The 237,452-nt window shown below is 40.1% G+C and overlaps 2 protein-coding genes across 3 annotated transcripts; both read left to right on the top strand.

The window, feature by feature from the left end:
- The first annotated feature begins 29,385 nt into the window (after positions 1–29,385).
- Positions 29,386–151,741, top strand: LOC117458132 (seizure protein 6 homolog). 2 transcript variants are annotated; one of them, XM_034098401.1, is made up of 18 exons: positions 29,386–29,688; positions 91,386–92,090; positions 95,623–95,744; positions 113,326–113,518; positions 123,313–123,498; positions 124,771–124,939; positions 125,439–125,605; positions 125,827–126,021; positions 131,437–131,575; positions 138,878–139,074; positions 140,748–140,942; positions 142,613–142,804; positions 147,631–147,825; positions 148,281–148,316; positions 148,416–148,524; positions 148,620–148,716; positions 149,247–149,316; positions 150,725–151,741. In XM_034098401.1, the coding sequence occupies exons 1-17, from the start codon at positions 29,601–29,603 to the stop codon at positions 149,271–149,273; spliced, it is 3,012 nt and encodes a 1,003-aa protein (XP_033954292.1). In that variant the 5' UTR covers positions 29,386–29,600; the 3' UTR covers positions 149,274–149,316; positions 150,725–151,741. The 2 variants fall into 2 exon arrangements, with proteins under 2 accessions (XP_033954292.1, XP_033954291.1); XM_034098400.1 differs by lacking the exons at positions 149,247–149,316; positions 150,725–151,741 and having other exon boundaries at positions 148,620–148,779.
- A 60,601-nt stretch (positions 151,742–212,342) lies between these two features.
- LOC117458907 (LIM/homeobox protein Lhx1-like) lies at positions 212,343–217,924 on the top strand. The gene is made up of 5 exons (XM_034099643.2): positions 212,343–212,913; positions 213,631–213,851; positions 214,383–214,651; positions 215,419–215,575; positions 216,448–217,924. Exons 1-5 carry the CDS (start codon positions 212,744–212,746, stop codon positions 216,822–216,824), a joined length of 1,194 nt encoding a protein of 397 aa, XP_033955534.1. The 5' UTR covers positions 212,343–212,743; the 3' UTR covers positions 216,825–217,924.
- Positions 217,925–237,452: the final 19,528 nt, after the last annotated feature.

The raw sequence follows: 237,452 nt of genomic DNA, 5'->3' as shown, positions 1-237,452 counted from the left end.
ATCGTGTTGGTGAACACGAAATGCCGTGAGACTGGGTTGAAACTATCACATCACTTTACCATTCCTATTCCACACTAGCTTATCAATGACTTGTGTTTGCTTGCTTTCCCTTGCAGATCTTCTCAAACCGGGGCTGTTGTTTTGAGACTGCCACTCTCAGTTCATTCTCAATGTTCAGATTTGATCTGTATTTCGTTTTGATGGCAGCAACAGCAGAAAAAGCCTATTCACACAAGTAGGATGTTGCAAAATGCAGCATTATGCCCACAGCTCTCTGACCAATGAGATATTTCCGAGCAGTGTTTGTTTACAATTGAATAATAATAATAATACATTTGAATTATATATCACACTTTAAAAACAACGTCATCTCTCAAGGTGCTTCACAAAGCTAAAAGGAGAAAATAATAAAATCTTCCCGCGACCCCCCTGCAGTACCTCCGCGACCCACCAGGAGTCTCGCCCCACAGTTTGAAAACCACTGGTTTAAAGAATATTGTTTGTTACCTCTAAATACACAGGCTCAGCAGCCAATTCAAGAATAAACTAAAGACAACTTTCAAAAGAGAAAAAGGGGCACCGGTAATCAATATATGAAGTTATAATGTGGCACATCCCAGCCCTTTCAAACGTCTAACGAAGACACATACCAGCACCCTTGTCACAAAAACGGCTCAAATGTTCCAAGCCTTTTATCCAGGCTCTGATGAGGGATTAGGAACACCTGAGAGAGGCAGCACCTGAAGGGAGACAATCAGTAAAGGGGAGGGAGAAACCAACACACTCTCACTACCTAAGCATCCAGGACCGACGCTTGGTCAGGGTCCCGTGGCGTCCAGTTGTGAAGCGCCGAGGCTCCTTCAGCTTCATAAACGGACGCAAAGAGCTTTCAACTGATTGCAATGTATTCCCATCGGCGGCGGTATTTGACGCTTAGGGAAGCACCGCATCCATTTATGTCGGCAGCTCTTAAAGGCAATGTGAGCGTCCATTCCCATTGGATAACGGAGAATTGTACACCCGGAAGTAAGTATTCTCCTTACTGTCGATTGATTTGACAGTGATATCTCCACTACTCATCAACTAAAAAAAAACAGATTACCTTTGTTAATTAAACGACATTGATAGGTTTAAATTGTGCACAATGCTTTTGTGTTTTTCCCCTTTGATTCTGAGAAACAACTTGTTTTCTCTGAAATGTGGAGCGCCAAAGAGACTACACTACCCACAATCCCCAGCTATTGTTGTGACGACGCCTGTCCGCTTTGCGACAAACCCCGTGATTAATCTTCAAGCTCTGGGATTGGATGTTGGAGTGGCAGTGCGCCAAGGTTACGCCGAGCGTCAAGCTCTTTGAAATGGAACGAAACCACGGCAGACTATTCAAAACTGGACTCAAACGTGAAATGCCCCCCCAGAACTACACATGCTGGCTATTGTGTTTCGCAACATGTTCTCTATGCCACGTCTCTACTGGGAATTGTAGTTTTAAAAGACGTTTTCGTTTTTCCCAAAATTAGAAGTTGACAGTATTAAACTGTGTGCAGCCCTGGAGGTTTAGGCGATAGGAAACAAATTGGTGTGTACAAATGTAATTACTAAATGGGTGAAAATCGCTTGTATCCATAATGGGCAGCATTAATATATACCCACATGACAGCTCATTGTTACTTTGTAATTCTACTCCACTACAATTCAGAGGTTAACCTGGTATTTTTACTCCACTCCATTTATTTTAGTTACTTTGCAGATTCTGATTAATGATGTGAAATATAAACAACCTTTTAATCAGACTTTAGTTACACCTGAGTAAAATTCAGGGAAGGTGATTGTCAAGTGCCAACAATCAGGAGAGATATTTAATAGTTAGTGCTTGAGAAGACTACACATTTATCTGCAGATCTCTATAAAGTATATTCATTAATTGTTATTCTCTACTAATAGTTAATTAAAAACTGTATATAATTGCTATTTTGCACATCACTTTCAAGATTTCAAGATTTTCAAAGGTTTATTGACATATCATATACACAACTAGTGTAGTTATGCAATGAATGAAAAATTTGGGTCACAGGTTCCTCAACAGTGCATTACAAGACATCTATCAATATGTGTGTATACCTCCACCATTAAACTGTCATATTTTGCACATTTCTTATACTATCTACATACATAAGAGTATAATTAATGTGTATAATATCAGTTAAAATAAGTGCTTCAACATAGTTAACATTGCAGGAAAGCAATATATTAGACGTTAAGTACTTTGTCAGGCTTAATATTTATCTGTAGATAGATATTTGAAAGAAGACCTTAACCTAAAGTAGTCTTTAATGTGTTAATAAAGGTTAATTAGTTTGTCTGTTTTGCATATCCTCATATTAATATCTTTGTACATCCGGCACTAAACTGTTTTATTGTAGAGATCACTTACAGTATCTTCTTGATTTTTTATATTCTATATTTCTATCATTGACCTTCTACTTTCCCTCTATGAAAGTATGTACTCTTAATATTTGTTTCATCAAATAACATTATTCAACAAAAATAACATTATTCAACAAAAATAATTCAATAACGTGCTTTAACCACTAGGCGGTGCACACAAGGTACACACAGCATACTAATAATAACTTTGTATTATTAGTGTAGGACACTTATGTATGTATAACATCTGAAGATGTGTAGTTTTATTCATGTTTTTAGTAATTTTACAGGATATTGCTATACTGTTTCTCATGTTTTACTTCTAGACATTAATATCTGATTTGTAAAACATCAGAGACAGAAAGGTATATCCGTCATTTAATGGTAAGCTATTGAAATTGGGATTCCATAGCTGTGTCTCCCATCACCCAAATTCCAAATTACAATAAATAGAATGGTTTTGAATAATAGATAACTTTTTTGTATGAATTTATGTTTCATCCAATCACAGAGGTTGTTGACTTATTACAAGGTTTGTCAAAGCGGACAGGCGTCGTCACAACAATAGCTGGGGATTGTGGGTAGTGGAGTCTCTTTGGCGCTCCACATTTCAGAGAAAACAAGTTGTTTCTCAGAATTGAAGGGGAAAAACACAAAAGCATTGTACACAATTTAAACCTATCAATGTCGTTTAATTAACAAAGGTAATCTGGTGGTTTTGAGTTGATGAGTAGTGGAGATATCACTGTCAAATCAATCGACAGTAAGGAGAATACATACTTCCGGGTGTACAATTCTCCGTTATCCAATGGGAATGGACACTCACATTCCCTTTAAGAGCTGCCGACATAAACGGATGCGGTGCTTCCATGAGCGTCAAATACTGCTGCCGATAGGAATACATTGCATCCCTCCACCAGAACCTGAAAACGGAGTTGTAGTGTGTAGGGTGTAGGGGGCGGTTTGGAATTGGGCCTTAATCACACCTGTGTGTTATGGGGGAGGAAGGAGATCTCACTCAACTGCAGCCAGAGAACAGGAATGGAAGTCTGATCCAGCTACTGAACCCAGTTGGGACTTTTTCTGAACAACCAGGCCGTCTTTTGACGATCACTGAACCCAGGAGCTGGTGGGGTAAACCAATTCACCCTCAACACCGCAACCTGCATTCTCTGTGATCTCCCCCGGCCTGCTTGGACCTTCAGCTAAGTTTTTATCTGCCTCCTTGCACAATTCATATCCCCCCCTCAAAAACTACACTCAAACCTGCCCCACAGACTACACTCTGAAATGGTCGGACTGAACTCTACATTCATACACCCCCATATCCAACTGAACTACACTCATTGGACAGTTTCCAGAGTGTAAAACGACACTGCAAATCCTCACACACTCATTCATAGTCACTCCTGATGGTTTGGATAGATGATTCCTGTGATTCAAGTAATTTATTGATGTTTTGTTATTTATATTGACATATTTGGTTCTGCATCTTTTGTGGATTTTTTTAAAAGATAAATATATAAAATATTCTTCTGTCTGGCGCCCGAATGTAATTTTATACTTAAGGGATAAAACCTACGCTACACATCAACCCTGTATTTGGAAGGTGATAGGTGCTTATTTCATTTCCTGCTATGGGTCCAAAGAGATATATATTTTATTTTATTTAGATATAATTTCCTTCATTTCCAATAATAGATGATTAACATCAGTTACAAAAAGGTCCATTTTAAATTTAAAATCTGCAAATGCCAGCTAACTTGTACAACTTATAATGTGTCCAATGATGTTGGCCAACTTAGTCTATATGTATCCTTAATAGTGTGTTGAGAGAGCTGGATATCACATTGTGTTTGAGGTTGTTCATAATGGCCTCTTATAGAAGAAGACAAATTAGATTTGACGAATAACATTATGCCGGGGACAATTTGTTGACATTGTGTGGCATCTATTGGATTTACAGGAAATCTGCACCCTTGTTTTACAACACAAGACAATAAAATGGCTGCCGTTAAACATGCGCAAGCAAAACATATTCACAGTGTCTGGTTTTGGCCAAATCCTTAATGTGCTGGAAGGAGAAAGACTGACAATATGACATGCAACAAAATATAAGCTACACATTAGTACTAAAGTAGCAACTGAACAATGATTTAATTATGTTTAAAATATACTAGCCCTTCAATTTTGGCAGAGTTTACTTAAACCATTCCAGGAACCTCTAAAAGCTCCACACATGGATTATGGACCCAATATTCCAAAATACCCCAGTTACTGTAGAACAATACACCTCAGTAACCAATGCCAGATCCTTCCCAAATGCACCTTAAACAGATGATTTGCTATGCTGGCCGTCTGCACCAATGGCTTATTGCTGCAGACTCTATTTAGAAATGGATTTCTCTCACCTAAAATAACAACACATTTATATCTGCTAGTAAGCATTAAGTTACTTTTTTGTGAGTGTAAGTTAAATGACAAAATGGGAACCAAAATCAAGTTTACCTCCTGACACTTGCGACCTGTGTACATAGTGTCCAGCTTGAGAGAGGTATAGAGTGGCTCTGTCACCAACTTGTCCCTTTAGGGCCGGTGGCTGCGGCAAATCTGAAAGTGGCTGCCTCAAATCGAGCGGCCCGGGTGACGGATTGCCTCGGGCATGATGTATGGCTGCTGCTTTATTCCCAAAGGCCCACATGGGTTGTGTTTTGTCAAGTGACCTCCGCTTCCTGTGCATCCCATGGAGCCCCCGCAGCCCCGATCTGCTGTCAGGGTGTAAATATGATCTATGATGGTACGTGGTGACACTGAGTGATGGGCCTCATTGTCTGTGGGATGGAAATCAGATTCTCCTAGCTTTGTTCCAGCAGCCTTTGCACTTAGGTCCACTCCTCGGTAGAGTTGGGATTTACTCTGTTTATATTTGTTTAGTAACAAAGAAGTCAGTGTTTTCATCTGTAGATAAATCCTATATTATCCTTGTTTGCATATGTAAACATAGAATTTCAGAACACTTGGAAAAAGAAAAACTATATTTGTTCTCAATGTAAGTAATCAACTGGGGAAGTTTCATGGTGATAACCATATTAGTTCAAATACTTTACCCTCTCCAACTTAAGCATGTTCCAAACATTTTACAATACATATCTTTAAAGGCTGTTTTGTCAAACCCAATTATTTCAGTTTCATCCCTAACTGTAATCTGAAGCTTTGTAAAGAGGGGTGTATGGCTATCAACAGTATTCTCTGATTCCTTTAGTAATGCAAATAAGTATCCCAAATTCCCTTTGTAAAAAAGTTGACCCTTACAGCATATGTCAACAAAATACAACTAACATTTTAAAGCTGGCCTCATAATAAAATTAATTCTAAATGTCACTTATCAACTGTGGGAGTTTCATGTTGATATTTCTTAGTTTATGCTATGATTTTCTCTATCATCTCTCTTTTCAATTTTATATTGATACATTTTCAAGATCCATGTCTTACATTCAGCTTGCAGTATAAAAGTGTTTATATTAATGCTGGTAATCAAAGTCAGTGAAGAATAGCATGGAACTGTCGAATATAATTCAATGTGTTAGTTTGTGATGCACTGTCCATTGTTGTGCACAATGGGTGTTCCACAGGGATCGGTTTTAGGTCCCCTATGAATGCAAATGTATACAGCTGACTTTGTAGTCTACACATATGCGAAACAGCACATTAAGCATCGGTGCTGGAAGGGATCATGCACTGATTCGATCATTCATATCTGAGTCTGAATGTTAACAAAACAAAAGGTTTGTTTTTGTTTTCTAAATCCATGGTATTATTGAACAGTCAGGTTTTAGGAGAATATATTTTCTCTGCACTCTGAGTAATAAGAATGTTCATGTCTGTGTGATAACAGATGGAGACATTTGCTCTGACCTTTTATTGTCTCCAGACCTCTAATCAGCAAGCCTGAGTTATACTGGACTCAAATGTGTATTTCCTCACTACACCATCAAGTCATTTCTTACGTTGCAATGCGCTGCAGTGCCCACCACACCACTGAATAATGGGTCACTGAACTTCCATAACAGAGAGAAGTGCCAGGCGCTTACACAATACATTTTCTTGTCTGGAAAATATACACACAGAGAAATTAGATTTGGCAGGTCATTCAACTCATTCTACCGTTTCTCACCCATTTCATCAACACTTCTCTAACTTCTGGTCACTTTCCAAACAGTCTCAAGGAGGCAAGAGTAAACCCTCTCCTGAAGAAACCCACTCTCAACCCGTCTGATGTTATAAACTACAGGCCTGTCTCTCTCCTCCCGTTCCTGTCTAAAACACTTGAACGCGCTGTCTTTAAACAACTCTCCTGCTATCTCCATCAGAACAACCTTCTGGATCCGCACCAGTCTGGTTTCAAGGCAGGTCACTCCACAGAAACTGCCCTCATTGCTGTCACTGAGGAACTACACACTGCTAAAGCAGCCTCCCTCTCCTCTGTCATCATCCTGTTGGACCTGTCTGCTGCATTCGACACGGTGAACCATCAGATCCTCCTTCGCACTCTCCAAGAACTTGGAGTATCAGGCTCTGCACTTTCCCTCCTCACCTCATACCTCAAAGACCGCACCTACAGGGTAACTTGGAGAGGGTCCGATTCCGACCCTTGTCAATTAACTACAGGGGTCCCTCAGGGCTCTGTTCTTGGTCCCCTCCTCTTCTCCCTGTACACAAACTCGCTCGGATCTGTCATTAGCCCGCATGGTTTTTCATACCACTGCTACGCTGACGACACCCAACTAATCCTGTCCTTTCCCCGCTCAGAGACCCAGGTGGTCGCACGCATCTCTGCTTGTTTATCTGATATCTCTCAGTGGATGTCCGCTCATCATCTCAAGCTCAACCTTGACAAAACTGAAGTGCTTTTCCTTCCGGGAAAAGATTGTCCCACTCTTGACCTGACCATCAACATCGGCACCTCTGTTGTCTCCCCGACCCTGACTGCAAGGAATCTGGGTGTGACCCTAGATAACAACCTGTCCTTCACTGCAAACATCGCTGCTACAACCCGCTTCTGCAGATACACGCTTTTCAACATCAGGAAGATACGTCCCCAGCTGACCCAGAAAGCGAAGCAGGTTCTGGTCCAGGCTCTCGTCATCTCACGCCTAGACTACTGCAACTCCCTCCTGGCTGGTCTACCTGCATGTGCCAACCGACCTCTGCAGCTCATCCAGAATGCAGCGGCTCGTCTGGTCTTCAACCTTCCTACATTTTCCCACACCACTCCGCTCCTCCGCTCCCTCCACTGGCTTCCGGTAACTGCTAGAATTCACTTCAAGACACTGGTACTTGCGTACCATGCTGCGAATGGATCTGGCCCTTCCTACATCCAGGACATGGTTAAACCGTACACCCCAGCGCGTGCCCTTCGCTCTGCATCAGCCAAACGACTCGCTGCACCCTCGCTGCGAGGGGGACCCAAGTTCCCATCAGCAAAAACACGTGGGTTTGCTATCCTGGCTCCTAAATGGTGGAATGAGCTCCCCATTGAAATCAGGACAGCAGAAAGCTTACACACCTTCCGGCGCAGACTGAAAACTCATCTCTTTCGACTCCACTTCGAGCGATAGAATGACTAACAAAGAACTGCTAACAGAGCACATAAAGGACTGGCTTATCTAAAGCCAGTTGAGTAGCACTTGAAACGATTGGCTCTATGAAACCTGATGTACTTATATGATTCTGTTTTCCTCAAGGTTGTGTCTTCCTGGTCGAATGTACTTATTGTAAGTCGCTTTGTATAAAAGCGTCAGCTAAATGCAATGTAATGTAATGTAATGTAACTCTCCCCCTAGGGATCTGCAACTTTGCGACTTTTCTTTTATGATTTTCCAGCTCAAAATAAACAGTTCAACTCAAATGCTCCAAGGATTTTTTGTTTTCAAATTTGACCATTTCCTTCAACCTTTCTAGATCTTATAAGGCAGTGACAAAAACTGAGAACATAAACATCTCACCAATTTATCAAAAAGCTTGTAAGGGTGCAATTGCAATTTTATCTTTGACTTTGGTCTTTTGACCCTTTTGAAACTCTACTCTTTCACTCCGAGTAAACAGAGATGAATGAAATAGCTTGCAAAAGCAAAAGAAAGACTCCTGAAAGACAGATTTGGAATTATAATGATAATTTAATCTGAATTGTATTACAAAAAAACCACAGCGCACAGATGAAAAAACCCACAATAGAAGATATTAAAGCTGAGGTGGTCTTGCTCTGATTTAATGATGGAGAAGTTGCTTCTTCTTTTGCTCCCCTGCTCCAGTGCATTTCAGTGCCATTAGCCTCACCTCTTACTTTGCCCAGAGCTGTTGGCACGGCTGGAGGATAAAGTCCTGCTCACAGATCATCCAGGGTATTTGTGTATGTCCACTGCATCTCCCTTGGCAACAGTGAAGGAAAGGACCCAATTTGTCAACACTTGATGCTCTGAATGCTGAGGTGGTGCTCACTGAATAACACCAACGATGACATAGAGGAAGACATTATCCCTTTGTAAAAATCTAAAGATGTTACTGTTGGTCTATTCACCATTAACCAATACTCTGAATCATTACTGCTAATGTGAGCCTCAGACTACTGTTGTCAAGGCAAAGCTCAATAGGAAGCTTTGCTATCTGACATTAGCTATTTCCACAATTCCACCTCCATGGTTCCTTTATGCTGTGTAGCAACCGGCATCAACGCTGCTGACATGACAGCGGCGGCTGTGTTGTCTGCCTGATTAAATATGTTTTCTTTTTCATTCTATTATTACTGTAAATAATGGATTAAATCCCTTTTATTATAGGATGACTTATTCCTATTTCTAGTGGACGTAAGTTTCATGCAAGGTTTGACATTTTCATTTCCTTTAGGGCAACTAAAGCCTCATAGACAAACAAATCACATAACCTAAAAATGTAAGCCTGCATATAAACATTGACATCATTATTTACAGGTCATTACCGTAGTTGCCACGATTCCTGGCAGCGACAGAAATGCTGGAATTGTCTTGTGTATATGTGTGTGTCATCCTTACAATATGTGTTCCCATGTGGTTCAAAGACAGGAGGCGTCCGAGCAATTACAGGGAGTAAGAAGTGGGTGACGCCACTAGCCTAATTTGGCTGGTGTTATCTACTATAAGAAGTGAACGTAGTCAATGTGACATCACACAATCACTTTTGGAATACTGTTTTGGAGCCTCTAGTTCATCAAGATCAATCTATCGCAATGATTTGGCTCAATCATTTTAAGCTAGTAGCATCAGAAAGAAGATTCTTTTTTTTTACTCAGATATGGGTTGGGTGGTTAGGATGAGGGTTAGGACCCTGCTGTGTTACTATCAGCCAGTCATTAATTATTTCAGGGAGGAAGGAAGGAGAAGAAAGGAAGGGGGAGCAGCACCGATCAGAGTGATAGTCTTTACAAGCTTCAAGTATGTGTTTGTTGTCTGAATATGGCAGTTTAAGATTTGTTTAAAATCAACCAAAACTCCGACATCCGACTGATTTCGATAAAGCCGGTCACATTTGGTCTGTAATCCCTGGAAGAAGTGCAGACATTCATTGTTCCCAGAGGATACATCCTATAGGTTTTTTTTTTTTTTTAAACCTAGGTGAACCCTGACTTCTTTATCCAGCAGGTTGGCATTTTTTTACGTTATTGAAACATTTCAACAACTACAATATCTGGATATTCCCATGACTCTTTGTACAGACGTTCATGGTGCCAAGAGGATAGACTCCCCATTGTACTTGATCTCCTGATATTTTTTCTGTATGCAACCAGGAGGTCACCATTTTCACTTCTCCTGTGGAATATTTCAACATCTGTTTGATATTCTGCATCAGAATGGTTTGGACATTATGATGCATCTTCAAAACGTTGCTCATCCTGTGTCTTCTCCTTTAGCGTGGAGTTTTGGTGATGTGGATAATTTGCTGATAGACGACCCTGAAAGTACTGTCCACCAACAGTAAACAATATTTGCTATCTGTGGGGATTCTGTCTGTCTTCACTTCCCAGTGTTCAAAGGTCTCCATTTATACAAATAAACTTGACTGAGAGACGACCTCCTGCTTCTTATCTGGGTGTAATAAAAGAAGGCAGATGTAAATGACGGAAACTAATTGGTAATCTTTCTGTTTTAACTCTGCCAAGTGAAAACCTAAGTCCAAGTGCAGTGTCAGTGTCATGCACATCTTAATACAAATAAGTTTAGAATGGAGAGAGATTTTTCTAGTTTTCTAAATAGTGATATTGCTCCGGGCCTCTTTTTGCTCATTTAATCTTTCCAAAGATCGAATATAGACCTTCAAATAAATAAATTGCATTATCTAAGTCAAATTAGAATAACATGATATTCTATCAAACTTTTTTTGGATGATACATTATTGTTTTGAATGTAAAAACTGTGTGGCTTCAAGCTAAACTGGCATATGTAGGATGTTAGCTTTGTTGATAGGAGAAAAGGGAATAAAAGGACGGGGACACACACACGCACGCACACACACACGCACACACGCACGCACGCACGCACGCACGCACGCACGCACACACACACACACACACACACACACACACACACAAACACAAAGCCACTGTGATTTGTGTTTAAAGTGGAAGGCATCATGCTGCTCCGCCAAAATTACATTCTGGCAGGTGTAAAAATGTGCTCTGCGAGAGCACTCCACACTGGTTGATTGTACACCTGCTTGGCTATTTTACAGGTGCTATTCATGCTAGCAGGCAGCTTCCTCTGAGGATCTCTCCCCAGTCTCAAACCAGTTCCGCGTCTGCCAGCATTATTTACTCACTGAATAAACCGGGGGATTGTATTCAAAAAGGTGAGCTTCATTAACTTTTCTCCCATTCTGTTGCACTGGCAGGAACCTCGCTGTCATGTTGCTCCTCCTGAAATGCAGTGAATAATTAAACTGACTGGGTATAATATTGAGTTTTGACTTTCCAGGGCCATAAATATTTCTGTAACATCTTCTAGAACACAAATAGCTGCTAGAGCAGTATCGGTTTGGAATGATCTGCTGATTTAACATCTGCACTAGTATCGCTTCTTGTCCGAGTGAGACACAGCTGACTGCGTACATGCACTACATGATGAAATGTGGACTGACTGCACACTGTCTACTTTAATCCCAAAACAAATAACATCCAAAGCCATCAAACAGCAAATAATCCGACACTGCTCCAACAGAGGGTCATGGTTTTACAAATCAGGCTGTAAAGTGTGAAGTATTTAAAGTTGTGTTTTTAATTATCATAAACACATATTTGCTATGTTTGATACAAATGTAGATACACATTCATTTTTTTTTATCAAAATGTTTTTACCCCACATGGTTGGCATTCTTTATCAGCATTTACCAAGCTATTTATATGATACTGTAATAAACATTATTATTTTTACACTTTAACAATGTGTAAAGCTGCCTGAAATACAACATACATGCTTAATAAATGTCACAATCACTCAAAAACATTATGATAGATCATTCTGGGTGCTAACAAATATTTTGTTGACTATTTATACAAGGAAAACAAAAAATATATTTTAATATTTAAAAATGTTTACAAAAATGTTTTGGTACTGATATGATTGAGATACTTTTAACTGATTTTCTCAGCTTGTCTCATAATATACAGTATATAATCATATTGACCTATTTCTAGGTAAATATATACATTGTCCACACCAACTACATACAATCAATAAAACAATAACATCCCTGTAGAACTCATCACAATGGAAGGCGATAGGTGACAGGTAACGGTGACACATTCAAATGCAGAGCGTTTATAGCAGGCTGAATGGCCTCCTTTAGTGAGCATATCTGCGGCTGCAGGAAAACTCGTCTTAATTACCGCATGTTCAAGTCGCACCATTTATTTTTGGATCTGTTCAAACGGATATCTGCTGAATATTAATGGTGCTCTCTGGGTTGCGCACAGGTTAATGCGTGTCCTTCATGATGAATAACCCAGGCATGATTTATAATGCATAGGACTGGCTGTCCTCTGCTTGGGGCTTTGTCCACGTTGGAAGGTGTTGGACGTCCCCATCGGGAGGAAGTGTTTATGCATTTTTTATCCTAGAATGTTGGAAACCACCAACACGTGATCAACCGATCATATGGATAACAATTATTGGGAAAGAATCATTCCTATACATACGTGTTCAAATAAGTTAGTAGTCTCCTTGCAGCGTTCATTTTCTTATCTACAACACATGTTACTCTATAATTGGCATTAATAGCTTACAGTTTATTTTCAGGCCTTTTAAATATTTACACATGCAATGACACAACACCCAAGCTGTGGCTTAATGGTCTATTTGCGAAACAGACAATATTGTAAAGATCACCATATTGTTGAAAAATATATCCAAATTTGAAGTACAGTGAATTGTATTTTATATTGCCATGTACTGTAATGTGTTATTGTGAATCACTAATATACAAAGTACAGTCATGCCCTTTGTTACAGTGATTTGGAAAGCATGAATCACACACTTTATAGTTGTTTAGCCTCTTTCAGTGGATTTGTGTCTCTTTGAAGTCATTTTGTGACTCTTTGTGTTCATATTTGTGTCTCATTCTAATTATTATATTCTTTTGTTATCATTGTTCGCTCCTTTTATTGTAGTTTCCGTGGGTCTCTGTTTTCTTTGTTGGAGTCTTATTGTGTTTCTTTATAGTCTTTTCATGTGACTTTGTGGTCATTGTGTGTCCCCTCCTGGTTCACAAGTGTCTCTTTGAGTGTCCTTTTGTGGGTAAGGGCAAAGGAGGCACGTGTAACCTTGTGCCTTCGGGCCTGTGCCCAGTCGACCAATAATCCTGTATTTTTAAAAAGTGATAAAGGTTCAGCTAATTGTGAAGCTATCTGTTTAACTGCTCTAATAATGTATGTCAATTAAATAGTAATATGCGTGAGAAATAAAAAAAACAGCCGCTGATCAATTTGACCTGGACAGAAATGTAACTTTGAGGTTAATGCATGTTGAATAATTCATCATTATCATGTTTTCATTTTAATTATATATTTTTTGGTTTCATGCTTTAAATTAAAGCTAAATAACGTATTCTAAGGTTATACTCATGACACCGCCTTCAGATAAAAAAACCTTGGCCAGAATTGAATGCTTTCCATATGCTCCATCCACATCTACAGTATATGCTGTTTGGTATTTACGCTGTGGGCATTTGATATGAGGCCTACACATAGAGTATACAATAATACTCCCACTATCCTAGACACATTCAAAGTACATTTCTCAGCTGTTTTCAGGGTACTCAGAACAAGCATATGCCTCCTCACCATACAGTAGCTCCCTACGACAGTCTCATCACTGTTTTTCGCAGACGGGATGGTGGCCTGCGAGGAGCTGCTGAAATAATGGAGGGAGTATATGAGAATGGCCAGAGGCTCTGGATTGTTAGCTGGCTGAGTAAAGCTGCTTTGCTGTACTAGTTTGCAGACCGCTTGGGCACTCTGTCCATGTAAACAGAATATGTATTTAATCGTCTTCTTGGCATGTGGGACTGTACCAACGCAAGTAAAATGCTGCACATGGATTTATTTGACTCCCAGCTAGTCCTCGGATAACGTGTAAACCTCTCCTTGCTTATTGATTCGCTGATGATCGATTCCAGGGAGCATGTCAGTGGAAGATGCTGTTGTTAGTTTGTTGATGAAAACATTTGGCTATTCTCGTATTCAGCGTGAACGAGCAATTTGAAAGGTGTTTTTTGTGAATGCCGCTGGAAAAAACGCTTTGTTTGTGTGTGTGCGCTTAGTGCTATCTGGGCATGGCACATGTCCTGCCCCATGTTGTGAGTGCTCCCTCTGAGCTGTAATAACACACCTCACTGCCGTCTGAAATATTCATGGCCAGGTAAGCCCATCACTCTGAGTCAGTCACATGGATTCCTTATTATCACCCCTCCCCCACCTTCTCTAACCCCCCAGGTCACTGTATTCCCCCTCATCCCGCTCACCTCTCAGCTTCGGTCTGCACCGTGCACAGCCACCCGGTGTTGAGCATCAGACTCAAAAAGCCACTCTTTCACCCTTCAATGATTTCTCTGCGTTGGTTTTCATAAAGCAGGATTCAGAATACATGTTTCGATTCTATCAGCATTTTTATTTCTCATCACAGTTTTAACTTTAGGTGGAAATCTGTCAGAACCTCATTGTATTCTTTAACGCAGCACACTCTCAGTCTCTCAAAAAAAATCACATTTGATTGATTTGGATTATTATTGTGTTATACATACATTATGTAGCCGCCCCTAACATACGTTGGCCGATGGCCAAAAACATTTGCACTGCAGCTTCAGAAACCATGCACATATAAAAACACAAATGTGACAAAACACATGCACACGTCTTCACCAACACATTTAGAAAACATTCAGCAACCTGACAACAATACATTTACCAACAAAGCACTGTAAAAGGCTCAAAACACACTTTACCACCGTACCAAAAGACTCACCACACACCATTATTTAGACCCAAAATCTGAGAGCAACAGACATTTCAATAACACTACTTTCTGTATCCAAGCTTTACAAACAAAAGAAGCCAATTCATAAGAAAGAAAATGACATAAACATTAAATTATGCAGTGCATTAAAAACATGTCTGTACTTTAAACAGACTTTTCATTTAATGTAGAAATTATTAACTCTTCATAATAAAGTAAAAATGTATTCCCTCTGAACCTCTCCTCATTCGCATATAACACAACATTGTTGTTTTTAAATCTGTCATCTTCACTGGCCATATTAAACCATGGAAATGAAAGGTTTGCATCCAGGACTCTACTGTTGGATTGCCATATTAGCACTTTTTCCACACTATATATGTTTGTCTGCAGTACCCAGTACCACGCAATGTATATACTTATATATATTACTGTACATTAAAAAAAAAATAATGACATATTGACATTGTAAGTGGCAGAGTTCGCTGTTCGCGCACAGGATTTCAATGTCCTTAACACGCATACCTATTTTGTTAAGTTGCATGGTAAACAGAAAAACAAGTTCCTCTTATACAGTATTTCTGCAGTTGTTAATAAGGAACATATTCAGCAGCCTCAAGCTAGTATGCACTTATTATAGATATATGCTGACTAACCATTTATTTTGTCCTAGCAAATATGTTTATGTGCATACAAATGCGTTGGAATTGGATTATTCGGAAGCTGCTACGTTTCTGTGATTTGTTTGTTAGGCCGATGGTGGAATAGTGCGAAGAGCTTTGTAGAGATTTAATCAATAACAGCCTTAGCAGCAACATATAATATGACAAAGCATTTGACGAAGAATAAGAAATAATCCAGCAAGCATAACCCACGCTGCACTAAAACAGTATAGTTGGATACATTATTTTTCTTTAATTAAAGGCATACATACTGTTGCTCCATATTCTTTTCTTTTATTCCTTGTTTGAGAGCAGGTTACATCAAATGTTCATAGATTCGTCATGATAACTCTTGCTAAAGCCCACTAAGGTCAGGTCTACATAAGCTTCTGCCCTTCCAGCAGAAGTGAGGCTAAGCCAGAGCAGAGCAGTTGTTCGTAAGCAGCATTTCTGGCCAAACTGCACTGATCATCCCTCCACAGCTGAGGCCATCCAGAGAGGGCAAAGCCAACCTCCAGGGGTCACGACCTCAGCAGGCACCATCAGCTGCAGTAGATACAGGCACAACTCACACAACTCACACAACTCACACTAGAGGAGCAGCGTTTTTTCCCTTTGAAAGCGTTATATTTTTAGAGGAAGATTTATAGAACCATGCTGTCTTTTAGCGACACTGAGATTCATTAATAATCCCATCTGGGAGTTTCATATGAAAAGCATGTTTTTTTTACTGCATTTCTGGAGGGACTGATTATGAAGGTTTGCTCAAGGGCACACACAATAGAAAACAGAAGTCCCTCTATGAAAAGAAAAATGTAACGGTGAGTAAATATATCATTTCTGATCCGGTTTGTATTGTGCCTTGAATTATAAATATATGAGGTTTGATAGTTTAGCTTCAATACTTTAGTGATGTGTGCACAAGGCAAAGAAGGGACCACAACCAGTAGGGAAATGTTAAGAAATGTTAAGAATGTCAGCCCAAATGATAAGGGCAATAACCAAATAAAAAAATAACCTGCATGCCTGTCCCAACATAAATACAATTAAAATAATAATATATATATATATATATATATATATATGGAAAATAAAATATTAAATATAAAAATGTATATTAAAAAGGAAAAAACTATAAAACATAAATAAATAAAAAACGAAGCAAATCAACTGATCATAAAGACACACATTGAGGGTGTATTTCCTTATGTCTTACTGGTAGTGAAGCACCTTGTTGCACACGTTGTAAATAAGACATGTAAAGTTGTGGCGGAGTGGGAGATTCCCAGGATAAAAATATCTTGCTCTGGAGCAAAAGGAAAGGGATCATGTTGGACATAGCAGCGCTACAGAGGATCGGGACTCCAGACTCACTGGAAATTGCTAGCGCATGGCATGGCAGTGATGAACACAAATGAGCTAGAGGATAAGTCTCAAAAGGTCATACAACTGTTTAAGTGTGGGACTATGAAAACATAAAAGAAAGTCGCATAAGCAACGTGAATGTTGGTTTCCCGCTGAAGGTAACGTGCTTGGAACAAAGCTAAGCTAACTAGCTAGCTAGATTCAATCGCTTTATTGTCTTATGTACGGTAGCTACAGTGTAGATATGGCAATGAAAAACTCAAGTGTTATTGACGGCACAGTTGAAACAGGATAAAAAAATTATTTATCGCTCGTTGTTAATTACCTTACGTAAGGAAACAACATCGAAAGAGTGGTTTCGCAGTTAGACCAATGTGCCTATAGGAAAACAGACACTAATCATTCACTAAGTGTCATACATCTATGCAAACCTCTGAGGAAATCAACAACACAGAACTTAAAATAAACCAATCACTGCAAAGGTCATGCCTGGTGTCAAAATGGTGCTAATTTACTGTTTGTCATCAATGACACAGTATTTTATTCAGGAGGAAAACAGAAAATCACAATCATTATTTCCTGTCTTTTAGGGTGAAGAGAAAGCAAGGTTTGTGCACGAGATACATCAAATCAAATGTGACATTTTCATCCTTGTGTTTGCATAAGACATCTACTTTCAGGTGTTGACATGTGACACACAAAGGCTCAATACAGAGTATCTGGATATCATGCCAAACTTTGTTGCATTACTTTTCTTATCTCAGGTTTTAATCTGGTTGCTGCAATTGTAAGAAAGGGTTAATTGTATTAATGTTTACTCAGTGGTGTTGTGAATGTTACTGTCATGAGCATAGGAGAGGAAGGAGCCCAATGGAAGCCAACCCGAAGCCACAACCACAAATGAAAGCTCTGCTCCAGTTGGCTGCTATAGAGCCTAACATAAGGAGACCATTAAGAATCCAAGTCCCCACACAGTGAAAGAACATTAAAGGAAGCATAAAGAAAATAAATGCAGCCGGCAATGGCTACTTATCAGAGAGTTCATAATTTGTGAAGTTTGCAGTGTCAACAGTGATAAAACAGGGAAACATATACTGGTGTAAAAAAAGCTGAAAATATAAAGAAAACACTGCAATGGTCAGCAACCTTGAGATATACAGCGGAGCTCTTGAGAGGTTTTGTAGTCTTTGATTCCGCAGATAGTTCAGATGCAGCAGTACTGACAAAGGTGAGAGTTAAGCATCTACAGAGAGATACGATCTGGAATACTGAACAACCTTATGAGAAAAAAGGCTATGACAGACAGGGCTGGGGAGCAGAGAGTGTGTGGATAAAGGAGGGGGGGGTGATGTGGAAAAATAGGAAATACTGAATATACAGTTCCAATATATAGGTTTATGGTTATTTATATTTAACATTTGGCATTTATGGGGGAATTTAATATCATTCCTTATTTGAAAGGCGCTCACGTACATGTATGGGACTAATCCAGATGTATGGAAGTCAAAGTATGAAATGTGACAACGCTACGGAAATAAAACCCTTTTTGAGGGCTAAAATGAGAAGACTTTGAAAGAAATGCTCAATATTGTTGTCATACAAAAGAATGCAGTGGATTGCCTCCAAATGTTTCTTAGTTCACCTGAATATTTGATGCATTGTTTTTCCAGAACCTTCAGGGGTAATTTGGAGTACTGCCGGAGGTAGTAACTGCTAATAAAAAAAATACCAGCTATTCAGAGTCCTAGATATATGATATCATAATAATTTCAATACAAAAATAATTTTACATTTTGTATATATAATATTCAATGCAATAGTTCAATGCTATAAATTGCCCTTGCTACAACAATAGCGTTCAATTCATGCATTCAGAAGTTCAAGCGTTCAGACTAAAATAAACTAAAAGGATTTGTTTTGTATACGTAGCTGCTATAGAGCGGTGCAGTAATGTGTCCTGAATCCATACATATAAGCAGTTGCTTAAAGGTCTCATGTCATGCTTTTCCAGTTATACCCGTCCCCTTGTGTGTTATGAAGCTTGTTCTGCATGTAAACGGTCTGCAGTCAAAACCCCTCAAAGTACACCCTGTAGCGAGTAAAACTCTAACACAGAAAAGACCTGTCTATGCTGCCCCAGAACGCCTCGTTGGACATTTCTCATGTTCCATTGTTTACTTCCTGGGTACTGTGACGTGTGAATACCCAGAGGCCACACCCTCTGCCAGCATTTCACGAAACAAAGCTTCACAAACCTTTCAGCGATTCATGCCGGATACGTACAGCGTAGGGCTGAAGAACGATGCTGTTCCTACTTTGTTTGGACCAGCGGAAGATTCGGGTACACAACCTGTAAGTATTCATTGTAGTTTGTGTATTTATGATGTTTAAAACAAACAAGGTATATCTACCACGACTGTTTAAATGGGTAAACGTTTTTCGGGCTGCTAAGTTGGGATCACGGAGAAATGCTCTCCGCAGACCCATTCTCACAGCGTTACAAACCTTTTTCTTACTCAATATCAAGCCACACTTATTGTTTTTACTTCGGCTGTGAGCGTTTGTGTGTGCTCAGGATGATTTTCGCTTGTTCTCGCTGTATCGCCGACCCGGAAGCCTGTCCGCTCCTCGCAGCAGATCGCAGCAACGAGCCTCACAACTTCCCGACCAATCAGAGCACACTGGGCTCACAGGGAGGGGGGGGGGGGGCAGGAGCTCCAACAAGCCGTTTAGGACAGAGTGAATACCGGTGAATACACATACTATACAGAGATGCTGTATGAGAAACCAATGTGAGTTTGGAAAATTGCACAGTATAAATATATTTTAGTATACCTTATGATCAGTGGAAATGGCCATGACATGGGCCCTTTAAAACATGTCATCCCTGGACCACTCTATACAGGTCATAACACAACAAAAGATGTGTACAGATAGTCAGTGAGCACAAACATTGTTCAAAGGGTTTTAAAAGATTTGAGAAACAGTCCATTGATGACAGCTGCAAGATGTTTTAACATCTGCAGTCATACTTTAAAGACAAATAATTGTGCCCATGTTCAGGTTCATATTTGTATTTAGTGTCTCTACTGGGACATGTCTCCATGCTTTAATGTTCAAAAAGCTCTTTATCTTTCTCATACTGCCTGTGCTGCGGAACCTCTTTTCACCCTCTGTCTGAAACCAGAGCCCAGTCTGCTCTGATTGGTTAGATAGGCGGCTCTGTTGGGATTGGTCAACCACTTAGAGATGTCCCGCCTCTAAGGCTATAACATCCAAAGTGTTGGAGCACTGGCCAATAAAAGCACTCGTGTTACGTAGTGATGTCACTATGTCCTGAAGGTAAACAAATGAGTCCAATGGAGGTGTTTCAGGCAGGGGGGATTGTGTGGGAGAGAAACTCCCTCTGGATGGACATTTGGTACTGTCAGAGAATATTTTAATCCGATCTGTTTGTGTCTAGTGATTCTCAGCTTTTCTGAGAATCTGTTATTTCAACGATATGTTTTTCGTTAAGTCGCCTATGCTCGTGCCTGTAACTTGAGGAGGGCACAGGTCAAGAGGCGCTTTGCCTTCGGGTGGGGGAAGTTTGGCCCATGAGAGTTTCCAATACAATCGGCTCTTTATTCCAATGTCTGGTAATGATTACAATAAGGCGGGTTTTTAGGCCCCTCCTTATGGATATACAGACCATGTATTTGATCTTATGTCTTCAGAGATTGCTAGGTTGCCCCACATGCAAGCGTGACTATGCTGTGTGATCTCTCCGGCCGTTATTCTACTCTTAATACATATCAGTGTTTGACATCAGAACTCCTGCTCGTCCTGTGTCTCCTTCATGAGTCGGTGACTCCCAAAGCATTGCTAAACAGAAGTTTCCTCCACAGGTATGATATTAGCCTTTGCAGACCATTTACATGCACAGAAAAACGATATAGAGGAAAGGGAAAACCCCCAAAAGCATAATAGGTCCCTTTTAATAAAGAAACCTAAATGATGTTTGATACACAGCCGTCACTCACACTGCAAAACATTTTCAAATGGTTTGTTGACCTAGCAGCTCGAGGAGAGGATGGAAAAGATATGAAACAGAATGACCATCTGTCGTCCTTCTTGACATTTGGTATTTCAGAAACACTTCAAAGAGGTCCTCTATTTCGTCGGTGCAGCCATCATCCCCCCCCTTCCCCCCCTTCAGCAGTGTGCTCTCCTCTGCTTCTACAGCAAGACATGCAGAGGACTCCTGAAACTCCTTGCACTTCCCTTTCACAGCACTTACTGCAGATGGCTGTTATTATAGCATTCAGGATTGTTCTTCTGGGGTTCGTATGTGTTCCTTTTTGGTAGAAATGCCTTTGTTTACTTGATTACAATTTAAAATAGAAACTATGGCTGAAACCTAAGAATATATTTATGTTTCCTTACTTTGAAGATTATGTTTACCCGATTAATTGATTAATCATTTAGTCTAAAAAGGTTTCCCAATATCTAAAATGAGGCATTTAAATGTATTGTTTGTCAGTCCAAAACATAAATATATTCAGGTTAATATGAGATAAAAAAAGAAAATAAATACTATCATTTTAGAGGTTGAAAAACATTTTATGAATGCATTCTTTTTCTAAACAATTAATTGATAATCAAAATAATTTATGATAAATTGTTGCAGCTCAAATTGAAAAAACACATCAATATTCATTTTGCACAAGAAGGGATTTCTTGCATACTTGTCATAAGTATGGTAATATGATAAGAGTGAGAGGCAACACATGTCAGTGTATAGTACAACAATGTTGATTAACTAAATATATACTATTATTTCCTCTTCACATTGATAAAGTCAAACTGTCAGTTAAATGTGCGTGTGTACGTGTGTTGGTGTGTGTGTGTGTGTGTGTGTGTGTGTGTTAGAGAAAGGCAGCGCAAGAAGCACATTTTAGCAAACATTTAGGAACAAAAATGGCCTTTTGAGCCTTTTCATTAGAAGACTCTGTGAACAATGTACTTCTCTGTTCTAGTTGTGTTTTTTATAGAAAAATGACGTCTGAAAGTAATTTAATGGTGACTAGAAAAGAATAGAAAAAAGGAAAAAAGAAACCATCAAAAAGCATTGTCAAAGTGTCCCACTGCCTCCCATTAGAGCAATCGCTAATACGTTTTGAAGAGAATGACTTAAGTTCCCTGTCAGTGTGAGAGCTGAGCAAAGCTTTCCCAAGGCTGACAGCACCTCTATGGCTGAGAGGGGAACACCGCCATTGAATTGAGCAGAGATTAAAGTGGCACGCCTTTCAATTCCAGTGACTTTACAGGCCTGCGTGGTATAACAGCAGATATGGAGAAAGTACTCAGACTTTGTACTTGAGTAAAAGTAAGAAGAGTGTAGAAATACTCTGTTACAAGTAAAAAATCCTGTAATCCAAATGTTACTCAAGTAAAAGTAGAAAAAGTATTGGCATCAAAATATACTAAGAGCACCAAAAGTAAAAGTACTCGTTATGTAGATTGACCCATTTCAGAATAATATGATGTTTTATAATGATTGATCATTAAAGTGTTATCAAAGCTGGTAAAGGTGCAGCTAGTTTTAATTAATCAAAATTGTACTTAAGTACAGTACTTTTTAAATCTACTTACTTTCCACCACTGTGTAATAGGATGTCGCTGAACTGCAGCTCAGAGAACGTCAGTGTGCTGTGTGACGAAGAGCAAGTGTGTGTGCAGGCGTGGGAGGGGGGCAGACCTGTTGTCTTGTGCAGTCACCCGCCTTCATCCACACTTAACATCTCATTAGGGGCTCGTGTGACATAAGGCAACAACCTGTGACCAACTAGGCAGGGTATACGGCGGGGGGGGGGGGGGGGGGGGGGGGAGACAGCGCGTGGAGGAGGATCTATTTGTGTGACTTGTTGTCACTTGTCAGGTACCGCGGCCACTAGCCTTGAGATACTTGGCTGTCGTCTGAGAGTGCTTTATCATCTTGATAAATGCAGCCTTGGAGCATTGCACTATCAGCATGCTCAGGGGCATGAGACACACTCTGACTAATGAAAAGAGAAGGTCAAGGAGAGGGAGGAATCGTGAACAGAGATGTGGAACGTCGTGGCACACACTGCATGAAAGGAAAGTGTGAGAAAATGTTAATTTGTGTGTTCCTGTCATGATATCTTGCATGGTGGCAGTGCGTGTTGCTGTGTAAAAATATGCTTGGTAGAATACAAACCCTTTTCCAAGAACACTCTATTACACTCACGGACAGAAAACTCCATCTTATCCTACGCCTCTGCAAGGGCACCCTGGGTAAAACAGAGTTTCTCACTGCAGCAATAATTGCATCCTCTTAAAACATTCATGGCGCCTTATTGGGGCCACTATAGTTTTAATTACATTTGACAAGAAGGGTTACGTTCATTTCCCTGTACCTGTTCTACAGCAGACTTCTTTCTTGAATGTCATTACAGCAGGTGTCTAGAATTTCGAGAGCAGTGTTCATTTTGCAGTCATCAAAGCGACAGCGCTGAGTTTAGGGAATCCTTTTCCGGGCTCATTACCATAGTCTTCTGAATGTATTGGCAGGGCCCCGCATGACTGGGCAGACGCCGCCGTCGGATAGAAGAAGAAGCGATGATCAGGGGGTTAGCAGCTGCTGCTCAGTCTATAGGGTCACATCGACTTTATTCCCACTGTTGGGACTGAGCATTACAACCAACCAGAAGTGCTCAGTTTGTCACAGAGGGAAGACATTGGGCGGCAACGAGTAATGTTTGCCTGTCTCGTGCACACAGCAGTTACAAATCCGCCAAGTAGTGGAGAAATTCCTAATTGTAGGCCGAAGGTCAGGTGGTGCTTGTAATCCCCCCCCTTCCCTTTTCTTTTTCTCCTGCAGGAAATGGACGTGAACAGAAAGCTTTGAAAAATGGTCTACTGCGCTGAAGACTGCCTCAGAGGGGGCTCTATTCCAATACATGATAATGAGGAGTGTGCAATTAACTGGGCTCCACCAGGAGGACGTGCACAACAAAGGGATGGGGGGGGGAGAGACAGACAGTACGATGCAACAAACTGCACGGATCTATTTATGCCACACAGGCATGGGCAAGTTTAGAAACAAATATTTATAGGGAAATTGGGTCATTGTTCCAGGATATTGAGTCGATAGCACGCACAAGAATAAACCATACATTACAGGAAACACAAATGCAATATATCTGTAGCTCTTCACAGTGGCTGTGAGACACACAACTGGAAACATGACATCTCATGAGATCTGCTGCTGATATTCTCCTCTTATAGATTTGTGCCAATTGAGGAGCATTTCAAGTGTTGCAGACTAAGTCAACGTTTCAGGAAGCAAACAGGAGATAGGGCAAGAGCACATACAGTACATGTCACTTGTATAAACTGGTAACAGACATAAGAGAACAATTGTATTGTTTTACTCTGTGTGCTGGCACTTTGCAAATGTATTCTTGGCTGTTTGTGTTCTGAAATCTTTATATTTTAAAGAACACATTTCATTTATGAATAACTAGTCATTGATTGTCTTGATCCTAATGCCAATATAGAAACACTTGAAACAGATGTATTCAAATGTGAAAAAATTGCAACGCTTTTTATGACGTCCGTGTCTGTAATGCATTATAAACATTTTTATAATCCATTAAAGGGTGACCAACACATCATCTTTGGCTTCTGAGCATAAGTAATTTGGTTACTGGCCTCATCGGGCAATATCGTGACTTTGCCAATGTTGCCTATTAAATATGTAAAAGGCGTGAAGAAAAGTGTTTTAACCTTGAAATGTGTAAGAGTGAACGGAATAAGCCAACATTGTTATGGTGCTGTATTAGCCTTTCTTTGAAGCTTTACAGATTGGGAAAAAAGAGTGTCAGATTACAGATAACACGTGTCAAAAACCAAATTAGTAAGGCAATTGATAACATTATATACACAATATGCATATGTCTTTCAGCTATGTCTTATCTATTCCATGGGCAGCAGTCAAAAAGAAACTCAATAGAGGAGGAAATCAATAGAGATATTTCTCAACAGTGTTGTGCAGACAAAATGAACAATAACTCTTGCTGTTCTGTTTTCTGTTCTCATCATCTGTTCTGAATTATGACAGTAGTTAAATCATCAGGACTGCTGGTTGCACTTTAGTGAAACATCATTCTTAAAAAAGAAGAAATACACACAAACTTTAGGAGGGAAAAGTCAGCCAAGGACAAGGCACAGAAAGAAGATGTGTTGCTGGTTGAAAGTGTGCCTTTTTTCCCAGTTCAAACAGAGTTAGCTGTTTCTCGAAAACTAATTGTTGCTAGGCAACAACCAAATGAGTGCTAACGCTAGTTCATGGTTTGTCACAGTACTAATACTAAAGTTTAAAGTAATGAAAAGAATTTCCAAAAATCTCCAATTTCTGTTCAGATCCTGCTAGCTCCATGTTGGTAAACCCATACAGATATCCGCCTCTCAACTCATCTTATTGAGCAATGGAAGAAAATTGGTCATGACGTTGGGTATTTTTTCGCTCTGAGCTGATTTATTTTGTGCAACTGCAGAAACCCAGACACATCGAGAGGGAGCTGATGTTCTCCCAAAGGAAGCAGGCAAACAGCCGCCCTTCATTAAACACAATAACACAAAGCAACCCAAGGATACTAAAAACATGCTCTGTCTGACACTTTCTGTCTGATGGAATGCTAAAGCTGCAGCACCAGGCAACAACATGAGCTATTCTACTGATTCATGTTTTTGCTATTGTCCCCAGCATACTCTTGTATCATCCCTAAATATCTAACACCTCCTCCCTGTAGCAGCTGCAGCCGGATCGACATGGCCTAACGCAAGACAAATAGCAGTAAATTACAGTGAACAGATTTGAGGCTACTACTCTAATGTCGATTGTTTGCTGGAAGGGGCCACAGTTCCGCACCGTGAATGATGATGATTAGCTGCGCATGCATTTGTGAGTCCTGTGACTGTGATGGTGTCGCCGTCACTGAGTGTAATGTGTGCTGTAATTTGTAGGGTGAAATGCCACGTGGGCAGAGACTTGATAGCATTTGGCACACACTCCTTGCTTTGATGAAGCACTTGGCCAAGCCAGACGATCTGAATATCACAGACACTTCTGAGTCAGTGGGAGTGTGTGTGTTAGCCGAATAATCAGTCAGTCCTTAGCCATCTAATGGACAGTCACCGTAAGATGTTTTTTTTTTACATAATCCTGCCATCTCAGATGACTTTAATGCGTGTAAAGGCTTGCAGTGGATGTGTGCCTCATTACCTTTGTACATTGGTCATTTCATTAACTGCTCTGCCCCCTTCCCATTAGCAGAATGAGAGCTCTGCTGAAACCATCTGGCTGCCAGCGAGACCTCAGAGCTGCTTGATGGCTCCGCCGAGCCTCACCAAAGGGAAGTTACACTACGAGAGCCCTTCTCTGAGTCACACCAGAAGGGAGCGATGCACAGGGTGTCCCACGTGTGGGGGTGCAGGGGGGAACAAAGAGATACAGTTAGAAGCAAAGGGGATGACAAAGTGATAGAGGAGGACAAAGTGAGACAAAGTCAAATAGAACCCGGAAGAAAAGTCAACGTGACAAATGAAAAAGCAGAAGTAGTAAGGAGAGTGGGAACGGACTCCTTGTGCAACAACGACAACAATGAATGAAACATCAACGAAGCAGTTGAGTCTGAAGTGCCAGAGGTGTGACAGAGAGGTGGGAGGGGTCGTCCTTCCTGACAACAACACATCACACGTATGGCTTACAGTGCGATAATGCATGTGCTGACCCCAGAGAACAGGCGTACATACAACCACCTTTTATTTGTAGCCCGAGTGGTCTTGTTTTGAAATAGCATCTGCTTACACACACTGTTTTAGTGTCAACTGACTGTGGGTCTCTTACCCCGCCCGCATCTCTATTCTCGCCTTCTAATTGCTTTTATTTTGATTCTGTTTTGCTCTTGCCTCGCACAACAGCCTGCCTGGGAATGCACGTCAACCTGACGTTTCTTCTGTTGTGCGGGTGACACAAAACCATCCTGGAAAATCACATGTTTTGTTGCTTGTTACTTCCTGTGAAGCATTTCTGAAACCCACCCATTAGTGTTCCTGCATCACTTACAGTACAGTATGTAGAAGTGTACAGAACTCAGGAACATGCTGTAGCAATTACTTTACTGGCTGAACATGTTTTCATATAACAGGCTAGTTTGACCTAGATAACTAAATACGACGTAATGATATGCATGCTAGATCCTATCTATAAATACTTTGGGCAGAGCATATTTCAACATACTTATCATACCATTTAATAATCATAATTGCTTTTGACATATTAAGACTGAATACTGCTTTATATGTGTATACATATTGGAGACATTTTATTTCATTTTGGGTCAGGAATATAGTCATCCTTTCACTTTATCCATTAAGTACTTTTCCCCCCTAAATTTGGACTTTATTGTCAATATTTTGACTTTATTCTAATTTAGTTTTTTAACTTTATTGTCAATATTTATTCTATCATGCCCTACAGTGGCCGACACGGGCAAAGGCAAACACACACGATCATGGTTCGTAACAACTATTTTGCTGTCTAAGAGAATTTATAATGACTTACCTTACTCTGATTAACGAGAAGAACAGTGATGTAATACTGTATTGATCTTTCACCTGCTCGGACTCTAAAGGGAGGTCAAAGGTCATCCACTCAGCATGCAGCTGGGATGAGTCAGGTGTCTTCCTCATGCTTCAGTCAGTGACTCTCTGCCAACACATGCTACTAACTAGCTCTTTTCTCTTGGATTGCTTTCATTATATGTCATGTCCTTGTCACAGCGTTAGCTCTGGCTGCTACGGAGACCAAATACTGTATTTTCTCGATATTCTTTACCCGCAGAATCCAATTTAGGCTGCCCACTTTATTCATTAAAGTACTATTCTCCTGCAAGCTCTGGGCAGACACATCACTGGCAGATAGATACAGCCCTGAGACATAAACTGAATCCAGGAAAGGATAAAAAAAGAAAGTGACCCAAGAGACTCAGAGCGTGGCATGATTATTTCCAGCACCTGAGGACCGTCTCACCTCAGGGTTCGTCATGCACAGCAGGGTCTGAGCCTAACTGGGGATGGGTCTAACAGCTACAAACACTCTACTCAGCTGCTGTCCTGTACGGTGGCCCTGAAGTGCAAGTCACGTCCATTTCAGGAAACACCACAGCATTTCAACGTATACGGAAAGGGTATGCCTTTAGGGAGAACACTTCTTGTTTGTGATTGGACAGAGCCAGCCAGAGAAGCACTGCTGTGATTGGTTGTTTTTGCTGAAGTGTGTGGTGTTTTCTGAAATGCTTTAGTGTTTCCTAAAACGCTGTGGTGTTTCCTGAAATGCTGTTTTGACTTGCACGTCAGGGGACGAATCCCGATGGGCCGGTACTGAAGTGGGCCGGTCGGACGATGTGTGCCGGTCGGAGAAGTCACTAGCACCCCCCCCACGTTGACGATGTACTTGCGGTAATTACTTGCGGTACCGAGGTGGGCCGGTCGAGAGTCCTGGGCTGGTTTGTAGTCCCAGTCCGCCCCTGCTTCAGGGCCACCGTAGTCCTGACTCGTGAGGGCTAGACACATCAGAATGGTGAATGCTATATGAAGGATATTAATGAAAAGCAAGGCAAGTTAATGAGGGAGGAGGTAGAGGCCATTTGAACTGTGTTTATACAATTTTTCAAACAGAGTCTTCAATTAAAGTCTTATTTCTTTTAAGGATTTAAAATAAGTATTTTCGAACACTGAGTGTGCCATCTTCATGTTCAACCAGAATTATTTTGCAATAAACTATATCAAAAAGTATTTATAACGATAAGTTAAAGACAACTATGCTATAAAATGATAACATCTAAATAAAATAGAATAAGCGTATCTATATTTAACACAAGAAGGTAAAGTAAAATATGCAATACAATATATAATGATAAATAACAGATAACACAATAATATAAATAAACTGAATAATACATTTGATTACAAAAATAAATATTATTCAAAATATTATGAAAGAATAATTGCACAGTTAAAGAGGGTTTTCTGTGGAAGTCGATTGAGGTTCTTAAAGGGAGGAGTTAAGAGTCAGTTGTTGTGACAGCTACGTTGATGGAAATGGAAAATTGAATACATATGCTTGGTATAAAAATATTAAATGTGTTAAAAATATTTAAAAGATGACAGTTTTTAGAAAACAACCCAAACATTGTGGAGGGAATCAAAGGAATCCACAGAGCTCAGGATTAGGACTGGAGGCTGTTCCCTGCGCGGACGCTAGGAGCTGTCCGCGGTACTGAAGCCTCTCCTCTCATGTGCCTGCTCACACTCGCTGGAATCCGCTCACTGAGCGTCCAAATTAAAAAGCACCTCCGCATTTCACTTGATTATTCTCCGCTCTCTCCACTCCGGTTAGTGTAGAAGAAGTGCAACCCGCGCGGCTCTCTTTGTGTTTTACACATTTCTCGCTTGTTTGCTTTTTAGAGCCCTGGAAGTATTCTTTCCCAACACAAGGACGTGTTCTGTAGCGAAGAGAAAGAGCGACCCGACTTTAGTAGACATGTGCGCGAGACAAGGCTGTCAATTGAAGACCCTCTTCGGGGTTTTGGTTCTCGCTTCTGCTGCCGTGGTGAAAATACATGGACAAGGTAAGAACTTGTGTGTAGCCGTACTTTGTGGGGATTGTTCCTCCTGTCCAACTATACGAGGCGAAGCTGAGTGCAGGGCACCGGGTTCACTTCGCTATGTCAGATCTACAAGTGTGCATGGTGAGCGCAGAATGAACTATTGATCTTTGAGCTAAAATCCTAATCAAGCTAACAAAAATACTAGCAACATTGCTGGGGAAAGAGTTGCAGATAGTCCCATTAATTATCTGCCCACATTCCAAACGGCTACTTTTTCATTCTAAGAGGCAATCCTCCAATCAGTCATTGTTATTTTACAATTTCCATTGGAGTAAAACAATTGGATTGTGCCAAGAGTTGTGCCGTCTGGATCTTGTTGTTGATGCGTGAGCTTCAAGTTTTCACAATTGTTTTCCTGGCCCTGGTTACCTCTGTGTGTGTATACAATAGATACAATATACCATTTCTTAAACGCTGGAATATTTCCACAGACACAAGTTGGATATACTATAAATATTACAACATTTTATTTTTTAACATTTTATAGTGTTACTGATCCTTCAATTATGTAAACATGTTGGATCCTTTGGTAATGTGTGGGTCCAATTGTCCCGGGACATTATTGGTGTTTCAATAGTAGTACAGAAATCAAATGTATATGCTCAAATCCCTAACATTAATCATCGTTATCTTAATTCCGAACATAATACTGTAGATACAACATATTTAAATAATGTTCTGCTACATCACATTAAACAGACTGCCACTTTCACCACAACATATTATCTTAAATATGTATTTAAAAGACCTTCAAGTAGCTTTAATACGAGTTGGTTATAAGGGTTTACTGTCAATCCCCACTAACACAACCCTAGGAGATTGCTTTAACTGCACACACACACACACACACACACACACACACACACACACACACACACACACACACACACACACACACACACACACACACACACACACACACACACACACACACACACACACACACACACACACACACACACACACACACACACACACACACACACACACACACACACACACACACACACACACACACACACACACACACACACACACACACACACACACACACACACACACACACACACACACACACACACACACACACACACACACACACACACACTTGGATCCAGATATAGCATTAAATTAAATAACCAAAATAAAACTTTACGAGACAAATGAAACACACATTTAGTGAGGAAGACTCGACTTGTGTTGGGCACGGAGGTCTGTGTGACAGCCGGTGCTCGGTAATAAGACTCTAATCCTCAGGAATGGCTGAAGATTATTGACCAAGCTGTTTGACACAGTTGAGTGCTTGTGGGAAGCGGGCTACGGATTCACGCTCAGCAGCCTTGTCCTAATTATTCCTCTATTGTGCACCCGCTCTCTTTATCATTCGAACTATGCATTGTGTTGGTCTACCTGTGTTTCCGCTTGTCTGCACAGTTTTACTATAACCCCCCTCCCGTTCAGTGAGGATCTATATATTGCTTTTTCAGCCAGTTGGACATAGACTGCCTCTAAACATGCAGATACATTATTCTGTGCAGTGTGCAGAAAGGAAATACAAAGGATGACAACGATTGAAAGAAGGATACACAAGATGGATTTAAAACAGCCGATAATTACCTGCTTCTCATGGAAGATAAAATAGCAGTATATTTTACATTTTTGTTATATTAAAAGAACCTGTCGTTTTGCTGACTGGATGGGAGGAACGGTTAAGGTGTAGTCAGTAGGATGATTTCAATGATTCCATAACGCTGAACTTGACATCACTTTTGTTAACATAACAAAGCTCTGTCTTTTCCAATGTTCATACATTTTTCATCAAAAACACTTCACCATACTTCGGCTTTCAGAGAGCATTTTGCTTTATTATTTTAATGAAATGCTTTAAAGCTACCTGTGAAAACAGACATCTCTAGTTCAATGTATGACGTATCATGTAGTTATACATGCTTTTATAGAACAGAAAGCCTATTCTTCAGATACAACACAACGATATGAAAAGGGTCAGGACAGCGTTGGTACTTAAAGTGTATGTCTGGGGTAGGTTATTATATTCTCTGCCTCTCATAGAATTAAAAGCCAACAGATGTTTTGCATTATCATTTTGAATACATACAATGCAGTCAATTCAGACATGTCAGTATATCAGACATACTGTAGGCCATTTGGCATCATAGTATGACCTCCTCAATATTTATTTCATATACACAAAGGTTTTAAGTGTTTTGACATGAGCTAATAACTACATATTTTCTTGTTGGGGTTATTGTATATGTCTGTATGTTCCTTGTATAATAACGCTTTATTAACATTTAAAAAATAGGAATTATATACATTTTCAAATACCACCCATTACATGTATCTATTGGCCATCACACAATATCATGCGATGTGCAGCAGTGTAGCGTCTAAAGACTAAAATAATATTGATCTGCACTTTATTATCTGTATTACATTTTGTAGTAAGAATAATAATAATAATAATAATTGATATGATCTGAAGCTTTTTCTATGAAGGACAGAATACCCTGAACATCATCAGTTAGTCCATGAACCACGTATTATTGTCAAACAGACCTATACTATTTGTATTCAATAAAGTCAACTGAATTACTTCCTACATTGTCTTTTGATAAAAACCTTTCATTCAAAGCTAGCTGTTGTACTGTTAAGATGAACACATTTATAGAAGGACAAGTGCATTCTAAAAAATGCAATGATTGTGAGAATGAATTGAAATTCTTGGGCTGTTGTTTCAGTCATCACATCTCAGTCAGTCCAAAACCAATCCTGGACCAGTGCCTGAAATAATCTTTTACTCTGTCAACAACACATCTGCTGATGCATATCTAGGGGACTGAAGTCGGTGCATCGCTTATTTGCATTCTCAACTTATCAAGAGCAAATTGCTAACCCAGTTATTTGTCTTGGAGCCCCCCCGAAGACGGTATATATTGCCAAACTGTTTGATTAAGTGCTCTAAGTGAACACAGACTGTGCAGCAGAGCTTATATGGTGTGTGCATTTTTTTAATTTTTTCAGAGTCACAATTGCACACATCCCAAGAACACACCTGCACCTCTCAAAACCCCCGGGAGGAGAAAAAAGCACAGCGCACTATTTTTAGAGCAAAAACACAATTTAACTGCTTCCATTAGTGAATGCTGTGCCGTTGCTGAGCCAGCACATGTTCCCGTCTTAGCACATTCTCCAAGGCTGGCCATTCAATTTTTGATTCTCGTGGTTTTGATGTTTTGCCATTGTCAGAAGTTTTCATTCTGTTGACGAGACACGCACCGAAACCCTTTGGGGTTTTCTTTAGAGGAGGTCGTAATCCCTCATTGGCGGCACAGCCTGTTGTTGTGGACTCACTTCCCTGTCTGTTAGCGAGCAGGGAATACAGACACCCATCCGTTTCATTGTCATGAGCACAGGAACTAGGGACACATTGCAAAACTCGTGGAACTGTGACATTATTTTTCCATCTGTCGTCTGCAAAATAAAAGTCATTTCTAAAGACAGTGCCATTATCAGTGAAAAATCAGCATCATATTTGTTGTTAGGGTCATTAAAATAACACAACTCATATTGTTCAGATTCTATCCACGGTGCTTCTTATACTCTGTATCTGCACGTCCAGGACATCAAGGCATCATTTGTGACGTACTTTAATTCATATTCTTTTGATTATATATAGTATGTGAAATGTACCTTTAATTAGCTATTCAGGCATTGTTATGGTATTTTAAAAACAATATCCTGTTCAGTATCTTCACTGTATACCATGTAAACATCCACACCGAAAACGTGACATGTGTTAATTGGCTTGTTGTTGTATTTTAAGTATGTATAGGCGATATAATTGGTTACTAACTTTTCATTCCTTGTCAATGTCAGGAAAATATACAAAACAAATGGTCGAAATACTTTTTACAGATCTTTATTAGCAAAGCCTGCCGATGTTACAATCAGCTCTTTCTCTCACATGACGAGCATCAAAGAGACAGCAACACATTCAAATGACAAGAGCGTGCAAGAAGTAATTACCCCTGATTAGAAAATGGAGTCACAGGACAGTAGGCATAACGCTCATGATGGATGATGTTGCTTTTCAAATCCATTGGTCAAACCCTCTCATTTGTGTTCCCATTAATGAGAAGGAGGATCATTATAATTCTGATCTTAACCTCCCAGTGATCCGTGCGCACCGTTACAGAGGCCCTATTATGCAGATGTTCAGGTTCGATTTGTATTCTGAGCTTCTACGGTGATGCGTCTCCAAGCTTTAATGTTCAGAAAGCTCTTTATTTCTCTCATAGTGCCTGCTGCAGCACCTCTTTTCACCCTCCGTCTGAAACCAGAGCCCAGTCTGCTCTGATTGGTTAGCTGGCCAGCTCTGGTGTGATTAGTGGACCGCTTAGAGATGTCCCACTCCTTAGCCTATCATGTCCAATGTGTTGGAGTGCTAGCCAATTAAAGGACGTGTTATATGAGTGTTACATAGTGATGTCACTATGTCGTGGAGGTAAACATAACCTGTCCCTTGTTTTTAATGAGGCATCTTTTCTCTGCCTGCGCTCCAGCCTCTACACATGTTATGTGAAAAGGGAAACGCGACTCAGTAGCTGTGCAGAGTTGGAATGATTTCCTAACATTTAAAAAAAAAAGTTTTGACATTCCAATTACATCAATATGTAAAAAGTCAAAGAAATACATGCACCCTTTAATAGTACATCTAATTAAGTTAAAAAGAGCGCTCTCCATGAGAATTGAAATGAAGTCATCCTGACTGTGTGGATTGTGAGCTGCCAAAGCACAGCAACCAGCACGTGTGTACGGGTTATGATTACCAAGTTGCAACAAGTCACACTTAGCGCCATAATGCTACAGGCCTGTAATGAACTCAATGTGGTTCTCTGAGCGACTTACAGTAGTGACAGAACTCGTTAGGAACACTTGCTTGGACAGACAACCTGAAGGCAACAGCTTGAACCTGTCAGAAAATGTATCGATCAAATGTACACTCCAATAATGTTATCATACTGTAACTGCTTTTACTTTAGAGCACTGGGTCAAATGGAATATTATGTCAAAATTGGGAAAGCAACAAACATCTTTCCAGTTCCTACACAAAAGCATTGTCTTAAGATAATGTTTTGTTGAGCTTGTTTCCAATTAATTCTGTAAGTAACTCAATAATAATTGAATGTTGCATTCAAATGAATACGTATGATAAAATCCTGACAGATAATTAAAAGCTAATCACGTGTGGAGACTTTGTGTTGGCCTCGGTGCGGCACTGGGAAGTTCTGCACAATTGAATGACATTCAGCGGAACTTATCAATCAATCAATCAATCAATCAATGTTTATTTATATAGCCCAATATCACACATGTTACATTTGTCTCAGTGGTCTTCACAGTGTGTACAGAATATCAGTATGACAATACGACACCCTCTGTCCTTAGACCCTCTGTCCTTAGACCCTTTGTCCTTAGACCCTCACATCGTACAATCAATCAATCAATCAATCAATGTTTATTTATATAGCCCAATATCACAAATGTTACATTTGTCTCAGTGGTCTTCACAGTGTGTACAGAATATCAGTATGACAATACGACACCCTCTGTCCTTAGACCCTCACATCGTACAAGGAAAGACTTCCAAAGAAAACCCAGTTTAAAGGGAAAAATGGGAGAAACCTCAGGGAGAGCAACAGAGGAGGGATCCCTCTCCCAGGACGGACAGACGTGCAATAGATGCCGTGTGTAAATTGAAAAGATAATACATTTGCAACATAGGTAGTCCAAATGTTTGGAAATGCATGTGTGTATAATAGGAAGATGAATCCACGAGGATATCCATCCAGGACCTATGATCCAGGACCACAGCCACGACTCAAGATCCAGCGCTCGCGATCCAGGACACAGGACCGCAGGATCATCCATGACTCCGGATCCCAGCGTATATAGACACCAAAAAGAAAGACATTTGGGGAAGCTGGGTTAATCGGAACATGAGTGTACACGGGTATAGACAGAGAGAAGGAAGAAGTAAGATGTCCCCCGACAAACTAAGCCTATATCAGCAAAACTAGGGGCTGAATCTAATCAGCCCTAACTATAAGCTTTATCAAAAAGGAAGGTCTTAAGCGCACTCTTAAAAACGGATAGGGTGTCTGCCGCCCGAACACAAACTGGAAGCTGATTCCACAAATGTGGAGCTTGATAAGAAAAGGCTCTGGCTCCCATTGTACTTTTAAAGATTCTAGGAACAACCAACAACCCTGCATTCTTGGAACGCAATGCCCTAGTAGGACAGTAGGGTATAATGAGTTCTTTAAGGTAAGATGGCGCCTGCCCATTAAGGGCTTTGTAGGCGAGAAGAAGAATTTTAAATTCTATCCTGTGTTCTATAGGGAGCCAGTGTAAGGCAGCCAGAACAGGAGTAATGTGGTCCCTTTTCCTAACTCTGGTTAGTACACGAGCCGCAGCATTTTGAATCAGCTGAAGCGACTTGATTGACTTCTTGGTACTCCCTGATAATAAAGAGTTACAATAATCCAGCCTAGAAGTAACAAATGCATGGACTAGTTTCTCTGCATCGTTTTGAGGCAAGATATGCCTGATTTTTGCAATGTTACGTAGATGGAAGTAGGCGGTCCTTGAAATTGATTTTATGTGGGCGTTAAAGGATAAATCCTGATCAAATATAACACCAAGATTCCTTACAGTCTCACTGGAGGCCAAATTAATGCCATCCATAGTTAGTATGTCTTTAGATAATTTGTTTCGTAGATTCTTCGGGCCAAGTACAATAACTTCAGTTTTGGTCGTGTTTAACATCAAAAAGTTTAAGGTCATCCACGTTTTTAAGTCCTTAAGGCAGTCTTGAATTTTATTTAGATGATTAATTTCATCAGGCTTGATTGATAAATATAGTTGAGTATCATCCGCATAACAATGAAAGTTTACAGAATGATTCCTTATAATATTGCCTAACGGAAGCATATATAATGTGAACAAAATAGGTCCGAGCACTGAGCCCTGTGGCACTCCATGGCTAACTTTGGTTTGCGTGGAAGATTCATCGTTAACACGTACAAACTGAGAGCGTTCAGATAGATAGGACCTAAACCAGCCTAAAGCAGTTCCCTGTATGCCAACTAAGTGCTCTAGTCTTTGCAATAGGATATCATGGTCGATAGTATCAAATGCAGCACTAAGATCGAGCAAAACAAGAATAGAGACAAGTCCCTTGTCTGAGGCTATTAGAATATCATTTGTGACTTTAACCAGAGCTGTCTCTGTGCTATGATGTGTTCTAAAGCCAGACTGAAAATCTTCAAATAAATCATTGTTTTTTAAGTAATCACACAACTGTTTTGCGACCGCTTTCTCAAGAATTTTTGAGAGGAACGGAAGATTAGAAATAGGTCTATAGTTGGCTAAAACCTCTGGATCGAGGTTGTGCTTTTTAAGAAGCGGTTTTATCACTGCTACTTTGAATGATTGTGGAACATAGCCTGATAATAAAGACATATTCATAATATTTAATAAAGAAGTGCTAATTAATGGAAAAACTTCCTTCAACAGCTTAGTTGGAATTGGGTCTAACATACACGTTGATGGTTTAGAAGAGAGAATCATTGAATGTAATTGTTCAAGGTTAATGGCTGAAAAGCATTCTAGTTTACTATCTAGTGTAATATTAGAACTTACGATTTCGGGAGCTGTTGATAACACTATACTGGTCGAAGGCAAGAGGTCATTAATTTTGTTTCTAAGAGTAACAATTTTATCGTTAAAAAAGCACATAAAATCATTACTACTGAGTGCTAAGGGAATAGAAGGCTCAATCGAGCTGTGGCTCTCTGTCAGCCTGGCTACAGTGCTGAAAAGAAATCTTGCATTATTCTTATTCTCATCTATTAATGAAGAGTAGTAGGCTGCTCTCGCTTTACGCAGTGCTTTCTTATATTCATTGAGAGTAATATGCCAAATTAAACGAGATTCTTCAAGTTTAGTGGAACGCCATATCCTTTCAAGTTGTCTAGACTTTTGCTTTATTTTGCGGGTTTCGGCATTATGCCATGGAGCTAATCTATGTTGTTTTATTTTCTTCTTTTTCAAAGGAGCAACATAATCTAATTTTATTCGCAGCGCATCTATAGCACTATCAACAACATGATCAATTTGGGGTGGTGTACATTTTGTATAAGTTTCCTCCCCTACATGCAGACATGCTATCGAGTTAAGTATTGGTTGAATCTCTTCCTTAAATGTGGCTATAGCACTAACAGATAGGTTTCTGCTGCAAGAGCTTTTGACTAATGCTTTGTAGTCTAGTAACAGTACTTCAAAAGTTACTAAGAAATGGTCGGATAAAGCAGGATTATGCGGTTCGACTAATAGTTGCTCAATTTCAATACCATAAATCAGAACAAGGTCGAGAGTGTGATTATAACAGTGGGTTGGTTTATTTACACTCTGACAGAAACCAACAGAATCTAATATAGAGTTAAATGCAACAGTAAGGCTATTTTTATCATCGTCAACATGAATATTAAAGTCACCTACGATAATTACTTTGTCTGTTTTAAGAACCAAAGTTGATAAAAACTCAGAGAATTCTGATAAGAATTCTGAATAAGGACCTGGTGCACGATACACTGTAACAAATAAGATTGGCTGCAAAGTTTTCCAGGTCGGATGCGTAAGACTAAAAACGAGGCTTTCAAAAGAGGTATAATTACATTTTGGTTTAGTATTGATAAGTAAACTTGAGTCAAAGATTGCTGCAACTCCACCTCCTCGGCCCGTGCCTCGAGCAATATGAGTGTTGACATGGCTGGGTGGAGTGGCCTCATTTATGCTGACATATTCTTCATGTCTCAACCAAGTTTCAGTGAGACAGCATATATCAATATTATAATCTGATATTAAATCATTTACCAATATTGCTTTAGATGCTAGAGATCTTATGTTTAAGAGACCACATTTAATCTTCCTGTTTTGTTGCACTGTAGTAGTTGTTACATTTACTTTTATTAGGTTATTATGTATGACACCTCTATTAGGTTTTACATTAAATTGTCCTTGGGCAGACACACACACCGCTAATATTGGGTATTTTATTGGGTTCGGGATTCCTATGGGTGACTGCCTAGGAGAGAGCGCAGAGAAGCGTGTAAGACTGCGACTCTGCCTCCTGGTCTCAACTCCAGTTTGTCATGGATTACGTCCACAAAGCCCTGAAATGTTTGCCGAAATGAGATCTGCACCTTTCAAAGTAGGGTGAATGCCGTCTCTCTTAATCAGACCAGGTTTTCCCCAGAAGGCTGTCCAATTATTTACGAAGCCCACATTGTTTGCTGGGCACCACCAAGACAACCAGCGCTGAAATGATGACATGCGGCTATACATGTCATCATTGATCAGATTGGGGAGGGGACCAGAGAAGATTACGGTGTCCGACATTGTTTTAGCATAACTACACACCGACTCCACATTAAGTTTTGTGCATTCTGATTGGCGTAAACGAACATCATTACCACCGACGTGAATAACAATCCTACTGTATTTACGTTTATCTTTAGCCAGCAGTTTAAGATGCGCCTCAACGTCGCCCGCTCTGGCCCCCGGAATGCATGTGACTGTGGAGGCTTCGGTCTCTAAATTCACGTGTCTCATAATAGAGCTACCAATAACCAGAGTTGGCTTCTCAGCGGGTGTCTCGCTGAGTGGGGAATATCTGTTAGATACGTGAACGGGTTGGTGGGGACCTGCGGGTTTCGCGTTATGCCCCTTCTGAACAGTCACCCAGCCTCCCTGCTGCTCGGGAGTTGCCGGGGGACGGCTAAGAGGAGCTACATTTTGCCGGTCCGCACATGCTAACATGGGCTTTACTTTAACTGAGTTACTTTCTAAGATGCGGAGCCGGGCTTCTATGGCTATGATTCCCGCCTCCAACCTAACAACTATACTACATTTAACACATGTATCCTTACCAGTAAGGGAGGCCGGGAAGTAACCAAACATGAGACAGGAAGAGCAGGAAATAGCACCAGAAGGTGGGGAAAGAGCCATGGCTAGCTATCAAGCTAAAGTAGCTACCGTTAGCAAACCCGAAAAGAGTGTAGGCAACTGTGGAGTTACAGTCGCTAAGAGAAGGAGAGTTGTGAGTGCTTAAGCTGTAGTAACGTGTGATTACAACGTCAGGCAGTTGCCGTGATCAAGAGTTTTAAAACGATCGATTAAGTTTAAGTTAATAAGCTACCAGCAACAGAACAGGCACACGGGATACCCGGAGATGAAAACAACAACAACCGGAAGTTACAACGTGCAACGTGCTCACCGCAATAGGTTCCTCCTTCCGCAAGGAAAAAGGAAAAACTTCCAGAGAAAACCCACAGTTTAAAGGGAACATGGGAGAAACCTCAGGGAGAGCAACAGAGGAGGGATCCCTCTCCCAGGACGGACAGATGTGCAATAGATGCCGTGTGTAAATTGAAAAGATAACACATTTGCAACATAGGTAGTCCAGATGTTTGGAAATGTGTGTATCTTTCCGCCTGTTAGCGATGATCTGCAGTGATAGGGGAGTAGGAGAAAGGAATGCTTTATGTGTCCTAAAGCTCATTACAAAGAGTTGTGACTCCTCGTGGTGACAGGGCGCTCCTCGACACGCCACTGCTGGGTTCGGGAAGTTGTATTGTGGATCCTGTAACACTTAGATTTACAACATCCGACAAATGTTGTTCATTATTGTGACATATTGCCAGTTGGATTGTAGAAAACAACTATGTTACCATTAGTTTCTGAAGCTCTGTGGTCTTGACATGAAGTTATTATTAGAAGAGGTGCATATTCAATCTAATAGTAAAGCTGTGAGTTATTACACCTGCTGCCACGGTGATGATGCTCATGGTTTGGAAAAAGCTCATGTAACTAAATAGTACTTACTCTTAACACTTTCTTTTGGTGACTATAATGCAGTCTAATAATACTTGAGTGTGTGTACTAGTGAGTTATCATCATATGTATCACATGTCTTCATTATCTCTGGTCACATGCTGACATTAACTAACTATGATCATAAGGCATACACGGCTTATATTTGACCGAAAGCCAACCATTTATAAAGACTTATAACCAGTTTGTAATGTATTACATATGCTTATAGAACATACATTTCAGCTTGTTCCGAATGACCAATGCATTCAAACAGTGATTATAAAGCATTATACATAGATTACAACTTTGGGAATCATAACATACAATGATCCTTGCTAAAATAAAGCGAGTTATATAATACTTGGCCTTATAAGTCATTATAAAATGCTTTATAAGTGTTGTTGTGAAGCATTATGCCATAGGAGTGCTAAGCGACACATAGGTATCTTTATAATGGATTATAGACAGAAGTGTCAAAAGAGTTACCAATCTTCCTGTTCGTCTTGCTTAAAACACTAGTACGTGTTCTGTTTCCCAGCATTGGAAATATTGCACGTGGAATTGTGCCAGGAACATGGAACCAAGACATCATCATCTGGGCTCGATTGTTGCGTTGTGTGAAGCGCTAGAAACATCTGAACACCCTATAGTTCCAGGGGTGGTTGCAGAAATCATTCAACACCTGTTAGCTGGATTGCCAGTGATTAAGTTCATCAAGGGCTATTGAGCATCTGTGTGCTGTCATAATTAGTTTAACTTTCCCAAGGCCTGTCAATGGTAAATGAGAGTCATTATGCCAAAATGCCCCTCTTCAAGGCTTGGCGCCCGCCCGCCCGCCCGCCCGCCTGCCTCAGCCCTCTCTGTGCCTGCCTCGCTCTCTTTCACTGCCTCCTAGGTGGAGCTCACAGCTTGGCTGAATGCAACTCATTTCCAACTCTTCATGTGCAAATGCCTCTCTCGCTCTGCGGGGAAATGTTCTATGCATCCTAATTTGAGTCATGTCTCATATATTGTCTTTTTTCAATAGTTCAGAGCTTTATTTGTCAAAGGGAAATGAGTTATTTTCGCAAGGATCTTTTTGGATTTTGTCGCTGTTTTTCTTGGAGCGGTTCTCCATCAGCTGGTTAGAGCCTGGTGTTCTTACTATTCAAGCTGTGCTTCAGCTTTATCTACAGCTCAGTATTCAAATTCAAATGTGCGGAACATAAAGTGGACACATGGTTTGATTCTCTCCTCACGGTGGTACAAATGCAGCATCAGCTTTAAAAAATAGGGCAACCAGCTACGTTGTATATTCTTTTACCAGCTTCCTGGTCAGGTTCTTCTTCCTCCTCGCCGTCTAATGAAACATTTTGCATTCATGGCATTCATTTGCCCTCAAAGCAGTTGGATATATTACTGCCCTTGTTCTGGTGTAACTAACTTATTAGTGAAACTTATTTTGTCCTCCAGCATAGAGAACATGTAAATAGGCTTTTTCATTTTTCACCTCCACAATGCCCTTTTTAGCATTATGTATATTTATGCATACTATTATTTATTTGCAAAAGCAGCAGGATTTAGAAAATATCTTCATATTCAGAGTTCAAAGACTCTGCGCTGGTAGTTCTGGGAGGGAAAAAAAAATGTTCGACTGTTTGGCTCATCCTAATTTCCAGCCTTGATATAACAATATTCATAATTAAGTCACAACCTTTTCACCCCGGTTACACTTTTCATTCGCCCTGTACGATGGGCGCTGTAAGTGATGAAAGTGGGGGATGTTGACTTATCAGGCGTCCGCAGCTCCGTGCGAGCAAGAGAGAGGGAGAGAGGGCGCGCATCGGTACCGCGGATTGTTGTTGGATTGAGGCTGATAACTACAGCTCAGTGAGGTAAAGGACTCTGAGTGTTTAGATAGTTCACTTTAAGTTGTCTCAGTGGGACTCAAACGGTTTGGTCACAATTTATGTAAACAAATATTTCCAAGGCACTCCTTTATAATTATTAGGATAAATAAAAACAGGTTTGAAATCATTCCAATGTATACTATAGGACAGTAAACCAAAAATATGGTTTAAAACTGGAGATATTAAAAAAAATGCATAAATAAATAAATGTTAACTAGGTAAAATAAGATATAAATGAACAACAAAAATAAAATATGCCACATTCATTTGTTATTGGCCACGGTAGGTCATTGGTTATGTTCATGTACTTGGTTATTAAAATGTAAACCGATCTTTTTCATATGGGTGTTTAGAGTTGTACCCCCTAGATCTAGTCTCTAGTAATTGTGTGCTCAAAGTGCACCAGATTGAAGCATTTGACTTTCAAATGTTAAAAAATATCTGGGACCGTCTAGGACAGGACCTGACTGAAGCGACGTCTCCCACTGTGTCAAGGCGGTGCGTTGCTGCCTTTCTTCTACCTGCTTTGGCTTTGGCCTGGCGCCTTATCGATCCCACAGTCTTCTTCTGGAAAAAGAGTCGGCACGGTTTCCCTCCCCCTAGGCCGAGTCTCCTTTCGGCACCTTTCACGCTCCGCCTGGCCGTGTACACACCTCTCTAATCAGGACTGGCGTGTTTTGCGGCTGCAGAGGGGATGGCTCTCTAGAACGATTAGGCCTAGGGACAGCTCCTGCTCTCTTCCCCTCTTCTCCACGCCACATCCCATCTAGAAAGCATTTCATCTGTGGCCGTGGGAAGGCTTATGTAGGGTCTGAGAGTGCCGGGTGAAAAGCAGCAGGTAATAGGCTGTGTAATGTGTTTGGGGGAGTAGTTTTAGTATTCACAGTTAGTGCTGACCTCTGGCAGGCTGAGCCACCCCCGCAGTAATTTCCTCTGAAAAGATGTAATTGAATTCATCAGGATGAGTAAACATATTGTAAGTAGTGGGGAAAGATAACACTGTTGTGGATAGATGGAGGGAGGGGATAGTAGCTCCATGAGTAATTGGAAATAGTCAAAGACAAACATAAGCGAAGTAAGTTTAAAGTACGCTAGGGAATAACACGTTACTTTTATAGCTGCTGCTTCTCCATTTTTCACTCAACATATGTTCTGGTTTTAAGCACACATGCTTCTATGGCAAGCTGATCACCAAATACTTTGAATTATTGCAGGAGGTATCATCTCAAATCAAAGTTTCACATCCATTTCCCATAATTTCTTACAGCTGAGGAATTCAGTCCAGACAGTAGAGACGCGATATAACCCTGAGCCTCGTGCTCTGTAGAGAGATGTATTGAAATGATGTCCCAGAGGACCTTGTGTATCACGTAGAGGTTCCAACATCGACCGCCATCTTCAAAATATTGAACATTGTCAGTCCAGGCGCCTGCCGGGTGGCAGGGCAATTGTCTGTCAGTTATGAGGCAGTCCCCTACTTGGGCTTCTCTCCGGGTGATGGAGAGCCGGCTCATTGTGGCCGTTCTCATCTGTCAAAGCCGTGAGCAGCCTTTAAAAAGAATATTCGCCCTGAAGAATGGATTACTTAGCAGGGAACAGCTGGAGCTCTGCTAGACCACGTCATTGATTGCTGTACTAAAGCTTTTAGTGTAAAGGGCTGGTCTATGCAATTCTGACATTTCTTCATAGTGGGTAAAAAAGATGGGGGTGGGGTGTTTAGTAGTAATGTAAGTCTTTTTTTCATTCCACCGCTCTTTAGGTTCCACTTTAGGAAATAAAAACAGCCATACATCTGAAATATTTCAACAGGTATCAGATAGGTCACACCCTCGGGAAAGAAAGTGAAGCCAATGCGGAACCGCCTTTTAACATTCTCTCCAAATAATGGACAGTGACTCCAATGGTTTGACTGGTTTCAAAAAGAAGACCTGTTAGACATTGCATGTGTGTAGCCCTCCTGTCCACTAGGGGCACTGAGCAGAGAAGCATGGGGAAGTTACTCACAGGCTATAGAGGCCTGGATGAGAAAAGTACAAGGGTTGAGAAGTAGTACTTATTTAATTTAATCTGGCTTCGTATGATTAAAAGCAACACGATCATCGACCCGACGCCGTTGGGGAGAAAATCAGCGACGTAAACGGTGACGTCATGACGCAGCCGCGGCAGCACCAGTCGGGCTCTGGGCCGTGTGAACAAAACGGGGGCTGAAAAGAAAAACCGGTTCCGAACCAGAAAAGCTCTAGCACGGAGCTAGAACGGGAACCGCGTTGGTGTGAGAGGGGCAAGTGTGCTCACTTGAACAGGGGTCAGCAGAGAATCAGCCATTCTCTAACAGGGCTGAAATAGAGGGACATGAGGGATGTCAAAAATGCATGATCTGTTTGGTATTTTGAGCAAAACACATTATACAGTAGATATATGTTTTTTATATATCTGATACCCATAATATATGCCGAAAATAGCATGATAGGAGATCTTTAAATCAGGAAAAGGGAAATGACTACAATTATCAAACAATGAAGGCCTGCCACTTGTTTAACAACTAGCCTGGAGCTAATTAAATACAACACAAATAATTTATTTTACCTGTGTTAATGGTTCTCATAAACAACATGCAGTGCAATAGTTGTGTGTCAGAAGTCAGACAACTGTTTCTGCATAGGCCTCAAGTTTACAAGTAACCCTAACCCCGACTGAGTGGCGTTCCATTCTCTTTTTTCCAATAGGAGGTCGTACATTTCAACCCACCAAGTAGTTTAACTGCTACATAGATTTTAAATGTCCACCAAAATGGTAAATGAATCCCTGAATTGTAACCGTGAACTGACTTTTGTATTCCTAATATAAGTACGCATAATAATAATAATATATTTAATTTGTTAGCGCTTTTACAGGTGCTCAAAGACGCTTTACAGATATAGTGAAGGGAAAAGAAAAGGAAGGAACAACAAATAAATATATAGTTAAAGTTAAAGTCAAATAATACAAAAACAATCACACATTAAAAGCCAGATTGAAGAGGTGAGTTTTTGTAAGTGTTTTGAAGGTGGTGAGGTCAGTGCAGTCTCTGATGGGTTGGGGGAGTGAGTTCCAGAGGGAGGGGGCAGCGACGGAGAAGGCTCTGTCCCCCCAGGTCCGGTGATTGGTGCGGGTGGGGATGGATAGGAGGTTGGCTTTTGATGAGCGGAGGCAGCGGGAAGGGGTGTGGTGGTGCAGCAGGTCTGTGAGGTAGGGGGGGGCCTGATTGTTGAGGGCTTTGTGAGTAATGAGGAGGACTTTGAAGTCGATTCTGTTACGATGTGTGAAGCAGGTAGGACCCAAATGCAGATTAAAGTAAAAATAATTCCTTTATTCCAAGGCTATATATACACAGACAGAACAGAACACTCACCGAGGACAAGCCAAATCACAAGACGAACCGACACTGAACACTGGGAGACAGGGGGATTTAAACACAGGGTAATAGACACAGGTGGGAACAATCAGGGGCGGGGCTAACACTGATGAGCACAGGAGACACACAAGGAGTGACAGGTGAAAACAATCAGACAACTAGACACACCAGGGAAACTAACGACGGGAGGAAAAACACAGGGAAAAAGACCAGACAATATACAAGGAGGAAAATACCCATAACCAGACATACAAAACTACAAACGTGACAAAACATGAGAATCCTGACAGATTCTTTGACGGACGGGGAGCCAGTGGAGGTTCTGGAGGACGGGAGTGATGTGGTCTCCGGAGGGGGTGTGGGTGAGGAGGCAGGCAGCAGAGTTCTGGATATGTTGGAGTTTATTGACGAGGTTGGATGGTATGCCGTAGAGGATGCTATTGCAGTAGTCGAGTCAGGGCCGGCCTGACCAATTTGCCGCCCTAGGCAAGATTTTAGCTGGCGCCCCCCCCCCAAAATGCAGACACTCACTATGATTCACACGTGCATGGTTGTGGCATGACCACAAAAACAAAGATATTGACACAAGATGTGTGCAACTGTATTTAGTTTCCTATCCATTTGAACATGATTTAAGTGGGGAGGGACCTCACCTCCTCTAGGGGGGTCCGGGGGCATGCACCCCCGGGAAGACTTTTTTTTATATTGAAGTTAAAAGCATCAATCTGGTGCACTTTGAGAGCAACATTAGGAGATCTATGGATACATCGGCATATGAAACAGAACTGTAAGCACATTTTCTTTTCCTTTATGGATATTTTACAAATCACTCCCCTTTCAAACTGTATTCTTGTTTATTAATAACAACTTTTTTGTACTGTCAGTATTTTATACCTGTTTTTCACCTTTTCTCTTATTTTTTTATAACTATAATGATCATATAAAGGTGTGCCTTTACCTCACTGAGCTGAGGTTATCAGAGCCTCTCAGTCTTTCAGGAGAGAGCTCTCTAAAGCTCTCCCCCCCGCGGCCGCTTACACAGTAAATTCCAATGTTAATAAAAGCACACAGAAGCTGTGTACGTTTTTGGGAGTTTGATTTATTTTAAATGAATACAAATACAAAATCAAAACCTATAATTGCACACTAAAACGAACCATTATTTAAAAAAAAGAACAATTTCACATAAACCTTTGGTTTTTACTGGGACTGGGGCAGTTCAACTTGATTTGGGGGGGGGGGGTGCCATAGTTTATGGGCGCTGTACGCAATATAGGCGTAGTTCTGTTAGTATAAGATAATAAGATGTACTTTGTTGATCCAAAATCGGGAAATTGTGTTGTTATGAAATAAAAAAAAATATATATATTTTTTTTATTTCTAACTTTTTTTCTTTTTTTTTTCGGCGCCCCCTATGGGTTGATGCACCCTTAGCATTCGCCTATACTGCCTATGCTGAGGGCCGGCCCTGAGTCGAGTCGTGACGTGATGAATGCATGAATCAGGGTTTCAGCAGCAGAGGAGGAGAGTGATGGGCGGAGACGGGCAATGTTTTTAAGGCATAAAGAGATATAATCAGAAGAAGAGGAACATTAATACAAGCACAGATGTCAACACGCTATCTGTTTAACCTTTGATGGAAATGTGTGCCACTCAACCATCAACTATTCTGTTCGCTGATAATAAATCTTAACATGCATCAATGTACTAAAGGTGATGGAGATCTTACGGGTGGATACATCACTGATTCACATATACGTGAGGTAAACTGATGATGATACACACTTCATCTGAAACCATCATTTCCTACTATGACAACAATCAACTAACCTAGGTTCAGCTGGAGTGGACAGGCCATCATTTTTGGGTCCAACACAGGTCAGTCTTTTTACTGCAGCAGGGCAAGAACATCATGGGCTGTAACAGGCTAATTCTACAACAATAAGGTCACAATCTCCTTATATCCCAGCATGCTCTAGGGCAGAATCTACAAAGGGGAACTCAGATCCAAGTCGCTGGGAGGCACTGCGCCATGCCATGCTGCCTTGAAATCCGCCTGTTTCAAAGAACTGATGATTCTCTCTCTGGCCTTATATGTAGAACGAGAGATTCCATGTGTCTGCCCTTAATAGAGTGTATATTTGTTTCATTACTGGTTTCAAGAGGAGGCCTGAATAGAACCAGAGAAAACGCTCAATACTTATCCTTTATAGGAGATGAGCTCTAAGCTGGCCTCCAGTGTTCTCTTCTTTCCCTTACGACACATCTCCGGTTGCTTTTAGAGGAACGTGTACGGCACGAACGAAAAACCCAGATGTTTATCAGGAAGCAGCTTTTGGAAAAGCAGAGCATGTTTTGCGTGCAACATCACCTCGGGTCATTTCTCTTTACTCAAGTGGCCGTTCTGCTATAAACCACTCTCCCACTTATTCAGTTCGTCTCCATTTCTCTTAGTGCGCTGTGAATGAAATGTTCTGCCACATCCTGTTTTTTTTCACGAGGAAAAAATGAATGAATTTGCAACGTGTGAGGACAGCTGTTGAAACAATGGCTCGGTTAGAATCCTCAGAACACCCTGACTGTCTCTCGTTATCTCAGCACGCTGTGTGATGCAGATTTTCTTGGCGTCAGGTGGTTTTTCAAAATGCGTGTCAGATTTCTTCCTCACTGAATTCATAGCACAACTGAGGGAGCTTGTATGGCATTACAGTTGCAGATTTCCCATCGAGGGGAGTTGAACATCTCCAATATGATCACAGCTGTGAGGGTATATCCTGTGTTTTCACGGAAAGGATTGTGCCTCGGCTCGACAAAGGGAGCAGGTGATAAACAATTTGACATGGCGGGTGCGAAAGTGAGAGCAGAGTTACAGAGATAGGGGGAGAAAATGAAAGCAAAGTAGCGGGGAATCTTCTCCCTTTCTATTTGTATTAGGGTAAACATTAGATACACCACTTGGTCGATGCTTTTATCTAAGTGCCTTAACAAAACCACAAGAGCAAACGGGATCCAGCACGGCTCAAAAGCCTGCCTCTGAGAATATTAATATTCATCAGTGTTCTTTTGGAGCATCTCAAAAGATCCTGAGCGGACAAATGTCATGTCATTTCATGGACAGGTTAAACAACAAGGATGTCTATGTCGGTGACCTTTCCTGGTTGAAGGTGACTGACTTGTGTTTACTTATCATACGTCCTTTTCCAAGTAGTCTCATCTGGCGAGTAAACAAATTCTTCTAGCAAGGCTGTGGAGAAAAATCTCATCACAGTAGTGCACCACTTGGCTCCAGTGCAATTACCTTCTGTCAATGAAGCTCAGTCTGTCCTGTGAGTCGCTCACACTGTGCAGGCGCTTTGCACATACACTGTGTCAACAAAGCAGCACGGGCCTCTGTTTGGAAGGCGAGAGGCTGTTTACCTTTGTTGCTGTGTGGATTGATGAGGTGGCGCACGCACAGGCAGGGGCATGATGTGAATAGTTGGAGTATTACTGTGAAAAGAGGTGTTTCCTCCTCGGAGGCGGCTAACTGAGTTTGACAAAGCTGTTTCTGCTGAGAGGCTGTAGGGACGCTCCCTGGCCCGCTCCAGGGGCCCGGCTCTGCACGTGGATGCACATGCAGAGGTAGTGATGAAAGGTATAATGCAGAGACAGGGGGGAGGAGGCAGTGACATGGTTTAAGTAGTGAGAGTCAGCCTATGGTGTGTTTAATGTTTCAGCAGCGAGGAGAGAATACACAAAACAAGATGAAGCATGGTTTGACTTCCAGGGAGCGTTATTGGATTTGAAGGTCTTGGTCTGAGATATTTTATTATAACAGAGATATCTGTTCTGTCTCAGATAGGATACTAGTTTTAGACAAGATATTGGGATTGGTTTGATTCTAAAATACTTTGCAAACCAAAATGGTGGGATTCAAACTGCAAGAGATGACTTTACTATTGCTAAGGTATGTTTTTGAAGATCACAAATTCTAAAAAAATAGTGAAATATTGCAAAGAAGTGTTTCCAGTAGAGTGGAAACAGATTAAGCAAACAATGATGATGTACACAAATCAAATTACTTCAATGTCCAGGCAGACATAATTGTAACGTCATTACTCCACAAATATGTGATATAACTTTCCTCACAACAATACAGAAAACAACAACAACAATGTTGTATGACAACATACATAATATGTTGTCATATTGCAAAAATGCAGTTAACATTTGAGCTTGGCCTTCATTTAGATTGTAATCTGGCTAAAGTCAATCGTCTTTTTTAAAAAGTAGATTTCTTCTTCTTTCCTCTGGCTGCAATATATTTTCCGTGAATCTGTTTTTCTCTTGTTAGATACTTGCTCAATTCTGCCTTTGGTGTTTTGGGATAGCCCATTTGGATGGCATATAGCTATTCCTATGGCTTTTATAGGGGACACACCACTATGTGATTTCTACACAGCTCCAAGAAAATTGGATTAAATGTCTGCAGTGGTTTCAGAGTCACTTTATTCTGCAGCCTTCCATTTCATTGTCTGTATGTGCACTCTCTTTCTCTCCATCCCTTCACCATTAACATGCATGCTCTGTCCTTCATTTTCAACTCTGGACAAACTTAACTACAGACTCTTCATATTTACTGCACTTAACAGTAAATGAAAGTTGAGATAAGAGACTGGATTTGCCCTTTAATCCAATGGGATTTGCAAACTCACATATCATTTCTCAGCACAATCCAGCCTTTCCAAACTGATTATGAAAATAAACAAGAGGAGGTATTCGAAGATCAAACTGATTCCTGCGTCGCTCGAGTGGCAGCCTTGTTACAGCAGCTCCTACTCACCGCTGAGTAGTTTCCTCTATATTATGGGCATGCCCTTTCCACTATCTTCCCTTTTGCTGTAACAATGTAAATGTCCCCTCTGTGGGACAAATAGAGGTGTTAAGCAGCGTTTTAAGTTAACGCTTCACATGTTTCTTTAAGTTGGTGAATGTTTTCTTAATTTGCATGTGTTTAGTCACATTTGTGTTTTTATATTTGCATCATTATTGAAAGTGCAGTGCGTTTCTCCTCATGTAAGAGTTTTGGGCCGATGTTACGCGTCTTCAATGGTCGTCCACTGTAATAAACAACCTATTTCATTCTATTTTATGGCGAAGTACGTATATCAACAGACGCAGACGCAGCCAGTTTTTTAATTTTTTAATTTTATGTTTTTGGGGCCCCAATGTCATTGACCAGTTCACGCAGTCTTCAAAGTAACCAAGCAGCCTAAATTAATTTGTAATTTGTCTGTCCAATGACCTTGCTCCCTTTCATGTGATACCTTGTGTGACGAGCGAACCGTTTAATCAACCTGTACTGTACTGTAGCTAGCAGCAGCAAGTTCGGCAGCATTATAAAAAATGTAATAGCTTGCATTTATAATGTACAGCAAACCAAAGCACAAGAGCAGCGCTCAAAAGAGAAAGGACAAGAGAGAACAAGGAGATGTAAAGGCCAAACTGACAAAATTAGACAGTTTTTTTTGTCATACATCGTCCTTGAAATCGAGCGCTAACGTTAGCAATGTTGACGTGCAGCGGCAGCCGGAGCAGGAGGCTAACGTTAGCTCACCTGCCTCACCACCATCATTGCCATCTAGCTTCACAAGTGAAGCTGTATCCGTGGCCGTGGCAGTGCGACCTTCTTCTCCAGCCAGCCAGGAGGAGAGGCTGGAGAGGCTGTGCCCGGCGGTGGTCCAACAGTTCCCCCACGGGCCCCAATCGATAGGGGACTCTATCGATTGCGCTATTGAGACCCCCGACGCCAAGATCAAAATCTATATTATAGCAACCGGTCTATGTAGGCCTACCGGCCCATTCCCCAGAGACACACATCAAGGAAACTGGTTTAATCCTCTTCTTAGTTCGCTGTGCCGTTGTCAGTCTGTGGTGGTCTGAGGCCAGGGCAGGCTGTTGTTGATATGAAATGAAATGAAATGAAAACTTTATTACAGACTCAGGGTGCAGATAAAAGACAAGACATTACATAGATAAAAGACAAGGCATTACATATAATAAATTACATACACAGCGTAAAAATAATTCATAGTTTAAGAATAATTTAAATCAGTGTCCTACAAAGAGACAACTATACCAATGTCTCCACAGCTGTGATTGGTAGCGTATAGCACTAAACCTTATGTTCGATAAGGCCAAGAGGATTTCATTATCAGAGTCATTAAGCCGGCAAATACATTTATACATAAGATTTCTTAAAACAGCTTGTAGAGTATTGACTCCTGCAGCCACAAACATTTCACTTGCACTAGACCATCGAGGTCTCTTCAGCAATATTCTCATGGCATCATTATAAGCTACTTGACGTTTTCGTAAACTAGCTTTTCTGTAGTTTGACCACAGATGTGCCGTATAGAGCGGTGTGCAACATGCTCTGAGCAGAGACATCTTCACTCCATCTGAACACGCACCAAACCTACATAGGAGAATGTTTGCTTGTGCATACATCATGCAGCATTGCCTATAAATATCTTCATCATCTGTCATGTGTTCTGTAATAAAGTGTCCAAGATATTTTAACTTATTACAGAAACTAAGATTAATATCAGACAATTAAAAATCAGGACATTTAAGACATTTATCCTCTTTGGTTCTAAAGATCATGACAGCACTCTTACTGGCGTTGTATTTGATGTCATGCTCCACACCACACACAGAGCACACAGCAAGAAGCTGCTGGAGACCAGCGCTAGATGGACTCAGCACAACAAGATCATCTGCATGCATAATATGGTCCACTAGAGTACTACCAATCATGCATCCAGTATGACAGGCTCTCAGTCGCTCGGACAGATCATCAATATAAAGGTTAAAAAGAACTGGGGACATCATTCCACCTTGTCTGACACCATTGCTAACCCCAAATGGGGCTGAGACCCTATTGCCCCATTTGACTTGCATAGTCTGGTGGCCATACCAGTAGACCAGAATTAGCCTATACATGTGGCGCTTCTGAGAGGTTGTGTATGTCCGTGCGTGTGTGAGCGCATCAGCGTGCGCTTATGTTTGGGGCGATTGGGGGGGGGGGGGGCCCAAAACAATATTTGCACCGGGGCCAATCACAACCTTGTTACGCCACTGAACAGACTTGTGTTTTTCTCTGTCTTATTCAAACACAAGATGTAAGCGAGTTGTAAATCCTATATTGATTAACTTTCTCAAGAAGCTAAACATGCATGCAGTCGTCTAGCCTGTTATTGATAAAGGACCTTAGTATTTGATTAACATGTTCAACTGTTAATTAAAACTAAAACTAAAGCATACATGGAAGATTGACGATAACAGCTATCAAAAGACTTCTTTCTTTAGAAAGCGTTTTAGACCAAAAACAGTCCGAGACAATTATTGATCAAGACACACACTTACAGAAGAATCTCAGAGGTGTCATAGTCACCCTTTTCATTGACTCGTGAATGAATCCTCAGAATAGAAGTGTTTAATATATCTTCTGGGAACAACATCTGGTTGTTTCTATGGTAATATGGGTGAGGATTGTTCGCACGCAGTGAGTAATCCCACAAATACATTTTACTTGAAATACAGCGAAAGCAGAGAATTAAAAAATGGGAACCTCAGTCCTTAAATTGAGACACTTCATCAAGGCTGAAAAACAAAGTGGAATAATAATAATAATACACCTCAAAAAGAAAACTAATGATTGTTGGGAATGGAGTGGCACAACGGGGTACAACAGAAAAGGGTCAATGCAGGAACACGCAAATGGCTCTTGAAAGGCACTTCAGTGTGTTTGCTCTTTGTCTCGGGCCTTCTGAGGATTTTGTGAGCTCGAAGACAAACCCCCCCCTTGATCTGAAAGCCCGGAATCACGTAGAAGATAGATCAAAGCCTGTGCCTTCTCCTCGAGATGCTTCCGTTAGAGTCGGGGGAGATTGAGCGAAAGAAGGGAAGATAAAGGAGGGCAAAGTGTGTGCGTGTGTGCCTGTGTACTCAGTGTGTGTAATTAGGGTTTGGTGAATGTGTAGGAGGGGAGATGGATCGGCTGAGAAGAGACGCAGAAAAAAATCTTTCTGCCTGAGCTTCGGACACAAAAGCACCACGGTCCAATCTGTTCGTGAGACAAAATAGGGCCAGCCAAATGATGTGTGGATTGGAAGCAAGGACTAGGAAAACATTAGCTAATGTTATTGTGGATTAAAACACAGACAGTGCAAGAGGTTGAACTTGAATGTATTTAGCTGTATCAGTGGAAGCACAAAAACATTGCAATTTTGTTCAACTTTTCCGCGATGACAAAAACCCAGTTGGCACAGGTTGAGACTATATTGCATAAAGCATTAAGATTCTTGGCTGTGTTCTATTCAGTTAATGATTAAGCAGAAAAAGCTGTCCTTCTGGCCTTTATTTGAAACACTTCCTGTGAGAGAAGCTTTTTAAATTAATTATGTTTGCCTAATGAATAATTAAGTCATGGGAAAGATAATTTGGTGTTACGCGGCGAGCCAGACCATTGTGCATGCAGAGGAACCGGTGCTCTGTGTGCCTGGATGATTTCACATCGGGAGTGTGAAATGAGAATTAGCGAACAATTTACATTCTTCACCATGACTAAAACATCACTGCTGACTATGTCTTGACAAGCCTCAATACTGCACGCCTGTTTGTTAACCGTACCAGAGACAGGTCACTTATGAGGTTCCATTGTTATGTTTTTTTTTAAAAATGATGCAGTGTTATTGATTCACGGTTTGAATGGACAAGATAACCAAAGCTTTTGTGTTTGGGTATATTTTCTCAGAAGTTCAAAATAAATTGAAGTACGGCTTTAATGACAGGAGACAAAAACAGATGTTAATAACTTGTTTTCTTTTACGCTGTGAGGATAGAGAATGAGCCATAGGAGAAGATATTTTATTTTCTAAGTCACGCTATAGTTTTCTCTCAAAATTGAAGGTGTTGTTCCCCATTTAACAATCCATTCTATTTTTATTGTATAATTATATGAAACCATTTATGTAGAAAATTACATTTTTTTCCCTCTCCTTAATCCACCTGTCACAGACTTTTTTTTTCATTGGTGATATGTAACCCCAATTGTCATATGTATAAATAATACATAATGTATTATTTATTAAAGGTAATGAATTATTTATTTATATAATTGATATCTCAGTAAAGTTAGTCTTTCTCCCATTTATATAATGCATTTTCAACATACTTTAAATAAGTTAAAATCAGCTTATTACACTGTATTTCTTCATAATTAATGGTCATTTATTTCTCTGAGGATCATTGTGTATCCTAATTCGTAATACATATTCATATTCTTTACGTAAGAAATTCCTGAGGCATAAACAGATACAATACAGTGCAAAGCTGGTTATAAGTCACTTTAAGTGGTAAGATATATATTAGTTAATTTAAAATGTCAGTGAGTTAATGTACATTAAGAAGATTTAAGATATTTATACGTATTAATTATTCAACCTCTTAAGCCCTGAGCCTGTTTTTCAGGTTTCAGGCTCGAAAATGCTATGCCCAAAACAAATGACTATAACTTAACTTCTAAAAGGGTTATATGAATAATTTCTTTTATCAAAGCAAGGTTACATCTGTGAGTTGGATGTGGAAGTGTCAGAATCAATATAGATGTTTCTGTTTCAGAGTAAATTCAGATGGAACATAGTAAAAAAAGGTAAATTCTTACCTCCGCCTAAAAAAACCATTACTTATAGTGAAAACCACCCTTGAATGATGGTATGGTAGACTAAAAGCTTTAGAAATCCAAAGTACAACATATAATAAGTACCCTGTATCAAGATTGAGGCAAAACAAGTTAAATTTGACCTTTTTAGACAGATTTAGCAAAAAGTACTGACCTTTGGGCACATTTTCGCACATTTGGATACCATCAGTGCCATTTCACCTTTTTCGGGTACCATACTGTAAAAATAATTGTATTATCACTATAGGTAATCATTCCAAATACAAGTGTTTTTTTTTTTAAATTACATTTTTTTTTAATGTAAATGGTGTGTGTGTGTGTGTCTGTGTGTGGACTTTGCCACAGTCCTTACATATTTATCACCCAACTAACACTTCTAGGAAGGTTTATTTACACAATAACAATTAGGAAACATGTAATCCGCATCAGAAAGCTTTTGAATGGTGGTACTTTTCCAGTTGGTCTTCCTGCTCTTCACGTAGCTCTGCATGTCGTCATTTCGGTGCTTTTTTTATTTTTCTGGAGATAGACACTCCTCAATCCACTCCTCCATAGTAAGACCCCTCCGGCGGTCGAAGTTAATCTTAAATATTTCTATCTTATGCTTTGTAAGTTTGTTTCGTAATGGAAGAAATGTAAATATATTTCTAAAACTGACAAATCAAATCAAATCAAATCAAGTTTTATTTATATAGCACATTTATAAACGATTTTTGGTCGAGCTAAAGTGCTGTACATATAATAAAAATAGCCTACAGTAGAGACACTTTACAGCAAATACAACAGCACAGATTGTTCAGAATATCAGTATGAGAATACGACACCCTCTGTCCTTAGACCCTCACATCGTACAAGGAAAAACTTCCAAAGAAAACCCACAGTTTAAAGGGAACATGGGAGAAACCTCAGGGAGAGCAGCAGAGGAGGGATCCCTCTCCCAGGACGGACAGACGTGCAATAGATGCCGTGTGTAAATCCAAGAGATAATACATTTTACAGCATATAGACCGAATGTTAGGAAATGCATGTGTCTGTAATAAGAAGTCCCGGCGTAGATATAGACACAAAACAAGAAAAAAGATTTGGCTGGGTTAATCGGAACAAGAGAATACACAGACACAGACAGAGAGGGAAAAGGTCATTGGATAAAAGTTATTCTTGATAACCCTCTAGAAAGATCTCATGAACTTCCCCACTCAATCTATCAAGACCCGAGCAGTTCTATTAGATATAGGATAAGAAACAGAGATAGGGAGCACAAGAACCTATCTCTTCGTCAGATGCACTCCCCCGCTTATCTCAGCGACTCTGTACCCCATTACCCTCTACGAGGCCATAGACCAGCAGAGGGGAAATGGGAGGTGGGTAAGGGTAAGGGTTTTTAAGAATAAACCACAAGGGTCTAAAGGGAAAAAAGATGAAATATAAGGTACTATATTTTAAGTAATCCTATCTACCATTCCTATATTTGAATAATGTATAAACTATTTTAAAAATACTTTATGAAATCCTATGTTATGTTATAAATATTAAAATAAAGAACTAAATGAATAAATAAATAAATAACTAAATAAATAAATAAATGAATAAATAGATAATTAAACAAAAGCCAGAGAGAAAAAGTGAGTTTTATGTGTTGATTTAAAAAACCCCAGGCTCTGAGCCGACCTCACAGGGAGGGGCAAAGTATTCCAGAACCTAGGGCCAGCCGCTGCAAAAGCTCGATGCCCTTGGGTTTTAAGCCTGGTCTTAGGCACTATCAGCAGCAGCTGATCAGCCGACCTTAAGGCTCTGCCTGGGGTGTAGCGATGGAGGAGTTCGGCTATATAGGCAGGAGCCAGCCCATTTAGGGCTTTAAAAACAAATAAAAGGAGTTTAAAATCTATTCTGAACTGAACTGGAAGCCAGTGCAATGAAGCCAGAATTGGGGTGATATGGTCGCGCTTTTTATGACCAGTGAGAAGACGTGCAGCTGCATTCTGAACTAGCTGGAGGTGTCTAATTGAGGCCTGGTCCATACCCACATACAGAGCGTTGCAGTAATCCAGTCTCGAGGTAACAAAGGCGTTAATAACCCTTTCTAAGTCTTTAAAAGATAAAAACGACTTGGTCTTAGCCAATAGTCGTATTTTGAAAAAGCAGGTCTTGACTACAGTGCTAACCTGCTTATTAATGTAAAGGCGCTGTTGAAGGTCACTCCAAGGTTCATAACAGAGGGGAGGATATTTTTATTGAGGGAGCCCAGAATATCAACCGGGGGGACTGTTGGTTGGGGTCCAAAAAAGATGACCTCGGTCTTGCTCTCATTGAGGGTGAGGAAGTTTTGGGTCAGCCAGGATGTAATCTCTGTTAAGCAGTCCTTCAACTGCTGTAGTGAGTTGGCATTTTGATTGAGAGGCAGATACATCTGTACATCATCAGCGTAACAATGGAAGGGGATATTATATTTTGCAAGAACAAGAACTTGTCAAATTGCTTGATTTGACTTGTCAAATCAAGCAATCTGATTGGTCGATAGCGTTTTTGCGGACCTCTTTGATTACAGATTTGAAAACATCGTTGCTTGCTTTAAAAGTAGCACAATTCCAAAAATTGCGTAAAAAGAAGGGTTTCTGCCCCCGTTACTGCCCTTTCAGCCCAACTGTATACTGTTTTTCTCAGACGCGGAGGGATACTGACTTGTTGTGAAAAGTAATTTACAATTCTACCAGTGGTATACGCTCAGTATATCACGGCTAAGAACCAATCAGATTGCTTGATTTGACTTGTCCGTTTTATAAAAAAATATATACGATGTGTTATAGCTACTGTTTTAAGCATAACGAAAGCTGCTTGTGCTCGTAACCCCAGCACTACATGAACATTATAACGCATTTTAAGTATGTTTATAATGCGTTGTATGCATTGCATATCGTTGTTACATTGCCTTATGGATCCAACTGTGTTTGTGTGTCTTCTCACAAATAAACACACCTCGCTTAAATACATTGAAACAGAACAAACACTTAAGACAGTTTGAGTTGAGATGCCCCTAGTGATTTATAGGCTCTATGAGCCACTCACGGAGAAAGACACACACACACACACACACACACACACACACACCACACACACACACACACACACACACACACACACACACACACACACCACACACACACACACACACACCACACACACACACACACACACACACACACACACACACACACACACACACACACACACACCACACACACCACACACACACACACACACACCACACACACACACACACACACACACACACACACACACACACACACACACACACACACACACCACACACACACAACTCCCCTTTCTATCTCCTTGTTCTCTTCCTCTCTCCCTCTTTGTCCCTCCCTGGTTACAAACACTTGCCAGGAAATCATTGGCTCAACAGGGAAAGGGCAAATCCTCTACAGCCAATTGAAATTCTCCTGAGCACATGGTGCCGGCTATTCCAAACTAATTAATAGACATGTCATGAATAAAAAACACTTTGATTATGAAAAGAGGTTGCCCTCTGCCTCCTTTTAGGCGTGTCATTAGTATGAGGACACATGTGGAGAATAGCTGGAGTACAGGTACCGGCAGCCCGAGACAGCCGCAGATGCCCCCTCTTGATTACATTTATGTCGCTGCATGTTTTATTCAGGGCTGGCTGCATAGACCCAATGCCACCGTCTCTGATTAGCTATACCTGTGTACCGACAGGAGGGCCAGGGCCAGTGGGGGCAGGAGGCCAAGACCTATATGCAAAGGGCAGGACACAAAGACATGTGCCCCTGGAGCCCTCACTCACACTCCATCATGCAGCACTCTGCTGCTCTCTTCATCAAAGTGACACACAGGACAGATATTCCGACAGCACTTGCTTAATTTTATTTATGTAGCTGCCGTGCACTGTGAGCAATGAGCATGCGGCACATTCAGTAGTTCTCCTGAAATCGGACATACATTCATTCTAAGGAAGCAGTGCGAGATTGTTAGTCTATCATGATCAAATACAATACCAATTCGTACTATTGTTGTATTGTTTTAAGTGTCGGACCCCAGGAAGAGTAGCTTTTGACGAGAGCAAAGGCTAATGGAGATCCTAAATAAACATAAAATAATGTATGGTTTTGATTATTCTATGACATACAATATGAAAACTTATTATCAACAATAAGTTGTTTTACAATTATTGTTATTCTCAGTGTTACTTATATGCTTTGTTGGATACACTTATGACACCCATATAATGCATTGGGAATATACTATAATTTATAGCACTATTTAAATATATGAATAAAGCACATACATATATATATACATACATATACAGGGGTAGCAGGGGAGATGGAGTCGGCTGAGAAGAGACGCAGAAAAAATCTTTCTGCCTGAGCTTCGGACACAAAAGCACCACGGTCCAATCTGTTCGTGAGACAAAATAGGGCCAGCCAAATGATGTGTGGATTGGAAGCAAGGACTAGGAAAACATTAGCTAACAAAGTGTATTTAAATATATGAATAAAGCACATACATATATATATATATATATAAACCTATAAAACAAGAATCAAACACAATATAAAAGCATTTCAAAGTTGTATCTTTTCACTGACTGACATTTTATAATTAATTATATATTAATACTGCTTTATTTCACTTCAACTTAAAGCAAACATTGACCACCGATAGGGACTTACATTATTACCTGCTTGTAATGTTTTATATCTGCCTGTGCCTTAATGGATAATGTATTACTTAAAAAAGATATAATGTATTTACCACTTTGGGAGTTTATTGTTACATCATAACACACACATGATGAATATACAGTGCTATAGGCAGAATGTACTGCATTATCAGTAGGATAATGCATTATGGACCTGGACGTCAACAGAAAGTGACTGATGCCCATTGAGTTAAAATGCTAACATGTTAAATAATAGATTATCTTCCATCTTGATTTCATATTGCTGACATGCATAATAATAATAATACTTTGACTTAAACTCACTTTATAGTTATGTATCAGTATGGCACAGTAGAGAACGTTTGGTTGGGAATGAGTGTTCACAGGGGATCTCACATCACATGACTATGCTAGTTAGGATTGGCTGACACATGTTGAGCTGTTAGTGTTTACACCACTTCCACTGCTTTATTGATTTTGTGGTGCTACAGCAGCAGTGTTAGAGATGTACATGGTCTCCAGGCAGTTATAGATGGCTCTGTGGTGCCTTATGTTACACTGCAAAGAGGTTCTGGCTGTCAACATGTGGTCCTATCAGCCCAGCTGATTTGTCCCAAAGGGGGAGTCGGACCGCCTGCAGGAACCATCTGTATCTCCCCGACAAGGCTATCCATCATCCTCACTGCAAGGCGCTCAATGTAGGGTTCTTGCGCATACAGCTTCAGCAGTAGTGAACAGCTTTACATGTACGCGTCGGTAATGAGAGCCCTAGAAACCTGGCTAGTGGCTCTCAAAAGCCAGCCTAAGGGCTGTAGAGAATCAATGAGTCAATCCCTGAGGCTAAAACCCACACCCATCTTCCACGGTTGTTCCAAATGTTGGTTTCTCGACTGTATGTCTCAGTGTGGAGGCTGCAACACTTAATTAAGTGAAGAAAAAGTTATTGGTGTGTCTGGTAACATACAGCTACCACTTCTAGGTCAGTGATTCTCAAACATGGAGTGCTATGGGTCTCTCCATACACTAGATTTTCACATGCATAATCTAACAAAAGAAACCTCTCTTGCAGAGGCCTGACATTCTCTTTCTTTTATCAATAGAAATGGTATCTGCATAGCATTTGAATCATATAACGATCGTGTAAGTGGAACATCTGGCTTTAAGCAACCCTGAAAATGAATGTGTTTTTCGCTCCCTGGCCTTGAGTGCACCGAATTGAACAACAACACTGGTCTAACAATGCACATCCATTAGTGCTCTTGAGTATTTTGATCATAGTGTACTTCTCCTCCAGGCACCCCAGCATCATATTTAATCACGCTAATGGTGGATGTTGCTGTAGATTCCAGAGGAAGTTTTCATTTTATTTTACCAGGTGTGTTGACTTAAAGCTCACGTTCATTTACACCCTTGGGGGTAAAAGTTGTAAGGAAATGGGGGGGTTATATGCAATTCATGAAATGAGGTTCACTATGCTTGAGGGCTTGCCTGGCTGCAACCGCAGGAAAGAGCGTTTAATTAATTTCCACAGCTCAGGCTTTCCAATCAACCTCCACTCATAAGCCTGCGTTCCTAACCCGACAGGCTTCCTTCCACCGCCCCATTGCTAGGAAACGCGTACATTTACTTCAAACAACCAACCCTGCCTTTAATGCCAAATAGAAACAAGAAACCTTCTCTGAGAACTCATGCCACGGGTGAGGGTTGTTATATTTTACAGTCGCCCCAGTTGTGTTCAGTGTCGGCACTGAGAATGTGTTTATCCTAATGGCTGTCTGAGCCACTGCATCCTTATATCCTAGTGAAAGCTTGTATGAGACACAACGCCCCGCGTTGCCTGGTTTCAAAGCCTTTTGGTGATGCGTTCAGGATCTGTCCGGCAGGTTGAGTAAGTAGAATCCATTTGTTCAGTTAATTCAATCAGGCTCAGCTGACTGCCGCATGCTGACAGTGCTCTCAGGCCACGGGGGCTTTGGAGAGAGAAGATAGAAGAAGGATCCTCTTGGCGAGAGGGAGGTGAAAACGTCATGGGCCCGTTACCCTGGCCAGATGAGGCCGTGTCACGCACCAACTCGGCGGCTCAAGACACGACAGTTGCGGCTTATCATATGTGAGCTCAGGAAAGGAGGCCAGTGGGTATTCACAAATGTCTTGTTTTGAGTCCACATCTCGACATTACAAATCTCATATTTCATGCTGGTGTGCTGAGCTCTCACGCAGTTCACAATAATCCTATTGGCGGGTTGGCGACATCTAAATCCCTCTCCTACAGGTTCCCCAATTCCACATGAAACTTTGTTCTAAACCACATTCAAAAGGTGTGATCAGCGGTACCCCTGTGAAGCCTAGCAAACAAGGCACACACCTAATCATCTCGCCTTCCCTGATGCACATCACTGCGACCAACTCAAAAAACCTTACATTGTAAGTTGTGGGATAGGGAGAATAAGCCAAACCTGGTATCCTGGAAGCCTTAAAGCACATAGGTAAATAGCATCAGCTTATTCTGCAACAATTCTTACCTCCCACTTCATAACTTTGAGGTCGTGTCAGGTGAAGTGAAAACATCTCTTGTGCCTACAGTCATTGCAATGAACATGGATAAACTTGTACAACTTTGGTTCGTACATCGGAAGAGTTATCTTCCCTGTGAAAACAAAGCATATTAAGTCAGTGTTATAACAACTCAGAATTATAACATCTACAGTAGCAAACCTTGTCATAGAATAATTCAAATGGAACACCACCCAAAGTCATAGGTCCCACTTGTATGACAACTTTTATGAAGAAGCTGTTGTCTTACATCACACAACTCTAGAAGTGCATATTGTAAATGAGAAAACCTTAAACAACATCAAGACAGTTAAAAAATACTGGATATTTGCCAGTATTTATCAAAACTCAATTTCAAATAAAAACTTGTTTTGTACACCTGCAATATGTCACCAATGTGATTAGTAGGCTGCAATGAAAGTCATCTTCTCTGTACACAAGTTATAAGGGGAAACATTACAAATGAAACACTACGCCTATAATGGTGGAGGCTGCAGTGCCTGAGTGTTCAAAAAAAAAAACTGGGAGTGGAAATTTAAGCTGGGAATATTGCAAACTCCTACATTTCCTGGGAGGCAGAATGCAAAGTGGCACAATACAATAACCTGGAGTAACAACAAAGCAATTAAATAGATTTTAGAGGAAAATAACCCAAGGGTTGTTGACTGTTGCCCTAATATATTCTGCTGGCAATGTTCAGCTTTCCTGCAGGTACCACAGGGGTAGATATATTAGGATGGTTGACTGTGGCGTGATTTGAAACCATTTTGGTTTCCTATCACCGTGTTTAATTTCACAAGATTTATTCTGTTGAAGTTTGTGTTTCTATTCTTAGACAGACATGCCTCCAGAGGGGCCTCTGCTTTTAGTTTGATCACACAGATGGTATCCTGAGTTTTGCAGTAATGATCCCAATATTCCTATCTGCGAGATTGGCGGCAAGACTCCCTGCAGACAAACGACTTAAATGAAAGGAAACATCTCAACAATGCAGATATATGGAAAGTTGTACTCAAGCATTCATCATACCTAAGAGTTTTTTCTTCAATGGATCAGTTCTTCTGAAAAGACAAATACTTGGAACGATGTGCTCTGCTTGACGAGTTCTGCAGTATGTTACACAATCCCACATATTTGCTCAAAGCAGTCACAATATACTTTTGCTATGCAGAGAACCATTTTGAAACTGACTGTCGATCCAAAGTTATAAGCGCCTAATTTAAAAAAATACACCAGCTGAATAAATCCATTCTGAATTGCTCACACTTACAGGTCGTGCGTGTATGTGTTCATTCTGGGTATGTCCTGAGTCTTGGGATGGTGCGTGGGTGGAGCATGTGGCCGAAGGACTGTCACTAATAACAGAAATTACATTTCTGTAGATTAACATATGGAGATGGCGAGCTGTGAAATTGTCTCGAGGCTGTGAAATTAAAGTCTCTTCCCACTGAGGTGATAGCTCCGCTTGTGTGGGTGGTGAGGCATTCGGCATTATATGTGTGTTTACTGCAATTCAATTATGCCCTTGATCATCTTCTTAGCAAGTCTGACGTGGTGTGACTTCACCATCCAGGTGATGAGACCGTGGCTCAATCTGAGAGAGATATTTGATTGATTTGTTCATTAGGAACTCTCTCCGCAGATGTAGACCACTCATCAATCCCTGTTCACCCTCAACAAGCACAATCAACTGGCGTTCCATTTCATAGCCAAAGGGAAATAAGATAAACATCGCCATGCATCATAACCATTATAAGCCCGTCCCCTTGCCAAAATGTTCAACTAACCCGTCGCGTGGTAATCCCATCTAAAGTGGATTAAATATTAAATAGTTTGGCGTGTGTGAGGAGGGAGAGCCGGCTATGCCAGGGGGATTAAGTTGGAGGGGATATGGTGCGGCAAGAGTAGCATGCTACCCCAGAGTTGCTGTTTCTTAATAATAGAAATGTCAGGAAGGGGAAAGAGGGATGGAGAGGAGGGGGTGAGCTGGGTGTCCTAACCGCAGGCGTAAGAAATCACAGCTTGTGTAGAATTCATCATTACTACTTCCCGCTCACGGCAGCTTTAAAATGGCATTAACCTCGCTGCGGAGGAAAGTCACACGAAAGTCAAGTTTGTTTGGAACAAAAGAGCTTGATTACTAAATGTCAGTGTAGTTCAATTTGTCCCAATGTAATCAAATATATCCATTAAGCCTCTACAACCACAAACAAACAAACCCTTGTTCTTACGAATTCATGTGAGAATCCATAGCGATTTGTTAATAGGTTCAGTGAGACAAACATTAAAGCAACCTTGCCTTGAGGATGAAGTGTTATTCATATCCATTTTCATGCTTTATTTTGTAATGTTTTATCTCTCCCTGAGCGATCACTTTGTCAGAATCAGTAATGCCTATAAATCCTACTGTGGAGGAGATTAGTCTGTGAGAAGTGCTGCTGCCTGCAGTAATTACAATCTGCTGGATGGCCAGGGCTTCTCTTGCCATCATCTCCTCCAAACATCGCTCACTGTCTGTCTTACTAACCCTTTGTCCTTTTGTCCCTCTCAATACTTTGAATCAATTACAATACACAGGCCTGGTAGCTGCCCTCCTCCGCGCTTAAGTGCATGATAAGCGTGAAGAACAAAGAGCCTTTTTGAGAAAACAAAACTACAGATTGCCAATGACGGCCATATTCCGGTGGCACATCTCAGAGATCATCAATAGACCAGAATAAAGCGACAAAATGTGACAGTATACTATTATTGTGTTAATGATGTATATACATTCTCAGCCCGACGCTACTGGCGCTTTATTTGAAACCATGATTAGGTTTTTATACACATTTAAAAGTTGTGATTGTGGCAAGATACGGGTTTATCTATTTATAAAGTCAATATTTTTCAGATTTGTTGTGAATCGCTCTCTTTTGAACGAGTCACATAACCATCTGCTGTTGCTGTCCTCAGCATAACTGATCCCCCAGTCTACGCCTGTCTGGGACTGGCTGCCTTGCTCAATAAACATGTCTTTTATGACACTCCAGCTCATAGCCTGACAATTGCACTCAATCACAAACGGAAGGAAATGCATTGTGCATCTCTGTGCCGCATCAGCATTATGCAAAGTCAATGCAAATGCCTGTTCTCCATGTCTCACTAACAGCTTTAACATTTATCATGTTCACAACCAAACGTGTGACTCCTTCTATTTGGACTTCACCTCGCTGGAGCAAAAGGCCACTGTGATCTATGGATGGTCTCTATCAATCCATCATCATTAAGGTCATCTCAGGGGAACATGTGTCCTCATGTGATAAAGACACTTAGCTCGACGTTCAACACTCACTTGTAACAAAGACCTTGACTTTTATTGTCACTGTAATGTCTATCTTTACAGACTCACGGTAAAGTACAACAGGGTGTTATCTGCAAACAATTGTGTTCATGGGGGACAAGGATAAAAGTATTCCATCTGTTGTTTCTTACCTCTACGTTTGCCCTCCATAACTGAACGGGGAATCAAATCTTTCCCGACAGACATTTGTATTCCCATTCGATGATATCTAAAATGAAGATGTGACCCACATGGGTTTCCCCCATGTACTCGACATGACAACATTCACGGGGAATAACAGACATAAAAGTACTGTAAAGCAATCAGTTCCTTATCTACATCTGTCAGATGGCGATGCTGCCAACGCAGTGAAGCTCAGCAGTCTGCACTTTGAAAGATCTTTGATGGCGCTAATCTACCCTGTTCACAAGCTGTGAGACCGACTGTATTTCAGACGGGATGAAATAGCGCTTTCCTTCCTGTCTTTTCTTTCTTGCTGTATTTTCGCTACTTGTCTCAAATATCACCTTTTTATCTGCTGTATCACTTTATTCAACCACCGTGTGTGGCTGAGTTATAAAATGGCTCGATTGGTCGATGAGTTTATTTTCAAGGTATCCACGGAAACGAGAGAACTCTGGAGTTTTAATTAACAACACTTGCCCGCTCACTGGGCACCTGATGTTGTTTATGGCTCCAGTGACCTTTTCTGGCCCATAACACTCTGCCAATCCCTGTGACGTCGTAGGGTCATCGCTCCATCAGTTATCTCTTTACGACAACAGCAACATGACATACACTCTCTGTCCTCAGCCATCGGGCACCGATAGATAGATGGTTTTATCTGTACATGTAGCTGTTGCGCTACACATGCTGACATACATTCACAGCTGATAAGAGGAACACTTTTACAGGCCAGGTCTGCAGGTCATGGCGACTGCTGTATACCAAACCTGCATACAAAAGAGTATGAAAGAGACAGCCTAGCTACACAGTACACATGATCGCATAATACATATTTGTTTAGGGAGGAGAGCATGTCAATCTTACATTTGTAAGGTGTTAGGCAAGTGTTGTTATTATAATACGTTAAATATCCCGATCCTAGCTTGTGCTCCCTGGGTGAACTTTCTCACAAGTAGTTGATTGCCAGTCTGGCACTTTCCGACGCGTCCCTCATCCACAGACCTCGATTTAGGGAGTCGGCCATCAGCACCATTGACGCTAAGCTTGATAGAGAGCATCGACTGTGCGGTGCAGTGGCTGTTTCTTGGGTTTAGAAAATTGCCACAGAAAATCTTAAGAAGATGCCCGAGAACAGTTCCACGGTAGGTTTAAGTAATCCCAATCGGGGGGAAAACAACAAGAGAAAATATCTCCAGTGTATTAGTGCACATAAATAAATCATTATTTTATTATTCAACTCGACACAGGATTGATTAATACAAGGGAACCCAGTGGACTTTAGGTTTAGTTCTAGTGCTGTGGATTCGTTATGCTTGAAGTCAATGTGGCACATTTGCACGCACATGTTTTCAAAAACATCTACCTCAAACAATGGAGGGGCCGAGAAGTGTGTGTTTGTGTTTTGAGTCCAGAATACTAAAATAAGGTTGGCAAGGTGCACTAATCTCTGAATTAGTATTTCCCTCAGGAGAAGCAATGCACCTAGGGTGATATGTTGCTTCAAAATGAAAATAACAACCCTTTCGTGTTGAGTTAAGATCAGGATTATCATAACCTCTTTGTGAACAGCCGCACATAAAGGTTGCCGTCTTTTAACCTTGTGGTTGGCACGGCTCGCAGCACTGACACACTGATGTGTCGAACTGCTTGCTTATTCACCTGCCTCTGGGACCGAGGGAGCTGGAACAATGTGAGGCTGCTGGCCGACTTTGTAGATGCGACAAGTGATGCTGTAACGAGCTCTAAATAGTGACTCCCTCTAATTTCAGTATTTAAGTCACAGCGTGCTGGTGCCACTCTGCCCTCTGGCCTTATTGCAGACTGGCTGCATTGTCTTTCTTCAAAAACATGCAATGCCATTTTGCAACCACATCAAAATCATTTGAATTTAGTGAAAGTATACACTGGAAATATATTATTATCTCCAAAATATTAAATATAGGGGCAATCTGAAAACGTGCACATATAAAGCTCTTTTACAGGTTCAAGGTTGTATTTGTTGTTTCTATTTCAAAGTAGAAAAACACTCTTTTCTCTTTTGTTCTGTCTGAAAATACATGCATACTCTCTTTTGTCTCTTTAAGAACCTGTCTCTTTAAGAACCCCTCTTGAGAATGTCCAGTCTGCTCTGATTGGCTTGTGAGAAAAAAAAATGAAATGATAGTTCTCAAGCCATGGATGGAGATACTCAGATAGTCTGCAGCATATTCTAATGAGCCTGTATGTGACATAGGAAGGGAACATCTGAATGTCTTAAATCCCATCTTTTCTAATTCAGGCAGCCCACAAAAAACGTACTGGGTTGCCTTATTTCACAAATCGTTAGTTGGTGCACAGAGTGAGGTATATTTTACGATATGTTCTGTTTAAATGCTAGTTGCAATTATGTGTCTATTTCATTTATCCCTGCCAAAGAAGGGACAAATATCAGGTGACCGAATGGAAAAGCTCTTTCCACAGGAGGCCGAGCTAATCAAACATTTCACAATGGGACAATGTGTATCACGTAGTATCTGTTTCCAGTAATGCTGGCTGGAATGTTTTTCCCCTGTGCTGGTAGATCTGCCAGGGTTTAAGGGATCAAACCGGGGTTGTCTTTTCCACGGTGCTGCTTGAGACCGCTTAACCTTGCACCACTGTGACGACTGTTCAGATTTATCAGCAACTGTACACATTCACCAGATATACTTTGGTACAGTAAGCGTCCGCTCCCCCACTCCATGTAGGATACTAGAAAATACATTGCATTTTGTGCCAGATTTTGGTATTATACATTTTAAGGCCTCTAAATGACCATATCGCAAGCATACAGCCGGTGATCCAGTTTATAAGAGTATGCAAATGATTTTCCCAATATCGATATATTGGCTCGGAAAAATAATTGCAAAGCACAATGTTATTGTCATTTTAAGAGCAATGTCGTAACTGCCACATGTAATTGGCACCATGTGTACTAATGTGCTTCATGTCATGCCAGAGATCATTTCGATTTTCATAAAACATGTACTGTATTGTTTCCCACTGGGCTTTAAGTGCAATCTCTAAGAAAGACAGCATATTGTGAACATAGAAATATCCAACTTAATCTGTTTATGGATTAACAAAAAAACATCTAAATCCAATATGGAAAAAGTGATTTTCTTTGCCCTTTTAAATCCTAAGGTCAGGGAGTAACGTTGCATTTATTTTCATTTCATCGTTTATTTGAAGAGCACATTGATGAATATTTTTAACAATTAATGCTTCAAAATGTAAATATGCCGGATGTTAGCTTTTAGCTCATTTCCACCCGTAGTCCGTCACATACAATATTTAAGAACATGACATTTATATACATAACAAAAATAAATACATGATATGCAGAAAGAGCATGAGCAGCATATACAAGCATTTACCACATGGCAGTACAATGTAGCAGCTACGACAAGTGCAAGAGAACATAACGTATGGCTTAGAGCGCACAGTGAGGGAATATGCAGGCAGTTAGAGAAAAGTTAAGCTACTTCTGAAGTTTAAGTCATTGATAGAAAACCATCATTGTAGTGACGGCAGAACAAAACTCTGATGCGTCACACAGTTGTGCTTTTCTTGAGCCAGGGACACAGCAACACAGATTCAGATATGAGGCCTTATTTGAACATTAAAAAAAACAAAAAACAGAACTTTATATAAATAATACTTAAATAATTTATTTGGGGTTTTTGAGTTGTCCCTTTCCTGTTGTGTCTTATGGGCTGCAAGTTTGTAAGTTCACATCAGAGGGAGTTTCTCTCCCACACCTTAAAGCCACAATTGGACTACTTTGTTTACTTAAGTTACATAAAGACGTCACTATTTACTTGTTCTGGGATTGGCTAGCTTTCCAACATATTGCGCCTGATATGCTATGCTATATATTATGTCACAGGAGAAGCACAAAATACAAATATGAACTTGAAAATGAGCATAATATGTCCTCTTTAAAACATCCTTATACATGTGGCTTAATCCCAAACAAATCACCACATAATATATACTTGTATAATAGGGTTTTGTTACATGGATTACACAGAACTTGTCTTACTACACTAAGAACACTAAATACATAGGGTTATATTATAGTACTCATGTAACTAGTATATTGAAAGTCACTGGTTTTCATCACTGGCTGATACATTGCTTTCGATAAAAAAATAGTGTCAAAAACGTACATTTCACTGGTGCCTACATTCAGACCTTTCCTATACAACTTCATAATGTGGGCTATGTGGTACAACTCAGCAGTGATTAAAGATGACATTTGTGATAAATGCACTGACCATAAACTGTCAAATCAGAGCAGAACCTGCCTCCTGGCCGCTCCCTTAGTTCCGCTCTGCACCCTGTTCCTCCTGTCTTGTCCGTGTGACTCCCCTTCAGCCCTCTCGTGTTGGACACACTTGGTCAGAGTGCTCTTTGAGGGGAGCTAAAGTGAGTCACATAGGGGCCAAAGGCATAAGCAGCCAATGTTAGTTACCATTACATAGCTCATCACCTCTCTCCCCATGCCCCCTTTTGAACTCAGCTTCAGCTCCTATGTGACATACAGGAAGTGGAACAAATCTAAAGTAAAAACATCTGTGTGTTCCTTTTGAGACTCAAAATAAAAGGAGAAAAAAATAAGAAAGTTAAACGGATAAACACAAATAAAAGGACGCTTTAGGAAAGTAGATAGCAGTGGTTCACCACTGGCACGCTTTTATTTTCTCCGTCTGTCATTCATCCGCCCAGTTTATCTCCCGCTGACAAGTTGTCACTCCCCTACTCTTTGTGTCCTTTAAAAAAATACACTGAATTATTCACCCTGCTTCATGGTTTATACTACTGTCAGTCCATATCACTTTGAAAACAGATAAGAGAGAAGTTGTTGGGTCATGTTTGTGTAGCCTGCCAGAGGATACAGATCAGTGCTGATAATCTTCTTCATTGTTAAATGTGGCCATGAAGTAATTTCAACATTTGTTTATGACTTGCTACTGTCTGAACTTTTCTGTTGAACTTTTAATGAGAACAGAAAGGCTGAACATGCATTGCATGGCTGTGAGCTTCCAGGGGGTGCAGCAGTCAAATCTTTCAGAGCTTAAACTCTGCTTAAAATACAAATAATTACTGTTGATAAATTCTGAGTATAATCACCAGCAAACAATAGAAAAACAGGTCAAACATTAAACAAAATAATATCTTATTATCTCCATTATGTCAAAGATCACTGCTGATGATAAACTACTATATATCTCTGTTTTGCCAGGCAGCCCCAGTTCTTAAAATGCGTAGAGTAAAACCTTAAAAATAACTTGTTTTAATTGTACTTTTATGTTTGATAGCAAACATGCTGAAAATACACTAAGTGTCTGCTAACTAGTGAAATAAAACGAAATCACATTGTGTCAATCTATGAAGGATCTATGAAGGATCAACTCTGATCTTAATGCAATTAGCCATTTATCAGAAACATTGCCAAAGTAAGAACATTTTAACAAAGAAATATGATAAAATACTGACACATTGCATTATAGCTGCTTAGATAAAGACACAACCCTGCAATGGGTAGTTGAACCTTTACTGAATGTTAGTCCTCTTAGTCCTGCATTCTCTCGCACGTTCATATAACTGCCTTATAATAAATGATATACAAATATTTATATTTTGGCCTATTATTTCGGATAACTTTACTTATATGATATCCATGTTTTGGTTGTTTCTTGTTTAAATGTTCTTTTTTGGACCAATTGCCAGAACCAAAACAAGTGTGAGCTAATGGAGCATATGACATCCACAAAAGGCTAGCTGACAAAAAGAGATGACATGGCGACAAACAATGTTTCGCAAATCATACCCTCTTGCTATGCACTACAGTGCCGTTTGATGTTGCAGCAGAACAAAAACACAGCACAGATGATCACGGTGCCGGAGTTGAAAGTAGGACTTGTGTGTTTATAGCTGCAGAGAACTAATGTTTCCAGCAAGCTTCAAATCAAGGTCTGTTCAATGCATATCTTGCTGCTACGGGATAAACAAACACCTCGAGATGTGAGTATCAGCTTTGATGTATGTCTGCGACGGCACACGGGTTAGCGCTGGCGTGGGTGTTGTGACCACCTGCTGTCTATAAAGACCTGGAGGAGCCACGCTACGATACTCAACAGGGTTGAAAGGGAGCATACAAAGGAGACATGAAAGAGGATAAATTAGAGAAGCATTCCCCCACTCGCAGCTCAGTATGTGTCACTGCTCACCTATCAAATAATTCTCCTCCTAGCTTTCTTTCAGATCACTCCAGATTGCATCTGGTCAATAATAGTGCCTCACGTGGAAATAAGATGCAGCAGATTTGCATGAAAAGACACGTTTCAGAGTGGAAATAGTCATTGCTATTTTGTAAAAAAGAGGGATTGCACATTCTGCATAAATCTATCTTCACATTAGTAGTACTTGATAGACTGCATGAGCAATTGGACAGAGCGGTTCAAGTCCCGGAAAGACCAAGTGCTACCGAGGTGTCCTTGAGCAAGGCACCGTTCCCTACACTGCTCCCCGGGCGCCGTACTGTACATAATGGCAGCACACTGCTCCGAACACTAGGATGGGTCAAATGCAGAGAAACCGTTTCGTTACATGGTACCTGTACTGTGTAATGACAATAAGTTGAATCTATCTATCTATCTATCTATATTGTTAAGTCATCCCTTGCAAGGATCTGTAATTAATAGAAGTGGATGAATGATCAGACAATGTAACGCTACCCACACAACAGATTAGCTGCATGAAAGCGAGTAAAAGTGGAGCACCTACTGATGAATGCCTCAAGATTTCCGCTGACTTGAAACAGACAAACCATTCAAAATGAATATTAACAGTATGTGAGAAGGATGAATGACTGGGCACTAACATTTATTTTCCAGGCCCTTAAATCCATTCAGGCTAAACCACTTTAATGTTCACTCTTATATCTTTTTTGCTCTTCCACACAGATTTGCTCTTGCACCACATGTGTTTGTAGATCCTCTTAGGGTAGCCAGGCTTGAAATCCAATTTTGGTGAAGCTATAAAGCACAGAAAAAATAAATAAAAAGTTTATAAAATGTGATGATTCTTTTCATTACACAGGCACCAATGAAAAACATATTTGCAACTTTTGTGTATAGTTTGGGGTTTTGGGGGATTTTAGGACTCAGCAATGCTAATGTGAAGTTTCTTTTTCAAAGAAGAAAAGAAGAACAGCTGCCTGCCAAGAGACTGGCTTTTGTTTTTACCATCTGCCAGTGCTTCCACTTTATTGGTTCTACTGATGTTCTCCAATTACCTGCTGTGGTAATTTACAGCCCCTCATAATAACCTGCTCCCACACCATCAGGCAGAGAGCCCTTCTTTTCTGTGAGAAGTTTAAATAAGATCAAGGCAGACTATTTGCAGTCTATCAATGATGCGCGAGCGCGAGTGCACTGCTCTCAGTTCAAGTTTATTAAAGCAATAAGCTGCAAGAGCCTGCGATTTGCACTTATTCAAGCGCCGACTGGAAGAACTATTCTGAGGAAAAAAAAGAAAAAAAAGTGTGCATAATAAAACAGAACATATAAGTCATAAATCCATATGACCTATACATCTGTCTCTTATTTGCTTTCTTTTTTAGACAGTTATAAATGTTACAATTAAAAAAGGGCCAGGGTTTTGTATTGAAAGAAAAACACCCACATTCGACCACATTTGGTAGTGACTTGTCAATAGCCAGGCCCTAAAGACTCTGAATGGGACCATCATTTTTTTTTAATTAACATCATGATTGATCAAATATGACTTGAATTAAGAAATAAAGAACATAAAGTTGTGAGATTTTTTTTACTGGAGAAATATATACAGTGAAAATTCGGGTCGTTTTCTCATAGACTTCTATGCAATTGGACTACGTTTTGCAACTCATGGAGTCGCCCCCTGCAGGATATTTAAAATAATGAAGTTGAATGGCACTACCATATTGACTTTAGGAAGACCAATGGCACCAATTGCGATATGTTTTCTGTGTATGGATCACAGCTCAAATGCTGCTTTATTTTGAGTTAGTTATTTTGAAATATGAGTTCTACTGATATTCCAAAATGATAACTTATAAGAAAGAATAACACAAGCATGTTTGTTTTTGTAAGCATTTGGTATAATTAAAATGTAATATCAGGAAGAGGTAGGTGTTGGGAAACAGCTGCTCATATACCAGATAGGGGAGGCTGTGGCTCAGTGAATAGTGTGCTGGACTTCAAATCAGGGGATAGCAAGTTCGAGTCCCACTGCAGTCAGCGTGTCGTTGTGTCCCTGGGCAAGACACTTCACCCCAAATTGCTCCTGTGGGGATTGCCCACAGTATTGAATGTATGTACGTCGCTTTGGATAAAAGCGTCTAACAAATTACATGTAATGTGCAAACTGATTGCTTGTAACTAAAGCAATAAGGCTGATTATGGCAACATTGAATATAAACATATAAGCTGTTTATATGCAATGCAAGTGTTGCTGTGCGGGTACAGTCTAGCTGGCAAATATAAATGAAAAAAAAGCCTGTCTATCTTTATGCAAATGTGTATTGTACACTTCTTCCTTACAAATGCAGGTTTACCTTTGTATGCGAAACTCACATGGAAAGCACCTTTTACGAGAACATGGTGCCTCTCAGCTCGAAAGGGCCCTGTATCTATCAGACCTACAGGAAAGAGCTTCATCCATCACTGTCAGTGTTAATATTGTTTCCCCATACCTCCCAATAGGCAGCTTGTGTTTTGGTTTACAACGTTTATGTTTTCAGACTTGTGTACTCACAGGCTCTCACCTGGCTTTGCTCTCTGGCATCCCCATGCCAAAACGAATAAAACTAATTTCAACATTACATGCAGCCAGCATATTAAATTGCTTCTGATACTAGACATATTTCTCTCGCTCTCTCTCGTCCGTCCCTCCAGGGTTTAGCTTATATGGGTGTGTGCTTTATATTCTGTTCCTTTTTTTTCAGGATGTTTTTAGAAAAATGCCTTCAGATTTTATGCATTTGGAATATGACAAATGTGCTGTAATCTATTACATAAAAAAATGAAATTGTGCTTGTAATGTGTGCAAAATTACAACCATTTCTCTTTGAATAAAGCTCCCCACCATATCTTGCATTAGTACATTTTGAGAGTTTTGAGAGGCTATTTTGCTTCCATAATATGATGTCATTCAGGCTAGTGAAAAAAAACCGATTTGGGTAATTATTTCAATAAAATGTGTCCATCTGGTCTAATGTGTCCTTTATCAACCAAACATTAGATAAAGCTTTAGATTTTTCATACTTAGAGCCAGCTTATATTATCATTCAATACAGTATCATTCACTGTGGGATTTTTGTAACATTACTATTCATAAAAAGGTGGTGAAAACATGTCGAAAGCATTTTCTGAGTTTCGAAAATAGAAACCTTTCAATTTGATATGTAAAGTCAGTTAATCAGCAATTTTAAACCTGGCTTTATCCAATATTCTATTTAGCTGTGTTCTGCATATGTATGCAAATTAACATTTACCTCTACTGTGACATGTCTCCATGCTTTAATGTTCAAAAAGCTCTTTATTTTTCTCATGCTGCCTGTGCTGCAGCACTTCTTTTCACCCTCTGTCTGAAACCAGAGCAAAGTCTGTTCTGATTGGCTAGCTGCCGGCCGACGCTGTACAGATTGGTCAACCGCTTAGAGATATGTGGAAAAACGTCCTGCTCCTCAGCATATCACATACATTGTGTCACATAGTGAGGCCATCATGTTACTAAAGTAAACAGAGGAGTCCAATGGAGGCTTTTCAGGCAGGAGGGGGGGCCTTTACATGCGGCGTGTCGGTCTGTCCTTACTGGAGATTCAACACTAACGTGTCATATTCATACAGCAATTTCAAACGCAGGGTCTCTTGGCACCTCCTGACTTTTCTCTTCTTTTTGAGTCGGAGTGCACATCAAATACTTCAGATTCTGGGAGATGTAAGTGCCGAAGTGATTTGTGTCTGAGAGCGTTCTCCACCACCCCCTTTGAACCAATTCTGTAAATACTTAATGGTCAAAGCTCACACTTGAATACGATCGCTTCTACTCTCCTGTACAGTGCTATTACAATAATCACCTTTTTCTTCCCATCCATAGACATTAACATCCACGTTTTAGAGCGTGAAAAAGTGAAGGAAAAAGCTTTTGTAGATGGAATTCAAAAGGACATTTCCTGCAAACTATTGATTTTTGCTTCTGTCTGATGGTCCACATCAGAAATCATTGATGAAATACAATATTCATCTAACATCTTATACTATAAGCTCTGTCCAGCACTGTCCAGATGCAAAATCACAATGTGAGGAATAACATCAAATGTTCAGCATGATTTTTACAAAAAAGAAGCCCACCATAATCCTGAAACAGACACAGCATGACCATTTTAATGTTTGCTTTGTCTATTTTTTCCCCTGACAAAATAATATGCTGTTAAGCAACATTTAGATGCTAATAGTTAGTATGGGTTTGATTTACAAGGGAACTACAGTGTTAAAACAGGGCTTGATACATGTGCCTGTGTATCAGTGTGCTATCCAGCTGTGTGTGTGAATGCATCAGGCCGCAACAAATCAAAGGACTGCTACTGTACTGTATGTCATACAATAAAGGAAGCAAATGGAACGACGGGTTAGGTGAGCAAGTACAAAGTAAACGGTACAGAGTCTGGACTTTAATAGACACAGAGAGTGTCTCGCTGTGAATGCCAGGAGGCCCGTTTCAAAGGAAGGTGACTCTGCAGGAGAACACTCCCACGGTGTAAGACTGAGAAAATAGACTGAGAAAATAGATTTTAGTTGGGATGTTTTTTCGGGAATTGGAAGCTATTTGGATATTTGGCCTAAGGTAAAGTGAGCTCCCTTATTACAGTACTTGATACATTTGATCTACCTTGAAGTCATTATTTTAAAAAACTAGAGTGGCCAAGGTCAATACTGCATTCACATGGCCCCATTTCTGGAGTTTTGAAGTTCTTGTGCTTTGAGTCGTAATGTGAAACCAACGTGGATGCTACAAAGTTCCAAGTGTTTGGGTCATTTCAGCATTGAAGGAACATTTAGAAAGAATGAACCCTTTATTTTATAATTTTCTGTTATGTATTTGAGAAAAACAGGTAGTAAACCAAAAAAAGAATGGATTTGGCCAGATCAGAATCCGTGTATCTACCGTCCAATTGTTTTTCTTTATTAAACGCGTAAACAGAAGAGCGTTTGAGAGGCCTTTTTGCTTTGTAACTTACTAAATGGTCTAATGGTCCTTGGAACGAGGGCCGGGGCGAAACTCACGGAAGTGATTTCAAAACAAAAGCGGTGATAATATTATATACAAAGGGAAATAAGGTGAATTTAGCGATCACAACGAAAACGGCAAAGACACAGATTGAGCCCAGAAAATGGATGTTATTAAGGGCTGTAAATATAAGCCTGTGTCTAAAATGGACAACATTGTTAGGAGATTTAAACTATACTGCGATTCTGCACTGCGGTCACTCAGCCGTCTCTCGCGTTTGTTTTTTCAAATCAGCTGCTCTTCATTCCTGCTATATTTGACGAGTGATACAAATATGTTTTACCACAAGTTCTTAAGGAAACTGACTCTGTTGGACTCGGTACTAGTTTGACTTCTACCAGAAATAAAATGAAGTACTTTTACTGTGTATTTATTGAGAAATCCTCTGTCAAAGTCCCCTGCTGAGAACAAAATCAAGCCACTTCTGCTGGAATTCTTTTTTGTTGCCATTAGTTCTTCGTGAGATTGATCCTGTTGGACTCAGTACTAGTGAAACTACCCCCACAAGTACTATGAAGTACTTACTGTGTACTTTTCCAGTACTCCTCTGTCAATGTCCCATCCTGAGAACAAGCATGCATGTTTCTCTGCTATTTTGAATAAGCGTTAATAAAAACCTTTCTTCATGAGACTGAAATTGTTGGACAGAGTATTTTAAGAGGATATGGTGGACATGATATCAGCAATACTTCCAGTCAGTACTCCGGCAGCAGCATTTTTACCCCTTGGAAAGTCTTTAGAGTCTGGCTTGGATAGCTGGTCTATCCTTCAGCACACTGACACACACTGTCACTCTTGTTAGCCTTGTTAGGGAATAATTGTGTCTTTACTTAAGATATTTAACCTTTCGGCCTGTTGACATTTACGATGAAGTCTGTTATCTGTCTTAAGGAATGGGAAGTCTCAGCTATTGCTGACATTATCAGTTTTATGACCGGTCAACTCTCGGTCACAAGAGTCAGATGAGTGATTCAGTGTCTCCAGGTGTTCACGTATACCTTCCCCCAATATGCTCTCTGTAAACTAGTTTAAAAGGTCTATCAAGAGATAGGCTGATGAGAATTGACATGACAACCCACCCGTGCAGTCAGAACCTTTTGCTGCTGTGACTTGTGATATGAATTCTCCGGCCGATGCTTGTAATAAACTACCAGTGTTTGACACCAGAACTCCTGCTCGTCCCGTGTCTCTCTGAGTCCTGACTCTCCATTGCTACAGAAGTTTCCCTTACAGGCCTCTTATGAAGCTGCTGTCTTTTAAAATATGATTATTTCTCTGCTCCTAGTTCATTCCTCGCAGATTCTTCCATCAGTCCTAGTCATTGCATGTCAGTCAATAATAGAGCTTCGAAAAATGTGTCCAATTCAACTAAATGTTTTTTTGTGAGTGAAGGCCAGAGCTAAATTATAGATTGTTTGATTGTGTAATTACAAGATGAGAGAAAAAAAATCCACATCCTCCTATGAAACCTATTTTATTTCCTTTTCCATGTTATACTTATACTTACTTGCCTTACATTTGCATGTTGAACTACATGATATCTTCCCCAGCCTCAAGGAAATACAATAAAATAAATGGATTCATAATTTTAAAAAATTGATACAAATGTATACATTAATAATGTTGTGTGCAAACATTTCAAATTTAAATATAAAATGAAAAATACGTTTACTTTTGAAATGATTTCTCACAAAAACCTTTCTAAATTATAGTAAATCATTAACAAAGGTTTAGTGAATATACGTTTTTCTGCCTAAAATAGTTGAAATTGAACGTAAACTATATCAAACACCACATGCATGGCAGTTAACCCATTTTTGCCCGCTATTTAAATTGACTTTGGTTGAAGTTAATACAAATATTGATGGTTTGTTTAAATAACTAGTGACATTTTAATAAATATTGCAAAAAAGGGCTCCAAAAAAGACCGGCTTAACCAGTGTGTAATTCTTCAAACACCACAAGATTCAGAGTTTACAATTCTGGGCCATTGATTGTGTCATTTCTCCAAACATATACAGTAAAAATGCCTGTTTTGAAGCCTTACAATGGTGCAGGAAAAGGACTTTACATTGTTATACTTAAAGACAGGGCTATTCAGTTAAGAGAAGAGAAAAAGGAAAGCAAATTGTTATAATGGGTGATGTAACATTAATGACATACATTATAAGAGGTCCTTGGCACTCATGGGTGTCTCCTGGGGTCATTTTGTGATCATGGGGCATCACCCTTACAGCATCAGGACAAAATCATATGGAGTCAGACACTGGAAGTGTGCTGGAGGCCGATGCGTTGACGGCAGGGGACTGATGGAAGGATGAGGCTGATGAGACTGAAGAATCTGTGATGCGGCTGAGAAATAATCATATATTAAAAGACAGCAGCATCATAAGAGGCCAACAAGAGTGACAGAGTGTGTCAGTGTGCAGTCTACCATCCTCTTAAAATACTCTGTCCAACAATATCAGTCTCATGAAGAAAGGTTTTTTAACGCATATTCAAAATAGCAGAGAAACATGCATTCTTGTTCTCAGGAGGGGACATTGAGAGGATTGTTGGAAAAGTACACAATAAGTACTTCATAGTACTTGTGGGGGTAGTTTCACTAGTACTGAGTCCAACAGGATCAATCTCACGAAGAACTAATGGGAACAAAAAAGAATTCCCTCATCAAACTTAGCAGAAGTGGCTTGATTGTGTTCTCAGCAGGGGAATTTGACAGAGGATTTCTCAAAAAATAGAAGTAGAACCGAGTCCAACAGAGTCAGTTTCCTTAAGAACTTGTGGTAACAAATATTTGTATCACTCGTCATATATAGCAGGAATAATGAAGAGCAGCTGATTTGAAAAAAAAACGCGAGAGACGGCTTGACCGCAGTGCAGAATCGCAGTATAGTTTAAATCTCCTCACAATGTTGTCCATTTTAGATATAGGCTTATTATATTTACATCCCTTAATAACATCAATTTTCTGGCCTCAATGTGTGTCTTGGCCGTTTTCGCTGTGATCGCTAAATTCCCCTATTTATATTAATCACCGGTCCTTCAGCAGGATACTGGAGTGATTCAAAGTGTGATTTTAGCAAACGAGTGCTTTTGTTTTGAAATCACTTCCGTGCGTTTCGCCCCGCCCCTCGCTCCAATGACCATTTGACCATTTAGTAAGGTACAAAGCAAAAAGCAAAAACGCCTCTCAGCGACAGAACATTTCCTCCAATTCTGGAATGGCCCTTGCTAATTTTTCATGGCCCATGAATGCACAAAAGTGAATTCAGTTTCTGTATCTGCCATTCCAAAATATTCTAACACAAACACAAACACACAAACCGAGCCGAAACATAACCGTTCTTGACGGAGGTAAATAATAAGGGCCTCTGTGTATTCTTATTCAATGAGCTTTTCTTCTTTCTCCTTTTCTCTATTCTGCTGCAACAAAAGCAAACTAAAACAGCAGTGAAAATAGCAGGGTGCCAAACAAAGCCCACCTAACCCACTTTAACTTCATCTCTGTGGCCAAGTACTGCCATGCTTGCACACACCATTAACAGTATTTCCTTTCAAGTCAGCTTTATCAACACAAAAGGCCCACCGCACTACTTGTCTTCCAAACATGAACAAAAAGACAACAGTCCTCCATGCATCTTGCTGGCATATCCATTTTTGCTAGTTTCCGATTATTCTAGTGATTCTGTCTGAGAAAGAACATGAGAGGGTTCTTGAGTCTGAAATGAGTTGTTCTTGCTTCTGCGTATGGTCTGTGACTGATTCGGTGTTATAACAGGAGCCTCCCCAAGAGATAGAGTATTGACAAGTGTAATGGCGCACATAGGCATGTCAGTCTATGCCAAGTACAGAGATAAGGTTGTACATCGCCTGTGTGGTCCTTTAGTAGTATTTTCCTTGAGCTGATGGTATTGTTATGGGGCTAGGGAATGATTCAAAGGGGAACGGAAAGTGTGTCATCAATCAAGTTGCTTTTAAATGTACCACTTATGTCTGTGTTGTCGGGCGGAGAGACACATGTACAACCTTCACCCTCAGAGAATACTCCTCAATATCAGCATAACTGTATAGACGAATGTGAACATAACATTTTGTCCTCGAGAAGCTGTTGTTAGGTTCACTGCCTCCCACGGGAGATGATGTGTGTATATGTATTGGCAGAAAGGAAATTGCTTCATTAAGACCAGACATCACAATAAGAAAAACCCATATACAAGTTGTTTATGTAATTTACCTAACAATAACATAGCAATACCGGCCATGATTTAATTTTCCGTGTTTTTCCACGATAACAGTTCATTAATTTGCATTCTCGAGATCGCAACTTATTCATGTCATTATCATGAAAAACATTATTTGCTCAGTTAACATGAGACATGGATTGAAGCCTATTTACGTTATTTTATGAAACGTTGATTTGATCTCCATATACAAGTTGTTTATGTAATTTATGCCTCAAATTGTGTATGTCCTTATCTCAAAAACATGTTATTAGTTCAAGATAGAGAGAAATATATATCTGCAACATCGGTTTTCTGGATAACATGACATAAATAGGACCAAAGTAGTGTTTTTAATGGAATTGAATTGCGATCTTGAGGAAATAAATTAAATTAACTGTTTATAATGTGATAAAAATTGGATATAAAGTGTTTGAACTTTGGCCATTTTGGGCTTCCGAATAAATAAATAACCTTTATATATACACTAGCCGATAATAGGATGTGTTATAGTTGTAATGACACAATTACATCCCTGGGATCTGATAATACCAAGTAAACAGGTGCTCTCAAAAAAGGTTAGTTATCTAGAATTTCTACTTCCTCACAACTGCTGTCAAAACACATCTTGCTCACAGTATAGTAATCCACTACAGATTTGAAAGATGAATGTCTTATTTCACCCACAGCTCTATTCTTAATTGACTCCGCCATGGAGTAAATGAGAAGAAATGAAAAGATAAATGACTCTAATGGGAGGAAATGAAGTGTGAAAACAGACATTTCTGCTGCTATTTTCTAGGATGCAGCACATTGGTAAATTGAAATAAAACAAGGATCCGGCTTCTATGTAAGACAGACTCTGCCTTGATTACAGAATATGAAGTGATTTTAATACCAGGCATTCCTACAACAAGACATGCACATTGCACACATTCATTCCTTAATTCTCTGGTAGCAAAAAGAAAAACCCCCAAAGAGTGAAAAGCAGAAAATGCAAAGACCAAGGCAGAATACTGTGGCACAGGAAATGCAAATTGATTCAGCTCACAAAAAGATAGATTTTAAAAGGAATGATTGCCAATTATACTGCATTCAACCCTTCACCATGGAGTTCAGATTTGTTTAAGGTTGGCCCATTTACCACCTGCAGCGTGAGTGCTTTACAGTAGATGTCATGCAAATGGTTTTGTTCTGCTCCAGCTTAAAGATCAGGTTTTACGAGCTTCTTTGCACCATTAAGACACAGTTTGTTTAAAGCCTGTCTGAAGGACAATGCTCAATGAACCGGAACACAGACAGGCCGTAATAAATGAAAAGGAAAAGTTATGGTTCCGCTCAATGAAGTCAAAGGGCAGATGGAGGGTGAGATTGTGTCTCATTTCAATATGCTGGTATCCTCACGACTCAAACGCCAGACAGTAAAAGGAAAATGTAACGCTCAGAAATTCCAAATCTCGGCATCGTCATGAATGCACCGTTCTGGTTTTAACCCGTGGGATTTGTTAAAAAGCTTTTTTTTCTCTCTCTCAGCCAGTGCTCTCTTAATTTTATTGTATTTATTTTCTTCCTGCTATTTATTTATTTATTCTATCATTATTCATTTCCCCATCCATGCGCTTGTCCCACCCACAAACCAAATTAAATCATCAATTCATTAAGCTAACTAATGGAATCATTTATCAGTTTCACCTCATTATTTCCTATAGTCTTTCCTTATGGCTTCATGCAAACAAGTCTGCACACGCTGCAGGACACGCAGCGAAAGCCACTAAGATGAAATGTTGCGTTTTTACTTCAGAAACAATTCATGACGAGGGTTAGCGTATACATACTAAGCTCACTTGTGTGTTACATAGGTGTTGTTAAATTACCAGGACAAATGATTAATTAAGTAACACACAATTATGGCTAGAAACCCTTCCTCTACCTCTTTAATATCATGTTTTAGGTGCAATTAATTTTACAAAAACGAGACAAAAGGCACAAAACAATTGTTAAATACACATTGTGACTAAAAGCATTATTTAGATATATATATATATATATATATATATATATAGATGTCGTGACAGAATTGTTTCCCACAATAATCATGTAGTGAAAATGGTATCATGTGAAAGGTCTAGTCTGTAATATATTATAAAATTAAACAAAAGCCAGTTCAAATTCTACAATAGCTGAAACTGTGTTCATGCATTCAACCAAGTGTTTATGCTTTCACAAACACATCTCCTCAAAACACACATGTACTCCGTGCCAAATTTCAGCTTTCTATAGATAAAAACTGTGGCTGCCAATGGTTGTGGAAATGTATGCGGAGTGACCAACCATCCAAGATGAAGTTCCAGTGGTCGCAACAGAAAATAAATAAATGAAAGCTCCACTAAGGACCCTCAAAGGAGTCCTGTAGAGTGATCTGAAGGCTTCGTATCCGAGCCCAGCGGAAGCGACGTATGGATTTGCTTGTCTAGTGGCTCTCTGTAATAATAAGGAAATAAAGCCCCTGGATATGAGGAGATTGATGTCAATCAGCATCCTGCCTCAAGTGTGGCCTGTCCCATCTTATTAGTGCTCTCTCCATGCACTGAGTGTTCTCTGATGACTCCATTGATATGCAACGCAAGAGAGAGGCTCTGTGTTGCTGTCTTGAGAAGGATCTCCTTATGATTGCTCACTCTGTCATCTGTGTCCGTGTAGGCTGAGAGGTTGCCATGGAACCTAAGGATGAATCATGCGTTGGAACCTGCACACACACATGCTCAGGATGGCTGGACACTCTTTATCATATTCTAAACAGTAGAGACTAGACATAGGACTGCAGATATGTCTTCTATAAACCACTTTGCTTGTTGTAAGGCTTTATTTGATGAGGCATAAGGACATTTGTGGTTCCTTTGGAGCAGGTGAGCATCTCCGAGACACTCACATGCCCTACATCTGCTTTAATAAGTGTGCATTTGGAAGAAACATTTCCCACATTTCATTTCCCCAAAGACTATAGAAAGTATGTTATTGTATTTGTGACACTGCTCCGAATAAGATCACTGTAATCTCATTCTGTCACGCTAATTGCCACCTTTAATTTATGGCTCTCAGTAATTAACAACCTACATTAACGGAGTGATGTAATGCACTTAACGCAAAACCTCTTGGCATGGCATCTTGTTTCAGCTGTTGAATCTAGTGCAATACATTTAACTAAGTTATAATTCACCTGTGAATGCTGTAACTGCTACAGCAAAAAAAGAAAAAGAAATGGCCAGTTGCCTGTGACTTGGTGTGTGAATACTGTACATCTGACAGCATGACACCCATTCGGTGGACCTGACAGAGCCCATCAAGATCAATTGTAGTACCCTGGTTACACTAGCATACAGTATGTCTAAGGTACCTGATTGGAGTCCTTCAAGCACAATTCATTTAAATTGGCTGGCAGTACATTTAGATGTTCAGATTATGGATGAAAAAAGTTCCGAATCCTGCCTGTGTTTTTATAGAGAATCAGAGTCTGGAAAAGGCTGTGTCCATTTGACAGTGATGCAGAGTAGCAAATCAGATGAACATAACTCCAGCGTTTTGCTAAACCAATAAGAGCATGAAAATAGCTGTTATAAAACTGCTTGTTTTCTTTCTTGCTACTTCAGTGATCTGCCTGTTTTTCGCAAGTTGAAATGTACATAAAGGCTGTCAACTTAACACGGGCTGACTTTTGTTTTTTATTTATTTTGCAAAAACATAATGAGTGCCTGAGTTCATTTTTGTGCCAATTACTTTCTTTTGAATTCACAAAACCTGACGCAACAGCAGTTTTTCAGGCCAGTATTGCTAATGTATGCAGATTATTGTGGGTGAATATATTCATTAGGTAGTTTACTGATTTTATTTCTCAACTGTTAATGACTGTTAATTGCCTGCCTGTTTGCTATCTTTTTATAATCGTTTTTAATTTGATATGGCGAGCTGTTTACATTCATACTTGTTGCAATGTCCTTGTCATTCATCTGCAAAGCACACAGAATAGTCCTAACCTCTACAAGAAGGAGCTTTACAAATAATATTTAATAGATTAATTTATTCGTCAAGATGCTGTGTTTTCAAAATGTACTTTTTTTATTTGCTAAAATCCCCTACTTTCTTAGCAAATTTGACATTTGAAAATAATGTATGGTTTTGTAAATTATTATGTGTTCAATGATTACTACGCATTCTTTCATCTTCATTGCATTTTAAAGATGCCATGCTTATGTTACTACAAAATGAAATGTCACAATTTAATCTTTAACATGCCAGAATGTTCATCACTTCAATAGATATTTCACATCATTTACAGACAGGATAAGTAATTAGTGACTACCATATGTCTATAAATATGACACATTTCCTTTAGAAATGGCAACACATGAATGTGAACACCCAATTAAGGTTGAGAAATTAGAGTTTGGTAGCAGCACTCACTCGTCGTATTTAATCACCGCAGTGAGGTCTCCAACCTGTACACATTGATCCCGTATTGATCTGTGTATGAGAAACTCTGGTTTAACCCACTTCTCCATTCTCACTCTCTCCACTTCCACTCGATATTCTGACTGAAGGGCAGGAACTGGATGGTCAACAGCTGACCAACACAGATACAGAAATAGACAGAGACTAACACAGATAAGAAATCTCCAGTTAGCAGTGCTGCAGCAATTCCCCAGCTTTACCATACAGTATGTTTGAACTTCCCCTATACTTTGCAATAATGAGGAGGGGGTGCCAAATCACTCGTGAAGACCTCCCTTTATCGTTGGTTGTGAGACATGTCAAATATGCTTAGCTTGCCTTTATAGTGCAGCTCTCAGAGATCTTGTCGTGACAGAATAAGGCTACAAGGAAATGTTCCTCCACAATCTTAGAACATCAAAAGGTCTTTGAATTGCTTCTGTCGCCAGGAAAGATAAATGTGATGTTGTCGCGTCTGGCTGGATATTGTAAAACCATGTGTCAATTCTGTCAGCCGGCAAGAGGCTTTGTAATACAATTGTTTACACTTCCTCTTGAATAGCCTGATCAAACTTTTATTAGTGTGCTGGATGGTGTTCAAACGACTCTGCGTCAGCAAAATGCTATGGCAGCTTACGACTACTTTGGAATATTTACAAGCTGAGCAGAGCTCCTTCTGTGGCGCAGTTAATTTAGCACATTAATTCAGACACTATTCCTCAATTAAATCTTAAATGTATGTTTCCTAAAGCTTTATTCAATCGATAACAACAAGGACACACTTTCAGGGTGAACGTTTGTCTCCTGGCAATTAGATCTGTTTCACATGCAAGAAAAACAACTGCCGCATGTAATCAATACACACAACACGAGCCAGTCAATTGTAGACAATGCCAGCTTATAATTTAATCAGAAAATACCGACCAAGTCTAAAATGACTGTGACACTCACCATAAAAAGAACATGGTATTATATGGTTTCACGCATATTTAACGATATGGGTTAAAAGACCATCTCTGATTGAATCATTCATCTGTTTTGACTTCCAGCCTTCATCCTCATGCAGCTAATAGAAACCCTCTTTCTGAAGATATCTCCCTCTTTTGCGGCGAGTGTCAACACCCTTTCATCTATAAGCAGGAAACGTGTGCTTGCATCTTTTCTGCCTCATTAACAAACGGATTCAAGCTAATTACAGTCAGGTGTCAACGCAGCTGGCATTGTTTCATGTACACATAAGAGGATTATATTAACCCCCTCTGTGTCTTTTACGTCACACAAAACAAAAAGACATACCGTTCTATGTTTAGATGAAATTAGATGGAAAAAGAGACAGATGGAGATTGCATTGATGCCAAAATAAAAACGTTAACAGTCAGATGAAGATCCTTTTTAGTGAGCTTACGCCACCGTCAAATCAAATCAAATCAAATCAAATTTTATTTCTATAGCACATTTAAAAACGATTTTCGGTCGAGCCAAAGTGCTGCACATGCAGATAATAAATAACACATTACTACCGATGTAAACAGACAACATTGAAATTGCAATGTATGTTTTTTTTTTTTTTATATCTTACCTTTATCCTAACAAACTAGAAACAAATCCGGCCAACACACTAAAACAGCCATTCAGCACTATATTGAAAACCTGAAGAAATCTCTTCCCTCTATAGGCTTATAAATGAGGGGAAAAGTCTTTGTTGTCATCTGAGTATGTATAACTATCATCCAGCCGGAAAACATTTGATCATTTTATGGTTGCTGTCCCGTAAAAGCCACTAAGAACATTCACAGACATTCATCTTTGCTAACGTTTCCGCTGTCTCGAGGTTTTGCAGTGTTGGGGATTAAACATCCATTCATCTTCTCAACTATAAGTGAGGAGACTGTAATGGATAATTGGGTAAATATGGCACTTTAGACTCGCTGAGTAATCATGTTTGTTACAAGAAAGACTGCATGAAGTTATTGGCCATTCATTTTCTTATAGAGCTGTTAAAAGATACAGAGTGTCTATTTGCACCCGGGTGAAAGTAGCATTGTTGACTATAGACACCCGGGTGCAAATAGCATCTGCCTAAAAGATAAGCTGATGTTTAAACTGGCATAAATGCGAGTGGATAATGAGATTTATATTGGGTTGTAATCTCCCTCTAAATTTGGTTAGTCACTTTCTTTTTAAGAAATACTTTCTCTAATCCAGACATCTGTTAATACGCAGATTGTGTTTTTTATATGTAAATAAAACTCCAATTATGATCACTTAAATAGCCCTAATTTAGCCCATTTGTTCTAAACAATTCTAAACATCTCGAAATCCAGAGTTATTCTTTCTTTCATGATAATGAGCATGTACACCTTTCTTTCCTTATTTCTTTTATAAACAACCAATTTTGATTTGATTTATTCCCACTGGTGGTTATACTTTGGCATTTTGATTATGACTGACAAAAAATGTAATAAACAGTAACTTTCCAAATTACTAAAGTCCCCGCGGATAATATTTTTTACATAACATTTACCAGTGTAATGCCAACAACAATCTTCCACGTAGAAACTTTTGTCAGAATGTCTTTTGTGACTTTATAACAATAATGCAACATTAATCTGTCTGTGGCTCTTTCCTGCTGTGACGATGCAAATGTCCCCTCTGTGGGACTAATAAAGTGTACTGCTTTTAAGGGAGGTAGTCTTTCCTTTCCCTGGTTAAGTGCCTTTATCACAATGCCTACACTGTTTGAGTGCTGTGAGGTCAGAGAAAAAGAGAGAATACTAGTCTACTGTAGAATGCCTTAGTAAAATATGTGTTTTTAAATCTTTTTATCTTACAAGTAACCAGACTATTTCTACATAGTGTGTATTCGCTCAGATGCCATTGCCTGCGGGTGTGATTGTGGAATTTGTCTTTGATAACAAACTGGCTTTTTGCAAGCTGCTACTCACCACTGTCAGCATGAATCAGCCGCATCTTACAATCTTAAAGGAATGTTCTTTATGGTCGTTCAATTAAATGGAGTGTAGCGTTGAAAGAGAATATCTGAAGACTGAACATACACTATGTAAAACAATCATACTGTCTGTTACTTGACCTACATATGTCAAACCACTGGACTATACAGTATATATATATTATTTAAGCTTTTATAATGTATAGTATAAGGGATTATACTTACTATGCCAGTGCCCCCTCCCCCTAAAGCTGCACACACTGGATAATGAACTGGTTTAAATAGCAACAAAACACATATGAATTAAGAAAAAGAGGACAGACTCTAACCTCATTAAGGATTTTTTGATAGCCTGGCCGTCTTGATGATTCTATAATGAAACTGTCAAAAAGACGAACTACTTTGTGTACAGTGTTGCCTTTAAAGCCTACTGAACTGCAATAATATGGCTTAACACAGGGGTTTTCAAAGTGTGGGAAGTTGAGCCTCCCCTCATAGAACATAAGAAAAGCCGCGCCCCCCCTCCCAATTATTATTGCTATTATTATTATTATTATTATTATTATTATTATTATTATTATTATTATTATTGTTGTTGTTGCTATAATGCAGGGGTATTCAATTGCATTTCAAAGAGGTCCAGTAAGAGAAATTGTCATTGTCCTTTCACTTTTTTGAGCACGCCATTTGAAATGACTCACTGACTGCACCGATTTGATTGGCTGAGTAGCGTCACCTCCTTAAAACATTAAACAATAACTTTTAAAAACTTTTTTATCTTTATGTTTTAAACATTTATTTAATTTTTTGGAGACATTTTCAACTTCGTGGATTAATCCTTATATGCTCCCGGCAACACACTGAACGTCAACTTTGCCTCTTTATTACACTCAGTCATACTTTAGTGGGAACAATGAGTCTGCGTCTTTGAAGCGCACAGGCGGACGATGCAGGGATCAGAGTCCTGCATCGGGTCGGGTACCCGACGGGTGACCCGCAAAAAAAGTGATCCGCAGGTGGTATTTAAAAAAATAAAAATCCGGGTTCGGTTCTGGGTAAAACAAAGAAGATGCGAGTCGGGTCGCGGGTGTTGCATAATAAATATATTTAAATAATAATTATTTAATTTAATGTCCTCAGACCTCTCCCCCGCGGGACCGCGCATAATCATAACCTCTGCAGCGCATCAGTCTGCTGCTGAGCGCGCCACATTCGAAATGGCTGAGGTGAAGATCTCTAGCGGAGAATACAGCATTGTAAATAACACTTCCTCAAGAGCGAAATCCAACGTCTGGGAGGCTTTTGGTGTCATCCTAGATGGAGGAAATAACCAACATCCCACGCTTTTTGAGCAAAATACGCAACTGCGTGTGTTAATAATTGCATGTTTTCAGTGCTCATAGGATATGCGGGTTCGGGTCGGTTTGCGGATCTTCTGCCGACGGGTCGGGGTTTGTTTGCGGAACTAATTGACAATATGTGCGGGTGGCTGGGCGGGTTCGGTATTGCACGTAGCGGGTACATGGCGGGAGCGGGTCTTGAAAATCAGACCCGTGCAGGACTCTGGCTGGGATGTAATGTAGACAGGAATAAACGCAGATCATCCTCTGGCTGCAGCCTTGACCGGTACTTGCTTTTGATCAAAGTCTATGCGGAAAACCTGCACTCACACAGGTAGGTCGAGGTGAAGGGAATGAGCACTTTTACAGCCTTTTTGGTGAGTTGGGGGAACTCGGTCTCCACAGACAGCCAAAAGTTTGCAAGTGACACTTTACTAATCTTTTTCTCTTTATTTGTTTTTCACGCTGCGCCTCCCCTAAAGCTCTCTGGCGCCCCCCCAGGGAGGCGCGCCTCACACTTTGAAAACCGCTTGCTTAACACTTATCTATTTTCTCTTTTCTTCGGCTCTCTAGCTCCAATGGAAATCTACGGCATCAGTAAGAGGACATTGGACCCAGACAGGGACTCTCCAACGCAGGACACAGAAAGCGAAGTCCACTCTGTCACCACCCCCTCACCGATGAACGTACCCAACCACCAGCCGGTCCTGAAGGGCCTGCTGCTTCCTGGGCAGCTCCTTACCAGGGACTTCCAGGGGGACCAGCACTTTTTTAGGAGTGATGGCTCTGTGGCTACATATTCCACGCTGCCAGGCTCAGATTCAGACCCCGTCACTCAGGTGGTGCCGCACGAGGATGCCCCGGCCTTCTCAGACATTGCCACTACTTCCACTGTGGCTGCCACCTCCCCACTGACCACTTTTTCTCCCACAACGCCAAGGCCATGGCCCATGTCTCTGCCTCAAAAGAAGTCCTCAAAGACAACCTGGGCCGACAAGGTGGAGCGAACGACAGACTCCCTCACAACTCATGTGACAGCAATTAATAGAGGTTCAGTCACAGACAACCCAGCGGCTTCCTCTTCCAGGCAGAGGCCTCAAAGTTCTCCCGTAGAGGCCACCATGGCACCCTCTTCGATGAGGATGGAGAAAGGCGAGGCTAGGGTGACAGCACTGAAAGACAAACTGAGGCCTGATCTTCCACCGCCCAATCTAACCACACGAGAGGAAGGTCCCGCCACCACCATCATCACAACCATCACAACCATGCAGACAGCAGGTAGTTTTTTTTGTTTTACATTCAAAGATTTTAGGAGCAGAACATACGGTTACATTTTCTTTGAAGACCACGTCTATAGTGCCTTATGAGGACTTTTTTCATGGATTATAATGTTTTTTTTTCATGACTACACTAATGAGCACACACCAACGCTTTTTGATGCATAGTCATAAACCTTATAGATCACCCTCTTTATTTATGAATAATAATGTATTTATATATGTATTATAAATGCTCTTAATTATTAACTATAGATTGACTGATTTATAATACATTATGACTACTCATTCTCAATAATCAACTGTATACTATAATATTCAACCCGGTATCACGGCATGAGACGATTTACCATGCTGGGAGACGTGAAGATGTCACGATTTCGTCCCTTCAACCGTGACAGTGACACGGTATTGTTAACCCATGTTAACCGGTGGAGAAATATACCCGGAAATGCCAAGCAAATGCTACCCCGACGGTCGGTTGTTATTGTCAATATTAATATAATAATGATTTATTTTTTAATAGTCACACTCGATTACGCCAACTTTCTCGTTGCCCCAGCTGGTCGACACATCTTTTAGCAGAAACTAAGGCTACATTAATGTATTAAATCGATGTTAATCCATTCGTGTGGATGTGGAATTAACGGACGTGACGTTGTGCGATTGCGTTGCCAGGCAACAGCTTCGGTTCATGTCAATTTACAAACTCTTCAACTACAACCGTAGTTATATTTAAAAACATGTTAGAAGGCCTCACAAAATACTTTAATGTAAATGTGAAGGAATGTGTGTATAACAAAATACATCCGTCATAAATGAAACCGGAAACAGACGTAGGCAAGATCCTCAGCTCGATGATTGGATGGTTTAGCCGCAATGCACGCTGGGATTTGGTGTTTATGCGATAATAATAAAATAATAAAATTCAATAACGTGCTTTAATCACCAGCTGTCCCTTTCTATCAGCTCTGCACCATTATGGTGTAAATACAGCCTATCTACCAATTGGATCAAATATAAAAGTCAGCCGAATTAGTGTTGATACTGCAAGGAGACGTATTGTGTGAAAAGAAATGTAAGATGTTGTTTAATTGCTTATATATTTATGATCCACGTCACGTTTTCAGTTTTGGCGGCAGTTCTCCTGTTTGTATAGAAGTCTTCTCATCAGGGCTCTATAAATAGAGAACTACGGCAGATATGTAATATTTAATGCAGCCGAACCGTGTATTACAATGCCGTTATGTGATGACTTTCAAAGAGAAAAGCAAGCACACTCGGAATAAAGTATTATTTAAAAAAAATGTTTTCGGATTTCACATCGCATGAACACCAAATCCCAGCGTGCATTGTTTCTGCTAAAATAGGTGTCGACCAGCTGGGGAAACAAGAAAATCGGCGTAATCGAGTGTGACTATTAAAAAATAAATCATTATTATATTAATATTGACAATAACAACCGACCGTCGGGGTAGCATTTGCTTGGCATTTCCGGGTATTTCTCCACTGGTTAACATGGGTTAACAATACCGTGTAACTGTCACGTTTGAAGGGACGAAATCGTGACATCTTCACGCCTCCCAGCATGGTAAATCGTCACATGTTCACGTCTTGTCGTGATACCGGGTTGATAATATTATGCTTAAATAGTCCATGCAGTACCATTTTTTATTACTGAAATAATATACTGTAAATGCTGCATCATAAACAGTGGTGACTGGTCATTAGGGGCAGTCCCACATAGTGTCAGCAGAAAGTATTAAAATAATAATTACAAAAAAATGCAAAACAATGCAAAAGAAACTCATCTTAAAATATATTTTAAGATTATGTTTAATCATCTGATTTGTCTGTACATTGCTGTTTTAGTCTGTGTTCTTCTAATTAGTGTCTACAGTGTGTGCTTATTGAGCCGTTTTGAGCCATGTGGGGGAAAGCCCCGATCTAGCCCCTCCCTCTCACTGTAAGTGAATGTGTACTGTAAAAATTACACTGCGCATGCTCAGTCTTTTTCTATTCAATGTGTGTGGCAAAAAAATAATCACCATGGGGCATAGAGCTGGCATCCCCACCAAACGTCATCTCACATAATTCAGAGCTGATTAGCTGTAAGTACGTGTGCCGCGAAAAATGTAATGTGTGAAGAGGAGACGAGAGAGTGGTGCAGTGACGCGTCCTAAAACCCGGAAGTAAGCTGCCAATGGGTTCCCTCGACAAAAAAGCAATGAGATTAGAAAATAGCTCTAAATAAGGTATGTGGAACGAACCTGTTAGATAAATGCACGTTTTGTTCAGCCGGATAATATCCACATGTCTACCCTACTTTTATAATGTTCTAATCATAAATCTATCGAATAGATTTATGATTTGACTTTTGAAACTAGGGGAAGATAAGGAGGACTTTTACAAAAAAGTAATAGAGATTTTTGTCCAGAAGGATAGGCAAATGGACTTCCTCTTCAAGTCAAGGTAAGACCACAATTTAATTGAAATGGGATCTTCCTAAGAGAGAACAATTCAATATTTAAATGGTAACATTACATTTTTTGGGTATCCTTTTGTTGAACTGTCGTTTAAAATTAATCGAAGCATAAGACTAAAAAAGCTTTTGAAAATAATATTATATTTTGATTTAGGTCAAAATATAATATTTGTAAACCTGAAGAGTCAGTGCCAGTGCCTCACCAGCCATGAACCTCACTGCAGAAGCTTATATATAGACATCTACGTTTTTTGTGCCCCACCACATTTGATGTAAAATGCAACAAACAGATGAATCAATTATGATGAAGCTTAGGTTCTTCTAAATGCATTACACTTTCAGCATCATTTGTATCCACCAAGAATGAAACATTATCTTGAGGCATGTATTATTATTATTATTATTATTATTATTATTATACATGTAGAAAACACACATGATGCATAATATAAGCTTAATCATTCAGACAATTTCAATAGTCAAGAGCATTCAGAAGTTGTATTACATTATAGGTCACATTTATGTTTCATATGCATCAGAAAGCATGTGCTTATGAGTGTGCATGAAGCGTTTTAGGTCACTATGCATGCCCTCATAATCCAATTTAAATGTAGCCTTCATACAAAGTGTTACTGGACATTCATAGACTTGTGAAATTAATATCAGCAGCTGCCAAATATAGCTTTTGCCATGATGGAAATTCAAATTGCGAGTAGATTTAACACATCCGTCCCAGAGGACAGGAAAATTAAGCATCAGGTCGACAACATGGCTGCCGTTCATTTGGCATGCTGCACACCACTATTCATCTCTCCACCAGGGATAACGGAGTCGCTCAAGTGTCAGAAACAATCAGACTTTCCCTGATGTGTCCTGCCTGTCCTCTCCCCTGGCCGCAGAGGGCTGACGGCGCAGATGAGCAGTGTCTGAGAGGGAATCTGCAGAGATAGTTAGAGGGTTACGGGGGCCATGGTGACACAGGTGGGCTGTCAGATGGAGCAGTGGTCCGGGAAAAAGGGAATCACTTGTCTTATTCTGTCTCCCACAGAGCCATGCAGCCTGAATTTCACTGACCCAGAGGGTAACATCGAAATCCTGCAGCAACTTGACTCTGGAGTGGAGTGTAACTACCTAGTGACGGTCTACCTGGGATACGGCATCGAGGTTCAGGTGAGTGGTAACGATTAAGATTTCTCATACAAATTAAATATACAACCTCTGATGAAGTGGTTCGGTTCAAACTGCACACTTAAACCCCACAGTAATAGATGTTTTGGGGCACTGTGAATACTTTATTGACACAAGAAGACTTTCTAAGTTGACATGACAAGTTAACAGTTGCATTTTAAACCAACAAGCAACATTAGCATACATTATTTTTTGTTTTGTTGTTTTTGTTTGTTTTTGCCTGTCCTTGTTTGTCTACCGCCCCTCACACTGTAAAGCGTCTTTGAGTCCGAGAAAAGCGCTATAAAAATATCATTTGTTATTATTATTATGTAGCCTTGTGTTTGTGGCAACCTGACCCATGTTAGACCAATAGTTACTTTCCTTTCAGTTGGGTTTTTTTTAACCGCTTTACATTTTATTTTTTTCATGAATCGCCCAAAGAACTTGAGGGGATAAAACAGAGCCAGGAGATTGTGAAATGTGTAGCTGCAAAATAAAAAGTCACAGTACACCAAAGAGTAAAATGTAGAAGTTCTGATACTCCTTATGACCCACATCAAAAACGTACCATAAGAATACTATGGCTTTCCGCTCCTATATGTTCACACATTTTTTTTATGCTGGGCAGGTAGTGTACAATGTGTTTATCAGAGGTTTTCCCTTGAAAATGATGAGAGCCATGAGACTGAACCTAACACTAAAATGCAGGCCATAAACCAAATGATCTGAAGTGTGCTGTAAAGCTCCATATAGCTTTATAGCACAGAACTGCAAGGTCGGTTGACAAATGTCTGAAAGTAAAATAACGTTGCACATTTTTTGTCCATGTCGCCACTGTGGAGCTGTGACATATTTTGGTTTAGCTCTTACAATATTCACTGGTCTTGCGGGGGTTGCTGAAGATAGACAGGCAACAAATTGCTGTGAGTGGGCGGATGGGGGCAAAAGAGATGGGGTCCGTCTCAAGTTGAAATGTTTGCTCGCTAAGTCTCCTCACAAAAGGTTATAAAAAGTAACTGTGAGTGAGTGAGTGAGTGTGTGTGTGTGTGTGTGTGTGTGTGTGTGTGTGTGTGTGTGTGTGTGTGTGTGTCTGTCTGTCTGGGCTTTTGCAATTTATCAAACACCTCATTTACCACATGAGACTTTAAAATGTGTTGGCTTTGTCTTGCTGCCTCTGGAGGGCTAAGATAAGTCTTGACAGAGTATATGTTTGAGAGTGTGTTTTTCTTCCGAAAGCTTCCTCTGGGTAATGTAAGTGAAGAAAATGTGTGTTACACCCACACACACACACATTTTACATTTTAACTTTCACATGCTTGTCCCTGTTCATTTGGAGACTCAATAAAAAAGCAAGGCTAGCAGGGAATGTATAGAAATGTTATCCTCACTCATCTAACACCCGTGATAGACTAAGAGGAGGATGCCATGTGTTTCAGCACCACCATGTGAACAGATGGGGCCACAGTCTCACTCCCTCCTACAGCTAGACTGATAGTGATCTGATGGAAAACAATACAGACAAGCGCTTGGCACGGCTGAAGAGAATGAGGAGCCATGGTGTCTGTTTCTGGGAAATGAAGATGCAAAGATAGAATTGTAAGTCAAGTGTGTGTCATACCCTCTCATCAGGGTTGTGTGAAGCTCCTCTGCCTGGAGGCTATCCAAATCCCAAAGGTTATGTTGAAATAAACAAGATGAAGAAGTAGACTTGCATAGGAGCAGTGTGCACTGAAAGTATTATGCAAGCAGTACAGTATATACCTCACATTTCAAACATTTTCGGGGGGAAATGGACACACATTTAGATGTTGGGATTCACCGTATCTAAGACATGTGAGCATACACACATGCTGAAATACACAGACAAGGTAGAAATTATAATCCTAAAGTTTTAAGTATCTACTATGTTTTACTCGACTACTGTACCAGTGAGTAAAACAGAGGTTTTCTTTCAATTGTTTAGTTTTTTACACAAGTGACTTGTACAACTTATACAGTTTCTGTATAAATAATGCTTGCAACAGATTGTTAAATGAAAAGTATTCAATGTAATAATTTCTTAACATAAATAGCAGAAAACCTTCGAAAGGTTAAACACGTTAAAACACGTTAAAGGTAAAACAACATATATAAGTGCAATTTGTCGTGGTTCAATTTGGTATTATTTCATAATATACATTTGTAAGTAATATCTTTTTTTATTGATTTGTGATTCAATTGATTAAAGTAGAAGTAAGAAATTCCCATGGATAATAGATACGGCTCTAGATGATGAAGGTAATACATCAAACTGATTTTTATTTGTTTCTTTTAAATGTATTTTTTAAGTGATACATAGATGAAAATGTGTTCTATAAATGATAGCTTCTTGTAGCATGCTATTTTTTTTTAAAAACTGAAAATATGCAACATATTTCAATTATAGCTTTTCACAGTCCTGCTTTTAATCATGTTTCACGCATGTCGCCTAATTGAAAATACTAATCCTTAAATTATAATATCTAATAAGAAAGGACAGACAAAATTAAGTCAATAGCAACTAAACTGATTACTTCCACTTTTTTGAGTTTTTTTTCACCGTCACATAACAATCTTCTGAGGGATTAAAGACCCTCCCTTGACAACTCCTGGGTTAAATCATCAATTACCACAAAAAGTCTATTACCACAAATCAGCACTTTGATCAGCTAGGTATTGACACCATTTAATGTGCCGGCTTTAACACAGGGATCATGCGCATGCACACTCTAGAGGAGCCGTAAGAGGGACATTATGACTGAAGTGAATGTTCTTGTTTTGGCAGCCGGCCTCTTTTATGGAAGGGATTCATCATCATAGCAGACAGACCAGCAGTTTGCAAGGGCAAGGAACGGGAAATTAAGGGAAAGAAAAACACTGAAGGACGGATGAGGTCACCGCATAATAAATATTTAAGTTGATTTGGACTACCCGTTTCTGTCGGACACAGAGCACTCCTTCTGATTTCCACAAGCGTTAAACACATCAGATAGATTGGTGTGGGATAATAAGCAAGATCAGACCTTTCCTGTGGTAAGTCAATAGTCCTTTCAGCAGCCTGGCAGTTTGCAGGGGAGGGAGGCTAAAACACGTATCAGGATAATTTACTGCCCTCGCGAGGCCTGACTGTTCCACCCCTCTGACACAGCTAACGGCAGATAATGCATTGCCCCATCTGCTGATCCTGTCTGCAATACGATTTATTTGCAAAATAATTGCACAAATATAAGAAGGCTAATGTGACGCCGACCTTAAGCCCATAAACTAGTAATATATGCGGAATATGTATTAAAAAAGGGGTTACAAATACAGTATGTTAAACAACAATCATGATTTAAATGTAATTATTATTGTCTTCAATAGTATTACCTTAAGATTAAACATTATTAATTTAGCTTCTTTCTTTTTTTATTCTTTTCTCTTATATTAAGTTGAATAACTTTAAAGCCTGTATTATGAAGGAAGGCTTACTTTACTCAGTTGTCCCAGCTAGACATGTTCTAAAAACATGCTGAGAATGTTACCATTCACTGTTCTAGGAATGTTTTCAGCGGGAAGTTTTCTTTTGGTTCCCAGAATGTTCTTCTGAAAGGTAGGATAACGTTCTTTAAAAACGTTCTTAAAATGTTTGGTGATAACCTTGTTTTTGATAACATTATGCCATACTATTCTTAAAACGTTTTCAGCTGCAAGTTAGATTTTGTTATGTTGCCAGAATGTTATTATTTTAGAGTAGGATAACGTGCTTTATCGTTCCAATTGATCAGAAGTCTTTATTTTTAAATGCGACCAGCAGCTAGTAGTGTACTGGAGGGGACCCAGATTCAGACTCGGAATCAGCTGTGAAAGTAACATTTGTTTATTAGAAAAGGGGAGCTGGGAGTGGAGGTTGGTTATGGCGGCAGTGGGAAACAGTTGTTCCAGGGTGGGTAGAGAGGCCTGCCTCATGTTGGGAGTGTGGAAGGCCTTGGATTCCTCCCGGGAGAGACATACAAATGAGTGTGAGGCAAAAGCAGGCAAAGTTGTCAAAGAATATGCTGGTAAAAAGCTAGAGCGCCACGCAACAAACCGTTGACGGCAACAATCCGGCAGGGAATGAGTGCAGGCTGCAGGCTTTCATAGTGTGGCTGATGAGCAGGTTGCAGGTGTGGTTGAGTGGAGATTGCTCCCAGCCGTGTCGAGCAGACCAGCAGGCAGGGGGGGGGGGGGACAACACATACAAACACTAACAGGGGTTTCAGGGACGGGCAGTGACAGTCGGTCCGGTCCTCTATATGTCTGTCGGTCTCAAATCTAAAGGGTGCAATAACGATTTGTATCCAATATGCATAAACAGCGGACACTGTTCATACGCAGCCCTCACAAACCACACACGGCCAGATAGAACATCTATCAGTTAGAACCTACATACGAGACACAACCTTTATAGACAGAAAAAGTGTGATTATTTTCTGATATTTTACACATGTGATATTATGAATACTGTGGGCCTACATACCTTAGTGTGGTTATAAGTGCATGTGAGGGAATATTGGCATGCAAATTCGTTTTTATACGTCCTATTCATCGTCTCAATGCGCTCATACATCTTAAGAAATGTATCACCAAAAATATTAAGAATGTTTTTAAAGAACGTTATCCTACCTTTCAGAAGAACATTCTGGGAACCAAAAGAAAACTTCCCGCTGAAAACATTCCTTGAACAATGAATGGTAACATTCTCAGAACCAAAAATGTCCCACACATGCCACCGCAAACATTCAATATCTGCTTGCTGCTTATCATGAATTACGTGCTTGTTGTTTTTTTTCAAAAGGAAAATGTGGTGACAGATTTCTTAAAACATCCTTTTCAAACAAATGCAACACGTTTGTTTTTTAAAGCGCTCTAGAAATAAATCTGACGTTGTCCATGACCGTGTTAATATTTGCCATCACAGGAACGTTTTATAAAAAAAAAGAACAACCTCCTGAAAACGTTATCCAAATGTTGCTTTGAAAATGTTCTTCTTTTGTTATCATGTAACATTGAGGGAATGTTTTATAAACATCTGTACTGTGTTACATCAACAACGTCCAAAAAACATCCTTAGAATGTTGCAGGCAAAACGTTATCTCTTAGTTAACCTTAAACCTTATAGGAACATTATTTGAAAAAATATACATCCTAAAAAGGTTCTTTGAACATTCAGATTAAAACGTTTCTGTAAAACATTATTAGAACCTGTAGGTAACAGTTGTGAGAGTGTTCCCTGCTAGCTGGGATGACATTTAAATATGGTTTAGGCAGGTTCAAATTAAGAAATATATAGAGGAGCAAACACACCCTCTCTTAAGTTAGTTCGCGTGTGAGGAATTATTATGAATGCATGTTTGGTGTAGTTTATAGCAGGTTTGACAAGATCTTTAAATTAAAATGTCGTAACAGGGACTTGGCAAAATCTTACACACGTCTTATTTATTTCCTCTAAATCTCTCTCCTCCTCCTCTCGGCAGTCACTTCTGCAATAAGGTTTTACTAGAGGACAGATGGAGGTTTTCCAGAACTGGGCCGGGGCATTAAAGTACTTACAATCTTTTTTTTTATTTCATCAAATAAATCCGTTATCAGCTCTCTCCAGGCCATCTATCCCATTCGGATTTCACCGTCTTCTCCGCTCACTGATCTACCTGCCTGGGTCTCAAGTAGTTTCCATGTGAGGCTCAGCACAGGTAGTTCCACCTCTGTTTCATGGTGGCCACATCGATGCTAAAATAGAATGTATTGTGTGGGGAGGACAGAGTGGTTGATACATTTCAGGGGTTGTGAGCGCAGACATGTCCAATTTCTCCCACTGCCACAAAGGCTGATTGTGGGAGAGTTCCATTTTCTGAGAGCTTCAAAGCAGCATAATTCAAAAACAAGGAGGGAGAGATTTGTTAGGTCAATATTGTATATGTATTTTTTTCACTCTTCTCCATTCCTCTCCCAACTCGTGCACCCTCATTTTTTCTATTTCTATCTTGCATCCTCGTTTTTCCATTTCCATCTGGCTCTCATTTATCAGTTTTCCTATTTGTCTAGTGTCTCAGTCAGATTCAGTTCTTGTGGAGAACCTGTGAACAAATGAAAAGGACAAACACATCCCAACTGATCAAATACTGACGGCTTTGTCCATTGCCCTACACGCTTTGAAATATGACGATGAGGTAGCCCTTTGGTGCCATCTTTTGTAACGGTGGCCTGTTAATTTGATCCCTCTTGTTACATGCATAGCATCTTTGCAAAACAAACTTTAGTATTCACAGGAAAGGTACATTTTCAATTGATTACATGCAAACTATTTTTAAATAAACTTCCGTATTAAAGGTGTAGATTGTTCAAAATATATAATAAAATACCTTGTGTCGAAAATACACTGTTTCTTCTTATTACATCCATAATGTATTTTCAATGTAAACTTCCACATTAACAGGAAATATATGTGTCTGCTTGTTTAGTCTATGATGTCTGTTCAAATAACCTTTTGTGTTCATAAGAAACAAACAGATAAGTAACTTCCATTGGTTGAGTACATAAGTCATGCCACAAAAGAAAGGTCAAATTTGTTGAATTTTGTTTTCTTACAAGATAGAACCACCTCCTGGGTGAAAGCCCTGCGTTAGTTTGACCTCTCTCCTTCCCTCCATCCTGCATTAAGTGGACTTATATTGCTCTTTGTAAATGGCCATAGATTTGACACAGTTAAAGGTGGGGTAGGTAAGTTTCAGAAACCGGCTCGAGATACACTTTTTGTTATATTCCATGGAATGCTCTTAACATCCCGATAGCAATGAATATCTTAAGTGCTTTGACAAAAAATCCATAAAAAACAATGTCATCTGTAGAAACGTAATACTGTAAAAAGTACAACCAATCCGTTTAGCCGGGCCGGCTACACGGATTGGTTGTACTTTTTACAGATGGCCTACCTGCCTGTCAGCCTTCTATCGGGGCACAAACTTATCTCGTGCCCTCATTGGTCATGTGTGTGTTGGAGGAGGGGCTCTATAAGGAAGTGGAAGATTTTCTCCGGTTGTGTATTTTCAAATTCTAGCGATCTCGAGCCGGTTTCTCAAACTTACCTACCCCACCTTTAAGTTTACACAGGGGTGTAGTGCCATTTGTATAAGTACCGGATTGCACCTGTGATGCATGCATTCCTGGATGTACACACGCACAGTTGTGGCTAGTTTTGAAAGTGATGCAACTGTGTGCATGTGTGTAGATGTGGGTCTCCTCTGTCCTGCTCAGCTCCGTGTTTTTAAGATTAACCTTTATTATATAATATACATGATATTCATACAGCACTTTTCCGATTGCCCAAAGACGGTTGTTAATTGGTCTATGTGAGTTTATGTGCATACGTTGGACACCGATACTCATCTCCAGATGATAATTTGATCACGTGACAATATAGCAGCGAAGCTATTCAATTGTATAAAGTGGAAAAACTGCACAGATCTTTAGCCCTGTGATGGTAAATGTGGCCCTGCACCAAAACAATCCGATGTTACGCCCAGGTCTAGGGGAACGTAGGCGCAGCATAAAGTTGCACTTTACCCACTCCCAAGAACATGGACGCCGAGACAGAGAATGTCGTTTGGTAAATGTAATTAACAAAATTATTACAAAGAGGATTAACAAAACAAACAAAACTTTTAACACAAAAAACGTACCTACTGTAACGAATGAGAAAAATAAACGTACAGGCTTCTTACCTACTCTAACGTGAAAACAGGAGAAAACGAATTATTCAAAAGCAAAGGGTTTTGCACTCCTGAGAAAAATAAAGCGTGTCTACAAAGACAGGTAATGTAGCTTTTCTTTCTACAGTCTCACAACAGAAGAGAAGGACCGGTATACGGTATAAATAGGCACACGGCACAACAGGCCAGCTATCTTAACGCAATGTGTGTTGGGAGTAGGAGAAGTCAAGTCAGAGAGAGCGGCAGAGGAACTGCACGGCAGCAGTTTAATATGCTCCCGTGTCCTCAGGTGGACCAATCAGCAGGTTGAAGGTAGCTAATCAGCTAACGGGCACCACCTGCTTGCTCACTCACACACTCACAGACACAGGAGGAGGGAAAATATACACACAAATGACTTGACGACCCAGGGTCGTAAAACCGAAGACTGCTTTTACGGAAGACAGGAAAGATATATTCTGGCTGTGCTTGGTTGCTCGTCATCACATTATAAGCGGTGCATGTTGATGTATTCCAAACATTAAACCAGGCTACTTTCAACGCTTTCAAGGATGCTGTAGTTAGCATCTCCATTGTCAACAGTGGATTTGACCACCAAGCCTGTGATCGGCACCATGCATACTACAAATATTATTTTTCCTCAGAAGTTTGGATTATATCGTACAGATGGTGAAGGGTCAGACAAATTTACTTTACACTTTTGTAGCTACATTATTTTTCTTATTGATGTAAGTAAGGATCAAGTGAAAATAACCCCATATTTAGCTTTGATGTTTATAAGCTTTAATTGAATATAGAAACAAACTAATGCCTTGAATCTTATTCGGGGAATTAATGGCCTCCAAGTTCTTCATCCTCAAATGAATGAATATTGTTTCAAACAAACAAAACTAAAGAAAACTTAACAACCAACATCTCTAATGAGGTCGAGGCTGCATGTGCTAATGAGTTTTATTCTAAGCCGGGGGATAAAGTAAAGTCGAGGTGGCTGGCCAGTGGATCGCCCCTTTAAGGAGTGAGATGTTACAGAGCATGCCAAGTGTTAATGGCCTGCCCCGACTTGAAGGTTAACGATCGGTATTTGATGCTGCCTCCGTGACCACGCTCCTCTGACTCCAATCAATAGTCATGTTAATAAGCAGCAGAAATACTTGACACTCAGCCTCCTTTCTGTGCTGGGTGAATTGCTGTATTGATCCTTGCCCGCTCATTTTAATTCCAGCATTTCTTACAAAAGAAGCCGAATGCACGTGGCATTGACCCATGCTGAGTGTAACTGATTGGGGAAGGAATTACATTGCTTTTGTTGGTGTTCACTGACTGCTAGAGTTCTCTTAAAAGTCTTTTGACATTTCTGACCAACACTTTCATTGCCAATATTTCACCCCTGGTAATACAATGGATCCTATAATCCTCCATCGGTCTCCTCTGATATACAAAAAGTGGGTGTCTACCAAGGTGACGCATGTTTTTTAGTTTCCTAGCAGCACGAACGCGGCACCACGTGGCAGATGTGTCGCGGAGAAACTGAGCCTGACTGAGTAATGGAGGCCAAGACGAGCGTTCTGCCTTTAATCAACATGAGATGAGGCAGAGGGAAGCCTTCATCACGTTGTGCCTTGGGGGAGTCAGGCAGGACGCAAAGAAGGCCAGTTTGATCTTGATGAGCTTTTTAGGGTGTCAGGGCTTTTCGGAGATGAGTTTTCATGGGGCCTAGTCACCCTGGGAGGAATGCTTTCAGGTGACACTAATTGCTCCTCCACCCAGCTAGCTGTCACGAAGAGAAAAAACCCTGTCTGCCAGAAAACTCTCCGACTCTCTCAGTGTCATGATGAGGCTCAGAGAGTTAAGATGCATGCCAGAGGAGTAACATGAAGAATGACGAGTAATTAGCAATGCATGTATTTAAATCTATGCACACTGCAGCAAATAAACAGGGATGTCAAGGCCCAGGAGGCGCCTCCGAGGCTGATTGATCAGAGAGCAAGAGACTGTTTCAAATGCCGAGGGTGTTAAGGCTGCTTTACTGGAGGGTAGCACAATGTTCTTTGAGAAGATGGTCACCATACTGTATGTTGGAGTCTTGAGGGTCCATGTTACATACAAATGGGACAAATGTGACAAGCCATATACTGTAAGAAGAAATTGCCTTTTAATGTTGTTTGTATCCTACATTTTTTTTATTGTGTCTGTACTTAGAATAATTTAGTTTTCACACTCTACAAAGGGAACACTAGACTTAGATTCAAGGATTTTAAAATATGCATGATTTTTCAGTTATGAATTTGTATGGTATGTTTTAGAGTCATTATAAAGATAATTTGAATTGTGGACTAAATAAAAGCTATTTCTCAACTGTTGAATATACGGTATATAAAAAAACATTGGATGATATTGCGTTCAGCTTACATACTGCTCTTATTTGCGTTTTGATTTACCGGGAACACCATTACTGACACTCTGCATATTTAACAGTAACGCAACATTACTACCGCTGACGATCTTCTTACTGATTACATTAGTGGTATTTCTCCAATTATTAGTCATGTGCTTTTGTTTTTGCACACGTGCCCTTAGTGTTAAGAGGGTGTTACCAATGCGAAATATAAATGAGCTTTCAATGAATGATTCGGTGGGATTACGCATTGACAACATGTAGAGCAGTTGTGGACGGTTTATAAAGTGTGCTGGGGGTTGATTTCTCATATTTTTCGGTTTGGAATTCGAAAAAGAGAACGTAGCTCCTGGAGGCCCAGTGAGTTGAAGCGAGTATTGTATTTAGCCACCAGCTCCGGCACATTCTCATTAACTTTCTGCTTTCGCTGATTGGTAAGGGTCCATTGTTTTAGACAGCAGGGCAAACAAGAAATGGCCTTGGCTGTTTTATATAGAGGTGAATGTTCAATTAAGATTACATTTTCCATATAATGAACATTGGATGGATTCTCTTTTTGTATGAATGTATCAGGAGATACACAGAAACCAACCGTGTGAGGTGTACCAAGATTATTCAAATGTGAGCCTTAGATACGGCGGTGAATTAAAGTGGGTACACAAGCAGTTTACTCCTCTGCATAAGCCTTAGTAAAGATGACACTGCAGCAGAGTCCAATGGGAGTTGATTTATTGCCCCCAGCAGCATGGGCATTTAATTTCCATGTATAGTGGAATCATTTTGATTACATACTGCTCATTTCTGCATCAGCAATGACTCCTGTGAGTCAGTATAAATGTCTATGGCAGAGCACCACCAGATGTTTCCATCAGTAAATTATCAGCGAGAGCCAGTCTCTGCGGACAGTTAGCTCATTCTGTGTGCTTATGGAAAACAATAATAAGTGAGTGAATAAAGATTACATGCCATGTTTACGTGGATACAAGCGGCCGAGATGGGTTTTCTCCGCAGGGTGGCTGGTGTCTCCCTGAGAAGTTCGGTCATCAGGGAGGGACTCGGAGTTGAGCCGCTCCTCCTTCGCGTCGAAAGGAGCCAGTTGAGGTGGTTCGGGCACCTAGTTAGGATGCCACCTGGGCGCCTCCCTAGGGAGGTGTTCCAGGCACGTTCAGCTGGGAGGAGACCAAGGGGTAGACCTAGGACCAGGGGGAGGGATTAGATATCTCTTCGCCGGCCTGGGAGCGCCTTGGGATCCCCCAGTCAGAGCTGGTTGATGTCGCCAGGGAAAGGAAAGTTTGGGGCTCTCTGCTGGAACTGCTACCCCCGCGACCCGACCACGGATAAGCGGGAGAAGATGGATGGATGGATGCCATGTTTAAAAAGGCTAATTAGTTTGACAGATCGTTTACCTCAAAGCACCAGGAGAAATGTTTTCCTTGCCCTCTCTATTCTTATTTATTTTTAAGTTGACAGCAAGACCCTAACTGCATGGTGCAGATATTTTACCTTGAGCTCATTTAGTTAAGGCCAAACCCGGAAACAAATAAGTCCCTGAGGGTGTTGCTGTTTCCCCATTGGCTGTTCCTCTTTCAAATCATATATGGACTGATAGTGTTTACGCTGTTTACACTCTGTGGCTTCTACTTTTCTAAAACTACTACAAATACACTGTACGTTGGCAGCTGAAAAACGCTCTAGATGAGTAGCATCTAGAGCTTGATCATATTGTTGAAATTAATAAAGGGGCCCTCTTATGCAAATGTTCACCATTGTATTATGTGTCTCTACTGTGACATGCTTATATGCTTTAATGTTCGAAAAGTGTTTTCTCTTTCATATACTGCCTGTGTTGCAGCAGCTCTTTTCACCCTCTGTCGGAAACGAGACCCCGACCTGCTCTGATTGGCCAATAGAAGCACAGTGTCATAGTGATGTCACTATGTAGCGGAAGTAAACAATGGACTACAATGGAGGCGTTTCAGGCAGGGGGGGGGGGACCACAAAAACCTAGGAAAATCTGAGGAAAGGAAAGGGAAAACAAGAAAAAGTGTAATATGGCCCTTTAAATTAAAACAGGCTTGTAATATTTGATTCAAACATAGATTATAAAATGATTTGCTACTACATCACATCAGGAACAAAGATTACGAAGACCACTTCAGACAATTGCATTTGTATATTTAATATAATGGAATTGACATGAAAGACATGTACTTGTCCAATACACTGTTCTGATGTAAGTTTTAGAAAAGTAATGCACTTAACACACGGATATACATTTTACAATTCGGCCAACATTTGACACATTGACCAAACATGGTTAAACTATAGTTTTTCCTCTACTCTTGGTCATGTGCATTGTCAGGTATACATATATATATATATATATATATATATGAGAAGTGATTCAATAGTAACAGATGAAAGCCATGCTAGCCTTGCTTTCTGTTTGGATGCCATAAGATGACACTCCCCTCTGCTCACTGTTCACTCTCGTACACTGCAGCACTCTGGAAGCCCGGTAAAAACAGCAAGATCAAGGTTCACTTCTGCAAATATTAATATCCTTTCAAACCTTCATTTTGGAGATTCCTCCCCACCAGAGTGCTGCGGTGGCCTGTCAGCTGTACAGTGTGTTCTTGGCCTTGCAGCTTGCTTTGTTCATTATAGTGGTTTTGATTGGAGCGACAGTGACTACAGGAGAGAGATGACCCTCCCCCTTTAGTCCTTTCAGTTTGATGGTGCTCATGAAATATTATATTGAATGGAAAAATGTATGCTTAAAGGTTGATGATTGGTATTTGAACGAGCACTTAAAGACATTTAATGATTGTATTATTTAGTTTATTTTAATAACCTGGATAAATGAAAACCCCCGACAAATACTTAATCTCTCAACACAATTTTCCGAAATGGAACAGCACAATGTTTAGATGGCATCCTCTGATAATGTTGTGGTTGCTGCAGAAGTGTGCTTGGTCGGCCAAATCCCCGGTCTCACAAATATGTCTGCTGAGGCGAGGTTCCAGCTAGGAGTTACATTAAGCCTGCTCTCATTACAGTCCAGAGGAACATGCACATGTTTTTGTGTGTGTGTGTGTGTGTGTGTGTGTGTGTGTGTGTGTGTGTGTGTGTGTGTGTGTGTGTGTGTGTGTGTGTGTGTGTGTGTGTGTGTGTGTGTGTGTGTGTGTGTGTGTGTGTGTGTGAGAGAGAGAAGCTGAAAGAAAGAGGCCCTCTGGGGATTTGGCTCCAGCACTGGTGAGGATAAGGTAGTGTGATTTCTCCTGACATGGCCAATGATTCATAATTGAGGCAGGACAGCTGTTGCTGGCTGCACTGACAGGTCCCCGGGTGGATGACAGATGATAGGGCCCTGTGGGGACCAACTATCTATCACTCCGAGTGCTCACTGTCCACCATCTGCTCACCTGTCCTTCATGAGCAGCCCTGGTGTATGTAAACCTAGAGGTGAAAGACCAACTACCTGTCTAGCCTCACTGGATATGATCATATCTGTTGTTGCAATATCAAAGTGCGTACCATGCATTAGAAGGAACACCATGCCATACACACCTATGTGATGTTTACTGATAACTTGTGGTTCATTTAGCATGAAGGACAATCACAATCAAAGTCTAAAATGAAATATAAATAAATGAAATTAAGAATGATATACTTTATTTTCTAGAGAGTTTCCTTAGTCACAATCTCTACGTTCTGGAAAAGAACAAAGAAAGGACCGATGCATCAAAGAGAACATTTTACATAACATTATATTTTTGAATTCATATAAATAGGTTATGTACAGTAACAGAAACATTTATGTGGAGCAAAGTGATTTAATAATTCAGCTGTGCATTTTTGACTGGATGCACAACAGAGAGCATACGTGGCTAGTGCAGTACAGTATGTATGTTTATATCTGATGGAGACAGTTATTGTAAAAAATAGGATACAACAATTATTTTGTGGAGTTGACAAAAGCTAAAGATTAAAGGATACAATGGTTGGTAGAAATGGCAAGATCAGATTTATTTTCCTTCCATTTTATGTATGCTGAGATATCTAGTATCTGATTATTAGAACAGGCACAAAGATTGACTTGGATTGGGTATAGGGGAGAGTGGATTGAGCAAGAAAAATATACTTTCCATCAGTTCCACCGAATGCTCAAGAAAGAAGGTCATTTTGATTTCTAGTCTGCTTTTTTCTTTTTGGAAATATGCTTGAATTATACATTTTTGAGTTTCTCATCAACTAGCCATTTCTCATCTACCAACCAGCTTTACACAATGGTGGAGACAAAGGAAACACATATTTGAATAATAATTTAAGAATACATTTCAGAGATGAAGGAAATGATAGGCTCTATTTGTTTTGTTTACTTCATTTGAATTCCCAATAAAACTAGCCCGCTTTCTAAATATTCAACCTTGCAAGCGTACATTTGTTTGGGTGAAAAATAATAATGAATTGAAACGATATATTTCAACATTTACGCTTCTTTATGCAAGACTGCAATGCAACAACTAATCACAATCAGTTTGTGTCTCCATGGATGTCTACATTGTTCAGACAATCAAGTTACCTCTGCTGTTAGCAATATTGCAATTCCACATTGTCAACGCTATCATCTCATACCTTGAATATATGAGAATGGATGTTAAATTGAAGGAGAATTACTGTGCTGTGCTGTGGGGGTGAAGATGAAGTTATAAGATGCGCAAGTAGCTGAAGTAACCTGATTTGCAAAACACCCAAGCCCTCCATAATAACTCAGAGACAGAGACGCAGTAATGGAAAAAAAGAAAAAGAGAACTGTGCCTAAGGCTTTGTCATTGGCGATGCCCTTGAGAAAGAGAGAAACGGGGGATTCTAAAATCCTTGCCTTTATGTTGTTAAAGGTTACTGCAACAAATTACCAATGTAAGCTACGATGCACAGCGTTTGCATTTTAAACATGCACAGGTGATTTTGAAACACAAGCAAATATTTGTCTATTTGTATGTAGTGTTTGTCTCTTTTTTTCACTTTGGCTGAAACCTCCTAGACTTGTGTTTAATTCTGCTTGTGATAAAAAATCAAATCAATCAAAGTGGCTGAGCTCACAGATGATTCAGGATGAAGTCACCTCTAAGTTCAGTCTCAGAGTGTCCATTAGCCTCTGCACTCATTGCCAGCTCTCCTTTCACTTTGAGTGACAGCCAACCCGGCCAAATTCATTTTCCTGCTGCCGTCGTGCACCCTGCCCACTGTCTCAGCTTTTCCAGGCTGTTGCACTAAAACTCCTGCACACATATTACCTCAGGGACAGCAGCCTATGGAGGGCCGGCAACACCTTTTCTGCCTCATGGCATACCTAAGACCTCAGCCCACCACCGGTGACAGCATTAGCTTTTAGAACACGTTATGTATTTCACTGAGAGCTTGAGATGTGGTTGATTTGGCTTTGATGGTGCACTCGTCATTCAAGACCGGAGCTGGCTCCACTCCAAATCATCAGATTGGGCAGCTGTTGCCTCCTCTCTTTTTAGTAGCAAAGGCCCAACACATTAAGCTATTTGTTGATATTAAGTTATTTGGCCAATCTCAATATTAAGTTATTTGATTGCCATTTGTTTTGAGGTTAAGTCGTCTTTAACCATAAACGGTTTATCAGAGGTGGAGGTAGTAATTGTGATGTCACCCATTGATTTGAAGACTACAGTTTTGAGCATGAGTTTAACTTTTTTGGCAATTATCATCTTGGTTTTGGCTTTTCAAGACATTTTTGACTCCTAAAAATGTCTTGTTTAGTATTCAATTGTACTTAGCTCCAGCCTCTCGTGTCATTTCTGGCTGCACACATTCAAAGATGGCAACAGCCTCAAACCAAGACGATAATTGCCCAAAAAGTTAAACTCATGGCTTCAAAACTGTTAAAAAATAACATTCATGAATTAAAAACACAATTTAAAACGATTAATATTCTCAGACAAAAAACAAAACAGCACCGAGACCTGAATACAATCTTGGATTTGACCTGTCAATCACAAGGAAGCCATTTCAATTAAGCATTCCTTGCTTTAGGATATTTTTCACTACAAATGGCACCATAGTTTACAAAATGATCGTCATACTCAATTGAAGTGGACTTTAAACTAGTGTTTAAGCTCAATATTGTATTTAAAAATATATTTACTGAGGTAATACATTACATAAGCAGTATCATTATCTTATAGACTTCTATACATTCAGATTTGTTCCTGCAACCTGTGTAGTCGCCTCCTGCTGGCCATGAGAAAGAATGCAAGTTTAAGAAAAGGTCTGCATTTGTTTTACTTTCCTAACAGAGACGCTGCTTGTCTTTATCAAAGTGTGTTTCAGGGGGGCGGCGGGCGGGTAGTGTTTTTGCACACTTTAGTGCAACAATAATAGGCTTTCAATCATTCTGAATAAAATGTTAAAGAATTCCAAATGATTTGAACTTAGTAAAAAGATTAAAACCTTGGTTAACTCCCAACTAAAAATGGTTTAAACCATATTGTTATTCAAGAGTGCCATGCAAACACACGGTAATACATATCATGCACCTTGAAAGAAGCGAGTCAGAACAAACTATTGTGCCAACTCAAGTGAAGGTGAACGTTTCTTTCTATATCTATCATGCATAATGACCATGACCTTCTGCTGGATTAACATGCCTCTTATCGTTCTGTTGGGGAATGAATCAAGTGCTGCTCCAAAATATGTCAGTGCTCCATTATCCAGACAGTTTAACAACGTAAAATCCTCTCGAGGTTCCTTCACCAGATTTAGCTGCAGATGCTGTTCAAACCTGTTGAAGACATAAAGCACTGCTGTCAGAGTGGCTTACAGGCACAAGGCGAACACGGAAAGGGGATGAATCAATCATGAGTGGAATGACCCAGACAGATTCTACAATTACTCAAGAACGTGTCTACAATCCCGGAGCAGGTTAACAAAGAAATGACTAAACCAAACAGATCCCCGTGCTACTGCTTCGGTAGACAACTGAGCAGAGTAACACAGCAGGTGACCCATTTTTCAGAGCAACATCATCATTAGACTAAACCTGGCTTTAAATGGGATAACAAGCGGGGGTGCTAAATGAAGATCCCATCTGGTGTGAACTGAGTCAGTAAGTCAACAGTTAGTCACCATGTTTGTGTGCAATGGGATTTTTGGGTTCAATGATGGAGTTAAAAGTGTATGAAATGTTCTTTTAGTTTTTTTTCATAGAGTGGACGGAAATAAATGTGCTCATTCTTACAGTGCTAGAAATACAATGCACAGCCTGTTACCTTTGTGCAAAGTGTGACTCTTCAAAGACCCCTTTGCAATAAGTCAGCCATGAACCATTTTCTTGCATGATAGCATATGTGACACAAAGGTACAGCGATAAAGACAAGAATGTAATCCGATGTCTCTTTTCTTTTTCCAGGTGCTGAATGTGAGTGTGTTGGAGGGGGAGCAGGTGACAGTGGAGGACACGGGTGGCCGGGAACCCTTCATCCTTGCCAATGAGTCGGTGTTGATGAGAGGCCTCGTGCTCCGCAGCTGGAGCAACCAAATCTCCATCAGATTTCGTGGTGACCAACAGCGCAACTCCATGTTACTCCTGCTCCATTACCAAGGTGAGTCAGTACCATCTTGGACAGGCTTTTTCTCTGGCTGAACCCATTTTCATTTCGCTCTTCTTGTATTCTTTTAGACTGATAACAATTGCCTTGAACTGCGGTTAACCCAGTTTACAGAAATGATGTCCTTTTTAAATACACTGAACAAAGATATAAATGCAACACTTTTGTTTTTGCTCCCATTTTTCATGAGATGAACTCAAAGATCTAAAACATTTTCTATGTACACAAAATAACCATTTCTCTCAAATATTGTTCACAAATCTGAAAAAAATCTGTGATAGTGAGCACTTCTCCTTTGCCGAGATAATCCATCCCACCTCACAGGTGTGGCAAATCAAGATGCTGATTAGACAGCATGATTATTGCACAGGTGTGCCTTAGGCTGGCCACAATAAAAGGCCACTCTGAAACGTGCATTTTTGCTTTATTGGGGGGGTCTGGGGGGGTCCGAAAACCAGTCAGTATCTGGTGTGAGGGGTAGGGTTAGGGTTAGGGGTAGGGTTAGGGTAATGTTGTGAATTGAGTGGCCCATGGTGGTGGTGGGGTTTTGGTATGGGCAGGCGTATGTAATGGACGACGAACACAGGCCACTCGATTCACAACATTACCCTAACCCTAATCCTAACCCTACCCCTACCCCTAACCCTAATCCTACCTAATCCTACCCCTCACAATAAAGCAAAAATGCACGTTTCAGAGTGGCCTTTTATTGTGGCCAGCCTAAGGCACACCTGTGCAATAATCATGCTGTCTAATCAGCATCTTGATATGCCACACCTGTGAGGTGGGATGGATTATCTCGGCAAAGGAGAAGTGCTCACTATCACAGATTCTTTCAGATTTGTGAACAATATTTGAGAGAAATGGTTATTTTGTGTTTATAGAAAATGTTTTAGATCTTTGAGTTCATCTCGTGAAAAATGGGAGCAAAAACAAAAGTGTTGCGTTTATATTTTTGTTCAGTGTAGATGCAATATGTGGCCAAACTGAAAAATACCAGTAACACATACAGTACAGCACCAATACCAGTAACACATACAGCACCAACAATGCATATCCTACTTTATCCTCTATTGTACTCTTAATGGGACCATCATTAATCATGTTGTATGGACAAAGACGTGAAACTAGCGATTGAGACCATACACTTAATAGGAAAATATAAACAAAAGCAATAAATCGTTATTTTGTCATATACTTCTATATAATTGATCTATTTGCAACCATTGGAGTTGCTTCATTTTTCAGACCAGGAGATTGCCACTTAGTCTGAACTCTATGACAGAAGAGAAGATAGCTTTACCATTGATATCAACACATTCAAATGTTTTGTGAGTGCTGATGATATTGTGCGCCAGAATTAACAGCAGATATGGTTACTGTATGTTGTGGGTGAATATTATGGCCCATAAGTCCATCCCCTCTGTCTTTTGTTTCGTGTGTCCCATGTCCGCAACAATGTCTGTTTATCTTAGCAATCACACAAAGTGGCCAGCAATTACATGCCCCATCGATTTGAGTTCATGGTGGATGCTGGTGGACAAAACATTCATTCCACCACATTACTGTGGCACTTTCATCAGCTCGAAAATGAAAGCGACCATCAAAACAGTGCCGCTGACGTGAGATAAATCAGCCTGTCGCTGTTGGACGTGTGAATATTGCTGTGTGGTCAGGCTGAAATGATGACAGTGAGAGGTCAGTGCTGATCATATAGGGTGGTGCATAGATGGGGACACATGGTTACAAATGGAGGAAATATATTACGCTGTCAGTTCTAATGCGTTTCTCCTTCTCTTGACATACTCAGCAGAATTGCATGCAGTGTTTACCAGGTTTATTGATGAAAATACCGTGTGCCTTTCTTTGGAATTGTCAAGAGTAGCAAAACAAGCAAAAAGGTTGTTTTGGGCGATTATGTTGGAAAGTGGAAAGGAAGCATCCGAAATAAACATATGGGTGTTAATATCACTATACTTAATTTCCCAAAAGCACAAGACAATACATAATGTTTTAATATTAGTATGCAGCTAATGCCAAACAGGCTCTCCAGGAAGACTTTGTGACACTATACAGAGTGCTGATGCCCTTCATTTTGAAAATGCTGGCTGCTGCTTATTTTGAGACCCATGATGTTGCATTCACAACACTTCTTAAGGAACATGAATTATTGAGTGGTTTCATATGTCCGACGCAAACATCATATCTAGAATAAGCTCAAAACCAAGAGAAGGCACACAACTAGAATATTGTGCATGCATGTGTGCAGGTTCACACTCACTTGAGATAATGATACAAGCTGTAATGATATACACCCTGAAATTAAACAAAGTAATTTCTGAGCTGAGACTTATTCAGGTATGTATCATGAATAGAGCCAAAGTATTGGTTAACATGCTAAATGTTTGCTCCTGAAATATCAGCTGTCAGTACATTACAACACAGAATTCAAACAGAGCCGCAACATAATTCACATCAAGTTCACCATATCTGATTCACTTAAATTAAAGCTTGTCTATTGGTAAACTATTGAAATATATATGATGTGCTTTTGAAGCCACATGTTTTGTATTTGTGGCTGTCCCCACTTTTTTAGAGTGTGGGACTTAGTGATTAAAGGCTAAATTATAAACAATACATTTAAAGGCAACTAAAACGGTATTATTATCTTCAATAAACCAGAAACACACTATGAATGAGGTAGAGTTCTAAGACAAATACAGCGATATCTCCCAAACCAGACATCACCATGGCGACCTGTCAATAACTGATTTTTTCATGTAAATTACTTTAAATGTGACCATAATTTACAGAATAAAAGTCCTGCTCTATTAAGACTTGAAACTATCAATTGAGACTATGAACTCGATAGGAACATGTTTAATTAGGTATTTCATAGATTTACATACTGTACATCAAGACTCCCTTTGGTCGCCCCTTGCTGGAAATTAAAGAGAAATAAGTTTACGTTTTCCGACCTGGAGTTTGCTGCCGGAGTCCTATCATGCACTTTTCAATACTTCTAATGAATTTCAAAATGAATTATTTTATAAAAAGAATACCATATTTCACTTTAACTTAACATACGACCTTTACATAATTTGGTCTACTGTATTCCTCAGCACTTTTTCATTTGAATAATTCTGAACCTATAACCGTGTGTTGTCGGCAATGGTGGCCTGCAGGCAAATGTGTGATGTTCCACCAATCAATCGCCTTCAAAGTTGATACCAATTTCGATACAGTAATGAGAAGAAATGCAATGAGCAGATTTTCTGGAAGAGTAGACATATTGGATACGCAGAAGATATTTCAATTTGTGCTCCTCTCCCCTTGGTGAGCAGAGTATCACCTTGTCTGTATAATAGGCTGTGAGAAATGTGATTGGACAAGCGTGGAGAAGGGGACAGAACTGTGCAGAGATGGATCTGAGCTCAGGGTAATTAATATCTGTTCCAGCGCTGGCTCGGCCTGCCATGGCAGATTGATGGATGCCTCTACACACTATAACACCAGCAGTGGGCCTAACTCTCAGAACATGATTATAGGCGTGTTTTACTGTTTATATGCATGGAGTCCCAAGTAGGACTATTGGAAAGGAGGGAAGCATACCACATCCTTATTCATTACCTTATCCTTTCTTCAGATTCTCATCTACATGAAGCATTCTTTGTATTCAACAACAATGTCCACGGAGACATCTTCTGCAGCTACAGCATTTGAACAAGAAAACAACGGTGCATGAATCTAACAATAAACCATGCATGCAACATAAATTATGTTTCACATGAAAACTGTGTTATGTAAATATAGTGTAATGTGACTGTTGTGTTTGTAATGGCTTTTATAAGAAACACCCAAAAGACACAAAAAGTAAAAAAATACACACATGAACTCTTACAAACCTTATAATATTAGCGAGCAAAACATAACCATATAAAATAAGTGTAGTATCAAACAAAGAAATGCAGGAATATTTGCTGCATTAAATCATATGTTTTTCTATCAAACAAACGTGAAGATTCTTGGCCTGTCTTGGTGCGTGCTTGCGATTTGTTACATTATTACCTTAAAATATAAAGGTAACATTTTATAATTGAATAACCTGTTTCTGCAACACTTATTTCGTTCAGATCAGCTGGACAATTACTTGCAATAACTTTTCATTATATATCAGCACACAACGAGAATAATTGTATCACATGTGTGTGTTGGGGGTGAATATGCAGACAAGTGCTTCTATGTATTTACTTTTATCTTTATTTCATTTCCCCAGAGAACAACAACATAAACAGTGATGTTATTCACACTGGGTTGATCATTTATTATTGTCAACAATTGTTAACGGCATTCAGGCCTGGCTTAATCTTCACTATATATGACACAGTTTTATTTTGTGACACAATTAACAATGGGTTGAGGCAATATATATATATACTTTTTAAAATGATGCCTCTTTATAAGGATCATTCATTGCAATTATTGATGCAAGCATGTTGACAGACTACTTCATCTTAAAGTATTGGCACCTGTAAGGGAAACGTCTGTAGCAATGGTACTCATAGAGACACAAGGACAGTTGGAGCTTTGATGTCAAACACTGATGGTTTATTACGAGTATCGGCCGGAGGATTCACACCACAAGTCACAGCAGCCAGAGGTTCTGACTGCACAGCAGAGCTGCCACATCAATTCTGGAGCGCCTCTCTCTTGCTAGATCTTTTAACTGGTTTCACATCAACATTACTTTTGAGAAGATAGCCTAAACAGCTGGGAACACTGAGTCACTGACACTTATGGCCTCGAAGATTTCACACCTTGGAGTCCACAAACACCGAGAAGGAAGTGTCCCAGTGTACCCACAACAATAAACCATCTGTGACCTAGAGTTGCCCGGTCATAGAATGGGAACAACAACATTATGGCTGAAGCAGCCCAGTTCCTTAAAGGAGATAACAGACGTCAGGGTTAGTCATACGCATCAAAGGGCAAAATGGTTCGATATCTAGGAGTCTAGGAGAATTATTCCCTAACAGCACCCAAATTATCAAACTAATTATCGGTAAACCAATAAAAGCTATATTCAGACTTTCTTCACAGAGGAGTACAAAAATGCTGTCATTTAATTAAAAAAAGAACTCATTTCTATTCATGAGCATTGTCGGTACTTGCATGCAAATGTGGACAACCTAAGGCAAATTATACTCCCAATTGGTCCTTCATTTTAAATGGAATTAAAATGTAGATGGAATTCAACTCCTTGGTCATTGAATTGCCATCATATCATTGCCACTGCAGGATTTTGTCAAGTACATCATATATCGATGGCATTGCCAATGGCTGTGATGCTTTACACGAGGTATTGATTGACTGGAACTAATAAGCTGGGTTGGCCGGTGGAGCTCGGCCAATGGCAGCGGTCCACCGATTTGCCACAACTTCTCAGTAGCAATAATGAGATGCAGCCTCTGGTCCAAAGTTATTTCTCTTTAATAGCCTTTATTGAGTAAACAACCATGAAAAATCAAGTTTTTAACCCAACCACATGAATATCAATAGGCCATATCATGGCAGCGCTATGCTCTGGCTTTCTACAACTGAATCACTTTCCCAGAGACAATACTATTGATCTTTCTGTTAAAGGTAATGCTTTGGTGCACAGCCAGAACATGGGGCTTGGATACAGTGAAAACAAGTCACCTGATAACTGCATCTCCAGCGAAACAGCTGACTGGAGATGACTGCACAATAGCACAGGATTTCCTCTCCTTTTGGAAAATCCATTTCACTCCCAAATTGTTGTTGTAACATGGCGGATAATATTCTCCAAACACACTGGCATTAAATATAATAAAAATGGACATTACATTCATTATTCATGCTCTGTTTTCTGTCACACTATTTCATTATCTCCTGCCCTCGCCTTTCCAAGTTTGATCTCATTCCAGCTCTTTACCTGGAGGGATTCAGGCTTGGAATACAACAGTGCAGCAGTTTATTAGCCCGAAATTGCATTTTATTTGTTTTTCCAAACGCGGTGGATTACTTATTTTAACTGCCTTCTCCACCTCATCTATTGTGCCCTAGTCAACAATGGTTGTCCATTATTGGTAGAGCAGCAGCGTTCTCAATTTGGCAAATGAAAACTGTGCAAACAGCAGAATAAGGCTCATTATTGTGTGGAGTGTGCGAGTGTTTACTTTCTATGTAAATGATTTTCGGAAGTTGAGCAACTTTAGACTGAGGGTTAGAGAAACAATAAATAATTATTGGATCCGAAATACACATTCAGAACTCCATATGTGTGACAACAACAAAACAACTTGAATTCCAGATATAAGCAATATAAACAGAAATGTGTTACAGTATATTAAAAAAACAGGACAATTCCATTGCCGTTGCACAGAGAAAAAGAAAGAAAGCACACTGGGGACTTGAACTTTTTGAACAAGCATCGAGAAATGACAAAAATAGAGTGAACATTTTTTTTATTTACTCAATGTTCTGATGCCTGATGAATATGTATTGATTATGACAAGCCGCACATAAAACCTCATTTGAACCATTCTGACTTCAAACCGTGCCATTTAAATCCCAAAAGCTTGCTTCTATTTTTGCCCCTGTCTTCTTCTTTCTTTGGATACCTTTTTTAAAAGAACTTATAAAGGATGATTGTGAGACAGTGAGATGGTGTCAGACTTTAATGTCACCATTGTCTCCTTATTTTGACCCATAATACCTTTCTTCATCTCGAGAATGATGTCTGTGGTCCATACCAGTCACGCTATAAAACGGAAGGTTTACCTGCATATTTCCAATGTGACTTTATCCTCTCCTCTAAAAGGAAACAATAACCAAAGACCCATGTGTTTCCTGTGGCCCCACAGTACCAGCTAATCTTCATGGCTGTCTGCACCGTGAATCTATTATTCGTAATGGCAAAACAATCAGACTTTATGGCCCAGCACCACATCTACGGGAACAGGACCGCACGTAATTTAATACTTCAGGAATTGGCTCTACAATTGTTGCCTCTGGCTCTCCCGCTGCATGCTCAATAGGGATGTAAATGCTGCTATGATAATGGCAATAACTAGGTTCATTGGAGCTAGTGATATACTGTGAATGAATGGATGACCCGGGGGCAGCGCACCTCGTCCCTGTGGCTCACTGATTCAGCGCAAATAGAAAGACCTCTTTTATTATGGTGGAACCCAGTGACTTTTGTAAGAGAAAAAAAGTGAGTGTGAAAAATACTAGTGGAGGGGCTGCTTTACAAGCTTTTATGCCCATTATGTGTTTAGGGCTTTTTTCCCTTTAGGTCAAGTTCAAAGATGGATAACATAACATTCATAAGTATCCAATTTAGCTTCAAGGTAAGGCTAGAAACATCACGAAAGGGTTGTTTTTCATCTTTAAATGACCAGAAGGAATGAAAGTACTCCAAATACAAACTGCTGCTAAGTGTTTCATCTTTTTTTGGTGCCGTTTTAACCTCCAATAGCTCTGCATCAGCGCATGTAAAGACCTCAGAAACCAAATATATTAAAGTATTCACGTGTCAGATTTATCTTTTTTCATGTGGCTGCTGATCAAGCCCTAATTGTTTGAAGCTCAGCCGTTTTAACATGGAAGCTCCATCAAAATGGTTGAACAGTTGGTGCTTACTTTATCATGGTAATTCAGATTTGGTCCACCATGTTCTAAACCACCAAGCCAACAATCATGTTTGATGTGACTTTTGAAATCCTCATTGGCCATGGATCACCACTGACATGGATTATGTCAGTGTCTAGTTGTTGATATTCTTCTTACAGCACTATGGAATAATTTAATTGCACTTTCTTTTCTATCATTTAATATTTAGATGCATTATTTAATTTGAATGTTTTCTTTTGCTATGTTCGTGTTATGCACCATAGCAAATACCCAGTGATAAACCAGCTTACAAGGGTTAGGGTTAGGGTTACCAGCTTACAATTTGGACACTGATGTTGCAATTGTAGGACTTTCATTCATGCTAATAAAGGCACATTTTGCAGTAATATATAGTGTTGGAGAGAAAATTCCTCTGAAGGGAACTTTGGGATTTTCGCCTTTGTAGACTATTTACATGCACACAAACGTATAAAACACACCACAGGAAATGGTAAACCCCATAAAAACTAATAGGGATTCTTTTAATTTCCAGTAGTCCACATCTTCACAACGTATAACCTTAATCATTATAGCATAGGTAGATTAATGTATTTACACTACATCATAGCCCATTCTCAATTATCATCATAAAGGCTTTTAAGATTGTAAGTACAATATTAGAGCATACTGGTTTTTCAGCGTGCCTTATTAGTGTTTTTCCCCCTCCCTATCCCCCTATACACACATGATGGCTTGCGTACACTATGTTCAGTTGGAACATGGACAAAGTAAGACTAACGTTGCAGCTTTTAAAAGCTTTTTGCAATTTTCGCAGTGCTCAATAACACTGTGATGTAACACAGGCTTTAGTGGGTCCAATTACGGTGCTTGTTTTGTTGTTCACACAGTTTCCGTGAGTTTAAAAGTTTTAGTCTGGTCATTAAAGTGCCTATACTAATGAGGTAAAACAGTGTGGCTGTTAAGACAGGACGAGAAGGCTGTTTAATAGCTTCCATTACAGACTTGGTTAGCTTCCTCCATTATCCAAGTGAACTCCATCTCATCCTACACCATTTATTTAAAAACCAGGACAGGATCACAATGCAAAACAAGTCCAGGAACATAGATCTTACCCTGCTCGATTCACGACTCGTTGACAACCACAACAGAGGCCATTCTTCTTCTAGCTATCACATTACAGGCCTATGATGTTCCACTGATCAGCAGCATTTCCATTTGTCAAAAGTGTTTGCAGTGGCTGTGCACGGTGGTGTTGATTACTGTAGTGCTGCATTGTTGTCTGTGAACATTGGCAGACTGCATGAACCTGTAAACCGCAATTAATTAGGAGCTGGGGGTGATAATAAACAAAGTGGAAGGATGGTTATAAACCTAATTGCGTGTGTGTATAGGGGTGTGTGTGTGATGGTCAGGCATATAGGAATGGTAAAACATTTTTTCCACAAATATATCTAAATGTGTACTGTATGGGTGAAGAGACAACACGGACAACAATGCAACACAACAGCAGCGGTAACACAATGTAGGGTAGGGGGTTATGTCTGTTAACATTTGTTTGTTTAGGCTAGAATTTGACTTTTGTTGAGAATAAAACATTTAACCCTCAGAATATATATACATATTACAAATCTTAGTTTTTATCATTTTTATTGAAAATCTCCCTCATGCTCCAAGATGCCGGCAAAATATTTTTTATATTTTCATAAATGTTAGGTGGGACTCTTGATGTGTGTTTCATCATCAAAACATACATGAAGTTCAGTTTTCTGGCAGAGCTAAAAGTCATCAAAAATAATCAAAGTTTGATATAATTCAATTGTATTTTAGCGATAACATTATATGGGCTGTCCAATCTGCAGCATGTTACGCCCAAAATGTATGAAAACTGTCATATAATAAATACATAATATTGACATGTAATTTGCAAAAGAATCAATCGGATGTACCCTCTCCTCCATTATTGATGTATACATTGCCTATCAAAATGGGTTTGTTTTAGAGGCTTTTTAGGTCCATTATGGGCCACAAGATGCTAACTATATCACAGGAAAACATTTTCTCATTGTATTTTATTAATTCATATTTGCCTTTTCTCTTCTTCTCTACTTTTCCGACTCTTTCTTCTGCAGCCTATGTGTTGAGCTGTGCGTTCCCCAAAGAGCCTGCCGGAGGAGAAGTTTCTGTGACGCACCTCCACGCCGGAGGAGAAGCCTACTTCAGCTGCTTCACCGGCTACAAGCTGCAAGGCCCCAAAATGCTCACCTGCCGCAATGCAACCACGCCTTACTGGAGTGGAAAGGAGCCCCGATGTGTGGGTAAGAGAAACTGGTTCGACACACATTTGGGACAGTGTGGTATACATATACAGAGCTACATTTCTAGAACTGTTGGGCCTTTTATTCTGAACGCTGACTGCTCAGAGATTCTTTGAGCACTATCCGTGAAACCATGTACACCTGCCAAATTGAATGAATGCATTTTTGCTTTGCACTCAGTTTCTAGGAAAACTAGAAGCCTTGGTCTCCACATTGCTGCACTATTTTTCCATTCGCATTTCCACAAACCCAAACCATTACCTGTGGGATGTGGATGAAGTCTCTAATGGCTGTGCCAACAAAGATTGCACGATCATTTACTTTAGGAGATTAAGAAGAATAATAAAACTCCTTATTTGTATTGAGAGTGAGTTATACTCAGAACACACAGCTTTACATACTGTATAACAAATCTATTTCAAATAGTTCTGCCCTGCACACAATAAAGCAAGTGCTTTAGTGCACTTATGTGTGGTTAAATGAATGGTTAATGGTATGTGGGAGTTGAGGCAAACACCCATATAAAAAGAAGTATTTTGTAATAGTTCATTGCTTTTGCAAGAGATGTATAATGTTATACATTAATGTTTTGCTGGTAAAGTTGTGTGGGTAGTGTATTGAGTTTTGCATAATTACTGTAACTTATGGTTTCAAAGATAGCACCAAAGCTATATGGAATTGCATTTGTCCAAATGCTTTAAAATAAACTTCTTGACAATAAATGACCAAAGTTAAACATTTGAGCTTTATTGTAAGCTTTCCTCCAGAATCCAGGTGATTTTGATGAACGAAGCCGTTCACTTGGTTGTCTCCTACTGCGTTGATTGGTTACACTGTGAGGGCACATGAGTGTGTTTGCATGTGATTAGCAGCCCACAGAGCTAGTCTTTGGAAATGGATGCAAAACAAGGCCATTGGACCTGGCTGCTGTAATTAGAACTGGGCTGCATGACTATCCTTCTCCTGCTGGTAAAGACGCATCTGCCAGTTCCAGCCTGTCTCCTTCTGCCTGCCTTCAGCTGCTCCGGACTGATAGTGTTTCTGCTGCTGTTCTGCTGTTCCCTTTACAAGTACGTCACACACAGGCACACACTCCGAGACCCAGGTGAGCCGCCTAGTGCAGTCCAGCCACAGTCCGCTGGATATTGATGCAATCAAAGCTCAGACTATAACTTTTCTCCAAACCCCCCTCCCCCCGCCATCGATGGTGTCGATACTTTTCTCATCTTGTCCCTCCAACTCTTTGTCTTCTCCCTCTTTCTTCTCATACAGCATCCTGTGGGGGGATGATCAAAAACGCCACCTATGGTCGTATCGTCTCTCCCGGTTTCCCTGGCAACTACAGCAACAACCTGACGTGCCACTGGGTCCTTGAGGCCCCTGAAGGCCAGCGGCTCCACATCCACTTTGAGAAGGTGGCTCTGGCAGAGGATGATGACAGGTGGTGTACACACATTGAATACCATAAATCAATCAGTGTGTACAGTTTGAATGTTTGTGTGCTCAGCTTATAGATGGCACTGAGCTTTAAACTCAATTTCTGTATGGCTGCGGTTAGACCAATGGCTATAAATAACCACCATCTTTAGGGAACAACAGATGCATTTGAAAGGGCTTTCTATCATTATAATCCTTTAACAGTGTTCTATCAAGCGGATGAATTGAAGGGACTGCACAGGGGTGGTGAGGGGAAGGAAACAGCAATCGCATTACATTTGTCTCCAGTAACTACTGATCCACATGGCTATCGTCACACATGGCCATTCACTTCATTACCGAGCGGGGGAGAAAGTTATCACAAAGTTATTACTGCCACAACTGGAAGAGTGAGCAGCTCTCGGAGAGCTTGTAACTTATCTTTTTTTGTGATTCTCTTACCTTTCAAGGCTCAGTTAAATCCATTGTAAACTGTTTTCCTCCTCTGTGTGTGTGTTTCTCAGGCTGCTGATTAAGAATGGCAACAACATAGACTCCCCCCCAGTGTACGACTCCTACAAGGTTGAGTATTTGCCCAATGAGGGTGTGCTCAGTACCGGACGTTACCTGTTTATAGAGTTCACCACAGACGGGACATTGACCTCCACTGGAGCAGCCGTCAGATATGAAGGCAGGTTGATCTTGCTGTTTGCAAATAGTAACCCATTCTTTGTTTTTTTTTTTGTTTTTTATATCTTCATTGATTTTCCTAGTTTTTTCCACAAAAGCAGTGATACAAAGCATGTACACTCGGTTAAAATCCACAAAGTAATGAAATATATAACAAATCCTGACAAATCAAAATCTTGTTTTTTATGTTTGATGCCAGTTATTTGATTTTTTTGTCGACAGCTTTTGCCAAAGGTATGTGCTATGAGCCCTTTGTGAAGTACGGGAACTTCAGCGGCAGCGACTCCGCCTACGGTCTGGGTGCAGTGGTGGAGTTCTCGTGCGACCCCGGCTACACGCTGGAGCAAGGCTCGGTAGTGATCGAGTGTGTGGACGCACAAAACCCACAGTGGAATGAGACGGAGCCGGCATGTCGAGGTGGGTCACCCGATTTCAGCTGCTTGAGTAATTTTGCGATAAAAGAAATATTTTCAAAAATGTGCTTCGACTGGAGCGGAATTCAGAGGCAGATATGACTGACCTGTAGACCCCCAGCTTTCATTGTCTGCTTGATCAATGCAGCAGCTATGGAATACTTTTTCTTGAAATATTAAAGACCACTGGAAGTTAACTGTATAAGCTGCTTTTCTCTGATCCATGATACATTTCCCCTTAAAATTGTTACAATGATTAACTTTGATATATGCGCTTCCAGGGCGGACTCTAGAAGTGCTTAAGATTAAAAAGGAATACAATAGATGGCCTAGAATGAAAAATACCACACTGCATATACTGTACGCACCAGACTTAATAGCTACCCCTGAGCACTTTCCCTTCTCCTGCTTCTCTCTCTCTCTCACACACACACACACACACACACACACACACACACACACACACACACACACACACACACACACACACACACACACACACACACACACACACACACACACACACACACACACACACACACACACACACACACACACACACACACACACACAACACACACACACACACACACACACACACACACACACACACACACACACACACACACTGACCTCACTATTGGCCTTTGTTGCCTTCTGCAACACAGGGAAATTGAAAAGCTCTCCTGGAAAGCTAGATATGAGTACATTTAATGTCTGCTCCTGTGGGTCATGGTCATCAAGCAGGTTGTTGCTAGTATGCAGTTTTACAAGGTTCACGTCAAGGAGTCTGCACCCTCGATTTCAGATGCCTTTTATTAAGCGTGAAAAGCATGGTTCCATTCTTTAAAGTCACATTCATTCAACATACTTTAAACTTGCAATATTCTAGCCATGCCTATAGTGCATTTTAGACATACTTGGAGTGCATTATAATCTACTTAGCTGTATATTTATAGTTATAAGCACTTATAAACAGATATTTAACATAAAATGAATTATAGTCACTGTAATAATGCAATAAAATGTGATTACAGTAGGTCACTATAAATGGTCACAGTTTGTTAAAGAAAGTGAATAAAATATCTAACACATACAAGCTCATGAAATGTATTCAATTAAAAGCAACACCACTTACTCTTAAAAGGAATGCATAATGAAATGTTCATACGGTGGCCCTGAAGTGCAAGACACCACAGCATTTCACAAAACGCCGCAGCATTTCAGAAAACGCTGCAGCATTTCAGATTGGACGGAAAGGGTATTCCTTAGGGAGAACACTTCTTGTTTGTGATTGGACAGAGCCAGCCAGAGAAGCACTGCTGTGATTGGTTGTTGTCGCTGCCAGTCAAGAAATGACGCTTCGTGATTGGCCCAACACATCAGCCGTTAGCTGTTAGCACACACTCAGAGCTCACAGCTCCTCATATCTGTTCAGAAACTGGACAAAAGTTAAACATATACAAACCACAGACTGTCTATGTCATGGCGAATACAGTCGCTGCTTTATTTATGTCTGTATGACGTTGTTGTGAGTGTGGACGGAGCAGCTACAGGTTAGTTTAGCCTGATCGATCCGATTCCGATTTACATGGAGATACGCCCCGCCCCCTCTCCAGAAGTAATGCTTTATTAATTCATGGTTTTTAAGGGGCTTATCTCCATGTAAATACTATGGTAGACTACCCAATATTCGCATCGCTCTAATCGCTCGAGTTTCACCACGGCTGTCAGCTGTGTTTGCTCCTGTCATTCAAACAAGACGCGCTGGAGAGGGGGCGGGGCGTATCTCCATGTAAATCCTATGGGTAATACCAACTACAACAAAATGAACATATTTGACCGTGATTTAATTGTAATACACGTTTTAAAGTGATGCCGAAGTAACTGCATACTGATAACGGTTAGTAAAAACCATGAATTAACGTTTTGACAAGTCTGCAGACAAGACGGCAGGCGAAAAGCTTTTAAAATGCGTGTTTTCTGAATGGAATCGGATCCATTAGGCTAAACTAACCTGTAGCTGCTCCGTCCACACTCACAACAACGTCATACAGACATAAATAAAGCAGCGACTGTATTCGCCATGACACAGACAGTCTTTGGTTTGTATGTTTAACTTTTGGCCAGTTTCTGAACAGATATGAGGAGCTGTGAGCTCTGAGTGTGTGCTAACGGCTGATGTGTTGGGACCGGTTGGGACATATTGCGCTGTCGAGCATTGACCAATCACGAAGCGTAATTTCTTGACTGGCAGCAAAAACTATAGGTTACTTACGTAAGCCCAGTCCTCAGAGTAACATGTTGTGAGATGTCTCACTATGGGATGCGCCTCATCGCGGAGCAAACAGAAGCATCAATCTCATTACGCCAATCCTGATTGGCTGGTGATCTTGACGTCAGCGTCAGGGAATCCACCCCCTATAAGTAGCTTGCGCCACGACGCATGCGTCGTTCAAAATAAGCACCTCTTCTCGCTTCACCATAGCAAGGAGGGCCGTCTGGTGAGACATCTCAATTCATGTTACTCTGATACTGGGGTTACGTAAGTAACCTATAGTTCTCATTCATAACACTCCATTCGATGTCTCACTATGGGAAATTGTAGCTCCCGTATTGACAGACGAGCTTATCTCGAAAATCACCAAACCAACCAGAACTCAACAGGTAGAGCTCTGACTCAACCTGAACTTATATCTTTTTAGATATTTGTTCAGAGCCCTCAAATCAAGTATTGGCCGAATTCCGTTCCCTCCCCGTTTGGGAACGAGGAAGTACTTGGAATAGAAGCCGCCCTGACTCTGCTCGGCGCGTACAATAGATATAGCCCTCCTTTCTAGGAGTGAGAGAATCTCTCTCTCCAGAATATGGGCTGACTCTCCTCGGGCCTGCGAATGCAGAATGCCCGAGAAGCGAGGGGGGGTGACAGCGAATTGGAGTCTGTACCCCCTTGTTACTGTCTTGAAAACCCAAGCAGATGATGTGAGCATCTTCCACTGCATGCTCCTTAGAGCCAGTGGAGATGTCACGGCTCTTCCCCTCTGAGTCTCTATTTGTTGTGTTATGGGGCCCTCTAGTGTCTGAACACAGTGGTGCCCCTTTTCGACAATCCCCACCGACACTGCGCATGCGCGTGACGGCGGTGCCTTTACAGCTCCAGCCGGCACTGCGCATGCGCGTGACGGTGGTGCCTTCACAACCCCAGCCGGCACTGTGTTTATGCGGACTTGAGGATGGTGTTGAGCCATCTCTCGAGGCGGCGGGAACACATTTAGAGCTGGGGAACCGTAGACTTCCAGCTCTGTCACAGAGGGGAGAAGGGGGGGCTGTCACGCCGCTCGCTTCTTCTTCCTCGACTGCCGGCCGAAATTCTGGGTTGGCTGCGCCGGAACCGGAGATTTTCTAGGTCAGCTCGCCCTCGTCCCCTGCCTGGGCTGGGGACTCGGGGCGGACTGCGACCTCTACGTTTTCGGTATTTTGAACCGAGCAGGGTTCGGGGCAGCCCTCCTTCTTTTCCGACTCGCATCTCCTCTGCATGGAGGCAAGAGCGGAGCCGAAAATCCCCTCGGGAACGATGGGCATGTCAAGCACATCCTCCTTTTCCCGGTCTGGGAGGTTGGTGAGGTTGAGCCATCTAGCTCTTTCCTGCACCACCATGATCCCCATTGTTTTTCCCGTGGCCTGGATGGCGCAGCGTTGGACACGGAGACAAATGTCCGCGGCCAACTCGTCCAGAACGGCCGGTCCAGGATTACACGACATATCCTCACAGAGCTCCGCTTGGTATGCGGTTAGCAGTGAGGAAACGTGGCGAACAACGCTGCGGCTCTGTAGGACCGTTCAGTCATGGTTGACTGGAAACGGTCCACCTTCGCTGGCAGCGTGGGGTTCCTGCTTGGTGACGGGCCCATCCTCGGTAGGAGGTGGGCTGCCACCAGCAGTTCCATCAGCGGTATGCGGAGCAGGCCGACTCTCTCCGCGGGCGAGACCATGGTGAGGTCTCGCCGGGAGCTCCCGCCTAGTGAGGCGTGGGGCTCCGTTCCCGCGTCTCTTGCCGCCACCGGGTCCCGGCCTGACACGGCGTGGGATCCCGGTTCCGCAGCTGCCGCTGTTAGTGAGCCCCAGACCGACACAGTGAGGGGCTCAGTCTCTGCGGCGGACGCCCCCGTATCTTGATTGCCAAACGACGAATCAGTGGACATGAGGGAGTCTTGTTCCAACAAGCTAGCTTGGTGTGCTAGCCGTCGGTGGAGGCTCTTTCGGGTGAAACGGGCACAATGCCCGCACGAGCCGGGGTTGTCGATAGCCTCCTGGGCGTGTTCCAGCCCGAGGCAGGACGAGCAGACCTGGTGTGAGTCTGTGCCTGCTATCTTCAACCCGCAGCCGCATGACCGAGCCTCCGAGTCCCTGACTCCTCTGGTGTGAGGGGGAGAGGCGTCCATCTTGTTCGCCTCATGGCGTGGAGAGGACCCGCTCGTAACAGGTACGTCGTTGAGAGAAAAGTGTTACCAACCCGTCCTTAATCCGGAGAAAAAGGGACGGTGTGGGTCCTTTGTTCTCAAAGAATATTGACTGGTGTGTCAATATACTTCTAATCCTTTTCTCCTCCGTGAGAGAGAAAAAGAAAAGCGTCCTCGCTACCGTGGTGTCGGTAGTAAGGGGAAGCTAGCTAGCAACAGGTGCGTAGCTAGCTTGAGAAAAATCAAAACCTTACCTTACTTTCCGGGGAAGGAAACGGCGAGGTCGATTTTAATACTAACTGGCGTTAGTATTACCGTCTTCTTGCGAAGCAGAAGGAGTAGCCGGCGAGCGCCCGTCGACCGAAATGGTTATATTTGGGTTCAGTCTGTGGACAGTTAAGCTTGTCCGGCTACTATAGAGATGTGCTGTGAAGCGAGAAGAGGTGTTTGAATGACGCATGTGTTCTCCCTAAAGGAATACCCTTTCCGTCCAATGTGAAATACTGCGGTGTTTTCTGAAATGCTGTAGTGTTTTCTGAAATGCTGTGGTGTCTTGCACTTCAGGGCCACCGTATGTTTATAATGTATAACAATTATGAATTCATATTACACTGAGATTAAAAATGTTTTGTGAATGACCAGCAATTATTAAGTGTTAGGACTTTTGAAATGATACGTCATTATAAAATGTTTTAAAATGTTTGATGTTTGCTCATCATAAAGCATTTTATATTTGTATGTGTTTATTTTGGACAGTTATACAGTGCTATAAACACATTTTAATGTCTTAACAAGTATGTCTAGTGCATGGGCTTCATAGAAAGTGCTAGTTTCTAACCTAACAATTTGATATTTACTTTGCTTTCCAAATCATGTTACATTTTAATCAAAGGTTTCTGTGTGATGAAATCCTTTAGCAGGTGTGTCTCAGTGTGAACCTGAGGGCTTGTGTGTTGCAGCTGTGTGCAGCGGGGAGATCACGGACTCTGCCGGCGTGGTGCTGTCTCCTAATTGGCCCGAGGCCTACGACAAGGGTCAGGACTGCATCTGGGGCATCCACGTGGAAGAGGACAAGAGGATCATGCTGGACATCCAAATGTAAGAAACCACACTCAGGTGTAAGACTACAAATCACACAGGGGGTTCAGAGAGGACACCGGATCGACCTGGAGTTGTTAAACACTCTGGACACAAACTCGCTTTTTTTCTCATCTTTTATTTCACTCGCAGAGGCACATATTACAACACGTAATGGGGAAGTGTTTCTGTGTCTGCAGTCACTAATTAGATTTCTTTTTTTTCCTCCGCTACATTAACAATTCTGTGTAGCTTCCAGCCCGCTCTCTGACCAGATTAGCCAGTAAGCCTCCCTGCTCCCACTTCCCTGGTGTGTGTCTCAGAGTTGGCTTTGAAATAAATATGCTCTGGCAGTGAACTACTCTGAGCCACTTATACAGCCCTCCCAACTGCAATTCAACACACATTCAACACGCATGCACACAGATGTCAAAATATAGGCACAGGAAAACTTCTCCTCCATCCATCACTCTTACTTGACATAAATGTCCCTTCATATACTTTCTCATCCGAGTCATTGCTCTTAAGTAAAAACATTATATTGTAAATGTCTCTTTAAAAGCAAAACTATTTGTGCATATTATCTTATGTGGATTCATCCGTTTGCGATTCTCCACAATATTTACTCCAGCATGCCTACCGTAGAGCACAGTTTAAGTGATTCGTGTTTTTGCCTGAAGCACTTGCACACAAGAGCAGAGAGGTTCAAATTAAACCAGCGGGAAATAATACTGCCTGAGGTCAGAGAATAATAGAGTCACTGATAAATCTCAGAGGCTATTGTTAGCTAGTGGTCATGGTGGTCATCAATGCAAGCACATAATGGTTATGTGTACACTTTCTTAATTCCTCTATTTATTTATTCTTTCATTATGATTTGAACGGTTTAGTCATGCCATCAGGTTTCGATGCTGAACATATCGATTGTAATCCACAGTGGTAGAGCATGTAGAAATAGAAAACCCAATATATATTATTTTTATTTTTTAGAATTTCCTAGTTTCTCTTCAGGAAAAGAAAGCAGTTAATATAAGTTTCACAATTAAAAAATTAGGATCTATTTGTTGACAGGAGCCAAAATGATTTTCTTTTAAACATGAATAAATACATCAAAATGAATTAGCTCATGAGCATGTAGCAAATTATGCTAATCATTATTTTTAATAATTGGATCAGATGGACATTCTAATTTGTGCTGGGGTCACAAGTTGATAAGGGCAAAGTACTGCTTGTTGTGGTATTGTACAAACCATACTTACAGTAAAAACAAGAAAAAGAAAATAATTCCTGAACGGCACACAATCCGGACAGAGATCAGAGTAAAGTGCAAACAGTTCACAACAATTATTGTGGAGGACCAGTATCAGCGGGAAATAACTCCTGTATATGCGTGGTAGCATTTTCCTTAATAAAAACAATTCAAATACTTGAATTTGGACAACATATATAAGGCACAGAACATTATATTGCATACTTTAGATTGTTCTAGATATGGCTAAATTAAGTCTTATAAAAAACCCTCAATAGACTCCAAAGAATGTTTGGTGGAAGTGAGGAGGATACCAAGGATGCCAATAATACACAACAACAAAATACCACACAGGGGTTTGTGTGTGACCCTGCTTGCCTCACTGTTCTTTACTCTGAGATTAAGACTCAATGATTACAACCATGTGCACCTACAGGGTAAAAAGGATCAGAGGATTCCCCCCCCCCCCTCATACAGAAGTAGAGACGTTTGATTTGAGGTAAACTGATTTTCACTCAGGGATCTGTTTTTAAATTGCACTAGCCTAATATTTGTTTTAATCCTGAGCCGCATGAGGCCGCATGAGGCCGCATGAGGCCGCTGGCTGCAAATTAATGACGCCGTGGCCGGCTCTGGTTTATCTCAAGGTTGGTCATGCATGGCCTTCGTGGCAGTAGAAACACACAGCTTGCGTGGTCCCCGCAGACCCTCCCATTACCCTCATGTCTGGTCTGCTCATCTTGAGAACTGCATTCATAAAGGCTAGTTCAACACATAGTTTGTGTGTTTGTGTGCACACATGTGACAAAGGGCTCTTGTGGATGAGAGCTGTCTCATTATAAGGGTGGGAACACACTTTTACACATTAATGAGAATGTTTTCTGTATTATCATTCATCACTGTGCTTGTGCTGGCAATTACAGTGGAGCACTGTGCATAATGAGAACTGATTAATTAATTTAGGCCAAACAGGAGGGCTGGCTCTGTGCTAATTAGCACGGAGCGGGAGACGAGAGGTTACAGCTGATATCCCCCACCTGTGGAATACAACAAGGTTAACCATTCACATGTGGATTTCTAGCATTCAGAGTATTGTATCTAGAAATGTGTAACATATTTCAGCACAGTGGGGAAAAGTCTGTTTTACCGTGGTAATGTTATTGTCAGTTTACTGAGCATGAGACGTTTTAAATTGGACATACTGGGTTTATGGTGCCCTCTTGTTGAGACTCTATGCGTTGCACCCCATTGCAATCCCTACTAGTGCTGGATAAGGTGCCATGGAAATAAATGGTCTTTTTCATTTTAAGAAATAACCTTTTTTTTTTACAGAGCAGAACAATTTAAATGTCAAATCCATATGAATGGATTTAGAAAGCTGTCTTTCGAAAGTGTGACATTAAAAGCAATTTCCTTTCTGTTAGAGTTACTAGATATTTGTCGGGTTCTTCAGACTTGACTTGACAGGTGACAAAACGCCTAGAGGCTTGTAAAAAAAAACAGCCGTCATCCCCTCATCTGCAGAATCGAGACGGTGCCATTGGTATGCAGAGGAGCTTTTCGGGAATTCTTTAAAAGTCCTCTTTCAAAACCCTTGGAACTTCACGTCGATGAAGGAGACATTTAATAGTATAGGACAACTCTAAAGTATTGCCTTGAAATGGTTTTGAAATGGACCCAATGAATCCTTTCCAGCTGCATTGACCATGTTAAAAGCAAGTCATACTCTCTCAAGGGCTCAGTAAACAAGACTCAAATTAATTCAGCGGGGGGTATAACAAAGTTGAGGGTTATGGTTAAGGTTGTGCCAATAGCCAATACTGATTTAAAGTGCCTGATGGGTTAATGCTTTTATTTTTAACCTATACAAGAAGAGTGACTGTCACCATAGCTACACTTCCATTCATTTATCTTCAAGAACAAACCAATAAATCATACAAATGTATTAAAGTGGTCAAACTTTGTATTACCTTGACAGCAGAGTGATAAACATTAATGCTACTGCAAAATGGAAAATAAACTAAGGAACACATACGGAAAGGGGTGGAAATATGTATTTGGTAGATTATCAGCTCGCAACAGAGGACAGGAAGTGACTGCTTTCCTGTCTGGAGGAGGAAAGCATTAGGAAGCCAGGTGGGATGACATTTGGGTTTCAGAGTGCTGTCTCAGTCTGGACTGAAAGCACTTTGGCATTCTTTTGTGTTGTCACCATTTCAAGTGCACTTCAAGCAGTCAGTGGAGCGGATGGATTGGGTCAGTGGGAACATTTAAAACCAAGGTTGACTGCAGCACTGTCGATAAGTCAGAGCAATTGGGGAGGCTTAGGAACCCAGACAGGAGGAAAGGTCACAGATTGTGACAAGTGATGTGCCAATACCGCTGACTATCATCAGGTGCTAAGTTGGCCTCGTATCGTGTCCAACATCAGATCAAAGTTCTTGTTGTTGATGTCAGATAGGAATGAACTGCATTATAGTACATTTGTTCCAAACGGCCACCTCTGGGTTTGAAACGTGAATCAAATGCAGATGTGTGGTAAACCTGCATTCTCTCTCAAATCCAACACAGGGAAAAATAAGTCCAATTGTATAAAAGTCTATATGAAAATCACCCCTACTTCTCACTTGATGGATTACCTAAGTTCATTTTGATGAATATGGTTCTATTAGAATACAATTGAAGATCAGGCAGAGAATGCATTAAGACGTGACTACCTTTTGATTGACAGTTCGCTTCAACAGTATCATCCACTTTGGGTGTTCTCTGTGTTTTCCTCCGAGAACTTTAACCCCTTCAAAGAATGTCATCAGTTCTTGAAGTTATTGTAACATGTGCTTTGCTTCCAAATGCTAAAACACTTTGTGTTTTCGTGAATGGTTGTTGTTAAGTAGAAATGCTATTGAGCTCTCATGCCCACACCACAGTAGTCCAACAAGTAAACAAATACAGATTGTGTCATTGATAAGATACACCAATGTGAACATGTACGGTATGTAGCAACAAAGGAAGTGAAATGAAGATAGTTCAGTTAATACAACAGTTTAAGACTGCCTGACTTCTAGGGTAGTCTAAATGCAGGGATGCCTTTTAGAGGAGATAAGGGAAAATACATAGATAAAAGCCTTGTTTAAATGAGCAGATGGTCGAGGATAAAGCTTGAATACAATTAAGGTGTAAAATATGATAAGAATAAAAAATGCAAACAATGTGGCCTTCCTTTCTGGACTACCCATGCTTTATTATGACAATCTTTGCATATAAGCATAAAGTGTTTTCATGGCCATTTGGAAATGGAAACTGGCATGTTATACCTGTCATGTACTCATGTATAACACAGTTGGTGATTGTTGGGAGAACCTGGAGGTGTAAATTATGCCCATAGCCGTCCAACAAGCCAGTGGGAGTATTGTCACTCAGCACCTAATTTCACTGCCGTTCATTTAGCTGGCATCTCCTACGTGTCTGTCAGGAGCTGGAATTCAGTTTTGGCTCTGACTTTTTGTTTCAGTACCAGCACATTGAACAGGCAGGCAGTGGATCAGCCAGTCTGGTTATGTTTTTGACTTAAATATTTAGCCTCATCTAGTGGGTCATGAATTGACATCTTGTTTGTCCAATCATATACATTGTTGGTTGGTTTCGACAGTAAACGTTAAAAGGTAGGATTTGTTCCCAGTCTGGCTGATTAAAGATGAAGTGGATGCATTTGACTTGCATGCTTGTTTTTACTCAGCAGTAATGTTGAAATATTGTGGGGGAGGTTGTGAATAAGAGATTGAGGAGAGGTAAACAGACTCAGGTCTTTTGTTTCCTTCCATTGACATAAAACTGTTTCAATCCCACAACAAATGGCCCTGTCAAAGGCTCCTACTGTGTTAGTTCCAATGTTCTCTGGGTTAGTCTCATGGGTTCTAAAAGTCAATCTGCCAGAACAGAAAGGAGCCTCAATCTGGAGGCCCTTTATCGCCTGTCAGAGATTCTGCACACAATTAAGGGAAACATAAGAAACCCAGTCAGATCAGTGCGCTCACACTACAATCAACATGAACATAGACATATAGTTCTTAGACAGGTTACTCATTAGGCCTAAAATACATGTCCATGTGTTTTTAGAACCGACACACACGAAAATTCAGAAGGTAGTATCACAAAGAATACAGGTATAACATTTGATTTCAAAAGAAAGTGTTTTGGTTTCTTTGTGTGTTCATTACCAAGCAATACATTAACTGAGAGGACAAAAGAAACAGGCATTTAGGTTTGTTTTCAAGTACTTTAAAACACATGTTGCTTGTTCTATTAGTTTTTGAGATATTATACAGTGATAAGAATACATTATTGTATTAAGTTGCAGACGTCTCAGTCATACAGTTCATATGCTCGCACGTGTTTACATTGAATCTTAAATATTTCACTACGTGAGGTTCTGGCATGTTCTCCTTCTGACCTATTGATTAGATGTAAATAATCTTTGCAGGCATGTTTCTTACTAAAGGATTTGTACTCCTTTGTTTCTTATTTTAAGTGTTTAGTTTGTTTGAAGGCTTTTTTGACAAAGTTTGATCTCTCTTCAATCTCCATTTCTATGCGCTCCACTTCCTACTTGGCGCACCGGTAACTATCTTGTGCGAACGAGAAAGTATGTAGTGCGAACGAGAAAGTATATCGTGCGCACAAATTAATAAAACGTGGCCTCGTTTTATTTTATTTTCTCTCTATGAACCCTCCAGGGCTCCGTAGCATGGCTAACACTCAGAGCTAAGCTGTACTGGAGAGAGCATGTGTGTGAAGAAGCAGGAAATAAAAAGGAACTCACCTTGTGGTATAACCGGCAAGAGAGAAAGCCTTTGAGCTCCAAACTGTTTCAGAAATAATCCTTGATAATCCATGATATGGCGTTTCATCACCGCAGTATCAACCGGTAGAATCTCCCGCATGAGCAGGCATAAGCTCCGCCCCTCTTTTTCATAATTTTTTTTTTTTTTTTAAAGCTTTAAACATAAAATCAGCACTTTTGAAACAGGAAGTGAAATAGAGGGATATGAGGCATGGCTAGAATGGGTGATCTGTTTGGTATTTTGAGCAAAACACTTCATAGACATGTTTTTTTATATATTTTTATATATCTGAGACCTATACCATTGCCTAAAAATAGCATGATAGGACCTTTAAAGTTTATCAATGACAAAGAGTTATGGAGACAGCATTTGTAAATAAGCTTCTGATCAGTACTAACGGGAAATGTGATTTTCAGGCATAATCACTTTGAATTTGTGTTAATCCAGATTCTGCAAATTGTAAAGAGATACACTTGGGGGTTAGTTACCATTTTTAAAGAATACTGCTTTACTGAAAATAGTTTGATTGGTGACTTATTCGCATACAGCAAAGAGAAATGGAGAGTTTGTGCGGGTGGGAGGTGATTCATTAATTCAAAAGCAGTGCTAGCATTGTGCCATTGTTAAAAGATAATATTATTGCAGATTTACACTTTGGCACATATTCATGAGACCTATGTGAATAATACATCATTCATTATTTAGTGTGTACTTCACATCAGATTCATCCAACATACACAGAATTCATATTTCAGCTTTTGCTTTCAACACTGAGATGGTAACCAGTCACCTAACTGTTAAAGCTCTACCCAAAAGTCTTGTTTTTTTTCAATAGCTTCAATGTTGTATGACTAAGTGGCTCCAAATCAATACAGCATTTTAGTACTACGCTGGACATGTAAGACACATTTCATGTAATTGTAGTTATGTGTTTTTTTCCACGTTATATGAATATCTTTAGAAGTCTTGTTTTTTTCAATAGCTTCATTCATATTATTGGCACAAATCAGCACAGATCACATCGGATAGGAATGTATTAGTTCTTCTTATTTGGGTCACTTGTAATGTAAAAATATAATCCTTAATGAGATACACATCAATACAGTCTAAACATCACTATAACGAACTATCACTGTACAAGTTAAAGACCTAAGCAATACATGTGAATTAAGGACTTAGGAATGCATTGTGAACATGAAATGTTTATTAACCCGTTTCTGATGTCTGTTGCAGTCTCCATATTGGTAAGAATGACCTGCTGACCTTCTATGATGGAGACGACCTGACGGCCAACATCCTGGGACAATACAGCGGTACAAAGCCACACTTCAAGCTCTATACCTCCATGGCGGATGTCACCATTCAATTTCAGTCCGACCCTGCCACCAACATCTATGGCTACAACAACGGCTTTGTGGTCCACTTCTTTGGTAAGAACAGTTCTTCTTTATATTTGATCAAATTGGGATTTATTTTGAGAAAAATAACTAGATTTTTTGTTCCAGTTTAATGAAGTACGAAGCAGTTAAACTTACAATTAAATGATGATAGACATTCATTGTACTATTCCCATTAGAAGAGACACTAGAAACCAACAAGAATTGTACTAATAAGCATGAAATGTGAAATTCTCCTTACCCAGCAGGTAACAAATTATAAAATGTTCTTGATTTGTTCCTTTTTCTTTCCTGTGTTTCTTTTGATTTGCCGATGTCTTCTGGCGTATTCAAGGTGCACAGGATGAGACAACAACAAACACAGAAAGAAAATAATAGGGCACACTTCAACGTCAGCTGGTTTTGCTACGCCTTGTTTTCTAAGCCCAGCATGCGGCAGTTAGAGAGGCGCAGATTGACTGCTGCCAAACCACATGCTGTGTTGCTCCAAGCACACATCACAAGCCCCTATTTACATTGTCTTCTCCATCTGCTGCTTTATCGTGCACACAGACAGTCTCGCATTTATATTCCCTTCCCCTGCAGAGGACATTCTTGTATATCAATGCTAGGATTTCCACGAAGGAACCTCAATAGTTGTCCTTTTACTAAAGAAATAAGAATACATAAAGAAATATTCCCAGTACCATTGTTTTTTTCTCATTGTGTCTGCATAAAGATGTCTGTAATCAGCTATTTCCCACTCTTTCTTGCATCTTTTCTACCAACACATCTACCAGAGATGGCAAAAGTACCCACATCCTTTACTCAAGTAGAAGTACAGATACTCGTGTTTAAAAATACTCTGGTAAAAGTAAAAGCACTGACTAAACTTATTTTCTCAAGTAAAAGTAAAGAAGTATGGTCTTCGAAATGTACTTAAGCAAAAAGTACCCATAACTACCAACTGTTTTAAATAGTAACTGACCTCACTTTATATTAATAGAACAATAATGTCATTGTTAGCTAATGAATGTTTTGATGCTGAACAACAGCAACATGACAACGTTCTCATTGGTCGCTCTTCTTTAGAGAAGACCAGGAAATGATGGATACACGGATCGTGTTCAAATCAATAGGCACGCAATGACTCTAAATAATAATGGTCAGGCCACCAAACACACATTCAAACTAAAGTAAAAAACCTGTTTAGAAAAATGTAAGAAGTAGAAAATACAGGTATTTGTGTTAAAAATGTAAGAAGTAAAAACTACAGGTATATGTGTTAAAGATGTAAGAAGTAAAAGTAAAAAGTCGTCAGAAGAATAAGTAGTGGAGTAAAGTAAGTAAGTAAGTAAAGTTTATTTATAAAGCACTTTTCACAGACACAATCACAAAGTGCTTGGCAAAACAATAAAACATCATCATAGGAATCGTACAATGATAATGACCACACGTGTTAAGAAGTCATAAAAGCACCAAAACACAATAAAAACACAATAAAACACAATGAAAACAAAATAAAAACAGTATAAAATAGAATAAAATCAAGCACACCGGTTACCAAAACGCCTGCCCAAACAGGAATGTCTTTAAATTAGTTTTAAAGGAGTCAACAGAGTCAGCCACCGTAAAGTACTGGTACCAGAAAAATGTACTTAAGTACAGTAACAACGTTTTTGTACTCCACTACTTCCCACCTCTGACATCTACTACAACATCCACAGAGGTGGCGAGGAACGACACCTGCTCCGAGCTGCCGGAGATCACCAACGGCTGGAAGAGCACGTCCCACCCTGACCTCATCCATGGCACCGTCATCACCTACCAGTGCTACCCTGGGTTTGAACTGGTAGGCTCGGAGATCCTCATGTGCCAGTGGGACCTAACGTGGAGCGGAGATGTGCCCAAATGTCAGGAAGGTAAACTGTTCTCCATTTGTTCACATTGGGAGAGTAGTGAGGGGAAAACAACACCAGAATCCTTTGGTTTGGTTATCATAAGTCTTTTTCTCAGATGAATTTGGATAAAAATATCCTGATAATCTGGTCTGCACATATTGTCCGGAGTATCCCTTTCATACCAGTAGCCATGACATATTTGAACTATTTACTTTACTAGTCTCTTTGGTTTAGGCCAATGTTGGCACCTGGCAACCATTTTTAAACCCCTATAGTCTTTCAAAAAGACTATATATAGTCTTTTTGCTATAAGCAGATATTCTTGGAGCTTAATAGGAATATGTGTACTGAGGTAATAAATCAAGTAAAAAGTAGCATTATTTTGTTCATCGACCTCTATACAATCAGACTTATTTTCCAACCAGCGATACACCCCCTGCTGGTCATTACAAATAATTCAGGTTTTTCAAACCCAAGGTTGCTGCTTGCCCACTCCCCATTTCATATTGTATCCAATGTTTAGATGCTATATTAGCTGATACTAACCAGAGGTGGGAGAAGTACTTAGATATTTTACATGAGTAAAAGTAGAAGTACCAGAGTGTAGGAATACTCTGTTACAAGTCAAAGTCCTGCATTCAAAATGTTAATCAAGTAAAAGTACGAACATATTAGTCTTCTGCCCTCACCACGCATGTAGATGCATGGCTATGCAGCGAGCTAAACACTCTCCCAAAAATGACTGAGACAGGAGCTGACGTTTGGTATTTTAATAGGAGCGGTGAGAAACTGAAATGATACAAACAAAGACATGTATAAATGTCTAACAACAACAAAATACGATGTACTTTTCCCCAAAAATAAACCAAATGCACTCCAACATCCACTTCCCTGTCCCTAGAGGCCACTAAGGATATAGCAGTCAAGGAGATAGATGTCAGTCATTAGAATGACAGAACAATTAGCATCAACATTTACTTAAAGTACCAACAGTAAAAGTATTTTTTCTGAAGATGGTCCACTTCAGAATAATATATATGATATGTTTTATAATTATTGGTCATTAACAAAGCTGGTAAGGTTACAGCTAGTTTTAATGACTTTGTATACTGCAGGGTAGCTTGTGAATTTACTCCAGGTGTAACTAAAGTCTGATTTAAGTGTTGATTACATTTCACATCATTAATCCAAATCTGTAAAGTAACTAAAGGTATTAAATAATTGTGGTGGAGTAAAAGTACACCATTTACCTCTGAATTGTAGTGGAGTAGAAGTACAAAGAAGCATAACATGGAAATACTCAAGCAAAGTACAAGTACCTCAAAATTGTACTTAAGTACAGACAGTACTTGAGTAAATACTTAGTTACTTTACACCACTGCTACAAACATTACTTATACATCTCCAAGCAACTGTCTGTGGTTTAGTATACTTGTGGGTAATGTAGGTTTTGACAGGGAAACATTTGTTGAATGTAAATTAAAAAAACAATCCCTACATTTTGTTCATGTCATTTTGTCATTTTGTCAGTCTTGAGAATAACAATGTTATTAGAGTGCAAAAGAAACAGTTTACTCTTTTAAAATCATGAACAGTTCTTTATTATCTTGTGGGCATAAAGTACAAATGTTTTCTATTTTACTACAACTGCCAACTAATAATCTATTTATTTTGTGTTTGTGCTGCACCAGTTTTGACGTGTCAGGACCCAGGGAATGTGGAGCACAGTCATAAGGTGATCGCAGGGAACCGTTTCATCGTTGGATCAAAAGTGCAGTTTGTCTGTAATAAAGGCTACATCCTGTCCGGCAGCAGCCTGCTCACCTGCTACAACCGAGACTCAGCCACACCCAAGTGGAACGAGAGGCTGCCCAAGTGCACCCGTAAGCCACGAGTCAGAACACACACATAGACACAAGATAACTCAACACAGAGCTTCTTTCAGGCTTTGAATACATGATTTAAACAATGTACTATTGGAAAAGGAAGTTAGTACATACATTTAAGTACTGCAAGTGCAATTTTGAAGTACTTTAGTTGAGTATTTCCATTTAATGCTACTTTAAACTACTTAACGGTGGGTTACATATTGTAACCCTGGTAATATAAGCACAGGTGGAGCCCTCTACTGGACTCTATGGGTACTACCCTTAACCATGCTATGCGAGCATTCACATACTGAGTTGCATAAACGTAGCCGGCCAATCAGGGCGAGCCTCCCTGAATGCGCATGCAGGCACCCAGTATATAAGGTGGCCACGCCTCCTGATCCTGTTATCCTACACCCTCTTCAGCGAGCGGCATAGGAAAGACAAGGCCCCTAGCTAGAGGGCTCCACCCACTGTACCCATAAAGTCCAGTAAAGGGTGGAGCCTGTGTGAAATATAACGGTGGGATAAATATTGTAACCCTGGTATATAAGCACAGGTGGAGCCCTGATGGATAAACGCCCTGTCGTTCAACAACATCGACCCATCACACTGCCCCTGACCGGCTTTTGGTCCCCACACTCACACACGCTTACCTCGTGTAGTGTGCATGGAAAATAGTGAGGAAGGCGAACTCCTGTATGGGGTTTGCAGCATACTACGTTTCCAGGGTCCCTAAGGCGCATGGGAAAACATAAGCGCACTATGTCCCGGGGGGGTCAGGTGAGTCAGACATGTCCAAGAGATAAGACCTTATGAAGGGGCCTGTAGACCAAGACGTCGCCATGCATATGTCCTCCACACTCGTTGAACAAGGCTGATGACACGGCCATACCCCGTGAAGGCCCTCCCCGCCTGTCCGTAGGCATATGAGATGCACTCGCAGAGCCATCCTGTCAGATGCTTCTTGGACAGAGCTTTACCCCACCCCCCAAGCACACAAACAGCTGTTCGGTGCGCCTAATGGAAGCCGTGCGCTCTACATAACATGGGGTGGAAGACTAAAGCCGTTCAACTGTATAACACTTGACCTGAAAGGAACTCCCTAGGTTTTTGGGAACAAAGGAGGGGTTCGGTCTGAGTATCGCCCCGCTACGGTCACCCTGGATCAAAAGGCAACTCGGGTGTACCCACAGAGCGGTCAGCTCGGACACTCTTTTGGCCGAAGTCAAGGCAAGCAGCATAGCTGCTTTCAATGACAGTGCCTTCAGGGAGGAGCGCTCCAGAGGCTCAAATAGTTCTGTGACCAGAGCCTCGAGCACCAACGACAGGTCCCACTGCAGGGAGGAGGCTTGCACCACTGGGCGCTGTCTCCTGACCCCCTGCAAAAACCGCGCCATAAGCGGCTGACTGAAGGCTGACCTGCCTCCAAATCGCTCATGGCAGGATGAAATGGCTGCTGAATACACTTTAATTGTGGAATAAGCAAGCCCTCTGTCCACCAGTAACTGTAAGTAGGACAGAATAGAGCCCAGCTTACAAGACACAAGCCTCATCCCAATACCCCTCCTCGACTCCTCTCTTCCCGAGTCGAGGAGGGGTGAGGGAGGAGGGGTGAGGGAGGAGACGAAAGGGAGGATACACGCTAGCAGACTATGTGAAAGTGTTTTCACTACTCGCGTATAAAACCCCCGCCCCCACCTTCACAGCTGGTCGAGGAAAACCGACAACTGGAAGATGAGTGGAAAAGCGTCACATAAATGTATAAGTGCTCACAGCTCCGTGGGAATTATTATGTGCAATTCATTTCTAAAAGGCTTTCACATTACTATAATTATATTTTTATTTAAATGTAGGCTACATTTTACACCATAACGGAACACAAAAGCAGGACCAACCATCATTGATTTCCTTGACTAACAAGAGAAAGATTCATTCATTTAAATAAATATTTAACCAGAAATGGGCCGGTTCTAAGGGGTTATTCAGTTAAGCCCGATGAGAGGGGATACAGCTGTGCACATGTCATCATTAACAGGCGTCGTTTAAGAGTGATTCCCAATTAATACCTGAGGACTCCTCTGTCCTCGCGTCACCTCCTCGTGTCCCTCGCTCGCATCTTACGGAGGCGGAGCTAAGATGCAAGGAAGGGACGCGAGTGAGGGAAAGGAGGAGTCGAGGAGGGGTATTGGGATGAGGCCATAGGCTCTAGACTCCTTTCTTCACACCATCGCTGGAATCCCAACCACTTTGGCCTTTAACAGGCTGTGGTGGATTCTGCTCTTGCTGCTTGGATAGTCTGAATAACCTCGTCAGACAATCCCCCCTGTCTCAGCCTGTCCCTCTCAGGAGCCAAGCCTGGAGAGGTTGGCCCAGAGTGGGTAATGCCCCCATTGCACCTGTCTCCTGAGACAGCGCTCCCCAAACCTGAGGCACCGCCCAAGGCTGGCCCACCATCATCTATGTCACCTCTGCATACCATGGCGCCGAACGCCGACCTGGGGCCACTAGGATGACTGACAGATGTTCCTGTCTCACCCTCTCCAGGAGGGGGAGAATGAGACGCAGCGGTGGAAAGGCGTAGAGCAGCTTTCTTGGCCATGGCTCGTGTGCAAACGCGTCCACCCCCAAGGGTGGATTGTCCCGTAGAGCCATGGCCAAGAAAGCTGCTCTACGCCTTTCCACCGGTTGGCGAACAGGTCCACCTCCGCTCTCCCGAACTGGGCGTGAACACCGTGATGTAGGAGGTCTCTCGCCCCAGTGGAGTTCCCCTCCACAGATGTTTTGGGGACCCCAAGTATCGGAGGCTGCCCTCCACTGAGGAGGGATGGTCACCAGAAGTCGTTTGTGCCTCTTGGGATCTAAACGAATACCGGCAAACCACCTCTGCAGTCGACGCATATGCAGTAATCGCATAACTCAGCATAATGGTCATAGCTGACACTGTCGCCCCCTGTCGCAGTCTGCAAACTGCCCGAAGCAGGGATGCCTGTCTGCTCTCTGACAGGGTGGCCCGTAGTCTGCCTGCATCGAGCAGAACCCCCAGATACTCCACCTGCTGGTGAGGTATGGGGCTGCTCTTCTTCCAATTGACCACAATCCACTTGGATCAATTGGGCTGTGTTTGCCCCTTCCCTGGATCTGGCCATGACATGTTACACATGTTACAATACGTAACCCACCGTTCTTCTACGGAGGTCGTTGAACGCACCGCGGCCACTCTCACGGGGCCGCGCGCCTTCGTATTAACGCTGTGTTTTCACATTCAACGGTGAAACGCATTAATCTGAGCTATTATACCAGGCAAGGTGTGTTTTCTGACAACAGCACGCCGGCAATATCGTCTCTTGAACCCGCACAGTGCTTTGACAGCACTTTCTGCGGTTTATTCCCCTCACGTGCGTGCGCGCGCCCGCCTGCTGCTTCCTTTACTGGAGTTACAGCCGGGCGGCTAGTGTGGGACAATGTTCTGCCCTCTGAGGATGAGCAAGAAGCATCATACGCCAAGCTGTGACTACTCCTCACCCACGTGACCAAGGAAATCGATCCAAAGAGCCCTTCCGTAGACCCAGGGGCTCCCAGGAGATCATCACAGCCTTTTTTTGGAAAGTGCCATGCGGCGTGATCCCCCAGGGACATCACACAGCAAGCAGCGGCGGCCACACCGTAGACCAAGCTATTAATTTGGCCAAATAATCGCTCTGATCCGGTGAGGTGGGGGCGAGACGCCCAACACACCCGTGTTCATTTGCAGCCGCCCTGTCACGCGGCAGCGGGGCAGAGGTTCTCTGCCCAGCCTGCTGCCTGCTGGGAGCAGATGGGCTGCCACGCACCGCCGCCATGGCCATCACCAGCGGGAAGTCCTGGCGGACAGTCCTGGCGGTGGACGCCGGACCGGAAGTGCCCGACAACGAGAAGTGCCCGACAACGAGAAGTCCTCGTCATCCTCCTCCCGGGAAAACGGAGCCATCCGCCCCACTGAAATGGCGAACGTGAATGGCACCGCCTCTGCCATATTCTGGTACCCCAAACACTCGAAGCAGAGGTGGTGGCGATCGGCGCCCGCTATTAAGCCAGGGCACGATGGTCTGGCCTGGGTCTCTAGAAGTGGTGACTCCATGAAGATATGATCACTTATTTCTTCTTCTTTAAAAACGTTTTTTGCTTTCTCTGAATCAGTTGTTGCTCGCTTGCTGAAGAAAAAAAGGATAACAGGATCAGGAGGCGTGGCCGCCTTATATACTGTGTGCCTGCGCGTGCATTCAGGTAGGCTCACCCTGATTGGCCGGCTACGTTTATGCAACTCAGTATGTGAATGCTCGCATAGCATGGTTAAGGGTAGTACCCATAGAGTCCAGTAGAGGGCGGAGCCTGTGTGAAATGTAACAAAGGGAAATAATGTATTTTTACTATTTACTTTTTTGCTTAGATTAAGATTTTACATTGATAACATATGATTAACTTTCAATATACTTCATCTCTAAATAATAAAACAACTGTTTGAGGTACGATTAGGAAAGAAAGTCCTAAACATGAATTATCATTTTTTTAAGTAAAGAATTTGATCACTTCAAACAACAATTAATTGGATTATACGGCTTTTCTAAATATGAGACCTTTTCAAAAATGCAACAAGGATTCTTAAATCCTTGTGCACTTCTGTAATAATAGGCAGGTTTTGATTACTGATACAATTTTTAAAGACAAAAAAAGAGTAAAGAGAGTACAAACTAAAGGTCTATCTTGCACTTTTATGTCTCGGTTGATTTCGTCAGTGTTTTTTGTACTGTTGAAAAAGGTGCATGACAATGTTTTTACAACATAACCTTTCGTCCTCTCAGCTGAGAAGTACGAGCCGTGCAGGAACCCCGGCGCCGCCTCCACCAGTGAGCAGAGCTCTGAGAAGGCCTTCTACCAAGCAGGAGAAACGCTGAGCTTCTCCTGCCACTCGGGCTACGAGCTGCAGGGCCACGGCTCCATCTACTGCATCCCCGGACACCCGTCACAGTGGAACAGCACCCCCCCTGCCTGCAGAGGTAAACCCTGCACTCACTTATTGAAGATAACTGCGATGTAAAAAAAAACGACATCTTGTTAATAATACATGTATAAAAAAGAACCCAACACCTCTTCAATTATTTTCGTCTGTTTCTGTCTTCCACCCCCAAACGCCACACAATTCGCAAAGTGATTCATTTTCCATAAAATAGACGCAAAACAAAGAATAAACAACTTAAAGGCTTTTTTCACATTTTCTTTACATATCACAATATATCAAAATAGTGAATTATTTTGTAAAAGAACAGACAGTCCTACCACATGGTAGCAAATGTTCAATTATTTAACAACTGTCTCATTTGGGGGGAGATATTACTATACAAGCTTTTTTTGTGGTTGTTTGTGAATGCAAGGATGGATTTCTTCATGTTATATTATGCACTGTGATTTTGGTGCAAATACTGAAAAAACTGCATGTGTGTCTTTGTTGCAGCCTCAACCGCATTTGTGAATGAACGCAGGCTAGATGGTGAGTTACGTATACAAAATTGCAGTATAATTATGTTTGTTTTGTGCGTATTTCACAGGTGAAATAATACCTATAATTGTCTTCCCCCCATCTTTCTAGTTGTAAATATGGATTACAGCATGGATGGAACCAATATTGCCCTTGCAGTTTTTATCCCGACTGCAATCATCCTGGTGGTTGTTCTCGGGATTTATGTCTACTTTGTAAAGTAAGTCGCAACTTTTAACAACATTTATTTCATTATCAATCCTTCCGGGCTCTTACAGGATGTTCCTGCTTCTCTACTCTTTACTCTTTACTCAGGATCCAAGGGAAGACCATCAGAATGCCGACATCCCTGCCGCCGTACAACAACATGACCGAAGAGTCAGCTTTCGACAACCCTGTGTATGAGAGCGGAGTAAGTACAGATGTCATGAGCATGCAAGACGTGGATTCACAGAACACCAGTGTGCTGTCCTGATCCTGTCCCATCTGGCTCTCATCATGTCCTCATCTCATGGTTCACCAGCAGAGGGCGCCCTCCACCTCGCCTGTCATCATCAGTAAAAACGTTTGTCACCTCATTCTGGTGTTTTGGATCTTGGATTTTCATATTTCATCCACATAGTAAAGTTGCAGTGCATCATTCACATTTCCTATCCTACCCCTGTCATATAAAGTGTTTTATGTTGCATGCTGTAAAGGTGTGCACATTTGTTAGTCTGCACACATGTTTTATTTTTTATTTTAAAAACAAGAACGTTAAAATGTGTTACTATTATCATATGTTTAATGGATTATTGTATTACTTTTTGATGGTTATTATAAGTGCTACATTATGGGAAAAGTGAATATGGATGTAAGTTATCTTTCGTTTTGTTATTGTTTTTATATGCGGTCTCAATGGCGTCAATGGCGTCCTCTTGTGTTTTTCCCACGCTCCTTCAGCACTGGCAGTCTCATTCTAGATACTAAACCCAGTTTGTTCACTTTGGCCGTACTGCTGAAGAACTTTGAGGTGAGATCTTCTGATGTTAAAAGCTCATCTCACTCACTGTCATCTGACCCTTCCATCATGTCGTTTGTGATACCTTTAATAACCTGCCACACATTCTGATGTGGTTTTACAGCAGAGCTTCAAATGGCATTTGTACACAAAATCAACCAAGCCACCTCCAACAAGCCATTTAGGACAGAGAGTGAATACACATACTACACAGAGATGCTGTATGAGAAACCAATGTGATTTTGGAACATTGAACAATGTCAATCTATTCTAGTAGACCTCAACAATGGAATTATGATCAGTAGAAATGGCCATGACATGAGACCTTTGAGTAAAATAACAGTTTTTTATACCAAGACTAATGGATAAAAGATTTGAAGGGTTTAATAACTCTGACAATAATGAAAACTCTAACATTATATATCTGACTTTTTTTAAATTGTATTTCCCCCACTTTCCCCCCCCCCCATTGCATCTCTGTCATTCTACATTTCAATAAGATAATGTTGTGTTATCTTGAAACAATAACAATTGTATATGTGTGATTGTGGCATCTACTTCACATGTGTAGAGATACAACGGTTTCAGTCCATATACCGCATTCACAGTTTTTTTTTCTTTATTATGAAAATGATACATTGTGCACTATGAACTTTTAAAAAGATATCCAAATGTATTGAATTCTTTGCTCTGAAGAACAAGGTTACCATCCATAGAAACATTGGCTTATATAATACGCTTTGAAATTGTTAAAATATTGTATGTATAACATTTAACCTGGGATCCATCCAAATTGAGACCTTTGTCAAAGGAGCCGTTGTCTCCCTATATAAAGGTTACATAAATAAAACACTAACAAGAACATGTCAAACTTGTCTGCATGAGATACTTCCAAACAGATGAGACATTTAACAATAACATAGAATTAAATTGAATAAATGGGAACCATGGTTACGGACAATATTGAATGGTGCACGCTACTTAAAAGTATAAACATCACTTTACTTCCGGTATATGTTTTGTAATTATCTTGTTTATTAAACTGATCAAATTAAATCGTAACAGACATACAAATTTAAAAAGTATAGTCGAAACAGGATCAGATATATCCTGATGTGTAACAGGTCGCGCAATATATCTTGTAACAATATCATAATTTCTGTTTTTGTCAAGTTCATTTGTTGTGTATGTTTTATAATTTAAGTTCATTAAATGTGTAAGAACATTCTGAAACATTATTTATTTTATTTAAAATTGCCAGCACTTGGCAACTTGTGTTTCTATCTAAACGCACACATGTATGTCAAATAAGAATGACATGATTGAAAATAGAGAATATACGTTTGTTTTGATATGTTAATCACAATGTGTACAACTATATAACTCCTTTTTAACTTGTTAATTTGTCTGGTCTTTACAGGGCAAATGAAAAAGAATAAAGGTGTCCATTTAGAGACCTTTAAGAAAGAATTGCTCAAGCTTTGCCTTTTGGGACCCTCTCTGCACTGCTCATATTTTCTCCGCCAACCTTTTTGTTCCAAAATGATTTATTTCCATTTTTCCCCTTTCGTGTGTATTACTGTAAATATGTCTCTCTGTCCACGGTCTAATCTGTGAATCTGTGAACCACCATGGTGATATTTTTATAAAGTAAAAAGGTGACGACCGTTGGTGATTGTATGTTTTTTGATTACTTTTTCACGCCCTAATGCAGTAACAATTAGAGACTGAGGGGAAACGATGCGTTGATTGTTGAGATCTGTTGGAAACCAATATCCAATTATCCATATTCTTTGGAAATTTGACATCATTACTTTCTTTTCTTCGTGTGTATGGGTCTGCTATTTGTAAATAAACTGCCTGTCCAATACGAGTGCCTCACGACTGACTATAACCTGAAAATCACGTGTGAAAATGTTTGTAAGAAAATTGATATTTTTTGTTTAACTGTTATTTTGTAGGCCTGACATTCTTAGCACCCCACGTTATGCTCGGTCCTTTCCATCATGCAGTGTCACTTCTAGAAACAAGGGGAAATGATGCTGGATATTTCCCTATACGAGCTGATGTGTTGTTCCAACTGCAGACAGCCTCAGAGGATTTCTCACGTCAGCTATGCATTACTTTGTTTTATGTCAAACTGTAAAGTCTGCCTCAAAGGTTAAGTAGCAATTTGTCCGTTTGTGTGTGTTCCAAAATGTGGTTGCATCTCAGCATTTATGGAGATAAAGGCAAATGTTGGGATAACATAAAGTAATGACGGGTTTACTGATGCAGGCAACATCAGATTAAATCCTACATTGCAACCTATAAAGTACAGTGCACAAAATAGATCCCCATGTAACAGGGTTTTTAATGTCGTTAAAAAGTATTTCTTTCAGCATCACAGCTGGTGCAACCACACCCAGGAACCGGATTACCTTCAAATATCTATAATGCCCTGATTAATAATACAATAAATTGTTGTTTAAAGTATTGTCATGGACTCATTGAGTTAATTATGAGTGTTATTCATTGGTCAACACTTTCGGCAGATTATAACAAGCTTTACCTCAGTCATTAATAAACCTGAATGTAAAAAGTGGAAATAATGATATTTGTTTGACATACCATTTTCTATACATCTGGCTTTAGACGCAGGGTCATGAGCACATTTATTAACTACTGCCATTTTATTGTAGCCTGCATTTTAATATGGTAGGAGGCACCACACACACATTGCAACACAGCTATTTACCCCTAGATGGCAGCATGATAACAAGAAGGACAAGGTAAGGAATAAGGTACAGATTATTTATCATGCCTTTGTTATGCTTGTACTGTCTTACTCATTCAATTTACAATGTATACAATACTCACTTTCTATTTATTTTTGTAGTCCTGACATTTTTTCAGAATTTATATTCGCTCCTTAGACTTTTAGAAGCCTGACCTTAACCCTAACCCTTGACTTTTTTACCCAATTCACAAAAACAAAGGAACATAAATGGTTTGGGCAAACACATTTAGACTGTACTGAAGTTAGTCTATTTTAAACGTTTTAGACTTGAGACTCCAGACACTGTGAGACAGTAGAACAGGGCCCCATAGGAGAAACAGCAGCTCCTTATTTTCCTTTAAATATGAAAGAATACAAAATAATTTGTTTAATTTGAAAAAGAAAATGGATATAACAGCACCAAGTTGACAGAGTTTACAGTTTACATAGATCCACAGTAGCGGGACACAAGAAGATGTCTATAGATTTAAAAGAAAACCCCTCTGGATTTGAGTTTCTATACATCTCGCTTTAGATGCAGGATCATGAGCACAATTATGAATTGCTGCCATGTTATTAAAGACTAAAGTTAAAATCTCTAAGAATGATACACAGTGCAGGTCATAGTTACGTAGAGAAGTGATAATCCACGTCCTACCTTATTTATGGCAGTACAGGTCACAATGACAACCTGCCAACCTTTTCTTTAGCAAAGACAGGCTTCCTGGTTGGGCTAGGGTTAGGGAGGGTTAGTAATGCATTCTGCTATTTTATATCTGAAACAACGATTTCTTATATGAGGTTCAGCCAAAATCGTTTACAACCAAGTCCAGCTTTTCGTTTCTGCAGCTTTTGTGTTTGTGTGGAGCTGGTCTGTCTCTGGGAGCAGTCACCCGCGCTTTCAGCTGAGCTTTCACTCTGAGGCAGGGGGCACCAAGCAGCCTGAGCCATTAAAATGTAAATTTCCCCGTGCAGTCAGTGAAGGTTGAGGAAAAGGGACCACAAGTGAGGATCTGCTCATGTGTCAGCCTGTTCTCTTTGTTCACATGTTAATCACCAACACACTGACTCAATGTTTGCTATCACAGAGAGGAATAATGCAATTGAAAAGGGGTATGATAACAAATAAAACAATGATTGCACCAAGGTTTAGCTGATGTAGTTTACACCCTTTTTATGTGTGTTGTTTGAGATTCAAATTGCAAACCATGTAATGAAGGTTGGATATGATTCAGTTCTAGTATAAGGAATACAAAATTACAACTTTTTCTTTAAAATGTGTCGACAAAAGAACAGATATCACATCACTTTACTTTTGAAATGGGTAAGATCAGGTAATAATGATGTATACAATCTGAAATATCAAATACATTGAACAACAAATAGCTTCTAACCTGTTAAGCCCCAAGTCTGTTGTTCAGGTCTCGAAAAGGACATTCCCAGAACTAATGACAATAACTTCCCTTCTAAAATTGGTAAATTAATAATATTTGTTCTCAAAGCAATGATAAACCTGTGAGTAGAATGTAGAAAAGTCAGAATCAATATAGATTTTTTTTATTTTAAAGTAAATTCAGATTGAACATAGTAAAAAAATGTAAATGATAGTGTCCGTCCAAAAATAAACCATTACTTATAGTGAAAACCACCCTTGGATGATGGGATAGTAGACTAAAAGCTTTATGAATCCGAACTATAACATATAATAAGTACCCTGTATCAAGATTGATGCAAAACAAGTGACATTTCACCTTTTTAGAGAGATTTAGCAACAAAAAAAACACCTCTGGGGTCATTTGGGTGGATTTGCCGTTTCTCTGGAACCCATTGGTCGATTTTGATGATTGACATCTCTTTTGAACCGTTAGAGCCAATATAATCGAAGGGGAATTTCCACATACACAAACACGTTACCATTGAGGAATGAGAACTATGCGCACGCAGTTTGCCCAAATCGTACGCTCTGAAATCTGAAAACTGAAAACTAGGTTTATTGCTGATGGATTATCAGAAATAATTTCAAAGTGACACAGACACATTGGATTAACCTATGGATTCACCTTCAGCAGCGTTTTTATAGTTTGAATGCATTGAAGACAACTTTTGATCAGAAAACAACAAAGGTAAGACATATTGCCGTGTTGGCTACCTAATGCTACGTGGTGTGATGTCTTTGTTAGCTTCTCATGTCGCGAGTTTGGATCGGTCAGTAATGATACTAATACCTGTCGAGTCTGTGCAATCTCAGCTTGCTACTCGATATCTTGTTTGTACAGATACGATAAGTAATAAGGGTATTTTAACGTCAGTTCTGTGCTAAGTGTGTTAGCATTTCTTCGCTCAGGGCTAATTCAGAGCCTTTGTTATTACCCTTTTGTTTCGTTTTGCTAAAAATTGTTAATATTGCCTGATAGCTGAGTTTCTTCCCGTTAAGTGGGTATGACACATTAATAGGTTTTTAAATGTTAAGAAGCCCTCAGACGCTGTTTCTTGCAGATGTTGCGATCTTTCCCCCACCCGCGGGGGAATGGGGCTTAGGCTAATGCAGTCCTAAAGAAGTCCTGTGGAAGCCGTGGTGCTGTAAAAAGCACGACCAATAATTTTAGCCGGCCCGGCTAAAATAACTGGATGGCCTACCTGCCTGTCAGCCTTCCATCTGGACACAAACTTATCTCGTGCCCTCATTGGTCATGTGCGCGTTCGTGTGTGTTGGGGGAGGGGCTCTGTAAGGAAGTGGCAGATTTTTTCCGGCTGTGTATTTTCAAATTCTAGCCAAATCGAGCTGGTTTCTCCAAAATTACCTACCCCACCTTTAATATTATATTTTAACACAAATACAAAATATTAATATTATTGCTTTCAAATAACCCAATACAGTTATGTGGAATCTGTTGGCATCATATATTTATTTGAAGTCAACTTTTTCAGATTTTTCAGTGTGGTTTAGGGTTAGGGGGAGCGTTGGGATTGGGAATCCATTGCTTCGTTTTTATAATACAGGGTTTAGTTTTTTTATTGTGACAGTAGGTGGCAGTATATTACCAACATCCTTGTCCAAAGGCGGTCAGCTTCCTCAAGTGCATCATGTAGACCATCTCCAACACTAAATACTCCCACCATGCACTTCTGGTGGGCCGGGTAGCTTGGTGTGAATGGAGGGGGGGGGGGGGGGGGGGGTTACAGGACAGGATGGTTCACAATTAAACTAAAACGCCCTGCTCGCAATCCAATGGAGACCAGGATATGGCAATTAAGCCACTAATACTGCAGACCATTAGACCTCCCTCTCTGTGTCGGCTACCCCAGGGCGTACAGTACGCTCACCGCGGAGCTGTGGGATGCGTATTATGAGACATAGTTTAATGTAATGACCCATTTAAACAGGGCTAGTGTTGCATTATATTCCCTGAAACACTGAACAAACTCAAATGCTGACTGAAGTTGAATGTATTATGTCAACAAATTTCACAGAACTGTATCAGGTTATTATCAGCAATAATATTAAGTTACTCCTAATATTTATTATTTAAACCTAATATTATTGCTTTCAACTAACCTATTGCAGCTATGTGAAATCTGACAACATAATACATTTAATTAATGCTTTTTCTTTTTGGTGAACAAACACGCGTGAATATATGTATAGAAGAAGGATACACTAGTTTGTCGTAAATATTAGCAATAGCTCCTTCCACTTCCACCAGCATCAACATCTTAATCATTCTTTATCCTTCTTATTTTGTGAAAAAATAGACGTTTCCTTTCTGTCTGTTTGGTATACATTTGAGGTTTAATCAGATTTATCAGTGCTTTGATGGTTCACCCTGAGGCTTATTTTTGCTCTTCTGTGTTCTTAGAGAGATTGACAGGAAAGCTCCCCCTCCTTACTATTAATCTGATTAATGTGCCATTAAAACAGTATAGCAGCAGAAATATTAACTCAGTAATGGAGCCTGGACACTTTCAAGCTGCCTCTCATTTAAGGAAGGTGCAGGAGGAAAGATGGTTGCATGGCTGCTCCATGGAGGTTACGACCCTCACAATCCTGAACCTTTGTCACATAGACCCACAGAATAAGGGCCATCATATTTCTTTTTTTTTTATAGCTAATATATAGCTTGTCTGGGGTGCCCTTATAAGAAGTGAAGTATGTGTGCTTTATATTTTACACCCCTGTTCTCTTATTACCTGAGTGGCTTTTTCATGACAGTTAATTCAACAATTTCCATGCAATTAGCTTCTTCCTGCTGCACTACATATTTTTAATAGCTATAATCATAAACACAGACGGTTTTAGGAATTACAGACATTAGAAACTTCAATTAGCTTTGCTTGACAATTGCATTAAATTGACTGAGGGCTAATGTGTACAGTACGTAGAAATACAACATAAAACCATAAGAATAATCCTTAAATGGGTAATTCCATAGTTTCAACATTGGAATTATGTCTAACATTGTGTCCAAGGGTCAAAGTCAACTGAAAAAGGATTTCTCTCTTCAATCCCTCAATATGGAATAATGTATTTCTTCCTTTTTTACCCCTTCATTGCTCTTGTAAGAAAATTCTCCAGTATGCTACTCTACTGTATTTGTTACGGCCCCCGGGGAGGGGGTGTCTGATGAGGCAGGCAGCCGTGTCATATCGCACAGACAGGGCTCACTGTCTTTGTTATTACAAACTGCAGCCTCAGGAAGCCATTTTGCACAAAACAAAGGGTAAGCCCCTCCGCACGCCCCTGGTGTTGCTTGATGTGGCAAGATGCCAAATCTCCCTCTCCAGAATTTGTAGGGGGTCAGGGCTTCCCCAATGCCCTCAGATCACTGAGACTCATGCAAACAAAGAAGTGCTGGAATGATCTCCATCTCCAACCTCTGGATCCATGCCTGGAACAGCTGGTCTCTGACGGAAAGGAAAAACATGTCCTCATAAGGGAAGAGACTACTGGACATTCTGAAGTACTGTGAAGAGGGAAAAGGATTGTGTCCAAATGAAAGAATGATATTGTACACTCGATGTATTATATTTGTCAGACAATTATGACTGTTTTTACTCCTCTAAGCAAGCATTGATTTGATTGAAACAAAAAATACTGTCTTTAGCATGCGGTTGATGAATCTTAAAAAATGGATTTATCAGAATGATTTCGTTTTTTGGGGGATTTCTTTTGGTACTTAACACTTCCAAATATCCCCACTGTCATTTTTAAAACGCTCATAGATTATAAGGCATTCCTGACTCAATCCTGTGTTAGTGTATGTCTCTTAAATATTCATTGAATTCACATGTTTTACAGACTTTTCAGCAACACTCACACCAGCCCGTCTACCACCTACCGCCACATTGAAAGTCATGTCAATCAAATGTCTTCCCCCTTCTGATGCTTGGGTCTGTATATACAGTATGTGCACATACAGTGTATATACAATGTTTGTTGTCATATGAAGATGAAGTATGACATTACATAATAACTCAGTGGTACCTTTTGTTTGAAAAGTGCCTCCTATTGAAGCCTAGTTGGGTATTTACAACATTAAAACAAAACCATTCAAATCTATACTCTTCCTTTTAAATATGAATGTGTTCACTAATCAGATTTAGAGTACCAAAAAGATTCTATTCGGTTCGGAGTCTTGGGGTGTTGATGTGTTACTACTAAACAGTTTGAAATGATATGTAGCAATTTGACAGTGTTGCGGTTTTAACAAGCTTTTTTTTGGATGTTTTGTTAAGAGTTTTTGAGGCTTTTTACAAAATGAAATACACGTAAGAAAGGTTTTTGATGTATTGTTTCTGCACAGGTGTGAAAGAGAAACATTTACTACGTCTTTTTTTTACATGTATATCCCATTTGGCATAACATGGCTTCTATCGTCCTCTCTACCTCCTCCTGCAAAACACATCCAGTAACAGCCTGCCAGAGATGCAGCGAGGGGAACACACTTCTGGTTCTTTTACAAGAAAGTGGGAGTGATTATTGGAAAATACAAATAGCCAGGATGATTCTAAGATTAAAAAGGTAGCATCAGGGTTGATGTCGATGATGAATGGATGTAAAGGGTGGATAAATTATTCTGAAGATGGATAAAGCAGGAAGTTGTTGAACTGGGAAAATGACACAGGAGGAATATGTTTGTTGCCCCAGAACAGAAGCTTGGAGGAGAAATGTGAGAGGCGTGAACAACATTAGGTGTATAGGAGATGAGAATGTTATCAAGCTATTATCATTCAACACTGAAAACTTGACTTTAGTTAAATGTATTATGTCAACCAATGTCACATAACTGTAATAGGTTAGTTAAAAGCAATACTATAATAATATAATCCCCTTATCATTCTACCGTGTTCAATGCATGCCTTTGTGGGTCAGAGTTGACCAGAGCTGTAAAAACAAAACCAAACATTAAAAAGTGTGACGTAAAGCGATGCCCTTTGCCCAATGTCACGTCATGTCTGCCAATAACGCTGTTATATAAATGTCGTCGATTTAATAGATATTTTCTATAACTGTATCCACTTTATAGAATACAAATTTCATACAAAATTATTTATATTTGGTGATTTTAATAATGCATAAATGTGTAGTATGTTTAAATATGTTGGATATGTGCAGCTGCTCACGCAATTGTGTTTTTTAACTACTACTCTGTATGCATGTGAGCCTGCAAGTATCTGGGGTTGTGTGTGTGTGTGTGTGTGTGTGTGTGTGTGTGTGTGTGTGTGTGTGTGTGTGTGTGTGTGTGTGTGTGTGTGTGCGTGTGTGTGCGTGTGTGTGTGTGTGTGTGTGTGTGTGTGTGTGTGTGTGTGTGTGTGTGTGTGTGTGTGTGTGTGTGTGTGTGTGTGTGTGTGTGTGTGTGCCTGTGTGTGTGTGTGCCTGTGTGTGTCAGTGTGTCAGTGTGTAAGGCAGAGAGATCACACCGGTGTATTATCTGAGCTCGAGCAAGATAGGAGATGTTTTCCTTCCAGGATGCTGGGCAGGTTTCAGATTGAAGGGTCTGAACAGAGGGGGGACAAAAGCGAGCGAGCCAGAGGGCGGAGGGGAGTGGATGAGCCGGGGAGATGATAATGCAGCATGACACCTCTGAAATGAATCCCTGGTTACCATGGCGAAGGAGCGGAATGGGACAGTCTCAGGAGCGTCAAATAAAGCCAGCTGTAAATGATGTTTGATTAGTATTTAGATCATGTTCCCCGCTCAGCAGAGACATTCTGTCAGCTGTTTGTGCACCACTGCATCTGCTATTGTTCAGCCTACACCTGCACATGAGACTCACAACTCTCATTTTCCACACTATATTACCTCTATTTACTTGTATTCTAAAAAAAAATGAATTGTTTAGCATTATCCTAAAACTAGCTAGATATTTTATGCTCTGAAAAAACTGAACCGTTGACTTTAATTCATTGTATTATGTATAAAGTCAACGTTTAGGTTTTTTTAGTGTGCTATCATTAAAATTAAAACAAGGTCATATGCATTGCTAAAAAGGTGGATAATGTATGGAATAGCGTTAAGCATCCATCAAATTGGACACTGTTTGACTAATAAGGAGTTCTGAAAATGGGTAGCAGCTTAGCCTTTTATTTTTAGAAAACAATGTTGTCCCACCAGTGCCTTTATTGGATAGACGTGCAAATGAAGGACACCTGAAATGGTTCCGGATAGATTTGAACCAGTCCTTGGAAGCAGGGACCAGTAAAAAACTGAAATCAAATTAAATGTATTATGTTACAAGTGAAATGTATAGGTTCAACTTAATATTATGGCTTTCAACTAACCTTATGTGAAATGTGTTGACATAATACATTTAATTAAAGTCAACGTTTCAGTTTTGTCAGTGTAGGCTGCTGAGTTATCTATCTGGCGGTGTTACTTGATTTTCTACTGCTGTTCTTTAGCTTAAAGCCCAGAAAAGAGTGAGAACTTTTTACATTTTGTTTGAAGACAAAAATTGAGAAGATAAACATTCTTTGATTTGTTTTCCTATTATTTTAAATGTAATTCACCCATGGATTTTTTAACATGTGCATTTGAAAATCATAGTTGATCCATCCTAAATGTAAATCTGCGGCAGACAATCCTGTTTGCCGGAAGCTTAAGCACAGGGAGATGTCTGTCTGTGCACCTCACAGTAAATATGGAGAGGGAGCGGGCGGTCGGGCCGTCATATTTACTCATGCACCTCGGCATGTTAAATAGATTTTATTGCCATTGTTTGCCAATCAACTGCAGCATTTTTATATGTAAATTCATAGTTGTGAATACTCAAATTTGGTTATCTAAATATGGAAGAAGATGATTTGCATATTCAAGAAGGTGTTGTGGGAGGTCAAACTGCTAAAGTCAATACAAATCATACAGCTGGTATTTACCATACTGAAAATGTGCGGGTGCAAACTAATGTCAAGTATAAAACAGCTGATGTTGAGTCAAAATGATCTCCTACTGCATGTGGTCCTAGGTGCAGAAGCCGTTGTATGCATTGTGGCATACACAATACATTTAAGCATAAACTCAAGCTACACACCTGCTACTAAAGTAAATATACATTTCTTTTTTTCCGATAAACATATATATTACTGTATTTAACCAGGTACAAAGTCTAACTGAGATTAGAATATATTTACCTACTGTATATGACTTTTTGGCAGGTGTAAATTCTCAATCTGAAGCACTTTATAGTATACATAGCATATTTATACTAGTCTATGTGATATACTGTATATGATAGCCTAATGAAATGTTGTAGTCTGGGTTTGATTAAGCGTGTACTAATACATAATATGTCATAGGCAGTATGTCAAAAATACCAGGATGTCTTACAGCGTCGCATTTTGCCGCATGCTGGTTTTCTGGACATTCTGACCCAGAATCCTTTGCACAAGGTATACATATGTCCCAATTGTATGCATACTGCATGCAAAAGTGCATTCTTCATAAGGTAAGCTGCGGTTCAAACTAAAAGTGAGAAGAAAAAGTATGTGACTTTTTTTTAAGAGAACACTGCAAAGGTGTCAGATGAGTTGCAAATTGGGAGCAACGCAGAACATTTGTTTAGAGTTTTAGAGAATTATGCTGAGGTGTTGCGTCTGGAGTTTCAATAGCTGTCCTTTATGCATAATTTAGAGATTACGAAAACTGTAATATGAGTAAAAGTCCTTTTATAAAATATGGACGATGCGTAATGCAATACCAGTCTGCCCTGTCTCTAAGCAGCTACCACTGCTGCTTGTCTGTTCTCTTCTGTGAGCCAGGCCACCGATGGACTGCTTGCCTAGCCGGAACTAATCACATCTGACTGCTATCTGTCTCCGTCAATTACACACTCGGTGCCTCTTGGACTCCTATTACCACACAGTGAAAACTATCCCATCACACACCCACAACAGATACTCACCGATCGTGTGCTAGATACGTTATTTTGCTGAAGCACAAGCGTGGCTTTAAGATACAACAATGCTTTTGTTCATTCATTGACTTTACCTGCTTATTTGGACATTGGTAAGAAGGAGCTGGGTCTATGTCGGTCTGGTCGATCACATGTCTAACACAGAAAGACAATCACTCACACACACTTACACTCAGTCCTGCTGACCACTGACCTGTCCTGCTTTGGACTTTAGCCGGAAATATAACCTCTTAGAATATTCATACAATGTATTATTTTGTACATATATGCACACAGTGGTGGAAAGTAACCAAGGACATTTACTCAAGTACTGTACTGAAGTGCCATTTCGATGAACTTATGATTTGTGTACGTATTTCCATTTCATGCTTAATATTCATGCAAATATTGTATTTTTTTACTCCATCAATTTCTTTTCTGTCTACTTTAGTTACCTTGCAGGTTGATATCATTAATAAATAATAGACAAATCAACTAATAGATTATGATGAATTATAATCATTTAAGATACCTAGTAGTATGAATGTCATTACATAAGCCACACCATTACCAGCTGCAAAATTCAAAGGATGTTCACAACAATAAAGAACCAATTATACTGAACGGACATTTTACTGAGATACAGCACATCTTTTTTTGGTGTAATTTATCGTATTCTTATTTACTTATTTTTTATATGTATATTCTAGTAAACATATTTTATTTAATTTTTTAGACATTGTTTTATTTTGATTTCATCCTTTTGTATAGATAAATACATTTGACTGTATGAATCATCCATTATACACCAAACTAAATTCCTGGTATGTGTAAACCCGTTTGATTCTGATTCTTTGGCATCATTTTCAATACATATTAAATACCTCATACAAAAGAAAATAATTCAAGTGTAACACACTATTGATGATATGTGTTAATAAATGATAACACTGTGCTTAGGTTAATGCTAATTCCTATTGATTCTGTGTGCTTGAGTCATGAATGAAGCTGTCATTTGTGTCAGATTATATTGATGCACAACTCAATACTCATTCAACTAAAATGAAATCATTTCAAACTTAGAAATGTCAAGCCTCATTTATGCCATCCAAAATGTTTCCTATCCACCTCTCAAATGTGTAATGGCATCTCTACAAACTATTTATATTGCATACCGACATTCAGACCACTAATAACATTACAACTGATGCTGTGTAGTGAGTAATACAATACAAGTGAAATTAAAATGTTCATGTTATTTAATTTAGTTATTAAATAATAACCTCCAATACAAATATTTGTTTTTAACCCAAGCAGTATATTACTCAAATCACTGCTATTGTAATTATTCTCCATCTAGTTTGCAGTATTGGAATGTAACTACGTACATTTACTTATAAATGACAAATAAAATACAACTGAAACAATGATAGAAATCATGAATTGGCAACTATTTTGATAGTTTTAGTAATTGTTCACATTTATTTTGTGTGGCTTTACAAATATAAAGGTTATTCACTTTTCTTTTTAAATATTAGTAGTAATCGGTAATCTGGGTAGTTTTGGCAACATTTTTCAAAATATTTCTCTATTTTAACAAACTAAACAATCATAGATCAACGATGGATCAAAAGAGAAAATGATCTCCAGAAAAGTGGCAGTGTTATACATAAAATAGTAAAAAATAACTCTCTCCCTCAACCGACAAGAGTAGAATCATGCTTTTATATTTATGCATGAGTAAAATAATAGTATATGATAGTATAACACCAAGAGGAGTAAAGTACACTGACTGCTTACTTTTAAACAAGCCTGATTTTGCTTTGTTGGGTTGTCCCTTCCCTGTAGTGTGTTATATATATTTGTTTAGGTGCTAGTGGATCGCCAGAGCTGTTAGATTAACATTAGGTGTAATGTTAATCACACCTGCATACCGACATTCAGACCATCGTGTGCTAGATAAGTTATTTTGCTGAAGCACAAGCGTGGCTTTAAGATACAACAATGCTTTTGTTCATTCATTGACTTTACCTGCTTATTTGGAGGATGATTTGATAGTGCCCTCTGGTGGTCAGCAGTGTGGTAGGTTATCGAACTCTGAGTTTATGTTGAGCTTAGAGTCTAACCTGGCGTATCTTCCAGAAAGCCAGCGAGGCGACGTCGTCGGCTTGGTTCATGCTCACCCGACCCTATTTGGTGATGTGCCATCGAGCACTAATGTGTTAAAGCATGACATTGATGTTGAAAATGCTCATCTAGTTAAGCAACATGCGTATCGTTGTCACATAGAGAAAAGGGAGAAAATGAAACAGGAAGTGGGTTATCTGCTTGAAAATGGCATAGCCAAGCCTAGCCGCAGCCCCTGGAGCAGTCCATGTTTGCTTGCTCCTAAATCTGACGGAACACCGCGTTTCTGCACCAATTTTCGCAAGGTGAATGCCCTAACTGTTCCAGACTCTTTTCCTTTGCCCCGTATGGATGATTGCATCGACAGTATTGGTCCTAGTGTGTTTATCACGAAGTTGGATCTCCTTAAGGGATATTGGCAAGTCCCTCTCACTTCTAGGGCCTCAGACATCTCGGCCTTTGAAACGCCTGACCACTTTATGCAATACACTGTGATGGCTTTTGGCATGAGGAATGCACCAGCCACATTTCAGCGTTTAATGCACTTGGTGTTGGGGGATGTGCCCAACTGTAATGTGTATCTTGATGATGTGGTGGTTTTTTCCGACAACTGGACTGATCATATGGCTATTCTCACGTGTGTTCCAGCGACTTGCAGGAGCCTCGCTAACAGTGAATCTGGCAAAGTGTGAGTTTGGCAAGGCCACTGTCACCTATCTAGGCAAACAGGTGGGTCATGGGCATGTGAGGCCCGTGGATGCTAAAGTGGAAGCCATCCTTTCCTACCCAGCTCCAGCCACCCGACTTGAACTCCGGCGGTTCCTCGGTATGGCTGGGTACTACCGATGTTTTTGCAAGAACTTTTCGGTAGTTGTGGTACCGCTAATTCAACTGTGTAGCCCTAATGTTCCATTTGTATGGACTGAGGAATGTTGCCGCTCCTTTAGCTTTGCCAAGTCTCTCCTCTGTAGTGCTCCAGTGTTGTGTGCGCCTAACTTCACCCTGTACACCACCACTGGCGTTGAACTGGACCCAACATACACTTGAAAATGCTGCAGGGCAAGGAGCATGGCCAGAGTTTCCTTCTCAATGGTGGAATAATTCAGCTGATGTCGCTTGAACTTGGTCGAGAAGTAGCACACAGGATGGCACACACCCCCATCACCTTCCTGCAGCAGAACAGCACCAGCCCCAGAAACACTAGCATCCACCTCTAATTTGAAGGGAAGGGTGAAGTTAGGCGCACACAACACTGGAGCACTACAGAGGAGAGACTTGGCACAGGCTAGGGAAGTGGCCACGCTGGGAACAGCAGTCACCACAGTGCCTTGCTGCTTCCCCTGGGAAGCTTCCCTGGCATGATAGGACTTAAGCATGTTAACATGGCACAACCTTGTTTATCTCCTACGCTCAGGTGTGTCAATGATATAGTTGGTGTCAGACACTTGCCTTACAACCACATACGGACCTGAGAAATGCGCGCTGAGAGCAGATCCGGGTGTAGACAGCAACACCAGCACCTGCTCACCAGGCTGAAACTGCCGCTTAACTGCTCTCCTATCGTACCTGTTCTTCATGCTTTCCTGCGAAGATGAAAGAGCTTCCCTTGCTAGCTTAGTCGCCTGTTGTAAACGCTCACGAGTCGTCACGACACTGGGACACAAACTTCTTCACATCAGTTTTCGAAAGGGACTCAGACATCAATGTATCTTTTAACATCTTTAATGGGCCATGCACATTGTTCCCAAACACTAGTTCAGCTGGGCTAAACCCAATAGACTCCTGCTTTGCATCACAAATAGCAAATAACACAAAGTGAACACCGTCATCCCAGTCCCTGCCTGTGTCATGGCAGTATTTACCAAGCATCGACTTCAATGTCTGATGCCAACGCTCAAGAGCCCCTTGTGACTCTGGATGGTAGGCACTAGACACTGAATGGGAAACACCCAATGACTGCAAGATTCGTCTAAAAATCTTGGAAAGGAAGTTAGTTCCCTGATCAGTCTGCACAACCTTCGGCAACCCAAAGGTGGTAAAAAATGTGGTCAGTGCTTTAATGATGGCGGGTGCAGTGATTTTACGCAAAGGGATGGCCTCAGGAAAACGGGTTGATACACACATCACAGTCAGCAAAAACTGATTACCTGCCTTGGTCTTCGGCAACGGACCGACACAGTCAGCAATGATATGGTCAAAAGGCTCACCAATAGCCGGAACAGGATACAACGGCGCTGGGGGAACTACCTGATTTGGTTTACCCACCACCTGGCATGTACTACAAGTTCTACAGAAACACACTACGTCATCTTTCGATCCTGGCCAAAAGAAATGTTGAAGGATCCGGTCATAAGTCTTAGTCACACCTAAGTGGCCAGACCACAAGTGCTCATGGGCTAATGCCAGAACCTGCTGCCGACAACTCACAGGAACCACTAACTGATAAACACTGTTCCAATCTGCATCACTTGATTGGTCAGCCCACCGGCGCATCAGCACCCCATCATCCACAAAAAAGCATCGAAACACTTGATCAAGGTAGGATCATCTCTCTGTGCCGTGATGAGCGCCTCACGGGTCAAAGGCATAGCCACCTCTGGAGCAATAGTGACAGGTTCCATTTCACCATCACACACCGTTGGAGGGCCTTCCACTAATCCATCAACAGAGGTCAACCTGTCGTTAGATAGGGAAGAAACAAGCCAAGAATCAGACAAATCCACATCCTGAGCCTGCTTACGGGCCTGAGCTCTGGTCAAAACACTAACTGCAAATACCTCCGGATGAGTCAGAGCTAGGTTATCATCTACAGCACCAGGAACTGGAACGTCAACAACCTCTGGAGTAGGATACACTTTACCTCCGGCTATATCGTTTCCCATTATGAAATCCACACCGTCGATTGGAAACCTGGGGAGTACGGAAACTGTGAAGAAACCATTAGCCAGTTTGGACTGGACATGGACATTGTGGAGAGGTGCAGGCACAAAACCCATTTTGATACCTCTTACCACGGCACTTATATCACAGGCGGACTCAGTACTCAAGAGCAGAAGACTGGCAAGAATGAACGACTGTGAGCCACCACTGTCTCGTAACACAGTAACCTGCCGCTGGTCCTCCACCTTCCCTGATAGAGACCAAATCAGTGGAGATGAACGGCTTAAAACACTCATCAGGCCCCGTTTTAACAGTGGTCTGACCACTAGGACACACTGTTTTAATCAAGCCCACCCCTTTTGGGTGCTTGCCACCTGCTGCCCACTCTCGCTTCAAAGCTGCACAGTTTGCTATCACATAAAAAAACAACAAGCTCTGTTTAGCCTGGGATCCAACACTGGAACACTGGCACAGGGAATGTAATTGTCAGGAGCTCTACGATAAGTGTCCCGCTGAGGAGGATCACGCTGAAAAAAAACTCTCCTGTATATCAGTGCAAACTCGTCTGCCAGAGTGGCAGCCTGCTGAAGGGTAGTTACTTTTTGCTCGTTCAGATAGACCACCGTACGCTCCGGTACACAGTTTTTAAACTCCTCTAACATCATCAGCTCACACACTGAAGTAATGTCATCAGCTTTACAAGCTCTACACCACCTGTCAAAGAGGACTTTCTTCTAGAGATGTCCCGATCCGATCACGTGAGCCGATCGGAATCGGGAGGAAAAAATCGGGGATCGGGAATTTTTTTTTTTTTTAGAAAATATCTTTATTTTTTTATTTAATGTTACAAAACAAAAATGACCATGTTCACGTCTTAAAGTCATCCTGAGGACTTAGTTTTGGTTTAAAATTACACAACATCATGTATGTCTTTCTTTGGGCTTGTTTTCATAGACCTGATTGCTTATTTCTCTCAAATCTGGCAACAGAGTGGGCAGGGCGCAGAGAAAATGTCAGGAGTTTGGAAGTATTATAAAATTGAAAGCGAAGGCAGTGTAACAGCCAGATGCAATGTTTGCAAGGCAGAGGTTCCGCGTGGTGGAAAGAACAGAGCTACGTTCAACACGACCAATCTAATACGCTACCTGAGAAACAAACAACAACAACAACACGACGAGTACACAGCGGCCACTCAGATAACGGCACTGAAACAACAGACACTTTTAAAGGGAAAGAGAAACTGCCCCAGAACAGTGAAAAGGCCAAAAAAATAACCAAGATAGCTGAATTCATCGCGTTGGATGACCAGCCGTTATCTGTTACCTTTTTTTTCTCTTAATGCATTGCATAAAGATCGGATCGGGAAAAAACGGTATCGGCAGATTGTCAAAATCAAATGATCGGAATCGGATCGGGAGCAAAAAAAGGTGATCGGGACATCCTTACTTTCTTCTCCCTCGCGAAGTCCATGTAAGTTCGGAAGTTTCCACGTAAGTAACTCATACACCAAACTATCCTCAACAGAAAGAGAAGAGCAAGCCTCTTGAGCCTTGCCGACTAGCTTGCACTGTAAAAGAATAGCCCACACATCTTCTGGCCAGTGCAGAGCCGCAGCAATGCGCTCAAATGCACCAAAATAGATTTCCACCTCTGATTCACAAAACACAGGGACCAAAGAAATATGCCTACTCACGTCGAAGGAGGCAGCAGGACCAGAAGGTGTAACTGCAGAATCACCCATCCCAGCTGCCTGAAGCTCTAGTTGACGCTTCCGGACAGCAGTGTCTGCCTCCAACTTCCTGATCTCCAGCTCCCTCCTGAGCTGAAAATCCCTGTCACGCTCCTCCTTCTCACACTGGAGACGAGCCCCTTGGCAAAAAAAAATCTATAGAATACTATAGAAATATCTATGGATGAATTCTATAGAAATTTTCTGTAGAATACTACAGGATTTTTGCGGATATACTATAGAAATTACCTACGTGTTTTACTATAGATTCTGGGAAATAATCTATAGAATACTATAGTACTATAGAAAATATATAGGCCTACTGTGTAGATGTTTTTTTTTGTAGAAAATAATCTATAAAATCCTATAGAAAACCCCATGGATGCTTTCTATAGAACTGTTCAGTAGAATACCATTCTGTAGAATACTATAGAATTTGTGACCTATATTCTATAGAATCTGTGGACATTTCTATAGAACTTCTATAGAATGTTTGCAGATATTCTATAGAATTTACCTATGGATTTTACTATAGATTCTGCAAAATAATCTATAGAAAAATCTATTGATGTTTCTATAGAATTTCTGTAGAATATACTGCAAGATAGTGGCAAATATTCTATAGAATTCACCTATGAATTTTACTATAGATTCCACCAAATAATTTATAGAATCCTATCGAAAATTGCTATTGTTTTCTATAAAATTGTTCTGCAGAACTTATAACATACATTTACGGGAATTGTCCTTAAAGATTTTACAGGAAAACACTGTAATTTTACAGATTTATCTGCTCTTTTTACAGTCAATAACCTTTAATAAAAGTACAGCACTAAAACTTCTACGGGCAAAAAACTCGTAAAGAAACGGTCAAATGACTGGCAGCGGCTGCCAAACAAAAACCATAAAATGAAAGTAAAAATACTTTAACTGAAATAAAGTGAAAAAGCAATTAGTATACAGACATTGTCCTTAATGATTTTAGAGGAAACTTTCCTCTCTTTTCAAAATCCATTGTCTTAAAATGTTACATTAAAATACCTTAAATAAAGTTCTGATGAGAAAAACAGTTTTTTACATTTTTTCTTATTAGATTTGTATGATCAAACACTAAAATAAATACAGAACCTAAAGTTCTACAGCTAGAATACTGTTATTTTACAGCTTTCTAACATTTTCCAATCAAACAGGTTCAACAAAATGACATCACAAAATGTCCTGTAGGAAACAATTACTCTGAAAACTTAAAATATTTGTAGAATTATAGTACAACTAATGAATACAGCATTTCATATTTAAACATCATACTTATAAACAAAAAGTAAGTTCAATTTTTTAAGATTACTGAAGGAGCAGTGTGCAGGATTTAGTACGTCTAACAATGGTACATTCCAACCAATGGATAACTTGTTCACTCACCCTCCTATCCCAAGTTGTAGGAGAATGTATTTTGGCCGCAACAAACTTGAGGCCCAATCATGTTTCCTCTGTCCATTCTGCGCTACTGTAGACGTGGCAGTGCAACCTTGAGGACAAAAAGATCAGAATTAGAAACGGGTTTATTGCCAGGTAGGTTCACACGTATAAGGAGTACATACAAATACAACATTTAAAAAAGTACACAGATAGCGAACTATATTAAGAAATAGAATGCAATAAATTATAGAATATAAAATATCTATATTTTCATCTTCAGGTGATTGAATCTGCATAATGTCCCTGTACAATACGATTCGAGCATGTTGTAATCCAGTGAGGAAATTCAAGACCAGTAAATATTGATTGATTAAACAACACTAAATAAAATGTTAGTGTTTTCTTCAAACTCAGACTCTCTGCTGCGGCTGTACCTCAAAGACAAAACAATTGTCTGATGATCTTTGTTGAACAAGGTCTGATTGTCCTGTACTTGTACAATGTGGGGTATTTTTAAATACTTTACTAAAACACATTCAATATTATGTTAGACACAAGTTAGTTATTACTCACATATCAAAGTCTTTTCATCTGCAAGATGGAAGAATAGCTGGGTGCTGCCTGGAGAGACTGATGAGAGGGACACAGGCTGGCTTCAGCAGCTTTCCACACAAAGCCATCACATCTTCTCTTCCATAGTCCTCACTGTCCACTGGTGCTCTGTCAAAAGAGTGAACATCACAGCTGTCATGTTAACCCTTTGTTACACAACATACAACCAACATGTGTCAAAAGTGACCCGAATTAGTTTAATTGTAAATGTCTTTGCAATAAATTACTTTAACCATTCAGGATTCCAGGTATTCCTCAATTAACCTGTTTTGGATCAACACCAATTCTAATTTTTATTTTCCCTTTCTTACTTTATGAATAAAAATCATGTTTGTATCACTGCACTTCTAATGCACAACATGGGTCAAACATTACCCGTATTCTTTTGCTATGTTATTTCATGCATGGCTGAGTGTTTCTTTACTATACATTTTCAAAAATAATTTATTTTAGCAGTGATTTGGACCAAGCATGTATGATGTAGTAATTCAAAAAGTATTTTGGTTCACACAGTGTGACATTAGCTAGTCATGTTAGCTTGTAATATATAGAGCAGAGCTAACTAGCAAGTTAGCCGAACGTTAGCGGTTAGCTGTTTATGCTATGCTAGCTGTTGGCTACTGAACATTAACCAACTAGATTCCGCTGTAAGAAAGCTGTGAAACTTTACATTAAACTTGGCGACAACACTGTGACACCCCGCTGCATGTTTATGTGTAATTCTCCCGTGTTGGAGACGAGAGGGTGGCGGGGCAGCACTGCAATAAGCTGTAAGCTAACGTTAGCAGCCACCTGTTACGCCAGGTTTCCCGGGCGCAACATCTTGCAAGAAACAGCATCTCAGGGCTTCTTAACATTTAACAACCTATTACTGATGCATACCAACTTAACGGGAAGAAACTCAGCTAACTAGAAGAAGAAACGTAACCTTAAATAAAAAATAAAACATTCACAAACTAATGATTATCTAAATACATATTTAACTCCATTACAGTTGCAGGACTCACCATATCTCAAGACTTCTGTTCTTTGTTGACGTCCCGATGCTCATATTTAACGTGTAGATGTAAAACGATCCCGATATTAATCCATAAACTCCTGCAGCAGACACACAGACAGCTGTAGCTCGCAGGAGGAGACCCGCTCAAACTGACGTGGATGTTTCAAATGTGAACGACAGGCGCGGACAGTTCTCATTGGCAGGTTTCTTCGATTACGTTTATATTAACCAATCAGGAGTGTTGTGGACTCATTCCAAACATGCCTGACTTGTCTGCCGTGTTTTGGCTGAATTCTATTTCAAGTGCCGTAGCTCTGGCTGCCGGCCAGAATCCGAAGGATAACTGTGACTTATTGTTGAGTAAATAACAGTGTGTGTTTTAAACCTGGGTCCTCCCTGCAGAGATTTCTCCACTTTCTATGATTTTTTTTTTTTTAATGATATTGTCAACTGTAGATGTTTACAATATAGTAAGTTAGGAATTGAATGAGAACATATTTATTTGCTTTTGTTTCAACATTGGATATTTTGTGTTTCTGGTGGATTCAATCGAATATTGAGAAAATGGTTTATGTAAAAAAAATGTACTTACATTTTACATTTTTATATTTGACGCTTTTTTTGACAGTTTTATGTTTACCTTAAAATTATAAAGAAATATCTTAAAGTCTTATAATAGTAATACACTTTTATATTAGGAGTTACATATTTAATTACAGATAATACTTTTTATTTTACGTACATCTGCATGTATTTTCTGAAAGTGCAAAAATACTGTAAATATTATATAATAAATTTACTGTAACGTAACGTTATTTGTTGTTATTGTCAAAATACTTAAAATAATGTTTTGGGTTGTTAATTTATAGTTAATATCTGTCATTTTACAGGATTTTGCAAGTTATTTTAAAAAGCATGATAATTACTATAAACATTTACAGTTATTTCCTGTAAAATTACGATCTTTTTTTACAGTGTAATAGACTGCAAAACAGAGTAGAGTACTGCAGACTCCAATGAGTTGTTTGTAACAGACTCACACTAACAATATATATTGTTATATGTCACTTAGCCGGTCGGTTCTGTCCTATAGAATTCTTTAGATTGTTATAGTTTTAATTTTTGAAGTTTATAGAAAAGTACAAATGTATAGTATTCTACAGAATGATCTAGAGATTTCTATAGTATTCTATAGAATTCTAACAAACTTAACTTAGAACTTATTGTAGTTCTAAGTGCAATGCCTTGGCGGCCTGTAGCACCATCCTTGATAGAGCTTATGTGTGGGCTGGACCTGTATTTTACAGGAAAGGAGTGAGCAGAGGGTGGAGTTGTCGATTCTTGTTCTATTTTCTGTGACTATCTGCCTCACCCTCTTAGACTTTCAGTTGCGCGCGCTACTAAAGAGACGCGCTACCATGGAAACCAAACAATGGTGTAGCTGTATTAAAGTCTGAGTGGAAACAGTCCTGAGTAAATCTGATTTTGTCAGAAATCGGGAGAAATACGGGAGAAATATGACCCCGGGAGGAAACCGAGAGAGGGCAATGAAATCGGGAGTCTCCCGCGAAAAGTGCTTTTTGAACATTAAAGCATGGAGACATGTCACAGTAGAGGCACTACATACAAATATGAACCTGGAAATGAGTATAATATGTCCTCTTTAAATAAACCTTTAGTTTGTCAGCCTCCAGCTTACTTGTTTCCCAGTACACACATTGAATTTCCATCACATCAGAAGTAGATTTTAATGATTCCATTTGTATATTACATTTGGAGGATTTGTTCTTCTTACAGAGCATTGTGGGAGTGGTTCAGTCTGTAGGGGATTGGACTTAGGACCGAAGGGTGGCCGGTTCACGTCCCCGATCGGACCAAAAAATATGGAGTGTGGACTGGTACTTCAGAAGGGCCAGTTCACTTCCTGGGCCACTGCCGAAGTGCCCTTGAGCAAGGCACCTAACCCCCAACTGTTCACTGGCGCCAGCTAGACTGGCTGCCTCCGCTCTGACCTCTCAACTGCATGTGTGCATATAACTGTGTGTGTATATGTATGTGCATGTTCTAAAAAGTGTGTACTGTATGACCTGTATAAAAACGCATGTGTGTGTACGACAGAGTGGAAACTGAATGTCCCCCTCGAGGATTAATAAAGGTCCATCTTCTCTTCGCTATTGTTACAGTATGGTCGAGGTATTTCACCTAAGTAATGTATTGAATACTTCTTACCCCACTGCTATATTCTTTCTTCTCCTGTACACTATCCGGGCAATTTCTCTTCTTCATTCCCTCCTCTTCCTCTTGTTCACTGTCTGGCCCATGTTGCATGTATGGGGGATGTCTGACAGAGACAGATTGCTCCGCCACAGCTTAAAGGTGACTGCCTCGCTCCTTGTTCCCTAAAGCGCTGGATCATTGGAATCCATCATGAGCAGTACTGGTCTCCATATAGACAGATCACACGGAACCCACAACAACAGACAGGCTAAACAGAGAAGAAGAGGGGACTATATCTAAAAGGCGTGGATAACAAGAGAAGCTCGATGAAGGTGTGTGAAAATGCCAAAGAGTACCAGAGGAGGAATGGAGGAAAGGCTGAAGAGCTTCACCTCTGGTCACATAGAAGAGCACTGGGGGGCTGGGTGGGCACGTGAATGGGGGGCATTTATCATTATTGGCGTGTACCTCCATCCCTTGCTCAACCTGACATTCCTCCTACCGTTGACATAAATCATGATTTCTCCATAATAGATCCCCTTTCCGCCACCGAGGGGAAGAATGTGCTGTTTATATCGATCTCAGTCTCCCCCTCGCTCCTCCTTCCCACATTTCTGCTCAGCACAGTGATGCATAATCATTATCAAACATTACTGATTTGAAATGTGCGGGATGCCAGGTAAAGTTTGTTTTCACACGGCTTAATTTAGATGCATGAGATACAAAGAGGGGTAAACAAGACTCCGTTTGCAGAGCTTGTGCACTGCCATTTCTTTTGAACTGCTGTTGGAGCCACCGAGAGACTCGTCAAAAAAAGAGAAATAAAGAAAAATCCAGAGCAAGTGCTCTGGATTTTATTTTGTCTGGTTGCTACCATATATGAAGGTTTGCACTTAATATGACGCTGGAGGTGCACCCCAAAATCCAGGCCCCGAATGAAATGGCTATATATCGAAAAAAGAGAAAAGGAAATGTTCATTTCATTTCTCTTCTAACTTCTACGGTGGCCAACAGGGGCAAACGCATTACAACGGCCCAAAACACTTCCGTTAGGAGGAACGTGCGACAGTATAAAAAATGATGCTAATAAAAGAAACACAAATGTGCCAAAACACATGCAAATGAAGGGACATTTTGACAACACATGCAAAGCTTTTAGAAAATATTTACTAAAAGTGCTGAATAAACAAAATGCTGCAAATCTAAAAAACGCTGCAAGAAGCTCAAAACACAACGGGAACGGGGACACTACAAACGAGGACAGGAAAGCTTGATGACTTTCAGGGATTATAAAGGTGGCCAACTGTTACAATAATTGTGAGTGTAGGTGTTTTTCTGTATATTTGAACTGACTAGCTTAGCTACATTAGCTAGCCTTCTTAGAGCAGATCTGCAATAATGTTGTAAGGAATTAAGCGAGCACAATGTTAAAATAAGCCAATACAACTTGGATTTTAGGTTCATTTCCAGTGACACTTGGCCAACTTTATAATCCCCAGAGGTCAACAAGCGCTCTGGTCTCAGCTATGTCCATCACTTTTTAGTGTCCCTGTTTTCGTTGTGTTTTGAGCTCATTGCAGTGTTTTTTATCCGCTGCAATTTGTTTATGCAGCGCTTTTAGTCAAGTCGGTGAAGATTTTTCTTAATTTGCATAGTTTTCCGATCAGTTTTACTCTGACTTAGCTGATCAGGTATTTAAACATTAATAATTCCATTGTTAGTTTCAAGGTCAAGTTCATTTGTCAAGTGCTTTACATTTCAAGCATTAGTATACTGTGAAAACCTGGACTATGGCCAATTTGAGGCGAGGATTATATACGACAACAAAGAATAATGCATTTGTAGCTTAGTTGGAAAACATTATTATTATTTAAGAACCCTATTCGTACCAGAACAAAATATTATAGTATCTCAGATATTAAAAAGCTGTAATCATGAACCCAAATGAATGCTATGAAAGCAGCACACACACTACAAATAGGAATACAATCACTACCTGAATCATTAAACGTCATCAATATTTAATTTGAGATCTTTTTATAATTAAACATTAAAATTTAATATATTCTTTAATATGTTAACCAGGGGGCACCACGGTACTACATTTTACAAGTGTCTTGATTAATCACTTAGCAGCAAATGCATTTTCAAATTATACTATAATTAGTCATTTTATGTTTCAATTGGGTCTGAAGATATATGAGGGAGAGCTGAAGGAAAATTGCATTGAGAGAATGGGATTTTTTTATTTATTTAACCAAAATATTTTATTATAATACATTAATATTTCACAAATATGCAGTGTACTGTCAACGAAGTGTTGATATTTCCTTTGCTGTTTTTTGTCAATAAAGATGTCTTATCTTTATTATTATAGAACCATTTAATTATATGAAGCCAATAATGTGACATAAGCTTTTCCTGTTGGGAAATATTGTTATAAAACCTCTTCTATTTCTAAAATGTCATGGTGAGTGTCTCTCCCCCCCCCCCCCCACACTACACCGCGCAGGATAAACTGCTATGGACAACGGATGAATGGTTCCATTGAGACTTGGACAGATTGTTGGTTCATGATCACACTGGTACAACTATTTGAATCGAAGATTATTAATTGAACTTATGGTGATATGAGGACTGTGAAGAAGTGGAGGCCTAGACGATGAGCTACATTACACTCATGACAAGCCTGGTTAATGGTGCCCAGGCTTAACTACATATATGGAGGTTAAGTACTGTATGAAGCCCATACAGATAGAGCCTAAATAAATGATTGGAGGGTTAATTGCGGTGTTCTCGGCATTTGATAATGGACTCTATTTTTCCTAATGATAAAACATGAGCACCAAAGATCCTTCACTCAAAGTGCCTTTTTGGCCTTTGGTTTCACAGCCTAGATCTCCACACAGCTTTTCTCAAGATAGGCTAATTAGGCTCCTTTGCTTTATAATTAGCAGAGTTATTAGATCACTTGCTATAAATATTGTCATAACAGGAGAGTGAATTACTTTGAGGAGTGTACTGACAGGTAAAGGAGACCAGCGTGATATTCATAAACAAGCTTGCAATTCTATGCACTTATTACAAGCGTGGTCACCAATTGTCCTCTTCAAGTAAAACCATCTAATAAAGGTAATTAAAGGTGAAATTCTTCTGCTATTTTCTCGGCTCATATTTGTGTTTGTGTTGTACTTGAACATGTTTACATGATTAAAGGTAAGAAACATGATTTCCCCCTACTGTCTGTCTGAATGTTCCTTTAGTCACCTGTCTGAAAGGCTCTGTTTTAGTGCCTTTCTCTTTAAGAAACACAGTCTGCTCTGATTGGCAAATGTATTTCGCCTTTAAGACCTCTCTATTAAATAGAGAGATTTTATTTTCGTTATAATGTGTAAGTTACTGTATATAGTGCATGACTCAAAGTGTAACCTTACATCTGCTATCAGACTGAGCTAATATTAAGCAGGAGTCCTTTAAACCCATGTTTCAATGCCAGCTGTCACACTCTCTCACTAAGCTGCTGAGGAGCATGCTGCTTAAGTGCATGAGCACAGAGTTTTGTCAGCTGCCTTTTGTCTAATATTTAAATGATAATGAATACAAGTCACTGAAATCAGCGCTTTCATCTCACGGAAATGCTCAGAAATGAAATGTGGTTGATAGATGCTTTGTAAGGTATTTTCTTTTAAGGCAAGGGTTAATACTCTGATAAACATTAAAATGTGTAATACAGAAAAAATATACTTTATTATGAAATGATGTATGTCCAGCATAAGGATAAAAAGATAGTGGCCACTTAGCCTATCACACTGCAACCCTGACTGCTAACAATGACATTACCATTAAACAAAAGTGTATTCTCAATTACATCTGGTTATCTTTGTGAATTGATAAGTAGTTTACACTTGGTTAAGTTTGGCAAAATATGATGGTTTTAATTAAATATGTATACCTTTGTTAAGTATGCAAGATGAAATAAGTCAACGTTGGCTTTCAGTTTTACATTAGACAAACAGCAGCCTCCGTTTGTCAATAACAAATGTAATCCGAGGGGAAATACTGCATGTTTGCCTTGAAACATTGACAATGCAGTTTGGTTGTTTGGTAGTGTAATTTTTAGGACAAGCTACACTCAGTTGTGACCTTTTTTTTTTTTTTTTTCACCTAACAAGTCACTTCATCGCAATATTTTCTGAGCAATGTTGTGTGTGGGGAAAACACACACAGCACTGTCACAACATACTGGGTAAAGAGATGTTACATTCCAGGCATGTGCTGCTTGTGAATCACCAAGTCTGTCTGGAAGAAAGAGAGTTGAAGTCAAGGCTGGAGATGAATGATGTTGGAATACTAAAACTGGAAAGCTGTGGCATGGCTTAAAATGCCAGACAGGCCTATACAGTGACTACAGAATGATTAAATGCGTTAAAGTCTCAGTCAAATACAATCAGAGATTTTTTTCTACACATATTACATATATATAAAAACGTTTTGGTGACAATGACTATGAACTTTATACCGTATGTTGTAAAGTCAAACCTTTCTAACCATGTTTGTGTTAAAGATATTTTTCTGCAGTTTACAACTTCTAAACCCAATTTTGTGAAGGCCTAATTGCCAATATTTCTAAATTATCCAAATGTGGCTGTGTGGTTAATAACACATTTTCCTGTATATGGTTATTAACACATATTTAGGGCCCGAGCACGAGGGTGCTAGGACCCAACGGCGTCCTAGCACGAAGTGCAAGGATACCTATTGTTATTCGTGGTATTATTATTATTATTATATAATTACGGAATCCTTGTTTTCAGGCCTTTAGGATGCTGAAAAAGTTGTATAATTTTGCACGGACGCCAGGACCGGTGAAAAATTTGATATTCTGGAGTCAATGAGTTCAAATTGTCCAACCTGCTCGCTAGCGCCACCTATTTCAATTCCATTTTGGAAAAATTCACAAAGTCCCACCGTAACTCCGAATGACCTGACATTTTGCAAACATATCCGGGTGGACCTGCTCTACAAATAATCCAATTGGAATCTTTAGCTCCGCCTACTTTATTTTTTTTTAAATTAGCATAATTTTAAAAACACTTAAATATTCACTTAAATTTCAATTTTTAGTTTATCAACACCAAACTTCGTATACAGCATCGCCGGAGGGTCATACACATTACCCTAGGAGATGAGCATGTTCAAACGATAATTATTTCCGCCATGAATTAAAACGTACTCGCAAAAAGGCGGGGCTTAGAAAGAAATGATCATAATTCATCAACAATGTATCCAAACATCACAGATTTTGGTGGAAACGTTGAGTTTGTCTTGGGGAATAGGCACACTAAAGTATTTTCATTTTGGACTATAGGGGGCGCCAAAAACACCACCAATTTATAACTCAAGAGCGGATGGACTAATCTTTTTGTGTTTTGTTTACACATACTCTTGGGGCGACTACGAACTTAGATTCAAAGTGTCGCAACAAATTCAGAATGTGGGCGTGGCCTATACATTATTTTTAAATTGCGATAGCATAAAATGAGCTTCGGACGCAAAACTTGGGACACACGTCAGAGCCCAGGACCTTTTCGAAAATGTAAAAAAAAAACGTACATTTTCAAAAAAACTGCTCACTAGCGCCCCCTATTGTGTGGTAGTCACATATAGTTTCTCAAAACTTCACGAATTTTGGCACAGACATTTCTCATGGAATTGCGGATATATTTGTACATACATTCCATTAGCCCCGCCCCACAAAAAGTCGGCCATTTTGAAATATGTGCGTTTTTCAGCCATTTTACGCACGTTCTTGCGAACTCCTCCTAGGGGAATGATCGGAAAAATTCCAATGCAGGACAGGTTTAGCCCTGGTGGACCTACTCTACATATTATGTCTTGGAACCCGAAAGCTCCACCTCCTTCATTTTTTTTTAATTACCATAATGTTAAAAACAGTGAAATATTCACCTAAATTTCAAATTTTGGTTTTTCAACACCAAACTCAGTATACAGTATCGCCGGAGGGTCAGACACATTATCGTAGGGAATGAGCATGTTCAGTCGATAAATGTGGCCGTCAGTACTCTAAACGTGTTCGCAAAAAGGCGGGGCTTAGATAGAAATGCTCATAATTCATCAACAATGTACCAAAAAAACACACATTTTGGTGGTAAGGTTCAGTCTGTATTGGGGAATAAGCACAAAAAGTAATTACCATTTTGGACTATAGGGGGCGCCAAAAACATCACAAATGTATAACTCATGAAATGATGGACGAAATCTTTTTTCTTTTTTTTAGACATACTCTGGGGATGAGTATGGACTTATATTGAAAGTGTCACAACGAATGACAATTGTGGGCGTGGCCTGTACTTTTTTTTAATGACGATGTGCTTAAATGTGTTTCAGTACGCAAAACTTGGGACACGCATCACAGCCCATGACCTTTTCAAGAATGTAAAAAAACCCCGTAATATTTCAAAAATACTGCTCACTAGCGCCCCCTATTGTGTGGTAGTCACATATAACTCTCAGAACTTCACGAATTTTAGTACAGACATTACTCATGGAATTGCGGACATATTTGTAGATACATTCCATTAGCCCCGCCCCCTAGAAAGTCGGCCATTTTGAAAAATGTGCGTTTTTCAGCCATTTTACGCACGTTCTTGCAAACTCCTCCTAGGGGAATGATCGGAAACATTCCAATGCAGGACAGGTTTAGCCCCTATCCCATATGATACTTAATTGAGGAGCACATTTTTGAAAAATTACTCGTGAAGGTCGTAAGCTAACAGCGAATACACCATTTTTGACGATTTACATGTCGCAAATTACTCTAAACCACTCGGATATAGTTATTCCGATATTCATGAAACGCTGTATACATATTGCTATTATGATTGCACAGATATTTCAGATTACCTTCCATTAGCTCCGCCCCCCAGAAAGTCGGCAATTTTGAAAAATGTGCGTTTTTCAGCCATTTTACGCACGTTCTTGCGAACTCCTCATAGGGGAATGATCGGAAAAAGTCCAATGCAGGACAGGTTCAGCCCCTATCCAATATGATACTTAATTGAGGAGCACATTTTTGAAAAATTACTCGTGGAGGTCGTAAGCTTACAGCGAATACACCATTTTTGACGATTTACATGTCACAAATTCATCCAAACTACTACATTTCCATTTTTGGAAACCTTTAAAAAGTGGCACCGTAACTCCGAATGACCTGAAATTGTGCCCACTTATTCGGGTGGACCTACTCTACATATTATGTCCTGGAACCCCAAAGCTCCAACTTCTTGATTTTTTTTAAATTACCATAATGTTAAAAACAGTGAAATATTACCTTAAATGTCCATGTTTTCTTTTTCAACGCCAAACTTAGTATACAGCATCAGTGGAGGGTCAGACACATTACTGTAGAAAATGAGCATGTTCAGTCGATAAATATGCCCGTCATTAATCTACATGCTCATCACTGCTGTCACTTCAGCCTTACATACTTTTACTTATAATTACAAAATTACATCTGTGTGCCATGTAGTACTTGTCATTTTGCATAATACTGTATATACTTATTACATTGCTGTTAACATTGTCATTTTTTAAATACTGTCTACACTTAATCTACAACTTCTCTCATATTATTGAATCTACATTGTGGTTGTTATATATTTATCTGTTATCTTGCACTTCTTTGCGTCTTAGGTTTACATTTTAATTGTTGCTGTGACGGACTGCGGAGCTGAGCAAAACACACACTAACAGTTAGACCAAACACACTTAGCTATTCCATCTACCTCTGGAACTAGCTAAACTAGTTATAAATATGTTTATTCTTCACTGTCGGCATATCGCTACCTGGTTGATGCAGGAAAAATGGTACCAACACAGTTGGCGCACATGCCTAAGATTTCCTGGTCAGAAACAAAGGAACGCAAAGTCAGGTAAACAATTTAGAGGGATGACAAACGGCTCATTTCGGAGGACTGAGGGAGGGGACCAGCAACCCTCCCCGACAGGCGCACGGACGCGAGGGCCCGCTCATCACTGCGCGCACAAGTGCGACCGCAGTTTTAATTATGTTTGCTTTACCAGGACTTTAAATGTTGTAAATGCACCATTTAGACAGCACTGCAATCATATTTTATCAAAAACATGCAATATAACAAACACTGAAATGTAGTGTTATTTCTCAAAATAATAAATAATTGCTACTCCGTCCTTATAGTATCATCAATTCGCCAGTGAAAGCAGAAGTAGCATTGCTTTGAATATGTATCTCAATGTTTACATTCACACATTCATTTAGTGTGATGATAAAGAAGAGGGGTTTCTGTGTCAGGCGTAAGTGGATCATTATCACGTCTAATACCAGGGCATCAGAAGTCCAGCGAGAGTTCATAACCTCAACGAGCCACACACTCCAGTCTAATTAGGGCTGTATAAGTGTAGACGGTAATCTGCCAGAGGGTCACATGACACACTTTTTCTCACTGAGGACAGAGTGCCACTTTACTTGTGTAATTGTCCTAATTGTACCATATCTGAGAGGAGTGACCACGGAAATGGAAGACTCTTTAAATGAAGAGCTCTTACTCTTAATTAAGGAGAAACTCAACAGCACGAGGATCCACACAGAACATATCCCTTATTGGATGGTGAAAAGGAAATATTAACATTTTAGAAAATACGCTTAATCGCTCTCTTGCCTAGTGTTGGATGAGAGGATTCTTCTTTTCTCAGGTGTGTATGCCAAATAGGAATCGATAGCATCCAGGTCATTTAGCTTAGCACAAAGAAGCAGGAGCCAGCAGAAGGGTGCGTGAAAATAACTAAACTAGACTAAAAAAACAGACTACACCCAGACTGGATACACTGTGCTGGCAACCTGTCACTAATCAGGCCCTAAAAGCATACCTGTATCACCCATATTACTCTAAATGGGACTATTTGTTACACAATAACAAAATGCTAATAACAATTACTTTAAACTAGCATACATTAGGAAAATGTTCACTGGGGTTAGTAATCAAGTGAGAATTAATATAATTTTCTCATTGGCCTTTTTACAATAAGACTACTTGTGCAACCAGTAGTGTAAATTGTGCTATTAGTGAGAATACGAGTTTGAGGCACTGTCGCAAAAACTCAAAGCAAAAGCAAGATACAATATGGTAAAAAGTGAGGATACCTTTAAAGTTCTTATCCTTGGACAGACAAATGACCTGTTTCCAGTCTTTTTTAAGAAAATCTAGCTGGCTGCTGAGGGTAGCTTCATATTTAAAATATTTTACAGAAATAATAGATGTATTAACCCTCTCAATAGTCCTACAATACAAAGTAAACAACCATATTTCCCAACATGTCTGACTTGTCCTTCAATTGCTGCTTGGTGAACTTCTATTTTAGACATTTTTATCAAGTGGCCATTGAAGGAAGAATTCATTTACTAACAGAAAATACTAAATGCATATAGCAAAGTAAACAGCGTATGGTAAATACTCACAAGTCATCGTATGAAATATGAGCTTGGTTATTTATGAGTGTAAATAAAATAACATGTATATTTCTGTATGAAAAGGTTAAACACAAACAATGTGCCTCAAAGAGATTAAAAGTTAAGTGGACCATCTTAGTTCTGAAATTGTCCTTCAATCATACAGGAGAATGGGAGAAGGGAGGGGGGGGTTATTATGGCAGATTGTGGTGGCTGGAGCCTGTTGCCTCTCCACCTGCTCTCTGTGCTCTCTTACAGCGTGCAGAAAGCCTCCTAACCTCTAATGGGAGTGTCCTGAACGTTTACCCACAAGTGTCATAATTTGCTCTAACAACCACAATTATGCCATTTATTTTTGTGAAATACAGTATATTAAATGGGAACCACAACATCTCTCATTATAACTTGTTTCAGTTGTTGGGAGAAAGGAAATGGCTGAATTGTCGCTCGACGACGAATGTTAAATTGAACCCTCAAAGCATAACATGTCTCAAATGTTGTGAGGGATAACGGAAAGTAGGGTGAGTGCTTCGCTCTGGACAAAGGCAGTAGACAAGCATGTGAACAAAAGCCATCAACAACTAAATGGATTGTTGTTCGTCTCTTGTTCAACATGGGTCAGTTTGTTATTTCTATGTATTTTAACAAAACAATATTGAGTGCTTATGTAATGATATAAGTTGAGGAAAGTGCTTGTTGTTTCATTTAGTGGGTTGATATTTTTGTAGATCGACTTTAAATATCACACAATTTGTCCCTCCTGGCTGGTACCAGAAACACAACCTGCTTTGTACACACACCCTTAACTTCTTATTATTGGGCCATTTCCATTCACACCAGTTTATAAAACCAGCCTTTTAATAATAATTTGTCTGCCCTTGTGAGGCACATGCAGCATTGAGTCAGCCCTGTTTCTTATTCACAGGATGGAGGCTCTCTGCCTCTAATAATGGATAAACAAACAAGCGTGACGGGCCCGATGTGTATCACTTCATAATTTAATTACGTTTTGATGGGGAGCTCTGCAGGCGTAAGAATAACCGAGAGGGTGCGTTCCTGTCAATGTCATGCACTGTTTGGTATATTAGGGCAGTGCAGATATTAAACTGCATTCAAATCCATAAATAATCTAGTGTTGATTTGTTTTCCAAATCAATTAGTTTTTTCTTCCAATACTACGTATATGAACTGTAAAGTATTTCCCAACACTATTAGACATGTCAAATGGGAACCTAAGAGTACACTGAAACATCTGAGACGTCGCATTTAATTAAATGTATTAGGTCAACATAATTCACATAACTGTATTAGGTTAGTTGAAAGCAATAATGTGAAGTTTAAATACAAAATATTAGGTTTAACTTAATATTATTGCTTTCAACTGACCTAATTCAGTCATATGAAATGTGTTGACAAAATACATTTAATTAAAGTCAACGCTTCAGTTTTTTCAGTGAACATAATAAACATGCAGTATTTGAAAGGTTACCTATGTCCTCTCATCATTATATAGAGAATTACAAAGAAGACCTTTTTAAGCATAACAGCCACAATAGGTAACGGCCTGAATTCAGTTCCTTTTTGTGTGCAGGGCTCCGTTTGCATCAGTATTGATGTTGACCTTTGGACTGTGATATGACTCCAACACACTCTCTGTGCACTGATGTGAATGGACAATACGGAGCTGCTCTGGCAGGCATGTTTCTGATAAACCAGTGATCTCCCAAAGGCACTTTAAAAAGAGCCTGACTTCATTTACATGATAGTGTAGCCTCGGTGTCTCTGTGAGCATGCAGGGGTCAGAGCAGTGCACTGTGGCATTAGATGGAAGCACGTTGGTGTTTGGGAGAGTGGGGGTGATGAATACAAATAACCGTACCCAGTTTTTCTTATCTGAGAAGACAACACATGATACACAATGACAGGGTTAGCTTTGGACATTGCTGTTTTACATTAACACAGGAGGGCAGGGAGATATATAAATATGTTGCTGATGCATTGTTGTGAATGTACAAGTCCCATTTGATTCATTTCGATGATGAAAATGTCCTGATATATGTCTGTCGATGTTACTGCACATTATGCTATGTTACAGTACATACTCTCCATGAAAGACACTCGGATATGCATAATGTTGATAGTGTTGTACAAAACGGTCATTTACCTGAAAGTGAATCAGTATAAAACCAAAGGATTGTTTATGTTAAAAAAAGGAAACATAAGAACAAAACAAAGATGTCTTATATTCAAAGGGGTTGGATTTTGTATATTTATAGAAGTATATAGTAGTATACACATACAATAATATATAATAATAATATAAAAAAAGAAGGTGATAAACAAATAAAAAACAGTTATTATCTGTAGCCTATGGGAATGTTTGTTGAAAAGCTAATTCTGCTCATTTTAAATGCTCCAGAAAATGAAGATTCCCAGCAGCTTCTGGCCTTGTCAATGGATCTTGAAGGTTAGTGTTGCAGCCTAATGTTAATGTTCTTTGACACGGTCAAAGATGACAAAGCCCAAGCTTCCACAGAAATTGTAATTAGGTGCGTGTCCATCAACTAGTTTGGAGCTTAGTCGAAAGTTGACACTTAAGGCCATGTTGCACCCATGGTTGTAATCTGCCACTCAATGGAGCAGAAGATGTAGAGGTTGGAAACCCTAACCCTAAGCCGGAAAACAAAATAAGTTGCTGACAAAAATCGGAAAAGGGAGAAAGGTGTTCAGCAATTTCTTTCATATAGACAAACATTCGTAAATGATATATACAGGAACAAGGTACATCGTATTGAATGTGGCAGTTTCTAAAAAAAAAAGTTTCTTATGCAATGCATCAATTATCACATATACAGTGGGGCAAAAAAGTATTTAGTCAGCCACCAACTGTGCAAGTTCTCCCACTTAAAAAGATGAGAGAGGCCTGTAATTTTCATCCTAGGTACACTTCAACTATGAGAGACAGAATGGGGGGAAAGAATCCAGGAAATCACATGGTAGGATTTTTAATTAATTAATTGGTAAATTCCTCTGTAAAATAAGTATTTGGTCACCAACAAACAAACAAGATTTCTGGCTCTCACAGACCTGTAACTTCTTCTTTAAGAGCCTCCTCTGTCCTCCATTTGTTAACTGTATTAATGGCACCTGTTTGAACTCGTTATCAGTATAAAAGACACCTGTCCACAACCTCAAACAGTCACACTCCAAACTCCACTATGGCCAAGACCAAAGAGCTGTCAAAGGACACCAGAAACAAAATTGTAGACCTGCACCAGGCTGGGAAGACTGAATCTGCAATAGGTAAGCAGCTTGGTGTGAAGAAATCAACTGTGGGAGCAATTATTAGAAAATGGAAGACATACAAGACCACTCATAACCTCCCTCGATCTGGGGCTCCACGCAAGATCTCACCCCGTGGGGTCAAAATGATCACAAGAACGGTGAGCAAAGATCCCAGAACCACATGGAGGGACCTAGTCAATGACCTGCAGAGAGCTGGGACCTAGCTAACAAAGGCTACCATCAGTAACACACTACGCCGCCAGGGACTCAAATCCTGCAGTGCCAGACGTGTCCCCCTGCTTAAGCCAGTACATGTCCAGGCCCGTCTGAAGTTTGCTAGAGAGCATTTAGATGATCCAGAAGAGGATTGGGAGAATGTCATATGGTCATATGAAACCAAAATAGAACTTTTTGGTAAAAACTCAACTAGACGTGTTTGGAGGAGAAAGAATGCTGAGTTGCATCCAAAGAACACCATACCTACTGTGAAACATGGGGGTGGAAACATCATGCTTTGGGGATGTTTTTCTGCAAAGGGACCAGGATGACTGATCCGTGTAAAGGAAAGAATGAATGGGGCCATGTATCGTGAGATTTTGAGTGACAACCTCCTTCCATCAGCAAGGGCATTGAAGATGAAACGTGGCTGGGTCTTTCAGCATGACAATGATCCCAAACACACCGCCCGGGTAATGAAGGAGTGGCTTCGTAAGAAGCATTTCAAGGTCCTGGAGTGGCCTAGCCAGTCTCCAGATCTCAACCCCATAGAAAATCTTTGGAGGGAGTTGAAAGCATGGAGGAATGGGCCAAAATACCAGCAACAGTGTGTGAAAACCTTGTGAAGACTTACAGAAAACATTTGACCTCTGTCATTGCCAACAAAGGGTATATAACAAAGTATTGAGATGAACTTTTGTTATTGACCAAATAATTATTTTCCACCATAATTTGCAAATAAATTCTTTAAAAATCAGACAATGTGATTTTCTGGATTTTTTTTCTCTCATTTTGTCTCTCATAGTTGAGGTGTACCTAGGATAGAAATTACAGGCCTCTTTCATCTTTTTAAGTGGGAGAACTTGCACAATTGGTGGCTGACAAAATACTTTTTTGCCCCACTGTATCTGAAGGGAAAAAGGGCTATAGTAGCGGTAAGTCGAAGTGTGGGCATCCCACTCAGGGTTAATTGACTGGAGCGGAACAATCTGAAAAGAATCACCCCTTAGATCTGTGTTTTCTCCAAGATTAATGATCTGTGTAAGTGAAATAAAGCTTATTCTCATCAGAGATACCTCGAAAGAGGATTGGGGCAGAGGGCACAAAATTAATCAGTACATGTAATTCTCCCAAACACACTCCCAACAATCCACAACACACTGATTCATATGAGCTGTGCTGTCATTAGGTAGAGAGCAATTCTTCTATGCAAAGCAATGTAACAATAGCAACAGTGTCTTAACACATTTATGATGACAGTTAAAAGCAATGGACTGCCACAGTGTGTTTCCATGGTGATGATCCTTTCTGAGAGGCCCAGGAAACAGGTCATGGAAATCAGCAGGGGAGCAGGAGGCTTTTCTTAGGACAGAAGGCAAACATGCAAAAACAAGCACTGCCACCCTGAAATGATCTAGACATTACTAGTTGTAAATGAGAACGCAAATGCGTGAATCATTTCAGACCTGACATCAACTGGACTTGACCCTGCCAGCTTCTTTGAACATAGTCTGGCTTTGATTGAGCCCAAAGGTGAAAAAAGCCATTGAGAGTTTGAAGCAAGCGAGTGTGCCTGTCAATTACAATTCCAAAATGGTGGAATGAGCTCCCCATTGAAATCAGGACAGCAGAAAGCTTACACATCTTCCGGCGCAGACTGAAAACTCATCTCTTTCGACTCCACTTCGAGCGATATAATTACTAACAAAGAATTGCTAACAAAGCACTTATATACTAACAAAGGACTAGCGTATCTATAGCCAGTTGAGTAGCACTTGAAATGTTTGGCTCTATGAAACCTGATGTACTTATATGATTCTGTTTTCTTCAAGGTTGTATCTTCCTGGTCGAATGTACTTATTGTAAGTCGCTTTAGATAAAAGCGTCATGTAAATGCAATGTAATGTACAGTACGTCACATTTGAACTCACCGCAAAAACTAAAGACAATGGCCGAATAAAATGTAGGTTCTGCGCCTGCATAAGAGGAAGCAACTCAACAGCAGGCGTTGGTATTCAAAAAGGGAAACATATTTAACTGCAAATAAGCCCTTGTTGTGATACAAACATTGAAAAATTGAAGCAAACAATGCATCCTAAACGCTCGATTTTGATCAACAATCAATAAACAGCTAGGTGTGTTTGGGTCTGAGAGGCAGAAGTTGAAATTGTAAGACAAATACAAGGAATGGCAAGATTGCATTGTATGTCATCTTGTGATCATGCTAATCTATCGAGGCGCTAACCGTCACCTAAACCAATGCAGTATTCGGTAAGAATGAACACTTCCGACCAGGACAATCTCCTGTTGTGTGCTACATGTCAAAAGGAAACGTAAGATATTAATATTATTAATATTTATAATATTATTAATTAATTATTAATATTGTAACCCCCCCCCCCCCCTCCCTCCAAAATGTAAAGCGTCTTTGGGTTCAAGAAAAGCGCTACAGAAATAAATGTGTTTTATAAATCCAATAGTGCCTATGTTCTAAAAGCACTTGCTGTTTTTCCACATGCAATTTGCAGGTTTGTATGTGTGATATACCTCATGTGCACATGCTGGGAGTCAGTGCCTGTGCTCTGTGCTTGGTACTTAAAGCCATAGAGGAGGATCAGAGCTCAGCCAGACTGGGTAACACCCATAAAAAGCAGGGGGCCTTTATGCGCTTTCTTGATCCTTCACTCTTTTCCCATTTGCGGTCCCCTCCCCCTGCCATGACAGCATGATTAACCACCAGACACACAATGGGGGCACATGTCCCTATAGCCCCGACCAGCACCCTCAGACCTGTACATCCTAATAAGGATTAGGCAAGAAGTTAACAATGAATGAAGAAGTCCTCCAGGAGCGCTAATTCTATTCCGCTCTGTGTCACTTTTCATCCTAGGCTATTCACAACCCTGTGTTGGAACATAAGGTATAATCCTCTTAAATATCAAAGGTGGACAAATCATATTAATTTAGACATCGCTTCCTCTGGCCCAAGGGCACATTATGCACTCGACACAGAGCTCCGACCTCACCATCTGCTCTCTCTCACCTGCCCCTGCCTATGTTTTATTTTCTCTCCCTATATTAAATCTTTATAGAAATTAGACATTTAAAATATATCATTTTATCAAACCATGCATTGATCACTGGAACGGGACATGAATACATTGTAGTACATGCTAAATTACATAAATATGTCAAATTACTAAATAGGGATATTTTTTTTATATTATCTGTAAAAAAGAGGAATGTACGACCTTGTTGGGGCACCGGAAAGGTTTTAGGATTTCTCAGATGTTTCAGTTTCATTTCGGAATACTGGGGGGTTCTGAGAGTGAAAATATAAAGACAAAATAAAACATGTTTAGGACGTAAGAGTTAATATACTTGTAATAAGCATCTACTGTTGTATTTTGACATCTGGCCTACCCTCTTTAGGAAGATACATGATTTCTTACGATGCAATTTTGAAATAATTCATTGCTTTTCTGAAAAAAGGGAGAAAAACTATGAAAAAAACGATGAGAATTGATGAAACGGAACCAGATATAACATATTTGTTCATTCCATGCATTTTTTCTTCCTTAACCATTGGTTAACACCTGCCACCCACATTACCCACAATGCAGCCCAGCTGCCCGAGTTTTGTCAAAGATCCAGGTGTGTTAAGCTAGTTGCGGTTTGTACCTTTAAGCCTCAAGCAAGGATAAGGAGCGAGCTACAGGTCTGGTAAACTCCACATTCTCAATTTTCTTTTAATTGTCATGTTTGTATTCTTCAGACCATGCGATGAAGACTCAAGTGATGTGACTTGAGACAATTGTTATCATATAAGCAGTATTAAGACCCTTAAACAGACTCTGTATATGTACAATTGGTTTGGTTACTCGATACATACTTATTTTTCATTTTAAAATGGAAAAATAATGTTTAGGATTGCTCTTTGAAACATAAAAGAAATTGGAGTGAAGGCAAGAATTAGTCCAAGGGCAAAGAGATACTACTGAAAGAAAGAACATCCTCATCATTGTCACCAGTCTTTTATCTATCCACTTGTGCAGCCAAACTTCATTTCCACTTGAATTTTATCAACCTTCTGCTGGCCTCTGAAGGAGCTGGCACACTCTGACATGAATTAGCCCCCAGATTGACTGATACTGCTTCACCCCGGGGAATTCACCAGTCGCTGGCTTTTCTCATCCTTCACTCTTTTCTACTCTCCTCATTTCTTTCGCACCACCGCCTCTGGTTGGTTTTCTCCCTCATGCCCGTCCTTGTCACTCACCTGTCCGTGAGACATCAGGCTCCCCCCTTTGTCTGACGGACAGGTGCTAGCAATGTCTGATGGACTAATTTGCCGCAAATGTGCAAAACATGACTGATAAGAGAAATGTCATCCAAGGTGGTGGAGAATACTGGAGCGCTGAGGATGGAAAAGAGAGGTCCATTTTCCATTCATCACAAGTACTGACAGATGGTCCCAGTACTCATGTTCCATCTTTCCATACAACATCCCTCAGCTCATTAAGGCTGTTCATCTTCTACAGTTTGATTTATTCTCAAGTGTGTGCTAACCACTCGTAAAATCAACCTGTGTGTTTAGTGTTAGTCCAATCACGAAAAACATTCATAGAACAAATGGATGTAAATAATGTATACGTGTAAAAAGGCCCTTGTCCACCGCACTTAACAAGTAGACCTCATAACACCTATACTTCTATAATGGTACTCAAGGAGCGCATACTTCCTTCAAAGCCAATTTTACTTTAAAAATATCCCTTAATGGTACCATTTTCCGAAAGTCGTTCTTCTGACTTTGGTCTCTTCAATAGCATTACATTTTAATAAGTAAACAACATAGATGCAACTAAGCCAAGAACATTATGTTATTTTCTGAAGCAACAAAGATGTAAGTGCTGAACTTAATTACGACGGTGTGTGAAAGATCTCATAGAACTTGACTTGGTACCCCTTTTTACCTTGCATTAAATGCTTTTCGAGTGATCTGATTGCAATGAAACAGTGTTTACCAAATGTGGACAGTTCTTTTCTTTTTTTTTTCTGATCCGCCAAATCACCTTCTGGGTCCAGGGGTGCCTCCGTAGGTTGTCATGGACTCATTGCAATCGACATTCAAAGACTATATAGGCTAAAATATGTCTGTCTTTTCTGGAAAACGTCAAAGGCAGTCAGTAATGAAAGGATAAAAGGTTTAACTACAGTTTTTTTTCTGTCATCTATCCTTTTCCTACATTCTTGAACGCGTTCCCACATCCAGATCGTCTTCTGTGGCGGCCCAAATTACAGGCAGCTTCATAAAACACCATTCTTCTCTGGTTCTCACGCAAAAGAGAGGAGGACATGATGTTCTGCTATTAGAGCTGGCCACTGCGATCGGTTCTCAATCAGGTCTGAATATAGAAACTGAAGACACATACTAGTATACCAAGTGTAAATGTAATAAGGTTCAACCATCTTAAAACCAGACACATTTAAATGCAAGGTGTAAAGGGGGTCAGTGCGTCTGCCACACGTAGAAAATTGATTTTCCCTTCAAATGACTTTTCAACTGTGGTGAAGACAATGGTCGTATCTAATCCTGGACAAGTAGTCGTTGTGTGTCTCAGGGAGGAGATGATGTGGAAGCAAAGGTCACAAGACAGCAAACTTGTCTGATGCAAAGCCCTGCTTTGTGATATGATGCATTTCCTGTCAATGTCTTTGCATCGCCCAGGAAGATGTGAACCACGGCCTACTTCAATAGACAGAGACCGAGTGTATTAGTGGATGCACTGCAACAAAGAAGCGATTTACATGAAGAATAAGACTAATCTATACAAAGACAATGACTTTGAGGCTTTGCTCACATGATGTAACACATGAAAGGATGATACCATGCCAATCATGGATTATCTGGGGTTCAAAAAGAAAGAAAATGTATGACGGGAAGAGTTTGTGGTTGCGGGCAAGCAAAGGTGTATCAAATCACAGGAGGTACACAACAGATGCAGTGGAATAAAGCAGCCTAATCCCCGGGGTGGGAATAGATTTAAATATTATTTTAGGGGATTATTAGAAATCAGGATGATAATCTTATTGCAAACAAGTCATCCCAGGTGAATTATTATTTGTTTGTGTTGGTTAGGAGGGGTTTATACTTATAATGATTTCATTTGTTATTTTTTTTCATTTTAATTATCTTTTACCATGCCTCATTTGTATAAATGCTTCATGTACTGACTGATCCCTCCCTGATGTTGATTGCATTATAACATTTTATTAGAACACAATTATTATTTTTCATACTGTGGACTTTTGATTCAGGGTTCTTTTGAATTGGAAACAAATGTATTTAATTATTTGCCAGAGGCTGGCTTTGTATCCAGCATTAATTTAGACGTATTGTTAAGACTTTACTGAATTGTAGACTTTGCTTTTTAAGTTTTTCCACTTCTGTTCTTTTGCTGCCTTTCCCTCTTTGGCTCATCTCCACACTTGCTCTGAATCAGCCTCGTTAGTCCTTCCCAGCCAATCAGCTACTCTCATTTTCAAATAGTTTTCTCCCAGCCAATCCCTGCCTGTTTTCCTGCCTAATGAACTCATTGCCCTCACCTGTGCTTAATCCTCCTTATATTATTTCGTATTTAAATCATCAGTTAGACTTTTGGTTTTGATTTCTCAGTTTGTCAGAAATGTCAAAACTGCATTTAAACAGATCTAAGTCAAACTCCCACACCAACACCAAGCACCAGGCTTTGCTTGCTTGTTCATGGTATTGGTTAGAATACAATCACAGACAGTCTCTTTAGATGTATAGTGAATCCAAACACTTAGTGATGTGCAACATGTATGTGGCAGATTCTGAGCTAGGAAGCGTTGTGCAGTGACCCTGGATGTGTGAGACGACAGTGATTATGTTGTTCCAGAAGATTTGGGTTGGTGTGCAAAGCCATACCACGTGAACGTTGTGTCTTGTGTTGAGGGGGCATTGGGGTCAGCAAAAGCATTATTCCTTTCAGATTTATGACCTCTTCAAATAGGAAAAGCCACAGAATTATAATTGTTCATGTGTTTTGGAACATTATTAAGCACTGGCTGAGAGAATATGTACAATAAGCCGTGCTGTGGTCTCCTCACAGTACAGAGACAGAAAATTGAGCAGCCATGAAGGGGTGGTTTGCCTCCTCCCTGTGTGAAGGAGGCCAGGTTCGTGCAGACAACAGAGGATGAAAGAAATCAATACTCAACACACAACACTCAGGATCCAACACAAACACCTCGACCAGAGGCCATCTCCCAAAGTCTGCAGTGACCCTGAAATGACCATATTCTGTTCTTGTTCCCTCATCTCCATTGAGAGGATAAGACCCACACAGAATTGATTGTGTCTCCACAAACTGGAGATAACCATTGATTTTCCCTCTTCTTTAAAAAAAAAAAAAAGCAGCAACGCTTTGTTCAACTGACAGATACGTCTTCCTTCTATCCCAAGGTGGGAATAACCCAAAAGCATTCTAGGTAAGCATGAATGCAGTGATTGCCAGCCTGGATCAGAAAAGGGCATAGTCCAAAGTCCTATGTTGTTGGGGGAAAGGCCAAAGAGAGAATCCACTCTGCAATATTCAGACACCGTTTTCTCTACGGAGGCCCTACTTTCACCCCAGGGGTTTGATGCTGATCTTTGACAACTCCTGATGGGAGAGTACAGTGTCATGGCTTCTTTTATCTCTCACTATCTCCAGAGAGAGGAGCCAATAGGTGTGCGATAGCAAGACAATGCACCGACAAGAGCTCATGGAGGTCCTGTGATATTATCTGGGGTCAGTGGTGACGAATCAGTCAATCACTCCTTCCACTGGTCATTCCCTCCTTAATTCGGACTCAACCCCTTGTGGGATCCGGGACGTCGCAACTGATCAATTACTTGCAAATAGCTTTATTGACATGACAAATGAAACATCTGCATTGATGAGGCTGTTTGGACAAATAGTTGGCATGGCAATGTAACCGTGTAGGTAGAGTGAAGTAGTGACAGATACAGAATATGATCAATAAGGATTGGAAATCAGTAGGATTTGCAATAAGATCAAGTATTTATTTAATTGTTGCTGTCCAAAGGAAATCGTGTTTCTCTCCAATTGGTGACAGAGTTTGACAGACAAACTGAAGAGTTAATTTGTCAGTTCAGAAAATGTCCCTTCTTTTGAAGCTGTTTAAAAACCACTTGGAAACAGATATGGTTTTATTAGTTAATAAAAAGTTGACATTCTGAAGAAACATAATTTTAAGGACACTTTTAACACTATTAATGTTAAACCATGCACATGGTTGTGAGTTGTTTTGTGAATAACCAGATAATTTGTTCCTTATATTGTAAATCAATCTAATCATCATGTAAAATTCCACTGGTTATTACCTATAACATCTTACCGGAACATCCACCTCTGACAACAACAGAAGGCACTGTGCTTAAAGAAGTCAAGGACTTCAAGTACCTGCGCTCATGGGTCAACTCAACCGAGCAAGATCTTAAGGTGAGGAAGGCACTTGCATGGAGGGCCCTGAACGGCATGACCAGTGTATGGAACTCCAACCTCCCCCGTCAAATCAAACTCAGCTTCTTCTATGCAATGGTAGAGTCTGTTCTCCTCTATGGCAGTGAATGCTGGACCCTGAAGTCAACCCTGCAAAAGTCTCTAGACGGATGCTACACCAGAATGTTGCGAGCAGTACTTAACATCAGCAAGAGTGTACATTTAACCAACAACATCCTGTTCGAGGGAATACCAAGGGTGAGCGAGAAAATTGCAGCCAGGAGAATGCGACTAGCAGGACATTGCCAAAGGCATCAAGAGCTGCCAGCCGGCAAATTGGTGCTGTGGGAACCAACACACGGGCATCGGTCACGAGGACGTCCCGCACAAACATACGTGGACGTACTCAAGAACGACGCAGGAGCACAAAGTACCAATGAACTGGCCAGATGTATGGAGAACCGGGATGACTGGAAGCGACGATGGAGGGCTCGTCTGAGGACGACCTAGAGAGAGGTTAAAATAACCTTAAGTTAAAGCAACAGTTCATCATTTTGGAAAATAGGCCTCTTTATTTGCCTTCTTGCCAAGACCGACAAGGTAATGAATACCACTCACATATCTTTATATGTTACATGGGACAGCGGCTGGTTAGCTTAGCTTAGCATAAGGAAAGGAAATTGGGGTTTTAGCTTAGCTTAGCATAAAGCTTGGAAATCAGGAAAAAAGAGCTAGCTTGGCTCTGCCCAAGGGAAATAATTCCGCCTAACTGTACATGTCTTTGAAGCACATTAATTGTTGTTTTAATCCACACAGCAACCTACGTGTAAACATAAATACAAATGTATTCAGAAAATTCTTATCTTAAACGAATATATCTGACATAAAAGTAAGGTTGAACGAACCAATCGTGGTTGCGATGAATTTTCTTTTAAATGCTGTATTTCTTCCTCTTTCTTTTTCTAATTTACATTTCGAGAGATGTGTAAAATGTGTATGTGGTATGGCTAATGAACTATATAATGTGTTATTCCAGGTCGTCCCAGTCCTGCCCCCTTCCATCTCCTATAGGTGTTGTATTGGCATGGCAAGGTGTTTGGTGGATGTGGGGTGAAGCCAGAAAACGGTGGGAGGTTTGAGTAAAGAGCAGTGAGTGTGCCCCAGCTATGTTAGAGATGTGATTTGTTTTGAGCATATGTCTCAGTCAAGAGGCATTGGGTTTGGCAGACCCTCAAATGTGTCAATCCATTAGCACTTTTCTCTGTACGCTCCCCCACATCTTACCACCCACCTCCTTGCTGACTCTGGCACTGGCAGCTCAGAGGGTGACCAATTGTGACATGAATAATATATTGTGATGCAAATCAGTTTAGATTCACAAATCTTGCTGATATATATTTTTTAAAGCTTTTGCATGCTGTGATCTCAATGTATTTCTTTCTGGTTTTATATTTGTTTTTTAAAACTGGGCAGAGTCATACAAAATAATGTTTCACAGCAAATAGGGACAGTAACAAGTTGATACTGTAAGCAAAGGTGTTTATTAAAGTACACCATATTTTTTTATATTATAGCAAACACAAAATATATATTTCCATCCTTGTCCCTCCCTATTGTGTGACCGATTAACTAATTTGTTGGAAAGACTATTTGATGGCCATAATAAACCCCTAGGGTGTGCTGAGAGAAAACAGATTAACCTATTAGCATTGCGTCTAAATGAAGACTTCTGGCTCTGCCCGAGGCCTTGTTGGCTATTAAAGCCACTGCTGCTCCCTAACCTCAGCAGACGATTATCCTGCTCTGATTTATTTTTAAAGAAAAGGTTTTATTATCTAACTCTACCACTCTGGCCATTTTTGCATGTCGAGTTGCGTTAGACAACTCCCCCCAGGTGTTAATTGGTAGGATTGTTGACGCCGTTGTCACAACTGGATTGCTTTATTTTTCTTTGTATATTGGCAACAAATTTAGATTGACTTATTCAGAACATCGGGGGAAAAGGAACACAAATATATTCAAATAGACCATTATATGTAGTCTCTTCATCGCTGCAACTGTGAAAACCACTAAGCTTCATGCAAATATTGTGCGATGATGTCCACATGATGCAAATTAGCATTTGAAGTCAAAATATTGGAAAATAGTAAGCAACTCTGCACAGGACACACTGCATTTAGTTTTTCGACAGTTACTTCAGATTTACCAGTGTCCAGTGTCCACCCACCAATTCCGCACCGAGATGGTAACTTCACTTACATTGTATCTCCATTGGTAACTGGGGTGAGCTACCAATAGCTACCAAAAGCTACCAATAGCTACCGATAGTTACCAGGTAAACAGGCTAAAATTACTATAATCTTCTTGTTTTGGTTGTGCAATTGTTAACTTATTTATTTTGTGCTGTAAATTGAATCTTTAGTAGCATTAGGTCATTGGTCTATTCAATAGCCATTACATTGTGCCAATAAACATTTATTTTACGATGAAATGTTACAGCTTAAAACATAAAAGTTGTGTTTTTTATATGTTACTATAAATTAAAGGCCTAACATCTGAACGCGTCTGGCATTGTGGACTCTTTTTGCAGAGAGAACTCCCCTTTTAAGCCAATACTAGCCACACACTTCCTCACTGCTGTCCAGTCTCTCATTCCAGAGTTGTAACAATTAACAGAGAGCTCTGTTCAATGTCCTCCCCGCTGCCCTCTGGGCTTTTATGCAGCCACAAATGAGAACCAACAAACACACTATTTCTTCAGAGTAAACCTCTCTCTCCAGGGATATTGACCCTGCCAGTTCAGTTCTGGTTCGCTGCGCTCTGCAGAGATGGTGGGACTGTCACAGGAAATATACGGTCCTTGTCTGGAACCCAGGTGTGCTGAGGCAAAGTGTTACATTTGGTCATTACTCTTGTAATAGTGCTTTTGTGTTTCCTTCGCAAGGGGTCATGTGTGCAACCACCACGGCGGGTCTTTGTGGAAAGGTCTGCAGACAGAGACGTAGGCATCAGTTGTCACAAGGATCATATTAAAACAACTTCCTATGTGTCCATGATGAAGGCTAACGCTGACCCTGAAATATTTGAAGGTACGCTGATGAAAATAAAGCAGTGCAAATGATTCCTGGTTGTGAAAATATGACAATGAGATACATCAATGCTTTTGAGGCTTGTCAGACCAATCATTTGTATTTCGTCCATGTGAGCATGTGTGTGCTTGCTTGCAGCAACATATGCATGCATGTGTTGATTTGTATGTGCCGACCGGGCTGGAGGCAGGGCCAGGGGGAGGAGACGGCAATTCTAACGGCTTTTTGATGTAGATAAATGGCTTACAGATGGCTCACTCAATATATTCAAATGAGATATAAGAATAGGGGAGGGGCTATCAATAAAGGGAGGGTTCCAGGTGTAGCATCATGTGAAGAGAATGCATTGATCAGTCACAACCAGACACATTTATTTTTTGTGAACGCAGTTTAATGTCTATAAGTGATTTGGAAAATAACATGTCTTAAACTTGTTATGACCCCAACAAGTTTATTCTGAAATGTATTTCTGTGAATGTATGAAAATTGGAATAACACAGAATTGTGTACCCTACGGCAGTCTGTGTATTCGTTTGGAATCGGATATTTCATGCAAACTGTACCTTCTTGGAAATGTAAAATAACATAAAAAATATGTTTAAAGAGCAGATGATTACTATGCTGCATGTTCTTGGTTGTGTGCTAGATCCACATCCATTCATTTTTATTTTTTTAAAGGCAACTCAATTATGGGAATGTGTAAATGTATAGTGCTGAAATAGAAGTAAAAAAATAAGCTTAATTCATGCTATAATTACGTATTTCGTGCCACCGGTTTACTGTAAGACACCAATACAACTATTCAAATGAATGTAAAACCATCACATAACAAAGGGTAATGCCAGGATCCACCATTGAAAACCGCCTCCGGTGATGGTATTACAACTCTCTAAGATCCAGCAGTCTGGACAGTTAATGTTTGAAGAGATAATCCTCTTCATTCAGCCATCTCAGTCTGCAGACAATATCCTGGAGGTAAGGGCGGCTAACACATTCCATACTATAACGTGCGACCGGTATAAATTGTATTTACCCACGTTTCACCTTTAACATTGGGCTGGAAAAGAAGCCCAAATGCGATTATGCACATGAAGGATTAATCGGGAGATGAGCACAGGGTAATGTATGGTAATTATCCAACAGGATATTCTTACAAAGTGATTAGCATATCTGGGAGGCCAGACAGGGATGGGAGGGCAGTCTGAGAGGAAGGAAAGGACACAGCTGCTGATAAGAAGAAGAAGCCCGGATTGTTGGTTTGTGTTTTTTATGTTGATTAAAAATGTGGATAGTCTGGCTACAGGCATGTACTCGCTCCCAATTCTCTCTGTCCCTCTTTATCTCGTGTGCACATACACAATGGACATGGGGATGTACTTGCACACACACAAGCACACACACAAGCACACACACACACACACACACACACACACACACACACACACACACACACAAACACACACACACACACACACACACACACACACACACACACACAGAAACACAGGCTACACTCCTGTCAGTTAGAAGGGGCATCAAATCAAGAGGGGAAACACTGGATTTGAGAAATAAACTCTGCTAGCAGCTCACTGGGGAAAAAGCACTTGTGTGTATATTTGTGTGCCTATATGTATTTAATGAGAAAATAACTATATAAATATTAAAGGTCCCATGTCATGGCCATTTCTACTGATCATAATACCATTGTTGAGGTCTACTAGAATAGATTTATATTGTGCAATTTTCCAAACTCACGTTGGTTTCTCATACAGCATCTCTGTATAGTATGTGTATTCACTCTCCGTCCTAAACGGCTTGTTGGAGCTCCTGCCCCCCCCCCCCCCTCCCTGTGAGCCCAGTGTGCTCTGATTGGTCGGGAAGTTGAGAGGCTCGTGGCTGCGATCTGCTGCGAGGAGCAGACAGGCTTCCGGGTCGGCGATACAGCGAGAACAAGCGAAACTCATCCTGAGCACACACAAACGCTCACAGCCGAAGTAAAAACAATAAGTGTGGCTTGATATTGAGTAAGAAAAATGTTTATAACGCTGTGAGCATGGGTCTGCGGAGAGCATTTCTCCGTGATCCCAACTTAGCAGCCCGAAAAACGTTTACCCATTTAAACAGTCGTGGTAGATATACCTTGTTTGTTTCAAACATCATAAATACACAAACAACAATGAATACTTACAGGTTGTGTACCCGAATCTCCCGCTGGTCCAAACAAAGTAGGAACAGCATCGTTCTTCAGCCCTACGCTGTACGTATCCGGCATGAATCGCTGAAAGCTTTGTGAAGCTTTGTTTCGTGAAATGCTGGCAGAGGGTGTGGCCTCTGGGTATTCACACGTCACAGTACCCAGGAAGTAAACAATGGAACATGAGAAATCCCCAACGAGGCGTTCTGGGGCAGCACAGACAGGTCTTTTCTGTGTTAGAGTTTTACTCGCTACAGGGTGTACTTTGAGGGGTTTTGACTGCAGACCGTTTACATGCAGAACAAGCTTCATAACACACAAGGGGACGGGTAATAACCGGAAAAGCATGACATGAGACCTTTAAGTATAAAGACAATTTTGAGTGCATCGATTCTACATACAATTCATGCACTCCAATGAATGAATTGCTTAGTTTATATCTGTTTTGTTTAAGCCCCGCATAAAATGTAATTCTGTCTGCGTCTTGGTCATCGTCTCCCTTTCACAATAACAGCATCGTTGAATACCAGAGAAGATTACAGCGTACAACTAAAAACAATTGCACACATTAACTCTCCTCGAGTACTGGAACAAAAGTAATGCTATCTGTGGAAATTGTACACATCAGCAAAAATGCTTTGTCTACAGTCTAGAGCAGGGGTCTGCAACCCGTGGCCCACGGGCCGCATGCGGCCCTTTAAGCCCTCTGCTCTGGCTCCCTTGAGTTTAGACAAAAATAAGAAGGAAATAAAATAAAAGTATTTGTAGGACTATTTATATTTTGTTGCATGGTTGAAAATGTTTCGTATCTTGTATTTTGAGGTGATACTGTGACACATAAATAAAAAACAAAACGGTTTTAATTAGGTCAACTAAAATATGCGTCACATCCTGCTACGGTCCCGCGCGAGCGCCTTTTCTTGGAGGCGAATAACCTGACCACCGGCTCGATGAGCGAACAATGGATAAATCAAAGAAAAGTACCGGAGGAACACAGGATTTAATTCTGCGTGGACGGAGTTATCTGCTTTCACAGCAAACGATGCTGGTTCACCGGTATGTTTGATATGTAGAGAGAAGTTGTCAACGGTGGTGCAGCATTTACGAGGGAGAGGAAGACAGCTGACGATCGTCAGTCATCATTCAATGGGGTATGTAATTTATTTCAGAAAACACTTTTTGTTATATTCCATGGAATGCTCTTAACGTCCCGATAGCAATGAATATATTAAATTAATCTGTGGAAGCCATATCGCTGTAAAAAGCACGACCAATCATCTGCCTCGGCCCGGCTAAAATAACTGGATGGCCTACCTGCCTGTCAGCCTTCCATCTGTGCACACATTTATCTCGTGCCCTCATTGGTCATGTGCGTGTTCGTGTGTGTTGGAGGAGGGGCTCTGTGAGGAAGTCTGAAGGAAGAGGCATATTTTTTCCGGTTGTGTACTTTCAAATTCTAGCGCACTCGAGCTGGTTTCTCCATTCTTACCTACCCTACCTTTAACTCTTTTAGCTATATGTTTTATTTATTTCAAAGTGGGCCCATTTTAATAATATTTGTTTTCCCTTCAAATGTGCAGAGGACTCCCCAAGTGCTGTGTTTAATTTATTTTAAAGTAGGCCTGTGTATTATTTTTAATTCTCCTTATAAGAGTTCTTTGTTTCTTATTAGAGGTTAACAGTTTTATATCATGTAATAAATAGCATAATAAATGCAAAAAAAACTGTAGTTTTTGTCTGATATAACAATAAAAAACTATGAAATATGTTTTGCGGCTCCAGACAAAAAAATGTTTTGGAAAAAGAAGCAAAATGGCTCTTTTGGTCAAAAAGGTTGCAGACCCCTGGTCTAGAGGATGCAAAGGAGACGAGGTAGAGTTTAAAAAACTAATGATGATGGTGGAACAAAGTAGCATTGAATTGCTCTCTGAATTTGAAGAAACAGTACTGATACCTGAGGTTAGATTTTAATCCTTCATCCACATGAAATGGTTGCCATATTTTCCCCATGTTTGTCAATCTGTCACTCCATTTAATCACTGAGATGACAAATGGTGAAAAGAAAGTTAAAGCTACAAAAAAAGACTCACTAAACTACAACTGTTTAAACCCAATTCCAGCTGCGCACGATAAACCAAAGGCAAGTCGAAGATAAAAAAATTGACACATCGGTCAAAAAAGCTTTTAATGTTTTGTAAAATGGTAAAAAGTGAAAAAGATTAAATATAAATAATGAAGTAAAGCTGTAAGTCCTCCAGCAGCCCCAAATCCCCTTCATCTATCTAAGGTAGCAGTATTAATGAATATTTGCCAACAATACAGACAGGCTTCAGTCTACATGATCAGTTTGTTGTTTTTTTCTCTGTCTGCCCTGTAACCCCATTGCACAACGTGACCATGAGCCACTGTATCAATTCTGGCTTTGGTATTTAGGTGTAATCAGCCATGTAGGACACCAGCTTGCCAAGAAGCATGGCCCTTTGTGAGACGCCCATCTGTTTAGTGCATTGGGAAAAGCCGGGTCCCAAAGAGCTGCTGGAATGAAAGGCTGAGTATGAGAAGGCCCAGCTGAAAAGACAAGGGTGGGCGGCGGCATCAGGACACAGCCTGTCTGCAGCACTCCTGCAGCCTTATTCTAATGCAGCAGCTATGACTCCCCTGCTTGCATACAACTCAGAGATCAGAGACTGACAGATGCACCAGGGGAAGCAGACTGCGATGTCTGACACATACATCCTCTCATGCATGCAGTGTCCCCCTCTCTCTCGCTCTGTTAAGCCGCTTGGCTAATATTTTCCTATTGACTCGGCAGTGTACATATTACCCAGCCTCGGTGACCTCTTAGCGGGACATATCTGTGTGAGCTCGGATCGATTCATACAGTGGGCTCCCCCTCCTCGTTGTCAGTATTCAGCAGAGGGGCTGGGCAGAGTGGGAGCGAGTGATAAGCTGCTATAGGCCAGTGAAACCATTCCAGCAAGGAGTCGTGACCCTACTGCAGCAGGGCTGATTATGCCTCACCTGGGGCTGAGAATCAAGACGCTGCACTCCAGCTTGAAATACATCACCCCTGACTGAGATCACAGTAGCAATAGGAGATGATAGTAACCACATAGCAAGCAGAGGGAGCTACAATATTGTAGTTTTTCAAATACATCTATTGTGTGTACTAATACGATCTAATTTAGTTTATCATCTTCAATCTCCATATTTTCTATGAATACAGCTAGTGTGTTTATATTAGTGTCATTATTATATGAATCATAATTATCATAAACTAGGGATGCACAATATGTTTACCAATAACCCTTATGTTGATCATTTCCTATTATTTTTCCACGATACTGAAATATTACAAAATGATTAGTGTTTATTGATGGTCAACTGGCAGATTATGTTACAATGCTTTCCAAAATGTACACATTTACTGGATCGGATAAGAACAATTATATAACTATTTAACAGGATTGGGTGATGCTGTCACTCACAATAAGGAACATCAGGACAAATTTACAATTTTTAAAACAATATAATATCTGTCCACGTGTGACAGTGATTGCACTGTAGGATTTTTCAAAAGGCAGACATTTGGGTTTGCACCTACGTTGTCAATTATTCAAATCATGTCATCTAATTAGCCAGCCTTGGAGGGAATTCGGTGATGCTGATGATATGCCGATATCACTGTGCTTCCCCAGTACAAACCAAATATTGAACTCACCCACAATTTGTTGTCTGCCATGCTCATTGAACACTTTCATGTTGAGTCATAAGAAAAAGGGGATTTAATAGTTGAGTTGGGTTGAGACTTGAGCATAATGTCAAACTTTCTTTATTTCGGCAATATTTAATTAAAAAAAAGTAGTATCTTAAATGCACAGTTGCTGATTTTCCTGTTTGTGTAGAACTTTTATGAAAATGTAAAATAAAAAAATGAGAACCATTTCAAATGTTTCCTCTGAGCAGAAGATGTGAGGCAGGTGACCTGCTTGTGGGAGACCTGGCATGTGTTGTGTGCAAAAGAGCCCTTTTCCTAGGGTACTTTGGGACCATATGCCCCCCAAAGCTCCAACAATCCCCTATCCCCTGCCCCTCCACTTCCCCCAAAGTTACACACAAGCACGCTCCTTTCTATCAACGCAGCCCCCACCCCCGGCCCGCTGCGCCTCCTCCTGCAAACACTCCTGATAACTGACAGCAGCTGCAGTGATGAGCACAATGCAGGGGCCGGGGCAGCTCAGCTGGCCTCACTCCCCACTTGACACGGGTTTGACCTCTGGCATGCGAGTCGTCCTCCCCGAAGGCTGCTCTGCCTTCCAGCCTGACACCGCCTGTCTCTCTATCTCCTCTCCCCACACCGCCAGCAACGGGTGCATCCTCAGGTCAGCCAGGTCAATTACATTCAAATTGAGGATAAATGATTTGTAAATCATGTACAGATAAGGAGCTAATGCACAGGAGGGGGAGGGGTCGCTGCTGCTATCCCTCGTGCTAGTTAAGAACTTTTAAAAAAGAAGTTCCCCATGGATGCTTCATCAATATTAGCTTGTTGACTTTTCATCTACTGACTCACAGTCTCTCTGTCTCGTGCATGGATCCATATTTGCTCTACCTCTGCACACACACCCACACACACACACACACACACACACACTCCCATATGTGCACAAGCGGCATCAGCGGTGCAGTATGAGTGAGCATGAAAGGCTTGTAATAGCTCTCCTCCCTAAGGGACCGATGACACCGAGGAAACTAAACAGAAGCTGATGGTGTGACAGAGCAGAGGAGGAGGTGGAGGGGGGGGGCGGCTCATCACTCCTCTTTGCCATTCTGCTCCTTTACAACTTTACAAAATAGCCTTTTAATTTGCTGCAACGTCTGGGGTGTCTGAATTGTGCCTGCATCAATCACCATCATCACCGGGGGCCGCGGGCACTCCGTCCCTTGGGCCCTTTCACTGAACGGCCCCCTCAGGCAGATCACTCTCTGTCCACTGATATGGGGTGGGTTTTCCCCCTGTAACCATCGTTCTGCTTTAGCACAGTTTTGGAAGGAGTTAAGAATTCATTTTGGAAATTGTTATACTAAGGCAGGTCCAAGGCTTACAAAGGCCAAATCTATGTACACTGACATACATGAGTTTTATCAAGTATTTTCCTACCTTCCGCTGTTCTTAGGCATCATTGCTCTGAATTGTGATTTCAATTTCTGTTTGTAACGGTTGTGTGTCTGTTAAGTTTAAGTTTCTAGGCTGTGTTAAAATGTATTTTTATTTATTTTGTTATTTATTTGACCAGCTTCCTTAGATTTATCTAGATTTTTTTTGTGTCAATTTATTGAACATGTCAGAAACAAAAACATACAACAATAATATATATATATTTTCTTTTTTTTCCTTTTTTTTCAACAAGTACAACAAATAAAATAGTAAAAAAAATAAAATAATAATAATTCTCAATAGATTTTGACTTAGATTCAAGTCCGCTTCCCGTTCCCATATTTGGTTTCAACCAGATTAATAAATGAAATATACAAATAGGTTTTTAATATTGTTCTATGCTGTCTTCTATTATGTCTATACCTTTGAAACCTGTATATACAATGCATTGGATGCACTTTATTAAATGTATGTCCCTATCAAATAAATATGCTTTTGAAGGTATTTTGTATTAGATAATACAATTATTATTATTATTTTACATTAACTTAATAAAGACTACTCTCTCTGGTGGGTATGGGATATACTAAGTGGACGGTATCCCCATTCCCTCTGTGGCACTATTGATAAGCCAGTGCTATAGCGATACCAGTGAAAAACCATCATTTGTTGATGCTGGACTGATGGAGATGTGTGTTTGTGAATGAGATTGCTAATTCCTGATATAGTTTGGCAGGTCAATGTAAAGGTGGTCTATATGGATTACCCAGCACTCTGTGTGGCTGTCAGCCCTGCATTGATGGCTTTTCCTGCTTTCATAATGTGTGGTTGTGTGTGGGAGGGCTAGCTTTATTGCAGAGTCTACATGTGTTACCTTTAAACTGTCTCCATGTGTTGAACAGCTTGAAACCAGTTATTAAAGGAGACATATGGTGCTAATTTTAGGTTCCTACTTTTATTTAGGGTTTCTACATGAACATAGTTACATGCTTTAAAGTAAAAAGAATACTTGTATCCAATCTCTTTCTCAAACACTCTGTTTTAGCGCCTGCCTCTATAAGAGCCCCTCCAGGAAAATCAGTCTGCTCTGATCAGTCTGCTCTGATTGGCTTGTGAGAAAAACAATGAAGGAAATTGGTGCACCTTTGTAGAGGTAGTTATCAAGCCATGTGTAGAGATACTCAGATATTCACGGATGCCACTGAATGGCTTGTTTTTTTAATAAGGCCACCAATACAAAAAAGTACTCTAATTTCTCAGTTGTGGTATTGTTAGCACTCCTGATGCCTACCGTATAAATGATTTCATGCTCTGGATAGGGAGTTCCACACAAAATGTCTTCTTAAACATTTTTCGAAACATTGCTGTCTTAAAACAATACTCTATGAATTGTTTTCACCCCGTGAAAGTTGACGATCATGTGACATGAACACTGGCCATTGGAAATTAATATGGGAAAAAACGTTGCCATCTCACAATTTCTGGAGCAACACTGTATTAATGTCTAGATCCTACGCAACCACTGAACGGAGATTCTGAAAGTAAAATTTACATTTCTTGCTAAAAATGTAATAAAAAAAAAAGAAGCACTTTAATGGCGAAACTATCCTGAAATGTCCCATTTTCCACAGAAATAGTGTCTGCCATGTTTTTTTGTATTTAAGCCGGAACATTTGACTATTACTTGAGTGGGCACTGGCCATTAGGAATGAAGAGGGGAAAAAAACGTATCACAGTTTTTTGGAAACTACTACCTTTTGCCTGTGGATCAAAGTAGCTATTACACGTTTTTTTTGTGAGACTGGGTTGGTATGACAGTACCTCTGTATTCCCCCATTGCATTTCTATATGCCAGACACTGACACTGGTGCAGTAACACACACACCAGCCCAGATCATGAAGATTATAACATGTTATGAGTCTTATACTGAAGGGCTTCTGGTGTATTAACCAGGTTACACTAAACACTTCTCAGTAGATTAAAGGTGGGTCATTGGATTAACCTAGAAAACCAATACATATATTTCTGAATGGAAGTTGTTATTATTTTGGACTTTCTGAGTTTCTTTTGATCCTAGCAGCAAAACAATGTTTCATCATGTCACTACACATGTTCACATTATGAGCATCTACCAAACAGGTGAAGTATACGTTTACAGTAAAAAGTACTCCAGTTCAATTTAGGATATAATCGAAAACTTGGTATCAGATTAACATAAAAATCTGCAACTATATTACATTTCAAAAAATAAGATGTTTTAACTGATATTACATTAACACAAAAATCATTAATCATCACCAAATTTCATTTAACACCCTTTCAAACTGTAAATATTGTATCAGACTACTGGTACACATGAAAAACTGCAGTAAATATACAAAAAACAGACACTGAACATGTATTGTGTGTGCCAGGTGTGATCCATGTGGGGGGATGGGCACATAAGAGCGGGAAATGTGTCAAATTGTTCTGTGTGTGTGTGTGTGTGTGTGTGTGTGTGTGTGTGTGTGTGTGTGTGTGTGTGTGTGTGTGTGTGTGTGTGTGTGTGTGTGTGTGTGTGTGTGTGTGTGTGTGTGTGTGTGTGTGTGTGTGTGTGTGTGTGTGTGTGTGTGTGTGTGTGTGTGTGTGTGTGTGTGTGTGTGTGTGTGTGTGTGTGTGTGACCTAGCATTACTTGTGGGGACCTAAATCTGTTTACACAGTCACGTATGGGAACTCGCCTCCCTTATGGGGAGAAATTGGAGGGGAATCATTAATTTTGGGGCGAAGACTTGGTTAGGTTTAGGGTTAGGGTTAGGGTTAGGGTTAGGGTTAGGGTTAGGGTTAGGGTTAGGGTTAGGGTTAGGCATGTGTTGGTTATGGTTAAGGTTATGATAAGTCTCCAGGAAATGCATGTAAGACCGGGAACACCATGGGTTACAAAGTTGACTAAACCATCCAAAATTCAATGAAAGTGGTGATCAGCAATTTCATAAGTTCAAATGTCTACTTGTGAAGGATATCATAAAGCCTTAATGCAATCGAATGTAAAACAAAAAAGTTATGATTGATGAAAGTAGTAAATCGGTCAGATTCGAGGGGCCTCATTTATAAAGGGATACGTTAAAAAAATGGCGTACGCCAGTTTCTACGCAATGTTTGCGATTTATAAAATACTAACTTGACGGGAAAATGTGCGGTCCTCCACGCAAACTCAAACCCATGCGTACACACTAAGCACAAAAACGGGAGAGACCAGAGACTGCGACACCGCGTTGGCAGAAGGAAGAATGGAGAGAAATGTGTGGAAATAGTACCATAAATAAAATGTTAGCTCTCATTTATCATAATGAATCCATTTTCACAAATTGATTAAAGACAATCTTAAAATGATTAAACAAACGCCTGTTTGAGACTCCTCAGTGCACACAAAAACATAACTTGGAGAAATAAGTAAATACGGATATGTTATTTAAAACCACCTCGAATATGTTGTGTGTGACGCACAGGCTGCAGTGGAGACACTGCGCACAGCTGATCGACAGCTGGGACACAAACCACCAAATACAAACAAATAATTCAGATCCAGTCGTCATGACTCCACTCCGGAGGGATTCCCCGATCATTTCTTACAGTTTCTCATCAAGGGGGGGTCTCCTGTCCCCGGTACAATCACACTGCCTGAGGAAGGCTATGTGTATTTATTTTGTCATTAACCTTTTTCAGACCACTTATTTATTCATTTTGGTGACGATCCGACCTCCATGCTGGTTCAAACTGCATCCACCAAACAATATCATTTATCTCGACCTCCCCAAAATAACCAAAATCTGACACGGTGTGAGATGTCTTTTTTAACTGTTCTGTCATCATTTCCTGCGATCTTCTTCATGCAGTCAGTCAAAATGAATGAATGGGCGTTTCTTTGACTATTTATAGGCATATATGGGCGTTACGTGAAGCCCGTAAAAGCTGCACCGCATTTCGCGTCGATTGTGATTTATAAAGGGAAACCGTCGTAGGAAGTGCCGTACGCACTTTCCTCGCCGGTACGCACTGTTTTGTGAATCGGAAAATGTCGGAACATTTCTGTACCTATTTTTTGGATTTCTACTACGTAAGCAACTTTCACGTGAATCGCATGGCGTTATAAACGAGGCCCCAGATGCTGAAAGGTATCTGTAAGAGCCTTTTATTAAATGTATTTCTCAACACACACCTGAGATGCTCAATCAGACTGAGTTTATAATATTCCGTTTTTTTAATATCACAACTCAAACGGCCGTATACCAAACAGTCGAGAAGATCATTAAAGTCTATTAAACTGAGAGCCAATTGCATCTTTAATTTGAAAGTGATATAGAAGGAGCAAGGAGATGAGGCTGCCAATGAGTCTTGTTGATTGAACTTTTGCCAAATGCAATCCTCATCCTATTAGGCAGTTGTTATGCTATCACTTTCCCGAGGTGAGATTAAGCCTATCAGCACAAAGGGACTGAATGGGGAAAGGCCATCCTGTTTCACAGTGGGGAGCTCTGCTGCCAGATGTATTTGTCATGTCACATTGTGCGTTGCCAGGTATTTTCCGCCCATCTTTAACTTCCCCATTCCACCACTACCTAATCAGCTTTAATTGACTTTAATTAGCATCTAGTAATTAATTTTGTTTTCTGCAAATTATTTGTATGAACGGTCCCAGTGGGTGGCCTGTTCATCTCGTTAGGGCCAATTAGCTGCAATTAACAAACACTAATGACATGCTTTTTTCACTCCAAAACAAACAGCATGCACCCTGCCAGATTCCAGAGCTGCACAGAGACCTCTGGTGTGTTGGGGGGTGCAGGGGGCCAGCTCACTGGGCTACAGGCTTCTAATCAACACCTCTGATGGGGAAACACAAATCCAGGAGGAGACACTTATCCACAGGACTCACACTTAGGATACTGCGGAGATAATTACTTTCCCCTCTGCCTTATGTAACAGTGGGGGACAATGAAAAGACCAATCAGGTTTCAGATTTGATCCGAATTTGTAAAGTATAAAACTGGTGCCTGTTATCCATTTATCTGAAAGTTTTCCAATACAATTGCATGTAGGATATATTAAGATTGGAAATGTCAGGACATACATTGTTACTTGAGACATTGTTGTTTGGAAATCTAGGGATTAAGACACCTCCATTGTTTGCGGTTTACATAAAGAGATTAATGTAACAGTGTTGGGTGTGAATAAAATAAGGATGTTTGTTGAATGAGAGTAGCGATGGGAAAAAAAGAGCACATAATTTGTCCCAGTGTTTTCTCTTATGCTTACAATCTACATGTATTATTATTAATGTTATGAATAAAGCTCAGTTGTGCAATGTTCTCCAACTGACAATGCATTGTTCTGAATGAAAAACTATTTCAGGATATAAGAAAATTATAATTGTTTCATGTTGACATAAGTGACAGGCAAATGTTTGTATAGACAGGAGGTTTTAATGAATAAAAAAACAACAACAACTTCATCCTCCTTCAATATTTTTTTTATTTACTGTGACAAATTGCTGGAGCTATATCCACAGTTCCAACAGCACCAAACACATAGACATTATCTGGCAGAGGAATGTCAGTGTGTAAGTATTTACACTGCACATTTTCTTTATTCTAGGAATATGTTGTAGACTATAGGCTACTCTTTTAGAGTGTAGGAGCAATAACACAAATATCTATGGTGTTTGTGGTGGTCTCATGAATTTATTAGCCTGAAGAAAGATTGTACAAACTCCTTCTTCGCGTTGAATTTGATGGTGCCGGGTTGTGGTGAGATATCAGGGACTAACAGAGCTGGAGCCTGCATGGGGACGCGCGCTATCTCCCTCCCCAGCGCGCCAACACGCTGCGATAACATCAGGAAGGGACAGCCTATCGCCACAGATTATAACCATTAGTGATCCGTGTCCTTTCAAACGGGATGAAGACTAGTGCTGGGGCACAGCTTTAATCCGTGAGAAACGCTTTTGTTCGGGTTGTTCCTCTGTCCGCTCCCCAAACTGCGGGGCAGGCCTGCTGATCATTCCTTGTGCCTCTGATGCAGTCTTATTCTCCCACACATAACCAGGGAATAATGTATTCCTGATATCATCTATGACCCTCAGCATGTTATTGAGAGGCAAAAACTGTCTGGGAAAAAAGAAAAAGAATGATTCTGAGAGTATGGAGGGTAAATATGTCCTTTTTTAAATTAATATTATTTATTTAGCTCCTCAGTGTCATCGTCAATAACACATATTTGAATGAACTTCACTTGACCCCTTTTTAATGTGTAATGATTTTTGAACTAAACTCCGCTCAAAACGTGAATTTCATTATTTTAAGTTGTTGTTATTACAATTCTACTCTTTAAACACCCTTTTCAAATTAACACATGTTTTATTATATTCTATTTTTTTTTAAGGCTTAACATGTTTTCCAACATGTTTCCGCCATTTTTGCATTCAACAGATTTGTATACATATATATTTTAAAGGTTTAAAATGTTAGTCCTGTATGCTCAGTGTTCACCTTTTCAACACAACTAATTGATTGTATTATATTATACAAATATATATAACATTTAAAATGTTTGCTCTCTACACGGTTTTACATATTGCACATCTGACTGATGTATTTTTATTTCATTCAAAAATATATCTGCATTCACGGTTTTCGCATTTTGTAATTCTTTTATTTCAACTTATTTTCTTTATTTCTTTATATTTTTCTTTCTATATAAAACATATTATAACGGCATATGTTGATGTATTTTTTTACCTAATACTTAGTGCATGTGGTGGAGTGAATTGAGAGCGCCGCTCATAGGTTTCTCCTGCCGGTGACGTCACGGCTCTCTTAATAGGCAATAGGCTGAGCTTTAAGAGGTGCGCTCATTACGGCTTTCTCTCCGACTGAGAGCTCATCACAGGGAAATGGGACACAAATGACAAGGCTTAGCGCACTGATAGCATTTAATTGTTATTTCTCTCTACTTTAGACACCACTCAGGATATATCGCACACTGGGTATAGGCTGCTTTCCTCCCCGTAAATTCGCACACTTCGGATGATCTTGACGGGCCCGCGATGATCTCCAGTCTATCATTTTGTTTCTGAAATGCTGTTTTTTCCACCTTTAACCTGTCGTTTGGAGCCGCTCGCTACATGTGGATTGTTGGAACAGAAGAGCTGCATTTAATCTCGTGGATGGTGATGTAATTCATATTCCGATTTATTTTGGATACATTGGATTTCTGGGATCATCAAACCTAAGCAAGTCGAGGGACGTTGGAGAAAGAAGAGAGTATATATCCCACACACTGAGCTGGAATAACTCCGGACAATGGTTCAGTGTTCCAGCTGTGAAAAGCCTATTCTTGATAGGTTCTTACTCAAAGTTTTGGACAGACCGTGGCACATCAAATGTGTCCAGTGCTGCGAATGCAAATGCGCTTTGACAGAGAAGTGTTTTTCACGAGAAGGGAAACTGTATTGTAAGAACGACTTCTTTAGGTAAGCAATGGAATTGTGTGTGGATTTGGAAAAAACAGGAAAACTACATGTTGTCAAATATAGTTTCTATGAGCCCATACTAATAAATACATGTATTTGACAGTCTAGGGAATGAAAATAATGCTTAAATTGTTGAAGGGGCCTGTATTAAAAAATACTGGACCATATTCTGACAGAAAATAGACTGTCTTTGTTTTTACTGTGAGAAGATTGTGTTGTAGTTTATTTATATATTCATGTATGTATTGGTGGTGTTTTTGTATGTTTTCCTCAAGAATAAATATAGCATTATATACAATCAAAATCTGAATATATACAAATCTGAATACAAGTTTATTCATAGATGTGTTGGGACATATCCCCCTCTGCAGCATTGCAATGCTAACGGAGCTAACCCTTATTGCACGTGCAATAATGAACTTGTAGTCATGACTAGATTATATTACAAACATATTTAATTGTTTTTCATCCACTTTGACTTTAGATGTCAAATGTCTATATTATTAGATATTGGTCATTCATTTCTAAAGTTGAATATATACGTACAGAAAACAGCAGTTCCTGATTTGGGCTATCTAATAACTCATGTGCTGTTAGTTGTAAAATATATACAAACAACGTGTCAAAGGAAAAGTTCTCATCTCCTGCATCTGATCTGAACCTGCCCCCTGGCCCTGACTCTCTCTCTCTCTCTCTCTCTCCCTCCATTTCCAACAGGACATTCGGGACCAAGTGTGACGGGTGCGCCCAGGGGATTTTACCCAGTGATCTAGTCCGCAGGGCCAAGAGCAAAGTGTTTCACCTGAACTGTTTCACCTGTGTGATGTGCCACAAACAGCTGTCCACCGGGGAGGAGCTGTACATCCTGGACGAATTCAAGTTTGTTTGTAAGGAGGACTATCAGAACAACAATGGAAAAGACACCATCCTCCTTTCAGGTGATTATATTAACCAAGCCATTCGAAAATAGGCATTCATTATGTTTTATGATTATATATATATATATATATTTCTGAATCTGGTTATAAATAAAAGGTCAATTAGGTATTATTATTATTATTATTACTATTATTATTAGGAGTAGTAGCAGTAACACTATTTTTCATATTATTATAGTTCCTGTTATAAGGCTTTTATTAGGCCTATTATTATTATTATTATTATTATAATTATTATTATTTGTATTGTCATTATTTGTAAAATAGCATTGTTTACACGTTTTGTGTCACTATTAAAATTGTTGTTTTTATTATTATGATTATCAGCATATTTCCAATTCTTTATTTATTTCTCTATTTGTAAGTACAAATATAAGTGGTGTATTTTGTCATATATTGGCGACATGGTTTCTTAATATTAAAAACGTATTTCTGCCGCTAAATGAATACTTTTCTAGAGGGTTTTGCTGCTATGATTTAAATTCTCCTGATCCATTTTTTCTAAAGCTCATTCTCTTTTCCTCCTGGCAGTCACCACGTGCAGCGACCCGAGCCTGTCTCCGGACTCCCAGGACCCGCAGGACGACGGGAAGGACTCTGAGACGGGACATGTGTCGGATAAAGACAACAACGACAATGACGAAACGAGCGCCGTCGGGAAGCGGCGCGGGCCTCGGACCACCATTAAAGCCAAGCAGCTGGAGATCCTGAAAGCGGCTTTCACGGCCACGCCGAAACCCACCAGACACATCCGGGAGCAGCTGTCCCACGAGACCAACCTCACCATGAGAGTCATCCAGGTAAAAAGCAGAAGGGAGAACATAAAGAAGTGTATTTTCTGCACTGTACATCCATTATCGGACACTATTATCGGTCAGTCAGCACTGCAGCATTAAAAGGATACATTGTGCCTTGAGGACTAACACGGCTGAGAATAAAGTCAGGAGTGTTGATTATAATACAATACAAAAAACTCCCTAAAAGCATTTATGGACCAAAAAAGGCTTTTGTTGACACCCTTAGGGAATTATTCCTTGATGCTCTGTTGTTTTTTTGTTTTGTTTTAAGATATGGTTTCCAAACCAATTTGATCCATAATCTTTACTCCCCACGCGCTCCTAAAACCCTTAAAAGCAGGACTCACTTAGCACTCATGTCAATGGACATTTTTAAGAAGCTCCCTTGATGAAATTTCCTCGTGGACTGACGCCTCTGTTAATGCATTTGATCGAAATGCATTAAAAGTAGGCTCATCCCCAGCATTTATTTTTTCGCATGTACATTTATCCACTCCATCATATTAATAACCTCAACCGCATTTTTTCTATTTGTGTGACAAGAAGTGCAAGGTAATATTGTTGAGATATACAATGACTTTTTTATCATTTCGATTTTAACTTATCGAAATAATACATTTGTACGCACGAATTGTTGCTCTCATTCATCCTCGGCCCTACGAGGCAAATATCCGAAATATAGGGCTATGTCTTGTTTTTTGTGATAAGTCTGCTCTTCTCTCTAAGTCATCCACACAGTGCTCGTTTAACCAAATGTTTTGTCCTAAAAGGTTTGGTTTCAAAACCGGAGGTCCAAGGAGAGGCGGATGAAGCAGCTGAGCTCCCTGGGCGGCCGGAGGCACGTGTTCTTCCGCGGCCAGAGGAGGATGAGGGCGCTGGGAGAGAGGCTGGAAGCAGAGGAGCTTGGACACTTCTCTTATTATGGAGGTAAGCTGCATGATTTCAGCATGAGATTTATTTTAGAATTTGAAGTGTTTAACATTCAAAAGCTTCATTGTCATATGCAAAATTGTACATGTTGTAGGCATTGAGCATCTTAAATCCTAGGCTCCTTCAACAGTAAATAAGGAGGTAAAATAGTGCCTATAGAGGACACATTTCACTTCATTGTGGTTTAACACTAGCAATCAGCCTATTGGCATTTCTGTGATGTTTAACCTTCTCCCCTACACAGTAGTTGGATATTGTCAGTGTGTTACTTTTGAAACATAGCATGTTCAGAGTAACTGTTTCCAACTGATTTCTTGTTGAGTTTTCAGTAAATAAATGAAACACATGCTGTGAAGTCAAAGTCGTACATCTCTAATTTCTCCCAATGTATACAGTGCAATAATAAATAATGAAATGTCCTTAGGTTTACATTTTCTATCATCTATAGTTTCTGATGATTTTTTTACAATTGTTTTTATATTTTCTCCTTTAAATATTGATACATGCACTAATCCAGATATTCACATCCTGGTAAATACTATGGCCATGCAGGGATTTTTAGATGCATGTTTTGGGGATGTAGGATGGATAATCTTCTTACTAGAATGTTAATTATTCAAGAATCAAAGGTTTTATTACGCTATTATATACAAACTAGTTACATCTAGTTGCTGGCAATGAAAATCTTAAATCCTAGTGTTCTCCAACAGTGCAACATCAATATACTTAGAAATAAAAGAAATAAGGAAGTCAAATAGTGCCATTATTAATAATGAAATGTGCATCCTTAGGTTTGTTTTGTCCTCTACAGTGATCCTTCACATTCAGATGTGTTCCATCCCTAATCCCGATATTCACATGACTTTCAGATTATCCGGGGGAATACTACGGCCAAGGAGGGAATTACGAGTACTACCAGGGCCCCCCGCCGTCCCACGCTCAGACTCCAGCAGACTTGGGCTTCGTGCCCTCCTCCATCCCCTCCGGCACCCCATTAGGAGGGATGGACCACCACCACCCAGGGCACCACTGTCCTGGAGAGGTGCACTGTTTCTCTGACACGGTATCCCATCATCCCGCGGACTCACCCAGCCCGGAGCCCAACATGCCGGGCTCCATGCACAGCATCTCCAGTGAGATGTGTGGCCCCAGCACGCCCTACACCTCTGTGTCCCTCAGTGACAACGGGTACACCAACCAGCTGTCACAGCCCTCCTCAGAAATGAGCGAAGGCACGGTCTGGTAAACAGAACTCAGATTCTTTGAAGGCAAATCGACACTTTTTTCCGTTTAAATGTTATTTATTTATCTGTGTATTTATTTATTTACTTGCTTGCGAGCTCTATTTAACTATTTATAAATCTCTATATTTGTATGTCAGTATTGTTTAGCCAATCGATAGATTGTTTTAATGTGAATTTGACTCATTGGTTCATTCACAGTGCTGGGCCTCATTGATCAAGCAATAAACAAACAGATTTATATGCTGCAGAAAGTCGTTTTTCTTATGTTTACAAAACCTTTTCTGCCACATATTTGACACAGTTGTCCTTAAAATGTTAATGTGAAGGTACATTGCAGCATTTCTTATACGTACTGACAAACAGCTCCACCCGTGAGTTCTTGTGTATTTCAAGATTGTATCTTTTAATAGCAGAATATGATTGTGATGTTCAATACATTCGACCAAATACCTCTCTCAGGATCACGGAGACATTGTTTGTTTCATGTTTATTTATCATGCATTACCTTTTCTTTGTATTAAGTTATTTCATCGCCAGCACATATTTGCCTTCAAAAGGATATCTTTATAAATCTGAACATTTTATATGTAACAGAAAATGATTTGACTTTAGTCCAACGTTATGGAATAATTCTACTTCTGTAACTGTTTACTTAAAGCTCCAGTATTCAGGACTTTGAATATCAGTATTGTATAAAACCGATGGACACACAGTTCAATGCAAACAAACCAAACTTTTGTAGCCGTTATGTGGTCGCTCACTGTGCTAGTTTGTACTATGTCCTCATTGAAAAAAATACAGAACGTGTTAATAAATTAATGCACAGCAACATCATGCACCTTCAGTTGTGAGACGCAGCGTCCTCTTTTGATTATCTGAGCGTGTTTGCAGTAAAAACAGTCATTTGCAGCTCAGTTAGCCAACAGCCTCGACTCACACAGGTTTTAATGGATCAAAATGTCAAATTATTCACATTGATGGTCTCATACACTGCCAGCAGCAGCAATGTTTATTTTATGAGACATACTTGATTGTGCCAATTAAGTTCATGAGACCGATGTTTACGACCATTCACTGTATAATAAAACACATATTGACCATTTTTATTCGTTAATCATTTTGGGAGGGGGGCACTTGTTCTTGATTCTTTAAATGTCAAATGAAATAGATGTTTTGAAGGTGCACTTATTCTTTTGGCATGATCTTTTTCAAATCAGACCAAAATTATGACAGTATTGCAACTTTTCATGATCATTCAATTGGATTAAATCAGTGGCATACACTGTATACAATTACTTGCTTACTTATAATTACCTAACTCTTATGTATGCATCATTAACTGCATGCGTTCAGCGTCATAGGAGATCTCTTTAGGCAATATGTTTGACCAGTTATTTTGATAATCGATTAACAGTTTAAGTTATTTTGAAAGTGACAATGGCATAAAAAGCTGTATTCAACTCAAATATGGAGATTCAGTTTATCATATTAAAGTGAATATGTGTAGGTTTGGATTGACACAGCTCGACATCTTAGCTTAGTGTTTGAGAAACTGGGATGGACATTTTCCAAAATGTGACATGATATTTTATACTAAATTATGTATCTAGATTAATCTAATTGATGATGAAAAAGTGTGTTAATTACCGCTCCACTTGAAATTGTTGAATTTAGTAGCCACGTTTTTTCTGATTTAAAAAACAGTGCTTGAAACAATTGACTAAAAACATTTCTATTTGCTAGAATATTTCTCTTTGTAGCATATTGCTCAATGGGAAGCCCTGATATAACAAACTCTGATTTTGCAAACATCTTCACAAGAGGATATGGGATTTAAAAAAATCAAGTAGCTACTGTTTAAGTGGTTCAGGAAGGAGTCCTATAATAAACAAGTTAGCATTTGACCACATTTAGTTTCCTCGTCGCCAAGTCAGCGTTTTCTTCAATGTATTTGTGGCTCGAGCTCTGAAATAAGTTCTGTGGTTCACACAAGCTTCACAAATGTTCACGTTATTTCCTCCGACATAAATAGGTCAGTAAACACCCCAATACTCATGTCTAAAGCTTCTATGTGTCGTAAAAACCTTGATTGCTAACAAGTGACTAATAAATGTCATCATGCGGATCATTAGTTAACTTTAGCTTAGCGGTGGTGAAGCACACAGATCTCATTTTCTGCTATACTCTGAAATCCAATGAAACAATTGCATAGCATTTTGTCAAGAGAGCCCTTGTGATGCTATTCTGGGTCGGCCTACACAAATACTTCATCATGGTACTGCTCTGAAGTCACTGGCAGTGTTGGTACATCCACACGATCAATCCACTAATCAATGGACTTCCAAATCCAGGAGCAATGGGTCAGCATTCTTTTTCGGATCACTCTGCCAATGTTAGTGAGCTGTCGACTTTATGAAGTGGCTGCTGTCTGCTGAGTACTGTAGGAAGAGAACGCACAACCTCACAACAGTTTTTTATACCTGGCGGCCATATCTTAAAATGAATGTGTTTTTCTCTTGAGTTATCCAAATGTTACGGTAATGTTCCTCAGACGGTAAAAGCAGACACAAACGTTCTATTATAAGAGACATTTAGGTGTTTAATTGGGAAGTTAACAATGCCTTTAATATACTGCACTGAAAAAGCTGAAACATTGACTTCAATTAAATGTATTATGTCAACAGATTTCACATAATTGTATTAGGTTAGTTGAAAGCAATAATATTCAGTTTTAGTAGGTTCAAATTAATTGTATTGCTTTCAACTAAACTAATATTTGATGTAACATTTGTTAACATAACATCTTTCGTTCATTTCAGTTTGTTCAGTGTGTTCGGGTGAGTTAACTTTATTTGAGAATTGTCCATAAATGATAAGTCACAATGCAGCGTATTCGTGGAAGGAGAGGCCGATGACAGGGTGAATATGTTAGAGTCAGGGAAAGGTGAGAGCAGCACAAAGGAGGACTGGACCAACGCAGAATATCGAACTGCCGAGCAGTGAAGCAGGAGGCTGATCAGTGGAGCAGTGTGGGGGGGGGGGGGGGGCAAGGAGGGTCACAAACCATAAACTGCAGGAACACATGGATGTGGATGTATTACCGCCCCCCTTACATTTCTATAGCGGTGCGTTTACGGGTTCAGTTTGGGTTTGACATCTCATCGCTTTGTCAGAAAATCAAGACTCTGTCGAAGGTTGTGAGAAATGTTGGACAGACAAGCTGATACCTACTATCATTGAAGCCCATGCCCACTGCTCTCTGAGCCTTAACATCCCCTTCGTAATACAAATAGATATTAATACATATTTAACGATAAGGCATGCCATTTATGATATTTTTGTTAGCAAGACCAAAACCATGAGCTAGTCCATCTTTCTTCCAAACTCCCAAACTTGTTTGTGGTTTCTCCATAGCTCATTTATTATTATTGAAGACTTGCAAAAACAGCTCAAGGTAACCCAAGGTCCAAAGGTAAAACACTTCCTGAAACATTTGGGCTTTGGAGCATTTAGCAAACATTACTTAAACTGCATTGATGGAGACTAATCAAGAAGTTAGCCTTGCGTTGGTTCCCTGAACATAAAACCAATAGGATTTATTTTATTATTTTTAAAGAGGCCCAATTGTGCTTGTTGGGGTTTTCCTTTTCCAGTGTGTGTGTCCAAATCCCCTCCTTAGCGAGTTTCTTCTATTATCAACCTCACGTTTAGTCGGCACTTATTTGTCCACATCATTACAGTACGCTCAAGGGGAATTGCAAAGAGTAAGAATGAGAGTTAAAGGTGATGAGATATAACATTGAATAATAATGACATGATGGACACAACCATGCTAATTAAATGGAAGAAATGGGCATTCTCAAAAATAAAAATAAATATTTTCTGTTTTAAATTGTCTCATTTTCTGTTAATGAAAGCCTACCTCTGAAGCCCCGTGTTTAACTGTTGGGAGATAATGCTGTGCTGTTAATCAAACTAATCCCTATTTATCTGAGCAAAATGCCACGATTAAGGGAGAGATTTGCATGTCAAATACGAGGCCAGCAAATCAATTTAAATCTAGCTGCCAGTCGTTATGGCGACTGTTGGGGAGACCGTGCACAGTAATGGTTATCTGTCCTCTGAAGTGGGATTTGTGTATAGCTTTGTTTTACAGCGGGATTCATTTGTATGCATCCAAAAGTACGTACATATTTTATGTTTATCAAACATTTGTATTGTTGATGAAGTGACTGATCATCCAAAGACTATGGACACTTTGACTACTAAAGACTGACATTTGCCTTGAGGTAACCTCTATATTCTTAGACACAACATTGTTCTTAGGAGTCGGATTAGTTGTTGGATTATTTACGAAAGATGTGTAAATGTAGAGAATTACAAGGTAAAGGATTCTGCTTAAAGGTGGGGTAGGTACATTTGAGAAACCGGCTCGAGATCGCTAGAATTTGAAAATACACAATCTGCCACTTCCTTACAGAGCCCCTCCTCCAACACACACGAACGCGCACATGACAAATGAGGACACGAGATAAGTTTGTGCCCCGATGGAAGGCTGACAGGCAGGTAGGCCAGGTTGTACTTTTTACAGTATTACGGCTTCTACAGATTTTGTTTATGGATTTTTTGTCAAAGCACTTAAGATATTCATCGCTATCGGGATGTTAAGAGCATTCCATGGAATATAACAAAAAGTTTATCTCGAGCCGGTTTCTGAAATGTACCTACCCCACCTTTAAGGAGTTTAAATGTACACAATAAAAGCTATGTGACATATCATTTCAGAATCTTGCTTGGTTTTAAAGTGAGCAATGGGGAGGGGAGACACAGGCTCAATTCCAAATGTGTATCCATGGTGGACATTTTATACATTATACTCACTTATGATGCATCATAGATTATTTTAAATGCATGAAAATGGGTTGAACTTTACTTACCATGAAAAATAAAAGTATATGAGGAAGCATGCATTACTACACATGCATTATCATCCACTTCATTTAACTACTCAAGGGCAATGCATGGATGTTATAACATGAGTCCATAGTGCAGTTGATTGTTGTGCATAGGCATTTATCAAATGATATAATATAAACCCCTTCAGTCATCTGTAATCTAGATTATAACCAGACAGGAGAATCCATACAACACTTATAATAAGTCACATCTTTATTGTTTTTGGACTGTTGATATAGTGCATCACAAATCATTTTATATGGTAATGAGTGAGGTTATGAAGCATTGTAACTGCATTATAATTCATGAATCCTCAAAGTATTAATGTGGTCTTCGTAGAAAATGTTACCAATCGCTTTTGTTTGCAGTGTGATGTCAGGCTTTAAATGTCATTTTGCTCAATTGGTTTTGGGAAAGTGAGCATTAAAGTTCCCCATAAGACTTTTATGACCTTTTCATCACCCTTTAGGATGTAGTGTGGAAAAATGTCAACGATCATACAGGAGAGTCCATTAGGGCACCACGCTAATGGACTTTGCAATTGAATAATAAAAGATTGATATCCTCTGCCCCATGCTCCTATAGGTCGCTTCAAAGCCTAAACACTGAGATTGGTCAAATGTAAAACCTGAGAAATAGTCTTGAATGTGAGTAAATGCATTAAAACAATTGGAAAAATATTATGCCTGGATAATGCTTTGTTCTAATTGGATGTAGAAATCTATTTGATTTTCTAATCTAAATCTTATTTGAACATAGATTTGGCCTTCTTGTGGTTGCTGTTTCCTTTGAGTCCCTTGCAGAATGTGGCCCTATTCGCTAATTTGGCCCTTTCTTCACTGTTTTGCTCTAGGGCTTGGTAGTCCACTTTCTGCATGAAAATCATTCACACATACAATTTTATAATCAATGCCCACAGTAATAGGATTCCTCTGGCCATGGGCAATTAATACAGTTCCCCCCCCCCCCCCCCTCCTGCGCTGATCTCAAAGCTACGAGACATTGGCTTCTCCTCATTTACATATTTATTGCATTGGACTCAAATCTGGCGAGTGATTGATGTGGAGCCTGCCTCCTGAATTTTTAGCGGCCCATTATTATGAAAGAGAGGGAGGGGGCTGCAGCACGTCAGTGTACTTTTGATTAAAGTTGAAGAGGACAGAATCACGAGTGTTCCCCACCTACTTTCTCTTCCTGCAGTGCTTATAATCTGCAAGGCCAAGTGCTAAGAAGATTTCAGCCTGTTATAGATATTGACAAGTCATTCACCCACAAAAGCCGGGGCAGATATGCATGTTAAGATTTTAATCAGTATTTCACTTGCTCTTAATTTTTCGAGAGTATGATGACCATATAATACATTCAAATTTGACAACACATTCTGAGTTATTCCAAGATCTACCCGGCTAGCTACTGCAGGAAGGTTTTGACATCCCATGCATAGTACATGTGGATAATAGTAAAGGGAATTGTAGTAAATCAGAATAAGAATCCCTTTATTTGACCCTTAACGGGAAAATGTACAGCAGAATTGTAGTCCAGATAACGTCAAAAGAATAGACTTTCATATTAAATAAAAAACTAAGCACACAGTATTTATAATAAAAAACACAATAAGTAAAAACTGAAAAATAAGTAGTGTATAAAAAAAAGAAAACAAAAAGAGATCATATAGAATCATAGAAGTAGCTGATACTGTTTACAGATTGTAAATACATTGAAAGAAAAATGCAGCTTAAATTGTTTTATATTTACAGGCAGTGTTATCGCACACCAGGGGTCAAGATATATACATACATACTCTATTGATCCAAAGTTGGTCCTTTTGGACCCGGTGAGGTGGTTTTCTTGAAGTATCTTTGTAATTACATTTTTTTATCATTTCATATTCTATTCCTCAAAAAACATGTTTTGGATATCATGCCATTCAAATGTTGTATTTAAATGTTATACATTTTAAGAAATTATAGTTTTTGTATTACTACCCCAAGCTTCCATAAGTGGGTCAAAAATGACCCGCATGCATTTTCTATGGCATCCTCTGGGAACCTTTGATTCTTATCACCTGTGTCTGTCAGGAATACATTCACTGTAGACCACACAGGCTACATCACAAGTGACACCTCTCAAGAAGATTATTTTACACAGCAAGAGCTGATACCTGTCAGTATAATAATAATAATGCATTATATTTTTATAGGGCTTTTCAAGGACTCAAAATCGCTTTACAATAAGGGAAGGTGGGGGGTATAGGACTATCAAACTTGATCAACCGGCATGGATTGATGGGGGGTGGGCTATGAGTATACAAGAGGAGAAGAGATGAGCTTTGAAAAGGGACTGGAATACTGTGAGGGTCTCAGAATAGCGGAGATATTTTCATCAATATGTTCAAAGGTTTTTTCTAAATGTAAAAAAAAATTATAAAATTATAAATAGTGAAAAATGAAATATAAAATATCTCTAGTATGAACCAAAATATAATACTAAATATTATACAAGTGCTTTTTCTTAACCAAAATGAAAAAAATGGCATAAAAACACATATTATTCTAATACGGGTCCTTTTTGACCCACTTATGGAAGAGTGTGTCACTCGGGCATCTAAGGGTTAAAACGATCTATAAAAGACATAAAAAGACAGCAGTAACAGAAATATAGATAAACACAGAGCAGAGGCATTTATACATAAGATAGTATAACATGCAGTCAATACAGTGAACATTAAAAAGCTACTGGTTTTGCCTGCGATAAGCTAGCATGATTGTGGGATGTTTCTACTTCTAATCATCATGTCTGGATCTAGCTTTGATGAAAAAAGAGATGCTCAATCACTGTCTTTAATATAATGCCATATGGAGGCATTGGTCCCCAACTGGTTTTAAGCAGTGCTTCACATTCTTTACTCTGAATTCCTTCACATCACTCTGTGTCTTGTAATGGTGGTTTATGGGGACACTGAGACAAAGACATGACACACAGAAGGTTGCCGCTTCTCTCATTCGCAATCAAGTGTGTAATGTTCAAGTGTGAAAAAAAGCTCTGCTCTGCAAAATGTATGTGTGCATGTGTGTGTGTAATGGGGTTGACGACCAGGCATAGAGGTGTGGGGGGGGGGAAGGAAGGGGGGTCTTCAGCTATAGTGTTTCTGCCAAGTCCACACCTCCTCTGCTTTGTACTCCAACAATCCTTTCCTCTGAGCCATCAGGATAAATACACAGAAATTTGATTCTGTTTTTGATCAAGCGTTGCAGGTGTCTTCTGTGGAGTCAAGCGTTTATTTTAGCTATAAGCCACAAGCGTTTACTGCGCTAAATGTAGAAAATACATTTGCTACAGTAGCTTTACTGAATCTAAACAAAAGGTTTTCAGAGAAAAGCCAATGGAGAAGTGCCTTGAACTAGCACTTCTCTAATATCCAACTGCAAGAAGTCTGGTTGTATAGAAGTTAATGAGAAAATTACCCTATGGTTTATTTATCACCTCAGTAAACATTATTGGTAAGTTCATGGTTTCAATATCTAGTTTTGGGGTCTTCTTCAATACAGCATTTCGTAACGTGTGATGACACAGGGTATGGTTTAGAGACGGCTACTTTAAAGGGGCCCTATTATGTTTTGGGGGATTTTCCCTTTCCTAGAGTGTGTTATAAGTTTTGTATGCATGTAAATGGTCTGTAAAAGCTAAAATCCCTGTGTTCCCTGGAAGTTTCTCTCCCACACACTCCCCCCCCTGCCTGAAATGCCTCTATTGAACTCCTTTGTTTACTTCTGTAACATAGTGATATCACTACCTATCACTCGCGCTTCTATTGGCTAGTGCTCACACACATTGTACATGATAGGCTAAGGGGAGGGACATTTAAAGAGCCTGTGACACCATCCCAACAACTGTTGTGCAATGAAATATTGGGCTACTAGTAATCTCGAACCGTCAGTTTAAAAAAGAAAAAGCGATACCGTTTCGTTAAATATCAATAATTTCGAACATCGCAGGGAAATTCCTTGACTAATTTTGAAGTTTTGGGGGAAGCCGGAAGTGACGTCAATGCGGGAACGCTTCGAGAGCCAAACACGGACAAAGTGTGTGTTGTCATGCGTAGAAATGGTGAATTACTGAGATTAGGCACGTTAATAACGTTTTAATGAAGTTGACTACAGTATATTCATATTTGTCAGTGCTTTCATGTCAATTCGGCGACATAAACATAAATGATCGTGGTGAAGATGATGATTACATTAGGATTAAAAATCGGGAGTGAGAGCTGCTGAATTTCCTCCCGTCGGATGTGATATAAAAACAAATCGATTATTTTTGTGGTTGTAAACTCAAGTGGATGAAACTACATTTATTAGTGCTTTCATGTCAATTCGGCGAACATATGATACATTAAATGATGAGTGAGGATGATGATTAAAAATCGTTTGTTTGAGCCGGTCTGCATTTCCTGATGAGAAAACAAACCGATGCTTTTTGTAGTTGTAGTACACCAACAACGTGGATTAAACGTGTGTTTTTTTTTACCACAATGTTGGGGAAATTAATGGATAAAATGCACGGATTATTATTATTATTCCCACTCCGATCGGGACACTAGGTCCACCGTTTCCCCGCAGCGAGGCTCCCCCCGTTGACAATTTACGTGGGCTGGCTGCAGTGGCGGACTGGCCATCGGGACGAATCCCGATGGGCCGGTACCGAAGTGGGCCGGTCGGAAAAGTAACTAGCACATCCCCCATAGGCGGCGCGTTAGGCTCAGGTTTGAGAAGGCTAAATAACTTCTTTTACCTGACGCTGCCCGCCTCCGGCGTCTATAGAAAAGAGATCAACTCAGTGTGCGGAGTTTAAATCTCTCAAGTCATATTACAGGATAAAGGAAATACAGTTTAAACTGCCGTATGCAGAGAAGACGCCAACGTGTCGCACTTATCATTCATATTACATCATCAATCAGATCATCGATCATATAATATCATAATATATCATATATTTCCTTATCTGAGTCAGCTTCTCCAGCCTCATCTGGCCGTGCAACACTCAGTGTCACAGACTGGATGCAGAAGTATTATTTAACACATTATGTTGACGAAACACTCGAGACAAATGTAATTAAAGTCAGATCCACTCGTGTCTTAGACGTGAACGCGCTCTCAGCTGGAGAGAGAAACCCTGGCTTGATTTACCGAGTTGATAACCAGCGTCGTAGGACCGCTTAGCGAGATCTCGTGTGTTAGTTTGTTGTTAGTTTGTTTGTTACTCAAACATATCCAGGGTCTGTTGAACTGGCTTCGTAGTACAGGGCACAGGTGGCGAGCAGCGCTAATGTCAAAGACACAGACATTATACATTATATTTGTATTTTACATCCCCCACTCCCCCCGTTGACAATTTACTAGCGGTACCGAAGTGGGCCGGTCGAGAGTCCCGGGATGATTTTTAGTCCCATTCCACCACTGGCTAAATGACCATATGATCGCCCATATTGACGCACCTCATTCCTAAACTTCTAACAGATACAACATAAACCGATCCTTCAGCCTCATATGAGCTCTCAGACACGTTCAACATTAACCTGTCATCGCTGTCATCGCTTGCTGCTGCGTGCGCCGTCGTGCGTTTACATCTGACTGTATATATATAAAGGTTTACATGCAGATGCTGGGATCCTGGACGGTGCAGCTGGAGCGCTGTGCCCGCAATGACGTCACCCATCATTTGGCGGGACTTGAAGAATCCGCGAGAAGATCCAGAAAATTGTCAACATTGAAGGCAGATTAATGGTTATCAAAGTACAAATATCCAAAATCAGTTCAGTAACGGTTTTCAAGGGGACAATATGTACTCAAATTGATGGGTTTGGATGATGGGGGAAAACCGTGTCACAGGCTCTTTAAGCGGTTGACCAATCACGACAGAGCTACCAGCTAACCAATCAGAGCAGACTGGGCTCTGGTTTCAGACAGAGGGTCCTCATTTTGTATTTATTTATAGAAGGACCATGCATACAAAAACATTAATGTATGCCAGATTATAGCTAATAGCTCATTTCCATCTGTGGTTGAAAACCTTTCACCTGTAGGGTGAAAAGAGGTGCTGCAGCACAGGCAGTATGAGAAAAAAAGAGCTTTTTGAACATTAAAGCATGGAGACATGTCACCGTAGAGACACTACATACAAATATGAAACCTTAAAATTAGCATAATAGGGCCCCTTTAATATTGTCATATTGCATACAGCCATGTCCGTTTTGGTTGTGTCTGTGTTTTTGTTTTAGAACTTTAATCCTTTTACATTATTTTGTTCATGAAATGTACTGTCACAAGTGTCTTGAACAGCATTAAGTTGTACTTATGGCCAAGCTTTTGTATCACTTCTGGCTCCATGCTTAAACTAAGATAGTCACAATCTTAATGCCAAACTCTATAGAGGCTTCCAACCACAAAACAATGGCTGACATCACAGTGGCTGCCTGCACTTTCTTTTATACAGTATAGTCTATGATCTGAACATCTCTAACACATTACTTGGATACTACCATCTCCCTTCCTAGTCTTTAGTTGCTCCATCACACTTCTGGAGCAGGGACAGGTTCTAAAGTACCTCCTAACATCTTTATCAGTCTGATTTAAATGTTTCAAACCAACGTTGTCAGATATGCAATGTTGTCAAGCACAATGATTTCCCTGGTTGGTTGCCTTTGTCCTTGAGAGCCAGAGGACACTGGTCAAAGCCTTGCACAGCCCCAATGAGAAGCAGTAAACCAACATTTCCACAGGGAGTTGGCTTTCCACGCTCCGCTGATATGCCTGTAATGCATGCATTTTAATGTGGCGCACCTCTGGAAATAGGCCACTGCTGAACTGGTGTTTGCATGTAGCTTAACTATTTTAGTCAGCACCTATGTGCATACCAAAACGTATAATGAGAAAGGTTAGGTAGTAAAGTAGTATATGTAAATAGAAAAATAAATGATATGTTGGCTAATAGCATATATTAGCCTACAATATTCTTAAAAAATAAATTGTGTTCAGTAGAAAGTGCAATGCTGTTTGATTTTGACAACATATTTAGATTAGATTACATTTTAAGTGACTGCATTTCAAAGTAGTATTATTGATAACAATAATAACGAGTGTGATGTGGGAGGCGTGTGGCGCAGTCGACTAGTGCGTTAGTGTTCGGATCAGGGGAGCACAGGTTCAAACCCCACTGCAGTCAGCATGTCGTTGTGTCCCTGAGACACTTCACTCCTGTGGGGATTGTCCACAGTATTGAGTATGTAAGTCGCTTTGGATAAAAGCGTCTAACAAGTAACATCTATTGTAATGTAATGATGTGTGTGTAGCAGACTGCATGCTTTTCAGGATCATCTTTTCCAATTGCCAATCTGTGACTTTATCCTGACATGTGACTTGGATAACATGTAAAACTGCAGTGTCCCACTCCCTTAAAGTGCACGCAATGTTTGTTTGTGAAGTAAACACACATGTATTTGTTGTATTTAAAACTCAACAAGCAACATCAAGTGCTATTGCAACATTATTTTATCTTTCATAAGAAGATAGTATGATGAGGTCAAAAGAACATACAATTATGATTCACAGAAATATAATTATATGTATGCCAAGTAAATTATAGGTAGACATTTCTGCTAGCGTTAATGACTGTGGACTAGCATTTGTACACTTTTTATACATTTACAATACAGTACAGATGAGTCGAACAGTTGTCGCAGCAGTAACACAAATGGTGCTTGTATTTTAGTTTCAGCCCTAAAATACCACAATTAACTTTCATGAAGTGAAACCACACTGTGAAAGGGTTACATTTTTACAAGACAATATTACGGACATCACCCAACAACACAATGCAGAAGTGACCAATCAGAAGAAAGCTACACCGAAAGCACATTCTGCTTTATCATCTTTTTTACACTAGATGAGACAAAAATGTACTAAATAAACATCATTCTTTAGTAAAAATAGTTAAAACTAGTGAATTGAAACCTTAAACTCATTAGGACAATGTTAACTAAGAAATGAAACCAAGTGAGATGTAGAAACAATTTTTCATAGACTTCTATAGAATCTGACAGTGTTTTACAACCAGCGGAGTCACTGTAGGCTAGTAGAAAATCAAGTTTAAGCTTTTGCAGCTTGTGTTAGACTGAAAAACTGAAACATGAAATGGTGATAGGTTAGTTGAAAGCAATAATATTAGTTTTAGTTAATATTAATCCACTCAATATTATTGCTTTCAACTAACCTAATTCAGTAAGGTGAAATGTGGTACATTTAAAGTGGACCTATCATGCTATATTTGAACAATGTATTGTAGGGCCATACCTATATAAAGTATATAAATATAGTTTTTTTTTCAAAATACCAAACAGATCCTGCATTTTAGCCATGCCTCATTTCGCTCTATTTGCTCTTTTCAGCCCTGCTTTTGCAGAGGCTGATTCTGTGACGTAGCTTTAATGCAAATGAGCTGCAGCTGACCACGCCCCCCTTCAGGAGAGGGGAGCGTGCTTTGAGATCAGCTACTGGGCTATCAGAAGAGGGGGAGAAAAAGAGATCTCCGTCCTCCGTGTTTTATTCTTATATGATTATATAGAGTCGTTATTCATTTGTTTTAAAGCTCAATAAATAACAAAGAAGACCTTTGACCGGCACTTTTCTAATTTTGTCCGGAAGATTTAAACTTTAACGGACATGTTGACCGGCGGAAAAAAATCTAACTGAAACTCTGCTGCACGGTCCCCTGGTTCCTCGGAAGAGGCAGAGAGGTGGGTGTTTGTCATCTGCTGGTGGACTAACCGGAGAGAATTACAGTGAGGGAGGGATTGCAATGAATAACAGCAGCAGGAGCAAACGCTTGCCTCTGGGAGGGAGAAAAAGAGCCACAGCGGAGAATAAACAGAAGGGCAACCATGGCAACCATGCGCGGGAAGTCTTCTTCGCTGCTTTTGTGGCAGACTACAGCGCCACTTACAGGCATATGTACTACAGCGTCTCCAGCGCTTTCGAGCAGCAATGGCCGGCCGTGGCCCAACCCCCCATTCCCCTGATAGGTGGAGAGTTGGCCATATTGGGGGAGCCAACCCAGTCTCATGGCATTTCGTGTTCACCAACACGATTTTTAATCTATTGATTCGTGTTCACCAACACGATTTCCCCCTTTGTTTCGTGTTGCACAGCACGATTTTAAAAGCAATGTATTTCTACTGGTAATGTGTTTTGTGCCTGCAGGCTGCAGCACGTCTTTTTCTCCGGTCGGGTCGAGGAAGACCGGAAGTTGTGTGGTTCATAAAAACATGTTGTTACTCAATATCAAGCCACAGTTATTGCTTTTATTTTAAATCGTATAATTTCGGACTTTTGTTGCCGTCTGTGAGGAAAATAAATGGGGCTCAGAGCCTCAGAATACTGAAATCTGTATTTTGTTATTCTTTTCAAAATAACACACTGTTATTTACTCACCAATAACACACAATTATCCTAGCTTTTATTTAGTGGTTTAACTCCATAATCTCAGGCTTTTTTGGCGTCCGTCAGGAACTGAATTTCAAAATAAAAATAACCGGAAACAGACGTAGGCATTTCGAGCTATTACCCAAGATCCTCAGCTATGGTTTAAGCTCGCTCGGATGTTTTAGCCGCAATGCATGCTGGAATTTGGTGTTTATGAAATCCGGAAAACATTTGAAAAGAATACAATAATACTTAATTCCGAGTGTTCTTGCTTTTCTCTTTGAAAGTCATCACATAACGGCATTGTAATACACGGTTCGGCTGCATTACATATTACAGATCTGCCGTAGTTCTTTATTTAGAGAGCCTTGATGAGAAGACCTTTGGAAAAACTGAAGAAATGCCGCCGAAACTGAATACTTGACGTGGATCATAAATATATCAACAATTAAACAACATCTTCAATTTCTCTTCACACAATACGTCTCCTTGCAGTATCAACACTAATTCGGCTGACTTTTACATATGATCTAATTCATAGATAGGTTATATTTACACCATAACGATGCACAGCTGATAGAAAAAGACTTGTAGTTTTTAAAGATATTACTGATTTGAATTTGAATATAAGAATGTAAATACTGAGTCTGAAATAGTATAGCAATATGCTGTAAAATTAGGTGAAATCATGAATAAAACTACACATCTTCAGATGTTGTACATACACTAATAATACAAAGTTATTATGGCTGTGTGTACCTTGTGTGCACCGCCTAGTGGTAAAAATATTAGGGGGAAAGTAGAAGGTCTGTGATAGAAATATAGAATATAAAAAATCAAGAAGATACTATAAGTGATCTCTACTATAAAACAGTTTAGTGCAGGATGTACAAAGATATTAATAGGAGGATGTGCAAAACAGAAAAACTAATTGACCTTTATTTAAACATTAAATAATATACTTTAGATTAAGGTCTTCTTTTAAATAAGAAAAAAACTACAGATAAATATTAAGCCTGACAAAGTACTTAACGTCTAATATATTGCTTTCCTGCAATGTGAACTATGTTGAAGCACTTATTTTAACTGATATTATACATATGAATTATACTCTTATGTATGTAGATAGAATAAGAAATATGCAGAATATGACAGTTTAATGGTGGAGGTATACTGTACACACATATTGATAGATGTCTTGTATGCACTGTTGAGGAACCTGTGACCCAAGATTTTCATTCATTGCATACACCGTAGTTGTGTATATGATATGTCAATAAACCTTTGAAAATCTTGAAATCTTGAAAGGGATGTGCAAAATAGCCATAATATACAGTCTTTAATTAACTATTAGTAGAGAATAACGAGTAAAGAATATACTTTATTACTCGTTTCCATTCATGTCAATTGCAGATACATGTTTAGTCTTCTCAAGCACCAACTATCAAATATCTCTCCTGATTGTTGGCACTTGACAATCACCTTGTAATTAAAGTCTGATTTAAGGGTTGTTTATATTTCACATCATTAATCAGAATCTGCAAAGTAGCTCAAATAAATGCAGTGGAGTAAAAATACCAGGTTAACTTCTGAATTGTAGTGGAGTAGAATTACAAAGTAACAATGAGCTGTCATGTGTGTATATATTAATGCTATATATTAATGCTGCGCATTATGGACACAAGCGATTTTCACCCATTTATTAATTATATGTTTTACATTTGATAACACCAATGTGTTTAATACTGGCAACTTCTAATTGTGGGAAAAACGAAAACGTTCAGTAGAGACGTCCCATAGAACATTTTGCGAAACACAATAGCCAGCATGTGTAGTTCTGGGGGGGCGTTCGATTCCAGTTTTGGATAGTCTGGCGTAGTTTCGTTCCATTTCAAACAGCTGATTGACGCTCGTGGCTTGCACGGGGACTGTAGTCCTAAACGATAGCTGGGGATTATGGGTAGTGTAGTGTCTTCGGCCATCCTAAACTCCTAGAGGCCTACGTCTGTTTCCGGTTATTTTTATTTCGAATTTAAGTTCCTGACGGACGCCAAAAAAGCCTGAGATTATGGAATTAAACCAATAAATAAAAGCAAGGATAATTGTGTGTTATTGGTGAGTAAATAACAGTGTGTTATTTTGAAAAGAATAACAAATTAGAAGGAAAAAAAGATTTAAAAAATACAGATTTCAGTATTCTGAGGCAACAAAAGTCCGAAATTATACGATTTAAAATAAAAGCAATAATTGTGGCTTGATATTGAGTAAGAACATGTTTTTATGAACCACAACGCTTCCGGTCTTCCACGACCCGACCGGAGAAAAAGACGTTACCACACTACATTACCAGTAGAAATACATTGCTTTTAAAATCGTGCTGTGCAACACGAAAAAAAGGGGGAAATCGTGTTGGTGAACACGAATCAATAGATTAAAAATCATGTTGGTGAACACGAAATGCCGTGAGACTGGGTTGGCGGAGCTCCTCGTTCCTGACGTCAGAGATATTTCAAATCTGTATCAGTCTGTATCAGATCCGTTGCAGCCCCGTTTTTAGAGATTTGGGTATGGAGGAAAAGAGAGAAGGTTATGGTTTCTGACACTTGGTGAGTTCCCTGACACACTGGGGACACATATTCATGTATACAATATGTACAAAAGTGCATTTTGCATGATAGGTCCCCTTTAAGTAAAGTCAACATTTCAGTTTTTTTCAGTGTAGATGGTATAATGTTTACCATGATCACCATCTGAGTTTAGCATGCAAGCATTTGTTCAAAAGCAGCAGTATGTAGGCCTACAGCTAAGGCTTCAAACCCCAACGCTACACCTCTAGCTTGGCTGACATTTTTTTTTTTACTGAAATATGGGCTCTCAGTTGTCAGTGACTTCCTGCCGGCCCGGCCTTGCCCACTCCTCCAGAATGCCATGCGGACCTGTCACTGCTGCTCTAATCTCCATACCAGCCAATGACCTCGAGTCATAATTGTGATATATGGCCAAAGACGTAGCACCTTGGTTGCTGACCTTTCCCACAATCCTATACCCGGCAACCTTCATCACCTCTACCCCTCCCCTTCCTCAAACAGCCGTAGTCTTGTAGGGGGGGGGGACTCCATCCTCCACCCTCCACCCTGCCTCTCCCCCATCATCCCTGCATCTCGTCGTTGGCTCGATGAACGCGGCTCGCCACTCTCCACTGGCTCTATGAATGTTAATGTAGGGAGGGGGGGGAGAGGAGGGGAGTGTGGCTGCATGGTACAGGGAGCAGCTTCACCTGGTCTGCAATGCACAGCTATAAGGAGCTTTTTGTTCATATTGGGGGAGCTATTTGCTTTTATGTTGCAGTAATATCATGGTATGAGCAGCAGAATTAAGACACAAAGCAACCGAGTTATTGTGTACACAGCATATTCAATTCCTCCAGAAAATGAAAACAGACATTGGATACAGGATTTTTGCTGGTTTATTATTACATACAATTTATTTTTTAAAGAAGTTGGTGATGAGATTTGACTTCAAGGCATCCGTCTTGCAGCACGTTTGTCTGAATTTGAATTAGCCCTCCTCTCTGTGGCCCATGTTCAGTTAGTCAGCCAGTGTTTACCAAGCTCTGACAGAATGAGAATGTATGCATTATGTGGCGATGATCGCAGGGTGGTGTAATCTTTGACCCCCGTGGCACGTTCCAAACGCAGATTGAAGATTAAGCTCCTCATGCTGCTGGCTGACAGGCTGCCTCTCTGGAGAAATCCACTGCCTGACTGGAACACTGGCCTCTCTGCAGTGTGGGAGATACACTGCGTCATTCATTTTAATTGTTCATCAATACATGAAAATTGCTTTCCTGAAATGCGTCTTCATCATTTAAGTCGTTCATTATAAACTCTACACAGCCTTGGAATGCATAGGGACATCTCATTCAGAATCACTACCATTATGACACTGTATGCAAATAAAGCCAGTCGTGTGACATCACGGTTTTACTTCCTGTTAGAGTTTCAGCTTTCACTCGGCTAGACTGCGACTGTATAGCACCATGTTCTGGTACTACAGTTAATGGAAATGGACTTATTTGATTACTTATCCCTTTTGTTTGCTCCGCCACAGAACCTGCACATGCATAGTCATTGGATTAGTGGATTTACATGTGCATTTTGATGAAAATCATGCGTGTATATTTAGCTATTCTAACCCCTACTTCATTCATGAAATCTGACTTCTTGATTTATTGGCTTTGATTGAGTTAAATACAGAATGGACATACATTTACTTTACAAAAGCAAAGGCATTATAGGACTCAAGCACAATGACATATCTTTTTCAAATCTGTGTATATTTACTAGGTGTACTAAAATACAACTGAAGTTAAATACAAATTGAGAGGAGGCAAAACAGGTGAATGTAATGGATGTCACCCTGTAAGTATCATCTTTTACATTAAGATATTTGTACACTTAAAATGTCAGAATACTTATAACACAAATTGGCGTTTGAGTCTATGTTTTTTTCTGAATTTTGCAGAAATCTACATCTACGGATGTTTTCTTTTCCCCACTATAGTCTGAAATTCCAAAATCTCAAAATGATCATTGCATACAGTATAAAGAACGTTTTTAACTGTAGTGTCTTGCATTAAATGATGCTCGCCGTTAATGCTCTAAAATATTTCATTTCCCATATTGATGATTTTTTAAAGGTACTTTTAGAAAAGTAAAGTAAACTTAAATTTATAAGAGCATTCTCAAACTCAAAGGCAATCTGTTTACAGTAGGCAAGCTTCACAATATATTTCATTGTGATGTACTTTTCATATATATATAAGTACAATTCTATTATCATGTTAATATACTTTCTAAAATGATATAAACACACTAAATAATTGTTAAATTAAAAGGTGATTTTAATGTGTGAATACATATATTCACACAATCTAATGAAACATTTACACACTTTATATTGTATTAGTATGATATACTGTAAACCTGGGCGCCTAGTCTAGGGAGGAGTTCAGGCACGTCCAGCTGGGAAGAGACCAAGGGGTAGACCTAGGACCAGGCGGAGGGATTATATCTCTTCGCTGGCCTGGGAGCGCCTTGGGATCCCCCAGTCAGAGCTGGTTGATGTCGCCAGGGAAACGAAAATGTGGGGCTCTCTGCTGGAACTGCTACCTCCGCGACCCGACCACGGATACGCGGTATACGATGGATGGAGAGACTGTATGTATGGAAATGTTATTTAAGAAACTTGGGATACTGAACAATTGATCAGTTTTGCTTCATTCGAAGATGAAAAATGCTAAGACAGCTTGTTTAACAACGTATCGTCCCATATGTCAGATCTTTCTTTTTTTCCCTCACATCTTTCATTATTTCGCAAAGGGAACATATTTGAGGCAACTATGCCCATGTAAAACACCAGGCATGTTGTATATGAGGTCTCTCTGAGGTGACAGATGCAGACTTTTGACCCAGAGGTCACCAGTTTCAGGAATGATCTGCCAACAGCTACTCGGAGGTGTCTCTGAGTGGCTGGTCTGAAATACCCTGTATCCAGCATGGTTCAAATGTAAAAAGGCAGGCAGGCAGACGGAGATGAGATGAGCTCTTCAGAGTCCTCAGCCTGGAGAGAAATAGAACAGCTGGGGCCCGGCGCTCCCTCTGTGTCGCTCCACTCTTTGTCACGGGCAAAAGACTCTTGTTTTCAGGCAGTAATCAGACAGCCCTGGGGCTCTGTAAAGACCCTGTTCTCTTTTCATCTCAACTGTTGCATACACCCTGCTAATTGGAATCCTGCAACTGGGTCACAGGCATTGTCTCAAGTGCTGTCAAGTCATTGAGACGCGTGAATGTGGAATTATGGCTGCCTCAGATGCATGATTGAGTCTCCCCCCTGCGCTATCTTAATGCCTCCATTTCAATCTTATCGCAGACACTGATTTTCTCATTTTTTCAACATTAATATTTCTTGCTGCCTGGTCCGTTTTCTGTCACAGTTTAGACTGAACCCAGCCAGCTTGGAAATCGGAAAGTAAAAGAAAAAAAATCTATAAATATCGCCTTGGCACCTCACATGAAACCTTATTTAACATAAGCCTTTTTTAGACTGAGTAACTACATATTTTTTATCATAACTTTTTGGATCCTCAATCTTAAAAGAGAAAGGATAACAAAAAAAAGTTTTCTTCATTTTCACCAAACA

The sequence above is a fragment of the Pseudochaenichthys georgianus genome, chromosome 14 (assembly GCF_902827115.2).
Source record: "Pseudochaenichthys georgianus chromosome 14, fPseGeo1.2, whole genome shotgun sequence".
Taxonomy (NCBI): domain Eukaryota; kingdom Metazoa; phylum Chordata; class Actinopteri; order Perciformes; family Channichthyidae; genus Pseudochaenichthys; species Pseudochaenichthys georgianus.
Note: the sequence above shows the minus strand (reverse complement) of the source record. Positions and strands in the feature narration are given on the sequence as shown.

Bases quoted from the DNA above. Each gene is read 5' to 3' on its own strand.
- LOC117458132 (XM_034098400.1), top strand. From the start codon at position 29,601: ATGTGCGCGAGACAAGGCTGTCAATTGAAGACCCTCTTCGGGGTTTTG. The intron at 113,519-123,312 runs GTGAGTCAGTAC...TTTCTTCTGCAG, and splicing joins ACTCCTGCTCCATTACCAAG to CCTATGTGTTGAGCTGTGCG. The intron at 131,576-138,877 runs GTAAGAAACCAC...TGTCTGTTGCAG, and splicing joins ATCATGCTGGACATCCAAAT to TCTCCATATTGGTAAGAATG.
- LOC117458907 (XM_034099643.2), top strand. From the start codon at position 212,744: ATGGTTCAGTGTTCCAGCTGTGAAAAGCCTATTCTTGATAGGTTCTTA. The intron at 214,652-215,418 runs GTAAAAAGCAGA...TTGTCCTAAAAG, and splicing joins TCACCATGAGAGTCATCCAG to GTTTGGTTTCAAAACCGGAG. The intron at 215,576-216,447 runs GTAAGCTGCATG...CATGACTTTCAG, and splicing joins ACACTTCTCTTATTATGGAG to ATTATCCGGGGGAATACTAC.